General features: G+C 47.8%; 3 protein-coding genes and 1 long non-coding RNA gene across 16 annotated transcripts in view; 3 read left to right on the top strand and 1 right to left on the bottom strand.

The window, feature by feature from the left end:
* The window catches only part of slc9a7 (solute carrier family 9 member 7), a 176,962-nt gene extending 171,295 nt beyond the window's left edge, over positions 1 to 5,667 (top strand). For all 6 annotated transcript variants that reach the window (XM_052475743.1, XM_052475746.1, XM_052475747.1 and 3 more), the window contains exon 16: positions 5,285 to 5,667. In XM_052475743.1, the coding sequence (XP_052331703.1) occupies positions 5,285 to 5,524 (240 nt within the window). In that variant the 3' untranslated portion in view covers positions 5,525 to 5,667. The remainder of the gene's footprint in view (positions 1 to 5,284) is intronic.
* A 57,820-nt stretch (positions 5,668 to 63,487) lies between these two features.
* On the bottom strand, positions 63,488 to 100,404 carry chst7 (carbohydrate (N-acetylglucosamine 6-O) sulfotransferase 7). Its single transcript, XM_052475750.1, has 2 exons — positions 98,998 to 100,404; positions 63,488 to 63,962 (listed from the first exon to the last, which is right to left on the bottom strand). The coding sequence occupies exon 1, from the start codon at positions 100,274 to 100,276 to the stop codon at positions 99,029 to 99,031; it is 1,248 nt and encodes a 415-aa protein (XP_052331710.1). The 5' UTR covers positions 100,277 to 100,404; the 3' UTR covers positions 63,488 to 63,962; positions 98,998 to 99,028.
* A 62,429-nt stretch (positions 100,405 to 162,833) lies between these two features.
* tubgcp5 (tubulin, gamma complex associated protein 5) lies at positions 162,834 to 279,059 on the top strand. The gene is made up of 23 exons (XM_052475731.1): positions 162,834 to 163,425; positions 163,537 to 163,590; positions 163,674 to 163,782; positions 164,693 to 164,789; positions 164,882 to 164,958; positions 169,317 to 169,443; positions 172,203 to 172,320; positions 172,514 to 172,603; positions 222,736 to 222,829; positions 224,648 to 224,891; positions 226,500 to 226,702; positions 230,889 to 231,004; positions 236,895 to 237,160; positions 238,024 to 238,222; positions 241,566 to 241,754; positions 243,950 to 244,132; positions 245,190 to 245,274; positions 258,601 to 258,721; positions 262,705 to 262,853; positions 263,621 to 263,746; positions 272,129 to 272,217; positions 278,322 to 278,422; positions 278,889 to 279,059. Exons 1-23 carry the CDS (start codon positions 163,286 to 163,288, stop codon positions 278,933 to 278,935), a joined length of 3,024 nt encoding a protein of 1,007 aa, XP_052331691.1. The 5' UTR covers positions 162,834 to 163,285; the 3' UTR covers positions 278,936 to 279,059.
* Positions 241,767 to 242,892, top strand: LOC127910778 (uncharacterized). 8 transcript variants are annotated; one of them, XR_008076181.1, is made up of 4 exons: positions 241,767 to 241,849; positions 241,938 to 242,105; positions 242,173 to 242,468; positions 242,709 to 242,892. It is a non-coding gene; the product is annotated as an uncharacterized LOC127910778 (long non-coding RNA). The 8 variants fall into 8 exon arrangements; XR_008076184.1 differs by having other exon boundaries at positions 241,772 to 241,893; positions 241,980 to 242,105; XR_008076183.1 differs by having other exon boundaries at positions 241,772 to 241,893.
* Positions 279,060 to 288,358: the final 9,299 nt, after the last annotated feature.

Genomic DNA, 288,358 nt, shown 5'->3' with positions numbered 1-288,358 from the left:
CTAGTCCAACGCTCTAACCCAGGCTACTAGTCCAACGCTCTAACCACTAGGCTACTAGTCCAACGCTCTAACCACTAGGCTACTAGTCCAACGCTCTAACCACTAGGCTACTAGTCCAACGCTCTAACCACTAGGCTACTAGTCCAACGCTCTAACCCTAGGCTACTAGTCCAACGCTCTAACCACTAGGCTACTAGTCCAACGCTCTAACCACTAGGCTACTAGTCCAACGCTCTAACCACTAGGCTACAGTCCAACGCTCTAACCACTAGGCTACTAGTCCAACGCTCTAACCACTAGGCTACTAGTCCAACGCTCTAACCACTAGGCTACTAGTCCAACGCTCTAACCACTAGGCTACTAGTCCAACGCTAGGCTAACCACTACTAGTCCAACGCTACTAGTCCAACGCTCTAACCACTAGGCTACTAGTCCAACGCTCTAACCACTAACCAGGCTACTAGTCCAACGCTCCTAACCACTAGGCTAGTCCAACGCTCTAACCACTAGGCTACTAGTCCAACGCTCTAACCACTAGGCTACTAGTCCAACGCTCTAACCACTAGGCTACTAGTCCAACGCTCTAACCACTAGGCTACTAGTCCAACGCTCTAACCACTAGGCTACTAACCACCACTAGGCTACTAGTCCAACGCTCTAACCACTAGGCTACTAGTCCAACGCTCTAACCACTAGGCTACTAGTCCAACTAGTCCAACGCTCTAACCACTAGGCTACTAGTCCAACGCTCTAACCACTAGGCTACTAGTCCAACGCTAACCACTAGGCTACTAGTCCAACGCTCCTAACCACTAGGCTACTAGTCCAACGCTCTAACCACTAGGCTACTAGTCCAACGCTCTAACCACTAGGCTACTAGTCCAACGCTCTAACCACTAGGCTACTAGTCCAACGCTCTAACCACTAGGCTACTAGTCCAACGCTCTAACCACTAGGCCACTAACCAGTCCAACTCTAACCACTAGGCTACTAGTCCAACGTCCAACGCTCTAACACACTAGGCTACTAGTCCAACGCTCTAACCACTAGGCTACTAGTCCAACGCTCTAACCACTAGGCTACTAGTCCAGCTAACCACTAGGCTCTAGTCCAATTCCACTAGGCTACTAGTCCAAGTCTAACCACTAGGCTACTAGTCCAACGCTCTAACCACAACGCTCTAACCACTAGGCTACTAGTCCAACGCTCTAACCACTGGGCTACTGGTCCAACGCTCTAACCACTAGGCTACTGGTCCAACGCTCTAACCACTGGGCTACTAGTCCAACGCTCTAACCACTAGGCTACTAGTCCAACGCTCTAACCACTAGGCTACTAGTCCAACGCTCTAACCACGCTCCAACGCTCTAACCACTCAATTCTAACTAAGGCTACCAACGCTCTAACCACTAGGCTACTAGTCCAACGCTCTAACCACTAGGCTACTAGTCCAACGCTCTAACCACTAGGCTACTAGTCCAACGCTCTAACCACCTAGTCCAACGCTCTAACCACTAGGCTACTAGTCCAACGCTCTAACCACTAGGCTACTAGTCCAACGCTCTAACCACTAGGCTACTAGTCCAACGCTCTAACCACTAGGCTACTAGTCCAACGCTCTAACCACTAGGCTACTAGTCCAACGCTCTAACCACTAGGCTACTAGTCCAACGCTCTAACCACTAGGCTACTAGTCCAACGCTCTAACCACTAGGCTACAGTCCAACGCTCTAACCACTAGGCTACAGTCCAACGTCTAACCACTAGGCCTAGTCCAACGCTCTAACCACTAGGCTACTAGTCCAACGCTCTAACCACTAGGCTACTAGTCCAACGCTCTAACCACTAGGCTACTAGTCCAACGCTCTAACCACTAGGCTACTAGTCCAACGCTCTAACCACTAGGCTACTAGTCCAACGCTAACCACTAGGCTACTAGTCCAACGCTCTAACCACTAGGCTACTAGTCAACGCTAACCACTAGGCTACTAGTCCAACGCTCTAACCACTAGGCTACTAGTCCAACGCTCTAAACCTGACTAGGCTCTAACCACTAGGCTACTAGTCCAACGCTCTAACCACTAGGCTACTAGTCCAACGCTCTAACCACTAGGCTACTAGTCCAACGCTCTAACCACTAGGCTACTCCAACGCTCTAACCACTAGGCTACTAGTCCAACGCTCTAACCACTAGGCTACTACCAACGTCTAACCACTAGGCTACTAGTCCAACGCCTCTAACCACTCTAACCACTCTAGGCTACTAGTCCAACGCTAGGCTACTCAACCACTAACTAACCACTAGGCTACTAGTCCAACGCTCTAACCACTAGGCTACTAGTCCAACGCTCTGGCTACTAGTCCAACGCTCTAACCACAGGCTACTAGTCCAACGCTCTAACCAGTCAGGCTAAGTCTCAACCACTAGGCTACTAGTCCAACGCTCTAACCACTAGGCTACTAGTCCAACGTAACCACTAGGCTACTAGTCCAACGCTCTAACCTATTACTAGTCCAACGCTAACCACTAGGCTACTAGTCCAACGATTTCTAACCACTAGGTCTAGCTCAACGCTCTAACCACAGGCCAACGCTCTAACCACTCAAGGCTACTAGTCCAACGCTCTAACCACTAGGCTACTAGTCCAACGCTCTAACCACTAGGCTACTAGTCCAACGCTCTAACCACTAGGCTACTAGTCCAACGCTCTAACCACTAGGCTACTAGTCCAACGCTCTAACCACTAGGCTACTAGTCCAACGCTCTAACCACTAGGCTACTAGTCCAACGCTCTAACCACTAGGCTACTAGTCCAACGCTCTAACCACTAGGCTACTAGTCCAACGCTCTAACCACTAGGCTACTAGTCCAACGCTCTAACCACTAGGTTACTAGTCCAACGCTCTAACCACTAGGCTACTAGTCCAACGCTCTAACCACTAGGCTACTAGTCCAACGCTCTAACCACTAGGCTACTAGTCCAACGCTCTAACCACTAGGCTACCCTGCCGCCAGATGATGTAATCCTGATTACTAACTTTGATCCGTTTCACCAGGCTGTAATCTGAGTCCACCGACACTATATAAACTCAACACACACACACACACTCCCTACACCCTGGGGACCAGTGGCATTGATTGGCGGTCCAACCCGATCAGAGCTTTATATGTCACAGTATGATGGAAGGAAACATGGATCATTACGATGTAGCTACATTGACAAAACATTGGGAACAGCTGCTCTTTCCATGAAGGACCGACCAGGTGAAAGATATGATCCCTTATTGATGTCACTTGTTAAATCCACTTCAATCAGTGTAGATGAAGGGGAGGAGACGGGTTAAAGAAGGATTATTAAGCTTTGAGACAACTACACATGGATTGTGTGTGTGCCATTCAGAGGGTGAATAGCAAGATAAAATATTTAAGTGCCTTTTGAACAGGGTGTGGTGCCAGGTGCACCGGTTTGTGTCAAGAACTGCAACGCTGCTGGGTTTTTCACACTCAACTGTTTCTTGTGTGTATCAAGAATGGTCCACCACCCAAAGGACATCCAGAAAACTTGACACAACTGTGGGAAGCATTGGAGTCAACATGGTCCAGCATCCCTGTGGAGCGCTGGACACCCTGTAGAGTCCACATGGACCAGCATCCCTGTGGAGCACTGGACACCCCGTAGAGTCACCATGGACCAGCATCCCTGTGGAGCGCTGGACACCCCGTAGAGTCCACATGGACCACCATCCCTGTGGAGCGCTGGACACCCTGTAGAGTCAACATGGACCAGCATCCCTGTGGAGCGCTGGACACTCCTCTCACTCTCCTCTCACTCTCCTCTCCTCTAACTCTCCCTCTCCTCTAACTCTCCCTCTCCTCTAACTCTCCCTCTCCTCTAACTCTCCCTCTCCTCTAACTCTCCCTCTCCTCTAACTCTCCCTCTCCTCTAACTCTCCCTCTCCTCTAACTCTCCCTCTCCTCTAACTCTCTCTCTCCTCTAACTCTCTCTCCTCTAACTCTCCCTCTCTCCTCTAACTGGAGCTCTGGACTAACCCCCTAGAGTCAACTCTCTCTCATCTAACTCTCCCTCTCTCTCCTCTCTCTCTCCTCTAACTCTCCCTCTCTCCTCTAACTCTCCCTCTCCTCTAACTCTCCCTCCCTCTCCCTAACTCTCCCTCTCTCTCCTCTAAATCTCCCTCCCTCTCCCTCTCTCCTCTAACTCTCCCTCTCTCCTCTCTCTCCCTCTAACTCTAACTCTCCTCTCTCCTCTAACTCTCCCTCTCTCCTCTAACTCTCCCTCTCTCCTCTAACTCTCCCTCTCTCCTCTAACTCTCCCTCTCTCCTCTAACTCTCCCTCTCTCCTCTAACTCTCCCTCTCTCCTCTAACTCTCCCTCTCTCCTCTAACTCTCCCTCTCTCTCCTCTAACTCTCCCTCTCTCCTCTAACTCTCCCTCTCTCCTCTAACTCTCCCTCTCTCCTCTAACTCTCCCTCTCTCCTCTAACTCTCCCTCTCTCCTCTAACTCTCCCTCTCTCCTCTAACTCTCCCTCTCTCCTCTAACTCTCCCTCTCTCCTCTAACTCTCCCTCTCTCCTCTAACTCTCCCTCTCTCCTCTAACTCTCCCTCTCTCCTCTAACTCTCCCTCTCTCCTCTAACTCTCCCTCTCTCCTCTAACTCTCCCTCTCTCCTCTAACTCTCCCTCTCTCCTCTAACTCTCCCTCTCTCCTCTAACTCTCCCTCTCTCCTCTAACTCTCTGTTCATGTCTTTGATTGATTGATTGAATGAGTAGAGGAACAATCAAATGTATTTATATAGCCCTTCTTACATCAGCTGATATCTCAAAGTGCTGTACAGAAACCCAGCCTAAAACCCCAAACAGCAAGCAATGTAGGTGTAGAAGCACGGTGGCTAGGAAAAACTCCCTAGAAAGGCCAAAACCTAGGAAGAAACCTAGAGAGGAACCAGGCTATGTGGGGGGGCCAGTCCTCTTCTGGCTGTACCGGGTGGAGATTATAACAGAACATGGCCAAGATGTTCAAATGTTCATAGATGACCAGCAGGGTCAAATAATAATAATCACAGTAGTTGTCGAGGGTGCAACAAGTCAACACCTATAATAATAATAATAATATATGCCATTTAGCGGACGCTTTTATCCAAAGCGACTTACAGTCATGTGTGCATACATTCTACGTATGGGTGGTCCCGGGAATCGAACCCACTCAGGAGTAAATGTCAGTTGGCTTTTATAGCTGAGCTCTTCATGTCTCTGTTCCCATCTTCCAGAACCATGAGCAGCTGAGAGACGACGACTCCGACCTGATCCTGAATGACGGCGACTTGGCGCTGACCTACGACGACACGGCCATCACGGCTAAAGGAGCATCCAGTGGAGGGGCGGGGGGCTGGGGGGTCAACGGGAAGAGGAGCAGCAGCACATCTGAAGAGGCACTAGAGAGAGAGATGGAACAGGAATTCCTGTCCCGCAGCACACGCCTCGTCTTTCCCATCGAAGACCACGCCTGACCCCTACACCATGACCCCATGAACCCTCGCCCTCCAGCCCACACACACACCAGACTATGGGAGGGGAGGAGAATAGGAGAGCGAGGGTTGGAGGAAAGCTTTTGGTTTAAAACAGGGCTGATATTAAATGTCATTACTTCCTGGTATGTGACCTCCTGTGTATGCACCCAAAACAATAAATTGCAGCTAACCTAGCATAGTTTAGGGGTCTGCAATAGGTTTGGCCTTTTCTCTGCTAATACTCAACATAGAACAACATAACAGCCCATTCATAGGCCTCTGCTACATCATAATAACAGCCCATTCATAGGCCTCTGCTACATCATAATAACAGCCCATTCATAGGCCTCTGCTACATCATAATAACAGCCCATTCATAGGCCTCTGCTACATCATAATAACAGCCCATTCATAGTCCTCTGCTACAACATAATAACAGCCCATTCATAGGCCTCTGCTACAACATAACAGCCCATTCATAGCCCTCTGCTACAACATAATAACAGCCCATTCATAGGCCTCTGCTATATCATAATAACAGCCCATTCATAGTCCTCTGCTACAACATAATAACAGCCCATTCATAGTCCTCTGCTACATCATAACAGCCCATTCATAGTCCTCTGCTACATCACAGCCCATTCATAGGCCTCTGCTACAACATAATAACAGCCCATTCATAGGCCTCTGCTACATCATAATAACAGCCCATTCATAGGCCTCTGCTACATCATAATAACAGCCCATTCATAGGCCTCTGCTACAACATAATAACAGCCCATTCATAGTCCTCTGCTACATCATAACAGCCCATTCATAGTCCTCTGCTACAACATAATAACAGCCCATTCATAGGCCTCTGCTACATCATAATAACAGCCCATTCATAGGCCTCTGCTACAACATAATAACAGCCCATTCATAGTCCTCTGCTACATCATAACAGCCCATTCATAGTCCTCTGCTACAACATAATAACAGCCCATTCATAGTCCTCTGCTACATCATAACAGCCCATTCATAGTCCTCTGCTACAACATAATAACAGCCCATTCATAGTCCTCTGCTACAACATAATAACAGCCCATTCATAGGCCTCTGCTACAACATAACAGCCCATTCATAGCCCTCTGCTACAACATAATAACAGCCCATTCATAGGCCTCTGCTATATCATAATAACAGCCCATTCATAGTCCTCTGCTACAACATAATAACAGCCCATTCATAGTCCTCTGCTACATCATAACAGCCCATTCATAGTCCTCTGCTACATCACAGCCCATTCATAGGCCTCTGCTACAACATAATAACAGCCCATTCATAGGCCTCTGCTACATCATAATAACAGCCCATTCATAGGCCTCTGCTACATCATAATAACAGCCCATTCATAGGCCTCTGCTACAACATAATAACAGCCCATTCATAGTCCTCTGCTACATCATAACAGCCCATTCATAGTCCTCTGCTACAACATAATAACAGCCCATTCATAGGCCTCTGCTACAACATAATAACAGCCCATTCATAGTCCTCTGCTACATCATAACAGCCCATTCATAGTCCTCTGCTACAACATAATAACAGCCCATTCATAGTCCTCTGCTACATCATAACAGCCCATTCATAGTCCTCTGCTACAACATAATAACAGCCCATTCATAGTCCTCTGCTACAACATAATAACAGCCCATTCATAGTCCTCTGCTACATCATAACAGCCCATTCATAGGCCTCTGCTACAACATAATAACAGCCCATTCATAGGCCTCTGCTACAACATAATAACAGCCCATTCATAGGCCTCTGCTACAACATAACAGCCCATTCATAGGCCTCTGCTACATCATAATAACAGCCCATTCATAGGCCTCTGCTACATCATAATAACAGCCCATTCATAGGCCTCTGCTACAACATAATAACAGCCCATTCATAGGCCTCTGCTACAACATAATAACAGCCCATTCATAGGCCTCTGCTACAACATAATAACAGCCCATTCATAGGCCTCTGCTACAACATAATAACAGCCCATTCATAGGCCTCTGCTACAACATAATAACAGCCCATTCATAGGCCTCTGCTACAACATAATAACAGCCCATTCATAGGCCTCTGCTACAACATAATAACAGCCCATTCATAGGCCTCTGCTACATCATAATAACAGCCCATTCATAGGCCTCTGCTACAACATAATAACAGCCCATTCATAGTCCTCTGCTACAACATAATAACAGCCCATTCATAGGCCTCTGCTACAACATAATAACAGCCCATTCATAGTCCTCTGCTACAACATAATAACAGCCCATTCATAGGCCTCTGCTACAACATAATAACAGCCCATTCATAGGCCTCTGCTACATCATAATAACAGCCCATTCATAGGCCTCTGCTACAACATAATAACAGCCCATTCATAGGCCTCTGCTACAACATAATAACAGCCCATTCATAGGCCTCTGCTACATCATAATAACAGCCCATTCATAGGCCTCTGCTACAACATAATAACAGCCCATTCATAGTCCTCTGCTACAACATAATAACAGCCCATACATAGGCCTCTGCTACAACATAATAACAGCCCATTCATAGTCCTCTGCTACAACATAATAACAGCCCATACATAGGCCTCTGCTACAACATAATAACAGCCCATTCATAGTCCTCTGCTACATCATAATAACAGCCCATTCATAGGCCTCTGCTACATCATAATAACAGCCCATTCATAGGCCTCTGCTATATCATAATAACAGCCCATTCATAGGCCTCTGCTACATCATAATAACAGCCCATTCATAGTCCTCTGCTACAACATAATAACAGCCCATTCATAGTCCTCTGCTACAACATAATAACAGCCCATTCATAGGCCTCTGCTACAACATAATAACAGCCCATTCATAGTCCTCTGCTACAACATAATAACAGCCCATTCATAGTCCTCTGCTACAACATAATAACAGCCCATTCATAGGCCTCTGCTACATCATAATAACAGCCCATTCATAGGCCTCTGCTACATCATAATAACAGCCCATTCATAGTCCTCTGCTACAACATAATAACAGCCCATTCATAGTCCTCTGCTACAACATAATAACAGCCCATTCATAGTCCTCTGCTACAACATAATAACAGCCCATTCATAGTCCTCTGCTACAACATAATAACAGCCCATTCATAGGCCTCTGCTACATCATAATAACAGCCCATTCATAGGCCTCTGCTACATCATAATAACAGCCCATTCATAGCCCTCTGCTACATCATAATAACAGCCCATTCATAGGCCTCTGCTACATCATAATAACAGCCCATTCATAGGCCTCTGCTACAACATAATAACAGCCCATTCATAGGCCTCTGCTACATCATAATAACAGCCCATTCATAGGCCTCTGCTACAACATAATAACAGCCCATTCATAGTCCTCTGCTACAACATAATAACAGCCCATTCATAGGCCTCTGCTATATCATAATAACAGCCCATTCATAGGCCTCTGCTACATCATAATAACAGCCCATTCATAGTCCTCTGCTACAACATAATAACAGCCCATTCATAGTCCTCTGCTACAACATAATAACAGCCCATTCATAGGCCTCTGCTACAACATAATAACAGCCCATTCATAGGCCTCTGCTACAACATAATAACAGCCCATTCATAGGCCTCTGCTACAACATAATAACAGCCCATTCATAGGCCTCTGCTACAACATAATAACAGCCCATTCATAGTCCTCTGCTACAACATAACAGCCCATTCATAGGCCTCTGCTACAACATAATAACAGCCCATTCATAGGCCTCTGCTACAACATAATAACAGCCCATTCATAGGCCTCTGCTACATAATAACAGCCCATACATAGGCCTCTGCTACAACATAATAACAGCCCATTCATAGTCCTCTGCTACAACATAACAGCCCATTCATAGGCCTCTGCTACAACATAATAACAGCCCATTCATAGGCCTCTGCTACAACATAATAACAGCCCATTCATAGGCCTCTGCTACATCATAACAGCCCATTCATAGCCCTCTGCTACAACATAATAACAGCCCATTCATAGGCCTCTGCTACATCATAATAACAGCCCATTCATAGGCCTCTGCTACAACATAACATCCCATTCATAGCCTCTGCTACATCATAATAACAGCCCATTCATAGCCCTCTGCTACAACATAATAACAGCCCATTCATAGGCCTCTGCTACATCATAATAACAGCCCATTCATAGTCCTCTGCTACAACATAATAACAGCCCATTCATAGGCCTCTGCTACATCATAATAACAGCCCATTCATAGGCCTCTGCTACAACATAACAGCCCATTCATAGGCCTCTGCTACATCATAATAACAGCCCATTCATAGGCCTCTGCTACAACATAACAGCCCATTCATAGGCCTCTGCTACTTCATAATAACAGCCCATTCATAGGCCTCTGCTACATCATAATAACAGCCCATTCATAGGCCTCTGCTACATCATAATAACAGCCCATTCATAGGCCTCTGCTACAACATAACAGCCCATTCATAGGCCTCTGCTACATCATAATAACAGCCCATTCATAGGCCTCTGCTACAACATAACAGCCCATTCATAGGCCTCTGCTACTTCATAATAACAGCCCATTCATAGGCCTCTGCTACAACATAACAGCCCATTCATAGGCCTCTGCTACAACATAACAGCCCATTCATAGGCCTCTGCTACAACATAATAACAGCCCATTCATAGTCCTCTGCTACATCATAATAACAGCCCATTCATAGTCCTCTGCTACATCATAATAACAGCCCATTCATAGCCCTCTGCTACAACATAATAACAGCCCATTCATAGCCCTCTGCTACAACATAATAACAGCCCATTCATAGGCCTCTGCTACAACATAATAACAGCCCATTCATAGTCCTCTGCTACATCATAATAACAGCCCATTCATAGGCCTCTGCTACATCATAATAACAGCCCATTCATAGCCCTCTGCTACAACATAATAACAGCCCATTCATAGGCCTCTGCTACATCATAATAACAGCCCATTCATAGACCTCTGCTACAACATAATAACAGCCCATTCATAGGCCTCTGCTACATCATAATAACAGCCCATTCATAGACCTCTGCTACAACATAATAACAGCCCATTCATAGTCCTCTGCTACAACATAATAACAGCCCATACATAGGCCTCTGCTACAACATAATAACAGCCCATTCATAGGCCTCTGCTACAACATAATAACAGCCCATTCATAGTCCTCTGCTACATCATAATAACAGCCCATTCATAGGCCTCTGCTACATCATAATAACAGCCCATTCATAGCCCTCTGCTACATCATAATAACAGCCCATTCATAGGCCTCTGCTACATCATAATAACAGCCCATTCATAGACCTCTGCTACAACATAATAACAGCCCATTCATAGTCCTCTGCTACATCATAATAACAGCCCATTCATAGGCCTCTGCTACAACATAATAACAGCCCATTCATAGCCCTCTGCTACAACATAATAACAGCCCATTCATAGGCCTCTGCTACAACATAATAACAGCCCATTCATAGGCCTCTGCTACAACATAACAGCCCATTCATAGTCCTCTGCTACATCATAATAACAGCCCATTCATAGGCCTCTGCTACAACATAATAACAGCCCATTCATAGCCCTCTGCTACATCATAATAACAGCCCATTCATAGGCCTCTGCTACATCATAATAACAGCCCATTCATAGGCCTCTGCTACATCATAATAACAGCCCATTCATAGTCCTCTGCTACATCATAATAACAGCCCATTCATAGGCCTCTGCTACAACATAATAACAGCCCATTCATAGGCCTCTGCTACAACATAATAACAGCCCATTCATAGTCCTCTGCTACAACATAACAGCCCATTCATAGCCCTCTGCTACAACATAATAACAGCCCATTCATAGGCCTCTGCTACATCATAACAGCCCATTCATAGGCCTCTGCTACAACATAATAACAGCCCATTCATAGGCCTCTGCTACATCATAATAACAGCCCATTCATAGGCCTCTGCTACATCATAATAACAGCCCATTCATAGGCCTCTGCTACAACATAATAGCAGCCCATTCATAGGCCTCTGCTACATCATAATAACAGCCCATACAGCCCATGTAAACACATCAAATCAAATCAAATTTTATTTATATAGCCCTTCGTACATCAGCTGATATCTCAAAGTGCTGTACAGAAACCCAGCCTAAAACCCCAAACAGCAAGCAATGCCCAAACATCTGGTTGGTAGGCTATATTATCAGTCCAGTGTCAATAACATATCCTAATACTTTCACTCTGATTACACTGATAAAATCACCAATGTCTATATTAAATTCGTTTTTTATATATCTTTGTGCATTGATTGGGGAAAAACAGCTTGCAATCAAGTGAAAATGTCTGTCACGTTCTGACCTTTATTTTCTGTGTTTTGTATTTAGTTAGTATGGTCAGGGCGTGAGTTGGGTGGGCAGTCTATGTTTGTTTTTCTAGGTTTTGGGAATTTCTATGTTTCGGCCTAGTATGGTTCTCAATCAGAGGCAGGTGTCATTAGTTGTCTCTGATTGAGAATCATACTTAGGTAGCCTGGGTTTCACTGTGTGTGGGTGATTGTTCCTGTCTCTGTGTGTGCACCAGATAGGACTGTTTTGAGTTTTCACATTTCTTGTTTTTTTGGTTAGTTTGTTCATGTGTACCTTAAAGCATTAAAAAGTACCATGGACAATTACCACGCCGCGTATTGGTCCTCTGATCCATTTCGCCTCTCCTCTTCGGAAGAAGAGGAGGAAATTCATTACAGAATCACCCACCAAAATCGGACCAAGCGGCGTGGTAAAGGACAGCGACGACAGCAGCAGCAGCAGCAACAACAGAGGCCACCATCACAGGACTCCTGGACATGGGAGGAGATACTGAACGGAGAGGGACCCTGGGCATGGGCTGGGGAAAATCGCAGCCCCAAAGCAGAGCTGGAGGCAGCGAAAGCTGAGCGGCGGCAATATGAGGAGCCAGCACGGCAGTGCGACAGGTACGAGAGGCAGCCCCAAATTTTTTTTTGGGGGGGGCACACGAGGTGTGGTACTAAGCCAGGTAGCAGACCTGAGCTCACTCCTCGTGCTTATGATAAGCTGCGCATTACTGGTCAGGCACCGTGTTATGCGGTTAAGCGCATGGTGTCGCCAGTACATGCCCATAGCCCGGTGCGCTATAGGGCAGCCCCCCGAGAGTGCCATGCGAGTGTGGGCATTGAGCCAGGGCGTATGGTGCCTGCTCAGCGGGTCTGGTCGCCGGTACGCAGTCTTGGTCCAGGTTATCCTGCGCCGGCTCTGCGTGCTGTGTCTCCGGGGCGCTGGGAGGGTGCAGTGCGTCCTCTGCCTGCGCTCCGCTCGTACCGGGCAACTGTGGGAGTGGAGCCTAGGGGAGAGGTGCGTGTAGTAAGCACTAGATCTCCCGTGCTTACCCACAGCCCGGTTCAACCTGTGCCTGCACTCTGGAGGGTCCGGGCTAGAGTAGTTGTCCAGCCTGGGGAAGTGGTGCCAAGGTTGCGCACCAGAGCTCCAGTGCTCCCCACAGCCCGGTCTTTCAGGCTCCTCCTAACACCAAGCCTCCTGAAGGTCTCCCCAGCCTGGTGGTTCCTGTGGCAGCCCCACGCACCAGGTTGTCTCTCAGTCTCCTCCCTGCAGGTGCTCCCGCCTGTCCGGCGCCGCTGCCGGAGCGTCCCACCTGTCCGGGCGCCGCTGCCGGAGCCTCCCGCCTGTCCGGCGCCGCTGCCGGAGCCTCCCGCCTGTCCGGCGCCGCTGCCGGAGCGTCCCGCCTGTCCGGCGCCACTGCCGGAGCCTCCCGCCTGTCCGGCGCCACTGCCGGAGCCTCCCGGCAGTGGCTCCGTGGCTTTCTCACCATGGCAACCCCTCTCAATGACCCCTCAGCCCAGAGGCGCCAGAGCCCCTCAGCCCAGAGGCGCCAGAGCCCCTGCCCCTCTGTCCAGAGCTTCTGCCCCTCTGTCCAGTGGGGTCATTGAGAGGGGTTGCCATGGTGAGAAAGCCACGGAGGCGGACAATAAAGCGGACTAAGACAATGGTGGAGTGGGGTCCGCGTCCCGCGCCAGAACCGCCACCGCGGTTGTATATCTGTCATGACGTTGTAATACATTTGGTCTCCAGTCTATGGGCTCTGTCGTGACGTTGTAATACATTTGGTCTCCAGTCTATGGGCTCTGTCATGACGTTGTAATACATTTGGTCTCCAGTCTATGGGCTCTGTCGTGACGTTGTAATACATTTGGTCTATGGGCTCTGTCATGACGTTGTAATACATTTGGTCTCCAGTCTATGGGCTCTGTCATGACGTTGTAATACATTTGGTCTCCAGTCTATGGGCTCTGTCATGACGTTGTAATACATTTGGTCTATGGGCTCTGTCATGACGTTGTAATACATTTGGTCTCCAGTCTATGGGCTCTGTCATGACGTTGTAGTACATTTGGTCTCCAGTCTATGGGCTCTGTCATGACGTTGTAATACATTTGGTCTCCAGTCTATGGGCTCTGTCGTGACGTTGTAATACATTTGGTCTCCAGTCTATGGGCTCTGTCATGACGTTGTAGTACATTTGGTCTCCAGTCTATGGGCTCTGTCATGACGTTGTAATACATTTGGTCTATGGCCTCTGTCATGACGTTGTAATACATTTGGTCTCCAGTCTATGGGCTCTGTCATGACGTTGTAATACATTTGGTCTCCAGTCTATGGGCTCTGTCATGACGTTGTAATACATTTGGTCTATGGGCTCTGTCATGACGTTGTAATACATTTGGTCTCCAGTCTATGGGCTCTGTCATGACGTTGTAATACATTTGGTCTCCAGGCTATGGGCTCTGTTGTGACGTTGTAATACATTTGGTCTCCAGGCTATGGGCTCTGTTGTGACGTTGTAATACATTTGGTCTCCAGTCTATGGGCTCTGTCATGACGTTGTAATACATTTGGTCTCCAGTCTATGGGCTCTGTTGTGACGTTGTAATACATTTGGTCTCCAGTCTATGGGCTCTGTCATGACGTTGTAATACATTTGGTCTCCAGTCTATGGGCTCTGTCATGACGTTGTAATACATTTGGTCTCCAGTCTATGGGCTCTGTCGTGACGTTGTAATACATTTGGTCTCCAGTCTATGGGCTCTGTCGTGACGTTGTAATACATTTGGTCTCCAGTCTATGGGCTCTGTCATGACGTTGTAGTACATTTGGTCTCCAGTCTATGGGCTCTGTCATGACGTTGTAATACATTTGGTCTCCAGTCTATGGGCTCTGTCGTGACGTTGTAATACATTTGGTCTCCAGGCTATGGGCTCTGTCATGACGTTGTAATACATTTGGTCTATGGGCTCTGTCATGACGTTGTAATACATTTGGTCTCCAGTCTATGGGCGCTGTTGTGACGTTGTAATACATTTGGTCTCCAGGCTATGGGCTCTGTCGTGACGTTGTAATACATTTGGTCTCCAGTCTATGGGCTCTGTCGTGACGTTGTAATACATTTGGTCTCCAGTCTATGGGCTCTGTTGTGACGTTGTAATACATTTGGTCTCCAGTCTATGGGCTCTGTCATGACGTTGTAATACATTTGGTCTCCAGTCTATGGGCTCTGTCATGACGTTGTAATACATTTGGTCTCCAGTCTATGGGCTCTGTCGTGACGTTGTAATACATTTGGTCTCCAGGCTATGGGCTCTGTTGTGACGTTGTAATACATTTGGTCTCCAGTCTATGGGCTCTGTCATGACGTTGTAATACATTTGGTCTCCAGTCTATGGGCTCTGTCATGACGTTGTAGTACATTTGGTCTCCAGTCTATGGGCTCTGTCATGACGTTGTAATACATTTGGTCTATGGGCTCTGTCATGACGTTGTAATACATTTGGTCTCCAGTCTATGGGCTCTGTTGTGACGTTGTAATACATTTGGTCTCCAGTCTATGGGCTCTGTTGTGACGTTGTAATACATTTGGTCTCCAGTCTATGGGCTCTGTCATGACGTTGTAATACATGTGGTCTATGGGCTCTGTCATGACGTTGTAATACATTTGGTCTCCAGTCTATGGGCTCTGTCATGACGTTGTAATACATTTGGTCTCCAGTCTATGGGCTCTGTCGTGACATTGTAATACATTTGGCCTCCAGTCTATGGGCTCTGTCATGACGTTGTAATACATGTGGTCTATGGGCTCTGTCATGACGTTGTAATACATTTGGTCTCCAGTCTATGGGCTCTGTCATGACGTTGTAATACATTTGGTCTCCAGTCTATGGGCTCTGTCGTGACATTGTAATACATTTGGTCTCCAGTCTATGGGCTCTGTCGTGACGTTGTAATACATTTGGTCTCCAGGCTATGGGCTCTGTTGTGACGTTGTAATACATTTGGTCTCCAGTCTATGGGCTCTGTCATGACGTTGTAATACATTTGGTCTCCAGTCTATGGGCTCTGTCATGACGTTGTAGTACATTTGGTCTCCAGTCTATGGGCTCTGTCATGACGTTGTAATACATTTGGTCTATGGGCTCTGTCATGACGTTGTAATACATTTGGTCTCCAGTCTATGGGCTCTGTTGTGACGTTGTAATACATTTGGTCTCCAGTCTATGGGCTCTGTCATGACGTTGTAGTACATTTGGTCTCCAGTCTATGGGCTCTGTCATGACGTTGTAATACATTTGGTCTATGGGCTCTGTCATGACGTTGTAATACATTTGGTCTCCAGTCTATGGGCTCTGTCATGACGTTGTAATACAGTTGGTCTCCAGTCTATGGGCTCTGTCATGACGTTATAATACATTTGGTCTCCAGTCTATGGGCTCTGCGTGACATTGTAATACATTTGGTCTCCAGTCTATGGGCTCTGTCATGACGTTGTAGTACATTTGGTCTCCAGTCTATGGGCTCTGTCATGACGTTGTAATACATTTGGTCTATGGGCTCTGTCATGACGTTGTAATACATTTGGTCTCCAGTCTATGGGCTCTGTCATGACGTTGTAATACATTTGGTCTCCAGTCTATGGGCTCTGTTGTGACGTTGTAATACATTTGGTCTCCAGTCTATGGGCTCTGTCATGACGTTGTAATACATTTGGTCTCCAGTCTATGGGCTCTGTCATGACGTTGTAATACATTTGGTCTCCAGTCTATGGGCTCTGTTGTGACGTTGTAATACATTTGGTCTCCAGTCTATGGGCTCTGTCATGACGTTGTAGTACATTTGGTCTCCAGTCTATGGGCTCTGTCATGACGTTGTAATACATTTGGTCTCCAGTCTATGGGCTCTGTCATGACGTTGTAATACATTTGGTCTCCAGTCTATGGGCTCTGTCGTGACGTTGTAATACATTTGGTCTCCAGTCTATGGGCTCTGTCGTGACGTTGTAATACATTTGGTCTCCAGTCTATGGGCTCTGTCATGACGTTGTAATACATTTGGTCTCCAGTCTATGGGCTCTGTCATGACGTTGTAATACATTTGGTCTCCAGTCTATGGGCTCTGTCATGACGTTGTAATACATTTGGTAGACCTGCACAAGTCTGGTTCATCATTGGGAGCAATTTCCAAACACCTGAAGGTACCACGTTCATCTGAACAAACAGCAGTACGCAAGTATAAAAACCATGGGACCACGCAGCCGTCATACCTCTCATGAAGGAGACGCGTTTTGTCTCCTAGAGATGAACGTACTTTGGTGAGAAAGGTGCAAAAATCAATCCCAGAACAACAGCAAAGGACCTTGAGAAGATGCTGGAGGAAACGGGTACAAAAGTATCTATATCCACAGTTAAACAAGTCCTATATTGACATAACCTTGAAGGGCCGCTCAGCCACTGCTCCAAAACCACCATAAAAAAGCCAGACTACGGTTGCAAACTGCACATGGGGACAAAGATTGTACTTTTTGGAGAAATGTCCTCTGGTCTGATGAAACAAAAATAGAACTGTTTGGCCATAATGACCATTGTTATGTTAGGAGGGAAAGGGGGAGGTTTGCAAACTGAAGAACACCATCCCAACCGTGAGGCACGGGGGTGGCAGCATCATGTTGTGAGGTGCTTTGCTGCAGGAGGGACTGGTGCACTTCACAAAATAGATGGCATCATGAGGATAGAAAATTAGGTGGATATATTGAGGCAACATCTCAAGACATCAGTCAGGAAGTTAAAGCTTGGTTGCAAATGGGTCTTCCAAATGAACAATGACCCCAAGCATACTTCCAAAGTTGTGGCAAAATGGCTTAAGGACAACAAAGTCAAAGTATTGGAGTGGCTATCACATAGCCATGACCTCAATCTTATAGAACATTTTGTGGGCAGAACTGAAAAAGCATGTGTGAGCATGGAGGCCTACAAACCTGATACAGTTACACCAGCTCTGTCATGAGGAATGGGCCAAAATGCACCCAACTTATTGTGGGAAGTTTGTGGAAGGCTACCCAAAACATTTGACCCAAGTTAAACAATTTAAAGGCAATGCTACCAAATACTAATTGAGTGTATATACACTTCTGACCAACTGGGAATGTGATTAAAGAAATACAAGATTAAATAAATCATTCTCTCTTCTATTATTCTGACATTTCACATTCTTAAAATAAAGTGGTGATCCTAACTGACCTAAGACAGGGAATTTTTACTAGGATTAATGTCAGGAATTTAAATGTATTTGTAAACTTCCGACATCAACTGTACACTATACATACAAAAGTATGTGATCAGCCCTTCAAATGAGTGGATTCAACTATTTCAGCCACACCTGTTGCTGACACGTGTATAAAATAGAGCACACAGCCATGCAATCTCAATAGACAAAATTGGCAGTAGAATGTCCTTCCTGAAGAGCTCAGTGACTTTCAACATGGCATCGTCATAGGAAGCCACCTTTCCTACAAGTCAGTTTGTCAAATTTCCGCTCTGCTAGAGCTGCACCGGTCAACTGTAAGCGCTCTTATTGTGAAGTGGACACATCTAGGAGCAACAACAGCTCAGCAGTGAAGTGGTAGGCCACACCAGCTCACAGAACGGGACCGCTGAAGCGTGTAGAGTGTAAAAATAGTCTGTCCTCAGTTGCAACACTCACTACTGAGTTCCAAACTGCCTCTGGAAGCAACGTCAGCACAATAACTGTTTGTCGGGAGCTTCATGAAATGGGTTTCCATGGCCGAGTTGCCGCACACAAGCTTAAGATCACCATGCACAATGCCAAGCGTTGGCTGGAGTGGTGTAAAGTTCTCCACCATTGGACTCACCATCTGGCAGTCCGACGGACGAGTCTGGGTTTGGCGGATGCCAGGAGAACGCTACTTGCCCCAATGCACAGTGCCAACTGTAAAGTTTGGTGGAGGAGAAATAATGGTCTGGGGCTGCTAGGAGGAGGAGAGGACAGTGGGGGCTCCTGGCTAGGAGGAGGAGAGTTTCTGAGTGCAGCCAGTAACCACCGTGTGCGTCTCACTAGAAAAATATTTGAACATTTTTTAAATATCCGTAATAAAACTGTACTGAACAAAAATATAAATGCAACATGCAACAATTTCAATGATTTTCCAGTTCATATAAGGAAACTAGTCAATTGAAATAAATTCATTAGGTCCTAATCTATGGATTTCACATGACTGGGCAAGGGTACAGGCATGGGTGGTCCTGGGAGGGCCCAGCCAATTAGAATGAGTTTTTCCCCACTCAAGGGCTTCATTACAGACAGAAATACTCCTCATTTTCATCAGCTGTCTGGGTGGCTGGTCTCAGACGATCCAGGTGAAGAAGCTGGATGTGGAGATCCTGGCCTGGTGTGGTTACGCCTGCAGTTGTGAGGCTGGTTGGACCTATTGCCTGACCTATTGCCTGACCTATTGCCTGACCTATTGCCTGACCTATTGCCTGACCTATTGCCTGATTCTCTTAAACGACGTTGGAGTTGCTTATGGTAGAGAAGGATTCAATGATCTGGCAACAGCTCTGGTAGACATTCCTGCAGTCAGCATGCCAATTGCACCCTCCCTCAAAACTTTAGACATCTGTGGCCTTGTGTTGCGTGAAAAAACTGCACATTTTAGAGTGGCCTTTTATTGTCCCCAGCACAAGGTGCACCTCTGTAATGCTGTTTAATCAGCCTTTTGATATTCCACACCTGTCAGGTGGATGGATTGTTTTGGCAAAGGAGGAATGCTCAATAATAGAGATATAAACTAATATGTGCACAACATTTTAGAGAAATAATCTTTTTGGGCATATGGAACATCTCAGGGATCCTTTATTTCAGCTGATGAAACACGAGACCAACACTTTACATGATTGGTTTATATGTTTCAGTGTGGAATAAAAAGTATTTTCCAACAAAACCAGCCAAGTTAACCTTTTGTATAACATAACAACCACAGTCTTAAAAGCATTGTTGACGGAAGGATTTCTGACAGACTGGCTGGCGGGGCTGAACAACGACAGCATGTGAACACAATGACACCCTCTGTCTCAGTTCTCTGCCGTTCAACGGGTCTCATCTCATGACAGGAATGCAACGTGTGATCTGTTTCGGCCAGAGATCTAAAGTCCACCTGTAACACGAACAGAGAACTCTGTATTGACTAGGTATGCATCCCAAATGGCATCCTATTCCCTATATAGTGCACTACTTTAGACCAGGGCCCTATTCCCTATATAGTGCACTACTTTAGACCAGAGCCCTATTCCCTATATAGTGCACTACTTTAGACCAGAGCCCTATTCCCTATATAGTGCACTACTTTAGACCAGAGCCCTATTCCCTATATAGCACTACTTTAGACCAGAGCCCTACTTTAGACCAGAGCCCTATTCCCTATAGTAGTGACCAGAGCCCTATTCCTATATAGTGCACTACTTTAGACCAGAGAACCACTATTAGACCAGAGCCCTATATAGTGCACTACTTTAGACCAGAGCCTATTCCCTATATAGTACTTTAGACCAGAGCCCTATTCCTATATATATAGTGACCACTACTTTAGACCAGAGCCCTATTCCCTATATAGTGCACTACTTTAGACCAGAGCCCTATTAGACCCCTATATAGTGCACTACTTTAGACCAGAGCCCTATTCCCTATATAGTGCACTACTTTAGACCAGAGCCCTATTCCTATAGTACACTACTTTAGACCAGAGCCCTATTCCCCTATATAGTGCACTACTTTAGACCAGAGCCCTATTCCCTATATAGTGCACTACTTTAGACCAGAGCCCTATTCCCTATATAGTGCACTACTTTAGACCAGAGCCCTATTCCCTATATAGTGCACTACTTTAGACCAGAGCCCTATTCCCTATATAGTGCACTACTATTGACCAGAGCTCTTTGGGATGCCGACCTAGATTAGTCTGGGCTGCTAGCCAGACATGGCATTAGTCCTCTCTAGTTCTGTTAATTATCTATGGTACTGCTAGATTCATACACACAGAACATGTCTCTACTGTACCGTACACAGAACATGTCTCTACTGTACCGTATGCAGAACGGTGTCTCTACTGTACCGTACACAGAACGTGTCTCTACTGTACCGTACACAGAACATGTCTCTACTGTACCGTACACAGACCGTGTCTCTACTGTACCGTACACAGAACATGTCTCTACTGTACTACTGTATACAGAACAGAACATGTCTCTACTGTACCGTACACAGACCGGTTCTCTACTGTACCGTACACAGACCGGTTCTCTACTGTACCGTACACAGAACATTCTCTACTGTACCGTACACAGAACATGTCTCTACTGTACCGTACACAGAACATGTCTCTACTGTACCGTACACAGACCGGTTCTCTACTGTACCGTACACAGACCGGTTCTCTACTGTACCGTACACAGACCGGTTCTCTACTGTACCGTACACAGAACGTGTCTCTACTGTACCGTACACAGAACATGTTCTCTACTGTACCGTACACAGAACGTGTCTCTACTGTACCGTACACAGAACATGTCTCTACTGTACCGTACACAGACCGGTTCTCTACTGTACCGTACACAGAACATGTCTCTACTGTACCGTACACAGAACAGAACGTGTCTCTACTGTACCGTACACAGAACATGTCTCTACTGTACCGTACACAGACCTATTCTTCTCTACTGTACCGTACACAGACGGTTCTCTACTGTACCGTACACAGAACATGTCTCTACTAGACACAGACCGTACACAGAACATGTCTCTACTGTACCATAGACACAGACCGGTTCTCTACTGTATGTCTCTACTGTACCGACACAGACCGGTTCTCTACTGTACCGTACTACAGACCGGTTCTCTACTGTACCGTACAGAACATGTCTCTACTGAACATGTCTCTACTGTACCGTACACAGAACATGTCTCTACTGTACCGTACACAGACCGGTTCTCTACTGTACCGTACACAGACCGGTTCTCTACTGTACCGTACACAGAACGTGTCTCTACTGTACCGTACACAGACCGGTTCTCTACTGTACCGTACACAGAACGTGTCTCTACTGTACCGTACACAGAACATGTCTCTACTGTACCGTACACAGACCGGTTCTCTACTGTACCGTACACAGACCGGTTCTCTACTGTACCGTACACAGAACGTGTCTCTACTGTACCATACACAGAACATGTCTCTACTGTACCGTCTCTACTGTACCGTACACAGAACATGTCTCTACTGTACCGTACACAGACCGGTTCTCTACTGTACCGTACACAGAACATGTCTCTACTGTACTGTACACAGAATGTTCTCTACTGTACCGTACACAGAACATGTCTCTACTGTACCGTACACAGAACGTGTCTCTACTGTACCGTACACAGACTGTACCGTACACAGAACGTTCTCTACTGACACAGACCGGTTCTCTACTGTACCGTACACAGAACGTGTCTCTACTGTACCGTACACAGAACATGTCTCTACTGTACCGTACACAGACCGGTTCTCTACTGTACCGTACACAGAACGTGTCTCTACTGTGTCTCTACTGTACCGTACACAGACCGGTTCTCTACTGTACCGTACACAGAACATGTCTCTACTGTACCGTACACAGACCGGTTCTCTACTGTACCGTACACAGAACATTTCTCTACTGTACCGTACACAGAACGTGTCTCTACTGTACCGTACACAGAACATGTCTCTACTGTACCGTACACAGACCGGTTCTCTACTGTACCGTACACAGACCGGTTCTCTACTGTACCGTACACAGACCGGTTCTCTACTGTACCGTACACAGAACATGTCTCTACTGTACCGTACACAGACCGGTTCTCTACTGTACCGTACACAGAACATGTCTCTACTGTACCGTACACAGACCGGTTCTCTACTGTACAGATGTTCTCTACTGTACCGTACACAGAACATGTCTCTACTGTACCGTACACAGACCGGTTCTCTACTGTACCGTACACAGAACGGTGTCTCTACTGTACCGTACACAGAACATGTCTCTACTGTACCGTACACAGAACGTGTCTCTACTGTACCGTACTGTACCGTCACACAGACAGAACGTGTCTCTACTGTACCGTACACAGAACATGTCTCTACTGTACCGTACACAGAACATGTCTCTACTGTACCGTACACAGAACATGTCTCTACTGTACCGTACACAGACGGTTCTCTACTGTACCGTACACAGAACACCGTACACAGACCGGTTCTCTACTGTACCGTACACAGACCGGTTCTCTACTGTACCGTACACAGAACATGTCTCTACTGTACCGTACACAGAACATGTCTCTACTGTACCTGTACACAGAACATGTCTCTACTGTACCGTACACAGAACGGTTCTCTACTGTACCGTCTCTACACAGAACATGTCTCTACTGTACCGTACACAGAACTATGTCTCTACTGTACCGTACACAGAACATGTTCTCTACTGTACCGTACACAGACCAGGTGTCTCTACTGTACCGTACACAGAACATGTCTCTACTGTACCGTACACAGAACGTGTCTCTACTGTACCGTACACAGAACATGTCTCTACTGTACCGGTTCTCTACTGTACCGTACACAGAACATGTCTCTACTGTACTGTTCTCTACTGTACCGTACACAGACCGGTTCTCTACTGTACCGTACACAGAACGGTTCTCTACTGTACCGTACACAGAACATGTCTCTACTGTACCGTACACAGACCGGTTCTCTACTGTACCGTACACAGACCGGTTCTCTACTGTACCGTACACAGAACGTTCTCTACTGTACCGTACACAGAACATGTCTCTACTGTACCGTACACAGACCGGTTCTCTACTGTACCGTACACAGAACCGGTTCTCTACTGTACCGTACACAGAACATGTCTCTACTGTACCGTACACAGAACATGTCTCTACTGTACCGTACACAGACCGGTTCTCTACTGTACCGTACACAGAACATGTCTCTACTGTACATACACGTTCTCTCACAGAACATGTCTCTACTGTACCGTACACAGACCGTACCATACACAGTTCTCTACTGTACCGTACACAGACATGTCTCTACTGTACCGTACACAGAACATGTCTCTACTGTACCGTACACAGAACATGTCTCTACTGTACCGTTCTCTACTGTACCGTACACAGAACAGACAGAACATGTCTCTACTGTACCGTACACAGACGGTTCTCTACTGTACCGTACACAGAACATGTCTCTACTGTACCGTACACAGAACATGTTCTCTACTGTACCGTACACAGAACGTGTCTCTACTGTACCGTTCTCTACTGTACCGTACACAGAACGTGTCTCTACTGTACCGTACACAGAACATGTCTCTACTGTACCGTACACAGACCGGTTCTCTACTGTACCGTACACAGAACGTGTCTCTACTGTACCGTACACAGAACATGTCTCTACTGTACCGTACACAGACCGGTTCTCTACTGTACCGTACACAGAACATGTCTCTACTGTACCGTACACAGAACGGTTCTCTACTGTACCGTACACAGACCGGTTCTCTACTGTACCGTACACAGAACATGTCTCTACTGTACCGTACACAGACCGGTTCTCTACTGTACCGTACACAGAACATGTCTCTACTGTACCGTACACAGACCGGTTCTCTACTGTACCGTACACAGAACATGTCTCTACTGTACCGTACACAGAACGGTTCTCTACTGTACCGTACACAGAACGTGTCTCTACTGTACCGTACACAGACCGGTTCTCTACTGTACCGTACACAGACCGGTTCTCTACTGTACCGTACACAGACCGGTTCTCTACTGTACCGTACACAGACCGGTTCTCTACTGTACCGTACACAGACCGGTTCTCTACTGTACCGTACACAGAACGTGTCTCTACTGTACCGTACACAGAACATGTCTCTACTGTACCGTACACAGACCGGTTCTCTACTGTACCGTACACAGAACATGTCTCTACTGTACCGTACACAGAACTCTACTGTCTCTACTGTACCATGTCTCTACTGTACCGTACACAGACAGAACATGTCTCTACTGTACCGTACACAGAACATGTCTCTACTGTACCGTACACAGAACATGTCTCTACTGTACCGTACACAGAACATGTCTCTACTGTACTGTACACAGAACGGTTCTCTACTGTACCGTACACAGACAGGTTCTCTACTGTACCGTACACAGACCGTACACAGTTCTCTACTGTACCGTACACAGAACATGAACATTCTCTACTGTACCGTACACAGAACATGTCTCTACTGTACCGTACACAGAACATGTCTCTACTGTACCGTACACAGAACATGTTCTCTACTGTACCGTACACAGAACATGTCTCTACTGTACACAGAACATGTCTCTACAGAACAGACCGGTTCTCTACTGTACCGTACACAGAACGTGTCTCTACTGTACCGTACACAGAACATGTCTCTACTGTACCGTACACAGACCATGTTCTCTACTGTACCGTACACAGAACATGTTCTCTACTGTACCGTACACAGAACGGTTCTCTACTGTACCGTACACAGAACATGTCTCTACTGTACCGTACACAGAACATCTCTCTGTCTACTGTTCTCTACTACCGTACACAGAACGGTTCTCTACTGTACCGTACACAGAACATGTCTCTACTGTACCGTACACAGACCGGTTCTCTACTGTACCGTACACAGAACATGTCTCTACTGTACCGTACACAGAACGGTTCTCTACTGTACCGTACACAGAACATGTCTCTACTGTACCGTACACAGACCGGTTCTCTACTGTACCGTACACAGAACATGTCTCTACTGTACCGTACACAGAACGTGTCTCTACTGTACCGTACACAGAACATGTCTCTACTGTACCGTACACAGACCGGTTCTCTACTGTACCGTACACAGACCGGTTCTCTACTGTACCGTACACAGAACATGTCTCTACTGTACCGTACACAGACCGGTTCTCTACTGTACCGTACACAGAACATGTCTCTACTGTACCGTACACAGACCGGTTCTCTACTGTACCGTACACAGAACATGTCTCTACTGTGTACAGACGTTCTCTACTGTACCGTACACAGAACATGTCTCTACTGTACCGTACACAGAACATGTCTCTACTGTACCGTACACAGAACATGTCTCTACTGTACCGTACACAGACCGGTTCTCTACTGTACCGTACACAGAACGTGTCTCTACTGTACCGTACACAGAACATGTCTCTACTGTACCGTACACAGAACATGTCTCTACTGTACCGTACACAGAACATGTCTCTACTGTACTGTACACAGAACGGTTCTCTACTGTACCGTACACAGAACATGTCTCTACTGTACCGTAAACAGACCGGTTCTCTACTGTACCGTACACAGAACATGTCTCTACTGTACCGTACACAGAACATGTCTCTACTGTACCGTACACAGACCGGTTCTCTACTGTACCGTACACAGAACGGTTCTCTACTGTACAGAACATGTCTCTACTGTAGAACAGAATGTCTCTACTCTACCGTACACAGAACATGTCTCTACTGTACCGTACACAGAACGGTCTCTACTGTACTGTACACAGACCGGTTCTCTACTGTACCGTACACAGAACATGTCTCTACTGTACCGTACACAGAACTGTACCGTACACAGACCGGTCTCTACTGTACCGTATGTACACAGAACATGTCTCTACTGTACCGTACACAGACCGGTTCTCTACTGTACCGTACACAGAACGGTTCTCTACTGTACCGTACACAGACCGGAACATGTAAACAGACCGTTCTCTACTGTACCGCATACTCTACTGTACCGTACACAGAACATGTCTCTACTGTACCGTACACAGACCGGTTCTCTACTGTACCGAACATACACAGAACATGTCTCTACTGTACCATACACAGACCGGTTCTCTACTGTACCGTACACAGAACATGTCTCTACTGTACCGTACACAGAACGGTTCTCTACTGTACCGTACACAGAACGTGTCTCTACTGTACCGTACACAGAACATGTCTCTACTGTACCGTACACAGAACGTGTTCTCTACTGTACCGTACACAGAACATGTCTCTACTGTACCGTATGCAGAACATGTCTCTACTGTACCGTACACAGAACATGTCTCTACTGTGTACACAGAACATGTCTCTACTGTAGTACACAGAACTGGTTCTCTACTGTACCGTACACAAACAGGTTCTCTACTGTACCTTACACAGACCTGTACCATACACAGGTTCTCTACTGTACCGTACACAGAACATGTCTCTACTGTACCACTGTACACAGAACATGTCTCTACTGTACCGTACACAGAACATGTCTCTACTGTACCGTACCGGTTCTCTACAGAACGGTTCTCTACTGTACCGTACACGTGCCCTACTGTACCGGTTCTCTAGAACATGTCTACTCTACTGTACCGTACTACAGAACATGTCTCTACTGTACCGTACACAGACCGGTTCTCTACTGTACCGTACACAGACCGGTTCTCTACTGTACCGTACACAGAACATGTCTCTACTGTACCGTACACAGACTGGTTCTCTACTGTACCGTACACAGAACATGTCTCTACTGTACCGTACACAGAACATGTCTCTACTGTACCGTACACAGACCGGTTCTCTACTGTACCGTACACAGACATGTTCTCTACTGTACCGTACACAGAACATGTCTCTACTGTACCATACACAGACCGGTTCTCTACTGTACCGTACACAGAACATGTCTCTACTGTACCGTACACAGAACATTCTCTACTGTACCGTACACAGACCGGTTCTCTACTGTACCGTACACAGAACATGTCTCTACTGTACCGTACACAGACCGGTTCTCTACTGTACCGTACACAGACCGGTTCTCTACTGTACCGTACACAGAACATGTCTCTACTGTACCGTACACAGAACGTGTCTCTACTGTACCGTACACAGACCGGTTCTCTACTGTACCGTACACAGAACGTGTCTCTACTGTACCGTACACAGAACATGTCTCTACTGTACCGTACACAGACTGGTTCTCTACTGTACCGTACACAGAACATGTCTCTACTGTACCGTACACAGAACATGTCTCTACTGTACCGTACACAGAACATGTCTCTACTGTACCGTACACAGAACATGTCTCTACTGTACCGTACACAGACCGGTTCTCTACTGTACCGTACACAGAACATGTCTCTACTGTACCGTACACAGAACGGTTCTCTACTGTACCGTACACAGAACATGTCTCTACTGTACCGTACACAGAACGTGTCTCTACTGTACCGTACACAGAACATGTCTCTACTGTACCGTACACAGACCGGTTCTCTACTGTACCGTACACAGACCGGTTCTCTACTGTACCGTACACAGAACGGTGTCTCTACTGTACCGTACACAGAACATGTCTCTACTGTACCGTACACAGACCGGTTCTCTACTGTACCGTACACAGACCGGTTCTCTACTGTACCGTACACAGACATGTCTCTCTCTACTGTACCGTACACAGAACATGTTCTCTACTACCGTACACAGACATGTTCTCTACTGTACCGTACAGAACAGACCGGTTCTCTACTGTACCGTACACAGAACATGTCTCTACTGTACCGTACACAGACTACGGTTCTCTACTGTACCGTACACAGAACATGTCTCTACTGTACCGTACACAGAACGGTTCTCTACTGTACCGTACACAGAACGTGTCTCTACTGTACCGTACACAGAACATGTCTCTACTGTACCGTACACAGACCGGTTCTCTACTGTACCGTACACAGAACATGTCTCTACTGTACCGTACACAGAACGTGTCTCTACTGTACCGTACACAGATGTTCTCTACTGTACCGTGAACATGTCTCTACTGTACCGTACACAGAACATGTCTCTACTGTACCGTACACAGAACATGTCTCTACTGTACCGTACACAGAACATGTCTCTACTGTACCGTACACAGAACGGTTCTCTACTGTACCGTACACAGAACAGGTTCTCTACTGTACCGTACACAGACCGGTTCTCTACTGTACCGTACACAGAACATGTCTCTACTGTACCGTACACAGAACATGTCTCTACTGTACCGTACACAGACCGGTTCTCTACTGTACCGTACACAGACCGGTTCTCTACTGTACCGTACACAGAACATGTCTCTACTGTACCGTACACAGACCGGTTCTCTACTGTACCGTACACAGAACATGTCTCTAGTACCGTACACAGAACTGTGTCTGGTTCTCTACTGTACCGTACACAGAACATGTCTCTACTGTACCGTACACAGACTGGTTCTCTACTGTACCGTACACAGAACATGTCTCTACTGTACCGTACACAGAACGGTTCTCTACTGTACCGTACACAGACCGGTTCTCTACTGTACCGTACACAGAACATGTCTCTACTGTACCGTACACAGAACATGTCTCTACTGTACCGTACACAGAACATGTCTCTACTGTACCGTACACAGAACATGTCTCTACTGTACCGTACACAGACCGGTTCTCTACTGTACCGTACACAGACCGGTTCTCTACTGTACCGTACACAGAACATGTCTCTACTGTACCGTACACAGACCGGTTCTCTACTGTACCGTACACAGAACATGTCTCTACTGTACCGTACACAGAACATGTCTCTACTGTACCGTACACAGAACCGGAACATTCTCTACTACAAACAGAACATGTCTCTACTGTACCGTACTACAGACCAGAACATGTTCTCTGTACTGTACCGTACACAGACAGAATGTCTCTACTGTACCGTACACAGAACATGTCTCTACTGTACCGTACACAGAACATGTCTCTACTGTACCGTACACAGACCGTACACAGTTCTCTACTGTACCGTACACAGAACATGTCTCTACTGTACCATACACAGACCGGTTCTCTACTGTACCGTACACAGAACATGTCTCTACTGTACCGTACACAGACCGGTTCTCTACTGGTTCTCTACTGTACCGTACACAGAACATGTCTCTACTGTACCGTACACAGAACATGTCTCTACTGTACCGTACACAGACTGGTTCTCTACTGTACCGTACACAGACAGAACGGTTCTCTACTGTCTCTACTGTACCGTACACAGAACACTACAGACCGGTTCTCTACTGTACACAGACCGGTTCTCTACTGTACACAGAACATGTCTCTACTGTACTGTACACAGACCGGTTCTCTACTGTACCGTACACAGAACGTGTCTCTACTGTGTACCTCATGTCTCTACTGTACCATACACAGACGGTTCTCTACTCCACTGTACCGTACACAGACCGGTTCTCTACTGTACCGTACACAGACCGGTTCTCTACTGTACCGTACACAGACCGGTTCTCTACCTTAATATAATAATATTATCTCACATTTCCTTTAGACTAACATATAGTTTAACAGTGGAGATGTGTATCAACCTTGCTGTCTGTCTCTCTGACATTTGCAATGTTGTTTCAATATTCAAATTCGATCTCCAGCTTTCCCATAGTAATTAACGTGTCAGGAGTCTGAACAAGACAGACAGCCAGGCAGCGTTTCTTAGCCAGTCGAAATCACGAATCAGCTGGCAAAATTTTTATGGATATATAATGTCAATTGAAAAAAGATTAAACGAAGTGCAGCTAGTTTGTAGTCTTTCTAGCTTCAGTTTGAAGTGGTTGTGTTAGCTGTGTTGTTGGCTAGCTCCTCTGAACAACAGTTTCCTGACGAGAGAGCACATTTTCTACGCCAGGTGAAATCACGCCTCATTAGGTCATCGTTATGGATGTATACAAATAAATGTCACTAGAAAACAAATTAAACAAATGCAGCTAACTGTAGTTATTCTTTCTGCACGGTTTGGCGTGACTGTAAATTAGTAAGCAAGGGGTAAGAACGTTGCCAGCCAGTATGGCAATAGAACATTTCATTTTTGTATTTTTTTTGTTACCTTTATTTAACCAGGCAAGTCAGTTAAGAACACATTCTTATTTTCAATGACGGCCTGGGAACAGGGGGTTAACTGGCCTAGGAACAGTGGGTTAACTGGTCTAGGAACAGTGGGTTAACTGGTCTAGGAACAGTGGGTTAACTGGTCTAGGAACAGTGGGTTAACTGGTCTAGGAACAGTGGGTTAACTGGTCTAGGAACAGTGGGTTAAACTGGTCTAGGAACAGTGGGTTAACTGGTCTAGGAACAGTGGGTTAACTGGTCTAGGAACAGTGGGGTTAACTGGTCTAGGAACAGTGGGTTAACTGGTCTAGGAACAGTGGGTTAACTGGTCTAGGAACAGTGGGTTAAACTGGTCTAGGAACAGTGGGTTAACTGGTCTAGGAACAGTGGGTTAACTGGTCTAGGAACAGTGGGTTAACTGGTCTAGGAACAGTGGGTTAAACTGGTCTAGGAACAGTGGGTTAACTGGTCTAGGAACAGTGGGGTTAACTGGTCTAGGAACAGTGGGTTAACTGGTCTAGGAACAGTGGGTTAACTGGTCTAGGAACAGTGGGTTAACTGGTCTAGGAACAGTGGGTTAACTGGTCTAGGAACAGTGGGGTTAACTGCCTGTTCAGGGGCAGAACGACAGATGTTTACCTTGTCAGCTCGGGGATTCGATTTAGAACGAACGACTGGGTCTGACAACCGAACCAATAGAACGAACAGCCTGCTTGGGTTGCAACCCAATATTTGCTTCGGGACCATATCTCGTGGAATGATGAAATAGTATGAATAAATTCAACAAAATAACGTTTTTTCAAAATATATCTATCATTATGTGAATATGTTGGTAACCCATTGTATAAAAGTGATAATGCCTTCGAAGCCGAGTCTAACAGTACCCGTGCCAATATATCCACTGGCTTCTCGGACATCACATCAAGTGGAACACAGAAAACTAGCATCTGTCTACACATCCATTCACATGACTCCACATGTAACAGATGTAAATCGTACTCTCCTTGCGTTGTGTTTTCTCCTAATAAATCACTTCGGCCAGTGGTCCCAGTTGAGCATTTATTTCTGTAGTTAAATGGGAAACAGCACATTAGTTGTGCAGGACTTAATGATGTCGATGGCAAAATCTGTAGCATGAAGACAACTGTGTTAGCAGTGGCTTATGTGACCATTACATTGGTGCATGCTAGCTAACACACTTATTTACAGCAATCATATGCCAAAGCACATCCCAGAAAGCCCCTCAATCCCTCACAGGTACCATATACCCACACGTATAAATCAGTAACGTACAGCAAACTTGTACACATTGTAAAATAGAAAATAGTAGTCAGAACGTGACCTACCCCTCACATTTTCATACTGGGCAGACCTGACGATCGCGATCTCCCCCTATCTGCAAGCGAGGCCAATCACAACACACCTTATTGTCATCAGAGTTGAACCAACCAATAAGAATGCTTGAACATTAAATACACCTTTCTTTAGAGGCAAGAAACCAACCCTGTTACACACACATCATCCCAGGAAGTGTAGAAAGCTTCAAGGTTTTCTACAGTAGCATTAGATGTTGTAGTACTCTCTCCTATCTCGAGGAGTGTCTAGAGAATCATGTTCAGGACTCTTCTTCCTGTGATCTCTGGTATGAAGCCAATGGCACCTTGTCCTCTATGAAGTGCAGTATATTTGACCAGGGTCCATCAGTATTGACAAGGACACATTGGATCCTGGTAAAAAAAAAACTGTGCACTAGATAGGGGAAAGGGTTTCATTTCAGCTTCCTGTATGTCTCTGCTCTCCTGCATCCCTGTTCCAGCTTCCTGTATGTCTCTGCTCTCCTGCATCCCTGTTCCAGCTTCCTGTTTCTCTTCCTGATCCTCTGTTCTCCAGCTTCCTGTTTCTGTTCCTGTTCCTCTGTTCTCCAGCTTCCTGTTTCTGTTCCTGTTCCTCTGTTCTCCTGCTTCCTGTTTCTCTTCCTGTTCCTCTGTTCTCCAGCTTCCTGTTTCTGTTCCTGTTCCTCTGTTCTCCAGCTTCCTGTTTCTGTTCCTGTTCCTCTGTTCTCCAGCTTCCTGTTCCTCTGTTCTCCAGCTTCCTGTTTCTATTCCTGATTCTCTGTTCTCCAGCTTCCTGTTTCTGTTCCTGATCCTCTGTTCTCCAGCTTCCTGTTTCTGTTCCTGTTCCTCTGTTCTCCAGCTTCCTGTTTCTGTTCCTGTTCCTCTGTTCTCCAGCTTCCTGTTTCTGTTCCTGTTCCTCTGTTCTCCAGCTTCCTGTTTCTCTTCCTGTTCCTCTGTTCTCCAGCTTCCTGTTTCTGTTCCTGTTCCTCTGTTCTCCAGCTTCCTGTTTCTGTTCCTGATCCTCTGTTCTCCAGCTTCCTGTTTCTGTTCCTGTTCCTCTGTTCTCCAGCTTCCTGTTTCTGTTCCTGTTCCTCTGTTCTCCAGCTTCCTGTTTCTGTTCCTGTTCCTCTGTTCTCCAGCTTCCTGTTCCTGTTCCTCTGTTCTCCAGCTTCCTGTTTCTGTTCCTGTTCCTCTGTTCTCCTGCTTCCTGTTTCTCTTCCTGTTCCTCTGTTCTCCTGCTTCCTGTTTCTGTTCCTGTTCCTCTGTTCTCCTGCTTCCTGTTTCCTCTTCCTGATCCTCTGTTCTCCTGCTTCCTGTTTCTGTTCCTGTTCCTCTGTTCTCCAGCTTCCTGTTTTTGTTCCAGTTCCTCTGTTCTCCAGCTTCCTGTTTCTGTTCCTGTTCCTCTGTTCTCCAGCTTCCTGTTCCTCTGTTCTACAGCTTCCTGTTTCTATTCCTGATCCTCTGTTCTCCAGCTTCCTGTTTCTGTTCCTAATCCTCTGTTCTCCAGCTTCCTGTTTCTGTTCCTGTTCCTCTGTTCTCCAGCTTCCTGTTTTTGTTCCTGATCCTCTGTTCTCCAGCTTCCTGTTTCTGTTCCTGTTCCTCTGTTCTCCAGCTTCCTGTTTCTGTTCCTGTTCCTCTGTTCTCCAGCTTCCTGTTTCTATTCCTGATCCTCTGTTCTCCAGCTTCCTGTTTCTGTTCCTGTTCCTCTGTTCTCCAGCTTCCTGTTTCTGTTCCTGTTCCTCTGTTCTCCAGCTTCCTGTTTCTGTTCCTGTTCCTCTGTTCTCCAGCTTCCTGTTTCTGTTCCTGTTCCTCTGTTCTCCAGCTTCCTGTTTCTGTTCCTGTTCCTCTGTTCTCCAGCTTCCTGTTTCTATTCCTGATCCTCTGTTCTCCAGCTTCCTGTTTCTGTTCCTGTTCCTCTGTTCTCCAGCTTCCAGGATTGGCTGGATCTGTACTGCTTTCTGCAGCTGGATTGGCTGGATCTGTACTGGTTACTGCAGCTGGATTGGCTGGATCTGTACTGCTTTCTGCAGCTGGATTGGCTGGATCTGTGCTGGTTACTGCAGCTGGATTGGCTGGATCTGTGCTGGTTACTGCAGCTGGATTGGCTGGATCTGTACTGCTTTCTGCAGCTGGATTGGCTGGATCTGTGCTGGTTACTGCAGCTGGATTGGCTGGATCTGTGCTGGTTACTGCAGCTGGATTGACTGGATCTGTGCTGGTTCCTGCAGCTGGATTGGCTGGATCTGTGCTGGTTCCTGCAGCTGGATTGGCTGGATCTGTCCTCTCCAGCTGTATCAGACTGGCCGCAGGGTATTTCAGGCAAATGCCAGATGTGCTGGTCCACTTGTAGCCCAGTGGGTCTTTCTAAGGAATATATATATTTTATAGGGGGGCTGTTCAGCTGTGCAGCAAAGGAGATCAACCCAACAAGCTGCGGGTTGAACAAGCATGTCCTGGGGGTGGAATTTGGATTCTGTTTTCTAGGCAGACACATTAGTGTTTGTCTCATCTGCTTTGAATGTTAATGAACAAATCCCTTCCTTCTTGAAGGGAACAAATCCCCAATGTTCTATGCGTGGGCTGTATGGGTGTGTTGTCCCGAACGTACAGACAGAGTCCACAGAGGATCCTATATGCAGCCGGGTTATGGAACGTTGCAGGGTGAATGAATGCCACATTGTTCCACTGGAATCTGGAATGTGTGAGACGGACGTGAGAGGAGAAGCTCAATGATGTTAACGATCTAGGGGTCGCATCCCAAATGGCGCCCTTTTCCCTATAGAGAGACGGACGTGAGAGGAGAAGCTCAATGATGTTAACGATCTAGGGGTCGCATCCCAAATGGCGCCCTTTTCCCTATAGAGAGACGGACGTGAGAGGAGAAGCTCAATGATGTTAACGATCTAGGGTCGCATCCCAAATGGCGCCCTTTTCCCTATAGAGAGACGGACGTGAGAGGAGAAGCTCAATGATGTTAACGATCTAGGGTCGCATCCCAAATGGCGCCCTTTTCCCTATAGAGAGACGGACGTGAGAGGAGAAGCTCAATGATGTTAACGATCTAGGGGTCGCATCCCAAATGGCGCCCTTTTCCCTATAGAGAGACGGACGTGAGAGGAGAAGCTCAATGATGTTAACGATCTAGGGGTCGCATCCCAAATGGCGCCCTTTTCCCTATAGAGAGACGGACGTGAGAGGAGAAGCTCAATGATGTTAACGATCTAGGGGTCGCATCCCAAATGGCGTCCTTTTCCCTATAGAGAGACGGACGTGAGAGGAGAAGCTCAATGATGTTAACGATCTAGGGGTCGCATCCCAAATGGCGTCCTTTTCCCTATAGAGAGACGGACGTGAGAGGAGAAGCTCAATGATGTTAACGATCTAGGGTCGATCTCAAATGGCGTCCTTTTCCCTATAGAGAGACGGACGTGAGAGGAGAAGCTCACTGATGTTAACGATCTAGGGGTCGCATCCCAAATGGCGCCCTTTTCCCTATAGAGAGACGGACGTGAGAGGAGAAGCTCAATGATGTTAACGATCTAGGGTCGCATCCCAAATGGCGCCCTTTTCCCTATAGAGAGACGGACGTGAGAGGAGAAGCTCAATGATGTTAACGATCTAGGGGTCGCATCCCAAATGGCGCCCTTTTCCCTATAGAGAGACGGACGTGAGAGGAGAAGCTCAATGATGTTAACGATCTAGGGGTCGCATCCCAAATGGCGCCCTTTTCCCTATAGAGAGACGGACGTGAGAGGAGAAGCTCAATGATGTCAACGATCTAGGGTCGCATCCCAAATGGCGTCCTTTTCCCTATAGAGAGACGGACGTGAGAGGAGAAGCTCAATGATGTTAACGATCTAGGGTCGCATCCCAAATGGCGCCCTTTTCCCTATAGAGAGACGGACGTGAGAGGAGAAGCTCAATGATGTCAACGATCTAGGGTCGCATCCCAAATGGCGTCCTTTTCCCTATAGAGAGACGGACGTGAGAGGAGAAGCTCAATGATGTTAACGATCTAGGGGTCGCATCCCAAATGGCGCCCTTTTCCCTATAGAGAGACGGACGTGAGAGGAGAAGCTCAATGATGTCAACGATCTAGGGGTCGCATCCCAAATGGCGCCCTTTTCCCTATAGAGAGACGGACGTGAGAGGAGAAGCTCAATGATGTTAACGATCTAGGGGTCGCATCCCAAATGGCGCCCTTTTCCCTATAGAGAGACGGACGTGAGAGGAGAAGCTCACTGATGTTAACGATCTAGGGTCGCATCCCAAATGGCGACCTTTTCCCTATAGAGAGACGGACGTGAGAGGAGAAGCTCACTGATGTCAACGATCTAGGGTCGCATCCCAAATTGCGTCCTTTTCCCTATAGAGAGACGGGCGTGAGAGAAGCTCACTGATGTTAACGATCTAGGGTCGCATTGTAATGAGTTTCCTCCTCTTCTTCCGAAGAGGAGAGGCGAAACGGATCAGAGGACCAATACGCGGCGTGGTAATTTTCCATGGTACTTTTTAATGCTATAAGGTACACATGAACAAACTAACAAAACAAGAAATGTGAAAACTCAAAAACAGTCCTATCTGGTGCACACACAGAGACAGGAAACAATCACCCACAAACACACAGTGAAACCCAGGCCACTAAGTATGATTCTCAATCAGAGACAACTAATGACACCTGCCTCTGATTGAGAACCATACTAGGCCGAAACATCGAAATAACCAAAACATAGAAAACAAACAGACTACCCACCCAACTCACGCCCTGACCATACTAACTAAACACAAAACACAGAAAATAAAGGTCAGAACGTGACAGTACCCCCCCCCAAAGGTGCGGACTCCGGCCGCAAAACCTTGACCTATAGGGGAGGGTCTGGGTGGGCATCTGTCCGCGGTGGCGGTTCTGGCGCGGGACGCGGACCCCACTTCACCATTGTCTTTGTCCGCCTCCGTGGCTTTCTCACCATGGCAACCCCTCTCAATGACCCCACTGGACAGAGGGGCAGCTCGGGACAGAGGGGCAGAAGCTCTGGACAGAGGGACAGGGGCTCTGGACAGAGGGACAGGGGCTCTGGACAGAGGGACAGGGGCTCTGGCGCCTCTGGGCTGAGGGGCTCTGGCGCCTCTGGGCTGAGGGGCTCTGGCGCCTCTGGGCTGAGGGGCTCTGGCGCCTCTGGGCTGAGGGGCTCCGGCAGCGGCGCCGGACAGGCGGGAGGCTCCGGCAGTGGCGCCGGACAGGCGGGATGCTCCGGCAGCGGCGCCGGACAGGCGGGAGGCTCCGCAGTGGCGCCGGACAGGCGGGACGCCCGGCAGCGGCGCCGGACAGGCGGGAGGCTCCGCAGCGGCGCCGACAGGCGGGACGCCCGGCAACGGCGCAGGACAGGCGGGACGCTCCGGCAGCGGCGCAGGACAGGCGGGACGCTCCGGCAGCGGCGCCGGACAGGCGGGAGCACCTGCAGAGAGGAGACAGAGAGACAGCCTGGTGCGTGGAGCTGCTACAGGAGGCAGCGGCGCCGGACAGGCGGGACGCTCCAGCAGCGGCGCCGGACAGGCGGGAGGCTCCGGCAGCGGCGCCGGACAGGCGGGAGGCTCCGGCAGTGGCGCCGGACAGGCGGGAGGCTCCGGCAGCGGCGCCGGACAGGCGGGAGGCTCCGGCAGCGGCGCCGGACAGGCGAGAGGCTCCGGCAGCGGCGCCGGACAGGCGGAACGCTCCGGCAGCGGCGCCGGACAGGCGGGAGCACCTGCAGGGAGGAGACTGAGAGACAGCCTGGTGCGTGGGGCTGCCACAGGAACTACCAGGCTGGGGAGACTTTCAGGAGGCTTGGTGTTAGGAGGAGCCTGAAAGACCGGGCTGTGGGGAGCACTGGAGCTCTGGTGCGCAACCTTGGCACCACTTCCCCAGGCTGGACAACTACTCGAGCCCGGACCCTCCAGAGTGCAGGCACAGGTTGAACCGGGCTGTGGGTAAGCACGGGAGATCTAGTGCTTACTACACGCACCTCTCCCCTAGGCTCCACTCCCACAGTTGCCCGGTACGAGCGGAGCGCAGGCAGAGGACGCACTGCACCCTCCCAGCGCCCCCGGAGACACAGCACGCAGAGCCGGCGCAGGATAACCTGGACCAAGACTGCGTACCGGCGACCAGACCCGCTGAGCAGGCACCATACGCCCTGGCTCAATGCCCACACTCGCATGGCACTCTCGGGGGGCTGCCCTATAGCGCACCGGGCTATGGACACGCACTGGCGACACCGTGCGCTCAACCGCATAACACGGTGCCTGACCAGTAATGCGCTGCTTATCATAAGCACGAGGAGTGAGCTCAGGTCTGCTACCTGGCTTAGTACCACACCTCGTGTGCCCCAAAAAAAAAAAAAAAATTTGGGGCTGCCTCTCGTACCTGTCGCACTGCCGTGCTGGCTTCGCCAACCTCATTCTCCTGTAACCTTCCTTGCATTGCTCCATCGAATCCCAGGCGGGCTCCGGCACTCTCCCTGGGTCGACCGCCCACCTATCTATCTCCTCCCAAGTTGTGTAGTCCAGATTCAGCTCTGATGCTGGCCGCTGTTGTTGCTGCTGCTGCTGCTGTCGTCGCTGTCCTTTACCACGCCGCTTGGTCCGATTGTGGTGGGTGATTCTGTAATGAGTTTCCTCCTCTTCTTCCGAAGAGGAGAGGCGAAACGGATCAGAGGACCAATACGCGGCGTGGTAATTTTCCATGGTACTTTTTAATGCTATAAGGTACACATGAACAAACTAACAAAACAAGAAATGTGAAAACTCAAAAAACAGTCCTATCTGGTGCACACACAGAGACAGGAAACAATCACCCACAAACACACAGTGAAACCCAGGCCACCTAAGTATGATTCTCAATCAGAGACAACTAATGACACCTGCCTCTGATTGAGAACCATACTAGGCCGAAACATCGAAATAACCAAAACATAGAAAAACAAACATAGACTACCCACCCAACTCACGCCCTGACCATACTAACTAAACACAAAACACAGAAAATAAAGGTCAGAACGTGACACGCATCCCAAATGGCGCCCTTTTCCCTATAGAGAGACGGACGTGAGAGGAGAAGCTCAATGATATTAACGATCTAGGGTCGCATCCCAAATGGCGCCCTTTTCCCTATAGAGAGACAGACGTGAGAGGAGAAGCTCAATGATGTCAACGAACTAGGGTTGCATCCAAATGGCGCCCTTTTCCCTATAGAGAGACGGACGTGAGAGGAGAAGCTCAATGATGTTAACGATCTAGGGTCGCATCCCAAATGGCGCCCCTTTTCCCTATAGAGAGACGGACGTGAGAGGAGAAGCTCAATGATGTTAACGATCTAGGGGTCGATCCCAAATGGCGCCCTTTTCCCTATAGAGAGACGGACGTGAGAGGAGAAGCTCAATGATGTTAACGATCTAGGGGTCGCATCTCAAATGGCGTCCTTTTCCCTATAGAGAGACGGACGTGAGAGGAGAAGCTCAATGATGTTAACGATCTAGGGTCGCATCTCAAATGGCGTCCTTTTCCCTATAGAGAGACGGACGTGAGAGGAGAAGCTCAATGATGTTAACGATCTAGGGTCGCATCCCAAATGGCGTCCTTTTCCCTATAGAGAGATGGACGTGAGAGGAGAAGCTCAATGATGTTAACGATCTAGGTCGCATCCCAAATGGCGTCCTTTTCCCTATAGAGACGGACGTGATTGGAGAAGCTCAATGATGTTAACGATCTAGGTCGCATCCCAAATGGCGCCCTTTTCCCTATAGAGAGACGGACGTGAGAGGAGAAGCTCACTGATGTTAACGATCTAGGTCGCATCTCAAATGGCGTCCTTTTCCCTATAGAGAGACGGACGTGAGAGGAGAAGCTCAGTGATGTTAACGATCTAGGTCGCATCTCAAATGGCGTCCTTTTCCCTATAGAGAGACGGACGTGATTGGAGAAGCTCAATGATGTTAACGATCTAGGTCGCATCCCAAATGGCGTCCTTTTCCCTATAGAGAGACGGACGTGAGAGGAGAAGCTCACTGATGTCAACGATCTAGGGTCGCATCCCAAATGGCGTCCTTTTCCCTATAGAGAGACGGACGTGAGAGGAGAAGCTCAATGATGTTAACGATCTAGGGTCGCATCCCAAATGGCGTCCTTTTCCCTATAGAGAGACGGACGTGAGAGGAGAAGCTCACTGATGTCAACGATCTAGGGTCGCATCCCAAATGGCGTCCTTTTCCCTATAGAGAGACGGACGTGAGAGGAGAAGCTCAATGATGTTAACGATCTAGGGTCGCATCCCAAATGGCGCCCCTTTTCCCTATAGAGAGACGGATGTGAGAGGAGAAGCTCAATGATGTTAACGATCTAGGTCGCATCTCAAATGGCGTCCTTTTCCCTATAGAGAGACGGACGTGAGAGGAGAAGCTCAATGATGTCAACGATCTAGGGTCGCATCCCAAATGGCGCCCTTTTCCCTATAGAGAGACGGACGTGAGAGGAGAAGCTCAATGATGTTAACGATCTAGGGTCGCATCCCAAATGGCGTCCTTTTCCCTATAGAGAGACGGACGTGATAGGAGAACCTCAATGATGTTAACGAACTAGGGTCGCATCCCAAATGGCGTCCTTTTCCCTATAGAGAGACGGACGTGAGAGGAGAAGCTCAATGATGTTAACGATCTAGGGTCACATCCCAAATGGCGTCCTTTTCCCTATAGAGAGATGGACGTGAGAGGAGAAGCTCAATGATGTTAACGATCTAGGTCGCATCCCAAATGGCGTCCTTTTCCCTATAGAGAGACGGACGTGATTGGAGAAGCTCAATGATGTTAACGATCTAGGGTCGCATCCCAAATGGCGCCCTTTTCCCTATAGAGAGACGGACGTGAGAGGAGAAGCTCACTGATGTTAACGATCTAGGACGCATCCCAAATGGCATCCTTTTCCCTATAGAGAGACGGACGTGAGAGGAGAAGCTCAATGATGTTAACGATCTAGGGTCGCATCTCAAATGGCGTCCTTTTCCCTATAGAGAGACGGACGTGAGAGGAGAAGCTCAATGATGTTAACGATCTAGGTCGCATCCAAATGGCGCCCTTTTCCTATAGAGACGGACGTGATTGGAGAAGCTCAATGATGTTAACGATCTAGGGTCGCATCCCAAATGGCGCCCTTTTCCCTATAGAGAGACGGACGTGAGAGGAGAAGCTCACTGATGTTAACGATCTAGGGTCGCATCCCAAATGGCATCCTTTTCCCTATAGAGAGACGGACGTGAGAGGAGAACCTCAATGATGTTAACGATCTAGGTCGCATCCCAAATGGCATCCTTTTCCCTATAGAGAGACGGACGTGAGAGGAGAAGCTCACTGATGTCAACGATCTAGGTCGCATCCCAAATGGCGTCCTTTTCCCTATAGAGAGACGGACGTGAGAGGAGAAGCTCACTGATGTTAACGATCTAGGTCGCATCCCAAATGGCGTCCTTTTCCCTATAGAGAGACGGACGGAGAGGAGAACCTCAATGATGTTAACGAACTAGGTTGCATCCCAAATGGCGCCCCTTTTCCCTATAGAGAGACGGACGTGAGAGGAGAAGCTCAATGATGTTAACGATCTAGGTCACATCCCAAATGGCGCCCTTTTCCCTATAGAGAGACGAACGTGATTGGAGAACCTCAATGATGTTAACGAACTAGGGTCGCATCCCAAATGGCGTCCTTTTCCCTATAGAGAGACGGACGTGAGAGGAGAAGCTCAATGATGTTAACGATCTAGGGTCGCATCCCAAATGGCGTCCTTTTCCCTATAGAGAGACGGACGTGAGAGGAGAAGCTCACTGATGTCAACGATCTAGGGTCGCATCCCAAATGGCGTCCTTTTCCCTATAGAGAGACGGACGTGAGAGGAGAAGCTCACTGATGTCAACGATCTAGGGTCGCATCCCAAATGGCGTCCTTTTCCCTATAGAGAAGGGCGTGAGAGGAGAAGCTCACTGATGTTAACGATCTAGGGTCGCATCCCAAATGGCGTCCTTTTCCCTATAGAGATGGGCGTGAGAGGAGAAGCTCACTGATGTTAACGATCTAGGGTCGCATCCCAAATGGCGTCCTTTTCCCTATAGAGAGACGGACGTGAGAGGAGAAGCTCAATGATGTTAACGATCTAGGGTCGCATCCCAAATGGCGCCCTTTTCCCTATAGAGAGACGGACGTGAGATGAGAAGCTCACTGATGTCAACGATCTAGGGTCGCATCCCAAATGGCGTCCTTTTCCCTATAGAGATGGGCGTGAGAGGAGAAGCTCACTGATGTTAACGATCTAGGTCGCATCTCAAATTGGCGTCCTTTTTCTATAGAGAGACGGACGGGAGAGGAGAAGCTCACTGATGTCAACGATCTAGGTCGCATCCCAAATTGCGTCCTTTTCCTATAGAGAGACGGGCGTGAGAGAAGCTCACTGATGTTAACGATCTAGGTCGCATCCCAAATGGCATCCTTTTCCCTATAGAGAGACGGACGTGAGAGGAGAAGCTCAATGATGTTAACGATCTAGGTCGCATCCCAAATGGCGCCCTTTTCCCTATAGAGAGACGGACGTGAGAGGAGAAGCTCAATGATGTTAACGATCTAGGTCGCATCCCAAATGGCGCCCCTTTTCCCTATAGAGAGACGGACGTGATAGGAGAAGCTCAATGATATTCACGATCTAGGTCGCATCCCAAATGGCGTCCTTTTCCCTATAGAGAGACGGACGTGAGAGGAGAAGCTCACTGATGTCAACGATCTAGGGTCGCATCCCAAATGGCGTCCTTTTCCCTATAGAGAGACGGACGTGAGAGGAGAAGCTCACTGATGTCAACGATCTAGGTCGCATCCCAAATGGCGTCCTTTTCCCTATAGAGAGACGGACGTGAGATGAGAAGCTCACTGATGTCAACGATCTAGGTCGCATCCCAAATCGCGTCCTTTTCCCTATAGAGAGACGGACGTGAGAGGAGAAGCTCAATGATGTTAACGATCTAGGTCGCATCTCAAATGGCGTCCTTTTCCCTATAGAGACGGACGTGAGAGGAGAAGCTCAATGATGTTAACGATCTAGGGTCGCATCCCAAATGGCGCCCTTTTCCCTATAGAGTGCGTGTATTGAAGACACAGCCTTAGTTATGCAATCCACCTCTAACAGCTGTATGGGGCTGGGTTGTAGGGTATTATTTTTACATTTCGTGATATCCAATTACAGCCTTGTCTCATGGCTGCAACTCCCCTACGGACTCGGGATCATGCTCCGTAACAAGACCCTGTCAAGCCGCATTGCTTGCTTAACTTTAAAATAACCTCACTCCTAACTTCAACAAAACAATGGAGCTGATCGTGAACTTCAGAAAACAGCAGAGGGAACACCCCCCTATCCACATTGACGGGGCCGCAATGGAGAAGGTGGAAAGCTTCAAGTTTCTCGGCGTGCACATCACTGTCAATCTGAAATGGTCCAACCACACAGACAGTGTGGTGAAGAAGGCATAAACAGCCCCTCTTCAACCTCAGGAGGCTGATTTGGCTGGGCACCTATAACCCTCCCAACCTTTATAGGTGCACAATTGAGAGCTTCCTGTTGGGCTTTATCACCGCGTGGTATGGCAACTGCAAAGCCCGCAACCACAGGGCTCTCCAGAGAGTGGTGCGGTCTGCCCAACGCATCACCTGGGGCACACTGCCTGCCCTCCAGGACACCTACAGCACTGATGTCACACGAAGGCCAAAAAGATAATCAAGGACAACAACCAGCCGAGCCACTGCCTGTTCACCCCGCTACCATCCAGAAGGCGAGGTCAGTACAGGTGCATCAAAGCTGGGACAGAGAGACTGAAAAACAGCTTCTATCCCAAGGCCATCAGACTGGTAAACAGCCATCACTAGCCGGCTACCACCTGGTTCCTCAACCCTGCACCTTAGAAGCTGCTGCCCTAAATACAGAGACATGGAATCACTGGTCACTTTAATAATGGAACACTGGTCTCTTTAATAATGGAACACTAGTCACTTTAATAATGGAACACTGGTCACTTTAATAAATGGAACACTGGTCACTTTAATAATGGAACACTGGTCACTTTAATAATGGAACACTAGCCACTTTAATAATGGAACACTAGTCACTTTAATAATGGAACACTGGTCACTTTAATAATGGAACACTGGTCACTTTAATAATAAAACACTGGTCACTTTAATAATGGAACACTGGTCACTTTAATAACGGAACACTGGTCACTTTAATAATGGAACACTGGTCACTTTAATAATGGAACACTGGTCACTTTAATAATGGAACACTGGTCACTTTAATAATGGAACACTAGTCACTTTAATAATGGAACACTGGTCACTTTAATAATGGAACACTGGTCACTTTAATAATAGAACACTGGTCACTTTAATAATGGAACACTGGTCACTAATAATGGAACACTGGTCACTTTAATAATGGAACACTGGTCACTTTAATAATGGAACACTGGTCCCTTTAATAATGGAACACTGGTCACTTTAATAATGGAACACTGGTCACTATAATAATGGAACACTGGTCACTATAATAATAGAACACTAGTCACTTTAATAATGGAACACTGGTCACTATAATAATGGAACACTAGTCACTTTAATAATGGAACACTGGTCACTTTAATAATGGAACACTGGTCACTATAATAATGGAACACTGGTCACTTTAATAATGGAACACTGGTCACTTTAATTACATTTACATTTACATTTAAGTCATTTAGCAGACGCTCTTATCCAGAGCGACTTACAAATTGGTGCATTCACCTTATGACATCCAGTGGAACAGCCACTTTACAATAGTGCATCTAAATCTTTTAAGGGGGGTGAGAAGGATTACTTTATCCTATCCTAGGTATTCCTTAAAGAGGTGGGGTTTCAGGTTTCTCCGGAAGGTGGTGATTGACTCCGCTGTCCTGGCGTCGTGAGGGAGTGTGTTCCACCATTGGGGAGCCAGAGCAGCGAACAGTTTTGACTGGGCTGAGCGGGAACTGTACTTCCTCAGTGGTAGGGAGGCGAGCAGGCCAGAGGTGGATGAACGCAGTGCCCTTGTTTGGGTGTAGGGCCTGATCAGAGCCTGGAGGTACTGAGGTGCCGTTCCCCCTCACAGCTCCGTAGGCAAGCACCATGGTCCTCTCTCTGATTAGAAATATCAACTAGTCATATCTGGACCTGAGCCCAGCCAACAGCCATGCTTACAGAGCATTAACCCCTGTCACACCTCTCATTTATCTCTCTCTGTCTCTCTGTCACACCTCACATCTCTCTCTCTCTCTCTGTCACACCTCTTATATCTCTATCTCTGTCTCTCTGTCACACCTCTTATATCTCTCTCTCTGTCTCTCTGTCACACCTCACATCTCTCTCTCTCTGTCACACCTCTCCTGTAGCAACAACTGACTGCAAAGTTTTACCTGCAATGTTCTGCACGTCAATAAATGACCATTCTGAATGCTTCCCTCTCTACCCGTCATGTCCGGTTGTCATAGCAGTGTTATCAAATCCTGTACTCTGCATGCTTCTCAGTACCAACAACATCCACACAATTTTACTATGAACAATCTCTTCATTGAAGTGTTTATCATTTAATCATAAGGGTTTTATTCTTTCACAGATGATTCCAGGGTGTTTGTTTTAGATATCCATCATTTTGGAGACAGATCAATGAGAATACTGACATTCCACTCCCTCCTATTGACTGTCACAGCACTGAGACAGCAGAGGCCATGATTACAGACAGCACTACATTCAAGTTGAATCAATATGATTACAGACAGCACTACATTCAAGTTGAATCAATATGAATACAGACAGCACTACATTCAAGTTGAATCAATATGATTACAGACAGCACTACATTAAAGTTTAATCAATAGTCCCAATATACTTTGAAAGCACAAAACATTAGGAACACCTTCCTAATATTGAGTTGCACCCTTTTTTTGCCCTGAGAACCACCTCAATTAGTCGGGGCATGGACTCTATGGGGTGTCCAGCGCTCCACAGGGATGCTGGACCATGTGGACTCTATGGGGTGTCCAGCGCTCCACAGGGATGCTGGACCATGTGGACTCTACGGGGTGTCCAGCGCTCCACAGGGATGCTGGTCCATGTTGACTCTACGGGGTGTCCAGCGCTCCACAGGGATGCTGGACCATGTTGACTCTACGGGGTGTCCAGCGCTCCACAGGGATGCTGGTCCATGTTGACTCTACGGGGTGTCCAGCGCTCCACAGGGATGCTGGACCATGTTGACTCTACGGGGTGTCCAGCGCTCCACAGGGATGCTGGTCCATGTGGACTCTACGGGGTGTCCAGCGCTCCACAGGGATGCTGGTCCATGTGGACTCTACGGGGTGTCCAGTACTCCACAGGGATGCATGTCCATGTTGACTCTACAGGGTGTCCAGCGCTCCACAGGGATGCATGTCCATGTTGACTCTACGGGGTGTCCAGCACTCCACAGGGATGCTGGACCATGTTGACTCTACGGGTGTCCAGCGCTCCACAGGGATGCATGTCCATGTTGACTCTACAGGGTGTCCAGCGCTCCACAGGGATGCTGGACCATGTTGACTCTACGGGGTGTCCAGCGCTCCACAGGGATGCTGGACCATGTTGAATCTACGGGGTGTCCAGCGCTCCACAGGGATGCATGTCCATGTTGACTCTACGGGGTGTCCAGCGCTCCACAGGGATGCTGGTCCATGTCGACTCTACGGGGTGTCCAGTACTCCACAGGGATGCTGGTCCATGTTGACTCTATGGGGTGTCCAGCGCTCCACAGGGATGTTGGTCCATGTTGACTCTACGGGGTGTCCAGCGCTCCACAGAGATGCTGGACCATGTTGACTCTACGGGTGTCCAGCGCTCCACAGGGATGCTGGTCCATGTTGACTCTACGGGGTGTCCAGCGCTCCACAGGGATGCTGGTCCATGTTGACTCTATGGGGTGTCCAGCGCTCCACAGAGATGCTGGTCCATGTTGACTCTATGGGGTGTCCAGCGCTCCAGAGAGATGCTGGCCCATGTCGACTCCAATGCTTCCCACAGTTGTGTCAAGTTGTCTGGATGTTTTTTGGGTGGTGGACCATTCTTGATACACACAGGAAACTGTTGAGTGAGAAAATCCGGTAGCGTTGCAGTTCTTGACACAAACCGGTGCACCTGGCACCTACTACCATACCCTGAATTCACCTGGTCGGTCTGTCATGGAAAGAGCAGGTGTTCCTAATGTTTTGTGCAGTCAGTGTATGTGTGTGGCTGGATGATTCGCGTAATGGTTCTTCACGGTCTGTGAATAAAGGCCAATGAAATGTTTGGTAGAACTCATGGATTTAACGCATCATGTAATGGTTGTTAGCAGTTCTGTGTCTGCCTGGCTTGAATGTCTTGCAGAAGGCGGTCTGGCTGGCGGTCTGGCTGGATGGTGGGCTGGTCTGGCTGGATGGCTGGTGGGCTGGATGGCTGGCTGGTGGGCTGGTCTGGCTTGATGGCTGGTGGGCTGGATGGTGGGCTGGATGGCTGGCTGGTGAGCTGGTCTGGCTGGATGGCTGGTTGGGTGGGCTGGTCTGGTACCCCAGGTATTTCTGTATTTAACACTAATGTGAGAGTGTTTTCAGTAACAGTGGAGCTGCAGCTGGCTGGATTCCTGTGGTAACGATCTAGGGTCGCATCCCAAATGGCGTCCTTTTCCCTATAGAGAGACGGACGTGAGAGGAGAAGCTCACTGATGTCAACGATCTACTGGTCGCATCCCAAATGGCGTCCTTTTCCCTATAGAGACGGACGTGAGATGAGAAGCTCAATGATGTTAACGATCTAGGGTCGCATCCCAAATGGCGCCCTTTTCCCTATAGAGAGACGGACGTGAGATGAGAAGCTCACTGATGTCAACGATCTAGGGTCGCATCCCAAATGGCGCCCTTTTCCCTATAGAGTGCGTGTATTGAAGACACAGCCTTAGTTATGCAATCCACCTCTAACAGCTGTATGGGGCTGGGTTGTAGGGTATTATTTTTACATTTCGTGATATCCAATTACAGCCTTGTCTCATGGCTGCAACTCCCCTACGGACTCGGGATCATGCTCCGTAACAAGACCCTGTCAAGCCGCATTGCTTGCTTAACTTTAAAATAACCTCACTCCTAACTTCAACAAAACAATGGAGCTGATCGTGAACTTCAGAAAACAGCAGAGGGAACACCCCCCTATCCACATTGACGGGGCCGCAATGGAGAAGGTGGAAAGCTTCAAGTTTCTCGGCGTGCACATCACTGTCAATCTGAAATGGTCCAACCACACAGACAGTGTGGTGAAGAAGGCATAAACAGCCCCTCTTCAACCTCAGGAGGCTGATTTGGCTGGGCACCTATAACCCTCCCAACCTTTATAGGTGCACAATTGAGAGCTTCCTGTTGGGCTTTATCACCACGTGGTATGGCAACTGCAAAGCCCGCAACCACAGGGCTCTTAGAGAGTGGTGCGGTCTGCCCAACGCATCACCTGGGGCACACTGCCTGCCCTCCAGGACACCTACAGCACTGATGTCACACGAAGGCCAAAAAAGATAATCAAGGACAACAACCAGCCGAGCCACTGCCTGTTCACCCCGCTACCATCCAGAAGGCGAGGTCAGTACAGGTGCATCAAAGCTGGGACAGAGAGACTGAAAAACAGCTTCTATCCCAAGGCCATCAGACTGGTAAACAGCCATCACTAGCCGGCTACCACCTGGTTCCTCAACCCTGCACCTTAGAAGCTGCTGCCCTAAATACAGAGACATGGAATCACTGGTCACTTTAATAATGGAACACTAGTCACTTTAATAACGGAACACTGGTCACTTTAATAATGGAACACTAGTCACTTTAATAATGGAGCACTGGTCCCTTTAATAATGGAACACTAGTCACTTTAATAATGGAGCACTGGTCCCTTTAATAATGGAACACTGGTCACTTTAATAACGGAACACTGGTCACTTTAATAACGGAACACTAGTCACTTTAATAACAAAACACTGGTCACTTTAATAACGGAACACTAGTCACTTTAATAATGGAACACTGGTCACTTTAATAATGGAACACTGGTCACTTTAATAATGGAACACTGGTCACTTTAATAATGGAACACTGGTCACTTTAATAATGGAACACTAGTCACTTTAATAATGGAACACTGGTCACTTTAATAATGGAACACTGGTCACTTTAATAATGGAACACTGGTCACTATAATAATGGAACACTGGTCACTAATAATGGAACACTGGTCACTTTAATAATGGAACACTGGTCACTTTAATAATGGAACACTGGTCCCTTTAATAATGGAACACTGGTCACTTTAATAATGGAACACTGGTCACTATAATAATGGAACACTGGTCACTATAATAATAGAACACTAGTCACTTTAATAATGGAACACTGGTCACTATAATAATGGAACACTAGTCACTTTAATAATGGAACACTGGTCACTTTAATAATGGAACACTGGTCACTATAATAATGGAACACTGGTCACTTTAATAATGGAACACTGGTCACTTTAATTACATTTACATTTACATTTAAGTCATTTAGCAGACGCTCTTATCCAGAGCGACTTACAAATTGGTGCATTCACCTTATGACATCCAGTGGAACAGCCACTTTACAATAGTGCATCTAAATCTTTTAAGGGGGGTGAGAAGGATTACTTTATCCTATCCTAGGTATTCCTTAAAGAGGTGGGGTTTCAGGTTTCTCCGGAAGGTGGTGATTGACTCCGCTGTCCTGGCGTCGTGAGGGAGTGTGTTCCACCATTGGGGAGCCAGAGCAGCGAACAGTTTTGACTGGGCTGAGCGGGAACTGTACTTCCTCAGTGGTAGGGAGGCGAGCAGGCCAGAGGTGGATGAACGCAGTGCCCTTGTTTGGGTGTAGGGCCTGATCAGAGCCTGGAGGTACTGAGGTGCCGTTCCCCTCACAGCTCCGTAGGCAAGCACCATGGTCTCTCTCTCTGATTAGAAATATCAACTAGTCATATCTGGACCTGAGCCCAGCCAACAGCCATGATTACAGAGCATTAACCCCTGTCACACCTCTCATTTATCTCTCTCTGTCTCTCTGTCACACCTCACATCTCTCTCTCTCTCTGTCACACCTCTTATATCTCTATCTCTGTCTCTCTGTCACACCTCTTATATCTCTCTCTCTGTCTCTCTGTCACACCTCACATCTCTCTCTCTCTCTGTCACACCTCTCCTGTAGCAACAACTGACTGCAAAGTTTTACCTGCAATGTTCTGCACGTCAATAAATGACCATTCTAAATGCTTCCCTCTCTACCCGTCATGTCCGGTTGTCATAGCAGTGTTATCAAATCCTGTACTCTGCATGCTTCTCAGTACCAACAACATCCACACTATTTTACTATGAACAATCTCTTCATTGAAGTGTTTATCATTTAATCATAAGGGTTTTATTCTTTCACAGATGATTCCAGGGTGTTTGTTTTAGATATCCATCATTTTGGAGACAGAACAATGAGAATACTGACATTCCACTCCCCTCCTACAGCACTGAGACAGCAGAGGCCATGATTACAGACAGCACTACATTCAAGTTGAATCAATATGATTACAGACAGCACTACATTCAAGTTGAATCAATATGATTACAGACAGCACTACATTCAAGTTGAATCAATATGAATACAGACAGCACTACATTCAAGTTGAATCAATATGATTACAGACAGCACTACATTAAAGTTTAATCAATAGTCCCAATATACTTTGAAAGCACAAAACATTAGGAACACCTTCCTAATATTGAGTTGCACCCTTTTTTTGCCCTGAGAACCACCTCAATTAGTCGGGGCATGGACTCTATGGGGTGTCCAGCGCTCCACAGGGATGCTGGACCATGTGGACTCTATGGGGTGTCAGCGCTCCACAGGGATGCTGGACCATGTGGGGTGTCCAGCGCTCCACAGGGATGCTGGACCATGTGGACTCTACGGGGTGTCCAGCGCTCCACAGGGATGCTGGTCCATGTTGACTCTACGGGGTGTCCAGCGCTCCACAGGGATGCTGGACTATGTTGACTCTACGGGGTGTCCAGCGCTCCACAGGGATGCTGGTCCATGTTGACTCTACGGGGTGTCCAGCGCTCCACAGGGATGCATGTCCATGTTGACTCTACAGGGTGTCCAGCGCTCCACAGGGATGCATGTCCATGTTGACTCTACAGGGTGTCCAGCGCTCCACAGGGATGCTGGTCCAGGGATGCTGGTGGACTCTACGGGGTGTCCAGTACTCCACAGGGATGCATGTCCATGTTGACTCTACAGGGTGTCCAGCGCTCCACAGGGATGCATGTCCATGTTGACTCTACGGGGTGTCCAGCGCTCCACAGGGATGCTGGACCATGTTGACTCTACGGGGTGTCCAGCGCTCCACAGGGATGCTGGACCATGTTGACTCTACGGGGTGTCCAGCGCTCCACAGGGATGCTGGACCATGTTGACTCTACGGGGTGTCCAGCGCTCCACAGGGATGCTGGACCATGTTGAATCTACGGGGTGTCCAGTGCTCCACAGGGATGCATGTCCATGTTGACTCTACGGGGTGTCCAGCGCTCCACAGGGATACTGGTCCATGTCGACTCTACGGGGTGTCCAGTACTCCACAGGGATGCTGGTCCATGTTGACTCTACGGGGTGTCCAGCGCTCCACAGGGATGCTGGTCCATGTTGACTCTACGGGGTGTCCAGCGCTCCACAGGGATGCTGGTCTATGTTGACTATGGGGTGTCCAGCGCTCCACAGGGATGCTGGTCCATGTTGACTCTACGGGGTGTCCAGCGCTCCACAGGGATGCTGGTCCATGTTGACTCTATGGGGTGTCCAGCGCTCCACAGAGATGCTGGTCCATGTTGACTCTATGGGGTGTCCAGCGCTCCACAGAGATGCTGGCCCATGTCGACTCCAATGCTTCCCACAGTTGTGTCAAGTTGTCTGGATGTCCTTTGGGTGGTGGACCATTCTTGATACACACAGGAAACTGTTGAGTGAGAAAAATCCGGTAGCGTTGCAGTTCTTGACACAAACCGGTGCACCTGGCACCTACTACCATACCCTGAATTCACCTGGTCGGTCTGTCATGGAAAGAGCAGGTGTTCCTAATGTTTTGTGCAGTCAGTGTATGTGTGTGGCTGGATGATTCGCGTAATGGTTCTTCACGGTCTGTGAATAAAGGCCAATGAAATGTTTGGTAGAACTCATGGATTTAACGCATCATGTAATGGTTGTTAGCAGTTCTGTGTCTGCCTGGCTTGAATGTCTTGCAGAAGGCGGTCTGGCTGGCGGTCTGGCTGGATGGTGGGCTGGTCTGGCTGGATGGCTGGTGGGCTGGATGGCTGGCTGGTGGGCTGGTCTGGCTGGATGGCTGGTGGGCTGGATGGTGGGCTGGATGGCTGGCTGGTGAGCTGGTCTGGCTGGATGGCTGGTTGGTGGGCTGGTCTGGTACCCCAGGTATTTCTGTATTTAACACTAATGTGAGAGTGTTTTCAGTAACAGTGGAGCTGCAGCTGGCTGGATTCCTGTGGTAGACTGGGGAGGGAGGGGGTGGGGGAAGGGGAAGGAGGGGAGGGGGAGGGAGGGGGTGGGGGAAGGGGAAGAACTGTTGACTCCATACAGTTGTTCATTTTAAAGCTCTATGGCTTATCTCCTCTCCTATGCTGTACACCTTGGAAACCACACTCATCTGCTGGAGCCACCCAGACAGACCAGGGGCAAGGTTTGGCCAGGGCAGGGCCAGCTGGAGACAGGCAGGCCAGGGGCGAGGTAGGGCTAGGGCAGGGACAACTGGAGCCAGGCAGGTCGGACCAGGGCAGGGGGAGGGGAGGTAGGGCCAGCTGGAGCCAGGCAGGTTGGGCCAGGGCAGGGGGAGGGGAGGTAGGGCCAACTGGAGCCAGGCAGGTCGGGCCAGGGCATGAGCATGGGGAGGGGAGGTAGGGCCAGCTGGAGCCAGGCAGGTCAGGCCAGGGCAGGGCCAGGAGGGGGGAGGGTAGGTAGGGCCAGAGCAGGAGGAGGGGAGGTAGGGCCAGCTGGAGCCAGGCAGGTCGGGCCAGGGCAGGGGGAGGGGAGGTAGGGCCAGCTGGAGCCAGGCAGGTCGGGCCAGGGCATGAGCATGGGGAGGGGAGGTAGGGCCAGCTGGAGCCAGGCAGGTCAGGCCAGGGCAGGGCCAGGAGGGGGGAGGGTAGGTAGGGCCAGAGCAGGAGGAGGGGAGGTAGGGCCAGCTGGAGCCAGGCAGGTCGGGCCAGGGCAGGGGGAGGTAGGGCCAGGGGAGGTAGGGCCAGCTGGAGCCAGGCAGGTCGGGCCAGGGCAGGGGAGGGGAGGTAGGGCCAGCTGGAGCCAGGCAGGTCGGGCCAGGGGGAGGGGAGGTAGGGCCAGCTGGAGCCAGGCAGGTCGGGCCAGGGCAGGGGAGGGGAGGTAGGGCCAGCTGGAGCCAGGCATGTCAGGCCAGGGCAGGGGGAGGGGAGGTAGGGCCAGCTGGAGCCAGGCATGTCAGGCCAGGGGGAAGGGAGGTAGGGCCAGCTGGAGCCAGGCATGTCAGGCCAGGGCAGGGGGAGGGGAGGTAGGGCCAGCTGGAGCCAGGCATGTCAGGCCAGGGGGAGGGGAGGTAGGGCCAGCTGGAGCCAGGCATGTCAGGCCAGGGGGAGGGGAGGTAGGGCCAGCTGGAGCCAGGCAGGTCGGGCCAGGGCAGGGGAGGGGAGGTAGGGCCAGCTGGAGCCAGGCAGGTCAGGCCAGGGCAGGGGGAAGGGAGGTAGGGCCAGCTGGAGCCAGGCATGTCAGGCCAGGGCAGGGGGAGGGGAGGTAGGGCCAGCTGGAGCCAGGCATGTCAGGCCAGGGGGAAGGGAGGTAGGGCCAGCTGGAGCCAGGCAGGTCGGGCCAGGGCAGGGGGAGGGGAGGTAGGGCCAGCTGGAGCCAGGCATGTCAGGCCAGGGGAGGGGAGGGGAGGTAGGGCCAGCCGGAGCCAGGCATGTCAGGCCAGGGGGAGGGGAGGTAGGGCCAGCTGGAGCCAGGCATGTCAGGCCAGGGGGAGGGGAGGTAGGGCCAGCTGGAGCCAGGCATGTCAGGCCAGGGGGGGGGGAGGTAGGGCCAGCTGGAGCCAGGCATGTCAGGCCAGGGCAGGGGGAGGGGAGGTAGGGCCAGCTGGAGCCAGGCATGTCAGGCCAGGGCGGGGGGAGGGGAGGTAGGGCCAGCTGGAGCCAGGCAGGTCAGGCCAGGGCAGGGGGAGGGGAGGTAGGGCCAGCTGGAGCCAGGCATGTCAGGCCAGGGGGAAGGGAGGTAGGGCCAGCTGGAGCCAGGCATGTCAGGCCAGGGGGAAGGGAGGTAGGGCCAGCTGGAGCCAGGCATGTCAGGCCAGGGGGGAGGGAGGTAGGGCCAGCTGGAGCCAGGCATGTCAGGCCAGGGGGGGGGGAGGTAGGGCCAGCTGGAGCCAGGCATGTCAGGCCAGGGCAGGGGGAGGGGAGGTAGGGCCAGCTGGAGCCAGGCAGGTCGGGCCAGGGGGAGGGGAGGTAGGGCCAGCTGGAGCCAGGCAGGTCAGGCCAGGGCAGGGGGAAGGGAGGTAGGGCCAGCTGGAGCCAGGCATGTCAGGCCAGGGGGAAGGGAGGTAGGGCCAGCTGGAGCCAGGCATGTCAGGCCAGGGGGAAGGGAGGTAGGGCCAGCTGGAGCCAGGCAGGTCGGGCCAGGGCAGGGGGAGGGGAGGTAGGGCCAGCTGGAGCCAGGCATGTCAGGCCAGGGGGAGGGGAGGTAGGGCCAGCTGGAGCCAGGCATGTCAGGCCAGGGGGAAGGGAGGTAGGGCCAGCTGGAGCCAGGCATGTCAGGCCAGGGCAGGGGAGGGAGGTAGGGCCAGCTGGAGCCAGGCATGTCAGGCCAGGGCAGGGGAGGGGAGGTAGGGCCAGCTGGAGCCAGGCATGTCAGGCCAGGGGGAGGGGAGGTAGGGCCAGCTGGAGCCAGGCATGTCAGGCCAGGGGGAAGGGAGGTAGGGCCAGCTGGAGCCAGGCATGTCAGGCCAGGGGGAGGGGAGGTAGGGCCAGCTGGAGCCAGGCATGTCAGGCCAGGGGGAGGGGAGGTAGGGCCAGCTGGAGCCAGGCAGGTCGGGCCAGGGCAGGGGGAAGGGAGGTAGGGCCAGCTGGAGCCAGGCATGTCAGGCCAGGGGGAAGGGAGGTAGGGCCAGCTGGAGCCAGGCATGTCAGGCCAGGGGGAAGGGAGGTAGGGCCAGCTGGAGCCAGGCATGTCAGGCCAGGGGGAAGGGAGGTAGGGCCAGCTGGAGCCAGGCATGTCAGGCCAGGGGGGAGGGAGGTAGGGCCAGCTGGAGCCAGGCATGTCAGGCCAGGGGGAGGGGAGGTAGGGCCAGCTGGAGCCAGGCATGTCAGGCCAGGGCAGGGGAAGGGAGCTAGGGCCAGCTGGAGCCAGGCATGTCAGGCCAGGGCAGGGGGAGGGGAGCTAGGGCCAGCTGGAGCCAGGCATGTCAGGGCAGGGGAAGGGAGGTAGGGCCAGCTGGAGCCACCCCGAGTCAGGCTGAGGCTTATTATGACTGTGGCCTTGTTGTCTTTGCTGGGGATTGAAGACAGATTAGTGCTGATGACACCAGTGACCGGGACGGACGGACAGGGCCTGGCTGATTGGCCGACGGGCGGATAGAGCATAGCCTACTGGATGGAAGCATTAGGCCTCTCGTCCTATGGGATGGCAGCACAAATCAACGTGATCCCCCTCTGTAAGGCAGCTAACCCAAATCAGATGTTATTGGTCGCATGGTGAGCAGATGTTATTGGTTGCATGGTGAGCATATGTTATTGGTCACATACACATTATTAGCAGATGTTATTGGTCAAATACACATGGTTAGCAGAAGTTATTGGTCACATACACATGGTTAGCAGATGTTATTGGTCACATACACATGGTTAGCAGATGTTATTGGTCAAATACACATGGTTAGCAGAAGTTATTGGTCACATGGTTAGCAGATGTTATTGGTCACATACACGTGGTAAGCAGATGTTATTGGTCACGTACATATGGTTAGCAGATGTTATTGGTCACATAGACATGGTTAGCAGATGTTATTGGTCACATAGACATGGTTAGCAGATGTTATTGGTCACATACACATGGTTAGCAGATGTTATTGGTCACATAGACATGGTTAGCAGATGTTATTGGTCACATACACATGGTTAGCAGATGTTATTGGTCACATACACGTGGTTAGCAGATGTTATTGGTCACATACACGAGGTTAGCAGATGTTATTGGTCACATACACGTGGTTAGCAGATGTTATTGGTCACATACATGTGGTTAGCAGATGTTATTGGTCACATACACATGGTTAGCAGATGTTATTGGCCACATGGTTAGCAGATGTTATTGGTCACATAGACATGGTTAGCAGATGTTATTGGTCACATACACGTGGTTAGCAGATGTTATTGGTCACATACACATGGTTAGCAGATGCTATTGGTCACATGGTTAGCAGATATTATTGGTCACATACACATGGGTAGCAGATGTTATTGGTCACATGGTGAGCAGATGTTATTGGTCACATGGTTAGCAGATGTTATTGGTCACATGGTTAGCAGATGTTATTGGTGACATGGTTAGCAGATGTTAATGGTCACAAACACATGGTTAGCAGATGTTATTGGTCACATGGTTAGCAGATGTTATTGGTCACATGGTTAGCAGATGTTATTGGTCACATGGTTAGCAGATGTTATTGGTCACATACACGTGGTTAGCAGATGTTATTGGTCACATACACATGGTTAGCAGATGTTATTGGTCACATGGTTAGCAGATGTTATTGGTCACATACATATGGTTAGCAGATGTTATTGGTCACAAACACATGGTCAGCAGATGTTATTGGTCACATGGTTAGCAGATGTTATTGGTCACATTGGTTGGCAGATGTTATTGGTCACATACACATGGGTAGCAGATGTTATTGGTCACATGGTGAGCAGATGTTATTGGTCACATACACATGGTTAGCAGATGTTATTGGTCACATGGTTAGCAGATGTTAATGGTCACATACACATGGTTAGCAGATGTTATTGGTCACATGGTTAGCAGATGTTATTGGTCACATACACATGGTTAGCAGATGTTATTGGTCACATACACATGGTTAGCAGATGTTATTGGTCACATACATATGGGTAGCAGATGTTATTGGTCACATGGTTAGCAGATGTTATTGGTCACGTGGTTAGCAGATGTTAGTGGTCACGTGGTTAGCAGATGTTATTGGTCACATGGTTAGCAGATGTTATTGGTCACGTGGTTAGCAGATGTTAGTGGTCACGTGGTTAGCAGATGTTATTGGTCACGTGGTTAGCAGAAGTTATTGGTCACATGGTTAGCAGATGTTATTGGTCACATGGTTAGCAGATGTTATTGGTCACATGGTTAGCAGATGTTATTGGTCACGTGGTTAGCAGATGTTAGTGGTCACGTGGTTAGCAGATGTTATTGGTCACGTGGTTAGCAGATGTTAGTGGTCACGTGGTTAGCAGATGTTATTGGTCACATGGTTAGCAGATGTTATTGGTCACATGGTTAGCAGATGTTATTGGTCACGTGGTTAGCAGATGTTATTGGTCACGTGGTTAGCAGATGTTAGTGGTCACGTGGTTAGCAGATGTTATTGGTCACATGGTTAGCAGATGTTATTGGTCACATGGTTAGCAGATGTTATTGGTCACATGGTCAGCAGATGTTATTGGTCACATGGTTAGCAGATGTTATTGGTCACATACACATTATTAGCAGATGTTATTGTGAGTGTAGTGAAATGCTTCTAGATCAGCAGTATCTAACATGTCATATCTAACAATTCACAACAAAACCTAATATCTAACAATATAGTAAAAGCATGGGATGAGAATATAAGTATAAACTATATGGATGAGCAGAGACAGAGTGGCTAAGATGCAATAGATATTAAGGATAGTGAAGGATACAGTATATACATATGAGATGAGTAATGTGAGATATGAAAACATTATTAAAGTGACTAGTGTTCCATTTATTAAAGTGGCCAATGATTTCAAGTCTGTATGTAGGCAGCAGCCTCTCTGCTAGTGGTGGCTGTTTAACAGTCTGATGGCCCTGAGATAGAAGCTGTTCTTCAGTCTCTCGGTCCCAGCTTTGATGCACCTGTACTGACCTCGCCTTCTGGATGATAGCGGGATGAACAGGCAGTGGCTCGGGTGGTTGTTGTCCTTGATGATCTTTATGGCCTTCCTGTGATATCGGGTGGTGTAGGTGTCCTGGAGGGCAGGTAGTTTTCCCCCGGTGATGCGTTGTGCAGACCCCACTACCCTCTGGAGAGCCGTGTCGTCTTTCTGTCAGGCAGCTAAACCATGTTGTCTTTCTGTCAGGCAGCTAAACCATGTCGTCTTCCTGTCAGGCAGCTAAACCATGTCGTCTTTCTGTCAGGCAGCTAAACCATGTCGTCTTCCTGTCAGGCAGCTAAACCATGTCGTCTTCCTGTCAGGCAGCTAAACCATGTCGTCTTCCTGTCAGGCAGCTAAACCATGTCGTCTTCCTGTCAGGCAGCTAAACCATGTCGTCTTCCTGTCAGGCAGCTAAACCATGTCGTCTTCCTGTCAGGCAGCTAAACCATGTCATCAGGCAGCTAAACCATGTCGTCTTCCTGTCAGGCAGCTAAACCATGTCGTCTTCCTGTCAGGCAGCTAAACCATGTCGTCTTCCTGTCAGGCAGCTAAACCATGTCGTCTTCCTGTAAACCAGTCTTTCTGTCAGCTAAACCATGTCGTCTTCCTGTCAGGCAGCTGTCGTCTTCCTGTCAGGCAGCTAAACCATGTTGTCTTCCTGTCAGGCAGCTAAACCATGTCTTTATCAGCAGCTAAACCATGTTGTCTTCCTGTCAGGCAGCTAAACCATGTTGTCTTCCTGTCAGGCAGCTAAACCATGTTGTCTTCCTGTCAGGCAGCTAAACCATGTCGTCTTCCTGTCAGGCAGCTAAACCATGTCGTCTTCCTGTCAGGCAGCTAAACCATGTCGTCTTCCTGTCAGGCAGCTAAACCATGTCGTCTTCCTGTCAGGCAGCTAAACCATGTCGTCTTCTGTCAGGCAGCTAAACATGTTGTCATGTTGTCTTCCTGTCAGGCAGCTAAACCATGTTGTCTTCCTGTGTCATGTTGTCTTCCTGTCAGGCAGCTAAACCATGTCGTCTTCCTGTCAGGCAGCTAAACCATGTCGTCTTCCTGTCAGGCAGCTAAACCATGTCGTCTTCCTGTCAGGCAGCTAAACCATGTCGTCTTCCTGTCAGGCAGCTAAACCATGTCGTCTTCCTGTCAGGCAGCTAAACCATGTCGTCTTCCTGTCAGGCAGCTAAACCGTCTTCCTGTCAGCTAAACCTTCCTGTCAGGCAGCTAAACCATGTCGTCTTCCTGTCAGGCAGCTAAACCATGTCGTCTTCCTGTCAGGCAGCTAAACCATGTCGTCTTCCTGTCAGGCAGCTAAACCATGTCGTCTTCCTGTCAGGCAGCTAAACCATGTCGTCTTCCTGTCAGGCAGCTAAACCATGTCGTCTTCCTGTCAGGCAGCTAAACCATGTCGTCTTCCTGTCAGGCAGCTAAACCATGTCGTCTTCCTGTCAGGCAGCTAAACCATGTCGTCTTTCTGTCAGGCAGCTAAACCATGTTGTCTTTCTGTCAGGCAGCTAAACCATGTCGTCTTCCTGTCAGGCAGCTAAACCATGTCGTCTTCCTGTCAGGCAGCTAAACCATGTCGTCTTCCTGTCAGGCAGCTAAACCATGTCGTCTTCCTGTCAGGCAGCTAAACCATGTCGTCTTCCTGTCAGGCAGCTAAACCATGTCTTTATCAGCAGCTTTTGGTTACTACATGATTCCATGTGTTATTTCATAGTTTTGATGTCTTCACTTATTCTACAATGTAGAAAATAGTAAAAAATACCCTTGAATGAGTAGGTGTTCTAAAACCCTTGAATGAGTAGGTGTTCTAAAACCCTTGAATGAGTAGGTGTTCTAAAACCCTTGAATGAGTAGGTGTTCTAAAACCCTGGAATGAGTAGGTGTTCTAAAACCCTTGAATGAGTAGGTGTTCTAAAACCCTTGAATGAGTAGGTGTTCTAAAACCCTGGAATGAGTAGGTGTTCTAAAACCCTTGAATGAGTAGGTGTTCTAAAACCCTTGAATGAGTAGGTGTTCTGAATGAGTAGGTGTTCTAAAACCCTAGGTGTTCTAAAATGAATGAGTAGGTGTTCTAAAACCCTTGAATGAGTAGGTGTTCTAAAACCCTTGAATGAGTAGGTGTTCTAAAACCCTTGAATGAGTAGGTGTTCTAAAACCCTTGAATGAGTAGGTGTTCTAAAACCCTTGAATGAGTAGGTGTTCTAAAACCCTTGAATGAGGTGTTCTAAAACCCTTGAAGGTGTTCTAAAACCCTTGAATGAGTAGGTGTTCTAAAACCCTTGAATGAGTAGGTGTTCTAAAACCCTTGAATGAGTAGGTGTTCTAAAACCCTTGAATGAGTAGGTGTTCTAAAACCCTTGAATGAGTAGGTGTTCTAAAACCCTTGAATGAGTAGGTGTTCTAAAACCCTTGAATGAGTAGGTGTTCTAAAACCCTTGAATGAGTAGGTGTTCTAAAACCCTTGAATGAGTAGGTGTTCTAAAACCCTTGAATGAGTAGGTGTTCTAAAACCCTTGAATGAGTAGGTGTTCTAAAACCCTTGAATGAGTAGGTGTTCTAAAACCCTTGAATGAGTAGGTGTTCTAAAACCCTTGAATGAAGTAGGTGTTCTAAAACCCTTGAATGAGTAGGTGTTCTAAAATGAAGTAGGTGTTCTAAAACCCTTGAATGAGTAGGTGTTCTAAAACCCTTGAATGAGTAGGTGTTCTAAAACCCTTGAATGAGTAGGTGTTCTAAAACCCTTGAATGAGTAGGTGTTCTAAAACCCTTGAATGAGTAGGTGTTCTAAAACCCTTGAATGAGTAGGTGTTCTAAAACCCTTGAATGAGTAGGTGTTCTAAAACCTTGAATGAGTAGGTGTTGAATGAGTAGGTGTTCTAAAACCCTTGAATGAGTAGGTGTTCTAAAACCCTTGAATGAGTAGGTGTTCTAAACCCTTGAATGAGTAGGTGTTCTAAAACCCTTGAATGAGTAGGTGTTCTAAAACCCTTGAATGAGTAGGTGTTCTAAAACCCTTGAATGAGTAGGTGTTCTAAAACCCTTGAATGAGTAGGTGTTCTAAAACCCTTGAATGAGTAGGTGTTCTAAAACCCTTGAATGAGTAGGTGTTCTAAAACCCTTGAATGAGTAGGTGTTCTAAAACCCTTGAATGAGTAGGTGTTCTAAAACCCTTGAATGAGTAGGTGTTCTAAAACCCTTGAATGAGTAGGTGTTCTAAAACCCTTGAATGAGTAGGTGTTCTAAAACCCTTGAATGAGTAGGTGTTCTAAAACCCTTGAATGAGTAGGTGTTCTAAAACCCTTGAATGAGTAGGTGTTCTAAAACCCTTGAATGAGTAGGTGTTCTAAAACCCTTGAATGAGTAGGTGTTCTAAAACCCTTGAATGAGTAGGTGTTCTAAAACCCTTGAATGAGTAGGTGTTCTAAAACCCTTGAATGAGTAGGTGTTCTAAAACCCTTGAATGAGTAGGTGTTCTAAAACCCTTGAATGAGTAGGTGTTCTAAAACCCTTGAATGAGTAGGTGTTTAAAACCCTAAAACCCTTGAATGAGTAGGTGTTCTAAAACCCTTGAATGAGTAGGTGTTCTAAAACCCTTGAATGAATGAATGAGTAGGTGTTCTAAAACCCTTGAATGAGTAGGTGGTGTGTTCTAAAACCCTTGAATGAGTAGGTGTTCTAAAACCCTTGAATGAGTAGGTGTTCTAAAACCCTTGAATGAGTAGGTGTTCTAAAACCCTTGAATGAGTAGGTGTTCTAAAACCCTTGAATGAGTAGGTGTTCTAAAACCCTGAAAAGGTGTTCTAAAACCCTTGAATGAGTAGGTGTTCTAAAACCCTTGAATGAGTAGGTGTTCTAAAACCCTTGAATGAGTAGGTGTTCTAAAACCCTTGAATGAGTAGGTGTTCTAAAACCCTTGAATGAGTAGGTGTTCTAAAACCCTTGAATGAGTAGGTGTTCTAAAACCCTTGAATGAGTAGGTGTTCTAAAACCCTTGAATGAGTAGGTGTTCTAAAACCCTTGAATGAGTAGGTGTTCTAAAACCCTTGAATGAGTAGGTGTTCTAAAACCCTGAAAACCCTTGAATGAGTAGGTGTTCTAAAACCCTTGAATGAGTAGGTGTTCTAAAACCCTTGAATGAGTAGGTGTTCTAAAACCCTTGAATGAGTAGGTGTTCTAAAACCCTTGAATGAGTAGGTGTTCTAAAACCCTTGAATGACCCTTGTAGGTGTTCTAAAACCCTTGAATGAGTAGGTGTTCTAAAACCCTTGAATGAGTAGGTGTTCTAAAACCCTTGAATGAGTAGGTGTGTCCAAACCTGAATTGTGCTGACAGTGTAAAACCCATATTGAAAAGGTGTTCTAAAACCTGGAATGAGTAGGTGTTCTTATAGGTGTTCTAAAACCCTGGAAAAAGCAAAACCCTGGAAATTATAAAAAAGCCCAGACAGCCCAGGTGTTCTAAAGCCCTTGAATGAGTAGGTGTCAGTAAAACCCTGAAAAGCTGACCCTTGAATGAAGGTGTTCTAAAACTGTTCTCTGAAAATGTCCAAACCTTTGGCTGAGAGTGCATAAACCTGTTCTTTCCTCCAATTTAAAGTGACCTAATAACTGTCTGAAATGTAGATCATCACTCCTCAAGTAAGGTGCACGGAAATTAAAGGGTGATTTATGGGCCTGGTCTGATTATAGAATCATCTGAGATCATTAGAAGAGAACTTGAAAACAACATGTAGCTGCCCCTGTATTAAACAGGAGTTAAATCATTTTATTAAACAAATTTACCAATTGCATTTATATAAATAATGAAAAGAGCAGGTTCTAGTATGGATCCCTGGGGAACACCTTTACGTACTTCGGGACATTCGGACTCGGGACATGGTGATTGATGTCATGAGCTCAGGCCAGTGGAGGGACAACTTGTTCAATAAAAAAAAGCAGTATCAAACACTTTTGACAGATCCACAAACAGGAAGCACAACTCATTTTAGCATCTCAAGCACAATTCTGTCCCTCTAAGTCCTCTTCATGTTGACATGCTTCTGTCCAGCCCGTGACAGACTCCCTCCCTGTGTATCCTCTCTCCTTCAGGTCATACGGGATTGGCTGAAGAAAACCCGACCCTATAACAGTCTAGCTGCTTCTCAGTTCCTCTTCCCTTGGCACCAGTCCTGACATCGTAGTTTCTCCCATCAATTTCAGGCACCTGGATGAAAAGGAAAAAAATGGCACAGCTAAAGTTAGCAAATTCCTTCTCAAGCTAAAATAACAGGCCTGGGTAGTAATGGGTAGTAACAGGCCTGCTGCTCAATGGGTAGTAACAGGCCTGCTGCTCAATGGGTAGTAACAGGCCTGCTGCTCAATGGGTAGTAACAGGCCTGCTGCTCAATGGGTAGTAACAGGCCTGCTGCTCAATGGGTAGTAACAGGCCTGCTGCTCAATGGGTAGTAACAGGCCTGCTGCTCAATGGGTAGTAACAGGCCTGCTGCTCAATGGGTAGTAACAGGCCTGCTGCTCAATGGGTAGTAACAGGCCTGCTGCTCAATGGGTAGTAACAGCCTCCCACTTCCTCCACTCTGTGAAAGGTGAAGGCTTACAGACTTGCTGGTCTCCCTCCTCCCCTGTGTCTGGTGCTGGTCTCCCTCCTCCCCAGTGTCTGGTGCTGGCCCCCCTCCCCTGTGACTGGTGTCTGGTGCTGGTCTCCCTCCTCCCCTGTGTCTGGTGCTGGTCTCCCTCCTCCCCAGTGTCTGGTGCTGGTCTACCTCCCCTGTGTCTGGTGCTGGTCTCCCTCCCCTGTGACTGGTGCTGGTCTACCTCCCATGTGTCTGGTGCTGGTCTCCCTCCTCCCCAGTGTCTGGTGCTGGTCTCCCTCCTCCCCTGTGTCTGGTGCTGGTCTCCCTCCCCTGTGTCTGGTGCTGGTCTCCCTCCTCCCCTGTGACTGGTGCTGGTCTCCCTCCTCCCCTGTGTCTGGTGCTGGTCTCCCTCCCCTGTGTCTGGTGCTGGTCTCCCTCCTCCCCTGTGACTGGTGCTGGTCTCCCTCCTCCCCAGTGTCTGGTGCTGGTCTCCCTCCTCCCCAGTGTCTGGTGCTGGTCTCCCTCCTCCCCAGTGTCTGGTGCTGGTCTACCTCCCCAGTGTCTGGTGCTGGTCTACCTCCCCAGTGTCTGGTGCTGGTCTCCCTCCCCTGTGTCTGGTGCTGGTCTCCCTCCTCCCCAGTGTCTGGTGCTGGTCTCCCTCCCCTGTGACTGGTGCTGGTCTACCTCCCATGTGTCTGGTGCTGGTCTCCCTCCTCCCCAGTGTCTGGTGCTGGTCTACCTCCTCCCCTGTGTCTGGTGCTGGTCTCCCTCCTCCCCTGTGACTGGTGCTGGTCTCCCTCCTCCCCTGTGTCTGGTGCTGGTCTACCTCCCATGTGTCTGGTGCTGGTCTCCCTCCTCCCCAGTGTCTGGTGCTGGTCTCCCTCCTCCCCTGTGCCTGGTGTCTGGTTCTGGTGCTGGTCTCCCTCCTCCCCAGTGTCTGGTGCTGGTCTCCCTCCTCCCCTGTGTCTGGTGCTGGTCTCCCTCCTCCCCTGTGACTGGTGTCTGGTGCTGGTCTCCCTCCTCCCCTGTGTCTGGTGCTGGTCTCCCTCCTCCCCTGTGTCTGGTGCTGGTCTCCCTCCTCCCCTGTGTCTGGTGCTGGCCTCCTTCCCTCCCCTGTGACTGGTGCTGGTCTCCCTCCTCCCCAGTGTCTGGTGCTGGTCTACCTCCTCCCCTGTGTCTGGTGCTGGTCTCCCTCCTCCCCAGTGTCTGGTGCTGGTCTACCTCCTCCCCTGTGTCTGGTGCTGGTCTCCCTCCCCTGTGTCTGGTGCTGGTCTCCCTCCTCCCCAGTGTCTGGTGCTGGTCTACCTCCTCCCCAGTTTCTGGTGCTGGTCTACCTCCTCCCCTGTGTCTGGTGCTGGTCTCCCTCCTCCCCTGTGACTGGTGCTGGTCTCCCTCCTCCCCAGTGTCTGGTGCTGGTCTACCTCCTCCCCTGTGTCTGGTGCTGGTCTCCCTCCCCTGTGTCTGGTGCTGGTCTCCCTCCTCCCCAGTGTCTGGTGCTGGTCTACCTCCTCCCCTGTGTCTGGTGCTGGTCTCCCTCCCCTGTGTCTGGTGCTGGTCTGCCTCCTCCCCAGTGTCTGGTGCTGGTCTCCCTCCTCCCCAGTGTCTGGTGATGGACTCCCTCCTCCCCAGTGTCTGGTGATGGTCTCCCTCCTCCCCAGTGTCTGGTGCTGGTCTCCCTCCTCCCCAGTGTCTGGTGATGGACTCCCTCCTCCCCAGTGTCTGGTTCTGGTCTCCTTCCCTCCCCAGTGTCTGGTGCTGGTCTCCCTCCTTCCCAGTGTCTGGTGCTGGTCTACCTCCTCCCCTGTGTCTGGTGCTGGTCTCCCTCCCCTGTGTCTGGTGCTGGTCTGCCTCCTCCCCAGTGTCTGGTGCTGGTCTCCCTCCTCCCCAGTGTCTGGTGATGGACTCCCTCCTCCCCAGTGTCTGGTGCTGGTCTCCCTCCTCCCCAGTGTCTGGTGCTGGTCTCCCTCCTCCCCAGTGTCTGGTGATGGACTCCCTCCTCCCCTGTGTCTGGTGCTGGTCTCCCTCCTCCCCAGTGTCTGGTGCTGGTCTACCTCCTCCCCTGTGTCTGGTGCTGGTCTACCTCCTCCCCTGTGTCTGGTGCTGGTCTACCTCCTCCCCAGTGTCTGGTGCTGGTCTACCTCCTCCCCTGTGTCTGGTGCTGGTCTCCCTCCTCCCCAGTGTCTGGTGCTGGTCTCCCTCCTCCCCAGTGTCTGGTGCTGGTCTCCCTCCCCTGTGTCTGGTGCTGGTCTACCTCCTCCCCTGTGTCTGGTGCTGGTCTACCTCCTCCCCTGTGTCTGGTGCTGGTCTCCCTCCTCCCCAGTGTCTGGTGCTGGTCTCCCTCCTCCCCTGTGTCTGGTGCTGGTCTACCTCCCCTGTGTCTGGTGCTGGTCTACCTCCCCTGTGTCTGGTGCTGGTCTCCCTCCTCCCCTGTGTCTGGTGCTGGTCTCCCTCCTCCCCAGTGTCTGGTGCTGGTCTCCCTCCTCCCCAGTGTCTGGTGCTGGTCTCTCCTCCCCAGTGTCTGGTGCTGGTCTACCTCCCCTGTGTCTGGTGCTGGTCTCCCTCCTCCCCTGTGTCTGGTGCTGGTCTACCTCCTCCCCTGTGTCTGGTGCTGGTCTACCTCCTCCCCTGTGTCTGGTGCTGGTCTCCTTCCCTCCCCTGTGTCTGGTGCTGTTCTCCTTCCCTCCCCTGTGACTGGTGCTGGTCTCCCTCCTCCCCAGTGTCTGGTGCTGGTCTACCTCCTCCCCTGTGTCTGGTGCTGGTCTCCCTCCTCCCCTGTGACTGGTGCTGGTCTCCCTCCTCCCCAGTGTCTGGTGCTGGTCTCCCTCCTCCCCAGTGTCTGGTGCTGGTCTCCCTCCTCCCCAGTGTCTGGTGCTGGTCTCCCTCCTCCCCTGTGTCTGGTGCTGGTCTCCCTCCTCCCCTGTGACTAGTGTCTGGTGCTGGTCTCCCTCCTCCCCAGTGTCTGGTGATGGACTCCCTCCTCCCCAGTGTCTGGTGATGGACTCCCTCCTCCCCAGTGTCTGGTGCTGGTCTCCCTCCTCCCCAGTGTCTGGTGATGGAACTCCCTCCTCCCCAGTGTCTGGTGCTGGTCTCCTTCCCTCCCCAGTGTCTGGTGCTGGTCTCCCTCCTCCCCAGTGTCTGGTGCTGGTCTCCCTCCTCCCCTGTGTCTGGTGCTGGTCTCCCTCCCCTGTGTCTGGTGCTGGTCTGCCTCCTCCCCAGTGTCTGGTGCTGGTCTCCCTCCTCCCCAGTGTCTGGTGATGGACTCCCTCCTCCCCAGTGTCTGGTGATGGACTCCCTCCTCCCCAGTGTCTGGTGATGGACTCCTCCTCCCCAGTGTCTGGTGATGGACTCCCTCCTCCCCAGTGTCTGGTGATGGTCTCCCTCCTCCCCAGTGTCTGGTGATGGACTCCCTCCTCCCCAGTGTCTGGTGCTGGTCTCCTTCCCTCCCCAGTGTCTGGTGCTGGTCTCCCTCCTCCCCAGTGTCTGGTGCTGGTCTACCTCCTCCCCTGTGTCTGGTGCTGGTCTCCCTCCCCTGTGTCTGGTGCTGGTCTGCCTCCTCCCCAGTGTCAGGTGCTGGTCTCCCTCCTCCCCAGTGTCTGGTGATGGACTCCCTCCTCCCCAGTGTCTGGTGCTGGTCTCCCTCCCCTGTGTCTGGTGCTGGTCTGCCTCCTCCCCAGTGTCTGGTGCTGGTCTCCCTCCTCCCCAGTGTCTGGTGCTGGTCTCCCTCCTCCCCTGTGTCTGGTGCTGGTCTCCCTCCTCCCCAGTGTCTGGTGCTGGTCTACCTCCTCCCCTGTGTCTGGTGCTGGTCTACCTCCTCCCCTGTGTCTGGTGCTGGTCTACCTCCTCCCCTGTGTCTGGTGCTGGTCTACCTCCTCCCCTGTGTCTGGTGCTGGTCTACCTCCTCCCCTGTGTCTGGTGCTGGTCTACCTCCTCCCCTGTGTCTGGTGCTGGTCTCCCTCCTCCCCTGTGTCTGGTGCTGGTCTCCCTCCCCAGTGTCTGGTGCTGGTCTCCCTCCCCTCTGACTGGTGTCTGGTGCTGGTCTCCCTCCTCCCCTGTGTCTGGTGCTGGTCTCCCTCCTCCCCAGTGTCTGGTGCTGGTCTCCCTCCTCCCCTGTGTCTGGTGCTGGTCTCCCTCCTCCCCTGTGACTGGTTTCTGGTGCTGGTCTCCCTCCTCCCCAGTGTCTGGTCTCCCTCCTCCCCAGTGTCTGGTGCTGGTCTACCTCCCCAGTGTCTGGTGCTGCTCTACCTCCCCTGTGTCTGGTGCTGGTCTCCCTCCTCCCCTGTGTCTGGTGCTGGTCTCCCTCCTCCCCAGTGTCTGGTGCTGGTCTCCCTCCTCCCCAGTGTCTGGTGCTGGTCTCCCTCCTCCCCAGTGTCTGGTGCTGGTCTCCCTCCTCCCCAGTGTCTGGTGCTGGTCTCCCTCCTCCCCAGTGTCTGGTGCTGGTCTCCCTCCTCCCCAGTGTCTGGTGCTGGTCTACCTCCCCTGTGTCTGGTGCTGGTCTACCTCCCCTGTGTCTGGTGCTGGTCTACCTCCCCTGTGTCTGGTGCTGGTCTCCCTCCTCCCCTGTGTCTGGTGCTGGTCTCCTCCCCCTCCCCTGTGTCTGGTGCTGGTCTCCCTCCTCCCCTGTGTCTGGTGCTGGTCTCCTTCCCTCCCCTGTGTCTGGTGCTGGTCTCCTTCCCTCCCCTGTGTCTGGTGCTGGTCTCCTTCCCTCCCCTGTGACTGGTGCTGGTCTACCTCCTCCCCTGTGTCTGGTGCTGGTCTACCTCCTCCCCTGTGTCTGGTGCTGGTCTCCCTCCTCCCCTGTGACTGGTGCTGGTCTCCCTCCTCCCCTGTGACTGGTGCTGGTCTCCCTCCTCCCCAGTGTCTGGTGCTGGTCTACCTCCTCCCCTGTGTCTGGTGCTGGTCTCCCTCCCCTGTGTCTGGTGCTGGTCTCCCTCCTCCCCAGTGTCTGGTGCTGGTCTCCCTCCTCCCCAGTGTCTGGTGCTGGACTCCCTCCTCCCCAGTGTCTGGTGATGGACTCCCTCCTCCCCAGTGTCTGGTGATGGACTCCCTCCTCCCCAGTGTCTGGTGATGGACTCCCTCCTCCCCAGTGTCTGGTGATGGACTCCCTCCTCCCCAGTGTCTGGTGATGGACTCCCTCCTCCCCAGTGTCTGGTGATGGACTCCCTCCTCCCCAGTGTCTGGTGATGGACTCCCTCCTCCCCAGTGTCTGGTGATGGACTCCCTCCTCCCCAGTGTCTGGTGCTGGTCTCCCTCCTCCCCAGTGTCTGGTGCTGGTCTCCCTCCTCCCCAGTGTCTGGTGCTGGTCTCCCTCCTCCCCAGTGTCTGGTGCTGGTCTCCCTCCCCTGTGACTGGTGTCTGGTGCTGGTCTCCCTCCTCCCCAGTGTCTGGTGCTGGTCTCCCTCCTCCCCAGTGTCTGGTGCTGGTCTCCCTCCTCCCCAGTGTCTGGTGCTGGTCTCCCTCCTCCCCAGTGTCTGGTGCTGGTCTCCCTCCTCCCCAGTGTCTGGTGCTGGTCTCCCTCCTCCCCTGTGTCTGGTGCTGGTCTCCCTCCTCCCCAGTGTCTGGTGCTGGTCTCCCTCCTCCCCAGTGTCTGGTGCTGGTCTCCCTCCTCCCCAGTGTCTGGTGCTGGTCTCCCTCCTCCCCAGTGTCTGGTGATGGACTCCCTCCTCCCCTGTGTCTGGTGCTGGTCTCCCTCCTCCCCTGTGTCTGGTGCTGGTCTCCCTCCTCCCCTGTGTCTGGTGCTGGTCTCCCTCCTCCCCTGTGTCTGGTGCTGGTCTCCCTCCTCCCCTGTGACTGGTGTCTGGTGCTGGTCTACCTCCTCCCCTGTGACTGGTGCTGGTCTACCTCCTCCCCTGTGACTGGTGCTGGTCTCCCTCCTCCCCTGTGACTGGTGCTGGTCCACCTCCTCCCCTGTGACTGGTGCTGGTCTACCTCCTCCCCAGTGTCTGGTGATGGTCTACCTCCTCCCCAGTGTCTGGTGCTGGTCTGCCTCCCTCCTCCCCTGTGACTGGTGCTAGTCTCCCTCCTCCCCAGTGTCTGGTGCTGGTCTACCTCCTCCCCTGTGACTGGTGCTGGTCCACCTCCTCCCCTGTGACTGGTGCTGGTCTCCCTCCTCCCCTGTGACTGGTGCTGGTCTCCCCCTCCCCAGTGTCTGGTGCTGGTCCCCTCCTCCCCTGTGTCTGGTGCTGGTCCACCTCCTCCCCTGTGACTGGTGCTGGTCTACCTCCTCCCCTGTGACTGGTGCTGGTCTCCCTCCCCAGTGTCTGGTGCTGGTCTCCCTCCTCCCCTGTGTCTGGTGCTGGTCTCCCTCCTCCCCTGTGTCTGGTGCTGGTCTCCCTCCTCCCCTGTGTCTGGTGATGGACTCCCTCCTCCCCAGTGTCTGGTGCTGGTCTCCCTCCTCCCCTGTGTCTGGTGCTGGTCTCCTTCCCTCCCCTGTGACTGGTGCTGGTCTCCCTCCTCCCCTGTGTCTGGTGCTGGTCTCCCTCCTCCCCTGTGACTGGTGCTGGTCTCCTTCCCTCCCCTGTGACTGGTGCTGGTCTCCCTCCTCCCCTGTGACTGGTGCTGGTCTCCCTCCTCCCCTGTGACTGGTGCTGGTCTCCCTCCTCCCCTGTGACTGGTGCTGGTCTCCCTCCTCCCCTGTGACTGGTGCTGGTCTCCCTCCTCCCCTGTGACTGGTGCTGGTCTCCCTCCTCCCCTGTGACTGGTGCTGGTCTCCCTCCTCCCCTGTGACTGGTGCTGGTCTCCCTCCTCCCCTGTGACTGGTGCTGGTCTCCCTCCTCCCCAGTGTCTGGTGCTGGTCTCCCTCCTCCCCTGTGACTGGTGCTGGTCTCCCTCCTCCCCAGTGTCTGGTGCTGGTCTCCCTCCTCCCCAGTGTCTGGTGCTGGTCTACTCCCTCCCCAGTGTCTGGTGCTGGTCTACTCCTCCCCAGTGTCTGGTGCTGGTCTCCCTCCTCCCCTGTGTCTGGTGCTGGTCTCCCTCCTCCCCTGTGTCTGGTGCTGGTCTCCCTCCTCCCCAGTGTCTGGTGCTGGTCTACCTCCTCCCCTGTGACTGGTGCTGGTCTCCCTCCTCCCCAGTGTCTGGTGCTGGTCTACCTCCTCCCCTGTGACTGGTGCTGGTCTCCCTCCCCAGTGTCTGGTGCTGGTCTCCCTCCTCCCCTGTGTCTGGTGCTGGTCTCCCTCCTCCCCTATGTCTGGTGATGGACTCCCTCCTCCCCAGTGTCTGGTGCTGGTCTCCTTCCCTCCCCTGTGACTGGTGCTGGTCTCCCTCCCTCCCCTGTGACTGGTGCTGGTCTCCCTCCTCCCCAGTGTCTGGTGCTGGTCTACCTCCTCCCCTGTGACTGGTGCTGGTCTCCCTCCCCAGTGTCTGGTGCTGGTCTCCTCCTCCCCTGTGTCTGGTGCTGGTCTCCCTCCTCCCCAGTGTCTGGTGCTGGTCTACCTCCTCCCCAGTGTCTGGTGCTGGTCTACCTCCTCCCCTGTGACTGGTGCTGGTCTCCCTCCCCAGTGTCTGGTGCTGGTCTCCCTCCTCCCCTGTGTCTGGTGCTGGTCTCCCTCCTCCCCTGTGTCTGGTGCTGGTCACCCTCCTCCCCTGTGTCTGGTGCTGGTCTCCCTCCCCAGTGTATGGTGCTGGTCTCGCTCCCCTGTGACTGGTGTCTGGTGCTGGCCTTCCTCCCCTGTGACTGGTGTCTGGTGCTGGCCTCCTCCCCTGTGACTGGTGTCTGGTGCTGGCCTCCCTCCCCTCCCCTGTGACTGGGGTCTGGTGCTGGCCTCCCTCCCCTGTTACTGGTGTATGGTGCTGGCCTCCCTCCCCTGTGACTGGTGTCTGGTGCTGGTCCCCCTCCTCCCCTGTGACTGGTGTATGGTGCTGGTCTCCCTCCCCAGTGTATGGTGCTGGTCTCGCTCCCCTGTGACTGGTGTCTGGTGCTGGCCTTCCTCCCCTGTGACTGGTGTCTGGTGCTGGTCTCCCTCCTCCCCTGTGACTGGTGTATGGTGCTGGTCTCCCTCCTCCCCTGTGACTGGTGTCTGGTGCTGGTCTCCCTCCTCCCCTGTGACTGGTGTCTGGTGCTGGTCTCCCTCCTCCCCTGTGACTGGTGTCTGGTGCTGGCCTCCCTCCTCCCCTGTGACTGGTGTCTGGTGCTGGCCTCCCTCCTCCCCTGTGACTGGTGTATGGTGCTGGCCTCCCTCCCCTGTGACTGGTGTCTGGTGCTGGTCTCCCTCCTCCCCTGTGACTGGTGTCTGGTGCTGGCCTCCCTCCCCTGTGACTGGTGTCTGGTGCTGGCCTCCCTCCCCTGTGACTGGTGTATGGTGCTGGCCTCCCTCCTCCCCTGTGACTGGTGTATGGTGCTGGCCTCCCTCCTCCCCTGTGACTGGTGTCTGGTGCTGGTCTCCCTCCTCCCCTGTGACTGGTGTCTGGTGCTGGTCTCCCTCCCCTGTGACTGGTGTATGGTGCTGGTCTCCCTCCCCAGTGTATGGTGCTGGTCTCCCTCCCCTGTGACTGGTGTCTGGTGCTGGTCCCCCTCCTCCCCTGTGACTGGTGTCTGGTGCTGGCCTTCCTCCCCTGTGACTGGTGTATGGTGCTGGTCTCCCTCCTCCCCTGTGACTGGTGTATGGTGCTGGTCTACCTCCCCCCTGGCCCTGAAGGCTGGGCTTGTCAGAGGAGATGTATGGTGACAGGCTGAGCCCAGACTCATACAATGGTCCCTATGTTCAGTTCTCGCCAGCAGGGCATGCCTGCTGCTGCCTGGGGGTGTGATTCAGTCCCTGCCAACCCCCCCTCCCCACCAGAGGCCTTTATAAACGGCAGTCCCTCATTAGTGCCTTACCTCCCTAACCTTACTCTATTTGCACACACTGTACATGGATATTTCTACTGTATTATTGACTGTACGTTTGTTTTATTCCATGTGTAACTCTGTGTTGTTGTTTGTGTCACACTGCTTTGCTTTATCTTGGCCAGGTCACAGTTGTAAATGAGAACTTGTTCTCAACTGGCCTCCCTGGTTAAATAAAGGTGTTCTCAACTGGCCTACCTGGTTAAATAAAGGTGTTCTCAACTAGCCTACCTGGTTAAATAAAGGTGTTCTCAACTAGCCTACCTGGTTAAATAAAGGTGTTCTCAACTAGCCTACCTGGTTAAATAAAGGTGTTCTCAACTAGCCTACCTGGTTAAATAAAGGTGTTCTCAACTAGCCTACCTGGTTAAATAAAGGTGTTCTCAACTAGCCTACCTGGTTAAATAAAGGTGTTCTCAACCGGCCTACCTGGTTAAATAAAGGTGTTCTCAACTGGCCTACCTGGTTAAATAAAGGTGTTCTCAACTAGCCTACCTGGTTAAATAAAGGTGTTCTCAACCAGCCTACCTGGTTAAATAAAGGTGTTCTCAACTGGCCTACCTGGTTAAATAAAGGTGTTCTCAACTGGCCTACCTGGTTAAATAAAGGTGTTCTCAACTATCCTACCTGGTTAAATAAAGGTGTTCTCAACTAGCCTACCTGGTTAAATAAAGGTGTTCTCAACTAGCCTACCAGGTTAAATAAAGGTGTTCTCAACTAGCCTACCAGGTTAAATAAAGGTGTTCTCAACTAGCCTGGTTAGATAAAGGTGAAATAAAACTTAGAGGAGGAAGAAGTACTAGTGGATCTATGGGTCTTACTGCGGTACTAGTGGATCTATGGGTCTTACTGGCCTCCTGGGACAAGTGGATCAATGGGTCTTACTGCGGGACTAGTGGATCTATGGGTCTTACTAGCCTACCTGGGACAAGTGGATCTATGGGTCTTACTGTGGTACTAGTGGGTCTATGGGTCTTACTGGCGGTACTAGTGGATCTATGGGTCTTACTGCTGGACTAGTGGGTCTATGGGTCTTACTGCGGTACTAGTGGATCTATGGGTCTTACTAGGGTACTAGTGGATCAATGGGTCTTACTGCGGTACTAGTGGATCTATGGGTCTTACTAGGGTACTAGTGGGTCTATGGGTCTTACTGCGGTACTAGTGGATCTATGGGTCTTACTAGGGTACTAGTGGATCAATGGGTCTCACTGCGGGACGAGTGGATCTATGGGTCTTACTGCGGTACTAGTGGATCTATGGGTCTTACTGCGGTACTAGTGGGTCTATGGGTCTTACTGCGGTACTAGTGGGTCTATGGGTCTTACTGCGGTACTAGTGGGTCTATGGGTCTTACTGCGGTACGAGTGGGTCTATGGGTCTTACTGCGGTACGAGTGGGTCTATGGGTCTTACTGCGGTACGAGTGGGTCTATGGGTCTTACTGCGGTACGAGTGGGTCTATGGGTCTTACTGCGGTACGAGTGGGTCTATGGGTCTTACTGCGGCACTAGTGGATCTATGGGTCTTACTGCGGTACTAGTGGGTCTATGGGTCTTACTGCGGTACGAGTGGGTCTATGGGTCTTACTGCGGGACTAGTGGATCTATGCGTATTACTGCGGTACTAGTGGATCTATGGGTCTTACTGCGGTACTAGTGGATCTATGGGTCTTACTAGGGTACTAGTGGGTCTATGGGTCTTACTAGGGTACTAGTGGGTCTATGGGTCTTACTAGGGTACTAGTGGGTCTATGGGTCTTACTGCGGTACTAGTGGATCTATGGGTCTTACTGCGGTACTAGTGGGTATATGGGTCTTACTGCGGTACTAGTGGGTCTATGGGTCTTACTGCTAGTGGGGGACTAGTGGATCAATGGGTATTACTGCGGTACTAGTGGGTCTATGGGTCTTACTAGGGTACTAGTGGGTCTATGGGTCTTACTGCGGTACTAGTGGATCTATGGGTCTTACTGCGGTACTAGTGGGTCTATGGGTCTTACTGCGGTACTAGTGGGTCTATGGGTCTTACTGCGGGACTAGTGGATCAATGGGTATTACTGCGGTACTAGTGGGTCTATGGGTATTACTGCGGTGCTAGTGGATCTATGGGTCTTACTGCGGTACTAGTGGATCTATGGGTCTTACTGCGGTACTAGTGGGTCTATGGGTCTTACTAGGGTACTAGTGGGTCTATGGGTCTTACTAGGGTACTAGTGGGTCAATGGGTCTTACTGCGGTACTAGTGGGTCTATGGGTCTTACTGCGGGACTAGTGGGTCTATGGGTCTTACTGCGGGACTAGTGGGTCTATGGGTCTTACTGCGGTACTAGTGGGTCTATGGGTCTTACTGCGGTACTAGTGGGTCTATGGGTATTACTGCGGTGCTCGTGGATCTATGGGTCTTACTGCGGTACTAGTGGGTTTATGGGTCTTACTGCGGTACTAGTGGGTCTATGGGTCTTACTGCGGTACTAGTGGGTCTATGGGTCTTACTGCGGTACTAGTGGGTCTATGGGTCTTACTGCGGTACTAGTGGATCTATGGGTCTTACTGCGGTACTAGTGGATCTATGGGTCTTACTGCGGTACTAGTGGATCTATGGGTCTTACTGCGGTACTAGTGGATCTATGGGTCTTACTGCGGTACTAGTGGGTCTATGGGTCTTACTGCGGTACTAGTGGATCTATGGGTCTTACTGCGGTACTAGTGGGTCTATGGGTCTTACTGCGGTACTAGTGGGTCTATGGGTCTTACTGCAGTACTGTGAGGTCTATGGGTCTTACTGCGGTACTGTGAGGTCTATGGGTCTTACTGCAGTACTGTTAGGTCTATGGGTCTTACTGCAGTACTGTGAGGTCTATGGGTCTTACTGCGGTACTAGTGGGTCTATGGGTCTTACTGCGGTACTAGTGGGTCTATAGGTCTTACTGCAGTACTGTGAGGTCTATGGTTCTTACTGCAGTACTAGTGGGTCTATGAGTCTTACTGCAGTACTGTCAGGTCTATGGGTCTTACTGCAGTACTGTCAGGTCTATGGGTCTTACTGCAGTACTGTGAGGTATATGGGTCTTATTGCGGTACTAGTGGGTCTATAGGTCTTACTGCAGTACTAATGGGTCTATAGGTCTTACTGCAGTACTAGTGGGTCTATAGGTCTTACTGCAGTACTAGTGGGTCTATAGGTCTTACTGCAGTACTAGTGGGTCTATAGGTCTTACTGCAGTACTAGTGGGTCTATAGGTCTTACTGCAGTACTAGTGGGTCTATAGGTCTTACTGCAGTACTCGTGGGTCTATAGGTCTTACTGCAGTACTAGTGGGTCTATGGGTCTTACTGCAGTACTGTGAGGTCTATGGGTCTTACTGCAGTACTGTGAGGTCTATGGGTCTTACTGCAGTACTAGTGGGTCTATAGGTCTTACTGCGGTAATAGTGGGACTATGGGTATTACTGCGGTACTAGTGGGACTGCGGTACTAGTGGATCTGTGGGTCTTACTGAGGGACTAGTGGATCTATGGGTCTTACTGCGGTACTAGTGGGTCTATGGGTCTTACTGCGGTACTAGTGGGTTTATGGGTTTTACTGCAGTACTGTGAGGTCTATGGGTCTTACTGCAGTACTGTCAGGTCTATGGGTCTTACTGCAGTACTGTCAGGTCTATGGGTCTTACTGCAGTACTGTGAGGTCTATGGGTCTTACTGCAGTACTGTCAGGTCTATGGGTCTTACTGCAGTACTGTGAGGTCTGTGGGTCTTACTGCAGTACTGTGAGGTCTATGGGTCTTACTGCAGTACTGTGAGATGTATGAGTCTTACTGCAGTACTAGTGGGTCTATAGGTCTTACTGCAGTACTGTGAGGTTTATGGGTATTACTGCAGTACTGTGAGGTTTATGGGTATTACTGCAGTACTGTGAGGTTTATGAGTCTTACTGCAGTACTGTGAGGTCTATGGGTCTTACTGCAGTACTGTGGGTCTGTGGGTCTTACTGCAGTACTGTGAGGTCTATGGGTCTTACTGCAGTACTGTGAGGTCTATGGGTCTTACTGCAGTACTGTCAGGTCTATGGGTCTTACTGCAGTACTGTCAGGTCTATGGGTCTTACTGCAGTACTGTCAGGTCTATGGGTCTTACTGCAGTACTGTGAGGTCTATGGGTCTTACTGCAGTACTGTGAGGTCTATGGGTCTTACTGCAGTACTGTGAGGTCAATGGTCTTACTGTAGTACTAGTGGGTCTATAGGTCCTACTGCAGTACTAGTGGGTCTATAGGTCTTACTGCAGTACTAGTGGGTCTATAGGTCTTACTGCAGTACTAGTGGGTCTATAGGTCTTACTGCAGTACTAGTGGCTCTATAGGTCTTACTGCAGTACTAGTGGGTCTATGGGTATTACTGCAGTACTGTGAGGTCTATGGGTCTTACTGCAGTACTGTGAGGTCTATGGGTCTTACTGCAGTACTGTGAGGTCTATGGGTCTTACTGCAGTACTGTGAGGTCTATGGGTCTTACTGCAGTACTGTGAGGTCTATGGGTCTTACTGCAGTACTGTGAGGTCTGTGGGTCTTACTGCAGTACTGTGAGGTCTATGGGTCTTACTGCAGTACTGTGAGGTCTATGGGTATTACTGCAGTACTGTGAGGTTTATGAGTCTTACTGCAGTACTGTCAGGTCTATGGGTCTTACTGCAGTACTGTGAGGTCTATGGGTCTTACTGCAGTACTGTGAGGTCTATGGGTCTTACTGCAGTACTGTGAGGTCTATGGGTCTTACTGCAGTACTGTGAGGTCTATGGGTCTTACTGCAGTACTGTGAGGTCTATGGGTCTTACTGCAGTACTGTGAGGTCTATGGGTCTTACTGCAGTACTAGTGGGTCTATGGGTCTTACTGCAGTACTAGTGGGTCTATGGGTCTTACTGCAGTACTGTGGGGTCTATGGATCTTACTGCAGTACTAGGGGTCTATGGGTCTTACTGCGGTACTAGTGGGTCTATGGGTCTTACTGCGGTACTAGTGGGTCGATGGGTCTTACTGCGGTACTGTGAGGTCTATGGGTCTTACTGCAGTACTGTGAGGTCTATGGGTCTTACTGCAGTACTAGTGGGTCTATGAGTCTTACTGCAGTACTGTGAGGTCTATGGGTCTTACTGCAGTACTGTGAGGTCTATGGGTATTACTGCAGTACTAGTGGGTTTATGGGTTTTACTGCAGTACTAGTGGGTCTATAGGTCTTACTGCAGTACTGTGAGATATATGGGTCTTACTGCAGTACTAGTGGGTTTATGGGTTTTACTGCAGTACTAGTGGGTCTATAGGTCTTACTGCAGTACTGTGAGGTCTATGGGTATTACTGCAGTACTGTGAGGTTTGTGGGTATTACTGCAGTACTGTGAGGTTTATGAGTCTTACTGCAGTACTGTGAGGTTTATGGGTATTACTGCAGTACTGTCAGGTCTATGGGTCTTACTGCAGTACTGTGAGGTCTGTGGGTCTTACTGCAGTACTGTGAGGTTTATGAGTCTTACTGCAGTACTGTGAGGTTTATGAGTCTTACTGCAGTACTGTGAGGTCTGTGGGTCTTACTGCAGTACTAGTGGGTCTGTGGGTCTTACTGCAGTACTCGTGGGTCTATGGGTCTTACTGCGGTACTAGTGGGTCTATGGGTCTTACTGCAGTACTGTGAGGTCTGTGGGTCTTACTGCAGTACTAGTGGGTCTGTGGGTCTTACTGCAGTACTGTGAGGTTTATGGGTATTACTGCAGTACTGTGAGGTTTATGAGTCTTACTGCAGTACTAGTGGGTCTGTGGGTCTTACTGCAGTACTGTGAGGTCTGTGGGTCTTACTGCAGTACTAGTGGGTCTGTGGGTCTTACTGCAGTACTGTGAGGTTTATGAGTCTTACTGCAGTACTGTGAGGTCTGTGGGTCTTACTGCAGTACTGTGAGGTTTATGGGTATTACTGCAGTACTGTGAGGTCTATGAGTCTTACTGCAGTACTGTGAGGTCTATGGGTCTTACTGCAGTACTGTCAGGTCTATGGGTCTTACTGCAGTACTAGTGGGTCTGTGGGTCTTACTGCAGTACTGTGAGGTCTGTGGGTCTTACTGCAGTACTAGTGTGGTTCTACAATCCATTGATCTCATCCTGAGATGTTTCATGCTGATCTCAGACTGATTGTGAAATCTCTAATAATACTGGGTTGGACAAAGTCACAGCAGAGCGGAGGGCACAACTTGGCTTGTTCAACCGGTTAATTCATGTGTGATAACAGATATGTGTGAGATATCAGACACTCCTGTGGTTGTGTGTGGTGACTTCATAGTCTGTGGACTCTAGTGGTTGGTCAGGACTTAGATACTAACCGACATAGAACAGAGTCCATTTCCTGACTACAGTGAAATGGGCCTACCGACTACTCCGGAGATAAGCATTGGCTCGGGACAGTGATCCCCCAGGCATCTATTTAATTAATGCACACAGCTTTTTCACTAATAAAATGTTGAATAGACTACATCACTATTTATTGTTACCAATATGACCATTAGAATAACAAATTCAAACTGCTGTTTCATCATGATATCTTGTTGCTGTTAATCTACATTATAAGGCTGTGTTGAGACAATGACTAATCAATGACCCAAGTCCAGCTCCGTTAATCCCTACCATTGTGACGCTTAGTTGTCATAATGCTTCAGGCAAATGTACATTACACCTGGGGTGTTGGTGTACGTCACCTAATATATAATAATAATATATGCCATTTAGCAGATGCTTTTATCCAAAGCGACTTACAGTCATGTGTGCATACATGCTACGTATGGGTGGTCCCGGGATCGAACCCACTACCCTGGCGTTACAAGCGCCATGCTCTACCAACTGAGCTACAGAACACACTGATATATGTCCCTCTAACTGCCTGAAAGCCTGTTGATCCTACAGCTATTGTCTGCAGTAATCATGTGCCTATGAACCAGAGTTACACTGTTAACACTGAGGAGGTGTGTCCCAGTAGGAAGACCACTGTTAACACTGAGGAGGTGTGTCCTAGTAGGAAGACCACTGTTAACACTGAGGAGGTGTGTCCTAGTAGGAAGACCACTGTTAACACTGAGGAGGTGTGTCCTATAGGAAGACCACTGTTAACACTGAGGAGGTGTGTCCTAGTAGGAAGACCACTGTTAACACTGAGGAGGTGTGTCCTAGTAGGAAGACCACTGTTAACACTGAGGAGGTGTGTCCTATAGGAAGACCACTGTTAACACTGAGGAGGTGTGTCCTAGTAGGAAGACCACTGTTAACACTGAGGTGGTGTGTCCTAGTAGGAAGACCACTGTTAACACTGAGGTGGTGTGTCCTAGTAGGAAGACCACTGTTAACACTGAGGAGGTGTGTCCTATAGGAAGACCACTGTTAACACTGAGGAGGTGTGTCCCAGTAGGAAGACCACTGTTAACACTGAGGAGGTGTGTCCTAGTAGGAAGACCACTGTTAACACTGAGGAGGTGTGTCCTAGTAGGAAGACCACTGTTAACACTGAGGAGGTGTGTCCTAGTAGGAAGACCACTGTTAACACTGAGGTGGTGTGTCCTAGTAGGAAGACCACTTAACACTGAGGCTGTGTGTCCTAGTAGGAAGACCACTGAGGCTGTGTGTCCTAGTAGGAAGACCACTGAGGCTGTGTGTCCTAGTAGGAAGACCACTGAGGCTGTGTGTCCTAGTAGGAAGACCACTTAACACTGAGGAGGTGTGTCCTAGCAGGAAGAACACTGAGGTGGTGAGTCCTAGCAGGAAGACCACTGTTAACACTGAGGAGGTGTGTCCTAATAGGAAGACCACTGTTAACACTGAGGAGGTGTGTCCTAGTAGGAAGACCACTGTTAACACTGAGGAGGTGTGTCCTAGTAGGAAGACCACTGTTAACACTGAGGTGGTGTGTCCTAGTAGGAAGACCACTGTTAACACTGAGGTGGTGTGTCCTATAGGAAGACCACTGTTAACACTGAGGAGGTGTGTCCTATAGGAAGACCACTGTTAACACTGAGGTGGTGTCCTAGTAGGAAGACCACTGTTAACACTGAGGAGGTGTGTCCTATAGGAAGACCACTGTTAACACTGAGGAGGTGTGTCCTATAGGAAGACCACTGTTAACACTGAGGAGGTGTGTCCTATAGGAAGACCACTGTTAACACTGAGGTGGTGTGTCCTATAGGAAGACCACTGTTAACACTGAGGAGGTGTGTCCTAGTAGGAAGACCACTGTTAATACTGAGGTGGTGTGTCCTATAGGAAGACCACTGTTAACACTGAGGAGGTGTGTCCTATAGGAAGACCACTGTTAACACTGAGGTGGTGTGTCCTATAGGAAGACCACTGTTAACACTGAGGAGGTGTGTCCTATAGGAAGACCACTGTTAACACTGAGGAGGTGTGTCCTATAGGAAGACCACTGTTAACACTGAGGAGGTGTGTCCTATAGGAAGACACACACCACTGAGGTGGTGTGTCCTAGTAGGAAGACCACTGTTAACACTGAGGAGGTGTGTCCTAGTAGGAAGACCACTGTTAACACTGAGGAGGTGTGTCCTATAGGAAGACCACTGTTAACACTGAGGAGGTGTGTCCTAGTAGGAAGACCACTGTTAACACTGAGGTGGTGTGTCCTAGTAGGAAGACCACTGTTAACACTGAGGAGGTGTGTCCTAGTAGGAAGACCACTGTTAACACTGAGGAGGTGTGTCCTATAGGAAGACCACTGTTAACACTGAGGAGGTGTGTCCTAGTAGGAAGACCACTGTTAACACTGAGGAGGTGTGTCCTATAGGAAGACCACTGTTAACACTGAGGAGGTGTGTCCTAGTAGGAAGACCACTGTTAACACTGAGGAGGTGTGTCCTAGTAGGAAGACCACTGTTAACACTGAGGAGGTGTGTCCTAGTAGGAAGACCACTGTTAACACTGAGGAGGTGTGTCCTAGTAGGAAGACCACTGTTAACACTGAGGAGGTGTGTCCTAGTAGGAAGACCACTGTTAACACTGAGGAGGTGTGTCCTATAGGAAGACCACTGTTAACACTGAGGAGGTGTGTCCTAGTAGGAAGACCAGTAACCTGAGGAGGTGTGTAGGAAGACCACTGTTAACACTGAGGAGGTGTGTCCTAGTAGGAAGACCACTGTTAACACTGAGGCGGTGTGTCCTAGTAGGAAGACCACTGTTAACACTGAGGTGGTGTGTCCTAGTAGGAAGACCACTGTTAACACTGAGGAGGTGTGTCCTATAGGAAGACCACTGTTAACACTGAGGTGGTGTGTCCTAGTAGGAAGACCACTGTTAACACTGAGGAGGTGTGTCCTAGTAGGAAGACCACTGTTAACACTGAGGAGGTGTGTCCTAGTAGGAAGACCACTGTTAACACTGAGGAGGTGTGTCCTAGTAGGAAGACCACTGTTAACACTGAGGAGGTGTGTCCTAGTAGGAAGACCACTGTTAACACTGAGGAGGTGTGTCCTAGTAGGAAGACCACTGTTAACACTGAGGAGGTGTGTCCTAGTAGGAAGACCACTGTTAACACTGAGGTGGTGTGTCCTATAGGAAGACCACTGTTAACACTGAGGAGGTGTGTCCTAGTAGGAAGACCACTGTTAACACTGAGGAGGTGTGTCCTAGTAGGAAGACCACTGTTAACACTGAGGAGGTGTGTCCTAGTAGGAAGACCACTGTTAACACTGAGGAGGTGTGTCCTAGTAGGAAGACCACTGTTAACACTGAGGAGGTGTGTCCTAGTAGGAAGACCACTGTTAACACTGAGGTGGTGTGTCCTAGTAGGAAGACCACTGTTAACACTGAGGAGGTGAGGAAGACCACTGTAACACTAGGTGTGTCCTAGTAGGAAGACCACTGTTAACACTGTTAATAGGAAGACCACTGTTAACACTGAGGAGGTGTGTCCTAGTAGGAAGACCACTGTTAACACTGAGGAGGTGTGTCCTAGTAGGAAGACCACTGTTAACACTGAGGAGGTGTGTCCTAGTAGGAAGACCACTGTTAACACTGAGGAGGTGTGTCCTAGTAGGAAGACCACTGTTAACACTGAGGAGGTGTGTCCTAGTAGGAAGACCACTGTTAACACTTAGGAAGACCACTGTTAACACTGGTGGTGTGTCCTTAGGAAGACCACTGAGGAGGTGTGTCCTAGTAGGAAGACCACTGTTAACACTGAGGAGGTGTGTCCTAGTAGGAAGACCACTGTTAACACTGAGGAGGTGTGTCCTAGTAGGAAGACCACTGTTAACACTGAGGAGGTGTGTCCTAGTAGGAAGACCACTGTTAACACTGAGGAGGTGTGTCCTAGTAGGAAGACCACTGTTAACACTGAGGAGGTGTGTCCTATAGGAAGACCACTGTTAACACTGAGGAGGTGTGTCCTATAGGAAGACCACTGTTAACACTGAGGAGGTGTGTCCTATAGGAAGACCACTGTTAACACTGAGGAGGTGTGTCCTAGTAGGAAGACCACTGTTAACACTGAGGTGGTGTGTCCTAGTAGGAAGACCACTGTTAACACTGAGGAGGTGTGTCCTAGTAGGAAGACCACTGTTAACACTGAGGAGGTGTGTCCTAGTAGAAGACCAGACCACTGTTAACACTGTTAACACTGAGGAGGTGTGTCCTATAGGAAGACCACTGTTAACACTGAGGAGGTGTGTCCTAGTAGGAAGACCACTGTTAACACTGAGGAGGTGTGTCCTAGTAGGAAGACCACTGTTGAGGACACTAGGAAGACCACTGTGAGGTGGTGTGTCCTAGGAAGACCACTGTTAACACTGAGAGGTGTGTCCTATAGGAAGACCACTGTTAACACTGAGGAGGTGTGTCCTAGTAGGAAGACCACTGTTAACACTGAGGTGGTGTGTCCTAGTAGGAAGACCACTGTTAACACTGAGGAGGTGTGTCCTAGTAGGAAGACCACTGTTAACACTGAGGAGGTGGTGTGTCCTAGTAGGAAGACCACTGTTAACACTGAGGTGGTGTGTCCTAGTAGGAAGACCACTGTTAACACTGAGGAGGTGTGTCCTAGTAGGAAGACCACTGTTAACACTGAGGAGGTGTGTCCTAGTAGGAAGACCACTGTTAACACTGAGGTGGTGTGTCCTAGTAGGAAGACCACTGTTAACACTGAGGAGGTGTGTCCTATAGGAAGACCACTGTTAACACTGAGGAGGTGTGTCCTAGTAGGAAGACCACTGTTAACACTGAGGTGAAGTGTTAACACTGAGGAGGTGTGTCCTATAGGAAGACCACTGTTAACACTGAGGAGGTGTGTCCTATAGGAAGACCACTGTTAACACTGAGGAGGTGTGTCCTAGGAAGACCACTGTTAACACTGAGGAGGTGTGTCCTAGTAGGAAGACCACTGTTAACACTGAGGAGGTGTGTCCTAGTAGGAAGACCACTGTTAACACTGAGGAGGTGTGTCCTAGTAGGAAGACCACTGTTAACACTGAGGAGGTGTGTCCTAGTAGGAAGACCACTGTTAACACTGAGGAGGTGTGTCCTAGTAGGAAGACCACTGTTAACACTGAGGTGGTGTGTCCTATAGGAAGACCACTGTTAACACTGAGGTGGTGTGTCCTAGTAGGAAGACCACTGTTAACACTGAGGAGGTGTGTCCTAGTAGGAAGACCACTGTTAACACTGAGGAGGTGTGTCCTAGTAGGAAGACCACTGTTAACACTGAGGAGGTGTGTCCTAGTAGGAAGACCACTGTTAACACTGAGGTGGTGTGTCCTAGTAGGAAGACCACTGTTAACACTGAGGAGGTGTGTCCTAGTAGGAAGACCACTGTTAACACTGAGGAGGTGTGTCCTAGTAGGAAGACCACTGTTAACCCTAGTAGGAAGACCACTGTTAACACTGAGGAGGTGTGTCCTAGTAGGAAGACCACTGTTAACACTGAGGAGGTGTGTCCTAGTAGGAAGACCACTGTTAACACTGAGGAGGTGTGTCCTAGTAGGAAGACCACTGTTAACACTGAGGTGGTGTGTCCTAGTAGGAAGACCACTGTTAACACTGAGGAGGTGTGTCCTAGTAGGAAGACCACTGTTAACACTGAGGAGGTGTGTCCTAGTAGGAAGACCACTGTTAACACTGAGGAGGTGTGTCCTAGTAGGAAGACCACTGTTAACACTGAGGAGGTGTGTCCTAGTAGGAAGACCACTGTTAACACTGAGGAGGTGTGTCCTAGTAGGAAGACCACTGTTAACACTGAGGTGGTGGTAGATTATCTGGATAATGTTAAATATTGTTGTAGTAATATGGCTACAGGTTCATCTGCCTCCCCTAAAGCCCATTCTGGAGGGAAGCTGCTATAGACAGTCAGTATCTGGATAATGTTAAATACTGTTGTAGTAATAATGGCTACAGGTTCACCTGCCTCCCCTAAAGCCCATTCTGGTGGGAAGCTGCTATAGACCACCAAGTGTTAACAGTCAGTATCTGGATAATGTTAAATACTGTTGAAGTAATATGGCTACAGGTTCACCTGCCTCCCCTAAAGCCCATTCTGGTGGGAAGCTGCTATAGACAGTCAGTATCTGGATAATGTTAAATACTGTTGTAGTAATAATGGCTACAGGTTCACCTGCCTCCCCTAAAGCCCATTCTGGTGGGAAGCTGCTATAGACCACCAAGTGTTAACAGTCAGTATCTGGATAATGTTAAATACTGTTGTAGTAATAATGGCTACAGGTTCACCTGCCTCCCCTAAAGCCCATTCTGGTGGGAAGCTGCTATAGACCACCAAGTGTTAACAGTCAGTATCTGGATAATGTTAAATACTGTTGTAGTAATAATGGCTACAGGTTCATCTGCCTCCCCTAAAGCCCATTCTGGTGGGAAGCTGCTATAGACCACCAAGTGTTAACAGTCAGTATCTGGATAATGTTAAATACTGTTGTAGTAATATGGCTACAGGTTCACCTGCCTCACCTAAAGCCCATTCTGGTGGGAAGCTGCTATAGACCACCAAGTGTTAACAGTCAGTATCTGGATAATGTTAAATACTGTTGTAGTAATATGGCTACAGGTTCATCTGCCTCACCTAAAGCCCATTCTGGTGGGAAGCTGCTATAGACCACCAAGTGCTAACACTCAGTATCTGGATAATGTTAAATACTGTTGTAGTAATATGGCTACAGGTTCATCTGCCTCACCTAAAGCCCATTCTGATGGGAAGCTGCTATAGACCAAAGTTAACAGTCCATTACTGGTAGTAATATGGACAGGTTCATCTGCTATAAAGCCCATTCTGGTGGGAAGCTGCTATAGACCACCAAGTGTTAACACTCAGTATCTGGATAATGTTAAATACTGTTGTAGTAATATGGCTACAGGTTCATCTGCCTCACCTAAAGCCCATTCTGGTGGGAAGCTGCTATAGACCACCAAGTGTTAACAGTCAGTATCTGGATAATGTTAAATACTGTTGTAGTAATATGGCTACAGGTTCATCTGCCTCCCTAAAGCCCATTCTGGTGGGACGCTGCTATAGACCACCAAGTGTTAACACTCAGTATCTGGATAATGTTAAATACTGTTGTAGTAATATGGCTACAGGTTCATCTGCCTCCCTAAAGCCCAAGCTGCTATAGACAGTCAGTATCTGGATAATGTTAAATACTGTTGTAGTAATATGGCTACAGGTTCATCTGCCTCCCTAAAGCCCATTCTGGTAATAGACCAGTGTTAACACTCAGTATCTGGATAATGTTAAATACTGTTGAAGTCATATGGCTTCAGGTTCATCTGCCTCCCCTAAAGCCCATTCTGGTGGGAAGCTGCTATAGACCACCAAGTGTTGACAGTCAGTATCTGGATAACGTGTGAAATGCTTGATAATGCATGAGACATCAACAGAGAGGTATATTTTCTGGGTGATTTAAATATCGACTGGCTTTCATCAAGCTGCCCACTCAAGATAAAGCTTCAAACTGTAAACAGCACAGGAATTAAATCATCAACATGTATTGATCACATCTTTACTAATGCTGCAGAACTCGGCTCTAAAGCAGTATCCAGATGCATCAGATGTAGTGATCACAATATAGTAGCCATAACCAGGAAAACCTAAGTGCCAAAGGCTGGAACTAATATAGTGTATAAGAGGTCATACAATACGTTTTGTAGTGATTCCTATGTTGTTGATGTAAATCATATTTGCTGGTCTGTGGTGTGTAATGAGGAGCAACCAGACTCTGCTGGTCTGTGGTGTGTAATGAGGAGCAACCAGACTCTGCTGGTCTGTGGTGTGTAATGAGGAGCAACCAGATGCTGCTGGTCTGTGGTGTGTAATGGGGAGCAACCAGACGTTGCTGGTCCGTGGTGTGTAATGAGGAGCAACCAGACGCTGCTGGTCCGTGGTGTGTAATGGGGAGCAACCAGACGCTGCTGGTCTGTGGTGTGTAATGAGGAGCAACCAGACGCTGCTGGTCTGTGGTGTGTAATGGGGAGCAACCAGACGCTGCTGGTCTGTGGTGAGTAATGAGGAGCAACCAGACGCTGCTGGTCTGTGGTGTGTAATGGGGAGCAACCAGACGCTGCTGGTCTGTGGTGTGTAATGACGAGCAACCAGACGCTGCTGGTCTGTGGTGTGTAATGACGAGCAACCAGACGCTGCTGGTCTGTGGTGTGTAATGGGGAGCAACCAGACGCTGCTGGTCTGTGGTGTGTAATGGGGAGCAACCAGACGCTGCTGGTCTGTGGTGTGTAATGGGGAGCAACCAGACTCTGCTGGTCTGTGGTGTGTAATGAGGAGCAACCAGACTCTGCTGGTCTGTGGTGTGTAATGAGGAGCAACCAGACTCTGCTGGTCTGTGGTGTGTAATGAGGAGCAACCAGACTCTGCTGGTCTGTGGTGTGTAATGAGGAGCAACCAGATGCTGCTGGTCTGTGGTGTGTAATGGGGAGCAACCAGACGCTGCTGGTCTGTGGTGTGTAATGAGGAGCAACCAGACTCTGCTGGTCTGTGGTGTGTAATGAGGAGCAACCAGACGCTGCTGGTCTGTGGTGTGTAATGGGGAGCAACCAGACGCTGCTGGTCTGAGGAGCAACCAGGCTGCTGGTCCGTGGTGTGTAATGGGGAGCAACCAGACGCTGCTGGTCCGTGGTGTGTAATGAGGAGCAACCAGACGCTGTTGGTCTGTGGTGTGTAATGAGGAGCAACCAGACTCTGCTGGTCTGTGGTGTGTAATGAGGAGCAACCAGATGCTGCTGGTCTGTGGTGTGTAATGGGGAGCAACCAGACGCTGCTGGTCTGTGGTGTGTAATGAGGAGCAACCAGACTCTGCTGGTCTGTGGTGTGTAATGAGGAGCAACCAGACGCTGCTGGTCTGTGGTGTGTAATGGGGAGCAACCAGACGCTGCTGGTCTGTGGTGTGTAATGAGGAGCAACCAGACGCTGCTGGTCTGTGGTGTGTAATGAGGAGCAACCAGATGCTGCTGGTCTGCTGGTCTGTGGTGTGTAATGAGTAGCAACCAGATGCTGCTGGTCTGTGGTGTGTAATGAGGAGCCAGGCTCTGGTCTGTGGTGTGTAATGAGGAGCAACCAAACGCGGCTGGTCTGTGGTGTGTAATGAGGAGCAACCAGACGCTGCTGGTCTGTGGTGAGTAATGAGGAGCAACCAGACGCTGCTGGTCTGTGGTGTGTAATGAGGAGTAACCAAACGCGGCTGGTCTGTGGTGTGTAATGAGGAGCAACCAGACGCTGCTGGTCTGTGGTGAGTAATGAGGAGCAACCAGACGCTGCTGGTCTGTAATGAGGAGCAACCAGATGCTGCTGGTCAGTGGTGTGTAATGAGGAGCAACGAGACGCTGCTGGTCTGTGGTGAGTAATGAGGAGCAACCAGACGCTGCTGGTCTGTGGTGTGTAATGAGGAGCAACCAGATGCTGCTGGTCTGTGGTGAGTAATGAGAAGCAACCAGACGCTGCACTTGACACATTTGCCTATCCCAGTTACTAATAAGCATGAACCCATTAAGAAAATGACTGTAAAAACAGTTAAATCCCTGTGGATTGATGAGGAATAGGAAACTGGTATGGTGTAGAGGGATGAGGCAAAATAGATGGCAAATAAATCTGGCTGTACAATCAAAATGGCAAACGTACTGCAAATTGAGAAATCATGTGACTGAACTGAATAGAAAGGGGAAGAAACGACTATGAAACAAAGATAAGTAAAAAATTAAAATCAATTTATTGAATCAGATGTCTCATTCATCACAAAACCCACCGATCTTTCCAACTACTTCAATGATTTTTTTCATTGGCATGACAAACTTAGGGACGACATGCCAGCAACAAACGCTGACACTGCACAAGTACAACTGACTTATGAAAGACGAGCATTTACATTCTTAGTTCCGTAAAGTTAGTATGGAAGAACAAATTATTGTTGTCCATCAACAATGACGAGCCACCGGGGTCTGACAATCTGGATGGAATAATAGCAGACGATATTTGCCACATCTTCAATTTAAGCCTACTAGAGAGCGTGTGGCCCTCAGGCCTGGAGGGAAGCGAAAGTCATTCTGTTACCCAAGAAAAGTAAAGCTCCCTTTACTGGCTCAAATAGCCGACCAATCAGCCTGTTACCAACCCTTAGTAAACTTCTGGGGAAAATGGTGTTTGACCAGATACAATGCTATTTTACAGTAAACAAATTGACAACAGACTTTAATAACGCTGATACGGAAGGACACTCAACAAGCTCAGTTACACAAATGACTGATGATTGGCTGTGAAAAATGTATGATAAAACGATTGTGGGGTCTGCTTTTGTTAGAATTCTTGCGGCTTTTGACATTATTGATCATAGTCTGTTGTTGGAAAAACATGTGTTATGGCTTTACACCCCATGTTATAATGTGTTGTCATGCTGTGTTGTCATGTTGTGTTGCTACCATGCTATGTTGTCATGTTGTGTTGCTACCATGCTATATTGTCATGTTGTGTTGCTACCATGCTATATTGTCATGTTGTGTTGTGTTGCTACCATGCTGTGGTGTCATGTCATGTGATGCTACCATGCTATGTTGTCATGTTGTGATGCTACCATGCTGTATTGTCATGTTGTGTTGCTACCATGCTATGTTGTGTTGTCATGTTGTGTTGCTACCATGCTATATTGTGTTGTCATGTTGTGTTGCTACCATGCTGTTGTCATGTTGTGATGCTACCATGCTATGTTGTCATGTTGTGTTGCTACCATGCTATATTGTCATGTTGTGATGCTACCATGCTATGTTGTGTTGCTACCATGCTATGTTGTGTTGTCATGTTGTGTTGCTACCATGCTATGTTGTTGTCATGTTGTGTTGCTACCATGCTATGTTGTGTTGTCATGTTGTGTTGCTACCATGCTGTGATGTCATGTTGTGTTGCTACCATGCTATGTTGTCATGTTTTGCACCATGCACATGTTGTGTTGTCATGTTGTTTTGCTAGGCCATGCTGTGGTAAGTCATGTTATTTGCTAACCATGCTAGTTAAATGTTATCAATTGTTGTGTTGCTAAAACATGAACACAGTTGTGTTGTCATGTTGTGTTGCTACTCAAACATAATCCAGTTGTCATGTGTTGCCCATGCTAGTTGTTTGTCATGTTTTTCAATCTATGCTAAAGACAGTGTGTCCATGTATGCAGATGACTCAATGCTACACATCAGCTACTACGGCGTTATCATGAAATGACAGCAACACATGCTAAAGAGTTGCAGTTGTCATGTTGGGTGGCTAATGCTACGTTGCCCTAAATATTTCTAAAAACTAAAATAATTGTATTTGGGTCAAATCATTCACTAAACCTCAACTAAATCTTGTCATGTATTGCTGGATATGCTATGTTGAGTTGTCATGTTGAGTTGACTAAACCATGCTGATTGTAAACTGTCATAGTCAAAACATATTTATGTTGTGTTATCAAAATGTGGAGAAACCTGTCTATATTGTCATGTTTCTACCTTCTTAACAACACTATCAACAAGGCAGGTCCTACAGGCCCTAGTTTATACCTTCTTAACAACACTATCAACAGGTCCCACAGGTCCTGTTTCTAGTCTTGGTCAGGTGCACTACAACAAGGCAGGTCAGAACAGGCCACTAGTTTCTACCTTCTTAACAACACTATCATTAATGCAGGTCCTGCATGTCCAGTTTCTACCTTCTTGGCAACAATGCAGAGGCAGAGATTGACTTCAGGCACTAGTCATTGTATTTTAACAACACTATCAACAAGACAGGTTGACAGGCCCTAGTGTCTGTTCTTAACAACACTATCAACAAGGCAGCTCAGACACCCATACATTCTCCCTTCAAGACATGCAACAAGGCAGGTCTCAGGTCCAGTTTCTCCCTTCTTAACCCAGAACAACAAGGCAGGTCCTACAGTACTACATAGTTTCTGACTACATGGAACTTCTTAACACTATCAACAAGGCAGGTCCTACAGGACCCTGGTTTCTACCTTCTTAACAACACTATCAACAAGAGCCAGGTCCTACAGGCCCTAGTTTCTACCTTCTTAACATGGAACACTATTCAACAACAGGTCCTACAGAGTCCTAGTTTCTACCTTCTTAACAACACTATCAACAAGGCAGGTCCTACAGGCCCTAGTTTCTACCTTCTTAACAACAATATCAACAAGGTAGGTCCTACAGACCCTGGTTTCTACCTTCTTAACACTACAATATCAACAAGGCAGGTCCTGTTCAGTCATGTGGTCGCACAAATAGAGGGACTCAGAACAGGGCAGCACTGGCCCTTGGACACACAGAGAGCTAACATTAATGGAACATATGTCAATACTACTTGGCTCATGCGGAGGAGAGATTGACTTCATCACTTCATTGTATTTGTGAGAGGTATTGACATGTTGACAAGTACATGAGCTGTCTGTTTGAACTATCCACACACACTCAGACACCCATACACACCCCACAAGACATGCCACCAGAGGTCTCTTCACAGTCCCCAAGCCCAGAACAGACTATATACATAGAGCTCACACATGGAACTACATTCCACAGTACTACATAGAGCCATGCCTACATGGAACTCTATTCCACAGTACTACATAGAGCCATGACTACATGGAACTCTATTCCACAGTACTACATAGAGCCATGACTACATGGAACTCTATTCCACAGTACTACATAGAGCCATGACTACATGGAACTCTATTCCACAGTACTACATAGAGCCATGACTACATGGAACTCATTCCACAGTACACATAGAGCCATGACTACATGGAACTATTCCACAGTACTACATAGAGCCATGACTACATGGAACTCAATAACACAGTACTACATAGAGCCATGACTACATGGAACTCTATTCCACAGTACTACATAGACATACTACATGGAACTCCATTCCACAGTACTACATAGAGCCATGACTACATGGAACTCATTCCACAGTACTACATAGAGCCATGACTACATGGAACTCTATTCCACAGTACTACACTATAGACCATGACTAACATGGAACTCTATTCCACAGTACTACATAGAGCACCATGACTACATGGAACTCTATCCACAACATAGCACATACTATACAGCCATGACTACATGGAACTCTATTCCACAGTACACACAGACCATGAACATGGAACTCTATTCCACAGTACACATAGAGCCATGACTAACATACGCACTATCCACACACACATAACATACGCACATATCCACTCTATTCCACAGTACTACACAGAACCATGACTACATGGAACTAACTATTCCACATACTACACTAGAGCCATGACTAACATACGCACTATTCCACATCAGGTAACTGATGCAGCAGTAGAATCAGATTTATAAACAGATAAACCACCTTATGGAACAGGGGGACTGTGAAGACACATAGTCACATGCATCCACACACACAATAACATACACACTATCCACACACACAATAACATACACACTATCCACACACACAATAACATACACACTATCCAAACATGTACACATGGATTTTGTGTTATAGATAAGTGATAGTAGTAGAGTAGAGGCCTGAGGGCACACACTTAATATGTTGTGAAATCTGTTATGAATGTATTCTAATGTTTTTAACATGTATAACTGCCTTAATGTTGCTGGAGCCCAGGAAGAGTAGCTGCTGCCTTGGCAGGAACTAATGGGGATCCATAATAAACCCCAGGAAGAGTAGCTGCTGCCTTGGCAGGAACTAATGAGGATCCATAATAAACCCCAGGAAGAGTAGCTGCTGCCTTGGCAGGAACTAATGGGGATCCATAATAAACCCCAGGAAGAGTAGCTGCTGCCTTGGCAGGAACTAATGGGGATCCATAATAAACCCCAGGAAGAGTAGCTGCTGCCTTGGCAGGAACTAATGAGGATCCATAATAAACCCCAGGAAGAGTAGCTGCTGCCTTGGCAGGAACTAATGGGGATCCATAATAAACCCCAGGAAGAGTAGCTGCTGCATTGGCAGGAACTAATGAGGATCCATAATAAACCCCAGGAAGAGTAGCTGCTGCCTTGGCAGGAACTAATGGGGATCCATAATAAACCCCAGGAAGAGTAGCTGCTGCCTTGGCAGGAACTAATGGGGATCCATAATAAACCCCAGGAAGAGTAGCTGCTGCCTTGGCAGGAACTAATGGGGATCCATAATAAACCCCAGGAAGAGTAGCTGCTGCCTTGGCAGAACTAATGGGGATCCATAATAAACCCCAGGAAGAGTAGCTGCTGCATTCAGAAAATGGGGATCCATAATAAACCCCAGGAAGAGTAGCTGCTGACTTGACAGGAACTAATGGTGATCCATAATAAACCCCAGGAAGAGTAGCTGCTGCCTTGGCAGGAACTAATGGGGATCCATAATAAACCCCAGGAAGAGTAGCTGCTGCCTTGGCAGGAACTAATGGGGATCCCTAATAAACCCCAGGAAGAGTAGCTGCTGCCTTGGCAGAGTCTTGGAGAGTCACACACAGTTGACCCATATAGTGGCCTTCAGAAAGTATTCATACCCCTTGACTTATTCCACATTTTCTTGTTACAGCCTGAATTCAAAATGGATTAAATGTTTCTCACCCATTTACACACAATACCCCATACTGACGTCACAATACCCCATACTGACGTCACAATACCCCATACTGACGTCACAATACCCCATACTGACGTCACAATACCCCATACTGACGTCACAATACCCCATACTGACGTCACAATACCCCATACTGACGTCACAATACCCCATACTGACGTCACAATACCCCATACTGACGTCACAATACCCCATAATGACGTCACAATACCCCATAATGACGTCACAATACCCCATAATGACGTCACAATACCCCCATACTGACGGCACAATACCCCATAATGACGTCACAATACCCATAATGACGCCACAATACCCCATATAATGACGCACAATACCCCATACTGACGTCACAATACCCCATACTGACGTCACAATACCCCATAATGACGTCACAATACCCCATAATGACGTCACAATACCCCATAATGACGTCACAATACCCCATACTGACGTCACAATACCCCATACTGACGTCACAATACCCCATACTGACGTCACAATACCCCATAATGACGTCACAATACCCCATACTGACGTCACAATACCTCATAATGACAAAGTGAAAACATGTTTTTAGAAATGTTTGCTAATTTATTGAGAATGAAAAACAGAACTCTCTCATTTTCATAAGTATTCACATCCCTGAGTCAATACCCTGAGTCAATACATGTTAGAATCACCTTTGGCAGCGATACAGCTGTGAGTCTCTAAGAGCAATTACAGCTGTGAGTCTCTCTGGTCTCTAAGAGCGATTAGAGCTGCGAGTCTCTCTGGTCTCTAAGAGCGATTACAGCTGTGAGTCTCTGGGTCTCTAAGAGCGATTACAGCTGTGAGTCTCTCTGGTCTCTAAGAGCGATTACAGCTGTGAGTCTCTCTGGTCTCTAAGAGCGATTACAGCTGTGAGTCTCTGGGTCTCTAAGAGCGATTACAGCTGTGAGTCTCTGGGTCTCTAAGAGCGATTACAGCTGTGAGTCTCTCTGGTCTCTAAGAGCGATTACAGCTGTGAGTCTCTCTGGTCTCTAAGAGCGATTACAGCTGTGAGTCTCTCTGGTCTCTAAGAGCGATTAGAGCTGCGAGTCTCTCTGGTCTCTAAGAGCGATTACAGCTGTGAGTCTCTCTGGGTCTCTAAGAGCGATTACAGCTGTGAGTCTCTGGGTCTCTAAGAGCGATTACAGCTGTGAGTCTCTCTGGTCTCTAAGAGTGATTACAGCTGTGAGTCTCTCTGGTCTCTAAGAGCGATTACAGCTGTGAGTCTCTGGTCTCTAAGAGCGATTACAGCTGTGAGTCTCTGGTCTCTAAGAGCGATTACAGCTGTGAGTCTCTCTGGTCTCTAAGAGCGATTACAGCTGTGAGTCTCTCTGGTCTCTAAGAGCGATTACAGCTGTGAGTCTCTCTGGTCTCTAAGAGCGATTACAGCTGTGAGTCTCTCTGGTCTCTAAGAGCGATTACAGCTGTGAGTCTCTCTGGTCTCTAAGAGCGATTACAGCTGTGAGTCTCTCTGGTCTCTGAGAGCGATTACAGCTGTGAGTCTCTCTGGTCTCTGAGAGCGATTAGAGCTGTGAATTATTTTTTTAAATGCTTCAATTTCTCAGTTCAAGTGCTTCAACTCCATTTTACCTTGAATTAGTCCTTTTGTAAGTCTTTCTTGGTAAGCCATTATTCAGGCTCTGTCAAGCCACATATCTGTTGATCATTGCTAAACACACATTTCCAAGCCGATGTAGCCCTTTCCTGCAGTCAAATGACCGAATGGCCTCATGGGTGGAATGTTATAAAATATTTTGTTGCAAACAGGATGCTTGTTTTGGAATATTTGTATTCTGTTTAGGTTTCCTTCTTTTCACTCTGTCAATTAGGTTAGTATTGTGGAGTAACTACAATGTTGTTTTAAAGTTACAATTGGCCTCATGGTGAAATCCTTCATCATCATCATCATCACATACCTACAAACCATCATCATCATCACATACCTACAAACCATTATCATCACAGGCCTACAAACCATTATCATCACATACCTACAAACAAATCACATACCTACAAACCATCATCATCATCACAGGCCTACAAACCATCATCATCATCACAGGCCTACAAAAACCATCATCATCATCACAGGCCTACAAACCATCATCATCATCACAGGCCTACAAACCATCATCATCATCATCACAGGCCTACAAACCATCATCATCATCACAGGCCTACAAACCATCATCATCACATACCTACAAACCATCATCATCACATACCTACAAACCATCATCATCACATACCTACAAACCATCATCATCACATACCTACAAACCATCATCATCATCACAGGCCTACAAACCATCATCATCATCATCACAGGCCTACAAACCATCATCATCACAGGCCTACAAACCATCATCATCATCACAGGCCTACAAACCATCATCATCACATACCTACAAACCATCATCATCACATACCTACAAACCATCATCATCACATACCTACAAACCATCATCATCACATAGGCCTACAACCATCATCATCACAGGCCTCATCATCATCACAGGCCTACAAACCATCATCATCACATACCTACAAACCATCATCATCATCACATACCTACAAACCAATCATCATCATCATCACAGGCCTACAAACCATCATCATCACATACCTACAAACCATCATCATCATCACAGGCCTACAAACCATCATCATCACATACCTACAAACCATCATCACAGGCCTACATACCTCCATCACCACCATCACAGGCCTACATACCTCCATCACCATCATCACAGGCCTACATACCTCCATCACAGGCCTACATACCTCCATCACCACCATCACAGGCCTACATACCTCCATCACCATCATCACAGGCCTACATACCTCCATCACCACCATCACAGGCCTACATACCTCCATCACCACCATCACAGGCCTACATACCTCCATCCATCACAGGCCTACATACCCATCCATCACAGGCCTACATACCATCACCACCATCACAGGCCTACATACCTCCATCACCATCATCACAGGCCTACATACCTCAATCACCATCATCACAGGCCTACATACCTCCATCACCACCATCACAGGCCTACATACCTCCATCACCATCATCACAGGCCTACATACCTCCATCACCATCATCACAGGCCTACATACCTCCATCACCACCATCACAGGCCTACATACCTCCATCACCATCATCACAGGCCTCCATACCTCCATCACAGGCCTACATACCTCCACCACAGGCCTACATACCTCCATCACCATCATCACAGGCCTACATACCTCCATCACCACCATCACTGGCCTACATACCTCCATCACAGGCCTACATACCTCAATCACCATCATCACAGGCCTACATACCTCCATCACCACCATCACAGGCCTACATACCTCCATCACCCATCACAGGCCTACATACCTCCATCACCATCATCACAGGCCTACATACCTCCATCACCACCATCACAGGCCTACATACCACCCATCACAGGTCATACCTCCATCACCACCATCACAGGCCTACATACCTCCATCACCACCATCACAGGCCTACATACCTCCATCACCATCATCACAGGCCTACATACCTCCATCACCATCATCACAGGCCTACATACCTCCATCACCATCATCACAGGCCTACATACCTCCATCACCATCATCACAGGCCTACATACCTCCATCACCATCATCACAGGCCTACATACCTCCATCACCATCATCACAGGCCTACATACCTCCATCACCACCATCACAGGCCTACATACCTCCATCACCATCATCACAGGCCTACATACCTCCATCACCATCATCACAGGCCTCCATACAGGCCTCCATCACCACCATCACAGGCCTACATACCTCCATCACCATCATCACAGGCCTACATACCTCCATCACAGGCACCATCTCAATCACCATCATCATCACAGGCCTACATACCTCCATCACCATCATCACAGGCCTACATACCTCCATCACCATCATCACAGGCCTACATACCTCCATCACCATCATCACAGGCCTACATACCTCCATCACAGGCCTACATACCTCCATCACCACCATCACAGGCCTACATACCTCCATCACCATCATCACAGGCCTACATACCTCCATCACCATCATCACAGGCCTACATACCTCCATCACCATCATCACAGGCCTACATACCTCCATCACCACCATCACAGGCCTACATACCTCCATCACCACCATCACAGGCCTACATACCTCCATCACCATCATCACAGGCCTCCATACCTCCATCACAGGCCTACATACCTCCATCACAGGCCTACATACCTCCATCACCATCATCACAGGCCTACATACCTCAATCACCATCATCACAGACCTCCATACCTCCATCACCATCATCACAGGCCTACATCACCACCATCACAGGTCTACATACCTCCATCACCATCATCACAGGCCTACATACCTCCATCACAGGCCTACATACCTCCATCACCATCATCACAGGCCTACATACCTCACCATCATCACAGGCTTACATACCTCCATCACCATCATCACAGGCCTACATACCTCCATCACACCATCACAGGCCTACATACCTCCATCACACCATCCATCACAGGCCTACATACCTCCATCACAGGCTTACATACCTCCATCACCATCATCACAGGCCTACATACCTCCATCACAGGCTTACATACCTCCATCACCACCATCTTGATGCTGTAATGTCTATGTTTGATCCACACTGTTCTTCTGATAGCCCAGTTGTCTCATGACCTCACTGCAGTAGTCTTCCACTTGGGAGATCTGCTCAATGTTCAACCGCTCTCTCCATGCGAAGATGGCTTCCTTAGCGTCCCTGGACGATATTACAAACGGTTTGTCTGAGGAGTAACCGTGTCCGTGGGTCATGTTCAACACGAACTTATCCATGGCAGGAAAGGAGGAGAGTTTGGAGAAGCTGTAGAGTCTCCGGAGTTCCTCCATGGGGTGTAGAACCAAGTCCTCGTAGCGAATCTTGATGTAATTCCTCTTCACCCAGGGGGGCGCGTTCATCATGAGCATCATGTCGTTCAGCCAGTTGTCACATATTAGCTCCATTGCACTAGAGACATAATTCTCTGCCCGGTTCCCCCTGTTGTTGGGCACCAGTAGACGCTTGTATTTCTCCGTCTGTTTTTTACTCCTCAGTACCTGTATGCTCTCCTTGACCAGAGCTTGTTTCGATTTCAGTCGTGAATTGTGAACTGCCCGCGGGTCTCTAAACAACTGAATGATCTGGAGATTTAAAGCGGGATCTCTCATTAACGGGACGAGTACACCGAGGTCCAGAACCCGCACACCTTTGATTACCACGACGCGGTACTTCTTGCACTCCCTCTCCAACTCTTTGATATCTTTCCTTGGACACTTTCCACAGACGTCATCTTGGATTAATCCCACGTCGTTTCTCTTGTACGCCTCGCATAGAGGTTCCGAGCAGATCACTTTGTTCTTTCTCCATCCAAATATAAAAGACGTGGTGATATTCTGGCTCCCTGTGTAGAGTTTTAAAACTGAGAAGTCGCATCGTAATAACGCCTTCATCATATCACGCACGGCTCCTTGTAGACTGACCGCATCTCCTGGATAGAGAGCCTGCCATATATGCCACATGGGCTCGTAGAGGTAAAACACATCGGGGTGTTGATTGAATAACTCTCCTAAGAACGATGACCCCGTCCTCCATGTAGCATGTAAATAAACGTGTATTTTAGACTGGCTCCTGTTGACTACCGTCTCTTCCACGGTACCCGTAGTGTTGCTGAATTTGTCCCCGTTATTCCACACATCGAGGTCGGGGCACCTCGGCTGTTGCTTGCCATGTTTAATATGCCCTAATTTACTCCTGTAGTCCAGCATATACGGAATTAACAGAAGTAACACGGAATATGCTAGAATTAAAATGAAGTATTTCTTCTGTAGCCTCCTTTTCATTTCCCTCTCTCACAGATAGACAGGGCTGTTGTTGGGTTCGGTGCCGCTCTGTGAAGGCTGAGACCAGCAAGAAGAAAGAGATGAACAATAAATGACTTAGACACGCCCATTCAAATGATGACGTAAAAGCCCACGGTCACAGGTTCAAAATAAAAGCCCAGTTATATAGTTTCAGTCTAGTGTGCATTCATGTAGCCTTATTTTTATTTTATCTTTTAATTAAACGTTTTTTTCCGAATCATATTTATGTATAGCTAGGCCTATATAGATGTTTTCAATGTTAATTTAGAGTCTTATAGCAAGGGTCTGAATACATATGGAAAATAAGGTATTTCTGGGGGTTTCTTCCAAAACCTGTTTTCTTTTCACTTTGTTATTTATTATGAGATATCGTGTGTAGATTGATGAGGGAAAATGTCATTTAATCATTTTAGAATAAGGCTGTAACAAAATGTGGGAAAAGTTGTATAGGCCATCATTGAAAATAAAAATGGGTTCTTAGCTTTTACTTGAAATAAATAGATGTTAAATAGATGTTAAATAAAGGTTAAAAAATGTTTTAAGTCACGTGGTCTGAATACTTTCCGAATGCCCTGTACTGGTGAAAAACACACATATCCCTGCAAAGGAAAAGCTGTTCTCCAACGAAAGCGACTGAAAACAGAGAAATAACTGTAGTTCAGTTTTTATTCTAACAATTTGTTGCCATGGTGAATAATCCAATAGCAATTGGTAGGACACATGAGAGAGTTTACCGGAATCTCTACATTGAAAATACTGTTGATCTAATGACATTTAGTGGGATTCTAAATTCAAATATAAGGGGCTTTTATACAACTTATATATTTTAAACACGCAATTTATAAACTGCACACACACCAAAACCCCTGTTGCTTTGACAAGAGTCAATAAATCACTAGTATCGATCAGGTCGTAGGTCTATGTGCTTTTGAAACTAACGCAACTGGGGGGGAACACATGGAAACTGGTTTATGGGTAATTCAAATGTCCTTTCATCTCGGCAAACGAGGAAATGAATTTTTTAAATCACATTTTTCCTTTTGTCAATTTCAACGCCAGTAAATGGTCTAATGCAAAATGCTTTTATTTCCCACTTATCTCTAAATGTGAGTAGCGGACAAAATATAAAAACAACAAGATTGTTCTATTTCCATGTAATAATATAATAATATACCAAAACCAAGTTTTATTTCTCAGTTGGAAGATATTATATTGCCGAAAACAAAAATGCACTCATCCGTAGATAATGATCTTAGAAAATAACAAATCGGTTCCATTTCTCATTACTGGTGATGTGGGTTGGGCTAAATCCATAGTCTTGTATCGTTGACCAAACGCATATCCTGTTCAAACCTAGCCTTCAAAATAAGAGTTGAGTGTGTGTTGTGCGACTTTGTGTGTGTGTTAAAAAATACATACTTGTGTTCTTTCTAGAGCATATAGCGAATACTTAAGTCAACTATCATTTATCAAGTGCGATTCCAAAATAATAAGACGAAAAGGCAAGTTTGTACTAAGTTTACTAGAAGTTTTATAAGCTGGTAAAACTAGGGAGGTCTGGAAAACGTAGGGAGGTCTGGAAAACGTAGGGAGGTCTGGAAAACGTAGGGAGGTCTGGAAAACACAGCAGGCATGTGAGCATCCTTTTACTATTTGGTTCTCTTCTCCAGGGAGGCTATCCCATAACACCTTGCATTGGCGAAAATGTGAGAACGAAGTCCGCGCCCAGGACAAAATGGATGCGGTCCAAACACTTTAAAAAGACACCCTCGTCCACCTACCTCGTCCACTTTCCCTCGTCCACATCTTCCAGGGCTCGTCCAGATGATTAGCCTCGCCAGGGAAGATTGTCCACTTATCCCGTCCACTTACCCTCGTTTACAGTCGTCCACTTACCTCTCCACTTACCCTCGTCCACTTACGGGGCCTGTCCACTTTCCCATAAATCCACTTAATGTCCACTTATCTCGTCCAAGAAAGGCAGTCCAAAATCTTTAAATGAACAGTGTCCAGTGATAAAACAATCCACTTATCCCAGTCCAAAATGCTAAAAAGGTCCACTTAAATCAATCATTACCTAGTAACAGATGACATTCATCTCTGAAACTCAGCTAGATCCAATACCTCGATCCACCTACAGTGGTCCACCTACCTCGTCCACCTAACATCGACCAAATATAGTCCAAATGCCAAAGGTCCACCTACCCTGTCCACTTCCTGTAAAGATTAGAGTCCACCTTCCTCGTCCACTTACCCTGTCCACTTACCCTGTCCAAATACTGTCCACCTACCCGTCCACCTAGGTTCATCCACCTACCCTAAAGCCCACCTACTGGTGGGTCCACCTAGACAGTCACCTATCTCCATAATCGTCCACCTACTGTTGAACTAATATCGCTCCAGGTTCATCTCCCTCCTCTAAAGCCACATTCTGGTCCACTTAGCTGTCCACTTAGACCACGTCCACTTACCCAGTCCACTTATCTGTCCACTTAATGTCCAAATACCCTTGTCCAGTAATATCCTCATCCAGGTTCATCTCGTCCACTTAAAGCCCATTCTCGTCCAAGCTGCTCCACTTAGACAGTCACCTATCTCCATAATGTCCACCTACTCGTCCACTGTACCCTCGTCCACCTATGTCCACTTACCCAGGTCCACCTAAACCCTCGTCCACTTCCCTCGTCCACTTACTCGTCCACCTACCTCGTCCACTTACCCTCGTCCACCTACCTCGTGTTACCTCGTCCACCTATTTCGTCCACTTACCCTCGTCCAATATATGTCCACTTACCCTCGTCCATATTTTCGTCCACCTGATTCCACCTATCGTCCACCTGGCTTTCATCCACCTGCCCACTCCAGATAAAGCTTCCAAACTCGTCCACTTAGTGCCACCTAACCTGGTTCAGGTTATCAGTCACTTACCAGGGTCCACCTACAAACAGCACAGGTCCAATGACATCATCACCTACATGTATTCATCCACCTATCTCCACCTAATGCGTCCACTTTCCCTGTCCTTTACCTCGTCCACCTATCTCCAAACCCTTGGGGAATTTAGTAGCCATCTTACAAAGGGCGCACCAGCCAAAAGGGAAGATAAAAACGAAAACCCCTCACCCTTGTTTTCAGTGCACAACCAACTGGCAAATCGGCTTTGCGAGTCTACAATTATGTTCACGCCGGGGCCTGAAACTCCCCATAAATCAACGAATGTACATCTGCTAAGAAAAGGCAGCAACATCTTTAAATGAACAGTGTCAAGTGATAAAAACAATCAAGCAAGAAAAGTGAAAAAGGTTCATGAAATCAATCACCTAGTAACAGATGACATTCATCAGGCTGAAACTCATGGTTACAATAGTGATGTACAGTGGTAGTTAAATGGTTATAACATCAGGCTGAAAATATAGAAATAAAGTGTGGAGGTGTTCTGTTTATATTCAGAACCACATTCCTGTAAAGATATAGAGATGATCTCATGTTAAATACTGTTGAAGTAATATGTCTACAGGTTCATCTGCATGGTTACCTAAAGCCCATTCTGGTGGGAAGTTGTGATAGTTAAAGTGTTAACAGTCTGTATTTGGATCATGGTTATATAATGATGATAATGCAGTTGTGACATCAACAGACTTCACAGGACTCTTATATAGTAATGTTCAGTTGTATCTGTTAAATTACTCTTCACAGGCTGTATATTTTCTGGGTGATTTAAATACCGACTGGCTTTCATCAAGCTGCCCACTCAAGATAAAGCTTCAAACTCTAACTAGTGCCAGTAACCTGATGTTCAGGTTATCAGTCAACCTACCAGGGTAGTTACAAACAGCATAGGAATGACATCATCAATAGTGTATTCATGTGATCTTTACTAATGCTGCAGAAATCTACTTTACAGGCTGTATCTAAATCATGGTTATTTAGTGATGTTACAAATGTGATCTGTTAAAAGAAATGTACTATAAAAACTGCAAAACCCATGGTTGATGAGGATTTGAACAGTTGCATGGTTGAGAGGGATGAGGTTAAAGGAATGGCTGGCTGCACAACCAACTGGCAATGACAGTTGTGATCTGTTAACTGAGAAATCATGTGACTAAACTAAAACAAAAAGATGAGTTAAAATGATGTTCATTAAATGTCACCTGTTAAATGGGATACTTCACAGGCTGTAACTACTCATGGTTATATAGTGATGTTCAGTTGTGATCTGTTAAATGGGATACTTCACAGGCTGTAACTACTCATGGTTATATAGTGATGTTCAGTTGTGATCTGTTAAATGGGATACTTCACAGGCTGTAACTACTCATGGTTATATAGTGATGTTCAGTTGTGATCTGTTAAATGGGATACTTCACAGGCTGTAACTACTCATGGTTATATAGTGATGTTCAGTTGTGATCTGTTAAATGGGATACTTCACAGGCTGTAACTACTCATGGTTATATAATGATGTTCATTAGAGTTGTGATCTGTTAAATGGGATACTTCACAGGCTGTAACTACTCATGGTTATATAGTGATGTTCAGTTGTGATCTGTTAAATGGGATACTTCACAGGCTGTAACTACTCATGGTTATATAGTGATGTTCAGTTGTGATCTGTTAAATGGGATACTTCACAGGCTGTAACTACTCATGGTTATATAATGATGTTCAGTTGTGATCTGTTAAATGGGATACTTCACAGGCTGTAACTACTCATGGTTAACTACTCATGGTTATATAGTGATGTTCATTAGTTGTGATCTGTTAAATGGGATACTTCACAGGCTGTAACTACTCATGGTTATATAGTGATGTTCATTAGAGTTGTGATCTGTTAAATGGGATACTTCACAGGCTGTAACTACTCATGGTTATATAGTGATGTTCATTAGAGTTGTGATCTGTTAAATGGGATACTTCACAGGCTGTAACTACTCATGGTTATATAGTGATGTTCAGTTGTGATCTGTTAAATGGGATACTTCACAGGCTGTAACTACTCATGGTTATATAGTGATGTTCATTAGAGTTGTGATCTGTTAAATGGGATACTTCACAGGCTGTAACTACTCATGGTTATATAGTGATGTTCAGTTGTCACCTGTTAAATGGGATACTTCACAGGCTGTAACTACTCATGGTTATATAATGATGTTCATTAGAGTTGTGATCTGTTAAATGGGATACTTCACAGGCTGTAACTACTCATGGTTATATAGTGATGTTCATTAGAGTTGTGATCTGTTAAATGGGATACTTCACAGGCTGCAACTACTCATGGTTATATAGTGATGTTCATTAGAGTTGTGATCTGTTAAATGGGATACTTCACAGGCTGTAACTACTCATGGTTATATAATGATGTTCAGTTGTGATCTGTTAAATGGGATACTTCACAGGCTGTAACTACTCATGGTTATATAGTGATGTTCAGTTGTGATCTGTTAAATGGGATACTTCACAGGCTGTAACTACTCATGGTTATATAGTGATGTTCATTAGAGTTGTGATCTGTTAAATGGGATACTTCACAGGCTGTAACTACTCATGGTTATATAGTGATGTTCAGTTGTGATCTGTTAAATGGGATAATTCACGGGCTGTGTGTCACGTTCTGACCTTTATTTCCTTTGTTTTGTATTTATTTTAGTATGGTCAGGGCGTGAGTTGGGTGGGCAGTCTATGTTTTGTGGTATTTCTATGTTTCGGCCTAGTATGGTTCTCAATCAGAGGCAGGTGTCATTAGTTGTCTCTGATTGAGAATCATACTTAGGGAGCCTGGGTTTCACTGTGTGTTTTGTGGGTGATTGTTCCTGTCTCTGTGTTTTGCACCAGATAGGACTGTTTGGGTTTTCGTACATTTATTGTTTTGTTAGTTAGTTCACGTCTAGTTCCTTTATTAAAGAACATGAATAACCACCACGCTGCATTTTGGTCCGCTTCTCCTTCACCACAGGAAAACCCTTACACTGTAACTACTCAGCGCAAGTATGGATAATGGTTCTGTAAACATAATCTCTTGGAACATAAATGGTTGTTGTAGCCAAGTGACGAGGGAAAAAGATTTGGACATATTTAAAATCAAAACAGGTGGATAATGTCTTCATACAGGAATCACATTTAACAGATAGAAGCATTGACATTTAGAGGAGGCTGGGTTGTAGTAGTTATCACAGATCATTTAGAGGAGGCTGGGTTGCAGTAGTTATCACAGATCATTTAGAGGAGGCTGGGTTGTAGAAATTATCGCAGATCATTTAGAGGAGGCTGGGTTGCAGTAGTTATCACAGATCATTTAGAGGAGGCTGGGTTGCAGTAGTTATCACAGATCATTTAGAGGAGGCTGGGTTGTAGTAGTTATCAGATCATTTAGAGGAGGCTGGTAGAAAGGTTGCAGTAGTTATCACAGATAATTTAGAGGAGGCTGGGTTCACAGATCATTTAGAGGAGGCTGGGTTGTAGTTTATCACAGATCATTTAGAGGAGGCTGGGTTGCAGTAGTTATCACAGATCATTTAGAGGAGGCTGGGTTGCAGTAGTTATCACAGATCATTTAGAGGAGGCTGGGTTGCAGTAGTTATCACAGATCATTTAGAGGAGGCTGGGTTGCAGTAGTTTATCACAGATCATTTAGAGGAGGCTGGGGTAGTTTCACAGATCATTTAGAGGAGTTAGTTATCACAGATCATTTAGAGGAGGCTGGGTTGGTAGTTATCACAGATCATTTAGAGGAGGCTGGGTTGTAGTAGTTTATCAGATCATTTAGAGGAGGCTGGGTTGTAGTAGTTATCACAGATCATTTAGAGGAGGCTGGGTTGCAGTAGTTATCACAGATCATTTAGAGGAGGCTGGGTTGCAGTAGTTATCACAGATCATTTAGAGGAGGCTGGGTTGCAGTAGTTATCACAGATCATTTAGAGGAGGCTGGGTTGTAGTAGTTATCACAGATCATTTAGAGGAGGCTGGGTTGCAGTAGTTATCACAGATCATTTAGAGGAGGCTGGGTTGCAGTAGTTATCACAGATAATCAGGCTTGTTTTCGAGTTGCTGTGCGTTTTGTTGCCAACCTATTTTGCTACCTGACAACTTTACGGGTTTCACTTTTTAATTACCGTTCATATATTTATTTATTTTTTCCTCAACTTTTTCACAGATCATTTAGAGGAGGCCAGTAGTTATCACAGATCGCTGGGTTGTAGTAGTTTTATCTGGACATGATTCAGTAGTTTATCAGGACCTCCAACAGCAGATCATTTAGAGGAGGCTAAGTTATAGTAACAGTAGTTTTAACATGATGCCTTCTAATTGTAGCTTTATCTCATGTTGTACTAGCCTTTAACATGATGCCTTCTAATTGTAGGATAGCTGTGCTACAAGCCCAGCTTCAGACGCAATCGTTAGGCAAGGGTCATTTCAGTGTAGGAAAGGATGAAACCGCGTCTGTGCCACCAGTAAGTACAGATAGTAGTATAAATCCCCTGGCACAGTCCCCGCAGCCGGACAACTTTCTCACTGTAGGAAAGCTCAACCGGTGTCGCTCATTCAGCCGACAGAAACTTTCAACCGGTTTTCCCCATTAAGCAGCGGGTCGGTGTCAGAGGCCGAGTCTCTCTGGTCTCTACTCCTCCCGTTACGGGGTCTGAGACGCCGAAGCTTCCCACCATTAGCTCTGACAAATTGAAAACTCTAGTCATTGGCGACTCCATTACCCACAGTATTAGACTTAAAACGAATCATCCAGCAATCATACATTGTTTACCAGGGGGCAGGGCTACCGACGTTAAGGCTAATCTGAAGATGGTGCTGGCTAAAGCTAAAACTGGCGAGTGTAGAGAGTATAGAGATATTGTTATCCACGTCGGCACCAACGATGTTAGGATGAAACAGTCAGAGATCACCAAGCGCAACATAGCTTCTGCGTGCATATCAGCTAGAAAGATGTCGGCATCGAGTAATTGTCTCTGGCCCCCTCCCAGTTAGGGGAGTGATGAGCTCTACAGCAGAGTCTCACAACTCAATCGCTGGTTGAAAACTGTTTTCTGCCCCTCCCAAAAGATAGAATTTGTAGATAATTGGCCCTCTTTCTGGGACTCACCCACAAACAGGACCAAGCCTGGCCTGCTGAGGAGTGACGGACTCCATCCTAGCTGGAGGGGTGCTCTCATCTTATCAACCAACATACACAGGGCTCTAACTCCTCTAGCTCCACAATGAAATAGGGTGCAGGCCAGGCAGCAGGCTGTTAGTCAGCCTGCCAGCATAGTGGAGTCTGCCACTAGCACAGTCAGTGTAGTCAGCTCAGCTATCACCATTGAGACCGTGTCTGTGCCTCGACCTAGGTTGGGCAAAACTAAACATGGCGGTGTTCGCCTTAGCAATCTCACTAGGATAAAGACCACCTTCATTCCAGTCATTACTGAAAGAGATCATGATACCTCACATCTCAAAATAGGACTACTTAATGTTAGATCCCTTACTTCAAAGGCAATTATAGTCAATGAACTAATCACTGATCATAATCTTGATGTGATTGGCCTGATTGAAACATGGCTTAAGCCTGATGAATTTACTGTTTTAAATGAGGCCTCACCTCCTGGTTACACTTGTGACCATATCCCCGTGCATCCCGCAAAGGCGGAGGTGTTGCTAACATTTACGATAGCAAATTTCAATTTACAAAAAAAAAAAATGACGTTTTCGTCTTTTGAGCTTCTAGTCATGAAATCTATGCAGCCTACTCAATCACTTTTTATAGCTACTGTTTACAGGCCTCCTGGGCCATATACAGCGTTTCTCACTGAGTTCCCTGACTTGTAGTCATAGCAGATAATATTCTAATCTTTGGTGACTTTAATATTCACATGGAAGAGTCCACAGACCCACTCCAAAAGGCTTTCGGAGCCATCATCGACTCAGTGGGTTTTGTCCAACATGTCTCTGGACCCACTCACTGTCACAGTCATACGCTGGACCTAGTTTTGTCCCATGGAATAAATGTTGTGGATCTTAATGTTTTTCCTCATAATCCTGGACTATCGGACCACCATTTTATTACATTTGCAATTGCAACAAATAATCTGCTCAGACCCCAACCAAGGACCATCAAAAGTCTTGCTATAAATTCACAGACAACACAAAGATTCCTTGATGCCCTTCCAGACTCCCTCTGCCTACCCAAGGAAGCCAGAGGACAAAAATCAGTTAACCACCTAACTGAGGATCTCAATTTAATCTTGCGCAATACCCTAGACGCAGTTGCACCCCTAAAAACTAAAAACATTTCTCATAAGAAACTAGCTCCCTGGTACACAGAAAATACTGAGCTCTGAAGCAAGCTTCCAGAAAATTGGAACGGAAATGGCGCCACACCAAACTGGAAGTCTTCCGACTAGCTTGGAAAGACGGTACCGTGCAGTACCGAAGAGCCCTTACTGCTGCTCGATCATCCTATTTTTCTAACATAATTGAGGAAAATAAGAACAATCCGAAATTCCTTTTTGATACTGTCGCAAAGCTAACTAAAAAGCAGCATTCCCCAAGAGAGGATGACTTTCACTTTAGCAGTGATAAATTCATGAACTTCTTTGAGGAAAAGATTATGATTATTAGAAAGCAAATTACGGACTCCTCTTTAAACCTGCGTATTCCTCCAGACCTCAGTTGTCCTGAGTCTGCACAACTCTGCCAGGACCTAGGATTAAGAGAGACGCTCAAGTGTTTTAGTACTATATCTCTTGACACAATGATGCAAATAATCATGGCCTCTAAACCTTCAAGCTGCATACTGGACCCTATTCCAACTAAACTACAGAAAGAGCTGCTTCCTGTGCTTGGCCCTCCTATGTTGAATATAATAAATGGCTCTCTATCCACTGGATGTGTACCAAACTCACTAAAAGTGGCAGTAATAAAGCCTCTCTTGAAAAAGCCAAACCTTGACCCAGAAAATATAAAAAACTATCGGCCTATATCGAATCTTCCATTCCTCTCAAAAATTTTAGAGAAGGCTGTTGCGCAGCAACTCACTGCTTTCCTGAAGACAAACAATGTATACGAAATGCTTCAGTCTGGTTTTAGACCCCATCATAGCACTGAGACGGCACGTGTGAAGGTGGTAAATGACATTTTAATGGCATCGGACCGAGGCTCTGCATCTGTCCTCATGCTCCTAGACCTTAGTGCTGCTTTTGATACCATCGATCACCACATTCTTTTGGAGAGATTGGAAACCCAAATTGGTCTACACGGACATGTTCTGGCCTGGTTTAGATCTTATCTGTCGGAAAGATATCAGTTTGTCTCTGTGAATGGTTTGTCCTCTGACAAATCAACTGTAAATTTCGGTGTTCCTCAAGGTTCCGTTTTAGGACCACTATTGTTTTCACTATACATTTTACCTCTTGGGGATGTTATTCGAAAACATAATGTTAACTTTCACTGCTATGCGGATGACACACAGCTGTACATTTCAATGAAACATGGTGAAGCCCCAAAATTGCCCTCGCTAGAAGCATGTGTTTCAGACATAAGGAAGTGGATGGCTGCAAACTTTCTACTATTAAACTCGGACAAAACAGAGATGCTTGTTCTAGGTCCCAAGAAACAAAGAGATCTTCTGTTGAATCTGACAATTAATCTTAATGGTTGTACAGTCGTCTCAAATAAAACTGTGAAGGATCTCGGCGTTACTGTGGACCCTGATCTCTCTTTTGAAGAACATATCAAGACCATTTCGAGGACAGCTTTTTTCCATCTACGTAATATTGCAAAATTCAGAAACTTTCTGTCCAAAAATGATGCAGAAAAATGAATCCATGCTTTTGTCACTTCTAGGTTAGACTACTGCAATGCTCTACTTTCCGGCTACCCGGATAAAGCACTAAATAAACTTCAGTTAGTGCTAAATATGGCTGCTAGAATCCTGACTAGAACCAAAAAAATGATCATATTACTCCAGTGCTAGCCTCTACACTGGCTTCCTGTCAAAGCAAGGGCTGATTTTAAGGTTTTACTGCTAACCTACAAAGCATTACATGGGCTTGCTCCTACCTACCTCTCTGATTTGGTCCTGCCTTACATACCTACACGTACGCTACGGTCACAAGACGCAGGCCTCCTAATTGTCCCTAGAATTTCTAAGCAAACAGCTGGAGGCAGGGCTTTCTCCTATAGAGCTCCATTTTTATGGAACGTTCTGCCTACCCATGTCAGAGACGCAAACTCGGTCTCAACCTTTAAGTCTTTACTGAAGACTCATCTCTTCAGTGGGTCATATGATTGAGTGTAGTCTGGCCCAGGAATGGGAAGGTGAACAGAAAGGCACTGGAGCAACAAACCGCCATTGCTGTCTCTTCCTGGCCGGTTCCCCTCTCTCCACTGGGATTCTCTGCCTCTAACCCTATTGCAGGGGCTGAGTCACTGGCTTACTGGTGCTCTTTCATGCCGTCCCTAGGAGGGGTGTGTCACTTGAGTGGGTTGAGTCACTGACGTAATCTTCCTGTCTGGGTTGGCACCCCCCCTTGGGTTGTCCCGTGGCGAAGATCTTTGTGGGCTATCTCGGCCTTGTCTCAGGATGGTAAGTTGGTGGTTGAAGATATCCCTCTAGTGGTGTGGGGGCTGTGCTTTGGCAAAGTGGGTGGGGTTATATCCTTCATGTTTGGCCCTGTCCGGGGGTATCATCGGATGGGGCCACAGTGTCTCCTGACCCCTCCTGTCTCAGCCTCCAGTATTTATGCTGCAGTATTTTATGTGTCGGGGGGCTAGGGTCAGTTTGTTATATCTGGAGTTCTTCTCCTGTCCTATCCGGTGTCCTGTTTGAATTGAACTATGCTCTCTCTAATTCTCTCTTTCTTTCTTTCTTTCTCTCTTTCTTTCTTTCTTTCTCTCTCTCGGAGGACCTGAGCCCTAGGACCATGCCTCAGGACTACCTGGCATGATGACTCCTTGCTGTCCCCAGTCCACCTGGCCGTGCTGCTGCTCCAGTTTCAACTGTTCTGCCTGCGCTATGGAACCCTGACCTGTTCCCAGACCTGCTGTTTTCAACTCTCTAGAGACAGCAGGAGCGGTAGAGATGCTCTCAATGATCGGCTATGAAAAGACAACTGACATTTACTCCTGAGGTGCTGATTTGCTGCACCTTCGACAACTACTGCCACCCGGGACACAGCCAGAAGAGGACTGGCCACCCCTCATAGCCTGGTTCCTCTCTAGGTTTCTTCCTAGGTTTTGGCCTTTCCAGGGAGTTTTTCCTAGCCACTGTGCTTCAACACCTGCATTGCTTGCTGTTTGGGGTTTTAGGCTGGGTTTCTGTACAGCACTTTGCGATATCAGCTGATGTAAGAAGGGCTATATAAATACATTTAATTTGAAATTTGATTTTAGGATGATGTCGTACACTGCCCAGACAAACTCTGAGCCAGGATTAAAATCAACTCATAAAAGTTTATCCCAGCTGCAAATCACGACAGTTTGAGGTGCAGCAAAGGAAAGATAGTGTTGATGCTCATGGACAATGTTGCAAATGATGGAGACCAATCACAATGAGGCATCAGCAGCTTTGAACTCTGTAGGTTCAGACGGTGAATGTGACCGGACATCTTAAAACGTTTGATAGAATTTCTACATGATCACTTAGCGTTCTTTTAATTATCGCCTGATATGTATTCATGACCTTTTCTAACCATTTCTGATGGTTGTTCAAAAGCAGAATTTAGACAATATTACCGTTATATCAAAACTCTCATTTAACAACTATATTGTCACCAGGCTGCTCGTTATTACGCACACCTGTCACCATCGTTACGCGCACCTGCGCGTCATCAGACTCACCTGGACTCCATCACTTCCCTGATTACCTCCCCTATATAAACTCAGCAACAACAAAAAAAATGTCCCTTTTTCAGGACCCTGTCTTTCAAAGATAATTCATAAAAATCCAAATAACATCACAGATCTTCATTGTAAAGGGTTTAAACACTGTTTCCCATGCTTGTTCAATGAACCATAAACAATGAATGAACATGCACCTGTGGAACGGTTATTAACACACTAACAGCTTACAGACGGTAGGCAATTAAGGTCACAGTTATGAAAACTTAGGACACTAAAGAGGCCTTTCTACTGACTCTGAAAAACACCAAAAGAAAGATGCCCAGGGTCCCTGCTCATCTGCGTGAACGTGCCTTAGGCATGCTGCAAGGAGGCATGAGGACTGCAAATGTGGCCAGGGCAATAAATTGCAATGTCCGTACTGTGAGACGCCTAAGACAGCGCTACAGGGAGACAGGAAGGACAGCTGATCATCCTCGCAGTGGCAGACCACGTGTAACAACACCTGCACAGGATCGGTACATCCGAACATCACACCTGGGGGACAGGTACAGGATGGCACCAACAACTGCCCGAGTTACACCAGGAACCCACAATCCCTCCATAAGTGCTCAGACTGTCCACAATAGTCTGAGAGAGGCTGGACTGAGGGCTTGTAGGCCTGTTGTAAGGCAGGTCCTCAACATACATCACCAGAAACAACATTGGCCTATGGGCACAAACCCACCATCGCTGGACCAGACAGGACTGGCAAAAAGTGCTCTTCACTTTACTGACGAGTCACGGTTTTGTCTCACCAGGATGGTGCGTGTTGTGCACGTTACTGTATTTATACGTTGTTTTTCAACAGGAGCCGTTCCAAAATAGCTGAAGTGCGTCTTTAACCATTCCCTAAGCACATTTCTTATGGATAACATAGTTGGTCAGAAGAACGATCAGAATTGTCAGTGCGATCAGTGACCCTGCAGGACGCCTGGAGATTCTGCTTGTGTGTTGCTGTGTGTGTGTGTGTGTGTCTACGTGTGTGTTTTACATACCTTCACCCTGTCTGAAGCCAATTTGCGTGGTCACCTGGGAGAGGCTGAGCTTGTTGTGTTTCAGTCCTTTTCAACCACAGCTGAGGAGATCATGGTTGACACTTCCTCCTCCATATTTCCAGACCATTACACAGCCACCGGGCTATGCATTGACCCTGCTTGTATGGACAGAGGAGGGGTAGAGAGAGATGACAAGGGAGGAAAAGAAAGGAGGGAGAGAGAATGGAGGGTGGAGGAGGGAGAGAGAGAACAGTTGAAGTCAGAAGTTTACATACACCTTGGCCAATACATTGAAGCTCAGTTTCACAATTCCTGACATTTAATCCTAGTAACAATTCCCTGTTTTAGGTCAGTTAGGATCACCACTTTATTTTAAGAATGTGAAATGTCAGAATAATAGTAGAGAGAATGATTTCTTTCAGCTTTCATTTCTGTCATCACATTCCCAGTGGGTCAGAAGTTTACATACAATTAATTAGTATTAGCATTTCCTTTAAATTGTTTAACTTGGGTCAAACGTTTCGGGTAGCCTTCCACAAGCTTCCCACAATAAATTGGGTGAATTTTGGCCCATTCCTCCTGACAGAGCTGGTGTAACTGAGTCGGGTTTGTAGGCCTCCTTGCTCACACATGCTTTTTCAGTTCTGCCCACAAATTTTCTATAGAATTGAGGTCAGGGCTTTGTGATGGCCACTCCAATAACTTGACTTTGTTGTCCTTAAGGCATTTTGCCCCAACTTTGGAAGTATGCTTGGGGTCACTGTCCATGTGGAAGACACATTTGCGACCAAGCTTTAACTTCCTGACTGATGTCTTGAGATGTTGCTTCAATATATCCACATAATATTCCTTCTCCTGATGCCATCTATTTTGTGATGTGCACCTTCTGCAGCAAAGCACCCCACAACATGATGCTGCCACCCCCACAACATGATGGTGTTCTTTGTCCCCATGTGCAGTTGCAAACCGTAGTCTGGCTTTTTTATGGCAGTTTTGGAGCAGTGGCTTCTTCCTTGCTGAGCGACCTTTCAGGTTATGTCGATATAGGACTTGTTTTACTGTGGATATAGATACTTTTGTACCCGTTTCCTCCAGCATCTTCACAAGGTCTTTTGCTGCTGTTCTGGGATTGATTTGCACTTTTCACATCAAAGTACCGTCATCTCTAGGAGACAGAAAGCGTTTCCTTCCTGAGCGGTATGATGGCTGCGTGGTCCCATGGTGTTTATACTTGCGTACTATTGTTTGTACAGATGAACGTGGTACCTTCAGGCGTTTGGAAATTGCTCCCAAGGATGAACCAGACTAGTGGCGGTTTACAATATTTTTTCTGAGGTCTTGGCTGATTTCTTTTGATATTCCCATGATGTCAAGAAAAGAGGCACTGAGTTTGAAGGTAGGTCTTGAAATACATCCACAGCCTCACCTCCAATTGACTCAAATAATGTCAAATATCAGAAGCTTCTGAAGCCATGACATCATTTTCTGGAATTTCCCAAGCTGTTTAAAGGCACAGTCAACTTAGTGTATGTAAACTTCTGACCCACTGGAATTGTGATACAGTGAGTTATAAGTCACTTCTGTGATCGAAAAAGTCTTGGTTTTATGCATGTCAACATCAGAAGCCTCCTCCCTAAGTTTGTTTTACTCACTGCTTTAGCACACTCTGCTAACCCTGATGTCCTTGCCGTGTCTGAATCCTGGCTCAGGAAGGCCACCAAAAATTCAGAGATTTCCATACCCAACTATAACATCTTCCGTCAAGATAGAACTGCCAAAGGGGGCGGAGTCGCAGTCTACTGCAGAGATAGCCTGCAAAGTAATGTCATACTTTCCAGGTCCATACCCAAACAGTTTGAACTACTAATTTTGAAAATCACTCTCTCCAGAAACAAGTCTCTCACTGTTGCCGCCTGCTACCGACCCCGTCAGCTCCCAGCTGTGCCCTGGACACCATTTGTGAATTGATCGCCCCCATCTAGCTTCAGAGTTTGTTCTGTTAGGTGACCTAAACTGGGATATGCTTAACACCCCGGCAGTCCTACAATCTAAGCTAGATGCCCTCAATCTCACGCAAATCATCAAGGAACCCACCAGGTACAACCCTAACTCTGTAAACAAGGGCACCCTCATAGACGTCATCCTGACCAACTGGCCCTCCAAATATACCTCCGCTGTCTTCAACCAGGATCTCAGCGATCACTGCCTCATCGCCTGTATCCGCCACGGAGCCGCAGTCAAACGACCACCCCTCATCACTGTCAAACGCTCCCTAAAACACTTCTGTGAGCAGGCCTTTCTAATCGACCTGGCCCGTGTATCCTGGAAGGACATTGACCTCATCCCGTCAGTTGAGGATGCCTGGTCATTCTTTAAAAGTAACTTCCTCACCATTTTGGATAAGCATGCTCCGTTCAAAAAATGCAGAACCAAGAACAGATACAGCCCTTGGTTCACTCCAGACCTGACTGCCCTCGACCAGCACAAAAACATCCTGTGGCGGACTGCAATAGCATCGAATAGCCGCCGTGATATGCAACTGTTCAGGGAAGTCAGGAACCAATACACGCAGTCAGTCAGGAAAGCTAAGGCCAACTTCTTCAGGCAAAAGTTTGCATCCTGTAGCTCCAACTCCAAAAAGTTCTGGGACACTGTGAAGTCCATGGAGAACAAGAGCACCTCCTCCCAGCTGCCCACTGCACTGAGGCTAGGAAACACGGTCTCCACCGATAAATCCATGATTATCGAAAACTTCAATAAGCACTTCTCAACGGCTGGCCATGCCTTCCGCCTGGCTACTCCAACCTCGGCCAACAGCTCCGCCCCGTAGTTCCTCACCCAAGCCTCTCCAGGTTCTCCTTTACCCAAATCCAGATAGCAGATGTTCTGAAAGAGCTGCAAAACCTGGACCCGTACAAATCTGCTGGGCTTGACAATCTGGACCCGCTATTTCTGAAACTATCTGCCGCCATTGTCGCAACCCCTATTACCAGCCTGTTCAACCTCTCTTTCATTTCGTCTGAGATCCCCAAGGATTGAAAGCTGCCGCAGTCATCCCCTCTTCAAAGGAGGAGACACCCTGGACCCAAACTGCTATAGACCTATATCCATCCTGCCCTGCCTATCTAAGGTCTTCGAAAGCCAAGTCAACAAACAGGTCACTGACCATCTCGAATCCCACCGTACCTTCTCCGCTGTGCAATCTGGTTTCCGAGCCGGTCACGGGTGCACCTCAGCCACACTCAAGGTACTAAATGATATCATAACCGCCATCGATAAAAGACAGTACTGTGCAGCCGTCTTCATCGACCTCGCCAAGGCTTTCGACTCTGTCAATCACCAAATTCTTATCGGTAGACTCAACAGCCTCGGTTTTTCGGATGACTGCCTTGCCTGGTTCACCAATTACTTTGCAGACAGAGTTCAGTGTGTCAAATCAGAGGGCATGCTGTCCGTTCCTCTGGCAGTCTCTATGGGGTGCCACAGGGTTCAATTCTCGGGCCGACTCTTTTCTCTGCATATATCAATGATGTTGCTCTTGCTGCGGGCGATTCCCTGATCCACCTCTACGCAGACGACACCATTCTATATACTTTCGGCCCGTCATTGGACACTGTGCTATCAAACCTCCAAACGAGCTTCAATGCCATACAGCACTCCTTCCGTGGCCTCCAACTGCTCTTAAACGCGAGTAAAACCAAATGCATGCTTTTCAACCGATCGCTGCCTGCACCCGCATGCCCGACTAGCATCACCACCCTGGATGGTTCCAACCTTGAATATGTGGACATCTATAAGTACCTAGGTATCTGGCTAGACTGCAAACTCTCCTTCCAGACTCACATCAAACATCTCCAATCAAAATCAAATCCAGAGTCGGCTTTCTATTCCGCAACAAAGCCTCCTTCACTCACGCTGCCAAGCTTACCCTAGTAAAACTGACTATCCTACCGATCCTCGACTTCGGCGATGTCATCTACAAAATGGCTTCCAACACTCTACTCAGCAAACTGGATGCAGTCTATCACAGTGCCATCCGTTTTGTCACTAAAGCACCTTATACCACCCACCACTGCGACTTGTATGCTCTAGTCGGCTGGCCCTCACTACATATTCGTCGCCAGACCCACTGGCTCCAGGTCATTTACAAGTCCATGCTAGGTAAAGCTCCGCCTTATCTCAGTTCACTGGTCACGATGGCAACACCCATCCGTAGCACGCGCTCCAGCAGGTGTATCTCACTGATCATCCCTAAAGCCAACACCTCATTTGGCCGCCTCTCGTTCCAGTACTCTGCTGCCTGTGACTGGAACGAATTGCAAAAATCGCTGAAGTTGGAGACTTTTATCTCCCTCACCAACTTCAAACATCAGCTATCCGAGCAGCTAACCGATCGCTGCAGCTGTACATAGTCTATAGGTAAATAGCTCACCCTTTTTCACCTACCTCATTCCCATATTGTTTCTATACTGTTTTTATTTATTTACTTTTCTGCTCTTTTGCACACCAATATGTACATGCCCATCTGATCATTTAACCTGTACATGCCCATCTGATCATTTATCACTCCAGTGTTAATCTGCAAAATTGTACTATTCGCCTACCTCCTCATGCCTTTTGCACACATTGTATATAGACTGCCCATTTTTTTCTACTGTGTTATTGACTTGCCAATTGTTTACTCCATGTGTAACTCTGTGTTGTCTGTTCACACTGCTATGCTTTATCTTGGCCAGGTCGCAGTTGCAAATGAGAACTTGTTGCTCAACTAGCCTACCTGGTTAAATAAAGGTGAAATAAAATAAATAAAATAAAGTGAAATAATCTGTCTGTAAACAATTGTTGGAAAAATTACTTGTGTCAAGCACACAGTAGATGTCCTAACCGACTTTCCAAAACTATAGTTTGTTAATTAACAAGAAATTTGTGGAGTGGTTGAAAAACGAGTTTTAATGGCTCCAACCTAAGTGTATGTAAACTTCCCAATTCAACTGAATCTCTCTCTCTCTCTCTCTCTCTTTCTCTCTCTCTCTCTCTATATATATATATATATATATATATATATATATATATATAACGTTACAGTATATTCTCTAACCCCATTTTCTCTCTATTTATATAACGTTACAGTATATTCTCTAACCCCTTTCTCTCTTTATATATAATATTACAGTATATTCTCTAATCCCTCTCTCCCTTTTCTCTCTCTATATATAACGTTACAGTATATTCTCTAACCCACTTTTCTCTCTATATATAACGTTACAGTATATTCTCTAACCCCCTCTCCCCCTTTTCTCTCTCTATATATAACATTACAGTATATTCTCTAACCCCTTTTCTCTCTCTATATATATAATGTTACAGTATATTCTCTAACCCCCTCTCCCCCTTTTCTCTTGCTATATAAAACGTACAGTATATTCTCTAACCCCACTTTCTCTATATATATAAAACATACAATATATTCTCTAACCCCCTCTCCCCTTTTCTATCTCTATATATAACGTTACAGGGTATTCTCTAACCCCCTTTTCTCTATATATAACGTTACGGTATATTCTCTAACCCCTCTCCCCATTTTCTCTCTCTATATATAAAGTTACAGTATATTCCTAACCCCTCTCCCCCTTTTCTATCTCTATATATAACGTTACAGTATATTCTCTAACCCCCTTTTCTCTCTATATATATAACGCTACAGTATATTCTCTAGCCCCCTCTCCCCCTTTCTCTCTCTATATATAACGTTACAGGGTATTCTCTAACCCCCTTTTCTCTATATATATACTGTTTAACGTTACAGTATATTCTCTAACCCCATTTTCTCTATCTAACCCCCTCTCCCCCTTTTCTCTCTATATATATAACGTTACAGTATATTCTCTAACCCCCTTTTCTCTATATATATATAACGTTACAGTATATTCTCTAACCCCCTCTCCCCCTTTTCTCTCTATATATATAACGTTACAGTATATTCTCTAACCCCCTCTCCCCTTTTCTCTCTATATATATAACGTTACAGTATATTCTCTAACCCCCTTTTCTCTCTATATATATAACGTTACAGTATATTCTCTAACCCCCTCTCCCCCTTTTCTCTCTATATATATAACGTTACAGTATATTCTCTAACCCCCTTTTCTCTCTATATATATAACGTTACAGTATATTCTCTAACCCCCTCTCCCCCTTTTCTCTCTATATATATAACGCTACAGTATATTCTCTAGCCCCCTCTCCCCCCTTTCTCTCTCTATATATAACGTTACAGGGTATTCTCTAACCCCCTTTTCTCTATATATATACTGTTTAACGTTACAGTATATTCTCTAGCCCCCTCTCCCCCTTTTCTCTCTATATATATACCGTTACAGTATATCCTCTAACCCCCTCTCCCCCCTTTCTCTCGCTATATAAAACGTACAGTATATTCTCTAACCCCCCTTTCTCTCTATATATAAAACATACAGTATATTCTCTAACCCCTCTCCCCTTTTCTATCTCTATATATAACGTTACAGTATATTCTCTAACCCCCATTTTCTCTCTCTATATATAATGTTACAGTATATTCTCTAACCCCCATTTTCTCTCTCTATATATAATGTTACAGTATATTCTCTAACCCCCTTTTCTCTATATATATATACCGTTACAGTATATTCTCTAGCCCCCTCTCCCCCTTTCTCTCTCTATATATAACGTTACAGGGTATTCTCTAACCCCCTTTTCTCTATATATAACGTTACGGTATATTCTCTAAACCCCTTTTCTCTATATATATATATATACTGTTTAACTTTACAGTATATTCTCTAACCCCTTTTCTCTATGTATATACTGTTTAACGTTACAGTATATTCTCTAACCCCCTTTTCTCTCTATATATATAACGTTACGGTATATTCTCTAAACCCCTTTTCTCTCTCTATATATAACGTTACGGTATATTCTCTAAACCCATTTTCTCTCTATATATATAACATTACAGTATATTCTCTAACCCCCTTTTCCTCTCTATATATATATACTGTTTAACTTTACAGTATATTCTCTAACCCCTTTTCTCTATGTATATACTGTTTAACGTTACAGTATATTCTCTAAACCCCTTTTCTCTCATATATATACTGTTTAACTTTACAGTATATTCTCTAACCCCTTTTCTCTATGTATATACTGTTTAACGTTACAGTATATTCTCTAATCCCCCTCTCCCCCTTTTCTCTCTCTATATATAACGTATATATAACGTTACAGTATATTCTCTAACCCCCTTTTCTACATTTACATTTACATTTAAGTCATTTAGCAGACGCTCTTATCCAGAGCGACTTACAAATTGGTGTTATCCAACTACTGGACAGCACGGGGGATTTGACCTGCTTCGTTTCCGACCTGGGCAGGTTCACCCCTCCTTAGACAACCTGGTGGTCCAGGGCTACCCCAGGAACACCATATCGATACCGAACTTAGCGTGGACACCCGTTCGACATAGTGTGCTGCAGCCCAGAGCTCCTCAGCTCACTTGATCCACCAACCTCAGCCTCCCAGTGACTTGGATTACAGGCACATGCCACCGCACCTCTATATATAACGTTACGGTATATCCTCTAATCCTCCTCTCACCCTTCACTCTCTCTCCCTCCTCCATCCTCCATTCTCTCTCCCTCCTTTCTTTTCCTCCCCTGTCATCTCTCTCTCCCCCTCCTCTGTCCATACAAGCAGGGGCAATGCATAGCCCGGTGGCTGTGTAATGGTCTGGAAATATGGAGGAGGAAGTGTCAACCATGATCTCCTCAGCTGTGGTTGAAAAGTAATGGACTGAAACACAACAAGCTCAGCCTCTCCCAGGTGACCACGCAAATTGGCTTCAGGCAGGGTGAAGGTATGTAAAACACACACGTAGACACACGTAGACACACACACACCAACACACAAGCAGTTCTTCCTGCCTGCTGGACAGAGAATCTCCAGGTGTCCTGCAGGGTCACTGATTGCACTGATAATTCTGATCGTTCTTCTGACCAACTATGTTATGCAGCTGTAGAACCTTTTGAGGATCTGAGGACCAATGCCAAATCTTTTCATTCTCCTGAGGGGGAATAGGTTTTGTCTTGCCCTCTTCACGACTGTCTTGGTGTGTTTGTACCACGATAGTTCGTTGGTGATGTGGACACCAAGGAACTTGAAACTCTCTACCCATTACCCTGTCAATGGTAATGGGGGCCTGTTCAGCCCTCCTTTTCCTGTAGTCCACGATCAGCTCCTTTGTCTTGGTCACATTGAGGGAGAGGTTGTTGTCCTGGCACCACACTGCCTGGTCTCTGACCTCCTCCCTATAGGCTGTCTCATCGTTGTCGGTGACCAGGCCTACCACCAGGTCTCTGACCTCTTCCCTATAGGCTGTCTCATCGTTGTCAGTGACCAGGCCTACCACCAGGTCTCTGACTTCCTCCCTATAGGCTGTCTCATCATTGTCGGTGACCAGGCCTACCACCAGGTCTCTGACCTCCTCCCTATAGGCTGTCTCATCGTTGTCAGTGATCAGGCCTACCACCAGGTCTCTGACCTCTTCCCTATAGGCTGTCTCATCATTGTCGGTGATCAGGCCTACCACCAGGTCTCTGACCTCTTCCCTATAGGCTGTCTCATCATTGTCGGTGACCAGGCCTACCACCAGGTCTCTGACCTCTTCCCTATAGGCTGTCTCATCGTTGTCAGTGATCAGGCCTACCACCAGGTCTCTGACCTCCTCCCTATAGGCTGTCTCATCGTTGTCGGTGACCAGGCCTACCACCAGGTCTCTGACCTCTTCCCTATAGGCTGTCTCATCACTGTCAGTGATCAGGACTACCACTGTTGTGTCGTCAGCAAACTTAATGACAGTGTTGGAGTCGTGCTTGGCCACGCAGTCATGTGTAAACAGGAAGTACAGGAGGGGACTAAGCACACACCCCTGAGGGGCCCCCATGTTGAGAATCAGCATGGCGGATGTGTTGTTACCTATCCTTACCACCTGGGGGCAGCCAGAAGATAAAAGCACTTGAGAAACAGGTGCGCGAAATGACGGAGCACATTGACGACTTGGATAATCGAGGACGCAGATGCAATATTCGTGTTGTGGGACTCCCGGAAAATTCTGAAGGGACACATTCAGTAAAATTCTTTGAGGAATGGATCCCTGGCTACCTACAAATGGACACTAAGGCTGGTCGTGTGAAGCTGGACAGAGCCCATCACTCTCAAGCACCGATACCCGGTCCCAATCAGCGCCCACGGCCGGTAGTTATAAAGTTCCACAACTTCACCGACAAGCAGCGCGTCATGGACGCGGCTAGAAACATCGGCTCTGATGGTAGTCAACGTAAAAGTCCAAAGGTCTCATTCTTCAATGATTATTCCACAGCGGTTGTACGAAGACGCAAAGCGTTTGATGAGGCGAAGGCTCGACTCAGGAGAATGAAGATGGACTACGCACTGTTGTACCCGGCCACATTGAAGATTATGGTCAACGGATCACCTAAAAAGCTCTACACACCTGAAGAGGCTGCTGCGTTTATTGACTCTCTCGGGTAAATAACTTTAAGCTGCACCTCCACAGCTTTGAATAACTTTGTTTATTTCTGGTTGAATCTGATCATGAAACAGTGGTGTGAGTCCTCACGTACTCCGACTCAGTAATATTCGTATCTTTATTATTTTTCTTGCTAAAGTAATAGCCGCTATAGCTCAGGCTGAGATATATTGGTGCCCAGGCTTGGTTTTAGGTGGAAGAGCCTCAATCTTCTTCTATTGATTTTCTTTTCCATACATATGAAGGATGAGGCTATTGAGCGGCAATGCGGACTTAAGAGTCTACATTGGAGAGTTGAAATCCCCTGCATGTTAGCTAGTGGGAAAACCCCCTTTTGGATCTTTACATGTTTAATTTTGGGGTTTAGTATAGTTGGAGTTCAGGGTTCATATTGTTTGTTTATGCTGGGTGAGATGGACCAGCTCCCTCAAACGCTGAGAGAAGCCAACATATCACTGATTCTCAAAAAGGGAACATGTCCAGGGTCTTGTTCCTCATACAGACCCATTTCCCTTCTGAATGTGGATAGAAAATTGCTTTCTAAAATTCTAGCCACAAGATTAGAGGACTCACTGCCACTCATTGTGAAAGGAGACCAAACTGGCTTCATTAAGGGCTGTAAGTCATACAACAACGTCAGGTGGCTTCTTAATGTAATTCTACCAACAAAGTGCTGTGGATGGTCTTGTGCTCTCCCTAGATGCTGAGAAAGCATTTGATCGTGTGGAGTGGTCTTACCTATTATTTGCTCTACATAGATTTGGTCTGGGGGACAACTTTATAAAATGGGTGAACGTGTTATATGCTGATCCTCAGGCTGCTGTCCTTACTAATGGGCTACGGTCAAACAGCTTCTCTATACACAGAGGTACCAGACAGGGCTGTCCTTTATCCCCCCTCCTCTTCTCTATACACAGAGGTACCAGACAGGGCTGTCCTTTATCCCCCCTCCTCTTCTCTATACACAGAGGTACCAGACAGGGCTGTCCTTTATCCCCCCTCCTCTTCTCTATACACAGAGGTACCAGACAGGGCTGTCCTTTATCCCCCCTCCTCTTCTCTATACACAGAGGTACCAGACAGGGCTGTCCTTTATCCCCCTCCTCTTTGCACTCGTTATGGAACCACTGGCCGAGGCCATCAGGGTAACTGCCTGCTATACAGGGGCTGCTCATTGGTGATGTTCACCATAAAATAAGCTTGTATGCTGATGATGTCCTGATATTCATCTCTAGTCCCGAGACTTCAATTACATCTCTTATTAATATTATTGAATTATTCAGCGGATTCTCAGGCTACAAGATTAACCTTACTAAGTCAGAGGATATGTCACTTGGTAGCCTGCATTCTGTACCTAATACTTCTCCCCCCTTCCCTTTTAAATGGTCTCCCTCAGGTTTCATGTATCTGGGTATATTTGTAACTCCTAAATTCCAGCAAATGTACAAATCCAATTTTGTTCCCTTGTTTGATACAATAAGACTGGATCTGGAGTGCTGGAACTCTCTCCCGATTTCTTGGTTGGGTAGAATATCCCTCTTGAAAATGAACATTTTACCTAGACTACTTTACCCAATCCAAATGATCCCAGTATTACTCTCCAATAAGGTAATAAAGGATGTAAATGGATGGCTAAGTTCCTTTATATGGAGTAAACGCAAGCCAAGACTTAAGATGGCAATATTGCAGCTGCCAAGTTCTATGGGCGGCTTGGACCTGCCCAATATCAGGTTCTATTAATGGTGTGCCCACCTTTGTTATATTTCTGACTGGATCGCAAATGATGACTCCTCTATTTGGTTAGACATTGAGACTTCTCTTTCAAAATACCCCTTACATGATCTTTTATTTTTCAGAAGTTTCAAGTCTGTAGAAGATCACTGCAATAATCCCGTTACACTTACAACACTCAAAGTATGGAGGTCAGTTCAACGCTTCCTGGGAAGGTCCAAACTAACCTCTGCTCTTACCCCAATTCTTAACAACCCAGATTTCAGCCCAGGATTGCTGGATGCTGGCTTTAACTTTTGGCTTAATAAGGGCATACGCAGGCTAAATTACTTATTTGCTGATAAGATTTTATTGTCATTTGAGCAGATGGTCGAGAAATATCGACTCCCAAAGCAGGACTTTTTCCGCTTCCTACAAGTAAGACATTATATTCTGAAGAGCACCACCTTAATTGGTAACCCTGATGTGTCTGTCATTGAAAGAATGCTTTTTTTTCCCACAAAGAAAAATGTCTGTAAGTCTGTTTTATGATACTTTAAGGTCCTTTTCTGCTGTCAACACACAGAGGGTGAAACAAGTGTGGGAGAAAGAATTGTCTGTTACTATTGACAAAGAGATGTGGGAGGACATTTGGAGATATGCAAAAACAATATCTATATATAATCGTACTAGAGCAATCCAATGAAGAATAATACACAGATTGCATATATCCCCAAATCGCAGACATGCTTTTAGCCCCACTTCCTCTTCCCCCTAGTCTCTTAAATGCAAAACTGATACAGGCACCCTAGCACATTGTTTATGGTCATGTACCAAAATACAAAGATACTGGTCTGGTGTTATGCAAGAAATTGAAAAGATCCTAGGGGTTGATCTAGAATTGGACCCAGTTTCTTTACTGTTAGGTCTCCCTAGTAGGCATGTTACTTCTGTGGGTAAAGGGAGGCTTTACAACATCCTTACCTTCGCAGCGAGGAAAAACATCCCTTTACAGTGGATTAGTGATAAGGTTCCTTCTATTAAAGACTGGCATAAGATACTATTTGAATGGGTGCCTCTGGAATATCTGACATGTACATTGCATTATAAAACAGACCAGTTCTACAAAGTATGGGAACCTTATCTAATTACCTAGAACCTCAGGTATCAGCTATTATGCTGCAAGGATTCTCTTAGAATGGCGGGGATCTATGTATTTCAGAACTACACTGTACATTCCATGTGTGGAACCTAACCTCTTGGTTTAAACTGAGCTTTTTTGTGTAATTTCTGTTTGTAAGTTTGTTTAAAATGTATGTATTGAGAGACGCAATGATGGTGATGGGGTGAGAGAAGCACCGAGCGGGAAGAGGAAAATGGTGTACATATGTATGGGTCTGTGTGGTATGTATGTATCTATGTGTGTGTATGTGTGTGCGTACGCGTATATATGTGTATATGCATGAGTGTATGTATATGTATGTGTGTGTATATCCAGAGGAGTAGACTGAACCAGTCTGAGTATGTCCTAACTCTGGGTCCAGAGGAGTAGACTGAACCAGTCTGAGTATGTCCTAACTCTGGGTCCAGAGGAGTAGACTGAACCAGTCTGAGTATGTCCTCACTCTGGGTCCAGAGGAGTAGACTGAACCAGTCTGAATATGTCCTCACTCTGGGTCCACAGGAGTAGACTGAACCAGTCTGAATATGTCCTCACTCTGGGTCCACAGGAGTAGACTGAACCAGTCTGAATATGTCCTCACTCTGGGTCCACAGGAGTAGACTGAACCAGTCTGAGTATGTCCTCACTCTGGGTCCAGAGGAGTAGACTGAACCAGTCTGAGTATGTCCTCACTCTGGGTCCACAGGAGTAGACTGAACCAGTCTGAGTATGTCCTCACTCTGGGTCCAGAGGAGTAGACTGAACCAGTCTGAGTATGTCCTCACTCTGGGTCCAGAGGAGTCCAGACTGAACCAGTCTGAGTATGTCCTCACTCTGGGTCCACAGGAGTAGACTGAACCAGCCTGAGTATGTCCTCACTCTGGGTCCAGAGGAGTAGACTGAACCAGTCTGAGTATGTCCTCACTCTGGGTCCAGAGGAGTAGACTGAACCAGTCTGAGTATGTCCTCACTCTGGGTCCAGAGGAGTAGACTGAACCAGTCTGAGTATGTCCTCACTCTGGGCCCAGAGGAGTAGACTGAACCAGTCTGAGTATGTCCTAACTCTGGGTCCACAGGAGTAGACTGAACCAGTCTGAGTATGTCCTCACTCTGGGTCCAGAGGAGTAGACTGAACCAGTCTGAGTATGTCCTCACTCTGGGTCCAGAGGAGTAGACTGAACCAGTCTGAGTATGTCCTCACTCTGGGTCCACAGGAGTAGACTGAACCAGTCTGAGTATGTCCTCACTCTGGGTCCAGAGGAGTAGACTGAACCAGTCTGAGTATGTCCTCACTCTGGGTTCACAGGAGTAGACTGAACCAGTCTGAGTATGTCCTCACTCTGGGTCCAGAGGAGTAGACTGAACCAGTCTGAGTATGTCCTCACTCTGGGTTCACAGGAGTAGACTGAACCAGTCTGAGTATGTCCTCACTCTGGGTCCAGAGGAGTAGACTGAACCAGTCTGAGTATGTCCTAACTCTGGGTCCAGAGGAGTAGACTGAACCAGTCTGAGTATGTCCTCACTCTGGGTCCACAGGAGTAGACTGAACCAGTCTGAATATGTCCTCACTCTGGGTCCACAGGAGTAGACTGAACCAGTCTGAGTATGTCCTCACTCTGGGTCCACAGGAGTAGACTGAACCAGTCTGAATATGTCCTCACTCTGGGTCCACAGGAGTAGACTGAACCAGTCTGAATATGTCCTCACTCTGGGTCCACAGGAGTAGACTGAACCAGTCTGAATATGTCCTCACTCTGGGTCCACAGGAGTAGACTGAACCAGTCTGAGTATGTCCTCACTCTGGGTCCAGAGGAGTAGACTGAACCAGTCTGAGTATGTCCTCACTCTGGGTCCAGAGGAGTAGACTGAACCAGTCTGAGTATGTCCTCACTCTGGGTCCACAGGAGTAGACTGAACCAGCCTGAGTATGTCCTCACTCTGGGTCCAGAGGAGTAGACTGAACCAGTCTGAGTATGTCCTCACTCTGGGTCCAGAGGAGTAGACTGAACCAGTCTGAGTATGTCCTCACTCTGGGTCCAGAGGAGTAGACTGAACCAGTCTGAGTATGTCCTCACTCTGGGCCCAGAGGAGTAGACTGAACCAGTCTGAGTATGTCCTAACTCTGGGTCCACAGGAGTAGACTGAACCAGTCTGAGTATGTCCTCACTCTGGGTCCAGAGGAGTAGACTGAACCAGTCTGAGTATGTCCTCACTCTGGGTCCAGAGGAGTAGACTGAACCAGTCTGAGTATGTCCTCACTCTGGGTCCACAGGAGTAGACTGAACCAGTCTGAGTATGTCCTCACTCTGGGTCCAGAGGAGTAGACTGAACCAGTCTGAGTATGTCCTCACTCTGGGTTCACAGGAGTAGACTGAACCAGTCTGAGTATGTCCTCACTCTGGGTCCAGAGGAGTAGACTGAACCAGTCTGAGTATGTCCTCACTCTGGGTTCACAGGAGTAGACTGAACCAGTCTGAGTATGTCCTCACTCTGGGTCCAGAGGAGTAGACTGAACCAGTCTGAGTATGTCCTAACTCTGGGTCCAGAGGAGTAGACTGAACCAGTCTGAGTATGTCCTCACTCTGGGTCCACAGGAGTAGACTGAACCAGTCTGAATATGTCCTCACTCTGGGTCCACAGGAGTAGACTGAACCAGTCTGAGTATGTCCTCACTCTGGGTCCACAGGAGTAGACTGAACCAGTCTGAATATGTCCTCACTCTGGGTCCACAGGAGTAGATTGAACCAGTCTGAATATGTCCTCACTCTGGGTCCACAGGAGTAGACTGAACCAGTCTGAATATGTCCTCACTCTGGGTCCACAGGAGTAGACTGAACCAGTCTGAGTATGTCCTCACTCTGGGTCCAGAGGAGTAGACTGAACCAGTCTGAGTATGTCCTCACTCTGGGTCCAGAGGAGTAGACTGAACCAGTCTGAGTATGTCCTCACTCTGGGTCCAGAGGAGTAGACTGAACCAGTCTGAGTATGTCCTCACTCTGGGTTCACAGGAGTAGACTGAACCAGTCTGAGTATGTCCTCACTCTGGGTCCAGAGGAGTAGACTGAACCAGTCTGAATATGTCCTCACTCTGGGTCCACAGGAGTAGACTGAACCAGTCTGAATATGTCCTCACTCTGGGTCCACAGGAGTAGACTGAACCAGTCTGAATATGTCCTCACTCTGGGTCCACAGGAGTAGACTGAACCAGTCTGAGTATGTCCTCACTCTGGGTCCAGAGGAGTAGACTGAACCAGTCTGAGTATGTCCTCACTCTGGGTCCAGAGGAGTAGACTGAACCAGTCTGAGTATGTCCTCACTCTGGGTCCAGAGGAGTAGACTGAACCAGTCTGAGTATGTCCTCACTCTGGGTTCACACGAGTAGACTGAACCAGTCTGAGTATGTCCTCACTCTGGGTCCAGAGGAGTAGACTGAACCAGTCTGAGTATGTCCTCACTCTGGGTTCACAGGAGTAGACTGAACCAGTCTGAGTATGTCCTCACTCTGGGTCCAGAGGAGTAGACTGAACCAGTCTGAGTATGTCCTAACTCTGGGCCCAGAGGAGTAGACTGAACCAGTCTGAGTATGTCCTCACTCTGGGTCCACAGGAGTAGACTGAACCAGTCTGAGTATGTCCTCACTCTGGGTCCAGAGGAGTAGACTGAACCAGTCTGAGTATGTCCTCACTCTGGGTCCAGAGGAGTAGACTGAACCAGTCTGAGTATGTCCTCACTCTGGGTCCACAGGAGTAGACTGAACCAGTCTGAGTATGTCCTCACTCTGGGTCCAGAGGAGTAGACTGAACCAGTCTGAGTATGTCCTCACTCTGGGTCCAGAGGAGTAGACTGAACCAGTCTGAGTATGTCCTCACTCTGGGTCCAGAGGAGTAGACTGAACCAGTCTGAGTATGTCCTCACTCTGGGCCCAGAGGAGTAGACTGAACCAGTCTGAGTATGTCCTAACTCTGGGTCCACAGGAGTAGACTGAACCAGTCTGAGTATGTCCTCACTCTGGGTCCAGAGGAGTAGACTGAACCAGTCTGAGTATGTCCTCACTCTGGGTCCAGAGGAGTAGACTGAACCAGTCTGAGTATGTCCTCACTCTGGGTCCACAGGAGTAGACTGAACCAGTCTGAGTATGTCCTCACTCTGGGTCCAGAGGAGTAGACTGAACCAGTCTGAGTATGTCCTCACTCTGGGTCCACAGGAGTAGACTGAACCAGTCTGAGTATGTCCTCACTCTGGGTCCAGAGGAGTAGACTGAACCAGTCTGAGTATGTCCTCACTCTGGGTTCACAGGAGTAGACTGAACCAGTCTGAGTATGTCCTCACTCTGGGTCCAGAGGAGTAGACTGAACCAGTCTGAGTATGTCCTAACTCTGGGTCCAGAGGAGTAGACTGAACCAGTCTGAGTATGTCCTCACTCTGGGTCCACAGGAGTAGACTGAACCAGTCTGAATATGTCCTCACTCTGGGTCCACAGGAGTAGACTGAACCAGTCTGAGTATGTCCTCACTCTGGGTCCACAGGAGTAGACTGAACCAGTCTGAATATGTCCTCACTCTGGGTCCACAGGAGTAGACTGAACCAGTCTGAATATGTCCTCACTCTGGGTCCACAGGAGTAGACTGAACCAGTCTGAATATGTCCTCACTCTGGGTCCACAGGAGTAGACTGAACCAGTCTGAGTATGTCCTCACTCTGGGTCCAGAGGAGTAGACTGAACCAGTCTGAGTATGTCCTCACTCTGGGCCCACAGGAGTAGACTGAACCAGTCTGAGTATGTCCTCACTCTGGGTCCAGAGGAGTAGACTGAACCAGTCTGAGTATGTCCTCACTCTGGGTCCAGAGGAGTAGACTGAACCAGTTTGAGTATGTCCTCACTCTGGGTCCACAGGAGTAGACTGAACCAGTCTGAGTATGTCCTCACTCTGGGTCCAGAGGAGTAGACTGAACCAGTCTGAGTATGTCCTCACTCTGGGTCCAGAGGAGTAGACTGAACCAGTCTGAGTATGTCCTCACTCTGGGTCCAGAGGAGTAGACTGAACCAGTCTGAGTATGTCCTCACTCTGGGCCCAGAGGAGTAGACTGAACCAGTCTGAGTATGTCCTAACTCTGGGTCCACAGGAGTAGACTGAACCAGTCTGAGTATGTCCTCACTCTGGGTCCAGAGGAGTAGACTGAACCAGTCTGAGTATGTCCTCACTCTGGGTCCACAGGAGTAGACTGAACCAGTCTGAGCATGTCCTCACTCTGGGTTCAGAGGAGTAGACTGAACCAGTCTGAGTATGTCCTCACTCTGGGTTCACAGGAGTAGACTGAACCAGTCTGAGTATGTCCTCACTCTGGGTCCAGAGGAGTAGACTGAACCAGTCTGAGTATGTCCTCACTCTGGGTTCACAGGAGTAGACTGAACCAGTCTGAGTATGTCCTCACTCTGGGTCCAGAGGAGTAGACTGAACCAGTCTGAGTATGTCCTAACTCTGGGTCCAGAGGAGTAGACTGAACCAGTCTGAGTATGTCCTCACTCTGGGTCCAGAGGAGTAGACTGAACCAGTCTGAATATGTCCTCACTCTGGGTCCACAGGAGTAGACTGAACCAGTCTGAGTATGTCCTAACTCTGGGTCCAGAGGAGTAGACTGAACCAGTCTGAATATGTCCTCACTCTGGGTCCACAGGAGTAGACTGAACCAGTCTGAGTATGTCCTCACTCTGGGTCCAGAGGAGTAGACTGAACCAGTCTGAGTATGTCCTAACTCTGGGTCCACAGGAGTAGACTGAACCAGTCTGAGTATGTCCTCACTCTGGGTCCAGAGGAGTAGACTGAACCAGTCTGAGTATGTCCTCACTCTGGGCCCAGAGGAGTAGACTGAACCAGTCTGAGTATGTCCTAACTCTGGGTCCACAGGAGTAGACTGAACCAGTCTGAGTATGTCCTCACTCTGGGTCCAGAGGAGTAGACTGAACCAGTCTGAGTATGTCCTCACTCTGGGTCCAGAGGAGTAGACTGAACCAGTCTGAGTATGTCCTCACTCTGGGTCCACAGGAGTAGACTGAACCAGTCTGAGTATGTCCTCACTCTGGGTCCAGAGGAGTAGACTGAACCAGTCTGAGTATGTCCTCACTCTGGGTTCACAGGAGTAGACTGAACCAGTCTGAGTATGTCCTCACTCTGGGTCCAGAGGAGTAGACTGAACCAGTCTGAGTATGTCCTCACTCTGGGTTCACAGGAGTAGACTGAACCAGTCTGAGTATGTCCTCACTCTGGGTCCAGAGGAGTAGACTGAACCAGTCTGAGTATGTCCTAACTCTGGGTCCAGAGGAGTAGACTGAACCAGTCTGAGTATGTCCTCACTCTGGGTCCACAGGAGTAGACTGAACCAGTCTGAATATGTCCTCACTCTGGGTCCACAGGAGTAGACTGAACCAGTCTGAGTATGTCCTCACTCTGGGTCCACAGGAGTAGACTGAACCAGTCTGAATATGTCCTCACTCTGGGTCCACAGGAGTAGACTGAACCAGTCTGAATATGTCCTCACTCTGGGTCCACAGGAGTAGACTGAACCAGTCTGAATATGTCCTCACTCTGGGTCCACAGGAGTAGACTGAACCAGTCTGAGTATGTCCTCACTCTGGGTCCAGAGGAGTAGACTGAACCAGTCTGAGTATGTCCTCACTCTGGGTCCAGAGGAGTAGACTGAACCAGTCTGAGTATGTCCTCACTCTGGGTCCACAGGAGTAGACTGAACCAGTCTTGGTATGTCCTCACTCTGGGTCCAGAGGAGTAGACTGAACCAGTCTGAGTATGTCCTCACTCTGGGTTCACAGGAGTAGACTGAACCAGTCTGAGTATGTCCTCACTCTGGGTCCAGAGGAGTAGACTGAACCAGTCTGAGTATGTCCTCACTCTGGGTTCACAGGAGTAGACTGAACCAGTCTGAGTATGTCCTCACTCTGGGTCCAGAGGAGTAGACTGAACCAGTCTGAGTATGTCCTAACTCTGGGCCCAGAGGAGTAGACTGAACCAGTCTGAGTATGTCCTCACTCTGGGTCCACAGGAGTAGACTGAACCAGTCTGAGTATGTCCTCACTCTGGGTCCAGAGGAGTAGACTGAACCAGTCTGAGTATGTCCTCACTCTGGGTCCAGAGGAGTAGACTGAACCAGTCTGAGTATGTCCTCACTCTGGGTCCACAGGAGTAGACTGAACCAGTCTGAGTATGTCCTCACTCTGGGTCCAGAGGAGTAGACTGAACCAGTCTGAGTATGTCCTCACTCTGGGTCCAGAGGAGTAGACTGAACCAGTCTGAGTATGTCCTCACTCTGGGTCCAGAGGAGTAGACTGAACCAGTCTGAGTATGTCCTCACTCTGGGCCCAGAGGAGTAGACTGAACCAGTCTGAGTATGTCCTAACTCTGGGTCCACAGGAGTAGACTGAACCAGTCTGAGTATGTCCTCACTCTGGGTCCAGAGGAGTAGACTGAACCAGTCTGAGTATGTCCTCACTCTGGGTCCAGAGGAGTAGACTGAACCAGTCTGAGTATGTCCTCACTCTGGGTCCACAGGAGTAGACTGAACCAGTCTGAGTATGTCCTCACTCTGGGTCCAGAGGAGTAGACTGAACCAGTCTGAGTATGTCCTCACTCTGGGTCCACAGGAGTAGACTGAACCAGTCTGAGTATGTCCTCACTCTGGGTCCAGAGGAGTAGACTGAACCAGTCTGAGTATGTCCTCACTCTGGGTTCACAGGAGTAGACTGAACCAGTCTGAGTATGTCCTCACTCTGGGTCCAGAGGAGTAGACTGAACCAGTCTGAGTATGTCCTAACTCTGGGTCCAGAGGAGTAGACTGAACCAGTCTGAGTATGTCCTCACTCTGGGTCCACAGGAGTAGACTGAACCAGTCTGAATATGTCCTCACTCTGGGTCCACAGGAGTAGACTGAACCAGTCTGAGTATGTCCTCACTCTGGGTCCACAGGAGTAGACTGAACCAGTCTGAATATGTCCTCACTCTGGGTCCACAGGAGTAGACTGAACCAGTCTGAATATGTCCTCACTCTGGGTCCACAGGAGTAGACTGAACCAGTCTGAATATGTCCTCACTCTGGGTCCACAGGAGTAGACTGAACCAGTCTGAGTATGTCCTCACTCTGGGTCCAGAGGAGTAGACTGAACCAGTCTGAGTATGTCCTCACTCTGGGCCCACAGGAGTAGACTGAACCAGTCTGAGTATGTCCTCACTCTGGGTCCAGAGGAGTAGACTGAACCAGTCTGAGTATGTCCTCACTCTGGGTCCAGAGGAGTAGACTGAACCAGTCTGAGTATGTCCTCACTCTGGGTCCACAGGAGTAGACTGAACCAGTCTGAGTATGTCCTCACTCTGGGTCCAGAGGAGTAGACTGAACCAGTCTGAGTATGTCCTCACTCTGGGTCCAGAGGAGTAGACTGAACCAGTCTGAGTATGTCCTCACTCTGGGTCCAGAGGAGTAGACTGAACCAGTCTGAGTATGTCCTCACTCTGGGCCCAGAGGAGTAGACTGAACCAGTCTGAGTATGTCCTAACTCTGGGTCCACAGGAGTAGACTGAACCAGTCTGAGTATGTCCTCACTCTGGGTCCAGAGGAGTAGACTGAACCAGTCTGAGTATGTCCTCACTCTGGGTCCAGAGGAGTAGACTGAACCAGTCTGAGTATGTCCTCACTCTGGGTCCACAGGAGTAGACTGAACCAGTCTGAGCATGTCCTCACTCTGGGTTCAGAGGAGTAGACTGAACCAGTCTGAGTATGTCCTCACTCTGGGTTCACAGGAGTAGACTGAACCAGTCTGAGTATGTCCTCACTCTGGGTCCAGAGGAGTAGACTGAACCAGTCTGAGTATGTCCTCACTCTGGGTTCACAGGAGTAGACTGAACCAGTCTGAGTATGTCCTCACTCTGGGTCCAGAGGAGTAGACTGAACCAGTCTGAGTATGTCCTAACTCTGGGTCCAGAGGAGTAGACTGAACCAGTCTGAGTATGTCCTCACTCTGGGTCCAGAGGAGTAGACTGAACCAGTCTGAATATGTCCTCACTCTGGGTCCACAGGAGTAGACTGAACCAGTCTGAGTATGTCCTAACTCTGGGTCCAGAGGAGTAGACTGAACCAGTCTGAATATGTCCTCACTCTGGGTCCACAGGAGTAGACTGAACCAGTCTGAGTATGTCCTCACTCTGGGTCCAGAGGAGTAGACTGAACCAGTCTGAGTATGTCCTCACTCTGGGTCCACAGGAGCAGACTGAACCAGTCTAAGTATGTCCTAACTCTGGGTCCAGAGGAGTAGACTGAACCAGTCTGAGTATGTCCTCACTCTGGGTCCAGAGGAGTAGACTGAACCAGTCTGAGTATGTCCTAACTCTGGGTCCACAGGAGTAGACTGAACCAGTCTGAGTATGTCCTAACTCTGGGTCCAGAGGAGTAGACTGAACCAGTCTGAGTATGTCCTAACTCTGGGTCCAGAGGAGTAGACTGAACCAGTCTGAGTATGTCCTCACTCTGGGTCCAGAGGAGTAGACTGAACCAGTCTGAGTATGTCCTCACTCTGGGTCCAGAGGAGTAGACTGAACCAGTCTGAATATGTCCTCACTCTGGGTCCACAGGAGTAGACTGAACCAGTCTGAGTATGTCCTAACTCTGGGTCCAGAGGAGTAGACTGAACCAGTCTGAATATGTCCTCACTCTGGGTCCACAGGAGTAGACTGAACCAGTCTGAGTATGTCCTCACTCTGGGTCCAGAGGAGTAGACTGAACCAGTCTGAGTATGTCCTCACTCTGGGTCCACAGGAGTAGACTGAACCAGTCTGAGTATGTCCTAACTCTGGGTCCACAGGAGTAGACTGAACCAGTCTGAGTATGTCCTAACTCTGGGTCCAGAGGAGTAGACTGAACCAGTCTGAGTATGTCCTAACTCTGGGTCCAGAGGAGTAGACTGAACCAGTCTGAGTATGTCCTAACTCTGGGTCCAGAGGAGTAGACTGAACCAGTCTGAGTATGTCCTCACTCTGGGTCCAGAGGAGTAGACTGAACCAAGTAGTGTTTTATGCTCCAACCTGAAGAACCATTCTAAACATTAGTCCAACAAACTTGATTCCTCACCATCACTGGGTGAGGTATTCTCCAAAAGAATTACCTGATAATACAAACTTTTTGGACTTATTCCATAAATGTAAATATTACATGGATCACAAGGTCAATTCTTCATGAGGAATGTTTTGGTCTAAAAAGGGCCTAAAAATGAATACTTTAATTACGATCTTCTAAAAAAAATGTGATAGAAATTTAGAAGGTGACAATTGTGTGTGAATTTGCCAGAACAATGAGATACCAAAAATATTTTATGTCCAAACTCACGTGGAATCGCCCTTATTATTTAAAGGGACAATCAGCAGTTGCAACATACATTTTGGGATTTATAAATGAACGATATGTACCCATTTGATTGTTGAAGAATATAACTTAAATGTCTCATGAGCTTAGTTCAACTGTCGTACCCTATCAGAACCCAATATGTAAGGTTGTTTCACTCTGTTTGTAAACAATGTAATGGGAGAAGTTAAAGGTCAGCAACACGTTGTATTATTCAGAGCCATTTGACACCTTACCGAGTACTCACAACCCCACTTTTATATTGGCACAAAGAATCATATACACTGCTCAAAAAAATTAAGGGAACACTAAAATAACACATCCTAGATCTGAATGAATGAAATATTCTTATTAGTTACATTGTAACATTGTGTTGTTTAAGTGTTCCCTTTATTTTTTTGAGCAGTGTATATTTTTTCTATATGTAATCTCAATATGGTCAACATACCAGTCTGAACATGTTTCTTAAACAAAAAATGTGGAGATCAGCCGAGACCAGGCGAGATCAGCCGAGACCAGGCGAGATCAGGCGAGATCAGGCGAGACCAGGCGAGATCAGGCTAGACCAGGCGAGATCAGCCGAGACCAGCTGATTAAAAAAGGACAGCAACAGTAATACCAGCACACTCATGTACAGTGAGGGGAAAAGTATTTGATCCCCTGCTGATTTTGTACGTTTAATCGCACCAACTGTTGTCACCTTCTCACCAAGCTGCTTGGCGTAGGTCTTGTAGACCATTCCAGCCTTGTGTAGGTCTACAATCTTGTCCCTGACATCCTTGGAGAGCTCTTTGGTCTTGGCCATGGTGGAGAGTTTGGAATCTGATTGATTGATTGCTTCTGTGGACAGGTGTCTTTTATACAGGAAACAAACTGAGATTAGGGGCACTCCCTTTAAGAGTGTGCTCCTAATCTGAGCACGTTACCTGTATAAAACACACCTGGGAGCCAGAAGTCTTTCTGATTGAAAGGGAGTCAAATACTTATTTCCCTCATTAAAATGCAAATCAATTTATAACATTTTTGACATGCGTTTTTCTGGATTTTTTTGTTGTTATTCTGTCTCTCACTGTTCAAATAAACCTACCATTAAAATTATAGACTGATAATTTCTTTGTCAGGGCCAGTGGTGTAGTGGAGGGTAAAAACTAAGGGCCAGGGGTGTAGTGGAGGGTAAACACTAAGGGTCAGTGGTGTACTGGAGGGTAAACACTAAGGGCCAGTAGTGTAGTGGAGGGTAAACACTAAGGGCCAATGGTGTAGTGGTGTAGTGGAGGGTAAACACTAAGGGCCAGTGGTGTAGTGGAGGGTAAACACTAAGGGCCAGTAGTGTAGTGGAGGGTAAACACTAAGGGTCAGTGGTGTAGTGGTGTGGTGGAGGGTAAACACTAAGGGCCAGTGGTGTAGTGGTGAAGTGGAGGGTAAACACTAAGGGCCAGTAGTGTAGTGGAGGGTAAACACTAAGGGCCAGTAGTGTAGTGGAGGGTAAACACTAAGGGCCAGTAGTGTAGTGGAGGGTAAACACTAAGGACCAGTAGTGTAGTGGTGTAGTGGAGGGTAAACACTAAGGGCCAGTAGTGTAGTGGAGGGTAAACACTAAGGGCCAGTAGTGTAGTGGTGTAGTGGAGGGTAAACACTAAGGGCCAGTGGTGTAGTGGAGGGTAAACACTAAGGGTCAGTGGTGTAGTGGAGGGTAAACACTAAGGGCCAGTGGTGTAGTGGAGGGTAAACACTAAGGGCCAGTAGTGTAGTGGAGGGTAAACACTAAGGGCCAGTAGCGTAGTGGAGGGTAAACACTAAGGGCCAATGGTGCAGTGGTGTAGTGGAGGGTAAACACGAAGGGTCAGTAGTGTAGTGGAGGGTAAACACTAAGGGCCAGTAGCGTAGTGGAGGGTAAACACAAAGGGCCAATGGTGTAGTGGTGTAGTGGAGGGTAAACACTAAGGGCCAGTAGTGTAGTGGAGGGTAAACACTAAGGGTCAGTGGTGTAGTGGAGGGTAAACACTAAGGGTCCGTGGTGTAGTGGTGTAGTGGAGGGTAAACACTAAGGACCAGTGGTGTAGTGGAGGGTAAACACTAAGGGCCAGTAGTGTAGTGGAGGGTAAACACTAAGGGCCAGTAGTGTAGTGGAGGGTAAACACTAAGGGCCAGTAGCGTAGTGGAGGGTAAACACTAAGGGCCAATGGTGCAGTGGTGTAGTGGAGGGTAAACACGAAGGGCCAGTAGTGTAGTGGAGGGTAAACACTAAGGGCCAGTGGTGTAGTGGAGGGTAAACACGAAGGGCCAGTAGTGTAGTGGAGGGTAAACACTAAGGGCCAGTAGTGTAGTGGAGGGTAAACACTAAGGGTCAGTGGTGTAGTGGAGGGTAAACACTAAGGGTCCGTGGTGTAGTGGTGTAGTGGAGGGTAAACACTAAGGACCAGTGGTGTAGTGGAGGGTAAACACTAAGGGTCAGTGGTGTAGTGGTGTGGTGGAGGGTATACACTAAGGGCCAGTGGTGTAGTGGTGAAGTGGAGGGTAAACACTAAGGGCCAGTAGTGTAGTGGAGGGTAAACACTAAGGGCCAGTGGTGTAGTGGAGGGTAAACACTAAGGGCCAGTAGTGTAGTGGAGGGTAAACACTAAGGGTCAGTGGTGTAGCGGTGTAGTGGAGGGTAAACACTAAGGGCCAGTAGTGTAGTGGAGGGTAAACACTAAGGGTCAGTGGTGTAGTGGAGGGTAAACACTAAGGGTCCGTGGTGTAGTGGTGTAGTGGAGGGTAAACACTAAGGACCAGTGGTGTAGTGGAGGGTAAACACTAAGGGCCAGTAGTGTAGTGGAGGGTAAACACTAAGGGCCAGTAGTGTAGTGGAGGGTAAACACTAAGGGCCAGTAGCGTAGTGGAGGGTAAACACTAAGGGCCAATGGTGCAGTGGTGTAGTGGAGGGTAAACACGAAGGGCCAGTAGTGTAGTGGAGGGTAAACACTAAGGGCCAGTAGTGTAGTGGAGGGTAAACACTAAGGGCCAATGGTGTAGTGGTGTAGTGGAGGGTAAACACTAAGGGCCAGTAGTTTAGTGGAGGGTAAACACTCAGGGTCAGTGGTGTAGTGGAGGGTAAACACTAAGGGTCCGTGGTGTAGTGGTGTAGTGGAGGGTAAACACTAAGGACCAGTGGTGTAGTGGAGGGTAAACACTAAGGGCCAGTAGTGTAGTGGAGGGTAAACACTAAGGGTCAGTAGTGTAGTGGAAGGTAAACACTAAGGGTCAGTGGTGTAGTGGAGGGTAAACACTAAGGGTCAGTGGTGTAGTGGAGGGTAAACACTAAGGGTCAGTGGTGTAGTGGAGGGTAAACACTAAGGGTCAGTGGTGTAGTGGAGGGTAAACACTAAAGGTCAGTGTTGTAGTGGAGGGTAAACACTAAGGGCCAGTAGTGTAGTGGAGGGTAAACACAGGGCCAGTGGTGTAGTGGAGGGTAAACACTAAGGGCCAGTAGTGTAGTGGAGGGTAAACACTAAGGGTCAGTGGTGTAGCGGTGTAGTGGAGGGTAAACACTAAGGGCCAGTAGAGTAGTGGAGGGTAAACACTAAGGGCCAGTGGTGTAGCGATGTAGTGGAGGGTAAACACTAAGGGCCAGTGGTGTAGTGAAGGGTAAACACTAAGGGCCAGTGGTGTAGTGGAGGGTAAACACTAAGGGCCAGTAGCGTAGTGGAGGGTAAACACTAAGGGCCAGTGGTGTAGTGGTGAAGTGGAGGGTAAACACTAAGGGCCAGTAGTGTAGTGGAGGGTAAACACTAAGGGCCAGTAGCGTAGTGGAGGGTAAACACTAAGGGCCAATGGTGCAGTGGTGTAGTGGAGGGTAAACACGAAGGGCCAGTAGTGTAGTGGAGGGTAAACACTAAGGGCCAGTAGCGTAGTGGAGGGTAAACACTAAGGGCCAATGGTGTAGTGGTGTAGTGGAGGGTAAACACTAAGGGCCAGTAGTGTAGTGGAGGGTAAACACTAAGGGTCAGTGGTGTAGTGGAGGGTAAACACTAAGGGTCCGTGGTGTAGTGGTGTAGTGGAGGGTAAACACTAAGGACCAGTGGTGTAGTGGAGGGTAAACACTAAGGGCCAGTAGTGTAGTGGAGGGTAAACACTAAGGGCCAGTAGTGTAGTGGAGGGTAAACACTAAGGGCCAGTAGCGTAGTGGAGGGTAAACACTAAGGGCCAATGGTGCAGTGGTGTAGTGGAGGGTAAACACGAAGGGCCAGTAGTGTAGTGGAGGGTAAACACTAAGGGCCAGTAGCGTAGTGGAGGGTAAACACTAAGGGCCAATGGTGTAGTGGTGTAGTGGAGGGTAAACACTAAGGGCCAGTGGTGTAGTGGAGGGTAAACACTAAGGGTCAGTGGTGTAGTGGAGGGTAAACACTAAGGGTCCGTGGTGTAGTGGTGTAGTGGAGGGTAAACACTAAGGACCAGTGGTGTAGTGGAGGGTAAACACTAAGGGCCAGTAGTGTAGTGGAGGGTAAACACTAAGGGTCAGTAGTGTAGTGGAAGGTAAACACTAAGGGTCAGTGGTGTAGTGGAGGGTAAACACTAAGGGTCAGTGGTGTAGTGGAGGGTAAACACTAAGGGTCAGTGGTGTAGTGGAGGGTAAACACTAAGGGTCAGTGGTGTAGTGGAGGGTAAACACTAAGGGTCAGTGTTGTAGTGGAGGGTAAACACTAAGGGCCAGTAGTGTAGTGGAGGGTAAACACTAAGGGCCAGTGGTGTACTGGAGAGTAAACACTAAGGGCCAGTAGTGTAGTGGAGGGTAAACACTAAGGGTCAGTGGTGTAGTGGTGTAGTGGAGGGTAAACACTAAGGGCCAGTGTTGTAGCGATGTAGTGGAGGGTAAACACTAAGGGCCAGTGGTGTAGTGAAGGGTAAACACTAAGGCCAGTGGTGTAGTGGAGGGTAAACACTAAGGGCCAGTAGTGTAGTGGAGGGTAAACACTAAGGGTCAGTGGTGTAGTGGAGGGTAAACACTAAGGGCCAGTAGTGTAGTGGAGGGTAAACACTAAGGGCCAGTAGCGTAGTGGAGGGTAAACACTAAGGGCCAATGGTGCAGTGGTGTAGTGGAGGGTAAACACGAAGGGCCAGTAGTGTAGTGGAGGGTAAACACTAAGGGCCAGTAGCGTAGTGGAGGGTAAACACTAAGGGCCAATGGTGTAGTGGTGTAGTGGAGGGTAAACACTAAGGGCCAGTAGCGTAGTGGAGGGTAAACACTAAGGGCCAATGGTGTAGTGGTGTGGTGGAGGGTAAACACTAAGGGCCAGTGGTGTAGTGGTGAAGTGGAGGGTAAACACTAAGGGCCAGTAGTGTAGTGGAGGGTAAACACTAAGGGCCAGTGGTGTAGTGGAGGGTAAACACTAAGGGCCAGTAGTGTAGTGGAGGGTAAACACTAAGGGTCAGTGGTGTAGCGGTGTAGTGGAGGGTAAACACTAAGGGCCAGTAGTGTAGTGGAGGGTAAACACTAAGGGTCAGTGGTGTAGTGGAGGGTAAACTCTAAGGGTCCGTGGTGTAGTGGTGTAGTGGAGGGTAAACACTAAGGACCAGTGGTGTAGTGGAGGGTAAACACTAAGGGCCAGTGGTGTAGTGGAGGGTAAACACTAAGGGCCAGTGGTGTAGTGGAGGGTAAACACTAAGGGCCAGTAGTGTAGTGGAGGGTAAACACTAAGGGTCAGTGGTGTAGTGGTGTGGTGGAGGGTAAACACTAAGGGCCAGTGGTGTAGTGGTGAAGTGGAGGGTAAACACTAAGGGCCAGTAGTGTAGTGGAGGGTAAACACTAAGGGCCAGTGGTGTAGTGGAGGGTAAACACTAAGGGCCAGTAGTGTAGTGGAGGGTAAACACTAAGGGTCAGTGGTGTAGCGGTGTAGTGGAGGGTAAACACTAAGGGCCAGTAGTGTAGTGGAGGGTAAACACTAAGGGCCAGTGGTGTAGCGATGTAGTGGAGGGTAAACACTAAGGGCCAGTGGTGTAGTGAAGGGTAAACACTAAGGGCCAGTGGTGTAGTGGAGGGTAAACACTAAGGGCCAGTAGCGTAGTGGAGGGTAAACACTAAGGGCCAGTGGTGTAGTGGTGAAGTGGAGGGTAAACACTAAGGGCCAGTAGTGTAGTGGAGGGTAAACACTAAGGGCCAGTAGCGTAGTGGAGGGTAAACACTAAGGGCCAATGGTGCAGTGGTGTAGTGGAGGGTAAACACGAAGGGTCAGTAGTGTAGTGGAGGGTAAACACTAAGGGCCAGTAGCGTAGTGGAGGGTAAACACAAAGGGCCAATGGTGTAGTGGTGTAGTGGAGGGTAAACACTAAGGGCCAGTAGTGTAGTGGAGGGTAAACACTAAGGGTCAGTGGTGTAGTGGAGGGTAAACACTAAGGGTCCGTGGTGTAGTGGTGTAGTGGAGGGTAAACACTAAGGACCAGTGGTGTAGTGGAGGGTAAACACTAAGGGCCAGTAGTGTAGTGGAGGGTAAACACTAAGGGCCAGTAGTGTAGTGGAGGGTAAACACTAAGGGCCAGTAGCGTAGTGGAGGGTAAACACTAAGGGCCAATGGTGCAGTGGTGTAGTGGAGGGTAAACACGAAGGGCCAGTAGTGTAGTGGAGGGTAAACACTAAGGGCCAGTAGCGTAGTGGAGGGTAAACACTAAGGGCCAATGGTGTAGTGGTGTAGTGGAGGGTAAACACTAAGGGCCAGTAGTGTAGTGGAGGGTAAACACTAAGGGTCAGTGGTGTAGTGGAGGGTAAACACTAAGGGTCCGTGGTGTAGTGGAGGGTAAACACTAAGGGCCAGTGGTGTAGTGGAGGGTAAACACTAAGGGCCAATGGTGTAGTGGTGTAGTGGAGGGTAAACACTAAGGGCCAGTGGTGTAGTGGTGAAGTGGAGGGTAAACACTAAGGGCCAGTAGTGTAGTGGAGGGTAAACACTAAGGGCCAGTGGTGTAGTGGAGGGTAAACACTAAGGGTCAGTAGTGTAGTGGAGGGTAAACACTAAGGGTCAGTGGTGTAGTGGTGTAGTGGAGGGTAAACACTAAGGGCCAGTAGTGTAGTGGAGGGTAAACACTAAGGGTCAGTAGTGTAGTGGAGGGTAAACACTAAGGGTCAGTGGTGTAGTGGAGGGTAAACACTAAGGGCCAGTAGTGTAGTGGAGGGTAAACACTAAGGGCCAGTAGTGTAGTGGAGGGTAAACACTAAGGGCCAGTAGTGTAGTGGAGGGTAAACACTAAGGGCCAGTAGTGTAGTGGAGGGTAAACACTAAGGGCCAGTAGTGTAGTGGAGGGTAAACACTAAGGGCCAGTAGTGTAGTGGAGGGTAAACACTAAGGGCCAGTAGTGTAGTGGAGGGTAAACACTAAGGGCCAGTAGTGTAGTGGTGTAGTGGAGGGTAAACACTAAGGGCCAGTAGTGTAGTGGAGGGTAAACACTAAGGGTCAGTAGTGTAGTGGAGGGTAAACACTAAGGGTCAGTAGTGTAGTGGTGTAGTGGAGGGTAAACACTAAGGGCCAGTAGTGTAGTGGAGGGTAAACACTAAGGGCCAGTAGTGTAGTGGAGGGTAAACACTAAGGGTCAGTAGTGTAGTGGAGGGTAAACACTAAGGGTCAGTAGTGTAGTGGAGGGTAAACACTAAGGGTCAGTGGTGTAGTGGAGGGTAAACACTAAGGGTCAGTGGTGTAGTGGAGGGTAAACACTAAGGGTCAGTGGTGTAGTGGAGGGTAAACACTAAGGGTCAGTGTTGTAGTGGAGGGTAAACACTAAGGGCCAGTAGTGTAGTGGAGGGTAAACACTAAGGGCCAGTAGTGTAGTGGAGGGTAAACACTAAGGGCCAGTAGTGTAGTGGAGGGTAAACACTAAGGGTCAGTGGTGTAGCGGTGTAGTGGAGGGTAAACACTAAGGGCCAGTAGAGTAGTGGAGGGTAAACACTAAGGGCCAGTGGTGTAGCGATGTAGTGGAGGGTAAACACTAAGGGCCATTGGTGTAGTGAAGGGTAAACACTAAGGGCCAGTGGTGTAGTGGAGGGTAAACACTAAGGGCCAGTAGCGTAGTGGAGGGTAAACACTAAGGGCCAGTGGTGTAGTGGTGAAGTGGAGGGTAAACACTAAGGGCCAGTAGTGTAGTGGAGGGTAAACACTAAGGGCCAGTAGCGTAGTGGAGGGTAAACACTAAGGGCCAATGGTGCAGTGGTGTAGTGGAGGGTAAACACGAAGGGCCAGTAGTGTAGTGGAGGGTAAACACTAAGGGCCAGTAGCGTAGTGGAGGGTAAACACTAAGGGCCAATGGTGTAGTGGTGTAGTGGAGGGTAAACACTAAGGGCCAGTAGTGTAGTGGAGGGTAAACACTAAGGGTCAGTGGTGTAGTGGAGGGTAAACACTAAGGGTCCGTGGTGTAGTGGTGTAGTGGAGGGTAAACACTAAGGACCAGTGGTGTAGTGGAGGGGTAAACACTAAGGGCCAGTAGTGTAGTGGAGGGTAAACACTAAGGGCCAGTAGTGTAGTGGAGGGTAAACACTAAGGGCCAGTAGCGTAGTGGAGGGTAAACACTAAGGGCCAATGGTGCAGTGGTGTAGTGGAGGGTAAACACTAAGGGCCAGTAGTGTAGTGGAGGGTAAACACTAAGGGCCAGTAGTGTAGTGGAGGGTAAACACTAAGGGCCAATGGTGTAGTGGTGTAGTGGAGGGTAAACACTAAGGGTCAGTGGTGTAGTGGAGGGTAAACACTAAGGGTCAGTGGTGTAGTGGAGGGTAAACACTAAGGGTCCGTGGTGTAGTGGTGTAGTGGAGGGTAAACACTAAGGACCAGTGGTGTAGTGGAGGGTAAACACTAAGGGCCAGTAGTGTAGTGGAGGGTAAACACTAAGGGTCAGTAGTGTAGTGGAAGGTAAACACTAAGGGTCAGTGGTGTAGTGGAGGGTAAACACTAAGGGTCAGTGGTGTAGTGGAGGGTAAACACTAAGGGTCAGTGGTGTAGTGGAGGGTAAACACTAAGGGTCAGTGGTGTAGTGGAGGGTAAACACTAAGGGTCAGTGTTGTAGTGGAGGGTAAACACTAAGGGCCAGTAGTGTAGTGGAGGGTAAACACTAAGGGCCAGTGGTGTACTGGAGAGTAAACACTAAGGGCCAGTAGTGTAGTGGAGGGTAAACACTAAGGGTCAGTGGTGTAGTGGAGGGTAAACACTAAGGGCCAGTGTTGTAGCGATGTAGTGGAGGGTAAACACTAAGGGCCAGTGGTGTAGTGAAGGGTAAACACTAAGGGCCAGTGGTGTAGTGGAGGGTAAACACTAAGGGCCAGTAGTGTAGTGGAGGGTAAACACTAAGGGTCAGTGGTGTAGTGGAGGGTAAACACTAAGGGCCAGTAGTGTAGTGGAGGGTAAACACTAAGGGCCAGTAGCGTAGTGGAGGGTAAACACTAAGGGCCAATGGTGCAGTGGTGTAGTGGAGGGTAAACACGAAGGGCCAGTAGTGTAGTGGAGGGTAAACACTAAGGGCCAGTAGCGTAGTGGAGGGTAAACACTAAGGGCCAATGGTGTAGTGGTGTAGTGGAGGGTAAACACTAAGGGCCAGTAGCGTAGTGGAGGGTAAACACTAAGGGCCAATGGTGTAGTGGTGTGGTGGAGGGTAAACACTAAGGGCCAGTGGTGTAGTGGTGAAGTGGAGGGTAAACACTAAGGGCCAGTAGTGTAGTGGAGGGTAAACACTAAGGGCCAGTGGTGTAGTGGAGGGTAAACACTAAGGGCCAGTAGTGTAGTGGAGGGTAAACACTAAGGGTCAGTGGTGTAGCGGTGTAGTGGAGGGTAAACACTAAGGGCCAGTAGTGTAGTGGAGGGTAAACACTAAGGGTCAGTGGTGTAGTGGAGGGTAAACACTAAGGGTCCGTGGTGTAGTGGTGTAGTGGAGGGTAAACACTAAGGACCAGTGGTGTAGTGGAGGGTAAACACTAAGGGCCAGTAGTGTAGTGGAGGGTAAACACTAAGGGCCAGTAGTGTAGTGGAGGGTAAACACTAAGGGCCAGTAGCGTAGTGGAGGGTAAACACTAAGGGCCAATGGTGCAGTGGTGTAGTGGAGGGTAAACACGAAGGGCCAGTAGTGTAGTGGAGGGTAAACACTAAGGGCCAGTAGCGTAGTGGAGGGTAAACACTAAGGGCCAATGGTGTAGTGGTGTAGTGGAGGGTAAACACTAAGGGCCAGTAGTTTAGTGGAGGGTAAACACTCAGGGTCAGTGGTGTAGTGGAGGGTAAACACTAAGGGTCCGTGGTGTAGTGGTGTAGTGGAGGGTAAACACTAAGGACCAGTGGTGTAGTGGAGGGTAAACACTAAGGGCCAGTAGTGTAGTGGAGGGTAAACACTAAGGGTCAGTAGTGTAGTGGAAGGTAAACACTAAGGGTCAGTGGTGTAGTGGAGGGTAAACACTAAGGGTCAGTGGTGTAGTGGAGGGTAAACACTAAGGGTCAGTGGTGTAGTGGAGGGTAAACACTAAGGGTCAGTGGTGTAGTGGAGGGTAAACACTAAAGGTCAGTGTTGTAGTGGAGGGTAAACACTAAGGGCCAGTAGTGTAGTGGAGGGTAAACACTAAGGGCCAGTGGTGTAGTGGAGGGTAAACACTAAGGGCCAGTAGTGTAGTGGAGGGTAAACACTAAGGGTCAGTGGTGTAGCGGTGTAGTGGAGGGTAAACACTAAGGGCCAGTAGAGTAGTGGAGGGTAAACACTAAGGGCCAGTGGTGTAGCGATGTAGTGGAGGGTAAACACTAAGGGCCATTGGTGTAGTGAAGGGTAAACACTAAGGGCCAGTGGTGTAGTGGAGGGTAAACACTAAGGGCCAGTAGCGTAGTGGAGGGTAAACACTAAGGGCCAGTGGTGTAGTGGTGAAGTGGAGGGTAAACACTAAGGGCCAGTAGTGTAGTGGAGGGTAAACACTAAGGGCCAGTAGCGTAGTGGAGGGTAAACACTAAGGGCCAATGGTGCAGTGGTGTAGTGGAGGGTAAACACGAAGGGCCAGTAGTGTAGTGGAGGGTAAACACTAAGGGCCAGTAGCGTAGTGGAGGGTAAACACTAAGGGCCAATGGTGTAGTGGTGTAGTGGAGGGTAAACACTAAGGGCCAGTAGTGTAGTGGAGGGTAAACACTAAGGGTCAGTGGTGTAGTGGAGGGTAAACACTAAGGGTCCGTGGTGTAGTGGTGTAGTGGAGGGTAAACACTAAGGACCAGTGGTGTAGTGGAGGGTAAACACTAAGGGCCAGTGGTGTAGTGGAGGGTAAACACTAAGGGCCAGTAGTGTAGTGGAGGGTAAACACTAAGGGCCAGTAGCGTAGTGGAGGGTAAACACTAAGGGCCAATGGTGCAGTGGTGTAGTGGAGGGTAAACACGAAGGGCCAGTAGTGTAGTGGAGGGTAAACACTAAGGGCCAGTAGCGTAGTGGAGGGTAAACACTAAGGGCCAATGGTGTAGTGGTGTAGTGGAGGGTAAACACTAAGGGCCAGTAGTGTAGTGGAGGGTAAACACTAAGGGTCCGTGGTGTAGTGGTGTAGTGGAGGGTAAACACTAAGGACCAGTGGTGTAGTGGAGGGTAAACACTAAGGGCCAGTAGTGTAGTGGAGGGTAAACACTAAGGGTCAGTAGTGTAGTGGAAGGTAAACACTAAGGGTCAGTGGTGTAGTGGAGGGTAAACACTAAGGGTCAGTGGTGTAGTGGAGGGTAAACACTAAGGGTCAGTGGTGTAGTGGAGGGTAAACACTAAGGGTCAGTGGTGTAGTGGAGGTAAACACTAAAGGTCAGTGTTGTAGTGGAGGGTAAACACTAAGGGCCAGTAGTGTAGTGGAGGGTAAACACTAAGGGCCAGTGGTGTACTGGAGAGTAAACACTAAGGGCCAGTAGTGTAGTGGAGGGTAAACACTAAGGGTCAGTGGTGTAGTGGTGTAGTGGAGGGTAAACACTAAGGGCCAGTGTTGTAGCGATGTAGTGGAGGGTAAACACTAAGGGCCAGTGGTGTAGTGAAGGGTAAACACTAAGGGCCAGTGGTGTAGTGGAGGTAAACACTAAGGGCCAGTAGTGTAGTGGAGGGTAAACACTAAGGGTCAGTGGTGTAGTGGAGGGTAAACACTAAGGGCCAGTAGTGTAGTGGAGGGTAAACACTAAGGGCCAGTAGCGTAGTGGAGGGTAAACACTAAGGGCCAATGGTGCAGTGGTGTAGTGGAGGGTAAACACGAAGGGCCAGTAGTGTAGTGGAGGGTAAACACTAAGGGCCAGTAGCGTAGTGGAGGGTAAACACTAAGGGCCAATGGTGTAGTGGTGTAGTGGAGGGTAAACACTAAGGGCCAGTAGTGTAGTGGAGGGTAAACACTAAGGGTCAGTGGTGTAGTGGAGGGTAAACACTAAGAGTCCGTGGTGTAGTGGAGGGTAAACACTAAGGACCAGTGGTGTAGTGGAGGGTAAACACTAAGGGCCAGTAGTGTAGTGGAGGGTAAACACTAAGGGTCAGTAGTGTAGTGGAAGGTAAACACTAAGGGTCAGTGGTGTAGTGGAGGGTAAACACTAAGGGTCAGTGGTGTAGTGGAGGGTAAACACTAAGGGTCAGTGGTGTAGTGGAGGGTAAACACTAAGGGTCAGTGTTGTAGTGGAGGGTAAACACTAAGGGCCAGTAGTGTAGTGGAGGGTAAACACTAAGGGCCAGTGGTGTACTGGAGAGTAAACACTAAGGGCCAGTAGTGTAGTGGAGGGTAAACACTAAGGGTCAGTGGTGTAGTGGTGTAGTGGAGGGTAAACACTAAGGGCCAGTGTTGTAGCGATGTAGTGGAGGGTAAACACTAAGGGCCAGTGGTGTAGTGAAGGGTAAACACTAAGGGCCAGTGGTGTAGTGGAGGGTAAACACTAAGGGCCAGTAGTGTAGGGGAGGGTAAACACTAAGGGACAGTGGTGTAGTGGAGGGTAAACACTAAGGGCCAGTAGTGTAGTGGAGGGTAAACACTAAGGGCCAGTAGTGTAGTGGAGGGTAAACACTAAGGGCCAGTAGTGTAGTGGAGGGTAAACACTAAGGGTCAGTGGTGCAGTGGAGGGTAAACACTAAGGGCCAGTAGTGTAGTGGAGGGTAAACACTAAGGGTCAGTAGTGTAGTGGAAGGTAAACACTAAGGGTCAGTGGTGTAGTGGAGGGTAAACACTAAGGGTCAGTGGTGTAGTGGAGGGTAAACACTAAGGGTCAGTGGTGTAGTGGAGGGTAAACACTAAGGGTCAGTGGTGTAGTGGAGGGTAAACACTAAAGGTCAGTGTTGTAGTGGAGGGTAAACACTAAGGGCCAGTAGTGTAGTGGAGGTAAACACTAAGGGCCAGTGGTGTACTGGAGAGTAAACACTAAGGGCCAGTAGTGTAGTGGAGGGTAAACACTAAGGGTCAGTGGTGTAGTGGTGTAGTGGAGGGTAAACACTAGGGCCAGTGTTGTAGCGATGTAGTGGAGGGTAAACACTAAGGGCCAGTGGTGTAGTGAAGGGTAAACACTAAGGGCCAGTGGTGTAGTGGAGGGTAAACACTAAGGGCCAGTAGTGTAGTGGAGGGTAAACACTAAGGGTCAGTGGTGTAGTGGAGGTAAACACTAAGGGCCAGTAGTGTAGTGGAGGGTAAACACTAAGGGCCAGTAGCGTAGTGGAGGGTAAACACTAAGGGCCAATGGTGCAGTGGTGTAGTGGAGGGTAAACACGAAGGGCCAGTAGTGTAGTGGAGGGTAAACACTAAGGGCCAGTAGCGTAGTGGAGGGTAAACACTAAGGGCCAATGGTGTAGTGGTGTAGTGGAGGGTAAACACTAAGGGCCAGTAGCGTAGTGGAGGGTAAACACTAAGGGCCAATGGTGTAGTGGTGTGGTGGAGGGTAAACACTAAGGGCCAGTGGTGTAGTGGTGAAGTGGAGGGTAAACACTAAGGGCCAGTAGTGTAGTGGAGGGTAAACACTAAGGGCCAGTAGTGTAGTGGAGGGTAAACACTAAGGGCCAGTAGTGTAGTGGAGGGTAAACACTAAGGGTCAGTGGTGTAGCGGTGTAGTGGAGGGTAAACACTAAGGGCCAGTAGTGTAGTGGAGGGTAAACACTAAGGGTCAGTGGTGTAGTGGAGGGTAAACACTAAGGGTCCGTGGTGTAGTGGTGTAGTGGAGGTAAACAGTAAGGGTCAGTGGTGTAGTGGAGGGTAAACACTAAGGGCCAGTAGTGTAGTGGAGGGTAAACACTAAGGGCCAGTAGTGTAGTGGAGGGTAAACACTAAGGGCCAGTAGTGTAGTGGAGGGTAAACACTAAGGGCCAGTAGTGTAGTGGAGGGTAAACACTAAGGGCCAGTAGTGTAGTGGAGGGTAAACACTAAGGGCCAGTAGTGTAGTGGAGGGTAAACACTAAGGGCCAGTAGTGTAGTGGTGTAGTGGAGGGTAAACACTAAGGGCCAGTAGTGTAGTGGAGGGTAAACACTCAGGGTCAGTGGTGTAGTGGAGGGTAAACACTAAGGGTCCGTGGTGTAGTGGTGTAGTGGAGGTAAACACTAAGGACCAGTGGTGTAGTGGAGGGTAAACACTAAGGGCCAGTAGTGTAGTGGAGGGTAAACACTAAGGGTCAGTAGTGTAGTGGAAGGTAAACACTAAGGGTCAGTGGTGTAGTGGAGGGTAAACACTAAGGGTCAGTGGTGTAGTGGAGGGTAAACACTAAGGGTCAGTGGTGTAGTGGAGGGTAAACACTAAGGGTCAGTGGTGTAGTGGAGGGTAAACACTAAAGGTCAGTGTTGTAGTGGAGGGTAAACACTAAGGGCCAGTAGTGTAGTGGAGGGTAAACACTAAGGGCCAGTGGTGTAGTGGAGGGTAAACACTAAGGGCCAGTAGTGTAGTGGAGGGTAAACACTAAGGGTCAGTGGTGTAGCGGTGTAGTGGAGGGTAAACACTAAGGGCCAGTAGAGTAGTGGAGGGTAAACACTAAGGGCCAGTGGTGTAGCGATGTAGTGGAGGGTAAACACAGGGCCATTGGTGTAGTGAAGGGTAAACACTAGGGCCAGTGGTGTAGTGGAGGGTAAACACTAAGGGCCAGTAGCGTAGTGGAGGGTAAACACTAAGGGCCAGTGGTGTAGTGGTGAAGTGGAGGGTAAACACTAAGGGCCAGTAGTGTAGTGGAGGGTAAACACTAAGGGCCAGTAGCGTAGTGGAGGGTAAACACTAAGGGCCAATGGTGCAGTGGTGTAGTGGAGGGTAAACACGAAGGGCCAGTAGTGTAGTGGAGGGTAAACACTAAGGGCCAGTAGCGTAGTGGAGGGTAAACACTAAGGGCCAATGGTGTAGTGGTGTAGTGGAGGGTAAACACTAAGGGCCAGTAGTGTAGTGGAGGGTAAACACTAAGGGTCAGTGGTGTAGTGGAGGTAAACACTAAGGGTCCGTGGTGTAGTGGTGTAGTGGAGGGTAAACACTAAGGACCAGTGGTGTAGTGGAGGGTAAACACTAAGGGCCAGTAGTGTAGTGGAGGGTAAACACTAAGGGCCAGTAGTGTAGTGGAGGGTAAACACTAAGGGCCAGTAGCGTAGTGGAGGGTAAACACTAAGGGCCAATGGTGCAGTGGTGTAGTGGAGGGTAAACACGAAGGGCCAGTAGTGTAGTGGAGGGTAAACACTAAGGGCCAGTAGCGTAGTGGAGGGTAAACACTAAGGGCCAATGGTGTAGTGGTGTAGTGGAGGGTAAACACTAAGGGCCAGTAGTGTAGTGGAGGGTAAACACTCAGGGTCAGTGGTGTAGTGGAGGGTAAACACTAAGGGTCCGTGGTGTAGTGGTGTAGTGGAGGGTAAACACTAAGGACCAGTGGTGTAGTGGAGGGTAAACACTAAGGGCCAGTAGTGTAGTGGAGGGTAAACACTAAGGGTCAGTAGTGTAGTGGAAGGTAAACACAGGGTCAGTGGTGTAGTGGAGGGTAAACACTAAGGGTCAGTGGTGTAGTGGAGGGTAAACACTAAGGGTCAGTGGTGTAGTGGAGGGTAAACACTAAGGGTCAGTGGTGTAGTGGAGGGTAAACACTAAAGGTCAGTGTTGTAGTGGAGGGTAAACACTAAGGGCCAGTAGTGTAGTGGAGGGTAAACACTAAGGGCCAGTGGTGTACTGGAGAGTAAACACTAAGGGCCAGTAGTGTAGTGGAGGGTAAACACTAAGGGTCAGTGGTGTAGTGGTGTAGTGGAGGGTAAACACTAAGGGCCAGTGTTGTAGCGATGTAGTGGAGGGTAAACACTAAGGGCCAGTGGTGTAGTGAAGGTAAACACTAAGGGCCAGTGGTGTAGTGGAGGGTAAACACTAAGGGCCAGTAGTGTAGTGGAGGGTAAACACTAAGGGTCAGTGGTGTAGTGGAGGGTAAACACTAAGGGCCAGTAGTGTAGTGGAGGGTAAACACTAAGGGCCAGTAGCGTAGTGGAGGGTAAACACTAAGGGCCAATGGTGCAGTGGTGTAGTGGAGGGTAAACACGAAGGGCCAGTAGTGTAGTGGAGGGTAAACACTAAGGGCCAGTAGCGTAGTGGAGGGTAAACACTAAGGGCCAATGGTGTAGTGGTGTAGTGGAGGGTAAACACTAAGGGCCAGTAGTGTAGTGGAGGGTAAACACTAAGGGTCAGTGGTGTAGTGGAGGGTAAACACTAAGAGTCAGTGGTGTAGTGGAGGGTAAACACTAAGGACCAGTGGTGTAGTGGAGGGTAAACACTAAGGGCCAGTAGTGTAGTGGAGGGTAAACACTAAGGGTCAGTAGTGTAGTGGAAGGTAAACACTAAGGGTCAGTGGTGTAGTGGAGGGTAAACACTAAGGGTCAGTGGTGTAGTGGAGGGTAAACACTAAGGGTCAGTGGTGTAGTGGAGGGTAAACACTAAGGGTCAGTGTTGTAGTGGAGGTAAACACTAAGGGCCAGTAGTGTAGTGGAGGGTAAACACTAAGGGCCAGTGGTGTACTGGAGAGTAAACACTAAGGGCCAGTAGTGTAGTGGAGGGTAAACACTAAGGGTCAGTGGTGTAGTGGTGTAGTGGAGGGTAAACACTAAGGGCCAGTGTTGTAGCGATGTAGTGGAGGGTAAACACTAAGGGCCAGTGGTGTAGTGAAGGGTAAACACTAAGGGCCAGTGGTGTAGTGGAGGGTAAACACTAAGGGCCAGTAGTGTAGTGGAGGGTAAACACTAAGGGTCAGTGGTGTAGTGGAGGGTAAACACTAAGGGCCAGTAGTGTAGTGGAGGGTAAACACTAAGGGCCAGTAGTGTAGTGGACGGTAAACACTAAGGGTCAGTGGTGTAGTAGAGGGTAAACACTAAGGGTCAGTGGTGCAGTGGAGGGTAAACACTAAGGGCCAGTAGTGTAGTGGAGGGTAAACACTAAGGGCCAGTAGTGTAGTGGAGGGTAAACACTAAGGGTCAGTGGTGTAGTGGAGGGTAAACACTAAGGGTCAGTGGTGTAGTGGAGGGTAAACACTAAGGGTCAGTGGTGTAGTGGAGGGTAAACACTAAGGGCCAGTAGTGTAGTGGAGGGTCAACACTAAGGGCCAGTAGTGTAGTGGAGGGTAAACACTAAGGGCCAATGGTGTAGTGGTGTAGTGGAGGGTAAACACTAAGGGCCAGTGGTGTAGTGGTGAAGTGGAGGGTAAACACTAAGGGCCAGTAGTGTAGTGGAGGGTAAGCACTAAGAGCCAGTGGTGTAGTGGAGGGTAAACACTAAGGGTCAGTGGTGTAGTGGAGGGTAAACACTAACGGCCAGTCCTGTAGTGGAGGGTAAACACTAAGGGTCAGTAGTGTAGTGGAGGGTAAACACTAAGGGTCAGTGGTGTAATGGAGGGTAAACACTAAGGGCCAGTGGTGTAGTGGAGGGTAAACACTAAGGGCCAGTGCTGTAGTGGAGGGTAAACACTAAGGGTCAGTAGTGTAGTGGAGGGTAAACACTAAGGGTCAGTGGTGTAGTGGAGGGTAAACCCTAAGGGTCAGCGGTGTAGTGGAGGGTAAACACTAAAGGTCAGCGGTGTAGTGGAGGGTAAACACTAAGTGTCAGTAGTGTAGTGGTGTAGTGGAGGGTAAACACTAAGGGTCAGTGGTGTAGTGGAGGGTAAACACTAAGGGTCAGTGGTGAGTGGAGGGTAAACACTAAGGGTCAGTGGTGTAGTGGAGGGTAAACACTAAGGGTCAGCGGTGTAGTGGAGGGTAAACACTAAGGGTCCGTGGTATAGTGGTGTAGTGGAGGGTAAACACTAAGGGCCAGTAGTGTAGTGGAGGGTAAACACTAAGGGTCAGTGGTGTAGTGGAGGGTAAACACTAAGGGTCAGTGGTGTAGTGGAGGGTAAACACAAAGGGCCAGTGGTGTAGTGGAGGGTAAACACTAAGGGCCAGTAGTGTAGTGGAGGGTAAACACTAAGGGTCAGTGGTGTAGTGGAGGGTAAACACTAAGGGTCAGTGGTGTAGTGGAGGGTAAACACTAAGGGCCAGTAGTGTAGTGGAGGGTAAACACTAAGGGCCAGTAGTGTAGTGGAGGGTAAACACTAAGGGCCAATGGTGTAGTGGTGTAGTGGAGGGTAAACACTAAGGGCCAGTGGTGTTGTGGTGAAGTGGAGGGTAAACACGAAGGGCCAGTAGTGTAGTGGAGGGTAAGCACTAAGGGCCAGTGGTGTAGTGGAGGGTAAACACTAAGGGTCAGTAGTGTAGTGGAGGGTAAACACTAAGGGTCAGTGGTGTAGTGGTGTAGTGGAGGGTAAACACTAAGGGCCAGTGTTGTAGCGATGTAGTGGAGGGTAAACACTAGGGCCAGTGGTGTAGTGAAGGGTAAACACTAAGGGCCAGTGGTGTAGTGGAGGGTAAACACTAAGGGCCAGTAGTGTAGTGGAGGGTAAACACTAAGGGTCAGTGGTGTAGTGGAGGGTAAACACTAAGGGCCAGTAGTGTAGTGGAGGGTAAACACTAAGGGCCAGTAGTGTAGTGGAGGGTAAACACTAAGGGTCAGTGGTGTAGTAGAGGGTAAACACTAAGGGTCAGTGGTGTAGTGGAGGGTAAACACTAAGGGCCAGTAGTGTAGTGGAGGGTAAACACTAAGGGCCAGTAGTGTTGTGGAGGGTAAACACTACGGGTCAGTGGTGTAGTGGAGGGTAAACACTAAGGGTCAGTGGTGTAGTGGAGGGTAAACACTAAGGGTCAGTGGAGTGGAGGGTAAACACTAAGGGCCAGTAGTGTAGTGGAGGGTCAACACTAAGGGCCAGTAGTGTAGTGGAGGGTAAACACTAAGGGCCAATGGTGTAGTGGTGTAGTGGAGGGTAAACACTAAGGGCCAGTGGTGTAGTGGTGAAGTGGAGGGTAAACACTAAGGGCCAGTAGTGTAGTGGAGGGTAAGCACTAAGAGCCAGTGGTGTAGTGGAGGGTAAACACTAAGGGTCAGTGGTGTAGTGGAGGGTAAACACTAACGGCCAGTCCTGTAGTGGAGGGTAAACACTAAGGGTCAGTAGTGTAGTGGAGGGTAAACACTAAGGGTCAGTGGTGTAATGGAGGGTAAACACTAAGGGCCAGTCGTGTAGTGGAGGGTAAACACTAAGGGCCAGTGCTGTAGTGGAGGGTAAACACTAAGGGTCAGTAGTGTAGTGGTGTAGTGGAGGGTAAACACTAAGGGTCAGTGGTGTAGTGGAGGGTAAACCCTAAGGGTCAGCGGTGTAGTGGAGGGTAAACACTAAAGGTCAGCGGTGTAGTGGAGGGTAAACACTAAGTGTCAGTAGTGTAGTGGTGTAGTGGAGGGTAAACACTAAGGGTCAGTGGTGTAGTGGAGGGTAAACACTAAGGGTCAGTGGTGTAGTGGAGGGTAAACACTAAGGGTCAGTGGTGTAGTGGAGGGTAAACACTAAGGGTCAGCGGTGTAGTGGAGGGTAAACACTAAGGGTCCGTGGTATAGTGAGGTAGTGGAGGGTAAACACTAAGGGCCAGTAGTGTAGTGGAGGGTAAACACTAAGGGTCAGTGGTGTAGTGGAGGGTAAACACTAAGGGTCAGTGGTGTAGTGGAGGGTAAACACAAAGGGCCAGTGGTGTAGTGGAGGGTAAACACTAAGGGCCAGTAGTGTAGTGGAGGGTAAACACTAAGGGTCAGTGGTGTAGTGGAGGGTAAACACTAAGGGTCAGTGGTGTAGTGGAGGGTAAACACTAAGGGCCAGTAGTGTAGTGGTGAAGAGGAGGGTAAACACGAAGGGCCAGTAGTGTAGTGGAGGGTAAGCACTAAGGGCCAGTGGTGTAGTGGAGGGTAAACACTAAGGGTCAGTAGTGTAGTGGAGGGTAAACACTAAGGGTCAGTGGTGTAATGGAGGGTAAACACTAAGGGTCAGTGGTGTAGTGGAGGGTAAACACTAAGGGCCAGTTCTGTAGTGGAGGGTAAACACTAAGGGTCAGTAGTGTAGTGGTGTAGTGGAGGGTAAACACTAAGGGTCAGTGGTGTAGTGGAGGGTAAACCCTAAGGGTCAGCGGTGTAGTGGAGGGTAAACACTAAGGGTCCGTGGTGTAGTGGTGTAGTGGAGGGTAAACACTAAGGGCCAGTAGTGTAGTGGAGGGTAAACACTAAGGGTCAGTGGTTTAGTGGAGGGTAAACACTAAGGGTCAGTGGTGTAGTGGAGGGTAAACACTAAGGGTCAGCGGTGTAGTGGAGGGTAAACACTAAGGGTCCGTGGTGTAGTGGTGTAGTGGAGGGTAAACACTAAGGGCCAGTAGTGTAGTGGAGGGTAAACACTAAGGGTCAGTGGTTTAGTGGAGGGTAAACACTAAGGGTCAGTGGTGTAGTGGAGGGTAAACACTAAGGGTCAGTGGTGTAGTGGAGGGTAAACACTAAGGGTCAGTGGTGTAGTGGAGGGTAAACACTAAGGGTCAGTGGTGTAGTGGAGGGTAAACACTAAGGGTCAGTGGTGTAGTGGAGGGTAAACACTAAGGGCCAGTGGTGTAGTGAAGGGTAAACACTAAGGGCCAGTGGTGTAGTGGAGGGTAAACACTAAGGGCCAGTAGTGTAGTGGAGGGTAAACACTAAGGGCCAGTGGTGTAGTGGAGGGTAAACACCAAGGGCCAGTGGTGTAGTGGAGGGTAAACACTAAGGGTCAGTGGTGTAGTGGAGGGTAAACACTAAGGGCCAGTGGTGTAGTGGAGGGTAAACACTAAGGGCCAGTAGTGTAGTGGAGGGTAAACACTAAGGGCCAGTGGTGTAGTGGAGGGTAAACCCTAAGGGTCAGTGGTGTAGTGGAGGGTAAACACTAAGGGTCAGTGGTGTAGTGGTGTAGTGGTGTAGGCCCTACTGCCTGTAAACACACAGTCCAGTTCAAAGTGAATGATGACAGGCCCTACTGCCTGTAAACACACAGTCCAGTTCATAGTGAATGATGCCAGGCCCGTGAGGCAAATGGCTTGTTTGTATAAAGGCCTACTGTATCTCTGGTTGAACTGTAGCGCCTTGGTCTGTTGTCGTGGTGGAATCAGAATTATTTAGGTAACATTTATAAATAAAATGTTTTATTTATTTTATTGCATGCTTATGTGAGATATGTCATTAGAATGTCTATGTTTGGATAATACTGTTGGCCGGTTGCAGTTATCTGTTCTCTGTCAGGGTTCAGTTACTTGGGCCGCAGAGAGGGTAGAGGTCAAGCTTGTCTTCATATGTAAACATATCTTTTAAACCATGTGAAGGGATGATTGAGGGGGAACCAATTATCTTTTGGCTCCACAATGTCTGTGGGCCAGTCACTGTGTCTCCGTGAGCTTGTCCAGAATGGGAGTGTCTAAAATGACAATTGATATATATCCTAATATCTTGGTACTATGTTGTACCAAGAACGAGAAGTAGAACCTCGTTTTAGGAGAGCAAACTGATAATTTATAGCTAATGCTGTCTGGCTATGGGATACTCCTCTCTCAAGTAAAGTCTTCCTTTGTAATGTTCCTAAGATCTGTTATTTGTCATGTGAGTTGAGATGGGTGTGTCTTGGCTATAAATGATACTAAGAACTGTTTTGTAAGGACTCTCAGAGAATTCATTTATAGACACTGAATTGATCTGAGAGTCACAGGGTTGTGATGGAGCTCATAATAATTAAAGATGGACTTTATGATAACTCTGATTGTGTGGTGGTTTGGTCTCATGATTTGGTAAATACAGGAAACTTCCATTCCACTGTGTAGACTCTGGTCTCTGATTGGCTATAGCGCCCTGGTCTGTGTAGACTCTGGTCTCTGATTGGCTATAGCGCCCTGGTCTGTGTAGACTCTGGTCTCTGATTGGCTATAGCGCCCTGGTCTGTGTAGACGCTGGTCTCTGATTGGCTATAGTGCCCTGGTCTGTGTAGACGCTGGTCTCTGATTGGCTATAGCGCCCTGGTCTGTGTAGACGCTGGTCTCTGATTGGCTATAGCGCCCTGGTCTGTGTAGACGCTGGTCTCTGATTGGCTATAGCGCCCTGGTCTGTGTAGACTCTGGTCTCTGATTGGCTATAGCGCCCTGGTCTGTGTAGATGCTGGTCTCTGATTGGCTATAGCGCCCTGGTCTGTGTAGACGCTGGTCTCTGATTGGCTATAGTGCCCTGGTCTGTGTAGACTCTGGTCTCTGATTGGCTATAGCGCCCTGGTCTGTGTAGACTCTGGTCTCTGATTGGCTATAGCGCCCTGGTCTGTGTAGACTCTGGTCTCTGATTGGCTATAGCGCCCTGGTCTGTGTAGACTCTGGTCTCTGATTGGCTATAGCACCCTGGTCTGTGTAGACTCTGGTCTCTGATTGGCTATAGCGCCCTGGTCTGTGTAGACGCTGGTCTCTGATTGGCTATAGCGCCCTGGTCTGTGTAGACTCTGGTCTCTGATTGGCTATAGCGCCCTGGTCTGTGTAGACTCTGGTCTCTGATTGGCTATAGCGCCCTGGTCTGTGTAGACGCTGGTCTCTGATTGGCTATAGCGCCCTGGTCTGTGTAGACGCTGGTCTCTGATTGGCTATAGCGCCCTGGTCTGTGTAGACGCTGGTCTCTGATTGGCTATAGCGCCCTGGTCTGTGTAGACTCTGGTCTCTGATTGTCTATAGTGCCCTGGTCTGTGTAGACTCTGGTCTCTGATTGGCTATAGTGCCCTGGTCTGTGTAGACTCTGGTCTCTGATTGGCTATAGCGCCCTGGTCTGTGTAGACTCTGGTCTCTGATTGGCTATAGCGCCTGGTCTGTGTAGACGCTGGTCTCTGATTGGCTATAGCGCCCTGGTCTGTGTAGACGCTGGTCTCTGATTGGCTATAGCTGGTCTGTGTAGACCTGGTCTGATTGTAGAGACTCTGGTCTCTGATTGGCTATAGCGCCCTGGTCTGTGTAGACTCTGGTCTCTGATTGGCTATAGCGCCCTGGTCTGTGTAGACTCTGGTCTCTGATTGGCTATAGCGCCCTGGTCTGTGTAGACTCTGGTCTCTGATTGGCTATAGCGCCCTGGTCTGTGTAGACTCTGGTCTCTGATTGGCTATAGCGCCCTGGTCTGTGTAGACGCTGGTCTCTGATTGGCTATAGCGCCCTGGTCTGTGTAGACTCTGGTCTCTGATTGGCTATAGCGCCTGGTCTGTGTAGACTCTGGTCTCTGATTGGCTATAGCGCCCTGGTCTGTGTAGACTCTGGTCTCTGATTGGCTATAGCGCCCTGGTCTGTGTAGACGCTGGTCTCTGATTGGCTATAGCGCCCTGGTCTGTGTAGACTCTGGTCTCTGATTGGCTATAGCGCCCTGGTCTGTGTAGACTCTGGTCTCTGATTGGCTATAGCGCCCTGGTCTGTGTAGACTCTGGTCTCTGATTGGCTATAGCGCCCTGGTCTGTGTAGACTCTGGTCTCTGATTGGCTATAGCGCCCTGGTCTGTGTAGACTCTGGTCTCTGATTGGCTATAGCGCCCTGGTCTGTGTAGACTCTGGTCTCTGATTGGCTATAGCGCCCTTGTCTGTGTAGACTCTGGTCTCTGATTGGCTATAGCGCCCTGGTCTGTGTAGACTCTGGTCTCTGATTGGCTATAGCGCCCTGGTCTGTGTAGACTCTGGTCTCTGATTGGCTATAGCGCCCTGGTCTGTGTAGACTCTGGTCCTGGACAAGACAGATGTTTTTATGAGGTTTTATTTACTGCAGTGTCTATTTTTGTCCAAACACAAAGACTCTTTCCCACTCTGTATTGCAATTTTCACAAATGCTTTACTATACGTCATTCTCAAACATCAGAATTTAAGAAAATGTGAAAGTGACCGTATATAAGTGGCCAAGTGTCAGATGTTTATTATTTTTTTAAGTGTCACATTCTTCCTGGGGGTGTAAATGAACAGATTTGAATAAGATGTCATCAGTTCCACTTTAAATGTAACAATGTTTCACACACAAGTTATTTTCAAAGAGATGGCTGTCAGCAGCACTGCAGTAAGAATCAGTCTCACCTTAAGTGGTTTCTAACACAACACTGTTCACCATAGTGCCCTCAAAACTCATCACCAAGCTAAGGACCCTGGGACTAAACACCTCCCTCTGCAACTGGATCCTGGACTTCCTGGACATCCCACTATTCACATCGACGGGACAGCAGTGGAGAAGGTGGCAAGTATTAAGTTCCTCGGCGTACACATCACAGACAAACTGAAATGGTCCACCCACACAGACAGTGTGGTGAAGAAGGCGCAACAGAGCCTCTTCAACCTCAGGAGACTGAAGACATTTGGCTTGTCACCTTAAACCCTCACAAACTTTTACAGATGCACAATTGAGAGAATCCTGTCGGGTTGTATTGCCGCCTGGCAAACTACCTGCCCTCCGGGACACCCACAAAACCCAACGTCACAGGAAGGCCAAAACGATCATCAAGGACAACAACCAGCCAGTAATCAGCCAGAACAGGCAGTTCACCCCATTACCATCCAGAAGGCGAGGTCAGTACAGGTGCATCAAAGCGGGGACCGAGAGACTGAAAAACAGCTTCTATCAAGGCCATCCAACTGTTAAACAGCCATCATCAACCCTGGTGTCCTGACTAAATTCCCAATCTGTCCCTCATACCATCACGGTCACCTAATCATCCCCAGTATACAAGTGGCTCATTCATCGTCCCTCCTCTCCCCTTTAACTATTGCCCAGGTCGTTGCTGTAAGTGTTCTCAGTTGATTTACCTGGTAAAATAAGGGTAAAATACAAAATAAAAATCCATATATTTATATGCACATATTCTCATTCCATCCCTTTAGATTTGTGTGTATAAGGCAGTTGTTGTGGAATTGTTAGATTACTTGTTAGATATTACTGCACTGTTGGAACAAGAAGCACAAGCATTTCGCTACACTCCATTAACATCTGCTAACCATGTGTATGTGACCATTAAAATTTAATTTGATGATTTAATTAGACATTTTCCCTCAATTACCTCGACTAACCTGTACCCCCGCACATTGACTCGGTACCAGGGTGTATAGCCTTGTTATTGTCATTCAAAGACTCAATCATGGACACTCTTACTGACAGTTGTGGCTGCTTCATGTGATGTATTTTTGCCTCTACCTTCTTGCCCTTTGTGCTGCTACCATGTTGTGTTGCTATCATGTTGTGTTGCTACCATGTTGTGTTGCTATCATGCTGTGTTTATGTGTTGTTGCCTTGCTATGTTGTTGTCTTAGGTCTCTCTTTAGGTGGTGTTGTGGTGTCTCTTGTCATGTGTGTTTCTCCTATATTTTTTATTTTTTTTATCCCAGACCCCATCCCCGCACAAGTCCTTTTGTATTCTGGTAGGCAGTCATTGTACATAAGAATTTCTTCTTAATTAACTGACTTGCCTAGTTAATAAAAAATAAAAAAATGTAATGGTTTGAAATGCGGGCTTTTATTTTGAAGGTTTTCTCATTACCATAGGACAGTGACGTCATCGTTAGCGTTGCTAGTAGTCGAGAAGTTGTTGCATGAAGATAGCAGCTATCTGTCATAATAAACATTAACGGCGGAGAGCTAAAACAAATTCATTAATTGCAACGTCTTCTGATGCATAAATAATGCATGCAACGATTTAATTTCTCTAGTTTAGTATCATAACTTCAAGGGACGTGTCTTTAGGCCTCTACTCGTTGCTAACGCGTAGCTAGCTAGCTAGCTCCCACTGTTTCCACAGAATGAATGTCAACGCAACGGCCAGCTAATGAGCTGGCTAGCTAATTGAAAAAGATTTAGCTGGCACTATCCGACGATACAGCATCAAGAGTCCAGCTATCAATTACATGCAGTTTCTTCGTTGGTGAATTTTACAGCACAGTGAATGTATTAGCTTGCTAACTAGCTGACGCTAGCCAAATCGGTCACAACAATGTCACAGGCGCACTGGACCAAATTCGAAAAGGAGACCGAGGAAGAGGTGAAGAACCTGGTCAAACACATCAGTGGGATTCAAGATGAAGAAGAGCAGAACTTTCAACTGGCACTGAAATTTACCTGGTCCAATTTCAGGTAAGGATGCCACATTTTTAATTATGATATACACAGCTGCTTTAGAAAAGGTGATATGGTCAAAGATGAACTGTTATGATGGTCATCGTGGGTTTGTCTCTGTGTTGGCAGGTTTCACCGTTTCCTAGATGCCAATAGTCATAAAGTACAACGCAGTGTGAATGGGTGAGTTGGCAAACAGGTTATATGATTTGTGTATGTAGAATTAACGTTACCTGTTCATTATGAGCATGATGAAAATGTTTCAGGATCTATGAGAAACTGATGGTGCATTCAGACCTGAGTAAAGCAGAGAGCTGGGTCAGACTGACAGAAGAGTTCCTCAACTCACCTCTACCCAACACAGATGGAACTAAGGTATGGTTGGACAAGAAACATACTGCACACAGACTGTATAATTACAAGTGAGGTGGGGGTGGGGGGGGGCAGGAAGCATAGTGTGGCACCAGTTACTGAAAGGTCAATGTAAATAGTCTGGGTGGGCATTTGATTAGTTGTTCAGCAGTCTTCTGTCTTGGGGGTAGAAGCTGTTTAGGAACATTTTGGTCTTAGACTTGGGGCTCCGGTACCACTTGCTGTGCGGTTGTAGAGAGAACAGTTTTTGACTTGCGTGACTGGAGTCTTTGACAATTTTTTGGGGCCTTCCTCTGACACCGCCTGGTATAGAGGTCCTGGATGTCAGGAAGCTTAGCCCCGGTGCTGTACTGGGCCGTACGCACTACCCTCTGAAGTGCCTTGCGGTCGGAGGGCGAGCAGTTGCCGTACCAGGCGGTGATGCAACCTGTCAGGATGCTCTCGATGGTGCAGCTGTAGAACTTTTTGAGGATCTGAGGACCCATGCCAAATCTTTTCAGTCTCCTGAGGGGGAAACGGTGTTGTCGTGCCCTCTTCACGACGGTCTTGGTGTGTTTGGAACATGACAGTTTGTGGTGTAAAAATGTCAGGGAAGACACTTGCTGATTGGTCTGTGCTCTCACGTCCTGGTAATCTGATTGGCCCCGCGGCTTTGTGAATGTTGACCTGTTTAAAGGTCTTGCTCACATCGGCTACGGAGTGCGTGATCACACAGTCGTCTGGAACAGCTAGTGCTCTCATGCATGCTTCAGTGTTTCTTGCCTCAAAGCTAGCGTAAAAGGCATTTAGCTAGTCTGGCAGGCTCGCATATGATCAACATAAGGCACACAGCCTGTATCATAAAATGAACCTGTACGCTTAGTTTGCAGTGCAGTGAATGACCTACCTTGTGTCCTCCTATGTTTTGTTACAGACTGATGTTCATCACAGTCTCCTGGACCTTCTCCTACACCTCTCCGACTCTCCCCTTAACTCCAACTACAGCGAGACACCCAGACTGAAGGAGACTGGTGAGTACATGACCCCTTCATTCCCTCTGATGTTCCCCTTTACTCCTGCTGTGTTCTCAGTCTGGACGACATGATCCCCTGTGTCTGTGTAGAGAAAGAAGACGACTTTGACTGGCGTGGATATTTACAGGAAGGAGAGCTAGACACAGATCCATATCCAGACACCCCAGTGAGTAAAACATGCTTCAACTCTTTCTTCTGCTTATTTTCCATTTTCAAACATGTTCCACGATGTTCAGTCCTTCATTTATATTATTACCGGAATCTACTGTACTGTTTTGAAACCGTGGTGCTGTCCAACTGCCACCCTTCTTGACCAGTGCCATCTCTCTCTCCAAGCCCTCTGTCTGATTCAGTCAGTTCTAATGGGATGGCTGATTTGCTGTAGTGTCCTTCCTCTTCCTGGCCTTGTTTTGATGCTAACTGTTAACTGTCTCTAACAGGAGTCTCCTTCTCTCTTACTACTGAGTGATTAGTGCTTTTTGAGGTCGGTTTGGTTTCGGTTCCAATATTAAAAAAAAAAATGTTTTTTTTTTTACAACATCAAATGCATTATAAAATGACAACATTAAAATGATTTCAGAGCTTTTTAATTGAAATTCCAAAGCCAAAAATAGTGGAAGAAAATATTCCATTGTCTTTGTCAGGTCCACATTGGGTAGACGTCAATTGAAAAATAGGAAATTCCTATGAAATAATACAATATTTCAGTTGTGTATTTGATGACTAAAGTCATCATCTCATCTCTGCTAAGGCAGTAGCAGCCAGCCAGACCATCTAATGTTATCTCTGAAGACAGCACGGGGAGAACAGTCATCCTATTTAGCTAGCCTGTCTCAGTACGCTTCATAGCTGTCTGACCAAATAATTTGTCTAGTTCTTCAAAGTAGATATGGCATACTTCCACAAACTGTCTCTATTCCTCGTCCTTGTGTACATTCCTCTCATGCGGTCTGTGTTCATCTACCTCTTTACCATAGGAGCTGTCTGTTAAACATCTCTACTATAAGAGCTGTCTGTTAAACATCTCTATCTAGGAGCTGTCTGTTAAACATCTCTACTATAAGAGCTGTCTGTTAAACATCTCTATCTAGGAGCTGTCTGTTAAACATCTCTATCTAGGAGCTGTCTGTTAAACATCTCTATCTAGGAGCGGTCTGTTAAACATCTCTCTACTATAAGAGTGGTCTGTTAAACATCTCTCTATCTAGGAGCTGTCTGTTAAACATCTCTCTATCTAGGAGCGGTCTGTTAAACATCTCTACCATAGGAGCTGTCTGTTAAACATCTCTACCATAGGAGCTGTCTGTTAAACATCTCTATCTAGGAGCTGTCTGTTAAACATCTCTCTATCTAGGAGCGGTCTGTTAAACATCTCTACCATAGGAGCGGTCTGTTAAACATCTCTATCTAGGAGCTGTCTGTTAAACATCTCTCTATCTAGGAGCTGTCTGTTAAACATCTCTACCATAGGAGCTGTCTGTTAAACATCTCTACCATAGGAGCTGTCTGTTAAACATCTCTATCTAGGAGCTGTCTGTTAAACATCTCTCTATCTAGGAGCTGTCTGTTAAACATCTCTATCTAGGAGGGGTCTGTTAAACATCTCTACCATAGATGTCTGTTAAACATCTCTCTATCTAGGAGCTGTCTGTTAAACATCTCTCTATCTAGGAGCTGTCTGTTAAACATCTCTACCATAGGAGCTGTCTGTTAAACATCTCTCTATCTAGGAGCTGTCTGTTAAACATCTCTCTATCTAGGAGCTGTCTGTTAAACATCTCTCTATCTAGGAGCTGTCTGTTAAACATCTCTACCATAGGAGCTGTCTGTTAAACATCTCTCTATCTAGGAGCTGTCTGTTAAACATCTCTCTATCTAGGAGCTGTCTGTTAAACATCTCTCTATCTAGGAGCTGTCTGTTAAACATCTCTCTATCTAGGAGCTGTCTGTTAAACATCTCTCTATCTAGGAGCTGTCTGTTAAACATCTCTACCATAGGAGCTGTCTGTTAAACATCTCTACCATAGGAGCTGTCTGTTAAACATCTCTACCATAGGAGCTGTCTGTTAAACATCTCTATCTAGGAGCGGTCTGTTAAACATCTCTCTATCTAGGAGCGGTCTGTTAAACATCTCTCTATCTAGGAGCGGTCTGTTAAACATCTCTCTATCTAGGAGCGGTCTGTTAAACATCTCTCTATCTAGGAGCGGTCTGTTAAACATCTCTCTATCTAGGAGCGGTCTGTTAAACATCTCTCTATCTAGGAGCTGTCTGTTAAACATCTCTACCATAGGAGCGGTCTGTTAAACATCTCTCTATCTAGGAGTGGTCTGTTAAACATCTCTACCATAGGAGCTGTCTGTTAAACATCTCTATCTAGGAGCGGTCTGTTAAACATCTCTATCTAGGAGCGGTCTGTTAAACATCTCTCTATCTAGGAGCGGTCTGTTAAACATCTCTCTATCTAGGAGCGGTCTGTTAAACATCTCTCTATCTAGGAGCGGTCTGTTAAACATCTCTCTATCTAGGAGCGGTCTGTTAAACATCTCTCTATCTAGGAGCGGTCTGTTAAACATCTCTCTATCTAGGAGCTGTCTGTTAAACATCTCTACCATAGGAGCGGTCTGTTAAACATCTCTCTATCTAGGAGCTGTCTGTTAAACATCTCTACCATAGGAGCTGTCTGTTAAACATCTCTACCATAGGAGCTGTCTGTTAAACATCTCTATCTAGGAGCGGTCTGTTAAACATCTCTCTATCTAGGAGCTGTCTGTTAAACATCTCTCTATCTAGGAGCTGTCTGTTAAACATCTCTACCATAGGAGCTGTCTGTTAAACATCTCTACCATAGGAGCTGTCTGTTAAACATCTCTCTATCTAGGAGCTGTCTGTTAAACATCTCTCTATCTAGGAGCGGTCTGTTAAACATCTCTCTATCTAGGAGCTGTCTGTTAAACATCTCTCTACTATAAGAGTGGTCTGTTAAACATCTCTCTATCTAGGAGCGGTCTGTTAAACATCTCTCTATCTAGGAGCTGTCTGTTAAACATCTCTACCATAGGAGCTGTCTGTTAAACATCTCTCTATCTAGGAGCGGTCTGTTAAACATCTCTCTATCTAGGAGCGGTCTGTTAAACATCTCTCTATCTAGGAGCGGTCTGTTAAACATCTCTCTATCTAGGATCGGTCTGTTAAACATCTCTATCTAGGAGCGGTCTGTTAAACATCTCTCTATCTAGGAGCGGTCTGTTAAACATCTCTCTATCTAGGATCGGTCTGTTAAACATCTCTACCATAGGATCGGTCTGTTAAACATCTCTCTATCTAGGAGCGGTCTGTTAAACATCTCTCTAACTAGGAGCGGTCTGTTAAACATCTCTCTAACTAGGAGCGGTCTGTTAAACATCTCTCTATCTAGGAGCGGTCTGTTAAACATCTCTCTATCTAGGAGCGGTCTGTTAAACATCTCTCTAACTAGGAGCGGTCTGTTAAACATCTCTCTATCTAGGAGCGGTCTGTTAAACATCTCTCTATCTAGGAGCGGTCTGTTAAACATCTCTCTATCTAGGAGCGGTCTGTTAAACATCTCTCTATCTAGGAGCGGTCTGTTAAACATCTCTAACTAGGAGCGGTCTGTTAAACATCTCTCTAACTAGGAGCGGTCTGTTAAACATCTCTCTAACTAGGAGCGGTCTGTTAAACATCTCTCTATCTAGGATCGGTCTGTTAAACATCTCTCTATCTAGGATCGGTCTGTTAAACATCTCTCTATCTAGGATCGGTCTGTTAAACATCTCTCTATCTAGGAGCGGTCTGTTAAACATCTCTCTATCTAGGAGCGGTCTGTTAAACATCTCTCTATCTAGGAGCGGTCTGTTAAACATCTCTCTATCTAGGAGCGGTCTGTTAAACATCTCTCTATCTAGGAGCGGTCTGTTAAACATCTCTATCTAGGAGCGGTCTGTTAAACATCTCTCTATCTAGGAGCGGTCTGTTAAACATCTCTCTATCTAGGAGCGGTCTGTTAAACATCTCTCTATCTAGGAGCGGTCTGTTAAACATCTCTCTATCTAGGAGCGGTCTGTTAAACATCTCTCTATCTAGGATCGGTCTGTTAAACATCTCTCTATCTAGGATCGGTCTGTTAAACATCTCTCTATCTAGGATCGGTCTGTTAAACATCTCTCTATCTAGGAGCGGTCTGTTAAACATCTCTCTATCTAGGAGCGGTCTGTTAAACATCTCTCTATCTAGGAGCGGTCTGTTAAACATCTCTCTATCTAGGAGCGGTCTGTTAAACATCTCTCTATCTAGGAGCGGTCTGTTAAACATCTCTCTATCTAGGAGCGGTCTGTTAAACATCTCTCTATCTAGGAGCGGTCTGTTAAACATCTCTCTATCTAGGAGCGGTCTGTTAAACATCTCTCTATCTAGGAGCGGTCTGTTAAACATCTCTCTATCTAGGAGCGGTCTGTTAAACATCTCTCTATCTAGGAGCGGTCTGTTAAACATCTCTCTATCTAGGAGTGGTCTGAGGAGGAGAGCGAGGACGAGGACAGTCAGCAGCCGCTCAGCAGAGAGGATTCTGGGATACAGGTGGACCGTACCCCCCAGGAGGACCAGGAGAAGACGGTCCCTGTTACCTGGACAGGTACAGATCATATACTCTCAATACCCGAAGCACAATCTTGTGATTACAGTGGGTTTATTGTGTTGTGGGTTTATTGTCTTGTGATTACAGTGGGTTTATTGTGATTACAGTGGGTTTATTGTGGTTACAGTGGGTTTATTGTGATTACAGTGGGTTTATTGTGATTACAGTGGGTTTATTGTGATTACAGTGGGTTTATTGTCTTGTGGGTTTATTGTGATTACAGTGGGTTCATTGTCTTGTGGGTTTATTGTGCTTACAGTGGGTTTATTGTCTTGTGGCTACAGTGGGTTTATTGTGATTACAGTAGGTTTATTGTGACTACAGTGGGTTTATTGTGGTTACAGTGGGTTTGTGATTACAGTGGGTTTATTGTGACTACAGTGGGTTTATTGTGGTTACAGTGGGTTTGTGATTACACTGGGTTTATTGTGACTACAGTGGGTTTATTGTGACTACAGTGGGTTTATTGTGGTTACAGTGGGTTTATTGTGGTTACAGTGGGTTTATTGTGACTACAGTGGGTTTATTGTGACTACAGTGGGTTTGTGGTTACAGTGGGTTTGTGGTTACAGTGGGTTTATTGTGACTACAGTGGGTTTATTGTGACTACAGTGGGTTTATTGTGACTACAGTGGGTTTATTGTGACTACAGTGGGTTTATTGTGGTTACAGTGGGTTTATTGTGACTACAGTGGGTTTATTGTGACTACAGTGGGTTTATTGTGGTTACAGTGGGTTTATTGTGATTACAGTGGGTTTATTGTGATTACAGTGGGTTTATTGTGTTGTGACTACAGTGGGTTTATTGTGGTTACAGTGGGTTTGTGATTACAGTGGGTTTATTGTGATTACAGTGGGTTTATTGTGATTACAGCAGGTTTATTGTGGTTAGTGGGTTTATTGTGACTACAGTGGGTTTATTGTGACTACAGTGGGTTTATTGTGACTACAGTGGGTTTATTGTGACTACAGTGGGTTTATTGTGACTACAGTGGGTTTATTGTGACTACAGTGGGTTTATTGTGACTACAGTGGGTTTATTGTGACTACAGTGGGTTTATTGTGGTTACAGTGGGTTTATTGTGGTTACAGTGGGTTTATTGTGTTGTGGTTATAGCGGGTGTATTGTCTTGTGATTATAGCGGGTTTATTATGACTACAGTGTGTTTATTGTGACTACAGTGTGTTTATTGTGACTACAGTGTGTTTATTGTGACTACAGTGGGTTTATTGTGATTACAGTGGGTTTATTGTGACTACAGTGGGTTTATTGTGATTACAGTGGGTTTATTGTGATTACAGTGGGTTTATTGTGATTACAGTGGGTTTATTGTGATTACAGTGGGTTTATTGTGATTACAGTGGGTTTATTGTGACTACAGTGGGTTTATTGTGTTGTGACTACAGTGGGTTTATTGTGTTGTGACTACAGTGGGTTTATTGTGGTTACAGTGGGTTTATTGTTGTTACAGTGGGTTTATTGTGGTTACAGTGGGTTTATTGTTGTTACAGTGGGTTTATTGTGATTACAGTGGGTTTATTGTGATTACAGTGGGTTTATTGTGTTGTGACTACAGTGGGTTTATTGTGTTGTGACTACAGTGGGTTTATTGTGTTGTGACTACAGTGGGTTTATTGTGACTACAAGTGGGTTTATTGTGGTTACAGTGGGTTTATTGTCTTGTGATTACAGTAGGTTTATTGTTTTGTGATTACAGTGGGTTTATTGTCTTGTGATTACAGTGGGTTTATTGTCTTGTGATTACAGTGGGTTTATTGTGTTGTGATTATAGCGGGTTTATTGTCTTGTGATTATAGCGGGTTTATTGTCTTGTGATTACAGTGGGTTTATTGTGTTGTGACTACAGTGGGTTTATTGTGGTTACAGTGGGTTTATTGTGATTACAGTGGGTTTATTGTGATTACAGTGGGTTTATTGTGACTACAGTGGGTTTATTGTGTTGTGACTACAGTGGGTTTATTGTGTTGTGACTACAGTGGGTTTATTGTGGTTACAGTGGGTTTATTGTTGTTACAGTGGGTTTATTGTGGTTACAGTGGGTTTATTGTTGTTACAGTGGGTTTATTGTGACTACTGTGGGTTTGTTGTGACTACAGTGGGTTTATTGTGTTGTGACTACAGTGGTTTTATTGTGGTTACAGTGGATTTATTGTGGTTACAGTGGGTTTATTGTGACTACAAGTGGGTTTATTGTGGTTACAGTAGGTTTATTGTCATTACAGCGGGTTTATTGTTTTGTGACTACAGTGGGTTTATTGTGACTACAGTGGGTTTATTGTCTTGTGGGTTTATTGTGACTACAGTGGGTTTATTGTGGTTACATTGGGTTTATTGTGTTGTGACTACAAGTGGGTTTATTGTGGTTACAGTAGGTTTATTGTGACTACAAGTGGGTTTATTGTGGTTACAGTAGGTTTATTGTCTTGTGATTACAGCGGGTTTATTGTTTTGTGATTACAGTGGGTTTATTGTCTTGTGACTACAGTGGGTTTATTGTGACTACAAGTGGGTTTATTGTGGTTACAGTAGGTTTATTGTCATTACAGCGGGTTTATTGTTTTGTGACTACAGTGGGTTTATTGTGACTACAGTGGGTTTATTGTGATTACAGCAGGTTTATTGTGGTTAGTGTGTTTATTGTGACTACAGTGGGTTTATTGTGATTACAGTGGGTTTATTGTGGTTACAGTGGGTTTATTGTGATTACAGTGGGTTTATTGTCTTGTGATTACAGTGGGTGAGCCTGATGCCAGGTCCTGGTTAGAGCAACATGTGGTTACTCCGTACTGGCAGGGCCACACTCCCCGCTTCCCTCACAGTCTGCATCTACACTCCAACCTGCTCAACATCTGGTATGACCCCTGAACCCAGAATGCAACCTGGGTTGAGTCCCAAATAGAACACGATTCCCTATATAGTACACTACTTTTGACCTGGCCCAAAGGGCTCTGGGCAGACATGGTTATCTGAGCATGCTGTGTTGATGTTTGTGAAGAGATTGTAATTGAAATCCTAAAGCTTTATTGCGTTGTTTTTTCTCCACAGGGACCAACACGTGTACAACACTGACCCATTGTATCTGCCTGAAGAGAAAGCCTTTGTCACCGAGACGCAAGTGATCCGAGAGACACTGTGGTAAGATGGGATGGTTGATCCGGGAGACACTGTGGTGGGATGGTTGATCCGGGAGACACTGTGGTAAGATGGGATGGTAGATCCGGGAGACACTGTGGTAAGATGGGATGGTTGATCCGGGAGACACTGTGGTAAGATGGGATGGTTGATCCGGGAGACACTGTGGTAAGATGGGATGGTTGATCCGGGAGACACTGTGGTAAGATGGGATGGTTGATCCGGGAGACACTGTGGTAAGATGGGATGGTTGATCCGGGAGACACTGTGGTAAGATGGGATGGTTGATCTGGGAGACACTGTGGTAAGATGGGATGGTTGATCTGGGAGACACTGTGGTAAGATGGGATGGTTGATCCGGGAGACACTGTGGTAAGATGGGATGGTTGATCCGGGAGACACTGTGGTAAGATGGGATGGTTGATCTGGGAGACACTGTGGTAAGATGGGATGGTTGATCCGGGAGACACTGTGGTAAGATGGGATGGTTGATCCGGGAGACACTGTGGTAAGATGGGATGGTTGATCTGGGAGACACTGTGTTAAGATGGGATGGTTGATCCGGGAGACACTGTGGTAAGATGGGATGGTTCTCTTGGTAGCGACTGTCAACATTTCCGTGCTGGCAGGTTGTGTAATTCCACTGAGACTTTTTGTCGTCATCGTGGTCCAATTTCCATGCTGATGCTCTCAGGCGTGACTTAGGATAGTCTTTACCATGGTAACCTTCTTAGGCAATGAGCTTTGGACTCAGGATAGTCATTACCATGGTAACCTTCTTAGACAATGAGCTGTGGACTTCTCCTCCTTCAGCCTTTAATATAATAATAATAATATATAATAATATAATAATAATAATATAATAATATAATAATATAATATAAGCCTTTATACTGGATAGAATATTTTCTTTCTGGACTATATGAGCGGGAAAAAACGAATGATCAGGTGAATGGCCTATATAGTGGGGGCTGGTGAATGGTGTATATAGTGAGGGCTGGTGAATGGTGTATATAGTGGGGGCTGGTGAATGGTGTATATAGTGGGGGCTGGTGAATGGTGTATATAGTGGGGGCTGGTGAATGGTGTATATAGTGGGGCTGGTGAATGGTGTATATAGTGGGGGCTGGTGAATGGCCTATATAGTGGGGGCTGGTGAATGGTGTATATAGTGGGGGCTGGTGAATGGTGTATATAGTGAGGGCTGGTGAATGGTGTATATAGTGAGGGCTGGTGAATGGTGTATATAGTGGGGGCTGGTGAATGGTGTATATAGTGAGGGCTGGTGAATGGTGTATATAGTGGGGGCTGGTGAATGGTGTATATAGTGAGGGCTGGTGAATGGTGTATATAGTGAGGGCTGGTGAATGGTGTATATAGTGAGGGCTGGTGAATGGTGTATATAGTGGGGGCTGGTGAATGGTGTATATAGTGGGGGCTGGTGAATGGTGTATATAGTGAGGGCTGGTGAATGGTGTATATAGTGAGGGCTGGTGAATGGTGTATATAGTGGGGGCTGGTGAATGGTGTATATAGTGGGGGCTGGTGAATGGTGTATATAGTGGGGGCTGGTGAATGGTGTATATAGTGGGGGCTGGTGAATGGTGTATATAGTGGGGGCTGGTGAATGGTGTATATAGTGAGGGCTGGTGAATGGTGTATATAGTGGGGGCTGGTGAATGGTGTATATAGTGAGGGCTGGTGAATGGTGTATATAGTGAGGGCTGGTGAATGGTGTATATAGTGAGGGCTGGTCAATGGTGTATATAGTGAGGGCTGGTGAATGGTGTATATAGTGGGGGCTGGTGAATGATGTATATAGTGAGGGCTGGTGAATGGCCGATATAGTGGGGGCTGGTGAATGGCCTATATAGTGGGGGCTGGTGAATGGTGTATATAGTGGGGGCTGGTGAATGGCCGATATAGTGGGGGCTGGTGAATGGTGTATATAGTGGGGGCTGGTGAATGGTGTATATAGTGGGGGCTGGTGAATGGTGTATATAGTGGGGGCTGGTGAATGGCCGATATAGTGGGGGCTGGTGAATGGCCGATATAGTGGGGGCTGGTGAATGGCCGATATAGTGGGGGCTGGTGAATGGCCTATATAGTGAGGGCTGGTGAATGGTGTATATAGTGGGGCTGGTGAATGGTGTATATAGTGAGGGCTGGTGAATGGTGTATATAGTGGGGGCTGGTGAATGGTGTATATAGTGAGGGCTGGTGAATGGTGTATATAGTGGGGGCTGGTGAATGGTGTATATAGTGGGGGCTGGTGAATGGTGTATATAGTGGGGGCTGGTGAATGGTGTATATAGTGGGGGCTGGTGAATGGCCTATATAGTGGGGGCTGGTGAATGGCCTATATAGTGGGGCTGGTGAATGGTGTATATAGTGGGGGCTGGTGAATGGTGTATATAGTGAGGGCTGGTGAATGGTGTATATAGTGAGGGCTGGTGAATGGTGTATATAGTGGGGGCTGGTGAATGGCCTATATAGTGGGGGCTGGTGAATGGCCTATATAGTGAGGGCTGGTGAATGGCGTATATAGTGGGGGCTGGTGAATGGCCTATATAGTGGGGGCTGGTGAATGGTGTATATAGTGAGGGCTGGTGAATGGTGTATATAGTGAGGGCTGGTGAATGGTGTATATAGTGGGGGCTGGTGAATGGTGTATATAGTGGGGGCTGGTGAATGGTGTATATAGTGGGGGCTGGTGAATGGTGTATATAGTGGGGGCTGGTGAATGGTGTATATAGTGGGGGCTGGTGAATGGTGTATATAGTGAGGGCTGGTGAATGGTGTATATAGTGAGGGCTGGTGAATGGTGTATATAGTGAGGGCTGGTGAATGGTGTATATAGTGAGGGCTGGTGAATGGTGTATATAGTGAGGGCTGGTGAATGGTGTATATAGTGAGGGCTGGTGAATGGCCTATATAGTGGGGCTGGTGAATGACCTATATAGTGGGGGCTGGTGAATGGCCGATATAGTGGGGGCTGGTGAATGGCCGATATAGTGGGGGCTGGTGAATGGTGTATATAGTGGGGGCTGGTGAATGGCCTATATAGTGGGGGCTGGTGAATGGCCTATATAGTGGGGGCTGGTGAATGGTGTATATAGTGGGGGCTGGTGAATGGTGTATATAGTGAGGGCTGGTGAATGGTGTATATAGTGAGGGCTGGTGAATGGTGTATATAGTGAGGGCTGGTGAATGGTGTATATAGTGGGGGCTGGTGAATGGCCTATATAGTGGGGGCTGGTGAATGGCCTATATAGTGGGGGCTGGTGAATGGTGTATATAGTGGGGGCTGGTGAATGATGTATATAGTGAGGGCTGGTGAATGGCCGATATAGTGTGGGCTGGTGAATGGCCTATATAGTGGGGGCTGGTGAATGGCCTATATAGTGGGGGCTGGTGAATGGCCTATATAGTGGGGGCTGGTGAATGGCCTATATAGTGAGGGCTGGTGAATGGCCTATATAGTGAGGGCTGGTGAATGGTGTATATAGTGGGGGCTGGTGAATGGTGTATATAGTGGGGGCTGGTGAATGGTGTGTATATAGTGAGGGCTGGTGAATGGTGTGTATATAGTGGGGGCTGGTGAATGGTGTATATAGTGAGGGCTGGTGAATGGTTTATATAGTGAGGGCTGGTGAATGGTGTATATAGTGAGGGCTGGTCAATGGTGTATATAGTGAGGGCTGGTGAATGGTGTATATAGTGGGGGCTGGTGAATGATGTATATAGTGAGGGCTGGTGAATGGCCGATATAGTGGGGGCTGGTGAATGGCCTATATAGTGGGGGCTGGTGAATGGCCGATATAGTGGGGGCTGGTGAATGGTGTATATAGTGGGGGCTGGTGAATGGTGTATATAGTGAGGGCTGGTGAATGGCGTATATAGTGGGGGCTGGTGAATGGCGTATATAGTGGGGGCTGGTGAATGGTGTATATAGTGAGGGCTGGTGAATGGCGTATATAGTGAGGGCTGGTGAATGGTGTATATAGTGGGGGCTGGTGAATGGTGTACATAGTGAGGGCTGGTGAATGGTGTACATAGTGAGGGCTGGTGAATGGTGTATATAGTGGGGGCTGGTGAATGGTGTATATAGTGGGGGCTGGTGAATGGTGTATATAGTGAGGGCTGGTGAATGGTGTATATAGTGGGGGCTGGTGAATGGCGTATATAGTGGGGGCTGGTGAATGGTGTATATAGTGGGGGCTGGTGAATGGTGTATATAGTGAGGGCTGGTGAATGGCGTATATAGTGGGGGCTGGTGAATGGCGTATATAGTGGGGGCTGGTGAATGGCGTATATAGTGAGGGCTGGTGAATGGTGTATATAGTGGGGGCTGGTGAATGGTGTATATAGTGGGGGCTGGTGAATGGCGTATATAGTGGGGGCTGGTGAATGGTGTATATAGTGAGGGCTGGTGAATGGCGTATATAGTGGGGGCTGGTGAATGGCGTATATAGTGGGGGCTGGTGAATGGCCGATATAGTGGGGGCTGGTGAATGGCCGATATAGTGGGGGCTGGTGAATGGCGTATATAGTGAGGGCTGGTGAATGGTGTATATAGTGGGGGCTGGTGAATGGCCGATATAGTGGGGGCTGGTGAATGGCCGATATAGTGGGGGCTGGTGAATGGCGTATATAGTGAGGGCTGGTGAATGGTGTATATAGTGAGGGCTGGTGAATGGCCGATATAGTGGGGGCTGGTGAATGGCGTATATAGTGGGGGCTGGTGAATGGTGTATATAGTGAGGGCTGGTGAATGGCGTATATAGTGGGGGCTGGTGAATGGTGTATATAGTGGGGGCTGGTGAATGGTGTATATAGTGGGGGCTGGTGAATGGCGTATATAGTGGGGGCTGGTGAATGGTGTATATAGTGAGGGCTGGTGAATGGTGTATATAGTGAGGGCTGGTGAATGGTGTATATAGTGGGGGCTGGTGAATGGCGTATATAGTGGGGCTGGTGAATGGCGTATATAGTGGGGGCTGGTGAATGGCCGATATAGTGGGGGCTGGTGAATGGTGTATATAGTGGGGGCTGGTGAATGGCCGATATAGTGGGGGCTGGTGAATGGCCGATATAGTGGGGGCTGGTGAATGGCCTATATAGTGAGGGCTGGTGAATGGTGTATATAGTGGGGGCTGGTGAATGGTGTATATAGTGAGGGCTGGTGAATGGTGTATATAGTGAGGGCTGGTGAATGGTGTATATAGTGGGGGCTGGTGAATGGCCGATATAGTGGGGGCTGGTGAATGGCCTATATAGTGTGGGCTGGTGAATGGCCTATATAGTGAGGGCTGGTGAATGGTGTACATAGTGAGGGCTGGTGAATGGTGTACATAGTGAGGGCTGGTGAATGGTGTACATAGTGAGGGCTGGTGAATGGTGTACATAGTGAGGGCTGGTGAATGGTGTATATAGTGAGGGCTGGTGAATGGTGTATATAGTGAGGGCTGGCCAATGGTGTATATAGTGGGGGCTGGTGAATGATGTATATAGTGAGGGCTGGTGAATGGCCGATATAGTGTGGGCTGGTGAATGGCCTATATAGTGAGGGCTGGTGAATGGCGTATATAGTGGGGCTGGTGTATGGTGTATATAGTGAGGGCTGGTGAATGGTGTATATAGTGGGGGCTGGTGAATGGCCTATATAGTGGGGGCTGGTGAATGGCCTATATAGTGGGGGCTGGTGAATGGCCTATATAGTGGGGGCTGGTGAATGGCCTATATAGTGAGGGCTGGTGAATGGTGTATATAGTGAGGGCTGGTGAATGGTCTATATAGTGAGGGCTGGTGAATGGTGTATATAGTGAGGGCTGGTGAATGGTGTATATAGTGGGGGCTGGTGAATGGCCTATATAGTGGGGGCTGGTGAATGGCCTATATAGTGGGGGCTGGTGAATGGTGTATATAGTGGGGGCTGGTGAATGATGTATATAGTGAGGGCTGGTGAATGGCCTATATAGTGGGGGCTGGTGAATGGCCGATATAGTGGGGGCTGGTGAATGGCCGATATAGTGGGGGCTGGTGAATGGCCTATATAGTGAGGGCTGGTGAATGGTGTATATAGTGGGGGCTGGTGAATGGTGTATATAGTGAGGGCTGGTGAATGGTGTGTATATAGTGAGGGCTGGTGAATGGTGTGTATATAGTGGGGGCTGGTGAATGGTGTATATAGTGAGGGCTGGTGAATGGTGTATATAGTGAGGGCTGGTGAATGGTGTATATAGTGAGGGCTGGTCAATGGTGTATATAGTGAGGGCTGGTGAATGGTGTATATAGTGGGGGCTGGTGAATGGTGTATATAGTGGGGGCTGGTGAATGGCCGATATAGTGGGGGCTGGTGAATGGCCTATATAGTGGGGGCTGGTGAATGGTGTATATAGTGGGGGCTGGTGAATGGCGTATATAGTGGGGGCTGGTGAATGGCCGATATAGTGGGGGCTGGTGAATGGCCGATATAGTGGGGGCTGGTGAATGGCCGATATAGTGGGGGCTGGTGAATGGCCGATATAGTGGGGGCTGGTGAATGGCCGATATAGTGGGGGCTGGTGAATGGTGTATATAGTGGGGGCTGGTGAATGGCGTATATAGTGGGGGCTGGTGAATGGTGTATATAGTGAGGGCTGGTGAATGGTGTATATAGTGGGGGCTGGTGAATGGTGTATATAGTGGGGGCTGGTGAATGGCGTATATAGTGGGGGCTGGTGAATGGCGTATATAGTGAGGGCTGGTGAATGGCCGATATAGTGGGGGCTGGTGAATGGCCGATATAGTGGGGGCTGGTGAATGGCCGTTATAGTGGGGCTGGTGAATGGCCTATATAGTGAGGGCTGGTGAATGGTGTATATAGTGGGGGCTGGTGAATGGTGTATATAGTGAGGGCTGGTGAATGGTGTATATAGTGAGGGCTGGTGAATGGTGTATATAGTGGGGGCTGGTGAATGGCCGATATAGTGTGGGGCTGGTGAATGGCCTATATAGTGAGGGCTGGTGAATGGTGTATATAGTGGGGGCTGGTGAATGGTGTATATAGTGAGGGCTGGTGAATGGTGTATATAGTGAGGGCTGGTGAATGGTGTATATAGTGGGGGCTGGTGAATGGCCTATATAGTGGGGGCTGGTGAATGGCCTATATAGTGTGGGCTGGTGAATGGCCTATATAGTGAGGGCTGGTGAATGGTGTACATAGTGAGGGCTGGTGAATGGTGTACATAGTGAGGGCTGGTGAATGGTGTACATAGTGAGGGCTGGTGAATGGTGTATATAGTGAGGGCTGGTGAATGGTGTATATAGTGAGGGCTGGTGAATGGTGTATATAGTGGGGGCTGGTGAATGGTGTATATAGTGAGGGCTGGTGAATGGCCTATATAGTGGGGGCTGGTGAATGGCCTATATAGTGGGGGCTGGTGAATGGCCGATATAGTGGGGGCTGGTGAATGGCCGATATAGTGGGGGCTGGTGAATGGCCGATATAGTGGGGGCTGGTGAATGGCCGATATAGTGGGGGCTGGTGAATGGCCTATATAGTGAGGGCTGGTGAATGGTGTATATAGTGGGGGCTGGTGAATGGTGTATATAGTGAGGGCTGGTGAATGGTGTATATAGTGGGGGCTGGTGAATGGCCTATATAGTGGGGGCTGGTGAATGGCCTATATAGTGGGGGCTGGTGAATGGTGTATATAGTGAGGGCTGGTGAATGGTGTATATAGTGGGGGCTGGTGAATGATGTATATAGTGAGGGCTGGTGAATGGCCGATATAGTGAGGGCTGGTGAATGGCCTATATAGTGAGGGCTGGTGAATGGCGTATATAGTGGGGGCTGGTGAATGGTGTATATAGTGAGGGCTGGTGAATGGTGTATATAGTGGGGGCTGGTGAATGGCCTATATAGTGGGGGCTGGTGAATGGCCTATATAGTGAGGGCTGGTGAATGGTGTATATAGTGAGGGCTGGTGAATGGTGTATATAGTGGGGGCTGGTGAATGGTGTATATAGTGAGGGCTGGTGAATGGTGTATATAGTGGGGGCTGGTGAATGGTGTATATAGTGGGGGCTGGTGAATGGTGTATATAGTGGGGGCTGGTGAATGGTGTATATAGTGAGGGCTGGTGAATGGTGTATATAGTGAGGGCTGGTGAATGGCCGATATAGTGGGGGCTGGTGAATGGCCTATATAGTGGGGGCTGGTGAATGGCCGATATAGTGGGGGCTGGTGAATGGCCTATATAGTGGGGGCTGGTGATTGGCCGATATAGTGTGGGCTGGTGAATGGCGTATATAGTGGGGGCTGGTGAATGGCCTATATAGTGGGGGCTGGTGAATGGTGTATATAGTGAGGGCTGGTGAATGGTGTATATAGTGGGGGCTGGTGAATGGTGTATATGGTGTATATAGTGAGGGCTGGTGAATGGTGTATATAGTGAGGGCTGGTGAATGGTGTATATAGTGAGGGCTGGTGAATGATGTATATAGTGAGGGCTGGTGAATGGTGTATATAGTGAGGGCTGGTGAATGGTGTATATAGTGAGGGCTGGTGAATGATGTATATAGTGAGGGCTGGCCAATGGTGTATATAGTGAGGGCTGGTCAATGGTGTATATAGTGGGGGCTGGTGAATGATGTATATAGTGAGGGCTGGTGAATGGCCTATATAGTGGGGGCTGGTGAATGGCCGATATAGTGGGGGCTGGTGAATGGCCGATATAGTGGGGGCTGGTGAATGGCCGATATAGTGGGGGCTGGTGAATGGCCGATATAGTGGGGGCTGGTGAATGGCCGATATAGTGGGGGCTGGTGAATGGCCGTTATAGTGGGAGCTGGTGAATGGCCGATATAGTGAGGGCTGGTGAATGATGTATATAGTGGGGCTGGTGAATGGTGTATATAGTGAGGGCTGGTGAATGGTGTATATAGTGGGGGCTGGTGAATGGCCTATATAGTGAGGGCTGGTGAATGATGTATATAGTGGGGGCTGGTGAATGGTGTATATAGTGAGGGCTGGTGAATGGTGTATATAGTGGGGCCTGGTGAATGGTGTATATAGTGAGGGCTGGTGAATGATGTATATAGTGGGGGCTGGTGAATGGTGTATATAGTGGGGGCTGGTGAATGGTGTATATAGTGAGGGCTGGTGAATGGTGTATATAGTGAGGGCTGGTGAATGGTGTATATAGTGAGGGCTGGTGAATGGCCTATATAGTGAGGGCTGGTGAATGGCCTATATAGTGGGGGCTGGTGAATGGCCTATATAGTGAGGGCTGGTGAATGGTGTATATAGTGGGGGCTGGTGAATGGTGTATATAGTGGGGGCTGGTGAATGGTGTATATAGTGAGGGCTGGTGAATGGTGTATATAGTGGGGGCTGGTGAATGGCCTATATAGTGGGGGCTGGTGAATGGCCTATATAGTGAGGGCTGGTGAATGATGTATATAGTGAGGGCTGGTGAATGGCCTACATAGTGGGGGCTGGTGAATGGCCGATATAGTGGGGGCTGGTGAATGGCCGATATAGTGGGGGCTGGTGAATGGCCGATATAGTGGGGGCTGGTGAATGGCCGATATAGTGGGGGCTGGTGAATGGCTGTTATAGTGGGAGCTGGTGAATGGCCGATATAGTGGGGGCTGGTGAATGATGTATAAAGTGAGGGCTGGTGAATGATGTATATAGTGGGGGCTGGTGAATGGTGTATATAGTGAGGGCTGGTGAATGGTGTATATAGTGGGGCCTGGTGAATGGCCTATATAGTGAGGGCTGGTGAATGATGTATATAGTGGGGGCTGGTGAATGGTGTATATAGTGGGGGCTGGTGAATGGTGTATATAGTGAGGGCTGGTGAATGGTGTATATAGTGGGGGCTGGTGAATGGCCTATATAGTGGGGGCTGGTGAATGGCCTATATAGTGAGGGCTGGTGAATGATGTATATAGTGAGGGCTGGTGAATGGCCGATATAGTGGGGGCTGGTGAATGGCCTACATAGTGGGGGCTGGTGAATGGCCGATATAGTGGGGGCTGGTGAATGGCGTATATAGTGAGGGCTGGTGAATGATGTATATAGTGAGGGCTGGTGAATGGTGTATATAGTGGGGGCTGGTGAATGGCCTATATAGTGGGGGCTGGTGAATGGCCTACATAGTGGGGGGCTGGTGAATGGCCGATATAGTGGGGCTGGTGAATGGCCTATATAGTGAGGGCTGGTGAATGATGTATATAGTGAGGGCTGGTGAATGGCCTATATAGTGGGGGCTGGTGAATGGCCTACATAGTGGGGGCTGGTGAATGGCCGATATAGTGGGGGCTGGTGAATGGCCGATATAGTGGGGGCTGGTGAATGGCCGATATAGTGAGGGCTGGTGAATGGTGTATATAGTGGGGGCTGGTGAATGGCCGATATAGTGAGGGCTGGTGAATGGCCTATATAGTGAGGGCTGGTGAATGGTGTATATAGTGGGGGCTGGTGAATGGTGTATATAGTGGGGGCTGGTGAATGGTGTATATAGTGGGGGCTGGTGAATGGTGTATATAGTGAGGGCTGGTGAATGGTGTATATAGTGAGGGCTGGTGAATGGTGTATATAGTGGGGGCTGGTGAATGGTGTATATAGTGAGGGCTGGTGAATGGTGTATATAGTGAGGGCTGGTGAATGGTGTATATAGTGAGGGCTGGTGAATGGTGTATATAGTGGGGGCTGGTGAATGGCCTATATAGTGGGGGCTGGTGAATGGCCGATATAGTGAGGGCTGGTGAATGGTGTATATAGTGAGGGCTGGTGAATGGTGTATATAGTGAGGGCTGGTGAATGGTGTATATAGTGAGGGCTGGTGAATGGTGTATATAGTGAGGGCTGGTGAATGGTGTATATAGTGGGGGCTGGTGAATGGTGTATATAGTGAGGGCTGGTGAATGGCCGATATAGTGAGGGCTGGTGAATGGCCTATATAGTGAGGGCTGGTGAATGGCGTATATAGTGAGGGCTGGTGAATGGCGTATATAGTGGGGGCTGGTGAATGGTGTATATAGTGAGGGCTGGTGAATGGTGTATATAGTGGGGGCTGGTGAATGGCCTATATAGTGGGGGCTGGTGAATGGCCTATATAGTGGGGGCTGGTGAATGGCCTATATAGTGAGGGCTGGTGAATGGTGTATATAGTGGGGGCTGGTGAATGGTGTATATAGTGAGGGCTGGTGAATGGTGTATATAGTGGGGGCTGGTGAATGGTGTATATAGTGGGGGCTGGTGAATGGTGTATATAGTGAGGGCTGGGGAATGGTGTATATAGTGGGGGCTGGTGAATGGTGTATATAGTGGGGGCTGGTGAATGGTGTATATAGTGAGGGCTGGTGAATGGTGTATATAGTGAGGGCTGGTGAATGGTGTATATAGTGGGGGCTGGTGAATGATGTATATAGTGAGGGCTGGTGAATGGCCGATATAGTGGGGGCTGGTGAATGGCCTATATAGTGGGGGCTGGTGAATGGCCGATATAGTGGGGGCTGGTGAATGGCCGATATAGTGGGGCTGGTGAATGGCCGATATAGGGGGGGCTGGTGAATGGCCGATATAGTGGGGGCTGGTGAATGGTGTATATAGTGAGGGCTGGTGAATGGTGTATATAGTGGGGGCTGGTGAATGGTGTATATAGTGAGGGCTGGTGAATGGTGTATATAGTGAGGGCTGGTGAATGGTGTATATAGTGAGGGCTGGCCAATGGTGTATATAGTGAGGGCTGGTCAATGGTGTATATAGTGGGGGCTGGTGAATGGTGTATATAGTGGGGGCTGGTGAATGGCCGATATAGTGGGGGCTGGTGAATGGCCGATATAGTGGGGGCTGGTGAATGGCCGATATAGTGGGGGCTGGTGAATGGTGTATATAGTGAGGGCTGGTGAATGGTGTATATAGTGGGGGCTGGTGAATGGTGTATATAGTGAGGGCTGGTGAATGGTGTATATAGTGAGGGCTGGTGAATGGTGTATATTGTGAGGGCTGGCCAATGGTGTATATAGTGAGGGCTGGTCAATGGTGTATATAGTGGGGGCTGGTGAATGGTGTATATAGTGGGGGCTGGTGAATGGCCGATATAGTGGGGGCTGGTGAATGGCCGATATAGTGGGGGCTGGTGAATGGCCGATATAGTGGGGGCTGGTGAATGGCCTATATAGTGGGGGCTGGTGAATGGCCTATATAGTGGGGGCTGGTGAATGGTGTATATAGTGGGGGCTGGTGAATGGTGTATATAGTGAGGGCTGGTGAATGGTGTATATAGTGAGGGCTGGTGAATGGTGTATATAGTGAGGGCTGGTGAATGGTGTATATAGTGAGGGCTGGTGAATGGTGTATATAGTGGGGGCTGGTGAATGGCCTATATAGTGGGGGCTGGTGAATGGCCGATATAGTGAGGGCTGGTGAATGGTGTATATAGTGAGGGCTGGTGAATGGCGTATATAGTGAGGGCTGGTGAATGGTGTATATAGTGAGGGCTGGTGAATGGTGTATATAGTGAGGGCTGGTGAATGGTGTATATAGTGGGGGCTGGTGAATGGTGTATATAGTGAGGGCTGGTGAATGGCCGATATAGTGGGGGCTGGTGAATGGCCTATATAGTGAGGGGCTGGTGAATGGCGTATATAGTGAGGGCTGGTGAATGGCGTATATAGTGGGGGCTGGTGTATGGTGTATATAGTGAGGGCTGGTGAATGGTGTATATAGTGGGGGCTTTGTCAATGGCCTATATAGTGGGGGCTGGTGAATGGCCTATATAGTGGGGGCTGGTGAATGGCCTATATAGTGAGGGCTGGTGAATGGTGTATATAGTGGGGGCTGGTGAATGGTGTATATAGTGAGGGCTGGTGAATGGTGTATATAGTGGGGGCTGGTGAATGGTGTATATAGTGGGGGCTGGTGAATGGTGTATATAGTGAGGGCTGGGAATGGTGTATATAGTGGGGGCTGGTGAATGGTGTATATAGTGGGGGCTGGTGAATGGTGTATATAGTGAGGGCTGGTGAATGGTGTATATAGTGAGGTCTGGTGAATGGTGTATATAGTGGGGGCTGGTGAATGATGTATATAGTGAGGGCTGGTGAATGGCCGATATAGTGGGGGCTGGTGAATGGCGTATATAGTGGGGGCTGGTGAATGGCCGATATAGTGGGGGCTGGTGAATGGCCGATATAGTGGGGGCTGGTGAATGGCCGATATAGTGGGGGCTGGTGAATGGCCGATATAGTGGGGGCTGGTGAATGGTGTATATAGTGAGGGCTGGTGAATGGTGTATATAGTGGGGGCTGGTGAATGGTGTATATAGTGAGGGCTGGTGAATGGTGTATATAGTGAGGGCTGGTGAATGGTGTATATAGTGAGGGCTGGCCAATGGTGTATATAGTGAGGGCTGGTCAATGGTGTATATAGTGGGGGCTGGTGAATGGTGTATATAGTGGGGGCTGGTGAATGGCCGATATAGTGGGGGCTGGTGAATGGCCGATATAGTGGGGGCTGGTGAATGGCCGATATAGTGGGGGCTGGTGAATGGTGTATATAGTGAGGGCTGGTGAATGGTGTATATAGTGGGGGCTGGTGAATGGTGTATATAGTGAGGGCTGGTGAATGGTGTATATAGTGAGGGCTGGTGAATGGTGTATATAGTGAGGGCTGGTGAATGGTGTATATAGTGAGGGCTGGTGAATGGTGTATATAGTGGGGGCTGGTGAATGACCTATATAGTGGGGGCTGGTGAATGGCCGATATAGTGGGGGCTGGTGAATGGCCGATATAGTGGGGGCTGGTGAATGGCCGATATAGTGGGGGCTGGTGAATGGCCGATATAGTGGGGGCTGGTGAATGGCCTATATAGTGAGGGCTGGTGAATGGCCTATATAGTGAGGGCTGGTGAATGGCCTATATAGTGAGGGCTGGTGAATGGCCTATATAGTGGGGGCTGGTGAATGGCCGATATAGTGGGGCTGGTGAATGGCCGATATAGTGGGGGGCTGGTGAATGGCGTATATAGTGAGGGCTGGTGAATGGTGTATATAGTGGGGGCTGGTGAATGATGTATATAGTGAGGGCTGGTGAATGGCCTATATAGTGGGGGCTGGTGAATGGCCTATATAGTGGGGGCTGGTGAATGGCCTATATAGTGGGGGCTGGTGAATGGCCGATATAGTGAGGGCTGGTGAATGGTGTATATAGTGGGGGCTGGTGAATGGTGTATATAGTGAGGGCTGGTGAATGGCCGTTATAGTGGGGGCTGGTGAATGATGTATATAGTGGGGGCTGGTGAATGGCCTATATAGTGGGGGCTGGTGAATGGCCTATATAGTGGGGCTGGTGAATGGCCTATATAGTGGGGGCTGGTGAATGGCCTATATAGTGGGGCTGGTGAATGACCGATATAGTGGGGGCTGGTGAATGGCCGATATAGTGGGGGCTGGTGAATGGCCGATATAGTGGGGGCTGGTGAATGGCCTATATAGTGAGGGCTGGTGAATGGCCTATATAGTGAGGGCTGGTGAATGGCGTATATAGTGGGGCTGGTGAATGGTGTATATAGTGAGGGCTGGTGAATGGTGTATATAGTGGGGGCTGGTGAATGGCCTATATAGTGGGGCTGGTGAATGGTCTATATAGTGGGGGCTGGTGAATGGCCGATATAGTGGGGGCTGGTGAATGGCCGATATAGTGGGGGCTGGTGAATGGCCTATATAGTGGGGGCTGGTGAATGGCCTATAGTGAGGGCTGGTGAATGGCCTATATAGTGAGTGCTGGTGAATGGTGTATATAGTGGGGGCTGGTGAATGGTGTATATAGTGAGGGCTGGTGAATGGTGTATATAGTGGGGGCTGGTGAATGGTGTATATAGTGGGGGCTGGTGAATGGTGTATATAGTGAGGGCTGGTGAATGGTGTATATAGTGAGGGCTGGTGAATGGTGTATATAGTGGGGGCTGGTGAATGATGTATATAGTGAGGGCTGGTGAATGGCCGATATATAGTGGGGGCTGGTGAATGGCCTATATAGTGGGGGCTGGTGAATGGCCGATATAGTGGGGGCTGGTGAATGGCCTATATAGTGGGGGCTGGTGATTGGCCGATATAGTGTGGGCTGGTGAATGGCCTATATAGTGGGGGCTGGTGAATGGCCGATATAGTGGGGGCTGGTGAATGGTGTATATAGTGAGGGCTGGTGAATGGTGTGTATATAGTGGAGGGCTGGTGAATGGTGTATATAGTGAGGGCTGGTGAATGGTGTATATAGTGAGGGCTGGTGAATGGTGTATATAGTGAGGGCTGGCCAATGGTGTATATAGTGAGGGCTGGTCAATGGTGTATATAGTGGGGGCTGGTGAATGATGTATATAGTGAGGGCTGGTGAATGGCCTATATAGTGGGGGCTGGTGAATGGCCGATATAGTGGGGCTGGTGAATGGCCGATATAGTGGGGGCTGGTGAATGGCCGATATAGTGGGGGCTGGTGAATGGCCGTTATAGTGGGGGCTGGTGAATGGCCTATATAGTGGGGGCTGGTGAATGGCCGATATAGTGAGGGCTGGTGAATGGTGTATATAGTGGGGGCTGGTGAATGGTGTATATAGTGAGGGCTGGTGAATGGCCGTTATAGTGGGGGCTGGTGAATGATGTATATAGTGGGGGCTGGTGAATGGTGTATATAGTGGGGGCTGGTGAATGATGTATATAGTGGGGGGCTGGTGAATGGCCGTTATAGTGGGGGCTGGTGAATGGCGTATATAGTGAGGGCTGGTGAATGGTGTATATAGTGGGGGCTGGTGAATGATGTATATAGTGAGGGCTGGTGAATGGCCTATATAGTGGGGGCTGGTGAATGGCCTATATAGTGGGGGGCTGGTGAATGGCCTATATAGTGGGGGCTGGTGAATGGCCGATATAGTGAGGGGGCTGGTGAATGGTGTATATAGTGGGGGCTGGTGAATGGTGTATATAGTGAGGGCTGGTGAATGGCCGATATAGTGGGGGCTGGTGAATGGTGTATATAGTGGGGGCTGGTGAATGGCCTATATAGTGGGGGCTGGTGAATGGCCTATATAGTGGGGGCTGGTGAATGGCCTATATAGTGGGGGCTGGTGAATGGCCTATATAGTGGGGGCTGGTGAATGGCCGATATAGTGAGGGCTGGTGAATGGTGTATATAGTGGGGCTGGTGAATGGTGTATATAGTGGGGGCTGGTGAATGGCCGATATAGTGGGGGCTGGTGAATGGCCTATATAGTGGGGGCTGGTGAATGGCCTATATAGTGGGGGCTGGTGAATGGCCGATATAGTGAGGGCTGGTGAATGGTGTATATAGTGGGGGCTGGTGAATGGTGTATATAGTGAGGGCTGGTGAATGGCCTATATAGTGAGGGCTGGTGAATGGTGTATATAGTGGGGGCTGGTGAATGGTGTATATAGTGAGGGCTGGTGAATGGTGTATATAGTGGGGGCTGGTGAATGGTGTATATAGTGGGGGCTGGTGAATGGTGTATATAGTGAGGGCTGGTGAATGGTGTATATAGTGAGGGCTGGTGAATGGTGTATATAGTGGGGGCTGGTGAATGATGTATATAGTGAATGATGTATATAGTGAGGGCTGGTGAATGGCCGATATAGTGGGGGGCTGGTGAATGGCCTATATAGTGGGGGCTGGTGAATGGCCGATATAGTGGGGGCTGGTGAATGGCCTATATAGTGGGGGCTGGTGATTGGCCGATATAGTGGGGGCTGGTGAATTCTTCTTAGCTAGCTACATAGCCGTCCTTGTATCAGAGATAATTGCATAATTATCGTATTTCGTCGCCCTAACGTAGCCTTCACTGCTATTCGCCCAGGAGCTAGCTAACGCACACAGATTAGCATCACTGTAGTGCTATTCACTCAACTGTACGACTTGATTAGTTCAGTGTTAACTAGCTACATAGCTGTCTTTGTTTCCAAGATAATTGTGTAGTTTAGTGTGTGTAGCCTTGGAGTGATTATCTTAATTCACTGAGGTTCGCTAGCCAGCTATTTGTCGTCCTTAACGTAGGAGACTCTGCTAGCTAGCCAACAGCTAACTGCTAACAGCTAGCCAACGTCTGCTGTTTTGAATTCAACAACCCGGTCAGGTGGTTTCACATTTTCGTTTCATTGCAGTGCAGCGGTTTGATTTGTTTGATCGTGGCTAGCTGCATAGCCGTCTTTGTTTCAAAGATAATTGTGTAGTCTAGACCGATTCCCTAGGTTAGCTAGCCAGCTATTGTCGTTCTTTTAACTCAACGTAACGTAAACAACACTGCTAGCTAGCCAGCTAGCCCCGAATAGCAGCACTGTAGAATTATTACACTCAACGGAACGACTTGATTAGTGTAGTGTCAACAACGCAGCTACTGCCAGCTAGCCTACTTTAGCAGTACTGTATCATTTTAATCATTTTAGTCAATAAGATTCTTGCTACGTAAGCTTAACTTTCTGAACATTCGAGACGTGTAGTCCGCTTGTCATTCAATTTCCTTGCATTAGCGTAGCCTTTTCTGTAGCCTGTCAACTATGTGTCTGTCTATCCCTGTTCTCTCCTCTCTGCACAGACCATACAAACGCTCCACACCGCGTGGCCGCGACCACCCTAACCTGGTGGTCCCAGCGCGTACGACCCACGTGGAGTTCCAGGTCTCTGGTAGCCTCTGGAACTGCCAATCTGCGGCCAACAAGGCAGAGTTCATCTCAGCCTATGCCTCCCTCCAGTCCCTTGACTTCTTGGCACTGACGGAAACATGGATCACCACAGATAACACTGCTACTCCTACTGCTCTCTCCTCGTCCGCCCACGTGTTCTCGCACACCCCGAGAGCTTCTGGTCAGCGGGGTGGTGGCACCGGGATCCTCATCTCTCCCAAGTGGTCTTTCTCTCTTTCTCCCCTTACCCATCTGTCTATTGCCTCCTTTGAATTCCATGCTGTCACAGTTACCAGCCCTTTCAAGCTTAACATCCTTATCATTTATCGCCCTCCAGGTTCCCTCGGAGAGTTCATCAATGAGCTTGATGCCTTGATAAGCTCCTTTCCTGAGGACGGCTCACCTCTCACAGTTCTGGGCGACTTTAACCTCCCCACGTCTACCTTTGACTCATTCCTCTCTGCCTCCTTCTTTCCACTCCTCTCCTCTTTTGACCTCACCCTCTCACCCTCCCCCTACTCACAAGGCAGGCAATACGCTTGACCTCATCTTTACTAGATGCTGTTCTTCCACTAACCTCATTGCAACTCCCCTCCAAGTCTCCGACCACTACCTTGTATCCTTTTCCCTCTCGCTCTCATCCAACACTTCCCACACTGCCCCTACTCGGATGGTATCGCGCCGTCCCAATCTTCGCTCTCTCTCCCCCGCTACTCTCTCCTCTTCCATCCTATCTTCTCTTCCCTCTGCTCAAACTTTCTCCAACCTATCTCCTGATTCTGCCTCCTCAACCCTCCTCTCCTCCCTTACTGCATCCTTTGACTCCCTATGTCCCCTATCCTCCAGGCCGGCTCGGTCCTCCCCTCCCGCTCCGTGGCTCGACGACTCATTGCGAGCTCACAGAACAGGGCTCCGGGCAGCCGAGCGGAAATGGAGGAAAACTCGCCTCCCTGCGGACCTGGCATCCTTTCACTCCCTCTCTCTACATTTTCCTCCTCTGTCTCTGCTGCTAAAGCCACTTTCTACCATTCTAAATTCCAAGCATCTGCCTCTAACCCTAGGAAGCTCTTTGCCACCTTCTCCTCCCTCCTGAATCCTCCCCCTCCCTCCTCCCTCTCTGCAGATGACTTCGTCAACCATTTTGAAAAGAAGGTCGATGACATCCGATCCTCGTTTGCTAAGTCAAACGACACCGCTGGTTCTGCTCACACTGCCCTACCCTATGCTCTGACCTCTTTCTCCCCTCTCTCTCCAGATGAAATCTCGCGTCTTGTGACGGCCGGCCGCCCAACAACCTGCCCGCTTGACCCTATCCCCTCCTCTCTTCTCCAGACCATTTCCGGAGACCTTCTCCCTTACCTTACCTCGCTCATCAACTCATCCCTGACCGCTGGCTACGTCCCTCCCGTCTTCAAGAGAGCGAGAGTTGCACCCCTTCTGAAAAAACCTACACTCGATCCCTCCGATGTCAACAACTACAGACCAGTATCCCTTCTCTCTTTTCTCTCCAAAACTCTTGAGCGTGCCGTCCTTGGCCAGCTCTACCGCTATCTCTCTCAGAATGACCTTCTTGATCCAAATCAGTCAGGTTTCAAGACTAGTCATTCAACTGAGACTGCTCTTCTCTGTATCACGGAGGCGCTCCGCACTGCTAAAGCTAACTCTCTCTCCTCTGCTCTCATCCTTCTAGACCTATCGGCTGCCTTCGATACTGTGAACCATCAGATCCTCCTCTCCACCCTCTCCGAGTTGGGCATCTCCGGCGCGGCCCACGCTTGGATTGCGTCCTACCTGACAGGTCGCTCCTACCAGGTGGCGTGGCGAGAATCTGTCTCCTCACCACGCGCTCTCACCACTGGTGTCCCCAGGGCTCTGTTCTAGGCCCTCTCTTATTCTCGCTATACACCAAGTCACTTGGCTCTGTCATAACCTCACATGGTCTCTCCTATCATTGCTATGCAGACGACACACAATTAATCTTCTCCTTTCCCCCTTCTGATGACCAGGTGGCGAATCGCATCTCTGCATGTCTGGCAGACATATCAGTGTGGATGACGGATCACCACCTCAAGCTGAACCTCAGCAAGACGGAGCTCCTCTTCCTCCCGGGAAGGACTGCCCGTTCCATGATCTCGCCATCACGGTTGACAACTCCATTGTGTCCTCCTCCCAGAGCGCTAAGAACCTTGGCGTGATCCTGGACAACACCCTGACGTTCTCAACTAACATCAAGGCGGTGTCCCGTTCCTGTAGGTTCATGCTCTACAACATCCGCAGAGTACGACCCTGCCTCACACAGGAAGCGGCGCAGGTCCTAATCCAGGCACTTGTCATCTCCCGTCTTGATTACTGCAACTCGCTGTTGGCTGGGCTCCCTGCCTGTGCCATTAAACCCCTACAACTCATCCAGAACGCCGCAGCCCGTCTGGTGTTCAACCTTCCCAAGTTCTCGCACGTCACCCCGCTCCTCCGCTCTCTCCACTGGCTTCCAGTTGAAGCTCGCATCCGCTACAAGACCATGGTGCTCGCCACGGAGCTGTGAGGGGAACGGCACCTCAGTACCTCCAGGCTCTGATCAGGCCCTACACCCAAACAAGGGCACTGCGTTCATCCACCTCTGGCCTGCTCGCCTCCCTACCACTGAGGAAGTACAGTTCCCGCTCAGCCCAGTCAAAACTGTTCGCTGCTCTGGCCCCCAATGGTGGAACAAACTCCCTCACGACGCCAGGACAGCGGAGTCAATCACCACCTTCCGGAGACACCTGAAACCCCACCTCTTCAAGGAATACCTAGGATAGGGTAAGTAAGGGTAAGTAATCCTTCTCACCCCCCTTCTCCCCCAACAAGATTTAGATGCAAGTGGCTGTTCCACTGGTTGTCATAAGGTGTATGCACCAATTTGTAAGTCGCTCTGGATAAGAGCGTCTGCTAAATGACTTAAATGTAAATGTAAATGTAGGCTGGTGAATGGTGTATATAGTGAGGGCTGGTGAATGGTGTATATAGTGAGGGCTGGTGAATGGTGTATATAGTGAGGGCTGGCCAATGGTGTATATAGTGAGGGCTGGTCAATGGTGTATATAGTGGGGGCTGGTGAATGATGTATATAGTGAGGGCTGGTGAATGGCCTATATAGTGGGGGCTGGTGAATGGCCGATATAGTGGGGGCTGGTGAATGGCCGATATAGTGGGGGCTGGTGAATGGCCGATATAGTGAGGGCTGGTGAATGGTGTATATAGTGAGGGCTGGTGAATGGTGTATATAGTGAGGGCTGGTGAATGGAGTATATAGTGGGGGCTGGTGAATGGTGTATATAGTGAGGGCTGGTGAATGGTGTATATAGTGAGGGCTGGTGAATGGTGTATATAGTGAGGGCTGGCCAATGGTGTATATAGTGAGGGCTGGTCAATGGTGTATATAGTGGGGGCTGGTGAATGATGTATATAGTGAGGGCTGGTGAATGGCCTATATAGTGGGGGCTGGTGAATGGCCGATATAGTGGGGGCTGGTGAATGGCCGATATAGTGGGGGCTGGTGAATGGCCGATATAGTGGGGGCTGGTGAATGGCCTATATAGTGAGGGCTGGTGAATGGCCTATATAGAACAGGGCTCCGGGCAGCCGAGCGGAAATGGAGGAAAACTCGCCTCCCTGCGGACCTGGCATCCTTTCACTCCCTCCTCTCTACATTTTCCTCCTCTGTCTCTGCTGCTAAAGCCACTTTCTACCATTCTAAATTCCAAGCATCTGCCTCTAACCCTAGGAAGCTCTTTGCCACCTTCTCCTCCCTCCTGAATCCCCCCCCCCCTCCTCCCTCTCTGCAGATGACTTCGTCAACCATTTTGAAAAGAAGGTCGATGACATCCGATCCTCGTTTGCTAAGTCAAACGACACCGCTGGTTCTGCTCACACTGCCCTACCCTATGCTCTGACCTCTTTCTCCCCTCTCTCTCCAGATGAAATCTCGCGTCTTGTGACGGCCGGCCGCCCAACAACCTGCCCGCTTGACCCTATCCCCTCCTCTCTTCTCCAGACCATTTCCGGAGACCTTCTCCCTTGCCTCACCTCGCTCATCAACTCATCCCTGACCGCTGGCTACGTCCCTCCCGTCTTCAAGAGAGCGAGAGTTGCACCCCTTCTGAAAAAACCTACACTCGATCCCTCCGATGTCAACAACTACAGACCAGTATCCCTTCTCTCTTTTCTCTCCAAAACTCTTGAGCGTGCCGTCCTTGGCCAGCTCTACCGCTATCTCTCTCAGAATGACCTTCTTGATCCAAATCAGTCAGGTTTCAAGACTAGTCATTCAACTGAGACTGCTCTTCTCTGTATCACGGAGGCGCTCCGCACTGCTAAAGCTAACTCTCTCTCCTCTGCTCTCATCCTTCTAGACCTATCGGCTGCCTTCGATACTGTGAACCATCAGATCCTCCTCTCCACCCTCTCCGAGTTGGGCATCTCCGGCGCGGCCCACGCTGGATTGCGTCCTACCTGACAGGTCGCTCCTACCAGGTGGCGTGGCGAGAATCTGTCTCCTCACCACGCGCTCTCACCACTGGTGTCCCCCAGGGCTCTGTTCTAGGCCCTCTCTTATTCTCGCTATACACCAAGTCACTTGGCTCTGTCATAACCTCACATGGTCTCTCCTATCATTGCTATGCAGACGACACACAATTAATCTTCTCCTTTCCCCCTTCTGATGACCAGGTGGCGAATCGCATCTCTGCATGTCTGGCAGACATATCAGTGTGGATGACGGATCACCACCTCAAGCTGAACCTCAGCAAGACGGAGCTCCTCTTCCTCCCGGGGAAGGACTGCCCGTTCCATGATCTCGCCATCACGGTTGACAACTCCATTGTGTCCTCCTCCCAGAGCGCTAAGAACCTTGGCGTGATCCTGGACAACACCCTGACGTTCTCAACTAACATCAAGGCGGTGTCCCGTTCCTGTAGGTTCATGCTCTACAACATCCGCAGAGTACGACCCTGCCTCACACAGGAAGCGGCGCAGGTCCTAATCCAGGCACTTGTCATCTCCCGTCTTGATTACTGCAACTCGCTGTTGGCTGGGCTCCCTGCCTGTGCCATTAAACCCCTACAACTCATCCAGAACGCCGCAGCCCGTCTGGTGTTCAACCTTCCCAAGTTCTCTCACGTCACCCCGCTCCTCCGCTCTCTCCACTGGCTTCCAGTTGAAGCTCGCATCCGCTACAAGACCATGGTGCTCGCCTACGGAGCTGTGAGGGGAACGGCACCTCAGTACCTCCAGGCTCTGATCAGGCCCTACACCCAAACAAGGGCACTGCGTTCATCCACCTCTGGCCTGCTCGCCTCCCTACCACTGAGGAAGTACAGTTCCCGCTCAGCCCAGTCAAAACTGTTCGCTGCTCTGGCCCCCAATGGTGGAACAAACTCCCTCACGACGCCAGGACAGCGGAGTCAATCACCACCTTCCGGAGACACCTGAAACCCCACCTCTTCAAGGAATACCTAGGATAGGGTAAGTAAGGGTAAGTAATCCTTCTCACCCCCCTTCTCCCCCAACAAGATTTAGATGCAAGTGGCTGTTCCACTGGTTGTCATAAGGTGTATGCACCAATTTGTAAGTCGCTCTGGATAAGAGCGTCTGCTAAATGACTTAAATGTAAATGTAAATATAGTGAGGGCTGGTGAATGGCCTATATAGTGGGGGCTGGTGAATGGCCGATATAGTGGGGCTGGTGAATGGCCGATATAGTGGGGGCTGGTGAATGGCCGATATAGTGGGGGCTGGTGAATGGCGTATATAGTGGGGGCTGGTGAATGGTGTATATAGTGAGGGCTGGTGAATGGTGTATATAGTGGGGGCTGGTGAATGGTGTATATAGTGAGGGCTGGTGAATGGTGATATATAGTGGGGGCTGGTGAATGGCCTATATAGTGGGGGCTGGTGAATGGCCAATATAGTGTGGGCTGGTGAATGGCCGATATAGTGGGGGCTGGTGAATGGTGTATATAGTGGGGGCTGGTGAATGGCCTATATAGTGAGGGCTGGTGAATGGCCTATATAGTGAGGGCTGGTGAATGGCGTATATAGTGGGGGCTGGTGAATGGTGTATATAGTGGTCCTTCTGTAGCTCAGTTGGTAGAGCATGGCGCTTGTAACGCCAGGGTAGTGGGTTCGATCCCGGGACCACCCATACGTAGAATGTATGCACACATGACTGTAAGTCGCTTTGGATAAAAGCGTCTGCTAAATGGCATATATATATATATAGTGAGGGCTGGTGAATGGTGTATATAGTGGGGCTGGTGAATGGTGTAAATAGTGAGGGCTGGTGAATGGTGTATACAGTGAGGGCTGGTGAATGGTGTATACAGTGAGGGCTGGTCAATGGTGTATATAGTGAGGGCTGGTGAATGGTGTATATAGTGGGGGCTGGTGAATGGCCTATATAGTGGGGGCTGGTGAATGGCCTATATAGTGGGGGCTGGTGAATGGTGTATATAGTGAGGGCTGGTGAATGGCGTATATAGTGGGGGCTGGTGAATGGCCTATATAGTGGGGGCTGGTGAATGGCCTATATAGTGGGGGCTGGTGAATGGCCGATATAGTGGGGGCTGGTGAATGGCCTATATAGTGGGGGCTGGTGAATGGCCGATATAGTGGGGGCTGGTGAATGGCCTATATAGTGGGGGCTGGTGAATGGCCGATATAGTGGGGCTGGCGAATGGCCGATATAGTGGGGGCTGGCGAATGGCGTATATAGTGAGGGCTGGTGAATGGTGTATATAGTGAGGGCTGTGAATGGCGTATATAGTGGGGCTGGCGAATGGCCGATATAGTGGGGCTGGCGAATGGCCGATATAGTGGGGGCTGGCGAATGGCCGATATAGTGGGGGCTGGCGAATGGCCGATATAGTGGGGGCTGGGAATGTTATAGTGGGGGCTGGTGAATGGCCTATATAGTGAGGGCTGGTGAATGGCCTATATAGTGAGGGCTGGTGAATGGCGTATATAGTGGGGGCTGGTGAATGGCGTATATAGTGAGGGCTGGTGAATGGTGTACATAGTGAGGGCTGGTGAATGGTGTATATAGTGAGGGCTGGTGAATGGTGTATATAGTGGGGGCTGGTGAATGGTGTATATAGTGAGGGCTGGTGAATGGTGTACATAGTGAGGGCTGGTGAATGGTGTATATAGTGAGGGCTGGTGAATGGTGTATATAGTGGGGCTGGTGAATTGCCGATATAGTGGGGGCTGGTGAATGGCCGATATAGTGAGGGCTGGTGAATGGCCGATATAGTGGGGGCTGGTGAATGGCCGATATAGTGGGGGCTGGTGAATGGCCGATATAGTGGGGGCTGGTGAATGGCCAATATAGTGTGGGCTGGTGAATGGCCGATATAGTGGGGGCTGGTGAATGGTGTATATAGTGGGGCTGGTGAATATAGTGAGGGCTGGTGAATGGCCTATATAGTGAGGGCTGGTGAATGGCGTATATAGTGGGGGCTGGTGAATGGTGTATATAGTGAGGGCTGGTGAATGGTGTATATAGTGGGGGCTGGTGAATGGTGTAAATAGTGAGGGCTGGTGAATGGTGTATACAGTGAGGGCTGGTGAATGGTGTATACAGTGAGGGCTGGTCAATGGTGTATATAGTGAGGGCTGGTGAATGGTGTATATAGTGGGGGCTGGTGAATGATGTATATAGTGAGGGCTGGTGAATGGCCGATATAGTGGGGGCTGGTGAATGGCCTATATAGTGGGGGCTGGTGAATGGCCGATATAGTGGGGGCTGGTGAATGGCCGATATAGTGGGGGCTGGTGAATGGCCGATATAGTGGGGCTGGCGAATGGCGTATATAGTGGGGCTGGTGAATGGCCGATATAGTGGGGGCTGGTGAATGGCCGTTATAGTGAGGGCTGGTGAATGGTGTATATAGTGGGGCTGGTGAATGGTGTATATAGTGAGGGCTGGTGAATGGTGTATATAGTGGGGCTGGTGAATGGTGTATATAGTGGGGGCTGGTGAATGGTGTATATAGTGAGGGCTGGTGAATGGTGTATATAGTGGGGGCTGGTGAATGGTGTACATAGTGAGGGCTGGTGAATGGTGTATATAGTGGGGGCTGGTGAATGGTGTATATAGTGAGGGCTGGTGAATGGTGTATATAGTGGGGGCTGGTGAATGGCCTATATAGTGGGGGCTGGTGAATGGCCTATATAGTGGGGGCTGGTGAATGGTGTATATAGTGGGGGCTGGTGAATGGCGTATATAGTGGGGGCTGGTGAATGGCCTATATAGTGGGGGCTGGTGAATGGCCTATATAGTGGGGGCTGGTGAATGGCCGATATAGTGGGGGCTGGTGAATGGCCTATATAGTGAGGGCTGGTGAATGGCCTATATAGTGGGGGCTGGTGAATGGCCTATATACTGGGGGCTGGTGAATGGCCTATATAGTGGGGGCTGGTGAATGGCCTATATAGTGAGGGCTGGTGAATGGCCGATATAGTGGGGGCTGGTGAATGGCTGATATAGTGGGGGCTGGTGAATGGTGTATATAGTGAGGGCTGGTGAATGGTGTATATAGTGGGGGCTGGTGAATGGTGTATATAGTGAGGCCTGGTGAATGGTGTATATAGTGAGGGCTGGTGAATGGTGTATATAGTGAGGGCTGGTGAATGGCGTATATAGTGGGGGCTGGTGAATGGTGTATATAGTGAGGCCTGGTGAATGGTGTATATAGTGAGGGCTGGTGAATGGTGTATATAGTGAGGGCTGGTCAATGGTGCATATAGTGAGGGCTGGTCAATGGTGCATATAGTGAGGGCTGGTGAATGGTGTATATAGTGGGGGCTGGTGAATGATGTATATAGTGAGGGCTGGTGAATGGCCGATATAGTGGGGGCTGGTGAATGGCCGTTATAGTGGGGGCTGGTGAATGGCCGATATAGTGGGGGCTGGTGAATGGTGTATATAGTGAGGGCTGGTGAATGGTGTATATAGTGGGGCTGGTGAATGGTGTATATAGTGGGGGCTGGTGAATGATGTATATAGTGAGGGCTGGTGAATGGCCGATATAGTGGGGCTGGTGAATGGCCTATATAGTGGGGGCTGGTGAATGGCCGATATAGTGGGGGCTGGTGAATGGTGTATATAGTGAGGGCTGGTGAATGGTGTATATAGTGGGGGCTGGTGAATGGTGTATATAGTGAGGGCTGGTGAATGGTGTATATAGTGAGGGCTTGTGAATGGTGTATATAGTGAGGGCTGGCCAATGGTGTATATAGTGAGGGCTGGTCAATGGTGTATATAGTGGGGCTGGTGAATGATGTATATAGTGAGGGCTGGTGAATGGCCTATATAGTGGGGGCTGGTGAATGGCCGATATAGTGGGGCTGGTGAATGGCCGATATAGTGGGGGCTGGTGAATGGCCGATATAGTGGGGCTGGTGAATGGCCGATATAGTGGGGGCTGGTGAATGGCCGATATAGTGGGGGCTGGTGAATGGCCGTTATAGTGGGGGCTGGTGAATGGCCGATATAGTGGGGGCTGGTGAATGATGTATATAGTGGGGGCTGGTGAATGGTGTATATAGTGAGGGCTGGTGAATGGTGTATATAGTGGGGCTGGTGAATGGTGTATATAGTGAGGGCTGGTGAATGGTGTATATAGTGGGGGCTGGTGAATGGTGTATATAGTGGGGGCTGGTGAATGGTGTATATAGTGAGGGCTGGTGAATGGGGTATATAGTGGGGGCTGGTGAATGGTGTATATAGTGAGGGCTGGTGAATGATGTATATAGTTAGGGCTGGTGAATGGTGTATATAGTGGGGCTGGTGAATGGTGTATATAGTGAGGGCTGGTGAATGATGTATATAGTGGGGGCTGGTGAATGGTGTATATAGTGAGGGCTGGTGAATGGTGTATATAGTGGGGGCTGGTGAATGGTGTATATAGTGAGGGCTGGTGAATGGTGTATATAGTGGGGGCTGGTGAATGGTGTATATAGTGGGGCTGGTGAATGGTGTATATAGTGAGGGCTGGTGAATGGTGTATATAGTGAGGGCTGGCCAATGGTGTATATAGTGAGGGCTGGTCAATGGTGTATATAGTGGGGCTGGTGAATGGTGTATATAGTGAGGGCTGGTGAATGGTGTATATAGTGAGGGCTTGTGAATGGTGTATATAGTGAGGGCTGGCCAATGGTGTATATAGTGAGGGCTGGTCAATGGTGTATATAGTGGGGGCTGGTGAATGATGTATATAGTGAGGGCTGGTGAATGGCCTATATAGTGGGGGCTGGTGAATGGCCGATATAGTGGGGCTGGTGAATGGCCGATATAGTGGGGGCTGGTGAATGGCCGATATAGTGGGGGCTGGTGAATGGCCGATATAGTGGGGCTGGTGAATGGCCGATATAGTGGGGGCTGGTGAATGGCCGATATAGTGAGGGCTGGTGAATGATGTATATAGTGGGGCTGGTGAATGGCCGTTATAGTGAGGGCTGGTGAATGATGTATATAGTGGGGCTGGTGAATGGTGTATATAGTGAGGGCTGGTGAATGGTGTATATAGTGGGGGCTGGTGAATGGCCTATATAGTGGGGGCTGGTGAATGGCCTATATAGTGGGGGCTGGTGATTGGCCGATATAGTGTGGGCTGGTGAATGGCCTATATAGTGGGGGCTGGTGAATGGCCGATATAGTGGGGCTGGTGAATGGCCGATATAGTGGGGGCTGGTGAATGGCCGATATAGTGGGGGCTGGTGAATGGCCGATATAGTGGGGGCTGGTGAATGGCCGATATAGTGGGGGCTGGTGAATGGCCGTTATAGTGGGGGCTGGTGAATGGCCTATATAGTGGGGCTGGTGAATGGCCTATATAGTGGGGGCTGGTGAATGGCCGATATAGTGGGGGCTGGTGAATGGCCGTTATAGTGGGGGCTGGTGAATGGCCTATATAGTGAGGGCTGGTGAATGGTGTATATAGTGAGGGCTGGCCAATGGTGTATATAGTGGGGGCTGGTGAATGGTGTATATAGTGGGGCTGGTGAATGATGTACATAGTGAGGGCTGGTGAATGGCCGATATAGTGGGGGCTGGTGAATGGCCGATATAGTGGGGGCTGGTGAATGGCCGTTATAGTGGGGGCTGGTGAATGGCCGATATAGTGAGGGCTGGTGAATGGTGTATATAGTGGGGGCTGGTGAATGGCCTATATAGTGGGGGCTAGTGAATGGCCGATATAGTGGGGGCTGGTGAATGGCCTATATAGTGAGGGCTGGTGAATGGCCTATATAGTGAGGGCTGGTGAATGGCGTATATAGTGGGGGCTGGTGAATGGTGTATATAGTGAGGGCTGGTGAATGGTGTATATAGTGGGGGCTGGTGAATGGTGTAAATAGTGAGGGCTGGTGAATGGTGTATACAGTGAGGGCTGGTGAATGGTGTATACAGTGAGGGCTGGTGAATGGTGTATATAGTGAGGGCTGGTGAATGGTGTATATAGTGGGGGCTGGTGGTGCCGATATAGTGGGGGCTGGTGAATGGCCGATATAGTGAGGGCTGGTGAATGGCCGATATAGTGGGGGCTGGTGAATGGCCGATATAGTGGGGGCTGGTGAATGGCCAATATAGTGGGGGCTGGTGAATGGCCAATATAGTGTGGGCTGGTGAATGGCCGATATAGTGGGGGCTGGTGAATGGTGTATATAGTGGGGGCTGGTGAATGGCCTATATAGTGAGGGCTGGTGAATGGCCTATATAGTGAGGGCTGGTGAATGGCGTATATAGTGGGGGCTGGTGAATGGTGTATATAGTGAGGGCTGGTGAATGGTGTATATAGTGGGGGCTGGTGAATGGTGTAAATAGTGAGGGCTGGTGAATGGTGTATACAGTGAGGGCTGGTGAATGGTGTATACAGTGAGGGCTGGTCAATGGTGTATATAGTGAGGGCTGGTGAATGGTGTATATAGTGGGGGCTGGTGAATGATGTATATAGTGAGGGCTGGTGAATGGCCGATATAGTGGGGGGGCTGGTGAATGGCCTATATAGTGGGGGCTGGTGAATGGCCGATATAGTGGGGGCTGGTGAATGGCCGATATAGTGGGGGCTGGTGAATGGCCGATATAGTGGGGGCTGGCGAATGGCGTATATAGTGGGGGCTGGTGAATGGCCGATATAGTGGGGGCTGGTGAATGGCCGTTATAGTGAGGGCTGGTGAATGGTGTATATAGTGGGGCTGGTGAATGGTGTATATAGTGAGGGCTGGTGAATGGTGTATATAGTGGGGGCTGGTGAATGGTGTATATAGTGGGGGCTGGTGAATGGTGTATATAGTGAGGGCTGGTGAATGGTGTATATAGTGGGGGCTGGTGAATGGTGTACATAGTGAGGGCTGGTGAATGGTGTACATAGTGAGGGCTGGTGAATGGTGTATATAGTGAGGGCTGGTGAATGGTGTATATAGTGGGGGCTGGTGAATGGCCTATATAGTGGGGGCTGGTGAATGGCCTATATAGTGGGGGCTGGTGAATGGTGTATATAGTGAGGGCTGGTGAATGGCGTATATAGTGGGGGCTGGTGAATGGCCTATATAGTGGGGGTTGGTGAATGGCCTATATAGTGGGGGCTGGTGAATGGCCGATATAGTGGGGGCTGGTGAATGGCCTATATAGTGAGGGCTGGTGAATGGCCTATATAGTGGGGGCTGGTGAATGGCCTATATACTGGGGGCTGGTGAATGGCCTATATAGTGGGGGCTGGTGAATGGCCTATATAGTGAGGGCTGGTGAATGGCCGATATAGTGGGGGGCTGGTGAATGGCTGATATAGTGGGGGCTGGTGAATGGTGTATATAGTGAGGGCTGGTGAATGGTGTATATAGTGGGGGCTGGTGAATGGTGTATATAGTGAGGCCTGGTGAATGGTGTATATAGTGAGGGCTGGTGAATGGTGTATATAGTGAGGGCTGGTGAATGGCGTATATAGTGGGGGCTGGTGAATGGTGTATATAGTGAGGCCTGGTGAATGGTGTATATAGTGAGGGCTGGTGAATGGTGTATATAGTGAGGGCTGGTCAATGGTGCATATAGTGAGGGCTGGTCAATGGTGCATATAGTGAGGGCTGGTGAATGGTGTATATAGTGGGGCTGGTGAATGATGTATATAGTGAGGGCTGGTGAATGGCCGATATAGTGGGGGCTGGTGAATGGCCGTTATAGTGGGGGCTGGTGAATGGCCGATATAGTGGGGGCTGGTGAATGGTGTATATAGTGAGGGCTGGTGAATGGTGTATATAGTGGGGGCTGGTGAATGGTGTATATAGTGGGGGCTGGTGAATGATGTATATAGTGAGGGCTGGTGAATGGCCGATATAGTGGGGGCTGGTGAATGGCCTATATAGTGGGGGCTGGTGAATGGCCGATATAGTGGGGGCTGGTGAATGGTGTATATAGTGAGGGCTGGTGAATGGTGTATATAGTGGGGGCTGGTGAATGGTGTATATAGTGAGGGCTGGTGAATGGTGTATATAGTGAGGGCTTGTGAATGGTGTATATAGTGAGGGCTGGCCAATGGTGTATATAGTGAGGGCTGGTCAATGGTGTATATAGTGGGGGCTGGTGAATGATGTATATAGTGAGGGCTGGTGAATGGCCTATATAGTGGGGGCTGGTGAATGGCCGATATAGTGGGGGCTGGTGAATGGCCGATATAGTGGGGGCTGGTGAATGGCCGATATAGTGGGGGCTGGTGAATGGCCGATATAGTGGGGGCTGGTGAATGGCCGATATAGTGGGGGCTGGTGAATGGCCGTTATAGTGGGGGCTGGTGAATGGCCGATATAGTGGGGGCTGGTGAATGATGTATATAGTGGGGGCTGGTGAATGGTGTATATAGTGAGGGCTGGTGAATGGTGTATATAGTGGGGGCTGGTGAATGGTGTATATAGTGAGGGCTGGTGAATGGTGTATATAGTGGGGGCTGGTGAATGGTGTATATAGTGGGGGCTGGTGAATGGTGTATATAGTGAGGGCTGGTGAATGGTGTATATAGTGGGGCTGGTGAATGGTGTATATAGTGAGGGCTGGTGAATGATGTATATAGTTAGGGCTGGTGAATGGTGTATATAGTGGGGCTGGTGAATGGTGTATATAGTGAGGGCTGGTGAATGATGTATATAGTGGGGGCTGGTGAATGGTGTATATAGTGAGGGCTGGTGAATGGTGTATATAGTGGGGGCTGGTGAATGGTGTATATAGTGAGGGCTGGTGAATGGTGTATATAGTGGGGGCTGGTGAATGGTGTATATAGTGGGGGCTGGTGAATGGTGTATATAGTGAGGGCTGGTGAATGGTGTATATAGTGAGGGCTGGCCAATGGTGTATATAGTGAGGGCTGGTCAATGGTGTATATAGTGGGGGCTGGTGAATGGTGTATATAGTGAGGGCTGGTGAATGGTGTATATAGTGAGGGCTTGTGAATGGTGTATATAGTGAGGGCTGGCCAATGGTGTATATAGTGAGGGCTGGTCAATGGTGTATATAGTGGGGGCTGGTGAATGATGTATATAGTGAGGGCTGGTGAATGGCCTATATAGTGGGGGCTGGTGAATGGCCGATATAGTGGGGGCTGGTGAATGGCCGATATAGTGGGGGCTGGTGAATGGCCGATATAGTGGGGGCTGGTGAATGGCCGATATAGTGGGGGCTGGTGAATGGCCGATATAGTGGGGGCTGGTGAATGGCCGATATAGTGAGGGCTGGTGAATGATGTATATAGTGGGGGCTGGTGAATGGCCGTTATAGTGAGGGCTGGTGAATGATGTATATAGTGGGGCTGGTGAATGGTGTATATAGTGAGGGCTGGTGAATGGTGTATATAGTGGGGGCTGGTGAATGGCCTATATAGTGGGGGCTGGTGAATGGCCTATATAGTGGGGGCTGGTGAATGGCCGATATAGTGTGGGCTGGTGAATGGCCTATATAGTGGGGGCTGGTGAATGGCCGATATAGTGGGGGCTGGTGAATGGCCGATATAGTGGGGGCTGGTGAATGGCCGATATAGTGGGGGCTGGTGAATGGCCGATATAGTGGGGGCTGGTGAATGGCCGATATAGTGGGGGCTGGTGAATGGCCGTTATAGTGGGGGCTGGTGAATGGCCTATATAGTGGGGGCTGGTGAATGGCCTATATAGTGGGGGCTGGTGAATGGCCGATATAGTGGGGGCTGGTGAATGGCCGTTATAGTGGGGGCTGGTGAATGGCCTATATAGTGAGGGCTGGTGAATGGTGTATATAGTGAGGGCTGGCCAATGGTGTATATAGTGGGGGCTGGTGAATGGTGTATATAGTGGGGGCTGGTGAATGATGTACATAGTGAGGGCTGGTGAATGGCCGATATAGTGGGGGCTGGTGAATGGCCGATATAGTGGGGGCTGGTGAATGGCCGTTATAGTGGGGGCTGGTGAATGGCCGATATAGTGAGGGCTGGTGAATGGTGTATATAGTGGGGGCTGGTGAATGGCCTATATAGTGGGGGCTAGTGAATGGCCGATATAGTGGGGCTGGTGAATGGCCTATATAGTGAGGGCTGGTGAATGGCCTATATAGTGAGGGCTGGTGAATGGCGTATATAGTGGGGGCTGGTGAATGGTGTATATAGTGAGGGCTGGTGAATGGTGTATATAGTGGGGGCTGGTGAATGGTGTAAATAGTGAGGGCTGGTGAATGGTGTATACAGTGAGGGCTGGTGAATGGTGTATACAGTGAGGGCTGGTCAATGGTGTATATAGTGAGGGCTGGTGAATGGTGTATATAGTGGGGGCTGGTGAATGATGTATATAGTGAGGGCTGGTGAATGGCCTATATAGTGGGGGCTGGTGAATGGTGTATATAGTGAGGGCTGGTGAATGGTGTATATAGTGGGGGCTGGTGAATGGTGTATATAGTGAGGGCTGGTGAATGGCTATATAGTGGGGGCTGGTGAATGGCCGATATAGTGGGGGCTGGTGAATGGCCGATATAGTGGGGGCTGGCGAATGGCCGATATAGTGGGGGCTGGCGAATGGCCGATATAGTGGGGGCTGGCGAATGGCCGATATAGTGGGGGCTGGCGAATGGCGTATATAGTGGGGGCTGGTGAATGGCCTATATAGTGGGGGCTGGTGAATGGTGTATATAGTGGGGGCTGGTGAATGGCCTATATAGTGGGGGCTGGTGAATGGCCGATATAGTGGGGGCTGGTGAATGGTGTATATAGTGGGGGCTGGTGAATGGCCGATATAGTGGGGGCTGGTGAATGGTGTATATAGTGAGGGCTGGTGAATGGTGTATATAGTGGGGGCTGGTGAATGGTGTATATAGTGAGGGCTGGTGAATGGCCTATATAGTGAGGGCTGGTGAATGGTGTATATAGTGGGGGCTGGTGAATGGTGTATATAGTGGGGGCTGGTGAATGGTGTATATAGTGGGGGCTGGTGAATGGTGTATATAGTGGGGGCTGGTGAATGGTGTATATAGTGAGGGCTGGTGAATGGTGTATATAGTGGGGGCTGGTGAATGGCGTATATAGTGAGGGCTGGTGAATGGTGTATATAGTGAGGGCTGGTGAATGGTGTATATAGTGAGGGCTGGTGAATGGCCTATATAGTGGGGGCTGGTGAATGGCCTATATAGTGGGGGCTGGTGAATGGCCTATATAGTGGGGGCTGGTGAATGGCCTATATAGTGGGGGCTGGTGAATGGCCTATATAGTGGGGGCTGGTGAATGGCCTATATAGTGGGGGCTGGTGAATGGCCTATATAGTGGGGGCTGGTGAATGGCCTATATAGTGGGGGCTGGTGAATGGCCTATATAGTGGGGGCTGGTGAATGGCCTATATAGTGAGGGCTGGTGAATGGCCTATATAGTGAGGGCTGGTGAATGGCCTATATAGTGAGGGCTGGTGAATGGTGTATATAGTGGGGGCTGGTGAATGGTGTATATAGTGAGGGCTGGTGAATGGTGTATATAGTGGGGGCTGGTGAATGGTGTATATAGTGAGGGCTGGTGAATGGTGTATATAGTGAGGGCTGGTGAATGGTGTATATAGTGGGGGCTGGTGAATGGTGTATATAGTGGGGGCTGGTGAATGGTGTATATAGTGAGGGCTGGTGAATGGTGTATATAGTGGGGGCTGGTGAATGGTGTATATAGTGAGGGCTGGTGAATGGTGTATATAGTGAGGGCTGGTGAATGGTGTATATAGTGAGGGCTGGTCAATGGTGTATATAGTGAGGGCTGGTCAATGGTGTATATAGTGGGGGCTGGCGAATGGTGTATATAGTGAGGGCTGGTGAATGGTCTATATAGTGGGGGCTGGTGAATGGTGTATATAGTGAGGGCTGGTGAATGGTGTATATAGTGGGGGCTGGTGAATGATGTATATAGTGGTGGCTGGTGAATGGTGTATATAGTGAGGGCTGGTGAATGGCGTATATAGTGAGGGCTGGTGAATGGTGTATATAGTGGGGGCTGGTGAATGGCCTATATAGTGAGGGCTGGTGAATGGCCGATATAGTGGGGCTGGTGAATGGTGTATATAGTGGGGGCTGGTGAATGGCCTATATAGTGAGGGCTGGTGAATGGTGTATATAGTGGGGGCTGGTGAATGGCCTATATAGTGAGGGCTGGTGAATGGTGTATATAGTGGGGGCTGGTGAATGGTGTATATAGTGAGGGCTGGTGAATGGTGTATATAGTGAGGGCTGGTGAATGGTGTATATAGTGAGGGCTGGTGAATGGTGTATATAGTGAGGGCTGGTGAATGGTGTATATAGTGAGGGCTGGTCAATGGTGTATATAGTGAGGGCTGGTGAATGGTGTATATAGTGGGGGCTGGTGACTGGTGTATATAGTGGGGGCTGGTGAATGGTGTATATAGTGGGGGCTGGTGAATGGCCGATATAGTGGGGGCTGGTGAATGGCCGATATAGTGGGGGCTGGTGAATGGCCGATATAGTGGGGGCTGGTGAATGGCCGATATAGTGGGGGCTGGTGAATGGCCTATATAGTGGGGGCTGGTGAATGGCCGATATAGTGGGGGCTGGTGAATGGCCTATATAGTGGGGGCTGGTGAATGGCCGATATAGTGGGGGCTGGTGAATGGTGTATATAGTGGGGGCTGGTGAATGGCCGATATAGTGGGGGCTGGTGAATGGTGTATATAGTGGGGGCTGGTGAATGGTGTATATAGTGGGGGCTGGTGAATGGCCGATATAGTGGGGGCTGGTGAATGGTGTATATAGTGGGGGCTGGTGAATGGTGTATATAGTGGGGGCTGGTGAATGGCCTATATAGTGAGGGCTGGTGAATGGTGTATATAGTGGGGGCTGGTGAATGGTGTATATAGTGAGGGCTGGTGAATGGTCTATATAGTGGGGGCTGGTGAATGGTGTATATAGTGAGGGCTGGTGAATGGTGTATATAGTGGGGGCTGGTGAATGATGTATATAGTGGGGGCTGGTGAATGGTGTATATAGTGAGGGCTGGTGAATGGTGTATATAGTGAGGGCTGGTGAATGGTGTATATAGTGGGGGCTGGTGAATGGCCTATATAGTGAGGGCTGGTGAATGGCCGATATAGTGGGGGCTGGTGAATGGTGTATATAGTGGGGGCTGGTGAATGGCCTATATAGTGAGGGCTGGTGAATGGCGTATATAGTGGGGGCTGGTGAATGGTCTATATAGTGAGGGCTGGTGAATGGTCTATATAGTGGGGGCTGGTGAATGGTGTATATAGTGAGGGCTGGTGAATGGCCTATATAGTGAGGGCTGGTGAATGATGTATATAGTGGGGGCTGGTGAATGATGTATATAGTGAGGGCTGGTGAATGATGTATATAGTGAGGGCTGGTGAATGGTCTATATAGTGGGGGCTGGTGAATGGTCTATATAGTGAGGGCTGGTGAATGGCCGATATAGTGGGGGCTGGTGAATGGCCGATATAGTGGGGGCTAGTGAATGGCCGATATAGTGGGGGCTGGTGAATGGCCTATATAGTGAGGGCTGGTGAATGGCGTATATAGTGGGGGCTGGCGAATGGCGTATATAGTGGGGGCTGGCGAATGGCCGATATAGTGGGGGCTGGCGAATGGCCGATATAGTGGGGGCTGGCGAATGGCCGATATAGTGGGGGCTGGTGAATGGCCGATATAGTGGGGGCTGGTGAATGGCCGATATAGTGGGGGCTGGTGAATGGCCGATATAGTGGGGGCTGGTGAATGGCCGATATAGTGGGGGCTGGTGAATGGCCGATATAGTGGGGGCTGGTGAATGGCCGATATAGTGGGGGCTGGTGAATGGCCGATATAGTGGGGGCTGGTGAATGGCCGATATAGTGGGGGCTGGTGAATGGCCGATATAGTGGGGGCTGGTGAATGGCCGATATAGTGGGGGCTGGTGAATGGCCGATATAGTGGGGGCTGGTGAATGGCCTATATAGTGGGGGCTGGTGAATGGCCTATATAGTGAGGGCTGGTGAATGGCCTATATAGTGAGGGCTGGTGAATGGTGTATATAGTGGGGGCTGGTGAATGGTGTATATAGTGAGGGCTGGTGAATGGTGTATATAGTGGGGGCTGGTGAATGGTGTATATAGTGAGGGCTGGTGAATGGTGTATATAGTGAGGGCTGGTGAATGGTGTATATAGTGAGGGCTGGTCAATGGTGTATATAGTGAGGGCTGGTGAATGGTGTATATAGTGGGGGCTGGTGAATGGTGTATATAGTGGGGGCTGGTGAATGATGTATATAGTGAGGGCTGGTGAATGGCCGATATAGTGGGGGCTGGTGAATGGCCTATAGTAGTGGGGGCTGGTGAATGGCCGATATAGTGGGGGCTGGTGAATGGCCTATATAGTGGGGGCTGGTGAATGGCCGATATAGTGGGGGCTGGCGAATGGCCGATATAGTGGGGGCTGGCGAATGGCGTATATAGTGGGGGCTGGCGAATGGTGTATATAGTGAGGGCTGGCGAATGGCGTATATAGTGGGGGCTGGCGAATGGCCGATATAGTGGGGGCTGGCGAATGGCCGATATAGTGGGGGCTGGCGAATGGCCGATATAGTGAGGGCTGGCCGAAGTGGGGGCTGGTGAATGGCCTATATAGTGAGGGCTGGTGAATGGCCTATATAGTGAGGGCTGGTGAATGGCGTATATAGTGGGGGCTGGTGAATGGTGTATATAGTGAGGGCTGGTGAATGGTGTACATAGTGAGGGCTGGTGAATGGTGTATATAGTGAGGGCTGGTGAATGGTGTATATAGTGGAGGCTGGTGAATGGTGTATATAGTGAGGGCTGGTGAATGGTGTACATAGTGAGGGCTGGTGAATGGTGTATATAGTGAGGGCTGGTGAATGGTGTATATAGGGGGCTGGTGAATTGCCGATATAGTGGGGGCTGGTGAATGGCCGATATAGTGAGGGCTGGTGAATGGCCGATATAGTGGGGGCTGGTGAATGGCCGATATAGTGGGGGGCTGGTGAATGGCCAATATAGTGGGGGCTGGTGAATGGCCAATATAGTGTGGGCTGGTGAATGGCCGATATAGTGGGGGCTGGTGAATGGTGTATATAGTGGGGGCTGGTGAATGGCCTATATAGTGAGGGCTGGTGAATGGCCTATATAGTGAGGGCTGGTGAATGGCGTATATAGTGGGGGCTGGTGAATGGTGTATATAGTGAGGGCTGGTGAATGGTGTATATAGTGGGGCTGGTGAATGGTGTAAATAGTGAGGGCTGGTGAATGGTGTATACAGTGAGGGCTGGTGAATGGTGTATACAGTGAGGGCTGGTCAATGGTGTATATAGTGAGGGCTGGTGAATGGTGTATATAGTGGGGGCTGGTGAATGATGTATATAGTGAGGGCTGGTGAATGGCCGATATAGTGGGGGCTGGTGAATGGCCTATATAGTGGGGGCTGGTGAATGGCCGATATAGTGGGGGCTGGTGAATGGCCGATATAGTGGGGGCTGGTGAATGGCCGATATAGTGGGGCTGGCAAATGGCGTATATAGTGGGGGCTGGTGAATGGCCGATATAGTGGGGGCTGGTGAATGGCCGTTATAGTGAGGGCTGGTGAATGGTGTATATAGTGGGGGCTGGTGAATGGTGTATATAGTGAGGGCTGGTGAATGGTGTATATAGTGGGGGCTGGTGAATGGTGTATATAGTGGGGCTGGTGAATGGTGTATATAGTGAGGGCTGGTGAATGGTGTATATAGTGGGGGCTGGTGAATGGTGTACATAGTGAGGGCTGGTGAATGGTGTACATAGTGAGGGCTGGTGAATGGTGTACATAGTGAGGGCTGGTGAATGGTGTATATAGTGGGGGCTGGTGAATGGCCTATATAGTGGGGGCTGGTGAATGGTCTATATAGTGGGGGCTGGTGAATGGTGTATATAGTGAGGGCTGGTGTATATAGTGAGGGCTGGTGAATGGCGTATATAGTGGGGGCTGGTGAATGGCCTATATAGTGGGGGCTGGTGAATGGCCTATATAGTGGGGGCTGGTGAATGGCCGATATAGTGGGGGCTGGTGAATGGCCTATATAGTGGGGGCTGGTGAATGGCCGATATAGTGGGGGCTGGTGAATGGCCTATATAGTGGGGGCTGGTGAATGGCCGATATAGTGGGGGCTGGTGAATGGCCGATATAGTGGGGGCTGGCGAATGGCCGATATAGTGGGGGCTGGCGAATGGCGTATATAGTGAGGGCTGGCGAATGGTGTATATAGTGAGGGCTGGCGAATGGCGTATATAGTGGGGGCTGGCGAATGGCCGATATAGTGGGGCTGGCGAATGGCCGATATAGTGGGGCTGGCGAATGGCCGATATAGTGGGGGCTGGCGAATGGCCGATATAGTGGGGCTGGCGAATGGCCGTTATAGTGGGGGCTGGTGAATGGCCTATATAGTGAGGGCTGGTGAATGGCCTATATAGTGAGGGCTGGTGAATGGCCTATATAGTGAGGGCTGGTGAATGGCGTATATAGTGAGGGCTGGTGAATGGTGTACATAGTGAGGGCTGGTGAATGGTGTATATAGTGAGGGCTGGTGAATGGTGTATATAGTGAGGGCTGGTGAATGGTGTATATAGTGGGGGCTGGTGAATGGTGTATATAGTGAGGGCTGGTGAATGGTGTACATAGTGAGGGCTGGTGAATGGTGTATATAGTGAGGGCTGGTGAATGGTGTATATAGTGGGGGCTGGTGAATTGCCGATATAGTGGGGGCTGGTGAATGGCCGATATAGTGAGGGCTGGTGAATGGCCGATATAGTGGGGGCTGGTGAATGGCCGATATAGTGGGGGCTGGTGAATGGCCGATATAGTGGGGGCTGGTGAATGGCCTATATAGTGGGGGCTGGTGAATGGCCGATATAGTGGGGGCTGGTGAATGGTGTATATAGTGGGGGCTGGTGAATGGCCTATATAGTGGGGGCTGGTGAATGGCCTATATAGTGAGGGCTGGTGAATGGCGTATATAGTGGGGGCTGGTGAATGGTGTATATAGTGAGGGCTGGTGAATGGTGTATATAGTGGGGGCTGGTGAATGGTGTAAATAGTGAGGGCTGGTGAATGGTGTATACAGTGAGGGCTGGTGAATGGTGTATACAGTGAGGGCTGGTCAATGGTGTATATAGTGAGGGCTGGTGAATGGTGTATATAGTGGGGCTGGTGAATGATGTATATAGTGAGGGCTGGTGAATGGCCGATATAGTGGGGGCTGGTGAATGGCCTATATAGTGGGGGCTGGTGAATGGCCGATATAGTGGGGGCTGGTGAATGGCCGATATAGTGGGGGCTGGTGAATGGCCGATATAGTGGGGGCTGGCGAATGGCGTATATAGTGGGGGCTGGTGAATGGCCGATATAGTGGGGGCTGGTGAATGGCCGTTATAGTGAGGGCTGGTGAATGGTGTATATAGTGGGGGCTGGTGAATGGTGTATATAGTGAGGGCTGGTGAATGGTGTATATAGTGGGGGCTGGTGAATGGTGTATATAGTGGGGGCTGGTGAATGGTGTATATAGTGGGGGCTGGTGAATGGTGTATATAGTGGGGGCTGGTGAATGGTGTACATAGTGAGGGCTGGTGAATGGTGTACATAGTGAGGGCTGGTGAATGGTGTATATAGTGAGGGCTGGTGAATGGTGTATATAGTGGGGGCTGGTGAATGGCCTATATAGTGGGGGCTGGTGAATGGCCTATATAGTGGGGGCTGGTGAATGGTGTATATAGTGAGGGCTGGTGAATGGCGTATATAGTGGGGGCTGGTGAATGGCCTATATAGTGGGGGCTGGTGAATGGCCTATATAGTGGGGGCTGGTGAATGGCCGATATAGTGGGGGCTGGTGAATGGCCTATATAGTGAGGGCTGGTGAATGGCCTATATAGTGGGGGCTGGTGAATGGCCTATATAGTGGGGGCTGGTGAATGGCCTATATAGTGGGGGCTGGTGAATGGCCTATATAGTGAGGGCTGGTGAATGGCCGATATAGTGGGGGCTGGTGAATGGCTGATATAGTGGGGGCTGGTGAATGGTGTATATAGTGAGGGCTGGTGAATGGTGTATATAGTGGGGGCTGGTGAATGGTGTATATAGTGAGGCCTGGTGAATGGTGTATATAGTGAGGGCTGGTGAATGGTGTATATAGTGAGGGCTGGTGAATGGCGTATATAGTGGGGGCTGGTGAATGGTGTATATAGTGAGGCCTGGTGAATGGTGTATATAGTGAGGGCTGGTGAATGGTGTATATAGTGAGGGCTGGTCAATGGTGCATATAGTGAGGGCTGGTCAATGGTGCATATAGTGAGGGCTGGTGAATGGTGTATATAGTGGGGGCTGGTGAATGATGTATATAGTGAGGGCTGGTGAATGGCCGATATAGTGGGGGCTGGTGAATGGCCGTTATAGTGGGGGCTGGTGAATGGCCGATATAGTGGGGGCTGGTGAATGGTGTATATAGTGAGGGCTGGTGAATGGTGTATATAGTGGGGGCTGGTGAATGGTGTATATAGTGGGGGCTGGTGAATGATGTATATAGTGAGGGCTGGTGAATGGCCGATATAGTGGGGGCTGGTGAATGGCCTATATAGTGGGGGCTGGTGAATGGCCGATATAGTGGGGGCTGGTGAATGGTGTATATAGTGAGGGCTGGTGAATGGTGTATATAGTGGGGGCTGGTGAATGGTGTATATAGTGAGGGCTGGTGAATGGTGTATATAGTGAGGGCTTGTGAATGGTGTATATAGTGAGGGCTGGCCAATGGTGTATATAGTGAGGGCTGGTCAATGGTGTATATAGTGAGGGCTGGTGAATGGCCTATATAGTGAGGGCTGGTGAATGGCCGATATAGTGGGGGCTGGTGAATGGCCGATATAGTGGGGGCTGGTGAATGGCCGATATAGTGGGGGCTGGTGAATGGCGGATATAGTGGGGGCTGGTGAATGGCCGATATAGTGGGGGCTGGTGAATGGCCGATATAGTGGGGGCTGGTGAATGGCCGATATAGTGGGGGCTGGTGAATGGCCGATATAGTGGGGGCTGGTGAATGGTGTATATAGTGGGGGCTGGTGAATGGTGTATATAGTGAGGGCTGGTGAATGGTGTATATAGTGGGGGCTGGTGAATGGTGTATATAGTGAGGGCTGGTGAATGGTGTATATAGTGGGGGCTGGTGAATGGTGTATATAGTGGGGGCTGGTGAATGGTGTATATAGTGAGGGCTGGTGAATGGTGTATATAGTGGGGGCTGGTGAATGATGTATATAGTGAGGGCTGGTGAATGATGTATATAGTGAGGGCTGGTGAATGGTCTATATAGTGGGGGCTGGTGAATGGTCTATATAGTGAGGGCTGGTGAATGGTCTATATAGTGGGGGCTGGTGAATGGTGTATATAGTGAGGGCTGGTGAATGGTGTATATAGTGGGGGCTGGTGAATGGTGTATATAGTGGGGCTGGTGAATGGTGTATATAGTGAGGGCTGGTGAATGGTGTATATAGTGGGGGCTGGTGAATGGTGTATATAGTGGGGGCTGGTGAATGATGTATATAGTGAGGGCTGGTGAATGGCCGATATAGTGGGGGCTGGTGAATGGCCGTTATAGTGGGGGCTGGTGAATGGCCTATATAGTGGGGGCTGGTGAATGGCGATATAGTGGGGGCTGCTGAATGGCCGTTATAGTGGGGGCTGGTGAATGGCCGATATAGTGGGGCTGGTGAATGGTGTATATAGTGAGGGCTGGTGAATGGTGTATATAGTGGGGGCTGGTGAATGGAGTATATAGTGAGGGCTGGTGAATGGTGTATATAGTGAGGGCTTGTGAATGGTGTATATAGTGAGGGCTGGCCAATGGTGTATATAGTGAGGGCTGGTCAATGGTGTATATAGTGGGGGCTGGTGAATGATGTATATAGTGAGGGCTGGTGAATGGCCTATATAGTGGGGGCTGGTGAATGGCCGATATAGTGGGGGCTGGTGAATGGCCGATATAGTGGGGGCTGGTGAATGGCCGATATAGTGGGGGCTGGTGAATGGCCGATATAGTGGGGGCTGGTGAATGGCCGATATAGTGGGGGCTGGTGAATGGCCGATATAGTGAGGGCTGGTGAATGATGTATATAGTGGGGGCTGGTGAATGGCCGTTATAGTGAGGGCTGGTGAATGATGTATATAGTGGGGGCTGGTGAATGGTGTATATAGTGAGGGCTGGTGAATGGTGTATATAGTGGGGGCTGGTGAATGGCCTATATAGTGGGGGCTGGTGAATGGCCTATATAGTGGGGGCTGGTGAATGGCCGATATAGTGGGGGCTGGTGAATGGCCTATATAGTGGGGGCTGGTGAATGGCCGATATAGTGGGGGCTGGTGAATGGCCGATATAGTGGGGGCTGGTGAATGGCCGATATAGTGGGGGCTGGTGAATGGCCGATATAGTGGGGGCTGGTGAATGGCCGATATAGTGGGGGCTGGTGAATGGCCGTTATAGTGGGGGCTGGTGAATGGCCTATATAGTGGGGGCTGGTGAATGGCCTATATAGTGGGGGCTGGTGAATGGCCGATATAGTGGGGGCTGGTGAATGGCCGTTATAGTGGGGGCTGGTGAATGGCCTATATAGTGAGGGCTGGTGAATGGTGTATATAGTGAGGGCTGGCCAATGGTGTATATAGTGGGGGCTGGTGAATGGTGTATATAGTGGGGGCTGGTGAATGATGTACATAGTGAGGGCTGGTGAATGGCCGATATAGTGGGGGCTGGTGAATGGCCGATATAGTGGGGGCTGGTGAATGGCCGTTATAGTGGGGGCTGGTGAATGGCCGATATAGTGAGGGCTGGTGAATGGTGTATATAGTGGGGGCTGGTGAATGGCCTATATAGTGGGGGCTAGTGAATGGCCGATATAGTGGGGGCTGGTGAATGGCCTATATAGTGAGGGCTGGTGAATGGCCTATATAGTGAGGGCTGGTGAATGGCGTATATAGTGGGGGCTGGTGAATGGTGTATATAGTGAGGGCTGGTGAATGGTGTATATAGTGGGGGCTGGTGAATGGTGTAAATAGTGAGGGCTGGTGAATGGTGTATACAGTGAGGGCTGGTGAATGGTGTATACAGTGAGGGCTGGTCAATGGTGTATATAGTGAGGGCTGGTGAATGGTGTATATAGTGGGGGCTGGTGAATGATGTATATAGTGAGGGCTGGTGAATGGCCTATATAGTGGGGGCTGGTGAATGGTGTATATAGTGAGGGCTGGTGAATGGTGTATATAGTGGGGGCTGGTGAATGGTGTATATAGTGGGGGCTGGTGAATGGCCTATATAGTGGGGGCTGGTGAATGGCCTATATAGTGGGGGCTGGTGAATGGCCGATATAGTGGGGGCTGGTGAATGGCCTATATAGTGGGGGCTGGCGAATGGCCGATATAGTGGGGGCTGGCGAATGGCCGATATAGTGGGGGCTGGCGAATGGCCGATATAGTGGGGGCTGGCGAATGGCGTATATAGTGGGGGCTGGTGAATGGCCTATATAGTGGGGGCTGGTGAATGGTGTATATAGTGGGGGCTGGTGAATGGCCAATATAGTGGGGGCTGGTGAATGGCCGTTATAGTGGGGGCTGGTGAATGGTGTATATAGTGGGGGCTGGTGAATGGCCGATATAGTGGGGGCTGGTGAATGGTGTATATAGTGAGGGCTGGTGAATGGTGTATATAGTGGGGGCTGGTGAATGGTCTATATAGTGGGGGCTGGTGAATGGCCTATATAGTGAGGGCTGGTGAATGGTGTATATAGTGGGGGCTGGTGAATGGTGTATATAGTGGGGGCTGGTGAATGGTGTATATAGTGGGGGCTGGTGAATGGTGTATATAGTGGGGGCTGGTGAATGGTGTATATAGTGGGGGCTGGTGAATGGTGTATATAGTGGGGGCTGGTGAATGGTGTACATAGTGAGGGCTGGTGAATGGTGTACATAGTGAGGGCTGGTGAATGGTGTATATAGTGAGGGCTGGTGAATGGCCTATATAGTGGGGGCTGGTGAATGGCCTATATAGTGGGGGCTGGTGAATGGCCTATATAGTGGGGGCTGGTGAATGGCCTATATAGTGGGGGCTGGTGAATGGCCGATATAGTGGGGGCTGGTGAATGGCCGATATAGTGGGGGCTGGTGAATGGCCTATATAGTGGGGGCTGGTGAATGGCGTATATAGTGAGGGCTGGTGAATGGTGTATATAGTGGGGGCTGGTGAATGGTGTATATAGTGAGGGCTGGTGAATGGTGTATATAGTGGGGGCTGGTGAATGGCCTATATAGTGGGGGCTGGTGAATGGCCTATATAGTGGGGGCTGGTGAATGGTGTATATAGTGGGGCTGGTGAATGGTGTATATAGTGAGGGCTGATCAATGGTGTATATAGTGGGGGCTGGTGAATGATGTATATAGTGAGGGCTGGTGAATGGCCGATATAGTGAGGGCTGGTGAATGGCCTATATAGTGAGGGCTGGTGAATGGCGTATATAGTGGGGGCTGGTGAATGGTGTATATAGTGAGGGCTGGTGAATGGTGTATATAGTGGGGGCTGGTGAATGGCCTATATAGTGGGGGCTGGTGAATGGCCTATATAGTGAGGGCTGGTGAATGGCCTATATAGTGAGGGCTGGTGAATGGTGTATATAGTGGGGGCTGGTGAATGGTGTATATAGTGAGGGCTGGTGAATGGTGTATATAGTGGGGGCTGGTGAATGGTGTATATAGTGGGGGCTGGTGAATGGTGTATATAGTGAGGGCTGGTGAATGGTGTATATAGTGAGGGCTGGTGAATGGTGTATATAGTGGGGGCTGGTGAATGGTGTATATAGTGAGGGCTGGTGAATGGCGTATATATTGGGGGCTGGTGAATGGTGTATATAGTGGGGGCTGGTGAATGGTGTATATAGTGAGGCCTGGTGAATGGTGTATATAGTGAGGGCTGGTGAATGGTGTATATAGTGAGGGCTGGTCAATGGTGCATATAGTGAGGGCTGGTGAATGGTGTATATAGTGGGGGCTGGTGAATGATGTATATAGTGAGGGCTGGTGAATGGTCGATATAGTGGGGGCTGGTGAATGGCCGATATAGTGGGGGCTGGTGATTGGCCGATATAGTGTGGGCTGGTGAATGGCCTATATAGTGGGGGCTGGTGAATGGTGTATATAGTGAGGGCTGGTGAATGGTGTATATAGTGGGGGCTGGTGAATGGTGTATATAGTGAGGGCTTGTGAATGGTGTATATAGTGAGGGCTGGCCAATGGTGTATATAGTGAGGACTGGTCAATGGTGTATATAGTGGGGGCTGGTGAATGATGTATATAGTGAGGGCTGGTGAATGGCCTATATAGTGGGGGCTGGTGAATGGCCGATATAGTGGGGGCTGGTGAATGGCCGATATAGTGGGGGCTGGTGAATGGCCGATATAGTGGGGGCTGGTGAATGGCCGATATAGTGGGGGCTGGTGAATGGCCGTTATAGTGGGGGCTGGTGAATGATGTATATAGTGGGGGCTGGTGAATGGTGTATATAGTGAGGGCTGGTGAATGGTGTATATAGTGAGGGCTGGTGAATGATGTATATAGTGGGGGCTGGTGAATGGCCGATATAGTGAGGGCTGGTGAATGATGTATATAGTGGGGGCTGGTGAATGGTGTATATAGTGAGGGCTGGTGAATGGTGTATATAGTGGGGGCTGGTGAATGGTGTATATAGTGAGGGCTGGTGAATGGCCGATATAGTGAGGGCTGGTGAATGGCCTATATAGTGAGGGCTGGTGAAACATGTATATAGTGGGGGCTGGTGAATGGTGTATATAGTGGGGGCTGGTGAATGGTGTATATAGTGGGGGCTGGTGAATGGTGTATATAGTGGGGGCTGGTGAATGGCCTATATAGTGGGGGCTGGTGAATGGCGTATATAGTGGGGGCTGGTGAATGGTGTATATAGTGAGGGCTGGTGAATGGTGTATATAGTGGGGGCTGGTGAATGGCCTATATAGTGGGGGCTGGTGAATGGTGTATATAGTGGGGGCTGGTGAATGGCCTATATAGTGGGGGCTGGTGAATGGCCGATATAGTGAGGGCTGGTGAATGGCCTATATAGTGAGGGCTGGTGAATGGTGTATATAGTGGGGGCTGGTGAATGGCCTATATAGTGAGGGCTGGTGAATGGCCTATATAGTGAGGGCTGGTGAATGGTGTATATAGTGAGGGCTGGTGAATGGTGTATATAGTGAGGGCTGGTGAATGGTGTATATAGTGAGGGCTGGTGAATGGTGTATATAGTGGGGGCTGGTGAATGGCCTATATAGTGAGGGCTGGTGAATGGCCTATATAGTGAGGGCTGGTGAATGATGTATATAGTGGGGGCTGGTGAATGGTGTATATAGTGGGGGCTGGTGAATGGTGTATATAGTGAGGGCTGGTGAATGGTGTATATAGTGGGGGCTGGTGAATGGTGTATATAGTGAGGGCTGGTGAATGGTGTATATAGTGAGGGCTGGTGAATGGTGTATATAGTGAGGGCTGGTGAATGGCCTATATAGTGAGGGCTGGTGAATGATGTATATAGTGAGGGCTGGTGAATGGTGTATATAGTGAGGGCTGGTGAATGGTGTATATAGTGAGGGCTGGTGAATGGTGTATATAGTGGGGGCTGGTGAATGGTGTATATAGTGGGGGCTGGTGAATGGTGTATATAGTGAGGGCTGGTGAATGGTGTATATAGTGGGGGCTGGTGAATGGTGTATATAGTGAGGGCTGGTGAATGGTGTATATAGTGAGGGCTGGTGAATGGTGTATATAGTGAGGGCTGGTGAATGGCCTATATAGTGAGGGCTGGTGAATGGTGTATATAGTGAGGGCTGGTGAATGGTGTATATAGTGAGGGCTGGTGAATGGTGTATATAGTGAGGGCTGGTGAATGGTGTATATAGTGGGGGCTGGTGAATGGCCGATATAGTGGGGGCTGGTGAATGGCCTATATAGTGGGGGCTGGTGAATGGCCGATATAGTGGGGGCTGGTGAATGGTGTATATAGTGGGGGCTGGTGAATGGTGTATATAGTGGGGGCTGGTGAATGGTGTATATAGTGGGGGCTGGTGAATGGCCGATATAGTGGGGGCTGGTGAATGGCCGATATAGTGGGGGCTGGTGAATGGCCTATATAGTGGGGGCTGGTGAATGGCCGATATAGTGGGGGCTGGTGAATGGCCGATATAGTGGGGGCTGGTGAATGGCCTATATAGTGAGGGCTGGTGTATGGCCGATATAGTGGGGGCTGGTGAATGGCCTATATAGTGAGGGCTGGTGAGTGGTGTATATAGTGAGGGCTGGTGAATGGCCGATATAGTGGGGGCTGGTGAATGGTGTATATAGTGAGGGCTGGTGAATGGCCTATGTAGTGGGGGCTGGTGAATGGTGTATATAGTGAGGGCTGGTGAATGGTGTATATAGTGGGGGCTGGTGAATGGTGTATATAGTGAGGGCTGGTGAATGGCCTATGTAGTGGGGGCTGGTGAATGGTGTATATAGTGGGGGCTGGTGAATGGTGTATTTAGTGGGGGCTGGTGAATGGCCGATATAGTGGGGGCTGGTGAATGGCCTATAATGACTTCAACTGTAGCTAGACATCAGTCAGAGCTGTCTCTCAGAGCTGTCTGTCAGAGCTGTCTGTCAGAGCTGTCTCTCAGAGCTGTCTCTCAGAGCTGTCTCTCAGAGCTGTCTGTCAGAGCTGTCTGTCAGAGCTGTCTGTCAGAGCTGTCTGCTGACAGAATGCCTGTTCTGAATTTTCACCCAAGTTTAGAAGTGCTACTGAAGAACAAAACAAGTCTTTTTAGCTGTTAGATCTGCTTTTTAGATCTGTGTTTACTAAACACAGCAAGATATTAGTTTAGCGTTTTTTTATCTCGATCTCCTGCTTGAAGAACCCCTCAGTTTAAGTTGCATTGTAAGTGGCTGAATTAATAAGGGGGTGGGGCATCATCTTGTGTTCGCTTCCTGCCGTGTTTAAGAAGTCAAAGCCCTTTGGATCAGTTATTTTACAATACTATGTAAATAGCCAGGAAACACCAGGACTGTCACTCTGGACTGGCAGGTAAATTAGACTTCTATGCCTGTGTGCTTCTAAAAATTCATCTTTCAGCACTTCACTCACAGTTCACACAGCACAGTTCACACAGCACAGTTCACACAGCGCAGTTCACACAGCGCAGTTCACACAGCGCAGTTGGCACAGGGCAGTTGGCACGGGGCAGTTGGCACGGGGCAGTTGGCACGGGGCAGTTGGCACGGGGCAGTTGGCACGGGGCAGTTGGCACAGGGCAGTTGGCACGGGGCAGTTGGCACAGGGCAGTTGGCACGGGGCAGTTGGCACGGGGCAGTTGGCACGGGGCAGTTGGCACGGGGCAGTTGGCACACAGTCACACATCTTTAGTTGCATGCGTTTAAAATGGTCGCACTAGGGGGCAGTTGGCTCCAGAACTTTGGCGTCTACGTAAGTATTTTTTTAAAACCTCACGCTTTGGGCTGGATGTATCAATGTGTAGTTCATACATGCAGAATCTATGAACAGAATTACGGTTTTACCTTAATTAGCCACAAAATCCTTTGTTTGAAAGTGACTGTTTTCTGAAAGCTGTGCAGTGCCGTTTCCCCCTCGTACGCCAGCCCCCTAGCAATGCGAGTTCCAGCCAATGAGCTTCAGCCCCTCGCCATTTGAGTGACAGCTAGCAAGATGCACACACAGCAGAGAAAGACGGAGCCAACGCCGTAGTACTCCCGTTTTGGCTCTTGAGTGCTACGGTCAGAGCTACTGGTTAAAAATGATGCAAATCTTCCGGAAAGTCTCTTTTTATAGGGCTTCAGTTGATCCATGATTGTTTGTCCCCAGGCTGCTCTCTGGGGTGAAGAAACACTTTATATTCCAGCATCAGGATGGAAAAGTGGTGGTCAGGAATGATGTGGTGGTCACTCACCTGACTAACGTAAGACTACAGTCTAATCATTACATGTGTATATTAACAATCTGGAACACATTGGTCTCATAAATTGGAATTCCCTGTCTAACCCCATCTCTCTCTCCTCTCCATCTGTCCTTCTTTCTCTCCTCTCCTCTTTCTCGTGTCTCGGTCTCTCTCCTCTTTCTCCTCTCTCTCTCTCCTCTTTCTCCTCTCTCTCTCTCCTCTTTCTCCTCTCTCTCTCTCCTCTTTCTCCTCTCTCTCTCTCCTCTTTCTCCTCTCTCTCTCTCCTCTTTCTCCTCTCTCTCTCTCCTCTTTCTCCTCTCTCTCTCTCCTCTGTCTCCTCTCTCTCCTCTTTCTCCTCTCTCTCCTCTTTCTCCTCTCTCTCTCTTTCTCCTCTTTCTCCTGTCTCTCTCTCCCCTCTTTCTCCTGTCTCTCTCTCCCCTCTTTCTCCTGTCTCTCTCTCCCCTCTTTCTCCTCTCTCTCTCCTCTTTCTCCTCTCTCTCTCTCTCCTCTTTCTCCTCTCTCTCTCCTCTTTCTCCTCTCTCTCTCTCCTCTTTCTCCTCTCTCTCTCTCCTCTTTCTCCTCTCTCTCTCCTCTTTCTCCTCTCTCTCTCCTCTTTCTCCTCTCTCTCTCCTCTTTCTTCTCTCTCTCCCTCTTTCTCCTCTCTCCTCTTTCTCCTCTGTCTCTCTTTCTCCTGTCTCTCTTTCCCCTCTTTCTCCTCTCTCTCTCCTCTTTCTCCTCTCTCTCTCTCTCTCTCTCTCTCTCTCCTCTTTCTCCTCTCTCTCTCTCTCTCTCTCTCTCTCTCTCTCTCTCTCTCTCCTCTCTCTCTCTTTCTCTCTGTCTCTCTTTCTCTGTCTCTCTCCCCTCTTTCTCCTCTCTCTCTCCTCTTTCTCTCTCTCTCTCTCCTCTTTCTCCTCTCTCTCTTTCCTCTCTCTCTCTCTCTCTCCTCTTTCTCTCTCTCTCTCCTCTCCTCTCTCTCTCCTCTTTCTCTGTCTCCCTCTCCTCTTTCTCCTCTCTCTTTCTCTCCTCTCTCTCTCTCCTCTTTCTCTGTCTCTCTCCTCTTTCTCCTCTGTCTCTCTTTCTCCTCTTTCTCCTCTTTCTCCTGTCTCTCTCTCCTCTTTCTCCTCTTTCTCTGTCTCTCTCTCTCTCTTTCTCTCTCTCTTCTCTGTCTCCCTCTCCTCTTTCTCCTCTCTCTCCTCTTTCTCTGTCTCCCTCTCCTCTGTCTCTCTTTCTCCTCTTTCTCCTGTCTCTCTCTCCCCTCTTTCTCCTCTTTCTCCTGTCTCTCTCTCCCCTCTTTCTCCTCTCTCTCTCCCCTCTTTCTCTCCTCTTTCTACTCTCTCTCTCTCCTCTTTCTACTCTCTCTCTCTCTCCTCTCTATCTGTCTTTGTTTTCTCTTTCTCTCCTCTTTCTCGTGTCTGTCTCTCTCCTCTCTCTCCTTTTTCTCCTCTCTTTCTACTCTCTCTCTTTCACTCTCTCCCTCTCCTCTTTCTCCTTTCTCTTTTTCTACTCTCACTCTTTCTGTCTCTCCCTCTCTCTCTCCTCTTTCTCCTCTTTCTCCCCTCTCTCTCTTTCTCCTCTTTCTCCTCTCTCTCTTTCTCTCTCTGTCTCTCTCTGTCTCTCTCTCCTCTCTCTGTCTCTCTCTCCTCTCTCTGTCTCTCTCTCCTCTCTCTGTCTCTCTCTCCTCTCTCTGTCTCTCTCCTCTCTCTGTCTCTCTCTCCTCTCTCTGTCTCTCTCTCCTCTTTCTCTGTCTTTCATTTTCTCTTTCTCTCTCTTTCTCTGCTCTCTCTTTGTCTCTGTCTCTCTCTCCTCTTTCTTCTCTCTCTCTGTCTCTCTCCCTGCTAGAACTGCCTACGGTCCGTGTTGGAGCACATAGCAGTCTATGGACAGGCAGTGTTCCGGCTGCAGAGGTTTATAGACGAGGTAACGGGGTACGACACTGAGCCCTGCCCTCCAGGCTCCTACTCCTCTAAGCAGGGCACCGAGCCTCCCTTCAGGACTTACCAGGCTTTTGTCTGGGCTCTCTACAAGTACTTCACCTCCTTCAAACAGGAGCTCACCACCATAGAAAGAGACCTCATAGGCAAAGGCAGGTTTACCTTTCATCGTTATACATTGATGAGTTTCTTGTGGCTTTTGTCTGACGTGTACTGTTATTACAGTTGCAAAATTCCGCTAACTTCCATGTCGTGGTCGGAGGTGACACTGTTATAACCTCTAGATGAGACTGTGACCCTGTTATAACCTCTAGATGAGACGGTGACCCTGTTATAACCTCTAGATGAGACTGTGACCCTGTTATAACCTCTAGATGAGACGGTGACCCTGTTATAACCTCTGTAGATGAGACTGTGACCCTGTTATAACCTCTAGATGAGACGGTGACCCTGTTATAACCTCTAGATGAGACGGTGACCCTGTTATAACCTCTGTAGATGAGACGGTGACCCTGTTATAACCTCTGTAGATGAGACGGTGACCCTGTTATAACCTCTAGATGAGACTGAGACCCTGTTATAACCTACCTCTCTGTAGATGAGACTGTAACCCTGTTATAACCTCTGTAGATGAGACTGTAACCCTGTTATAACCTCTGTAGATGAGACGGTGACCCTGTTATAACCTCTGTAGATGAGACGGTGACCCTGTTATAACCTCTGTAGATGAGACGGTGACCCTGTTATAACCTCTGTAGATGAGACGGTGACCCTGTTATAACCTCTAGATGAGACTGTGACCCTGTTATAACCTCTAGATGAGACGGTGACCCTGTTATAACCTCTAGATGAGACGGTGACCCTGTTATAACCTCTAGATGAGACGGTGACCCTGTTATAACCTCTAGATGAGACGGTGACCCTGTTATAACCTCTGTAGATGAGACGGTGACCCTGTTATAACCTCTGTAGATGAGACGGTGACCCTGTTATAACCTCTAGATGAGACTGAGACCCTGTTATAACCTACCTCTCTGTAGATGAGACTGTAACCCTGTTATAACCTCTGTAGATGAGACTGTAACCCTGTTATAACCTCTGTAGATGAGACGGTGACCCTGTTATAACCTCTGTAGATGAGACGGTGACCCTGTTATAACCTCTGTAGATGAGACGGTGACCCTGTTATAACCTCTGTAGATGAGACGGTGACCCTGTTATAACCTCTAGATGAGACTGTGACCCTGTTATAACCTCTAGATGAGACGGTGACCCTGTTATAACCTCTGTAGATGAGACGGTGACCCTGTTATAACCTCTGTAGATGAGACGGTGACCCTGTTATAACCTCTAGATGAGACGGTGACCCTGTTATAACCTCTAGATGAGACGGTGACCCTGTTATAACCTCTAGATGAGACGGTGACCCTGTTATAACCTCTGTAGATGAGACGGTGACCCTGTTATAACCTCTAGATGAGACGGTGACCCTGTTATAACCTCTAGATGAGACGGTGACCCTGTTATAACCTCTAGATGAGACGGTTACCCTGTTATAACCTCTAGATGAGACGGTGACCCTGTTATAACCTACCTCTCTGTAGATGAGACGGTGACCCTGTTATAACCTCTGTAGATGAGACTGTGACCCTGTTATAACCTCTAGATGAGACTGTGACCCTGTTATAACCTCTAGATGAGACTGTGACCCTGTTATAACCTCTGTAGATGAGACGGTGACCCTGTTATAACCTCTGTAGATGAGACGGTGACCCTGGCGGGGGTGCTGGACAGACTGACCCCTCACCTGGCCCAGATCAAGGTGCTCCACAAGGTGTTCTGTACGGGTGTGGCAGAGGTCCCCCCTGAGACCCCTAACGTGGTGCGGGCCTCACACCTGCTCAACACACTGTACAAGGCTATCATAGAGTACGACAGCGTGGGAGAGGCATCCCAACAGGCCGTGAGTGTTTGTGTTTACATGTCTGTGACTGTGACTGTGTCTGTGAGTGTAACTGTGTCTGTGAGTGTAACTGTGTCTGTGAGTGTAACTGTGTCTGTGAGTGTAACTGTGTCTGTGAGTGTAACTGTGTCTGTGAGTGTAACTGTGTCTGTGAGTGTAACTGTGTCTGTGAGTGTAACTGTGTCTGTGAGTGTAACTGTGTCTGTGAGTATAACTGTGTCTGTGAGTGTAACTGTGTCTGTGAGTGTAACTGTGTCTGTGAGTGTAACTGTGTCTGTGAGTGTAACTGTGTCTGAGTGTAACTGTGTCTGAGTGTAACTGTGTCTGTGAGTGTAACCGTGTCTGTGAGTGTAACCGTGTCTGTGAGTGTAACTGTGTCTGTGAGTGTAACTGTGTCTGTGAGTCTAACTGTGTCTGTGAGTCTAACTGTGTCTGTGAGTCTAACTGTGTCTGTGAGTGTAACTGTGTCTGTGAGTCTAACTGTGTCTGTGAGTATAACTGTGTCTGTGAGTCTAACTGTGTCTGTGAGTGTAACTGTGTCTGTGAGTGTAACTGTGTCTGAGAGTGTAACCGTGTCTGTGAGTGTAACCGTGTCTGTGAGTGTAACCGTGTCTGTGAGTGTAACCGTGTCTGTGAGTGTAACCGTGTCTGTGAGTCTAACTGTGTCTGTGAGTCTAACTGTGTCTGTGAGTCTAACTGTGTCTGTGAGTCTAACTGTGTCTGTGAGTGTAACTGTGTCTGTGAGTGTAACTGTGTCTGTGAGTGTAACTGTGTCTGTGAGTGTAACTGTGTCTGTGAGTGTAACCGTGTCTGTGAGTGTAACCGTGTCTGTGAGTGTAACCGTGTCTGTGAGTGTAACCGTGTCTGTGAGTGTAACCGTGTCTGTGAGTGTAACCGTGTCTGTGAGTGTAACCGTGTCTGTGAGTGTAACCGTGTCTGTGAGTGTAACTGTGTCTGTGAGTGTAACTGTGTCTGTGAGTGTAACTGTGTCTGTGAGTCTAACTGTGTCTGTGAGTCTAACTGTGTCTGTGAGTCTAACTGTGTCTGTGAGTCTAACTGTGTCTGTGAGTCTAACTGTGTCTGTGAGTCTAACTGTGTCTGTGAGTCTAACTGTGTCTGTGAGTCTAACTGTGTCTGTGAGTCTAACTGTGTCTGTGAGTGTAACCGTGTCTGTGAGTGTAACCGTGTCTGTGAGTGTAACCGTGTCTGTGAGTGTAACCGTGTCTGTGAGTGTAACCGTGTCTGTGAGTGTAACCGTGTCTGTGAGTGTAACCGTGTCTGTGAGTGTAACTGTGACTGTGACTGTGACTGTCTGTGACCGTGTCTGTGAGTGTGTCTGTGTCTGTGACTGTGTCTGTGAGTGTGACTGTGTCTGTGAGTGTGACTGTGTCTGTGAGTGTGACTGTGTCTGTGAGTGTGACTGTGTCTGTGAGTGTGACTGTGTCTGTGAGTGTGACTGTGTCTGTGAGTGTGACTGTGTCTGTGAGTGTGACTGTGTCTGTGAGTGTGACCGTGTCTGTGAGTGTGACCGTGTCTGTGAGTGTGACCGTGTCTGTGAGTGTGACCGTGTCTGTGAGTGTGACCGTGTCTGTGAGTGTGACTGTGTCTGTGAGTCTAACTGTGTCTGTGAGTCTAACTGTGTCTGTGAGTCTAACTGTGTCTGTGAGTCTAACTGTGTCTGTGAGTGTAACTGTGTCTGTGAGTGTAACTGTGTCTGTGAGTGTGACTGTGTCTGTGAGTGTAACTGTGTCTGTGAGTGTAACTGTGTGTGTGACTGTGTCTGTGAGTGTAACTGTGTCTGTGAGTGTAACTGTGACCGTGTCTGTGAGTGTAACTGTGACCGTGTCTGTGAGTGTGACCGTGTCTGTGAGTGTGACCGTGTCTGTGAGTGTGACTGTGTCTGTGAGTGTGACCGTGTCTGTGAGTGTGACCGTGTCTCTGAGTGTGACCGTGTCTGTGACCGTGTCTGTGTCTGTGACCGTGACCGTGTCTGTGAGTGTAACCGTGTCTGTGAGTGTGACCGTGTCTGTGAGTGTGACCGTGTCTGTGAGTGTGACCGTGTCTGTGACCGTGTCTGTGACCGTGTCTGTGAGTGTGACCGTGTCTGTGTCTGTGACCGTGTCTGTGTCTGTGTCTGTGAGTGTGACCGTGTCTGTGAGTGTGACCGTGTCTGTGACCGTGTCTGTCTGTGAGTGTGACCGTGTCTGTGACCGTGTCTGTGAGTGTGACCGTGTCTGTGAGTGTGACCGTGTCTGTGAGTGTGACCGTGTCTGTGAGTGTGACCGTGTCTGTGAGTGTAACCGTGTCTGTGACCGTGTCTGTGAGTGTGACCGTGTCTGTGAGTGTGACCTTGTTTGTGACCGTGTCTGTGAGTGTGACCGTGTCTGTGACCGTGTCTGTGAGTGTGACTGTGTCTGTGAGTGTGACTGTGTATGTGAGTGTGACTGTGTCTGTGAGTGTAACTGTGTCTGTGAGTGTAACTGTGAGTGTGACTGTGTCTGTGAGTGTGACTGTGTCTGTGAGTGTAACTGTGTCTGTGAGTGTAACTGTGTCTGTGAGTGTAACTGTGAGTGTGACCGTGTCTGTGACCGTGTCTGTAAGTGTGACCGTGTCTGTGAGTGTGACCGTGTCTGTGAGTGTGACCGTGTCTGTGAGTGTGACCGTGTCTGTGAGTGTGACCGTGTCTGTGTCTGTGAGTGTGACCGTGTCTGTGACCGTGTCTGTGTCTGTGAGTGTGACCGTGTCTGTGACCGTGTCTGTGAGTGTAACCGTGTCTGTGAGTGTGACCGTGTCTGTGAGTGTGACCGTGTCTGTGAGTGTGACCGTGTCTGTGACCGTGTCTGTGAGTGTGACCGTGTCTGTGTCTGTGAGTGTGACTGTGTCTGTGAGTGTGACCGTGTCTGTGACCGTGTCTGTGACCGTGTCTGTGTCTGTGAGTGTGACCGTGTCTGTGACCGTGTCTGTGAGTGTGACCGTGTCTGTGACCGTGTCTGTGAGTGTGACCGTGTCTGTGAGTGTGACCATGTCTGTGAGTGTGACCGTGTCTGTGAGTGTGACCGTGTCTGTGACCGTGTCTGTGTGTGTGACCGTGTCTGTGACCGTGTCTGTCTGTGAGTGTGACCGTGTCTGTGACCGTGTCTGTGAGTGTGACCGTGTCTGTGAGTGTGACCGTGTCTGTGAGTGTGACAGTGTCTGTGACCGTGTCTGTGAGTGTGACCGTGTCTGTGAGTGTGACCTTGTCTGTGACCGTGTCTGTGAGTGTGACCGTGTCTGTGAGTGTGACCGTGTCTGTGACCGTGTCTGTGAGTGTGACTGTGTCTGTGAGTGTAACCGTGCCTGTGAGTGTGACCGTGTCTGTGAGTGTAACTGTGTCTGTGAGTGTAACTGTGTCTGTGAGTGTGACTGTGTCTGTGAGTGTAACTGTGTCTGTGAGTGTGTCTGTGAGTGTGTCTGTGAGTGTGACCGTGTCTGTGAGTGTGACCGTGTCTGTGAGTGTGACCGTGTGTGACCGTGTCTGTGAGTGTGACCGTGTGTGACCGTGTCTGTGAGTGTGACCGTGTGTGACCGTGTCTGTGTCTGTGAGTGTGACCGTGTCTGTGTCTGTGTGTGTGACCGTGTCTGTGTGTGTGACCGTGTCTGTGTGTGTGACCGTGTCTGTGAGTGTGACCGTGTCTGTGAGTGTGACCGTGTCTGTGAGTGTGACCGTGTGTGACCGTGTCTGTGAGTGTGACCGTGTCTGTGAGTGTGACCGTGTGTGACCGTGTCTGTGAGTGTGACCGTGTCTGTGAGTGTGACCGTGTCTGTGAGTGTGACCGTGTCTGTGTCTGTGAGTGTGACCGTGTCTGTGAGTGTGACCGTGTCTGTGAGTGTGACCGTGTCTGTGAGTGTGACCGTGTCTGTGAGTGTGACCGTGTCTGTGAGTGTGACCGTGTCTGTGAGTGTGACCGTGTCTGTGAGTGTGACCGTGTCTGTGTGTGTGTCTGTGAGTGTGACCGTGTCTGTGAGTGTGACCGTGTCTGTGAGTGTGACCGTGTCTGTGAGTGTGACCGTGTCTGTGAGTGTGACCGTGTCTGTGAGTGTGACCGTGTGTGACCGTGTCTGGTTTCGTGCATGTCTTTGAGTGAGAGTTAATCGACTCCAAACAGCCAGGTGTGTAACTGTCTAACTACCCTGACCTCTGACCTAGGTGGCTCTGTTATTCTCTCTGTGGACGGAGACAGTCAGACCTTACCTAGAGATCGTGGATGAATGGATCGTTCATGGTCACCTGTTTGACCCCGCTAAAGAGTTCATCATTCAGAGGTATGGAACAAGCCTCGCTTCTGGCCATGTCATGAAAATATTTAGGCACTCAGGGTACATGGGCCGTTGATGAAGGCTCTCTTTGCATGTCCTGATAGTGTTGGGTGTCATCTGTCGTCACCCTATTCACTATATAGTGCACTACTTTAGACCAGAGCCCTATTCCCTCCATAGTGCACTACTTTAGACCAGAGCCCTGTTCCCTATATAGTGCACTACTTTAGACCAGAGCCCTATTCCCTATATAGTGCACTACTATTGACCAGAGCCCTGTTCCCTATATAGTGGACTACTTTAGACCAGAGCCCTATTCCCTCCATAGTGCACTACTTTAGACCAGAGCCCTGTTCCCTATATAGTGGACTACTTTAGACCAGAGCACTATTCCCTATATAGTGACTACTTTAGACCAGAGCCCTATTCCCTATATAGTGCACTACTTTAGACCAGAGCCCTATTCCCTATATAGTGCACTACTTTAGACCAGAGCCCTGTTCCCTATATAGTGCACTACTTTAGACCAGAGCCCTGTTCCCTATATAGTGGACTACTTTAGACCAGAGCCCTATTCCCTCCATAGTGCACTACTTTAGACCAGAGCCCTGTTCCCTATATAGTGGACTACTTTAGACCAGAGCACTATTCCCTATATAGTGCACTAATTTAGACCAGAGCCCTATTCCCTATATAGTGCACTAATTTAGACCAGAGCCCATAGGGAATAGTGCACTACTTTAGACCAGAGCCCATAGGGAATAGTGCACTACTTTACACCAGAGCCCGTAGGGAATAGTGCACTACTTTACACCAGAGCCCATAGGGAATAGTGCACTACTTTAGACCAGAGCCCATAGGGAATAGTGCACTGCTTTAGACCAGAGCCCATAGGGAATAGTGCACTACTTTAGACCAGAGCCCATAGGGAATAGTGCACTACTTTACACCAGAGCCCATAGGGAATAGTGCACTACTTTACACCAGAGCCCATAGGGAATAGTGCACAAACTTTACACCAGAGCCCATAGGGAATAGTGCACTACTTTACACCAGAGCCCATAGGGAATAGTGCACTACTTTAGACCAGAGCCCATAGGGAATAGTGCACTACTTTAGACCAGAGCCCATAGGGAATAGTGCACTACTTTAGACCAGAGCCCATAGGGAATAGTGCACTACTTTAGACCAGAGCCCATAGGGAATAGTGCACTTCAGGGAATAGTGCACTACTTTAGACCAGAGCCCATAGGGAATAGTCCACTACTTTAGACCAGAGCCCATAGGGAATATTGTACTTCAGGGAATAGTGCACTACTTTAGACCAGAGCCCATAGGCAATAGTGCACTACTTTAGACCAGAGCCCATAGGGAATAGTGCACTACTTTAGACCAGAGCCCATAGTGAATAGTGCACTTCAGGGAATAGTGCACTACTTTAGACCAGAGCCCATAGGGAATAGTGCACTACTTTAGACCAGAGCCCATAGGGAATAGTGCTCTTCAGGGAATAGTGCACTACTTTAGACCAGAGCCCATAGGGAATAGTGCACTTCAGGGAATAGTGCACTACTTTAGGCCAGAGCCCATAGGGAATAGTGCACTACTTTAGGCCAGAGCCCATAGGGAATAGTGCACTACTTTAGACCAGAGCCCATAGGGAATAGTGCACTACTTTAGACCAGAGCCCATAGGGAATAGTGCACTACTTTAGACCAGAGCCCATAGGGAATAGTGCACTACTTTAGACCAGAGCCCATAGGGAATAGTGCACTACTTTACACCAGAGCCCATAGGGAATAGTGCACTACTTTACACCAGAGCCCATAGGGAATAGTGCACAAACTTTACACCAGAGCCCATAGGGAATAGTGCACTACTTTACACCAGAGCCCATAGGGAATAGTGCACTACTTTAGACCAGAGCCCATAGGGAATAGTGCACTACTTTAGACCAGAGCCCATAGGGAATAGTGCACTACTTTAGACCAGAGCCCATAGGGAATAGTCCACTACTTTAGACCAGAGCCCATAGGGAATATTGTACTTCAGGGAATAGTGCACTACTTTAGACCAGAGCCCATAGGCAATAGTGCACTACTTTAGACCAGAGCCCATAGGGAATAGTGCACTACTTTAGACCAGAGCCCATAGTGAATAGTGCACTTCAGGGAATAGTGCACTACTTTAGACCAGAGCCCATAGGGAATAGTGCACTACTTTAGACCAGAGCCCATAGGGAATAGTGCACTACTTTACACCAGAGCCCATAGGGAATAGTGCACTACTTTACACCAGAGCCCATAGGGAATAGTGCACAAACTTTACACCAGAGCCCATAGGGAATAGTGCACTACTTTACACCAGAGCCCATAGGGAATAGTGCACTACTTTACACCAGAGCCCATAGGGAATAGTGCACTACTTTAGACCAGAGCCCATAGGGAATAGTGCACTACTTTAGACCAGAGCCCATAGGGAATAGTGCACTACTTTAGACCAGAGCCCATAGGGAATAGTGCACTTCAGGGAATAGTGCACTACTTTAGACCAGAGCCCATAGGGAATAGTCCACTACTTTAGACCAGAGCCCATAGGGAATATTGTACTTCAGGGAATAGTGCACTACTTTAGACCAGAGCCCATAGGGAATAGTGCACTACTTTAGACCAGAACCCATAGGGAATAGTGCACTACTTTAGACCAGAGCCCATAGGGAATAGTGCACTTCAGGGAATAGTGCACTACTTTAGACCAGAGCCCATAGGGAATAGTGCACTACTTTAGACCAGAGCCCATAGGGAATAGTGCTCTTCAGGGAATAGTGCACTACTTTAGACCAGAGCCCATAGGGAATAGTGCACTTCAGGGAATAGTGCACTACTTTAGGCCAGAGCCCATAGGGAATAGTGCACTACTTTAGGCCAGAGCCCATAGGGAATAGTGCACTACTTTAGACCAGAGCCCATAGGGAATAGTGCACTAATTTAGACCAGAGCCCATAGGGAATATTGCACTTCAGGGAATAGTGCACTACTTTAGACCAGAGCCCATAGGGAATAGTGCACTACTTTAGACCAGAGCCCATAGCGAATAGTGCACTACTTTAGACCAGAGCCCATAGGGAATAGTGCTCTTCAGGGAATAGTGCACTACTTTAGACCAGAGCCCATAGGGAATAGTGCACTACTTTAGACCAGACCCCATAGGGAATAGTGCTCTTCAGGGAATAGTGCACTACTTTAGACCAGAGCCCATAGGGAATAGTGCACTTCAGGGAATAGTGCACTACTTTAGGCCAGAGCCCATAGGGAATAGTGCACTACTTTAGGCCAGAGCCCATAGGGAATAGTGCACTACTTTAGACCAGAGCCCATAGGGAATAGTGCACTACTTTAGACCAGAGCCCATAGGGAATAGTGCTCTTCAGGGAATAGTGCACTACTTTAGGCCAGAGCCCATAGGGAATAGTGCACTACTTTAGGCCAGAGCCCATAGGGAATAGTGCTCTACTTTAGGCCAGAGCCCATAGGGAATAGTGCACTTCAGGGAATAGTGCACTACTTTAGGCCAGAGCCCATAGGGAATAGTGCACTACTTTAGGCCAGAGCCCATAGGGAATAGTGCTCTACTTTAGGCCAGAGCCCATAGGGAATAGTGCACTACTTTAGGCCAGAGCCCATAGGGAATAGTGCACTACTTTAGGCCAGAGCCCATAGGGAATAGTGCTCTACTTTAGACCAGAGCCCATAGGGAATAGTGCACTACTTTAGGCCAGAGCCCATAGGGAATAGTGCTCTACTTTAGACCAGAGCCCATAGGGAATAGTGCTCTTCCGGGAATAGTGCACTACTTTACACCAGAGCCCATAGGGAATAGTGCACTTCAGGGAATAGTGCACTACTTTAGACCAGAGCCCATAGGGAATAGTGCACTACTTTAGACCAGAGCCCATAGGGAATAGTGCACTTCAGGGAATAGTGCACTACTTTACACCAGAGCCCATAGGGAATAGTGCACTACTTTAGACCAGAGCCCATAGGGAATAGTGCACTTCAGGGAATAGGGTGCCATTTTAGAGACTTATTATATGTCTGTTAGTTGATCCTATTTTAACACTGAAAAGGCTTTTTCCAAAATGAGAAATATGACATGGCTATCATTGGGTTTACTTGATAGCCACCTACACAAATAGCTCGCTCGAACAAAGTGTTAATAAGAGAAATTAATTTAAAAAGATTAAAAGCAATACAAATAATACATATATATATGTATGTTCTCCAGTAGGCATCTACTGAGGGAGCTGTGTTGTCAGTCATATATATATGTTCTCCAGTAGGCATCTACTGAGGGAGCTGTGTTGTCAGTCATATATATATGTTCTCCAGTAGGCATCTACTGAGGGAGCTAAGATCTGTGTTGTCAGTCATATATATATGTATGTTCTCCAGTAGGCATCTACTGAGGGAGCTAAGATCTGTGTTGTCAGTCATATATATATATATGTTCTCCAGTAGGCATCTACTGAGGGAGCTAAGATCTGTGTTGTCAGTCATATATATATATGTATGTTCATCTACAGTATCTGTGTTGCATCTACTGCATCTACTGAGGGAGTTAAGATCTGTGTTGTCAGTCATATATATATATATATGTTCTATGCATCTACTATGTTCTCCAGTAGGCATCTACTGAGGGAGTTAAGATCTGTGTTGTCAGTCATATATATATATGTATGTTCTCCAGTAGGCATCTACTGAGGGAGCTAAGATCTGTGTTGTCAGTGTTGTCAGTCTACTGACTGGGGAGTTAAGATCTGTGTTGTCAGTCATATATATATATATATGTTCTCCAGTAGGCATCTACTCTACTGTGTTGTCAGTCATATATATATGTTCTATATGTTCTCCAGTAGGCATCTACTAAGATCTGTGTTGTCAGTCATATATATATATATGTTCTCCAGTAGGCATCTACTGAGGGAGCTAAGATCTGTGTTGTCAGTCATATATATATATATATGTTCTCAGTAGGCATCTACTGAGGGAGTTAAGAGCTGTGTTGTCAGTCATATATATATATATGCATAGGCATCTACTGAGGGAGTTAAGATCTGTGTTGTCAGTCATATATATATATATGTTCTCCAGTAGGCATCTACTGAGGGAGCTAAGATCTGTGTTGTCAGTCATATATATATATATATGTTCTCCAGTAGGCATCTACTGAGCATCTACTGAGGGAGTTAAGGTATGTTCTCCAGTAGGCATCTACTGATCTGTGTTGTCAGTCATATATATATATATGTTCTCCAGTAGGCATCTACTGAGGGAGCTAAGATCTGTGTTGTCAGTCATATCCAGTAGGCATCTACTAGGGAGCTAAGATCTATGTTCTCCAGTAGGCATCTACTGAGGAGCTAAGATCTGTGTTGTCAGTCATATATATATGTATGTTCTCCAGTAGGCATCTACTGAGGGAGCTAAGATCTGTGTTGTCAGTCATATATATATATATGTTCTCCAGTAGGCATCTACTGAGGGAGCTAAGATCTGTGTTGTCAGTCATATATATATATATATGTTCTCCAGTAGGCATCTACTGAGGGAGTTAAGAGCTGTGTTGTCAGTCATTTATTCTGAATTGAATAAAACAACCAGGTTTTCAATGTGTTTTTTTATGACATGATTTTTATATAAAAGCTCACATAGTATAACGTACGGTGTCTGTAATAGAATAAACATGGTATAAATGAATGTAGACCTTCATAAAGTGGGGGTACCAACATGGAGGCGTGTTGGCTTCAACACAGCACCCCCCTATATTAGTCCTCCAGTGTGCGTATATATAAATCAATGGTCCTGACCCCTACCTTTGTCTGTATCTCCCAACCCAGGAACAAAGACGTACCAGTGAATCACAGAGACTTTTGGTACGCCACCTACACCTTGTACAGTATCTCCGAGACGGTGGAGAGCGAGGACAAGCTGAGTGACGCAGCCAGCGGGAGCAGCGCAGGGGAGCAGGGAGCGAAGTCTCAGCTCACCATGGTGTCCTTCCTCAAGCCGGTCCTCAAACAGATCATCATGGCTGGGAAGAGCATGCAGCTCCTCAAGAACCTGGACTGGAAAGAGGCTGAGCAGACCGATGGCTCCACTAGAGGTCAGTGTTGGTCTGTAGAGGCTGAGCAGACCGATGGCCCCACTTGAGGTCTGTAGCTGGTCTGTAGTTCATCTTTAGCTGGTCTGTAGCTGGTCTGTAGTTCATCTTTAGCTGGTCTGTAGCTGGTCTGTAGTTCATCTTTAGCTGTTTGGTACTTCATCTTTAGCTGGTGTGTAGCTGGTCTGTAACTGGTCACCAGGCTAGTGTTTCTAGTGCAGAGTGTGGTACAGAGAGATGTGTTTGAGATGGGAGACAGGGGAGTTTGAGTACTGCTTATGCCTGAAAAACACAGTTTGTGTTTTTCAGAATATACAGTATTATGGAACCATAAAATTGTTCCTATCTCATCCCTGAGCCTTGAGCTATAATCTAGCGAAGCATGGCTGTATGGTACAAAACACCTGCTTTCTGCTTGGGTTCCTAATGTTCTGTGTTTTAGATACTTTCTGCTTGGGTTCCTAATGTTCTGTGTTTTACTGTGTTTTAGATACTTTCTGCTTGGGTTCCTAATGTTCTCTGTGTGTTTTAGATACTTTCTGCTTGGGTTCCTAATGTTCTCTGTGTGTTTTAGATACTTTCTGCTTGGGTTCCTAATGTTCTCTGTGTGTTTTAGATACTTTCTGCTTGGGTTCCTAATGTTCTCTGTGTGTTTTAGATACTTTCTGCTTGGGTTCCTAATGTTCTCTGTGTGTTTTAGATACTTTCTGCTTGGGTTCCTAATGTTCTCTGTGTGTTTTAGATACTTTCTGCTTGGGTTCCTAACGTTCTCTGTGTTTTAGATACTTTCTGCTTGGGTTCCTAATGTTCTCTGTGTGTTTTAGATACTTACTGCTTGGATTCCTAATGTTCCCTGTGTGTTTTAGATGCAGAAAGGAAGAGCTTGTACACTCTTTTTCTGGAGTCTGTTCAGTCCCGCCTCCGTTGCCGGGACGACTCCCCCGTGGATACGGTCACCGAGCAACAGGCCACTAAGCAGAGCCTGATCAAGATGCAGTCGATTGTAGCTCAGCATCTACAGATGGATGACATACATGATCCTCTACTGGCCATCAACTTCGCCAGGTGAGTGGAGGAGAGTATACTTGGAGCGGGGTAGGGACCGATGCTTGGAAACATTTCCAAGATGGCGTAGCAGTGGGGATGTCTGTTTTGATTGTCTTGTCCCCTCCCTTGTATACATCGTTTTTCTTCGTATATATTTTTAAATATTTTTTTTTAATCTCATTTTCCATCTACGGACTGAACATACTCTCCTGCAACCCGCCTCACCCAATGTGGTACGGATCTGCTATTTTTACACTTAGCAGAACCGGAACCCCCTTCAGGAGCTAGCCAATAACTAGATAGTAGTTAGCCTGGAGCTAGCCTCAAACTAGGCCCATCTCCCAGCTAGCCGAAGAGATTCCTTCAAGCAATCCTTGTGCTTCAATTACCTCTTTTGCCGATTGACCTGGAACCTCAGCCCTGCCGATTCATCACAACTGGTCTACCGAGGTAACCGTCCGAGGGGTTTTCTGTCCTGAAGCAAGCGCCAGTTAGCCTGGAGCTAGCCTCGAGCTAGGCCCTTCTCCCGGCTAGCCAAAGAAATCCATAAGATAATTCCTGGGCTTCAATACCTCTTTTGCCAATTGGCCTGGATCCTTTGCTGCCGACAAGGAGCCCCGCCTATCCATCACGACTGGTCAGCCGACGTGACCGCCCGAGGGGGTTTCAACAGACTCTCCCGTTGCGACGTCCCCCTGAGGCCCATCTGCTAGCCTTCTGATAGCCCCGTTCTGCTAGCTGTCTGAATCGCCGTGCCTCCAGCTCGCCTAAGTACTCACTGGACCCTATGATCACTCGGCTACACATGCCTCTCCCTAAAGTCAATATGCCTTGTCTATTGCTGTTTTGGTTAGTGATTACTGTCTTATTTCACTGTAGAGCCTCTAGCCCTGCTCATTATCCCTTAGCTAGCCCTTATGTTCCACCCCCCACACATGCAGTGACGGCACCTGGCTTAAATGGTGCCTCTAGAGACAAAACCTCTCTCATTGTCACTCAATGCCAAGGTTTTACCTGTATTCACATCCTACATTTGTCTGTACGTTGTCTTGAATGTATTATTCCGCGCCCAGAAACCTGCTCCTTTTACTCCCTGTTCCTAACGTACTAGACAACCAGTTCTTATAGCCTTTAGCTGTACCCTCATCCTACTCCTCCTCTCTTCCTAACGTACTAGACGACCAGTTCTTATAGCCTTTAGCCGTACCCTCATCCTACTCCTCTGTTCCAAACGTACTAGACAACCAGTTCTTATAGCCTTTAGCTGTACCCTCATCCTACTCCTCCCCTCTTCCTAACGTACTAGACGACCAGTTCTTATAGCCTTTAGCCGTACCCTCATCCTACTCCTCCTCTCTTCCTAACGTACTAGACGACCAGTTCTTATAGACTTTAGCCGTACCCTCATCCTACTCCTCCTCTGTTCCAAACGTACTAGACGACCAGTTCTTATAGCCTTTAGCCGTACCCTCATCCTACTCTTCCTCTGTTCCAAACGTACTAGACGACCAGTTCTTATAGCCTTTAGCCGTATCCTACAAGGAACCTACTGGGTACAACCCTAAATCCGTAACCATGGGCACCCTCATAGATATCATCCTGACCAACCTGCCCTCAATACACCTGTGCTGTCTTCAACCAGGATTTCAGCGATCACTGCGTCATTGCCTGAGTGCACACTGGGTCCGCGGTCATACGACCTCTCCTCGCCACTCATCACTGTCAAACGCTCCCTAAAACACTTCTGCGAGCAGGCCTTTCTAATCGACCTGGCCCGGGTATCCTGGAAGGATATTGACCTCATTCCGTCAGTGGAGGATGCTGGTTATTCTTTAAAAGTGCCTTCCTCACCACCTTAAATAAGCCTGCCCCGTTCAAAAAATGTAGAACTATGAACAGATATAGCCCTTGGTTCACCCCAGACCCGACTGCCCTTGACCAGCACAAAAATATCCTGTGGCGTTCTGCATTAGCATCGAACAGCCCCCACGATATGCAACTTTTCAGGGAAGTCAGGAACCAATATACACAGGCAGTTAGGAAAGTTAAGGCTAGCTTTTTCAAACAGAAATTTGCTTCCTGTTGCACTTATTCCAAAATGTTTTGGGACACTGTAATGTCCATGGAGAATAAGAGCACCTCCTTCCAGCTGCCCACTGCATTGTGGCTTGGAAACACTGTCACTACCAATAAATCTACGAAAATCGATAATTTCAATAAGCATTTTTCCGCAGCTGGCCATGCTTTCCACCTGGCTACCCCTACCCTGGCCATCATCTCAGCACCCCCTGCAGCAACTTCAACACTCTACTCAGCAAACTGGATGCAGTCTATCACAGTGCCATCCGTTTTGTCACCAAAGCCCCATATACTACCCACCACTGCGACGTGTACACGCTTGTTGGCTGGCCCTCACTACATATCGGTCGCCAACCCCACTGGCTCCAGGTCATCTGTAAGTCTTTGCTAGGTAAAGCTCCGCCTTATCTCAGCTCACTGGTCACCATAGCAACAACCACCCGTAGCACGTGCTCCAGCAGGTATATCTCACTGGTCATCCCCAAATCCAACACCACCTTTGGCCAACTTTCCTTCCAGTTCTTTGCTGCCAATGACTGGAACGAATTGCAAAAATCACTGAAGCTGAAGACTCATATCTCTAACTTTAAGCACCAGCTGTCAGAGCTGCTTACCGATCACTGTACCTGTACACAGCCCATCTGTAAATAGCCCATCCAACAACCTCATCCCCATATTATTACTTACCCTCTTGGTCTTTTGCACCCCAGAATCTCTTCTTGCACATTCATCATCTGCACATCTATCACTCCAGTATTAATGCTACATTGTAATTATTTTCGCCTCTATGGCCTATTTATTGGCTACCTCCCTACTTTTCTACATTTGAACACTGTACATAAATAGAAAAATCTTTCTTTTCTATTGTGTTATTGACTGTACGTTTGTTTATGTGTGTAACTCTGTATTGTTGTTTGTGCTGCACTGCTTTGCTTTATCTTGGCCAGGTCACAGTTGTAAATGAGAACTTGTTCTCAACTAGCCTACCTGGGGGGGGGGGCGGCAGGGTAGCCTAGTGGTTAGAGTGTTGGAAATCTGTGTTACAAATCTGTCGTTCTGCCCCTGAACAGTCCACTGTTCCTAGGCCGCCATTGAAAATAAGAATTTGTTCTTAACTGACTTGCCTAGTAAAATAAAGGTGAAATAAAATACAAATTGTTCGAAAGACCAATTAGTGGAAAAACTATAATTGAATTAAAATATCTTGATTATGTTAAGTTTTAGCTTGTTTGGTGGCTCCAGAAAGAGTAACCCAGCTCTGGCAACTCCTAACCCCCTCCAGGCTGTACCTGGAGCAGAGTGACTTCCACGAGAGGTTCTCAGGCGGTGACGTGATCGTGGACCGTTCGTCTGAGTCGGTGACGTGTCAGACATTTGAGCTGACGCTGCGCTCCTGCCTCTACCCACACATCCAGAAGAGATACATTGAGTGCTGTGGCAACCTCATGACCACCCTGAAGAAGGACTACAGGTAAACTCACTACGTCAGTCAGTCAGTACTCTCTCATGTCTCTAGTCCTCCAGGTGTCTGTCAGTCAGTACTCTCTCATGTCTCTAGTCCTCCAGGTGTCTGTCAGTCAGTACTCTGTCTCATGTCTCTAGTCCTCCAGGTGTCTGTCAGTCAGTACTCTGTCTCATGTCTCTAGTCCTCCAGGTGTCTGTCAGTCAGTACTCTCTCATGTCTCTAGTCCTCCAGGTGTCTGTCAGTCAGTACTCTCTCATGTCTCTAGTCCTCCAGGTGTCTGTCAGTCAGTACTCTCTCATGTCTCTAGTCCTCCAGGTGTCTGTCAGTCAGTACTCTCTCATGTCTCTAGTCCTCCAGGTGTCTGTCAGTCGGTACTCTGTCAGTCAGTCCTAGGTGTCTCAGTCTCATGTCTCTAGTCCTCCAGGTGTCTGTCAGTCAGTACTCTCTCATGTCTCTAGTCCTCCAGGTGTCTGTCAGTCAGTACTCTCTCATGTCTCTAGTCCTCCAGGTGTCTGTCAGTCAGTACTCTGTCTCATGTCTCTAGTCCTCCAGGTGTCTGTCAGTCAGTACTCTGTCATGTCTCTAGTCCTCCAGGTGTCTGTCAGTCAGTACTCTCTCATGTCTCTAGTCCTCCAGGTGTCTGTCAGTCAGTACTCTCTCATGTCTCTAGTCCTCCAGGTGTCTGTCAGTCAGTACTCTCTCATGTCTCTAGTCCTCCAGGTGTCTGTCAGTCAGTACTCTGTCTCATGTCTCTAGTCCTCCAGGTGTCTGTCAGTCAGTACTCTGTCTCATGTCTCTAGTCCTCCAGGTGTCTGTCAGTCAGTACTCTGTCATGTCTCTAGTCCTCCAGGTGTCTGTCAGTCAGTCATGTCTCTAGTCCTCCACTCTCATGTCTCTCATGTCTCTAGTCCTCCAGGTGTCTGTCAGTCAGTACTCTGTCTCATGTCTCTAGTCCTCCAGGTGTCTGTCAGTCAGTACTCTCTCATGTCTCTAGTCCTCCAGGTGTCTGTCAGTCAGTACTACTGTCCTGTAGGTCAGTCCAACCCTCTTCCTGGAGATTTACTGTCCTGTAGGTTTTCAGTCCAACCCTCTTCCTGGAGATTTACTGTCCTGTAGGTTTTCAGTCTAACCCTCTTCCTGGAGATTTACTGTCCTCCAGGTTTTCAGTCCAACCCTCTTCCTGGAGATCTACTGTCCTCCAGGTTTTCAGTCCAACCTCTTCCTGGAGATCTCTTCCTGGTTTTCAGCCCAACCCTCTTCCTCTACTGTCCTGTGGGTTTTCAGCCCAACCCTCTTCCTGGAGATTTACTGTCCTGTAGGTTTTCAGTCCAACTGTCCCTCTGTCCTGGTTTTCAGACCTGTCAGTCAGATTTACTGTCCTCAGTTTACTGTCCTGTAGGTTTTTCAGTCCAACCCTCTTCCAGAGATTTACTGTCCTGTCAGGTTTTCAGTCCAACCCTCTTCCTGGAGATCTACTGTCCTGTAGGTTTTCAGTCCAACCCTCTTCCTGGAGATCTACTGTCCTGTAGGTTTTCAGTCCAATCCTCTTCCTGGAGATCTACTGTCCTGTTGGTTTTCAGTCCTGCTCAACAAGACCTTAACTAGCTGAATCAGATATGCTAAATTAGGATTGGGTTGATGACCTACAGGACAGTAGATCTCCAGGAAGAGGATTGGGTTGATAACCTACAGGACAGTAGATCTCCAGAAAGAGGATTGGGTTGATAACCTACAGGACAGTAAAATCTCCAGGAAGAGGGTTGGACTGAAAACCTACAGGACAGTAGATCTCCAGGAAGAGGGTTGGGCTGCCCTATAAAGTACACCACAGCCCTATTGGCCCTGGTCAAAGTAGTGCACTATATAGGGAATATCGTATCATTTAGGACTCATTAATAGTTCCAGTACTGTAGGACTGACTAGCACAGGTGTCCCTGGCCCCTCCCCCAAACCCTATACTCACCCTAACCTTTAACCCCCAGACTGCTGAGGTCCCCCAGTATGACTTCTACAGCTGTTATAGGCCCTATACTCACCCTAACCTTTAACCCCCAGACTGCTGAGGTCCCCCAGTATGACTTCTACAGCTGTTATAGGCCCTATACTCACCCTAACTTTTAACCCCCAGACTGCTGAGGTCCCCCAGTATGACTTCTACAGCTGTTATAGGCCCTATACTCACCCTAACTTTTAACCCCCAGACTGCTGGAGTACCTTCAGGCCATGAGGAACTACTTCCTGTTGGAGGCAGGAGACACCATGTATGACTTCTATACAGCCATCTTTGATAAGGTCCTGGAGAAGGAGAGCTGGCAGCAACTGGCGTTCCTCAACGTTCAACTGCAGGAAGCCGTGGGACAACGGTGTCCAGAGGACAGCAGCAGGTACTGCAACACAACCACCTCACACAGACTGGGCTCTCATTGGTTACACCTCACACTGACTGGGCTCTCATTGGTTACACCCCACACTGACTGGGCTCTCATTGGTTACACCTCACACTGACTGGGCTCTCATTGGTTACACCTCACACTGACTGGGCTCTCATTGGTTACACCCCACACTGACTGGGCTCTCATTGGTTACACCCCACACTGACTGGGCTCTCATTGGTTACACCTCACACTGACTGGGCTCTCATTGGTTACACCCCACACTGACTGGGCTCTCATTGGTTACACCTCACACTGACTGGGCTCTCATTGGTTACACCCCACACTGACTGGGCTCTCATTGGTTACACCCCACACTGACTGGGCTCTCATTGGTTACACCCCACACTGACTGGGCTCTCATTGGTTACACCCCACACTGACTGGGCTCTCATTGGTTACACCCCACACTGACTGGGCTCTCATTGGTTACACCCCACACTGACTGGGCTCTCATTGGTTACACCTCACACTGACTGGGCTCTCATTGGTTACACCCCACACTGACTGGGCTCTCATTGGTTAGAGTTTGCTCTGGTTTTGAGAGATTTCAGTGAGTTGATAGGCTAACTGATCACACAGGATGTAATATCAACAATAGTGATAGGCTAACTGATCACACAGGATGTGATATCAACAATAGTGATAGGCTAACTGATCACACAGGATGTAATATCAACAATAGTGATAGGCTAACTGATCACACAGGATGTGATATCAACAATAGTGATAGGCTAACTGATCACACAGGATGTGATATCAACAATAGTGATAGGCTAACTGATCACACAGGATGTAATATCAACAATAGTGATAGGCTAACTGATCACACAGGATGTAATATCAACAATAGTGATAGGCTAACTGATCACTCAGGATGTAATATCGACAATAGTGATAGGCTAACTGATCACTCAGGATGTAATATGGCTAATAGTTGTTTTTTTCCATTTTGATGGCATTGAATTTATTGTCACAATAAAATAAAAGAAAAATGTCTGTTTTCCAGATTGTCCATCTTCCTGGAGACGATAGACCCAGTCAGAAAGAAACAGCCGATTAATAATCTGGACGGTTTGACCCTCAGTTACAAGGTGAGTCTCCTACCAACCGTATCCACAATACTGATAACAGGTTGGCTGTGGTAGAAACAGACTATTAATAATCTGGATGGTTTGACCCTCAGTTACAAGGTGAGTCTCCTACCAACCGTATCCACAATACTGATAACAGGTTGGCTGTGGTAGAAACAGACTATTAATAATCTGGATGGTTTGACCCTCAGTTACAAGGTGAGTCTCCTACCAACCGTATCCACAATACTGATAACAGGTTGGCTGTGGTAGAAACAGACTATTAATAATCTGGATGGTTTGACCCTCAGTTACAAGGTGAGTCTCCTACCAACCGTATCCACAATACTGATAACAGGTTGGCTGTGGTAGAAACAGACTATTAATAATCTGGATGGTTTGACCCTCAGTTACAAGGTGAGTCTCCTACCAACCGTATCCACAATACTGATAACAGGTTGGCTGTGGTAGAAACAGACTATTAATAATCTGGATGGTTTGACCCTCAGTTACAAGGTGAGTCTCCTACCAACCGTATCCACAATACTGATAACAGGTTGGCTGTGGTAGAAACAGACTATTAATAATCTGGACGGTTTGACCCTCAGTTACAAGGTGAGTCTCCTACCAACCGTATCCACAATACTGATAACAGGTTGGCTGTGGTAGAAACAGACTATTAATAATCTGGACGGTTTGACCCTCAGTTACAAGGTGAGTCTCCTACCAACCGTATCCACAATACTGATAACAGGTTGGCTGTGGTAGAAACAGACTATTAATAATCTGGACGGTTTGACCCTCAGTTACAAGGTGAGTCTCCTACCAACCGTATCCACAATACTGATAACAGGTTGGCTGTGGTAGAAACAGACTATTAATAATCTGGATGGTTTGACCCTCAGTTACAAGGTGAGTCTCCTACCAACCGTATCCACAATACTGATAACAGGTTGGCTGTGGTAGAAACAGACTATTAATAATCTGGACGGTTTGACCCTCAGTTACAAGGTGAGTCTCCTACCAACCGTATCCACAATACTGATAACAGGTTGGCTGTGGTAGAAACAGACTATTAATAATCTGGACGGTTTGACCCTCAGTTACAAGGTGAGTCTCCTACCAACCGTATCCACAATACTGATAACAGGTTGGCTGTGGTAGAAACAGACTATTAATAATCTGGATGGTTTGACCCTCAGTTACAAGGTGAGTCTCCTACCAACCGTATCCACAATACTGTTTATTCGCATGTGTTCTGTGTTTCCTCTACTTTAAACACACGTTTCTGTGGTGTCCTTCCCTACACGTTTCTGTGGTGTCCTTCATGTTTCTGTGGTGTCCTTCCCTACACGTTTCTGTGGTGTCCTTCATGTTTCTGTGGTGTCCTTCACGTTTCTGTGGTGTCCTTCCCTACACGTTTCTGTGGTATCCTTCATGTTTCTGTGGTCTCCTTCCCTACACGTTTCTGTGGTGTCCTTCACGTTTCTGTGGTGTCCTTCACGTTTCTGTGGTGTCCTTCATGTTTCTGTGGTGTCCTTCCCTTCACGTTTCTGTGGTGTCCTTCACGTTTCTGTGGTGTCCTTCCCTACACGTTTCTGTGGTGTCCTTCCCTACACGTTTCTGTGGTGTCCTTCACGTTTCTGTGGTGTCCTTCCCTACACGTTTCTGTGGTGTCCTTCATGTTTCTGTGGTGTCCTTCACGTTTCTGTGGTGTCCTTCACGTTTCTGTGGTGTCCTTCATGTTTCTGTGGTGTCCTTCACGTTTCTGTGGTGTCCTTCATGTTTCTGTGGTGTCCTTCACGTTTCTGTGGTGTCCTTCACGTTTCTGTGGTGTCCTTCCCTTCACGTTTCTGTGGTGTCCTTCCCTACACGTTTCTGTGGTGTCCTTCCCTTCACGTTTCTGTGGTGTCCTTCCCTTCACGTTTCTGTGGTGTCCTTCCCTTCATGTTTCTGTGGTGTCCTTCCCTTCACGTTTCTGTGGTGTCCTTCACGTTTCTGTGGTGTCCTTCCCTTCACGTTTCTGTGGTGTCCTTCACGTTTCTGTGGTGTCCTTCACGTTTCTGTGGTGTCCTTCATGTTTCTGTCGTCTCCTTCCCTTCCCGTTTCTGTCGTCCCCTTCCCTTCCCGTTTCTGTCGTCTCCTTCCCTTCACGTTTCTGTCGTCCCCTTCCTTCATGTTTCTGTGGTCTCCTTCCCTTCATGTTTCTGTGGTCCCCTTCCCTTCATGTTTCTGTCGTCTCCTTCCCTTCATGTTTCTGTCGTCCCCTTCCCTTCATGTTTCTGTGGTCCCCTTCCCTTCATGTTTCTGTGTCCCCTTCCCTTCACGTTTCTGTCGTCTCCTTCCCTTCACGTTTCTGTGGTGTCCTTCCCTTCATGTTTCTGTGGTGTCCTTCCCTACACGTTTCTGTCGTCTCCTTCCCTTCACGTTTCTGTCGTCTCCTTCCCTTCACGTTTCTGTGGTGTCCTTCCCTTCATGTTTCTGTGGTGTCCTTCCCTTCACGTTTCTGTGGTGTCCTTCATGTTTCTGTCGTCTCCTTCCCTTCCCGTTTCTGTCGTCCCCTTCCCTTCCCGTTTCTGTCGTCTCCTTCCCTTCACGTTTCTCACTGTCATTCGTGAAACGTTTTCCGGGTTACGTTTTCTTCTAGTTTTTTTGACGGGGTATTTTCTTTAAACAGCGTTGTTGGTTAAGGGCTTGTAAGTAAAGCATTAAGGTTTGTTGTATTTGGCGCATGTGACAAATAACATTTGATTTGAACTTTGTAAAAATGTCATACATAAAGCCAACAAATACAAAACATTTAAGCCTGCAGGTAGAAAATATCCTGATTAAAAAATAAATGTCCTATAATTCACATTGGCTACAACATGGCCTGTCTGCAACCAACTTGAAACATTGTATCTACTATCAAACCTGAAGCTTGTGGAAGTGAAGTTGCAACATTGTATCAAATATTCTGTGCCCTCAGAGCTTCCTGCTCCAGTGAGATCAGGACAGACACAGCTGTAGACTAGTTGATCAAGGGATAAGAAGCAGTGGTCGACTTGAGCAGGAGTTCACCGGGAGCGGAGCAGAGGCACCTCAAATTCTCCTGTTCCTGTTCCTCTTATCGAATATTAGCTTTTTGTGGAGCTCCTGAACCTACTGAGTACTGAAACCTATTTCAGTCCAAGTCCAGCACTGATGAGAAGTAATTAGGTCCTATTTTATGACATTTTTCAGAGACATCTTTCCCTTTTCATGCGGAGTGGTTATCGGAAAGAGAGAGAACTGGAATGATTTTTGAAATACATTGAGGAACTATTTGTAATTCTCAGTGGATGTGAAAACAGACTTTGTTTGCTTGGTGTTTGAGGTGAAAAGTTCACTTTGAAAAGCTCCACAGGTTATTGGTGGGGCGTTAAGCCAATCAGAAATACTATCAGATCGCCAAATGGGCACATTTTATATGCCTACCTGGCCTACATTTCCCTACTTCTCTTCCTGCGTGTCCTTAATAAACATTGACAGGAGCGCTCCAAACAAAAGACAACGACTAAATTGACAAAACTCAGAAAATAGAATGAAATAAACCAGAACTTGTTTCTCTTAAGTGTACACTGTGCAAACCATGTTGTCCACTCCAGACAATGAGAACAGGAAGACTGGAATAATAATATTGAAAGTGCTAAAATACATGACCATTGTAGATGTTTTTTAAATGATAGGAATGAAGGGTAAATGCCGTACAGGTGATATATGTAATGGGGAATTGATAGACACTAACAATCAAACGCAAACAATTCACACAGTGAAGTAATGAAACCGTGAATGTGCACAAATTGACCAGAGAGAGGAAGTGTATTGTGCATCTGGTCGAAAGGTCAATCTGACGTCTCCATTGGCCGTGCAGTGTTTATGGTGATACGGCCTCAGCAGAAGGGCTGCGTTTATAGTGATACGGCCTCAGCAGAAGGGCTGTGTTTATAGTGATACGGTCTCAGCAGAAGGGCTCGTTTATGGTTACGGCCTCAGCAGAAGGGCAGCGTTTATAGTGATACGACCTCAGCAGAAGGGCTGCGTTTATAGTGTCCTACGACCTCAGCAGAAGGGCTGCGTTTATAGTGATACGGCCTCAGCAGAAGGGCTGTCCTTCGTTTATAGTGATACGGCCTCAGCAGAAGGGCAGCGTTTATAGTGATACGACCTCAGCAGAAGGGCTGCGTTCCCTGGCCTCAGCAGAAGGGCTGCGTTTATAGTGATACGGCCTCAGCAGAAGGGCAGCGTTTATAGTGATACGACCTCAGCAGAAGGGCTGCGTTTATAGTGATACGACCTCAGCAGAAGGGCTGCGTTTATAGTGATGGCCTCAGCAGAAGGGCAGCGTTTATAGTGATACGACCTCAGCAGAAGGGCTGCGTTTGTAGTGATACGGCCTCAGCAGAAGGGCAGCGTTTATGGTGATACGGCCTCAGGGCAGAAGGGCAGTGTTTATGGTGATACGGCCTCAGCAGAAGGGCTGTGTTTATAGTGATACGACCTCAGCAGAAGGGCAGCGTTTATAGTGATACGACCTCAGCAGAAGGGCTGCGTTTATAGTGATACGACCTCAGCAGAAGGGCTGCGTTTATAGTGATACGACCTCAGCAGAAGGGCTGCGTTTATAGTGATACGGCCTCAGCAGAAGGGCAGCGTTTATAGTGATACGACCTCAGCAGAAGGGCTGCGTTTATAGTGATACTGACCTCAGCAGAAGGGCTTGTTTATTACGACCTCAGCAGAAGGGCTGCGTTTATAGTGATTGACCTCAGCAGAAGGGCAGCGTTTATAGTGATACGACCTCAGCAGAAGGGCTGCGTTTATAGTGATACGACCTCAGCAGAAGGGCTGCGTTTATAGTGATACGACCTCAGCAGAAGGGCTGCGTTTATAGTGATACGACCTCAGCAGAAGGGCAGCGTTTATAGTGATACGACCTCAGCAGAAGGGCTGCGTTTATAGTGATACGACCTCAGCAGAAGGGCTGCGTTTATAGTGATACGGCCTCAGCAGAAGGGCAGCGTTTATAGTGATACGACCTCAGCAGAAGGGCTGCGTTTATAGTGATACGACCTCAGCAGAAGGGCTGCGTTTTGGTGATACGGCCTCAGCAGAAGGGCAGCGTTTATAGTGATACGACCTCAGCAGAAGGGCTGCGTTTGTAGTGACACGGCCTCAGCAGAAGGGCAGCGTTTATGGTTTGAGCCTCAGCAGAAGGGCAGTGTTTATGGTGATACGGCCTCAGCAGAAGGGCAGTGTTTATGGTGATACGTGCCTCAGCAGAAGGGCAGTGTTTATGGTGATATGGGCCTCAGCAGAAGGGCTGCGTTTATAGTGATACGGCCTCAGCAGAAGGGCTGCGTTTGTAGTGATACGGCCTCAGCAGAAGGGCAGTGTTTATGGTGATACGGCCTCAGCAAAAGGGCAGCGTTTATGGTGATACGGTCTCAGCAGAAGGGCTGCGTTTATAGTGATACGGCCTCAGCAGAAGGGCTGCGTTTAAACGGCCTCAGCAGAAGGGCAGCGTTTATAGTGATACGGCCTCAGCAGAAGGGCAGTGTTTATGGTGATACGGCCTCAGCAGAAGGGCAGTGTTTATGGTGATACGGCCTCAGCAGAAGGGCAGTGTTTATGGTGATACGGCCTCAGCAGAAGGGCTGTGTTTATAGTGATACGGCCTCAGCAGAAGGGCAGTGTTTATGGTGATACGGCCTCAGCAGAAGGGCTGTGTTTATGGTGATACGGCCTCAGCAGAAGGGCAGTGTTTATAGTGATACGGCCTCAGCAGAAGGGCAGTGTTTATGGTGATACGGCCTCAGCAGAAGGGCAGTGTTTATAGTGATACGGCCTCAGCAGAATATGGTGATACGGCCTCAGCAGAAGGGAGCGTTTAAGTGATACGGCCTCAGCAGAAGGGCAGCGTTTATAGTGATACGGCCTCAGCAGAAGGGCAGTGTTTATGGTGATACGGCCTCAGCAGAAGCGTTTATGGTGATACGGCCTCAGCAGAAGGGCAGCGTTTATAGTGATACGGCCTCAGCAGAAGGGCAGCGTTTATAGTGATACGGCCTCAGCAGAAGGGCTGTGTTTATAGTGATACGGCCTCAGCAGAAGGGCAGCGTTTATAGTGATACGGTCTCAGCAGAAGGGCTGCGTTTATGGTGATACGGCCTCAGCAGAAGGGCTGCGTTTATTGATGCCTCAGCAGAAGGGCTGCGTTTATGGTGATACGGCCTCAGCAGAAGGGCAGCGTTTATGGTGTACGGCCTCAGCAGAAGGGCAGCGTTTATAGTGATACGGCCTCAGCAGAAGGGCTGCGTTTATGGTGATACGGCCTCAGCAGAAGGGCTGCGTTTATGGTGATGCCTCAGCAGAAGGGCAGCGTTTATAGTGATACGGCCTCAGCAGAAGGGCAGCGTTTATAGTGATACGGCCTCAGCAGAAGGGCAGCGTTTATAGTGATACGGTCTCAGCAGAAGGGCAGCGTTTATAGTGATACGGCCTCAGCAGAAGGGCAGCGTTTATAGTGATACGGCCTCAGCAGAAGGGCTGCGTTTATGGTGACGGCCTCAGCAGAAGGGCTGCGTTTATGGTGATACGGCCTCAGCAGAAGGGCTGCGTTTATGTTGATACGGCCTCAGCAGAAGGGCAGCGTTTATAGTGATACGACCTCAGCAGAAGGGCTGCGTTTATAGTGATACGGCCTCAGCAGAAGGGCAGCGTTTATAGTGATACGACCTCAGCAGAAGGGCTGGAATACGACCTCAGCAGAAGGGCTGCGTTTATAGTGATACGGCCTCAGCAGAAGGGCAGCGTTTATAGTGATACGACCTCAGCAGAAGGGCTGCGTTTCTAGTGATACGGCCTCAGCAGAAGGGCAGCGTTTATGGTGATACGGCCTCAGCAGAAGGGCAGTGTTTATGGTGATACGGCCTCAGCAGAAGGGCAGTGTTTATGGTGATACGGCCTCAGCAGAAGGGCACAAAGCCTCAGCAGAAGGGCTGCGTTTGTAGTGATACGGCCTCAGCAGAAGGGCTGCGTTTATAGTGATACGGCCTCAGCAGAAGGGCAGTGTTTATGGTGATACGGCCTCAGCAGAAGGGCAGCGTTTATGGTGATGGGTCTCAGCAGAAGGGCTGCGTTTATAGTGATACGGCCTCAGCAGAAGGGCTCGTTTGTAGTGATACGGCCTCAGCAGAAGGGCAGCGTTTTTAGTGATACGGCCTCAGCAGAAGGGCAGTGTTTATGGTGATACGGCCTCAGCAGAAGGGCAGTGTTTATGGTGATACGGCCTCAGCAGAAGGGCAGTGTTTATGGTGATACGGCCTCAGCAGAAGGGCTGCGTTTATAGTGATACGGCCTCAGCAGAAGGGCAGTGTTTATGGTGATACGGCCTCAGCAGAAGGGCTGCGTTTATGGTGATACGGCCTCAGCAGAAGGGCAGCGTTTAAGTGATACGGCCTACAGTGTTTATGGGCCTCAGCAGAAGGGCAGCGTTTATAGTGATACGGTCTCAGCAGAAAACGGCCTCAGCAGAAGGGCAGCGTTTATAGTGATACGGCCTCAGCAGAAGGGCAGCGTTTATGGTGTCCGGCCTCAGCAGAAGGGCAGTGTTTATGGTGATACGGCCTCAGCAGAAGGGCTGCGTTTATGGTGATACGGCCTCAGCAGAAGGGCAGCGTTTATAGTGATACGGCCTCAGCAGAAGGGCAGCGTTTATAGTGATACGGCCTCAGCAGAAGGGCTGTGTTTATAGTGATACGGCCTCAGCAGAAGGGCAGTGTTTATAGTGATACGGTCTCAGCAGAAGGGCTGCGTTTATGTGTACGGCCTTGCGTTTATGGTGATACGGCCTCAGCAGAAGGGCTGCGTTTATGGTGATACGGCCTCAGCAGAAGGGCAGCGTTTATGGTGATACGGCCTCAGCAGAAGGGCAGCGTTTATAGTGATACGGCCTCAGCAGAAGGGCTGCGTTTATGGTGATACGGCCTCAGCAGAAGGGCTGCGTTTATGGTGATACGGCCTCAGCAGAAGGGCAGCGTTTATAGTGATACGGCCTCAGCAGAAGGGCAGCGTTTATAGTGATACGGCCTCAGCAGAAGGGCAGTGTTTATAGTGATATATCCTCAGCAGAAGGGCAGCGTTTAAGTGGGCCTCAGCAGAAGGGCAGCGTTTATAGTGACGGCCTCAGCAGAAGGGCTGCTACGGCCTCAGCAGAAGGGCAGCGTTTATGGTGAACGGCCTCAGCAGAAGGGCTGCGTTTATAGTGATACGGCCTCAGCAGAAGGGCAGCGTTTATAGTGATACGGCCTCAGCAGAAGGGCTGCGTTTATAGTGATACGGCCTCAGCAGAAGGGCTGCGTTTATGTTGATACGGCCTCAGCAGAAGGGCTGCGTTTATAGTGATACGGCCTCAGCAGAAGGGCAGCGTTTATAGTGATACGGCCTCAGCAGAAGGGCTGCGTTTATAGTGATACGGCCTCAGCAGAAGGCCTCAGCAGAAGGGCTGTGTTTATAGTGATACGGCCTCAGCAGAAGGGCAGTGTTTATAGTGATACGGCCTCAGCAGAAGGGCAGTGTTTATGGTGATACGGCCTCAGCAGAAGGGCAGTGTTTATAGTGATACGGCCTCAGCAGAAGGGCAGTGTTTATAGTGATACGGCCTCAGCAGAAGGGCAGTGTTTATGGTGATACGGCCTCAGCAGAAGGGCAGTGTTTATAGTGATACGGCCTCAGCAGAAGGGCAGCGTTTATAGTGATACGGCCTCAGCAGAAGGGCTGCGTTTATAGTGATACGGCCTCAGCAGAAGGGCTGTGTTTATGGTGATACGGCCTCAGCAGAAGGGCTGTGTTTATAGTGATACGGCCTCAGCAGAAGGGCAGTGTTTATGGTGATACGGCCTCAGCAGAAGGGCAGTGTTTATGGTGATACGGCCTCAGCAGAAGGGAAGGGCTCAGCAGAAGGGCAGTGTTTATAGTGATACGGCCTCAGCAGAAGGGCTGCGTTTATAGTGATACGGTCTCAGCAGAAGGGCAGTGTTTATAGTGATACGGCCTCAGCAGAAGGGCAGTGTTTATAGTGATACGGCCTCAGCAGAAGGGCTGTGTTTATAGTGATACGGCCTCAGCAGAAGGGCTGTGTTTATAGTGATACGGCCTCAGCAGAAGGGCAGTGTTTATAGTGATACGGTCTCAGCAGAAGGGCAGTGTTTATAGTGATACGGTCTCAGCAGAAGGGCAGTGTTTATAGTGATACGGTCTCAGCAGAAGGGCTGTGTTTATAGTGATACGGTCTCAGCAGAAGGGCAGTGTTTATAGTGATACGGTCTCAGCAGAAGGGCAGCGTTTATAGTGATACGGCCTCAGCAGAAGGGCAGTGTTTATAGTGATACGGCCTCAGCAGAAGGGCAGTGTTTATAGTGATACGGTCTCAGCAGAAGGGCAGCGTTTATAGTGATACGGTCTCAGCAGAAGGGCAGCGTTTATAGTGATACGGCCTCAGCAGAAGGGCAGCGTTTATAGTGATACGGCCTCAGCAGAAGGGCAGTGTTTATAGTGATACGGCCTCAGCAGAAGGGCAGCGTTTATAGTGATACGGCCTCAGCAGAAGGGCAGTGTTTATAGTGATACGGCCTCAGCAGAAGGGCAGTGTTTATGGTGATACGGCCTCAGCAGAAGGGCTGCGTTTATAGTGATACGGCCTCAGCAGAAGGGCAGCGTTTATAGTGACGGCCTCAGCAGAAGGGCAGCGTTTATAGTGATACGGTCTCAGCAGAAGGGCTGCTTTTATAGTGATACGGCCTCAGCAGAAGGGCAGTGTTTATAGTGATACGGCCTCAGCAGAAGGGCAGCGTTTATAGTGATACGGCCTCAGCAGAAGGGCAGCGTTTATAGTGATACGGCCTCAGCAGAAGGGCAGTGTTTATAGTGATACGGCCTCAGCAGAAGGGCAGTGTTTATAGTGATACGGCCTCAGCAGAAGGGCAGCGTTTATAGTGACGGTCTCAGCAGAAGGGCACGTTTATAGTGATACGGTCTCAGCAGAAGGGCAGTTTAAGTGGGCCTCAGCAGAAGGGCTGTGTTTATAGTGATACGGTCTCAGCAGAAGGGCAGCGTTTATAGTGATACGGTCTCAGCAGAAGGGCAGCGTTTATAGTGATACGGCCTCAGCAGAAGGGCTGCGTTTATAGTGATACGGTCTCAGCAGAAGGGCAGCGTTTATAGTGATACGCCTCAGCAGAAGGGCAGCGTTTATAGTGATACGGTCTCAGCAGAAGGGCAGCGTTTATAGTGATACGGTCTCAGCAGAAGGGCAGCGTTTATAGTGATACGGCCTCAGCAGAAGGGCTGTGTTTATAGTGATACGGTCTCAGCAGAAGGGCAGCAGAGCAGAAGGGCAGCGTTTATAGTGATACGGTCTCAGCAGAAGGGCTGCGTTTATAGTGATACGGCCTCAGCAGAAGGGCAGTGTTTATAGTGATACGGTCTCAGCAGAAGGGCTGCGTTTATAGTGATACGGCCTCAGCAGAAGGGCAGCGTTTATAGTGATACGGCCTCAGCAGAAGGGCAGCGTTTATAGTGATACGGCCTCAGCAGAAGGGCAGCGTTTATAGTGATACGGCCTCAGCAGAAGGGCAGTGTTTATAGTGATACGGCCTCAGCAGAAGGGCAGCGTTTATAGTGATACGGCCTCAGCAGAAGGGCAGCGTTTATAGTGATACGGCCTCAGCAGAAGGGCAGCGTTTATAGTGATACGGCCTCAGCAGAAGGGCTGCGTTTATAGTGATACGGCCTCAGCAGAAGGGCAGTGTTTATAGTGATACGGCCTCAGCAGAAGGGCTGCGTTTATAGTGATACGGCCTCAGCAGAAGGGCAGCGTTTATAGTGTTTATCAGCAGAAGGGCAGTGTTTATACGGCCTCAGCAGAAGGGCAGTGTTTATAGTGATACGGTCTCAGCAGAAGGGCAGCGTTTATAGTGATACGACCTCAGCAGAAGGGCTGTGTTTATAGTGATACGGCCTCAGCAGAAGGGCAGCGTTTATAGTGATACGGTCTCAGCAGAAGGGCAGCGTTTATAGTGATACGGTCTCAGCAGAAGGGCAGCGTTTATAGTGATACGGCCTCTCAGAAGGGCAGCGTTTAAGTGGGCTCAGCAGAAGGGCTGCGTTTATAGTGATACGGCCTCAGCAGAAGGGCAGTGTTTATAGTGATACGGCCTCAGCAGAAGGGCAGCGTTTATAGTGATACGGTCTCAGCAGAAGGGCAGCGTTTATAGTGATACGACCTCAGCAGAAGGGCTGTTTATAGTGATACGGCCTCAGCAGAAGGGCAGCGTTTATAGTGATACGGCCTCAGCAGAAGGGCAGCGTTTATAGTGATACGGCCTCAGCAGAAGGGCAGTGTTTATAGTGATACGGCCTCAGCAGAAGGGCAGCGTTTATAGTGATACGGCCTGTTTATAGTGATACGGCCTCAGCAGAAGGGCTGTGTTTATAGTGATACGGCCTCAGCAGAAGGGCAGCGTTTATAGTGACGGCCTCAGCAGAACGTTTATAGTGATACGGCCTCAGCAGAAGGGCAGCGTTTATAGTGATACGGCCTCAGCAGAAGGGCAGTGTTTATAGTGATACGGCCTCAGCAGAAGGGCAGTGTTTATAGTGATACGGTCTCAGCAGAAGGGCAGTGTTTATAGTGATACGACCTCAGCAGAAGGGCTGCGTTTATAGTGATACGGCCTCAGCAGAAGGGCAGCGTTTATAGTGATACGGTCTCAGCAGAAGGGCAGCGTTTATAGTGATACGGTCTCAGCAGAAGGGCAGTGTTTATAGTGATACGGCCTCAGCAGAAGGGCAGCGTTTATAGTGATACGGCCTCAGCAGAAGGGCAGCGTTTATAGTGTTTATAGTGATACGGTCTCAGCAGAAGGGCTGTGTTTATGGTGATACGGTCTCAGCAGAAGGGCTGTGTTTATAGTGATGACCTCAGCAGAAGGGTCGTTTATAGTGATACGACCTCAGCAGAAGGGCTGTGTTTATAGTGATACGGTCTCAGCAGAAGGGCAGTGTTTATAGTGATACGGTCTCAGCAGAAGGGCAGTTTATAGTGATACGGCCTCAGCAGAAGGGCAGCGTTTATAGTGATACGGCCTCAGCAGAAGGGCAGCGAAGTGATACGGCCTCAGCAGAAGGGCAGTGTTTATAGTGATACGGCCTCAGCAGAAGGGCAGCGTTTATAGTGATACGGCCTCAGCAGAAGGGCAGCGTTTATAGTGATACGGCCTCAGCAGAAGGGCAGCGTTTATGGTGATACGGCCTCAGCAGAAGGGTGTTCATACTTCCTGCGCTTTGCTGAGCATTGCAGAACTGTTGTCAAGGAAGTGAGTGTTTTCTACAGGATGTAACGCCCCCACCGACCGTCCACCAATCACGTCAATGCGGAGCTTTACAGAGCCCTCCGCATTATTACAACATTTTTTTTGGGGGGCATGGCGATGCGGTACGGAGCTCGATTCGGCCTCTACATGCCTCTGGAGGCTGTGCAATTGCATCACAGCCTCCATATGGCGCCTCCTACCATATTTCCGAATCGAGCATGAATTGGCTTTTAGTCTAGGCCTCCATAATGGATTAGTTCACGGAGATGGGCGCAAACATACACTACCGTTCAAAAGTTTGGGGTCACTTAGAAATGTCCTTGTTTTTGAAAGAAAAGCATATTTTTTTGTCTATTAAAATAACATCAAATTGGTCAGAAATACAGTGTAGACAATGTTAATGTTGTAAATTACTATTGTAGCTGGAAACAGCTGATTTTTATGGAATATCTACAGAGGCCCATTATCAGCAACCATCACTCCTGTGTTCCAATGGCACGTTGTGTTAGCTAATCCAAGTTTATCATTTTAAAAAGGCTAATTGATCATTAGAAAACACTTTTGCAATTATGTTAACACAGCTGAAAACAGTTGTTCTGATTAAAGAAGCAAGGTCAGGGGGAAGATGAATCAGCAGCCACACTATACTCTTACTCTGCAGTAGATGAAATGTGACTAGTGTACCTCCCCAAACGGCACCCTATTCCCTATATAGTGCACTACTTATGGGCCCTGGTCCAAATCCCTATTTTCAAGTTAATTTGACCATTTGTAGGTATCAGAAAACACAGGAATATGGGACTTCGTGCACTAAACAGTTCAGAGTGTCATTTGGGATTGATTCTATGTTTCTCTTGTGGGTTGTCCTGAAGGTGCCCTGGCCTGTTGACATTGTGGTCAGTTCAGGGTGTCATTTGGGATTGATTCTATGCTTCTCTTGTGGGTTGTCCTGAAGGTGCCCTGGCCTGTTGACATTGTGGTCAGCTCAGAGTGTCAGAGGATCTACAACCAGGTGTTCCTGCTGCTGCTGCAGATCAAATGGGCCAAATACAGTCTGGACACGCTGGCATTCAGTGGTAGGTCTAGTATTACTGTCTCTGCCCCCCTCTCTTCTCTCTCTCCCCCTCTCTCTTCCTCTCCCCCTCTCTCTTCTCTTCTCTCTCTCCCCCCTCTTCTCTCTCCCTCTCTCTCTCTCTCTCTTCTTTCTCCCCCTCTCTTCTCTCTCTCTCTCTCCCCCCTCTCTTCTCTCTCTCTCTCTCTCCCTCTCTCTCTCTCTCTCTCTCTCTCCCCCTCTCTTCTCTCTCTCTCTCTCCCCCCTCTCTTCTCTCTCTCTCTCCCCCCCTCTCTTCTCTCTCTCTCTCTCTCCCCCTCTCTCTCTCTCTCTCTCTCTCCCCGCTCTTCTCTCTTTTTCTCCCCATATCTCTTCTCTCTCTCTCTCTTTCTCCCCCTCTCTCTTCTCTCTCTCTCTTCCCCTCGTCTCTCTCCTATCTCCCCCCTTCTTCTCTCTCTCTCTCTCTCTCTCCTATCTCCCCCCCTCTTCTCTCTCTCTCCCCCCTCTGTCTCTCTCATTGTCTTTCTCTCACTTTGAATCTCAATTCTATAAACTTTATTATTGACAATGGACACAAGGAAACGTATAGCAACACATAATGATTTGGAATAGTGAATTGATGTCCATTCAAGAACAGGCCCCTTCTTGACTAGAATATCTCCTGTTTTAAGATGACCTTAGAGTTTCCCTACCTGGGGATTGAAAATTACGAAACTGTACTGTTATGTATTTTAAGCTAATTTCCCCACTCAGATGGATAAATTCATAACCAACACAGTTCTTCCCTACTGGGAAGAGTTAATGCCATCAAGATGGTTTTCCTTCTCCAATAGATATCTATTCCAGAACGTTCCCCTTATCCCTACTGGGAAGAGATGGTTTTCCTTCTCCAACAGATATCTATTCCAGAACGTTCCCCTTATCCCTACTGGGAAGAGATGGTTTCCCTTCTCCAACAGATATCTATTCCAGAACGTTCCCCTTATCCCTACTGGGAAGAGATGGTTTTCCTTCTCCAACAGTTATCTATTCCAGAACGTTCCCCTTATCCCTACTGGGAAGAGATGGTTTTCCTTCTCCAACAGATATCTATTCCAGAACGTTCCCCTTATCCCTACTGGGAAGAGATGGTTTTCCTTCTCCAACAGATATCTATTCCAGAACGTTCCCCTTATCCCTACTGGGAAGAGATGGTTTCCCTTCTCCAACAGATATCTATTCCAGAACGTTCCCCTTATCCCTACTGGGAAGAGATGGTTTTCCTTCTCCAACAGTTATCTATTCCAGAACGTTCCCCTTATCCCTACTGGGAAGAGATGGTTTCCCTTCTCCAACAGATATCTATTCCAGAACGTTCCCCTTATCCCTACTGGGAAGAGATGGTTTCCTTCTCCAACAGATATCTATTATTCCCCTTCTCCCTACTGGGAAGAGATGGTTTCCCTTCTCCAACAGATATCTATTCCAGAATGTTCCCCTTATCCCTACTGGGAAGAGATGGTTTCCTTCTCCAACAGATATCTATTCCAGAACGTTCCCCTTATCCCTACTGGGAAGAGATGGTTTCCCTTCTCCAACAGATATCTATTCCAGAACGTTCCCCTTATCCCTACTGGGAAGAGATGGTTTCCCTTCTCCAACAGATATCTATTCCAGAACGTTCCCCTTATCCCTACTGGGAAGAGATGGTTTCCCTTCTCCAACAGATATCTATTCCAGAACGTTCCCCTTATCCCTACTGGGAAGAGATGGTTTACCTTCTCCAACAGATATCTATTCCAGAACGTTCCCCTTATCCCTACTGGGAAGAGATGGTTTCCCTTCTCCAACAGTTATCTATTCCAGAACGTTCCCCTTATCCCTACTGGGAAGATATGGTTTTCCTTCTCCAACAGATATCTATTCCAGAACGTTCCCCTTATCCCTACTGGGAAGAGATGGTTTACCTTCTCCAACAGATATCTATTGGTTCCCCTTATCCCTACTGGGAAGAGATGGTTTACCTTCTCCAACAGATATCTATTCCAGAACGTTCCCCTTATCCCTACTGGGAAGAGATGGTTTCCCTTCTCCAACAGATATCTATTCCAGAACGTTCCCCTTATCCCTACTGGGAAGAGATGGTTTTCCTTCTCCAACAGATATCTATTCCAGAACGTTCCCCTTATCCCTACTGGGAAGAGATGGTTTCCCTTCTCCAACAGATATCTATTCCAGAACGTTCCCCTTATCCCTACTGGGAAGAGATGGTTTCCCTTCTCCAACAGATATCTATTCCAGAACGTTCCCCTTATCCCTACTGGGAAGAGATGGTTTCCCTTCTCCAACAGATATCTATTCCAGAACGTTCCCCTTCTCCCTACTGGGAAGAGATGGTTTCCCTTCTCCAACAGATATCTATTCCAGAACGTTCCCCTTATCCCTACTGGGAAGAGATGGTTTCCCTTCTCCAACAGTTATCTATTCCAGAACGTTCCCCTTATCCCTACTGGGAAGAGATGGTTTTCCTTCTCCAACAGATATCTATTCCAGAACGTTCCCCTTATCCCTACTGGGAAGAGATGGTTTACCTTCTCCAACAGATATCTATTCCAGAACGTTCCCCTTATCCCTACTGGGAAGAGATGGTTTACCTTCTCCAACAGATATCTATTCCAGAACGTTCCCCTTATCCCTACTGGGAAGAGATGGTTTACCTTCTCCAACAGATATCTATTCCAGAACGTTCCCCTTATCCCTACTGGGAAGAGATGGTTTACCTTCTCCAACAGATATCTATTCCAGAACGTTCCCCTTATCCCTACTGGGAAGAGATGGTTTACCTTCTCCAACAGATATCTATTCCAGAACGTTCCCCTTATCCCTACTGGGAAGAGATGGTTTACCTTCTCCAACAGATATCTATTCCAGAACGTTCCCCTTATCCCCACTGGGAAGAGATGGTTTCCCTTCTCCAACAGATATCTATTCCAGAACGTTCCCCTTATCCCTACTGGGAAGAGATGGTTTCCCTTCTCCAACAGATATCTATTCCAGAACGTTCCCCTTATCCCTACTGGGAAGAGATGGTTTTCCCTTCTCCAACAGATATCTATTTTCCCTTATCCCTACTGGGAAGAGATGGTTTCCTTCTCCAACAGATATCTATTCCAGAACGTTCCCCTTATCCCCACTGGGAAGAGATGGTTTCCCTTCTCCAACAGATATCTATTCCAGAACGTTCCCCTTATCCCTACTGGGAAGAGATGGTTTCCCTTCTCCAACAGATATCTATTCCAGAACGTTCCCCTTATCCCTACTGGGAAGAGATGGTTTTCCTTCTCCAACAGATATCTATTCCAGAACGTTCCCCTTATCCCTACTGGGAAGAGATGGTTTACCTTCTCCAACAGATATCTATTCCAGAACGTTCCCCTTATCCCTACTGGGAAGAGATGGTTTTCCTTCTCCAACAGATATCTATTCCAGAACGTTCCCCTTATCCCTACTGGGAAGAGATGGTTTTCCTTCTCCAACAGTTATCTATTCCAGAACGTTCCTATATTTCTGAAGTCCTTTTATAAGCAACTGGACTATCATTAGAAACTGTTAATTTGGACTAAAAAACATGGTAAAAAACAGTATGTGAATTGGAGTGGGTCCAGGGTTTCTGGGATGCTGGTGTTGATGTGAACCATGACCAGTCTTTTAAAAGCGTTTCATGGCTACAGATGTTAGTGCTACGGGGGCGATAGTCATTTAGACAGGTTAGCTTGGCGTTCTTGGGCACAGGGACTATAGTGGTCTGCCTGAAACATGTTGGTATTACAGACTGGGACAGGGAGAGGTTGAAAATGCCAGTGAAGACACTTGCCAGCTTGTCAGCGCATCCTGGTAATCCGTCTGCTTCACAATCAAATATATTCCACATGTATAAAGGTCAAATAAGAAGATTCCCTCAAAACATCAGGGATTTCTGAACGTCATGACCACAGGTGTTAATTCATGCTGTATTGTTTCCTCCTATAGATTTGACAGTAGCAGCTAAGCGGTTGGAAGGGACACCAGAGGAGGTGAAGGCTAAAGAGCCAATCAACCAGCAGATCCACAGGATGTTTCTGCTGAGGGTCAAACTGATGCACTTCGTCAACAGCCTCCACAACTACATTGTGACCAGGGTAAGAGGTTGTCTGAGACCGTGAACATGACTAGGGTAAGAAGTCTGACACATAGTGGACACGACTAGAGTAAGTGGACACAAAGTAGACATGTATTACTCCTAGTCAAGTTCAAAGGTCATCATTGGAAGAGATAGAAGTAGCCAGTACTAGACTAGTTGTAGTTCTAGTCTAGGTGTAGTGCCAGTCTAGGTATGGTGCTAGGCTAGTTGTAGTACTAGTTGTAGTTCTAGGCTAAGTGTAGTGCAAGGCACGGCTAGTTGTAGTTCTAGGCTAAGTGTAGTGCTAGGGAAGGCTAGTTGTAGTGCTAGGCTAGGTGTTGTAGTGTAGGTCTAGCGCTAGTTGTAGTCCTAGGCTAGGTGTAGTGATAGGCTAGGTGTAGTGCTAGTCTAGTGCTAGGCTAGTTGTAGCACTAGTTGTAGTTCTAGGCTAGGTGTAGTGCTGTTGTAGTGTAGCTCTAGTTGAAGTGCTAGGCTAGTTGAAGTGCTAGGCTAGTTGAAGTGCTAGTCTAGTTGAAGTGCTAGTCTAGTTGAAGTGCTAGTCTAGGTGTAGTGCTAGGCTAGGTGTAGTGCTCGGCTAGGTGTAGTGCTCGGGTCGGTGTAGTGCTAGGCTAGGTGTAGTGCTGTTGTAGTGTAGCTCTAGTTGTAGTTCAGAAGTTTCCCATCAGGCATCTGTATGGAGCTCTAATCATATTACATGTCTAGATAGATTTCTGGTCAATATCTAAACATTCCATATCGTACTTGGCGATATCCCTGTCTTTTTAGATTCTTCACAGCACTGGTCTGGAGTTCCAGCACCAAGTCCAGGAGGCTAAAGACCTGGACCAGCTGATTAAGATCCACTACAGATACCTGTCCACTATCCACGACCGTTGTCTATTGCGAGAGAAGGTAAGATGGATTACCTGTCTTATAGATACTGATACACTATATACACTATATTACCCAACAGTATGTGTACACCTGCTCGTCAAACATCTCATTCCAAAATCATAGGCTAATGCCTATGGATTGGTGCCCCTTTGCTGCTATAACGGCATCCTTCTGGGAAGGCTTTCCATTAGATGTTGGAACCTTGCTGAGGGGACTTGCTTCCATTCAGCCACGAGCATTAATGAGATCAGGCACTGAGGTTGGACGATTAGGCCTGGCTCGCAGTCGGCGTTCCAATTCATCCTAAAGGTTTTGATGGGGTTGAGGTCAGGGCTCTGTGCAGGCCAGTCAAGTTCTTCCACACCGATCTCGACGAACCATTTATGTACGGACCAGGCTTTGTGCACGGGGCCATTGTCATGCTGAAACAGGAAAGGTCCTTCCCCAAACTGTTGCCACAAAGTTGGAAGCACAGAATCATCTAGAATGTCATTGTATGCTGTAGCGTTAAGATTTCCCTTCACTGGAACGAAGGGACCCGAACCATTAAAAACAGCCCCAGACTATTATTTTTCCTCCGCCAAACTTTACAGTTGGCACTATGCATTGGGGCAGGTAGCGTTCTCCTGGCATCCTGACCGCTAGATGTATACCTGTCCTGCTAGATGTATACCTGTCTGCTAGATGTATACCTGACCGCTAGATGTATACCTGTCTGCTAGATGTATACCTGTCCTGCTAGATGTATACCTGTCCTGCTCGATGTATACCTGTCCTGCTAGATGTATACCTGTCCTGCTAGATGTATACCTGTCCTGCTAGATGTATACCTGTCTGCTAGATATATACCTGTCCTGCTAGATGTATACCTGTCTGCTAGATGTATACCTGTCTGCTAGATGTATACCTGTCTGCTAGATGTATACCTGTCTGCTAGATGTATACCTGTCTGCTAGATGTATACCTGTCCTGCTAGATGTATACCTGTCCTGCTAGATGTATACCTGTCCTGCTAGATGTATACCTGTCCGCTAGATGTATACCTGACCGCTAGATGTATACCTGTCCGCTAGATGTATACCTGTCCGCTAGATGTATACCTGTCCGCTAGATGTATACCTGTCCTGCTAGATGTATACCTGTCTGCTAGATGTATACCTGTCTGCTAGATGTATACCTGTCTGCTAGATGTATACCTGTCTGCTAGATGTATACCTGTCTGCTAGATGTATACCTGTCTGCTAGATGTATACTAGATGTCCTGCTAGATGTATACCTGTCCTAGATGTATCTGTCTGCTAGATGTATACCTGTCTGCTAGATGTATACCTGTCTGCTAGATGTATACCTGTCCTGCTAGATGTCCTGCTAGATGTATACCTGTCCTGCTAGATGTATACCTGTCCTGCTAGATGTATACCTGTCCTGCTAGATGTATACCTGTCCTGCTAGATCCTGTCCTAGATGTATACCTGTCCTGCTAGATGTATACCTGTCCTGCTAGATGTATACCTGTCAGATGTATACCTGTCAGATGTATACCTGTCTGCTAGATGTATACCTGTCCTGCTAGATGTATACCTGTCCTGCTAGATGTATACCTGTCCTGCTAGATGTATACCTGTCCTGCTAGATGTATACCTGTCCTGCTAGATGTATACCTGTCCTGCTAGATGTATACCTGTCCTGCTAGATGTATACCTGTCAGATGTATACCTGTCAGATGTATACCTGTCTGCTAGATGTATACCTGTCCTGCTAGATGTATACCTGTCCTGCTAGATGTATACCTGTCCTGCTAGATGTATACCTGTCCTGCTAGATGTATACCTGTCAGATGTATACCTGTCAGATGTATACCTGTCTGCTAGATGTATACCTGTCCCGCTAGATGTATACCTGTCTGCTAGATGTATACCTGTCTGCTAGATGTATACCTGTCTGCTAGATGTATACCTGTCCTGCTAGATGTATACCTGTCCTGCTAGATGTATACCTGTCTGCTAGATGTATACCTGTCTGCTAGATGTATACCTGTCCCGCTAGATGTATACCTGTCTGCTAGATGTATACCTGTCTGCTAGATGTATACCTGTCTGCTAGATGTATACCTGTCTGCTAGATGTATACCTGTCTGCTAGATGTATACCTGTCTGCTAGATGTATACCTGTCTGCTAGATGTATACCTGTCTGCTAGATGTATACCTGTCTGCTAGATGTATATCTGTCTGCTAGATGTATATCTGTCTGCTAGATGTATACCTGTCTGCTAGATGTATACCTGTCTGCTAGATGTATACCTGTCCTGCTAGATGTATACCTGTCCTGCTAGATGTATACCTGTCTGCTAGATGTATACCTGTCTGCTAGATGTATACCTGTCTGCTAGATGTATACCTGTCTGCTAGATGTATACCTGTCCTGCTAGATGTATACCTGTCCTGCTAGATGTATACCTGTCTGCTAGATGTATACCTGTCTGCTAGATGTATACCTGTCTGCTAGATGTATACCTGTCCTGCTAGATGTATACCTGTCTGCTAGATGTATACCTGTCCTGCTAGATGTATACCTGTCCTGCTAGATGTATACCTGTCTGCTAGATGTATACCTGTCTGCTAGATGTATACCTGTCCTGCTAGATGTATACCTGTCCTGCTAGATGTATACCTGTCCTGCTAGATGTATACCTGTCCTGCTAGATGTATACCTGTCTGCTAGATGTATACCTGTCTGCTAGATGTATACCTGTCTGCTAGATGTATACCTGTCTGCTAGATGTAGACCCTAGATGTAGACCTGTCCTGCTAGATGTATACCTGTCCTGCTAGATGTATACCTGTCCTGCTAGATGTATACCTGTCTGCTAGATGTATACCTGTCTGCTAGATGTATACCTGTCTGCTAGATGTATACCTGTCTGCTAGATGTATACCTGTCCTGCTAGATGTATACCTGTCCTGCTAGATATATACCTGTCTGCTAGATGTATACCTGTCTGCTAGATGTATACCTGTCTGCTAGATGTATACCTGTCTGCTAGATGTATACCTGTCTGCTAGATGTATACCTGTCTGCTAGATGTATACCTGTCTGCTAGATGTATACCTGTCTGCTAGATGTATACCTGTCTGCTAGATGTATACCTGTCCTGCTAGATGTATACCTGTCCTGCTAGATGTATACCTAGATGTATACCTGTCCGCTAGATGTATACCTGACCGCTAGATGTATACCTGTCCGCTAGATGTATACCTGTCCGCTAGATGTATACCTGTCCGCTAGATGTATACCTGTCCGCTAGATGTATACCTGTCCGCTAGATGTATACCTGTCCTGCTAGATGTATACCTGTCTGCTAGATGTATACCTGTCTGCTAGATGTATACCTGTCTGCTAGATGTATACCTGTCTGCTAGATGTACCTGCTAGATGTATACCTGTCTGCTAGATGTATACCTGTCTGCTAGATGTATACCTGTCTGCTAGATGTATACCTGTCCTGCTAGATGTATACCTGTCTGCTAGATGTATACCTGTCTGCTAGATGTATACCTGTCTGCTAGATGTATACCTGTCCTGCTAGATGTATACCTGTCCTGCTAGATGTAGATGTATACCTGTCCTGCTAGATGTATACCTGTCCTGCTAGATGTATACCTGTCCTGCTAGATGTATACCTGTCCTGCTAGATGTATACCTGTCCTGCTAGATGTATACCTGTCCTGCTAGATGTATACCTGTCTGCTAGATGTATACCTGTCCTGCTAGATGTATACCTGTCCTGCTAGATGTATACCTGTCTGCTAGATGTATACCTGTCTGCTAGATGTATACCTGTCTGCTAGATGTATACCTGTCTGCTAGATGTATACCTGTCCTGCTAGATGTATACCTGTCCTGCTAGATGTATACCTGTCTGCTAGATGTATACCTGTCTGCTAGATGTATACCTGTCTGCTAGATGTATACCTGTCCTGCTAGATGTATACCTGTCTGCTAGATGTATACCTGTCCTGCTAGATGTATACCTGTCCTGCTAGATGTATACCTGTCTGCTAGATGTATACCTGTCTGCTAGATGTATACCTGTCCTGCTAGATGTATACCTGTCCTGCTAGATGTATACCTGTCCTGCTAGATGTATACCTGTCCTGCTAGATGTATACCTGTCCTGCTAGATGTATACCTGTCTGCTAGATGTATACCTGTCTGCTAGATGTATACCTGTCTGCTAGATGTATACCTGTCTGCTAGATGTAGACCTGTCTGCTAGATGTAGACCTGTCCTGCTAGATGTATACCTGTCCTGCTAGATGTATACCTGTCTGCTAGATGTATACCTGTCTGCTAGATGTATACCTGTCTGCTAGATGTATACCTGTCTGCTAGATGTATACCTGTCCTGCTAGATGTATACCTGTCCTGCTAGATATATACCTGTCTGCTAGATATATACCTGTCTGCTAGATGTATACCTGTCTGCTAGATGTATACCTGTCTGCTAGATGTATACCTGTCTGCTAGATGTATACCTGTCTGCTAGATGTATACCTGTCTGCTAGATGTATACCTGTCTGCTAGATGTATACCTGTCTGCTAGATGTATACCTGTCCTGCTAGATGTATACCTGTCCTGCTAGATGTATACCTGTCCGCTAGATGTATACCTGTCCGCTAGATGTATACCTGACCGCTAGATGTATACCTGTCCGCTAGATGTATACCTGTCCGCTAGATGTATACCTGTCCGCTAGATGTATACCTGTCCGCTAGATGTATACCTGTCCGCTAGATGTATACCTGTCCTGCTAGATGTATACCTGTCTGCTAGATGTATACCTGTCTGCTAGATGTATACCTGTCTGCTAGATGTATACCTGTCTGCTAGATGTATACCTGTCTGCTAGATGTATACCTGTCTGCTAGATGTATACCTGTCTGCTAGATGTATACCTGTCTGCTAGATGTATACCTGTCCTGCTAGATGTATACCTGTCTGCTAGATGTATACCTGTCTGCTAGATGTATACCTGTCTGCTAGATGTATACCTGTCCTGCTAGATGTATACCTGTCCTGCTAGATGTATACCTGTCCTGCTAGATGTATACCTGTCCTGCTAGATGTATACCTGTCCTGCTAGATGTATACCTGTCCTGCTAGATGTATACCTGTCCTGCTAGATGTATACCTGTCCTGCTAGATGTATACCTGTCCTGCTAGATGTATACCTGTCCTGCTAGATGTATACCTGTCCTGCTAGATGTATACCTGTCCTGCTAGATGTATACCTGTCTGCTAGATGTATACCTGTCCCGCTAGATGTATACCTGTCCCGCTAGATGTATACCTGTCCCGCTAGATGTATACCTGTCTGCTAGATGTATACCTGTCTGCTAGATGTATACCTGTCTGCTAGATGTATACCTGTCTGCTAGATGTATACCTGTCTGCTAGATGTATACCTGTCTGCTAGATGTATACCTGTCTGCTAGATGTATACCTGTCTGCTAGATGTATACCTGTCTGCTAGATGTATACCTGTCTGCTAGATGTATACCTGTCCTGCTAGATGTATACCTGTCCTGCTAGATGTATACCTGTCCTGCTAGATGTATACCTGTCCTGCTAGATGTATACCTGTCCTGCTAGATGTATACCTGTCCTGCTAGATGTATACCTGTCCTGCTAGATGTATACCTGTCCTAGATGTATACCTGTCCTGCTAGATGTATACCTGTCCTGCTAGATGTATACCTGTCCTGCTAGATGTATACCTGTCCTGCTAGATGTATACCTGTCCTGCTAGATGTATACCTGTCCTGCTAGATGTATACCTGTCCTGCTAGATGTATACCTGTCTGCTAGATGTATACCTGTCCCGCTAGATGTATACCTGTCCCGCTAGATGTATACCTGTCCCGCTAGATGTATACCTGTCCCGCTAGATGTATACCTGTCCCGCTAGATGTATACCTGTCTGCTAGATGTATACCTGTCTGCTAGATGTATACCTGTCTGCTAGATGTATACCTGTCTGCTAGATGTATACCTGTCTGCTAGATGTATACCTGTCTGCTAGATGTATACCTGTCTGCAAGATGTATACCTGTCTGCTAGATGTATACCTGTCTGCTAGATGTATACCTGTCTGCTAGATGTATACCTGTCTGCTAGATGTATACCTGTCCTGCTAGATGTATACCTGTCCTGCTAGATGTATACCTGTCTGCTAGATGTATACCTGTCTGCTAGATGTATACCTGTCTGCTAGATGTATACCTGTCTGCTAGATGTATACCTGTCTGCTAGATGTATACCTGTCCTGCTAGATGTATACCTGTCCTGCTAGATGTATACCTGTCTGCTAGATGTATACCTGTCTGCTAGATGTATATCTGTCTGCTAGATGTATACCTGTCTGCTAGATGTATACCTGTCTGCTAGATGTATACCTGTCCTGCTAGATGTATACCTGTCCTGCTAGATGTATACCTGTCTGCTAGATGTATACCTGTCCTGCTAGATGTATACCTGTCCTGCTAGATGTATACCTGTCCTGCTAGATGTATACCTGTCCTGCTAGATGTATACCTGTCTGCTAGATGTATACCTGTCCTGCTAGATGTATACCTGTCTGCTAGATGTATACCTGTCTGCTAGATGTATACCTGTCTGCTAGATGTATACCTGTCTGCTAGATGTATACCTGTCTGCTAGATGTAGACCTGTCTGCTAGATGTAGACCTGTCTGCTAGATGTAGACCTGTCTGCTAGATGTAGACCTGTCTGCTAGATGTAGACCTGTCTGCTAGATGTAGACCTGTCTGCTAGATGTAGACCTGTCCTGCTAGATGTATACCTGTCTGCTAGATGTATACCTGTCTGCTAGATGTATACCTGTCTGCTAGATGTATACCTGTCTGCTAGATGTATACCTGTCTGCTAGATGTATACCTGTCTGCTAGATGTATACCTGTCTGCTAGATGTATACCTGTCCTGCTAGATGTATACCCGTCCTGCTAGATGTATACCTGTCTGCTAGATGTATACCTGTCCTGCTAGACGTATACCTGTCCTGCTAGACGTATACCTGTCCTGCTAGACGTATACCTGTCCTGCTAGACGTATACCTGTCTGCTAGACGTATACCTGTCCTGCTAGATGTAGACCTGTCTGCTAGATGTATACCTGTCCTGCTAGATGTATACCTGTCTGCTAGATGTATACCTGTCCTGCTAGATATATACCTGTCTGCTAGATGTATACCTGTCTGCTAGATGTATACCTGTCCTGCTAGATGTATACCTGTCTGCTAGATGTATACCTGTCCTGCTAGATGTATACCTGTCCTGCTAGATGTATACCTGTCTGCTAGATGTATACCTGTCTGCTAGATGTAGACCTGTCTGCTAGATGTAGACCTGTCCTGCTAGATGTATACCTGTCTGCTAGATGTATACCTGTCTGCTAGATGTATACCTGTCTGCTAGATGTATACCTGTCTGCTAGATGTATACCTGTCTGCTAGATGTATACCTGTCTGCTAGATGTATACCTGTCCTGCTAGATGTATACCCGTCCTGCTAGATGTATACCTGTCTGCTAGACGTATACCTGTCCTGCTAGACGTATACCCGTCCTGCTAGACGTATACCTGTCCTGCTAGACGTATACCTGTCCTGCTAGACGTATACCTGTCTGCTAGATGTATACCTGTCTGCTAGATGTATACCTGTCTGCTAGATGTATACCTGTCCTGCTAGATGTATACCTGTCTGCTAGATGTATACCTGTCCTGCTAGATGTATACCTGTCTGCTAGATGTATACCTGTCTGCTAGATGTATACCTGTCTGCTAGATGTATACCTGTCTGCTAGATGTATACCTGTCTGCTAGATGTATACCTGTCTGCTAGATGTATATCTGTCTGCTAGATGTATACCTGTCCTGCTAGATGTATACCTGTCCTGCTAGATGTATACCTGTCTGCTAGATGTATACCTGTCCTGCTAGATGTATACCTGTCTGCTAGATGTATACCTGTCTGCTAGATGTATACCTGTCCTGCTAGATGTATACCTGTCCTGCTAGATGTATACCTGTCCTGCTAGATGTATACCTGTCCTGCTAGATGTATACCTGTCTGCTAGATGTATACCTGTCTGCTAGATGTATACCTGTCTGCTAGATGTATACCTGTCCTGCTAGATGTATACCTGTCCTGCTAGATGTATACCTGTCTGCTAGATGTATACCTGTCCTGCTAGATGTATACCTGTCTGCTAGATGTATATTCAGAACGCATCACATTATTTAATGTTAAAAACAATATTAACATAATATAAACATTATTTAATGTTTTCATAATGTAACTGGGGATGTTTCATCTCCAGGTGAGCTTTGTGAAGGAGGCGATCATGAAGGTTCTCAATCTGGTCCTCATCTTCTCAGACCGCTGGCAGGTTGGCTTTGGAGCGTGGAAGTGAGTGGTGTCATTTATGAGAGAAAATCATCCATGATTATAATCATGTGTTTCTGTTAAGTAGAGTGTATATCTGTATCGAAGGACCACTGATGGTCTTTGCTTTTGATTTTACAATGAATGTTATTCTGCTAATTAGTGTAAGAATCGTCGCTGTACTCACCTTATGATGCCTGGAGTCCAATCGATTGTTTTCCTCCTTCCAGCGATTGGAACATAGCTGGTGATGCCGTTAAATTAAAAACTAAATATTAAACTATAAAATAACCTAAACAGAAATGTTAAGATATGGTTATCCTCTGGTCAGGGTATTTGTTTCCTTAAATTGAAATTGCATTTGTAAAAACTATTAGATAACCTTCACAGATTTTAAGATATCGTTATCCTCTCGTGAGGAAAATTATTTTTTTAAATGTAAATGTTTGTTTTCATGTAGTATACTGACTCGGTTGGCATATTACACTGAACAAAACTATAAAAGCAACAAGAATGTCTTAAGATTTTATTGAGTTACAGTTCATATCAGGAAATTAATTAATTAGGCCCTAATCTATGGACTTCACATGACTGGGAATACCGATATGCATCTGTTACTCACAGATGCCAAATAAAAAGGACGTGGATCAGAAAACCAGTCAGTGTCTGGTGTGACCACCAACCATCAGGTTGTATTTGTCACATGCGCCGAATACAACCGGTGTAGAGACCTTACAGTGAAACGCTTACTTACAAGCCCTTAACCAACAATACAGTTTTGAGAAAATAACTTACATTTTTTATTTTTTATAATGAGATGAGAATAACAAATGATTAAAGAGCCGCAGTAAATAACAATCGCGGGGCTATATACAGGAGGTACAGAGTCAATGTGGAGGCTATATACAGGGGGTACAGAGTCAATGTGGAGGCTATATACAGGGGGTACAGAGTCAATGTGGAGGCTATATACAGGGGGTACAGAGTCAATGTGGAGGCTATATACAGGGGGTACAGAGTCAATGTGGAGGCTATATACAGGGGGTACAGAGTCAATGTGGAGGCTATATACAGGGGGTACAGAGTCAATGTGGAGGCTATATACAGGGGGTACAGAGTCAATGTGGAGGCTATATACAGGGGGTACAGAGTCAATGTGGAGGCTATATACAGGGGGTACAGAGTCAATGTGGAGGCTATATGCAGGGGGTACAGAGTCAATGTGGAGGCTATATACAGGGGGTACAGAGTCAATGTGGAGGCTATATACAGGGGGTACCGGTACAGAGTCAATGTGGAGGCTATATACAGGGGGTACTGGTACAGAGTCAATGTGGAGGCTATATACAGGGGGCACCGGTACAGAGTCAATGTGGAGTCTATATACAGGGGGTAACGGTACAGAGTCAATGTGGAGGCTATATACAGGGGGTACCGGTACAGAGTCAATGTGGAGGCTATATACAGGGGGTACCGGTACAGAGTCAATGTGGTGGCTATATACAGGGGGTACCAGTACAGAGTCAATGTGGAGGCTATATACAGGGGGTACCGGTACAGAGTCAATGTGGAGGCTATATACAGGGGGTACCGGTACAGAGTCAATGTGGAGGCTATATACAGGGGGTACAGAGTCAATGTGGAGGCTATATACAGGGGGTACCGGTACAGAGTCAATGTGGAGGCTATATACAGGGGGTACTGGTACAGAGTCAATGTGGAGGCTATATACAGGGGGCACCGGTACAGAGTCAATGTGGAGTCTATATACAGGGGGTAACGGTACAGAGTCAATGTGGAGGCTATATACAGGGGGTACCGGTACAGAGTCAATGTGGAGGCTATATACAGGGGGTACCGGTACAGAGTCAATGTGGTGGCTATATACAGGGGGTACCAGTACAGAGTCAATGTGGAGGCTATATACAGGGGGTACCGGTACAGAGTCAATGTGGAGGCTATATACAGGGGGTACCGGTACAGAGTCAATGTGGAGACTATATACAGGGGGTACCAGTACAGAGTCAATGTGGAGGCTATATACAGGGGGTACCGGTTCAGAGTCAATGTGGAGGCTATATACAGGGGGTACCGGTACAGAGTCAATGTAGAGGCTATATACAGAAGGTACCGGTACAGAGTCAACGTGGAGGCTATATACAGGGGGTACAGAGTCAATGTGGAGACTATATACAGGGGTACAGAGTCAATGTGGAGGCTATATACAGAAGGTACAGAGTCAATGTGGAGACTATATACAGGGGTTACCGGTACAGAGTCAATGTGGAGGCTATATACAGGGGGTACAGAGTCAATGTGGAGACTATATACAGGGGGTACAGAGTCAATGTGGAGACTATATACAGGGGGTACAGAGTCAATGTGGAGACTATATACAGGGGGTACAGAGTCAATGTGGAGACTATATACAGGGGGTACAGAGTCAATGTGGAGACTATATACAGGGGGTACAGAGTCAATGTGGAGACTATATACAGGGGGTACCGGTACAGAGTCAATGTGGAGGCTATATACAGGGGGTACCGGTACAGAGTCAATGTGGAGGCTATATACAGGGTGTTACGGTACACAGTCAATGTGGAGGCTATATACAGGGGGTACCGGTACAGAGTCAATGTGGAGGCTATATACAGGGGGTACAGGTACAGAGTCAATGTGGAGGCTATATACAGGGGGTACTGGTACAGAGTCAATGTGGAGGCTATATACAGGGGTACAGGTACAGAGTCAATGTGGAGGCTATATCTCAGGGGTACTGGTACAGAGTCAATGTGGAGGCTAACTATAGGGGGTACTGGTACAGAGTCAATGTGGAGGCTATATACAGGGGGTTCAGAGTCAATGTGGAGGCTATATACAGGGGTACAGGTACAGAGTCAATGTGGAGTTCTATACAGGGTGTACAGGTACAGAGTCAATGTGGAGGCTATATACAGGGGGTACAGGTACAGAGTCAATGTGGAGGCTATATACAGGGGGTACCGGTACAGAGTCAATGTGGAGGCTATATACAGGGGGTACCGGTACAGAGTCAATGTGGAGGCTATATACAGGGGGTACCGGTACAGAGTCAATGTAGAGGCTATATACCTGGTTAAATAAAGGTGTTCTCAACTGGCCTACCTGGTTAAATAAAGGTGTTCTCAACTGGCCTACCTGGTTAAATAAAGGTGTTCTCAACTGGCCTACCTGGTTAAATAAAGGTGTTCTCAACCAGCCTACCTGGTTAAATAAAGGTGTTCTCAACTAACCTACCTGGTTAAACAAAGGTGTTCTCAACTAGCCTACCTGGTTAAATAAAGGTGTTCTCAACTAGCCTACCTGGTTAAATAAAGGTGTTCTCAACTGGCCTACCTGGTTAAATAAAGGTGTTCTCAACTAGCCTACCTGGTTAAATAAAGGTGTTCTCAACTGGCCTACCTGGTTAAATAAAGGTGTTCTCAACTGGCCTACCTGGTTAAATAAAGGTGTTCTCAACTGGCCTACCTGGTTAAATAAAGGTGTTCTCAACCGGCCTACCTGGTTAAATAAAGGTGTTCTCAACTAGCCTACCTGGTTAAATAAAGGTGTTCTCAACTGGCCTACCTGGTTAAATAAAGGTGTTCTCAACTAGCCTACCTGGTTAAATAAAGGTGTTCTCAACTGGCCTCCCTGGTTAAATAAAGGTGTTCTCAACTAGCCTACCTGGTTAAATAAAGGTGTTCTCAACTAGCCTACCCTGGTTAAATAAAGGTGTTCTCAACTGGCCTACCTGGTTAAATAAAGGTGTTCTCAACTAGCCTACCTGGTTAAATAAAGGTGTTCTCAACTGGCCTACCTGGTTAAATAAAGGTGTTCTCAACTAGCCTACCTGGTTAAATAAAGGTGTTCTCAACTAGCCTACCTGGTTAAATAAAGGTGTTCTCAACTAGCCTACCTGGTTAAATAAAGGTGTTCTCAACTGGCCTACCTGGTTAAATAAAGGTGTTCTCAACTAGCTTACCTGGTTAAACAAAGGTGTTCTCAACTAGTTTACCTGGTTAAACAAAGGTGTTCTCAACTAGCCTACCTGGTTAAATAAAGGTGTTCTCAACTAGCCTACCTGGTTAAATAAAGGTGTTCTCAACTAGCCTACCTGGTTAAATAAAGGTGTTCTCAACTGGCCTACCTGGTTAAATAAAGGTGTTCTCAACTAGCCTACCTGGTTAAATAAAGGTGTTCTCAACTGGCCTCCCTGGTTAAATAAAGGTGTTCTCAACTAGCCTCCCTGGTTAAATAAAGGTGTTCTCAACTAGCCTCCCTGGTTAAATAACGGCGTTCTCAACTGGCCTACCTGGTTAAATAAAGGCGTTCTCAACTGGCCTACCTGGTTAAATAAAGGTGTTCTCAACTGGCCTACCTGGTTAAATAAAGGTGTTCTCAACTGGCCTACCTGGTTAAATAAAGGTGTTCTCAACTGGCCTACCTGGTTAAATAAAGGTGTTCTCAACTGGCCTACCTGGTTAAATAAAGGTGTTCTCAACTAGCCTACCTGGTTAAATAAAGGTGTTCTCAACTGGCCTACCTGGTTAAATAAAGGTGTTCTCAACTGGCCTACCTGGTTAAATAAAGGTGTTCTCAACTGGCCTACCTGGTTAAATAAAGATGTTCTCAACTAGCCTACCTGGTTAAATAAAGGTGTTCTCAACTGGCCTACCTGGTTAAATAAAGGTGTTCTCAACTGGCCTACCTGATTAAATAAAGGTGTTCTCAACTAGCCTACCTGGTTAAATAAAGGTGTTCTCAACCAGCCTACCCTGGTTAAATAAAGGTGTTCTCAACTAGCCTACCTGGTTAAATAAAGGTGTTCTCAACTAGCCTACCTGGTTAAATAAAGGTGTTCTCAACTGGCCTACCTGGTTAAATAAAGGTGTTCTCAACTAGCCTACCTGGTTAAATAAAGGTGTTCTCAACTAGCCTACCTGGTTAAATAAAGGTGTTCTCAACTAGCCTACCTGGTTAAATAAAGGTGTTCTCAACCGGCCTACCCTGGTTAAATAAAGGTGTTCTCAACCGGCCTACCTGGTTAAATAAAGGTGTTCTCAACTGGCCTACCTGGTTAAATAAAGGTGTTCTCAACTAGCCTACCTGGTTAAATAAAGGTGTTCTCAACTAGCCTACCTGGTTAAATAAAGGTGTTCTCAACTAGCCTACCTGGTTAAATAAAGGTGTTCTCAACTAGCCTACCTGGTTAAATAAAGGTGTTCTCAACTAGCCTACCTGGTTAAATAAAGGTGTTCTCAACTAGCCTACCTGGTTAAATAAAGGTGTTCTCAACTAGCCTACCTGGTTAAATAAAGGTGTTCTCAACTAGCCTACCTGGTTAAATAAAGGTGTTCTCAACTAGCCTACCTGGTTAAATAAAGGTGTTCTCAACTGGCCTACCTGGTTAAATAAAGGTGTTCTCAACTGGCCTACCTGGTTAAATAAAGGTGTTCTCAACTGGCCTACCTGGTTAAATAAAGGTGTTCTCAACTGGCCTACCTGGTTAAATAAAGGTGTTCTCAACTGGCCTCCCTGGTTAAATAAAGGTGTTCTCAACTGGCCTCCCTGGTTAAATAAAGGTGTTCTCAACTGGCCTACCTGGTTAAATAAAGGTGTTCTCAACTAGCCTCCCTGGTTAAATAAAGGTGTTCTCAACTAGCCTACCTGGTTAAATAAAGGTGTTCTCAACTAGCCTACCTGGTTAAATAAAGGTGTTCTCAACTAGCCTCCCTGGTTAAATAAAGGTGTTCTCAACTAGCCTCCCTGGTTAAATAAAGGTGTTCTCAACTAGCCTACCTGGTTAAATAAAGGTGTTCTCAACTAGCCTACCTGGTTAAATAAAGGTGTTCTCAACTGGCCTACCTGGTTAAATAAAGGTGTTCTCAACTGGCCTACCTGGTTAAATAAAGGTGTTCTCAACTGGCCTACCTGGTTAAATAAAGGTGTTCTCAACTAGCCTACCTGGTTAAATAAAGGTGTTCTCAACTAGCCTACCTGGTTAAATAAAGGTGTTCTCAACTAGCCTCCCTGGTTAAATAAAGGTGTTCTCAACTAGCCTACCTGGTTAAATAAAGGTGAAATGGTGTTTCCTCTGTCGTTTCCAGGATCGAATCCATTGATAAGATGGAGTCTGATTTCAAGAACTGTCACATGTTCCTGGTGACTATACTGAACAAAGCTGTCTGCCGCGGGTCATTTCCACACTGTAAGTTACACACTGATCTGTTAAATTAAGATTTGTGTGTGAGGGGTGTCTGCTGTGAGGGGTGTCTGCTGTGAGGGGTGTCTGCTGTGAGGGGTGAGGGGCGTCTGCTGTGAGGGGCGTCTGCTGTGAGGGGTGTCTGCTGTGAGGGGTGTCTGCTGTGAGGGGTGAGGGGTGTCTGCTGTGAGGGGTGAGGGGCGTCTGCTGTGAAGGGTGAGGGGCGTCTGCTGTGAGGGGTGTCTGCTGTGAGGGGTGTCTGCTGTGAGGGGTGAGGGGCGTCTGCTGTGAAGGGTGAGGGGCGTCTGCTGTGAGGGGCGTCTGCTGTGAGGGGCGTCTGCTGTGAGGGGCGTCTGCTGTGAGGGGCGTCTGCTGTGAAGGGTGAGGGGCGTCTGCTGTGAGGGGCGTCTGCTGTGAGGGGCGTCTGCTGTGAGGGGTGTCCTGACGGTCTTTTCTCTCTTCTCTCTAATAGTGGAGTCCCTTGCCCTGTCTCTGATGGCTGGCTTTGAACAGTGCTGAGAGAAGAACATCTCTTTCTGCTCGCTCACCAGACCCTTCGCCCACCAGACCCTTCGCCCACCAGACCCTTCGCTCACCAGACCCTTCGCCCACCAGACCCTTCGCCCACCAGACCCTTCGCCCACCAGACCCTTCGCTCACCAGACCCTTCGCCCACCAGACCACCAGACCATCCGACCACCAAAACACTCCCTGTGTCCCAAATGACATCCCTTTCCCTTCAAAGTGCACTAGTTTTGGCCCTATAGGGAATAGAGTGGCATTTGGGAAGCATACACTTTAGTTGTGACTGTTGTTGTTCTGACTTCATAGCGCACAAGACTGGTGAATAATGATGTCACACTCTCTCCCCGTTGCTAGTGGAGAAACAGAGCGTGTGTGAAGGGCTCTATCTCCTAAATCATGGATGCTCAATACCCTCAGAGGCTCAGAAGTATTACAGATGTGCGACTGCTTGTAAATATTGTTGATTTTGAAGCTGCTTTATGGTGTTGTCATCCATATGTCGGCTTCCTGCACAATCCTGCTGTTTAGTGTTTTACAACTACGGATTTACATTCGTTTGGGTTTTATTGGATTTTGATTTATTTTTGAATTGTTTTGCATTTGTATATTTGTTAATTGAACAACTGTCAATCCAGAATATCATCATAATGTTTAAATCTCTCGTATTTCCCTGGTGTTAGTTTAGTTCATTGAAATGTACAGATAATAAACGTTAACTAAATATTATAATATATAAACCTGGTCACATTATTACACGATATCATGTTACCGTGGAAACTATTCAGTCACGTTCACTTTTTATGTATTACCTTACAGCCTTGTTCTAAAAAGGGATTGCGTAATTTGTTTTCCTCGTCAATCTACACGCAATACCCCATAATGATAAAACAATAACAGGTCTATAAAATGTTAGCAAATCTTTAAATAAAAAGCACATACCTTATTTACATAAATATTCAGACCCTTTGCTGTGAGACTCGAAATGGAGCTCAGGTGCATCCTGTTTCCATTGATCATCCTGGAGATGTTTCTACAACTTCATTGGAGTCCACCTGTGGTAAATTAAATTGATTGGACATGATTTGGAAAGGCTCACACACGTCTATGTAAAAGGTCCTACAGTTTACAGTACAGAACAAAAACCAAGCCATCAGGTCAAAGGAATTTTTTGTGTCGAGGCACAGATCTGAGGAAGGGTACCAAAACATTTCTGCAGCATTGAAGGTCCCTAAGAACACAGTAGTCTCCATCATTCTTAAATGGAGGAAGTTTGGAACCACCAAGACTCTTCCTGGACCTGGCCGCTCGGCCAAACTGAGCAATTGGGGGAGAAGGGCCTTTGTCAGAGAGGTGACCAAGAACCCGTGGGTCACTCTGACAGTCTGATGGCCTTGAGATAGAAGCTGTTTTTCAGTCTCTCGGTCCCAGCTTTGATGCACCTGTACTGACCTCGCCTTCTGGATGATAGCGGGGTGAACAGGCAGTGGCTTGGGTGGTTGTTGTCCTTGATGATCTTTATGGCCTTCCTGTAACATCGGGTGGTGTAGGTGTCCTGGAGGGCAGGTAGTTTGCCCCCGGTGATGCGTTGTGCAGACCTCACTACCCTCTGGAGAACCTTACGGTTGAGGGCGGAGCAGTTGCCGTACCAGGCGGTGATACAGCCCGACAGGATGCTCTCGATTGTGCATCTGTAGAAGTTTGTGAGTGCTTTTGTACTATTGTCCAGATGAACGTGGTACCTTCAGGCATTTGGAAATTGCTCCCGAGGATGAACCAGACTTGTGGAGGTCTACAATTTTTATTCTAATTTCTTTTGATTTTTCCCGTGATGTCAAGCAAAGAGGCACTGAGTTTGAAGGTAGGCCTTGAAATACAGTACATCCACAGGTACACCTCCAATTGGCTCAAAGTTGTATTTTTACTTATTTATTTAACCAGGTAGGCAAGTTGAGAACAAGTTCTCATTTACAATTGCGACTTGGCCAAGATAAAGTAAAGCAGTTTAACAGATACAACGACACAGAGTTACACATGGAGTAAAACAAACATACAGTCAATAATACAGTATAAACAAGTCTATATACGATGTGAGCAAATGAGGTGAGAAGGGAGGTAAAGGCAAAAAAAAGGCCATGGTGGCAAAGTAAATACAATATAGAAAGTAAAACACTGGAATGGTAGTTTTGCAGTGGAAGAATGTGCAAACCACACTCAGCTTAGTGTATGCACACTCGACTTAGTGTATGCACACTCGACTTAGTGTATGCACACTTGACTTAGTGTATGCACACTTGACTTAGTGTATGCACACTTCTGAAACACTGGAATTGTGATTCAGTGAATTATACATGAAATAATCTCTTTGTAAACAATTGTTGGAAAAATGACTTGTGTCACGCACAAAGGAGATGTCCTAACCGACTTGCCAAAACTATAGTTTGTTAAAAAGAAATGTGAGGAGTGGTTGAAAAACAAGCTTTAATGGCTCCAACAAGAATATGTACATTTCCGACTTCAACTGTAGATGCTAGTTGATGGTAGCTATTTTTATAGTTGGTGTTATGTAACAGTGGTACAGTTGGTGGTATTAATAGTGGTATATAGATGGGGGTATGTAATAGTGGTATATAGATGGGGGTATGTAATAGTGGTATATAGATGGTGGTATGTAATAGTGGTATATAGATGGTGGTATGTAATAGTGGTATATAGATGGTGGTGTGTAATAGTGGTATATAGATGGTGGTGTGTAATAGTGGTATATAGATGGTGGTATGTAATAGTGGTAAATAGTTGGTGGTATGTAATAGTGGTATATAGATGGGGGTATGTAATAGTGGTAATTGATGGGAAATTATGTAAATATATCACTAGCCACTTTAAACAATGCTACCTTATATAATGTTACTTACCCTACATTATTCATCTCATATGCATATGTATATACTGTACTCTACATCATCGACTGCATCCTTATGTAATACATGTATCACTAGCCACTTTAACTATGCCACTTTGTTTACTTTGTCTACATACTCATCTCATATGTATATACTGTACTCGATACCATCTACTGTATGCTGCTCTGTACCATCACTCATTCATATATCCTTATGTACATATTCTTTATCCCCTTACACTGTGTATAAGACAGTAGTTTTGGAATTGTTAGTTAGATTACTTGTTGGTTATCACTGCATTGTCGGAACTAGAAGCACAAGCATTTCGCTACACTCGCATTAACATCTGCTAACCATGTGGTATATAGATGGTGGTATGTAATAGTGGTATATAGATGGTGGTATATAGATGGTGGTATGTAATAGTGGTATATAGATGGGGGTATGTAATAGTGGTATATAGATGGGGGTATGTAATAGTGGTATATAGATGGTGGTATGTAATAGTGGTATATAGATGGGGGTATGTAATAGTGGTATATAGATGGTGGTATGTAATAGTGGTATATAGATGGTGGTATGTAATAGTGGTATATAGATGTTAGATGGGGGTATGTAATAGTGGTATATAGATGTGGTATATAGATGGTGGTATATAGATGGTGGTATATAGATAGTGGTATGTAATAGTGGTATATAGATGTTAGATGGTGGTATGTAATAGGGGTATATAGATGGTGGTATGTAATAGTGGTATATAGATGGGGTATGTAATAGTGGTATATAGATGGGGGTATGTAATAGTGGTAATTGATGGGAAATTATGTAAATATATCACTAGCCACTTTAAACAATGCTACCTTATATAATGTTACTTACCCTACATTATTCATCTCATATGCATATGTATATACTGTAGATGCTAGTTGATGGTAGTTATTTTTATAGTTGGTGTTATGTAACAGTGGTACAGTTGGTGGTATTAATAGTGGTATATAGATGGGGGTATGTAATAGTGATATATAGATGGTGGTGTGTAATAGTGGTATATAGATGGTGGTGTGTAATAGTGGTATATAGATGGTGGTGTGTAATAGTGGTATATAGATGGTGGTATGTAATAGTGGTAAATAGTTGGTGGTATGTAATAGTGGTATATAGATGGGGGTATGTAATAGTGGTAATTGATGGGAAATTATGTAAATATATCACTAGCCACTTTAAACAATGCTACCTTATATAATGTTACTTACCCTACATTATTCATCTCATATGCATATGTATATACTGTACTCTACATCATCGACTGCATCCTTATGTAATACATGTATCACTAGCCACTTTAACTATGCCACTTTGTTTACTTTGTCTACATACTCATCTCATATGTATATACTGTACTCGATACCATCTACTGTATGCTGCTCTGTACCATCACTCATTCATATATCCTTATGTACATATTCTTTATCCCCTTACACTGTGTATAAGACAGTAGTTTTGGAATTGTTAGTTAGATTACTTGTTGGTTATCACTGCATTGTCGGAACTAGAAGCACAAGCATTTCGCTACACTCGCATTAACATCTGCTAACCATGTGGTATATAGATGGTGGTATGTAATAGTGGTATATAGATGGTGGTATATAGATGGTGGTATGTAATAGTGGTATATAGATGGGGGTATGTAATAGTGGTATATAGATGGTGGTATGTAATAGTGGTATATAGATGGTGGTATATAGATGGTGGTATGTAATAGTGGTATATAGATGGTGGTATGTAATAGTGGTATATAGATGGGGGTATGTAATAGTGGTATATAGATGGTGGTATGTAATAGTGGTATATAGATGGTGGTGTGTAATAGTGGTATATAGATGGTGGTATGTAATAGTGGTATATAGGTGGTGGTATGTAATAGTGGTATATAGATGGTGGTATGTAATAGTGTTATATAGATGGGGGTATGTAATAGTGGTATATAGATGGTGGTATGTAATAGTGGTATATAGATGGTGGTGTGTAATAGTGGTATATAGATGGTGGTGTGTAATAGTGGTATATAGATGGTGGTATGTAATAGTGGTATATAGGTGGTGGTATGTAATAGTGGTATATAGATGGTGGTATGTAATAGTGGTATATAGATGGGGGTATGTAATAGTGGTATATAGATGGTGGTATGTAATAGTGGTATATAGATGGTGGTGTGTAATAGTGGTATATAGATGGTGGTATGTAATAGTGGTATATAGATGGTGGTGTGTAATAGTGGTATATAGATGGTGGTATGTAATAGTGGTATATAGATGGTGGTATGTAATAGTGGTATATAGATGGGGTATGTAATAGTGGTATATAGATGGTGGTATGTAATAGTGGTATATAGATGGTGGTATGTAATAGTGGTATATAGATGTTAGATGGGGGTATGTAATAGTGGTATATAGATGGTGGTATATAGATGGCGGTATGTAATAGTGGTATATAGATAGTGGTATGTAATAGTGGTATATAGATGTTAGATGGTGGTGTGTAATAGTGGTATGTAATAGTGGTATATAGATGGTGGTATGTAATAGTGGTATATAGATGGTGGTATGTAATAGTGGTATATAGATGGTGGTATGTAATAGTGGTATATAGATGGTGGTATGTAATAGGGGTATATAGATGGTGGTATGTAATAGTGGTATATAGATGGTGGTATGTAATAGTGGTATATAGATGGGGTATGTAATAGTGGTATATAGATGATGGTATATAGATGGTGGTATGTAATAGTGGTATATAGATGGTGGTATGTAATAGTGGTATATAGATGGGGGTATGTAATAGTGGTATATAGATGGCGGTGTGTAATAGTGGTATATAGATGGTGGTATGTAATAGTGATATATAGATGGTGGTATGTAATAGTGGTATATAGATGGGGGTATGTAATAGTGGTATATAGATGGTGGTATGTAATAGTGGTATATAGATGGTGGTATGTAATAGTGGTATATAGATGGTGGTATGTAATAGTGGTATATAGATGGGGGTATGTAATAGTGGTATATAGATGGTGGTATGTAATAGTGGTATATAGATGGTGGTATGTAATAGTGGTATATAGATGGTGGTATGTAATAGTGGTATATAGATGGTGGTATGTAATAGTGGTATATAGATGGTGGTATGTAATAGTGGTATATAGATGGTGGTATGTAATAGTGGTATATAGATGGTGGTATGTAATAGTGGTATATAGATGGTGGTATGTAATAGTGGTATATAGATGGTGGTATGTAATAGTGGTATATAGATGGGGGTATGTAATAGTGGTATATAGATGGTGGTATGTAATAGTGGTATATAGTTGGTGGTATGTAATAGTGGTATATAGATGGGGGTATGTAATAGTGGTATATAGATGGGGGTATGTAATAGTGTTATATAGATGGGGGTATGTAATAGTGGTATATAGATGGTGGTATGTAATAGTGGTATATAGATGGTGGTGTGTAATAGTGGTATATAGATGGTGGTATGTAATAGTGGTATATAGGTGGTGGTATGTAATAGTGGTATATAGATGGTGGTATGTAATAGTGGTATATAGATGGTGGTATGTAATAGTGGTATATAGATGGTGGTATGTAATAGTGGTATATAGATGGGGGTATGTAATAGTGGTATATAGATGGTGGTATGTAATAGTGGTATATAGATGGTGGTATGTAATAGTGGTATATAGATGGTGGTATGTAATAGTGGTATATAGATGGTGGTATGTAATAGTGGTATATAGATGGTGGTATGTAATAGTGGTATATAGATGGTGGTATGTAATAGTGGTATATAGATGGTGGTAATAGTGGTATATAGATGGTATGGTGGTATATATATGTAATAGTGGTATATAGATGGTGGTATGTAATAGTGGTATATAGATGGTGGTATGTAATAGTGGTATATAGATGGTGGTATGTAATAGTGGTATATAGATGGTGGTATGTAATAGTGGTATATAGATGGTGGTATGTAATAGTGGTATATAGATGGTGGTATGTATTAGTGGTATATAGATGGGGGTATGTAATAGTGGTATATAGATGGTGGTATATAGATGGCGGTATGTAATAGTGGTATATAGATAGTGGTATGTAATAGCGGTATATAAATGTTAGATGGTGGTGTGTAATAGTGGTATGTAATAGTGGTATATAGATGGTGGTATGTAATAGTGGTATATAGATGGGGTATGTAATAGTGGTATATAGATGGTGGTATATAGATGGTGGTATGTAATAGTGGTATATAGATGGGGGTATGTAATAGTGGTATATAGATGGTGGTATGTAATAGTGGTATATAGATGGTGGTATGTAATAGTGGTATATAGATGGTGGTATGTAATAGTGGTATATAGATGGGGGTATGTAATAGTGGTATATAGATGGTGGTATTTAGATGGTGGTATGTAATAGTGGTATATAGATGGTGGTATGTAATAGTGGTATATAGATGGTGGTATGTAATAGTGGTATATAGATGGTGGTATGTAATAGTGGTATATAGATGGTGGTATATAGATGGTGGTATGTAATAGTGGTATATAGATGGTGGTATGTAATAGTGGTATATAGATGGTGGTATGTAATAGTGGTATATAGATGGTGGTATATAGATGGTGGTATGTAATAGTGGTATATAGATGGTGGTATGTAATAGTGGTATATAGATGGTGGTATGTAATAGTGGTATATAGATGGTGGTATGTAATAGTGGTATATAGATGGTGGTATGTAATAGTGGTATATAGATGGTGGTATTTAGATGGTGGTATGTAATAGTGGTATATAGATAGTGGTATGTAATAGTGGTATATAGATGGTGGTATGTAATAGTGGTATATAGATGGTGGTATGTAATAGTGGTATATAGATGGTGGTATATAGATGGTGGTATATAGATGTTAGATGGGGGTATGTGATGGTGGTATATAGATGGCGGTATGTAATAGTGGTATATAGATAGTGGTATGTAATAGTGGTATATAGATGGTGGTATGTAATAGTGGTATATAGATGGTGGTATGTAATAGTGGTATATAGATGGTGGTATATAGATGGCAGTATGTAATAGTGGTATATAGATAGTGGTATATAGATGGCGGTATGTAATAGTGGTATATAGATGGTGGTATATAGATGTTAGATGGGGGTATGTAATAGTGGTATATAGATGGTGGTATATAGATGGCGGTATGTAATAGTGGTATATAGATAGTGGTATGTAATAGTGGTATATAGATGGTGGTATGTAATAGTGGTATATAGATGGTGGTATGTAATAGTGGTATATAGATGGTGGTATGTCATAGTGGTATATAGATGGTGGTATGTAATAGTGGTATATAGATGGTGGTATATAGATGGTGGTATGTAATAGGGGTATATAGATGGTGGTATGTAATAGTGGTATATAGATGGTGGTATGTAATAGTGGTATATAGATGGGGTATGTAATAGTGGTATATAGATGGTGGTATATAGATGGTGGTATATAGATGGTGGTATATAGATGGTGGTATGTAATAGGGGTATATAGATGGTGGTATGTAATAGTGGTATATAGATGGTGGTATGTAATAGTGGTATATAGATGGTGGTATGATAGTGGTATATAGATGGTGGTATGTAATAGTGGTATATAGATGGTGGTATGTAATAGTGGTATATAGATGGTGGTATGTAATAGTGGTATATAGATGGTGGTATGTGATAGTGGTATATAGATGGTGGTATGTAATATTGGTATATAGATGGTGGTGTGTAATAGTGGTATATAGATAGATGGTATATAGATGGTGGTATGTAATAGGAGTATATAGATGGTGGTATGTAATAGTGGTATATAGATGGGGGTATGTAATAGTGGTATATAAATGGGGTATGTAATAGTGGTATATAGATGGTGGTATGTAATAGTTGGTATATAGATGGTGGTATGTAATAGTGGTATATAGATGGTGGTATGTAATAGTGGTATATAGATGGGGGTATGTAATAGTGGTATATAGATGGGGGTATGTAATAGTGGTATATATCTGGTGGTATGGTGGTGTGTAATAGTGGTATATAGATGGTGGTATGTAATAGTGGTATATAGATGGTGGTATGTAATAGTGGTATATAGATGGGGGTATGTAATAGTGGTATATAGATGGGGGTATGTAATAGTGGTATATATCTGGTGAGATGGTGGTATGTAATAGTGGTATATAGATGGTGGTATGTAATAGTGGTATATAGATGGTGGTATGTAATAGTGGTATATAGATGGTGGTATGTAATAGTGGTATATAGATGGTGGTATGTAATATGGTATATAGATGGTGGTATGTAATAGTGGTATATAGATGGTGGTATGTAATAGTGTATATAGATGGTGGTATGTAATAGTGGTATATAGATGGTGGTATGTAATAGTGGTATATAGATGGTGGTATGTAATAGTGGTATATAGA

The sequence above is a fragment of the Oncorhynchus keta genome, chromosome 22 (assembly GCF_023373465.1).
Source record: "Oncorhynchus keta strain PuntledgeMale-10-30-2019 chromosome 22, Oket_V2, whole genome shotgun sequence".
NCBI lineage: Eukaryota > Metazoa > Chordata > Actinopteri > Salmoniformes > Salmonidae > Oncorhynchus > Oncorhynchus keta.
The sequence above is the reverse complement of the archived record's forward strand: the minus strand, read 5'-3'. Positions and strand labels throughout refer to the sequence as shown.

What these genes read in the sequence shown, in the direction of transcription:
- tubgcp5 (XM_052475731.1), top strand. Translation starts at nt 163,286, where the DNA reads ATGTCACAGGCGCACTGGACCAAATTCGAAAAGGAGACCGAGGAAGAG. An exon ending in CCAACACAGATGGAACTAAG is followed by an intron (nt 163,783 to 164,692) that starts GTATGGTTGGAC and finishes GTTTTGTTACAG; the next exon opens with ACTGATGTTCATCACAGTCT. An exon ending in GGACACGCTGGCATTCAGTG is followed by an intron (nt 258,722 to 262,704) that starts GTAGGTCTAGTA and finishes TTCCTCCTATAG; the next exon opens with ATTTGACAGTAGCAGCTAAG.
- chst7 (XM_052475750.1), bottom strand. Translation starts at nt 100,276, where the DNA reads ATGAAAAGGAGGCTACAGAAGAAATACTTCATTTTAATTCTAGCATAT.